Genomic DNA, 286,809 nt, shown 5'->3' with positions numbered 1-286,809 from the left:
CTGTTTCTGCAGCTGTCCATAGCAATACCAGGCTATCCATGGCCTGCGAACTGGCTAATAAACTTAACTTTGCTAAGACTTCTCTCTCTTACCAAAAAACTTGAAAGGTCAGCTGTTAGCACCTAAGACAAGAACAAATTTTGCATAAGAATTTTTTTTGGGGCGATATCTGAAAACTCATTTACAACCAGTCTTGGGGACCAGGTGTCTCTCTGGATATCAGCAACACTCCAGCATCTCTTTTCAAGCAATTAACCTTCATTAAAAACAGTCATACTCTCAAACAAAATATCAAACCCATTTTTCTTTATCCTTTCTCTCTCTGTAATAGTCTTTGTCTTTAATTTAAACATTAGCTCAGGCTTATGCCTGTACTCTGTAAGCCAGAATGCTTACCTATAAAGACATAAGGCTCTATGAGACAGGTGAAGTAGCATCTGCCTGTTCTTATATTTAGTCTTTCTCATCTTTGCACCATATCCAAGCTTACAGGTACTGGGCGTGTAGCTTGTTTCTGATTCCTACAAAAAGTGTCCTACTTTGAGGAAGAAAGCCTGGGCTCAAAATATTTCCCTGGTGGATTAGTGTGAAGGCTGTTTCTTAAAGAAAATGGGTTTAAAACAAAAAGTGATTGCAAGGTACAGTGCAAATGGATCGTGCCAGCAGCTCTGGTGCCCAAATGCATTTGTGTCAATGTCTTTGAGAACAGGATACATATTAGCAAGGGCAGTGTGGAGATATATATGCATCAGTGATTGTGTGTATAACTAGTTATGCTTGAGTGCCACTCAGATATGAATCAGTGAGTCTGTAGAAGAAGTATTAAGTCTATACCACTGCATTCGCTCAGAGCAGGGGATAGGTTTTAAATGAGAGCTTCCAAAGTGCCTGAGTTTTATTAGAAAGTCTGACACGAATCATGCTTTTCAGAAGGCTTGCAACAGGGACTTGGCAGCAGAGGAGAAACAGATCTACTGAGATGTTGCAGCTAAGCTGTGCACAGTTGGCAGACTAAAAACCCAAGTATAAACAGCATCTTTTACAGTGTACACATTAGGCTGGATTCTCAGCTAGTGATTAGACAAAAGTGCTTGTAAGAAAACCCCAGGCTGGAGAAACCCACCATTATGCGGCCCTGTGAGGCTGAAAACCAAATTCACTTCAATGGCAGCCAGAGACCAGCCAAAGGGTCATTCAGCCAAGCAATCTGTTTTTGCCTTGGGCCATCTTCATTGCAAATACAGCAACCATTCCCGTCAAACAAATACTTTCTTTTCAGGAGGAATTAATCTCTTTACCCAATCAAGTCATGGCCTATTCTGTGGATAAACAAGGGAAGTCTGCACGCAGTCCAAGTCCCTGAGATGCAGCCTGGTACAGGTCTCAGTAAATTTGTACACAAGGTCTGTTTCCTCAGTCACAGGAGAATACTAATGCCCTGCACAGAGCTGACTGTGCTGTGCCTTTATGGTTGTTTGCAGCCTTGCTCTGGGTAGTGAGAAGCTGCACAGTCCCCACTGCTTTGCAATGAAAAACACATGGATGCCTGATAATTATGGATGGCTGATAATGATGGAGGGAGCTATGGTCCTCTCATTCTCTGTTGGTAAACCCATGTCTGATGGGTAGGGGTCATCCTGAAACAATGGGATACAAGCAAGAAAGTTCCCATCATTTATGTACGGGCAGCACTTCATCTCTCTCTGTGAAGCTGGGATAGAAGTCTCAGGGTTGTTTGGCAGCAAGCTGCAGAGTGAAAGGGACAAACCTGCTTTTTTCTAGTCTTAGGGGATCTCTGAGAATAGAAGGTCTGAGGTTCAGCTGGCAAAGGTTGCTGCCCAGTGTTGCATGTACCAGAAGGAGGAAATCAGTCCTTGGCATTAGGAAGAACAGAGAAACAGGAAGACACACGGACTTACAATGTTTGCATATTTATTTCCTTATTGCCCTTAAAAAAACCCTTTGAATTGGCCACACATTACTGTGACTCTAAAACAGGAAGGATTTCTCTGTTGGTCAGGCCAAAACATTGAGGGTGATGCAGTGAAGAGTGCTGTAATTATCAATACAAACTACCTAACTTTGAAAAAAAATTAAGCAAATAATTACTGTATTTTTTTTTCTTTTTAAACTCCAAGTTAAAAAAAAAATGACCAAAGAACTTAGAGTTCATGGTTATTGTCGGTTTGACAGTACAGTATAAAATAGAAAGAATGCAAAGCACAATTAAAAATCACAGGTTTTGTCAAGTCTAATTTGACAGAAGTACATTCATGGCACCATAAGCAGAATCTTCTTTTATTTGCCCCAAGCTGTGTTTTATTAGTAAATTAATTATATAGAAAAAATAATGGTTAGAGTGAACAGCAATAAAAGTGCAGTGGTTGCTGAAGCTTGTGGAGCAAGAGGAGAGTATTTTAACTTATATTAGGGGAAGATATGTTTATTAAAAGGTATATTTTCAGGACTAAAGTATTTTTACTAATTCTGTGGTTTAGGACTTCAAAGTGCACAGGTGAGCTTTAGTAAACTGAATTAACTTTCCTGATGACCAGTTGCCCTCCCCTGGCTGAAATGAGAAATGCAGGCAATTGAAATTTTGCAGGAGGTTAGACTTGTACCAACTAAAAGGAAACTCTTCTGCCAGAAACACTACGTAACTGGGAAGCAGATTGGTTATTTTGGATCCTGGTAAGGGTCCCTCACAGCTGACTATTACAGAGGTGACTGCACTCCCAAAGTTGGTATTTTGCAAGAAAAGATTGATCCCCCCTCGATAGGTGCTGGAAAATGCAGCACACAGAGATGTGTCTTCCTAGGCAGGAATTCTGGGACTATTGAACTCTCAATTTTTGTGGTCTGTTAAGCAATAGCAAGTATGGGAGCATGTGCTCCAGTACATGTTGGATGTCCATCTGACCTTTCGCATGGAAAATTTGCTGGAACAAATCGTCAAGATTTACCATCCTGTACTTTCATAATTTCTCCTTTTTTAAAAAAATTCCTCATAGAAACAAATCTCAAAAGATCTATGAGCAGGTCACAGACATCTCTGGATTGAGAAGAGTCCGTGACTGTTGCTATGGGCTAGCTCATTTGAGGCAGATAAGACAGAAAATTACAGATGAGTTTCAAAAATGCATCCCACTCACTAAAGGAGCTCTTGCTTGTTCTACTGAGCTCAGTTCAGTTTGTGGGCATGCCTGGGCTAACAACATCCACAGTGGGACTTTGTGAAACTTGATGGATCTAGCACTTAACTCAATCATACAATCCTCTTTGTGCCTTTTGCAAGCATCTTTGACAACCAGAAACTAATTTCAAAGAGGTAGCATTCAGGCTCAGTCCTTTTAAACACCTGTAGATATGGAGGAACACCTCAAGAACTTAACTCCTGAGGCTTATATAGTAGACACCAAAATTTTTCTTCTTCCTCTTACACAGAAGTATTCTGCTTCTTCAGATGCGCTCTCTCTCTCTCTTTGGAGATACAAGGTGTTTTGTTTGTGGCTTTTGCAGGTGTGCTGGTTTTGGCTGGGGTAAAGTTAATTTTCTTCACAGCGGCTAGTGTGGGGGGGTGTTTTGCATTTGTGCAGAATACAGTGTTGATAATATGGAGATATTTTTGTTATTGCTGAGCAGGGCTTACACAGAGCCAGGGACTTTTCTGCTTTTTGGTGAGGAAGTTGGGGGTGCGTGAGGGGTTGGGAAGAGACACAACAGAGACAGCTGACTCCAACTGACCAAAGGGGTATTCCATACCAGATGACATCATGCTTAGTATATAAAGTCAGGGAAAGAAGGAGGAAGCGGGAAAGTTTGGAGTGATGATGTTTGTCTATCCAAGTAACCATTGGCCTTGATGGGGTCCTGCTCTCCTGGAGATGGCTGAACACTCATGGGAAGCAGTAATTAATTCCTTATTTTGCTTTGCTTTTGTGTCACTTTTGCTTTCCCTATTAAACTGTCTTTATCTCAACCTCTGAGTTTTCTAGCTTTTACCCTTCCAATTATCTCCCAGATCCTGCTGGTTGGGAGTGAGCAAGTGGCCATGTGGGGCTTGATTGCAGGCTGGGGTTAAACCACGACAGCAGAAAAGACCTTACTTGAAACACAACCTCCTGTTCAGAGGGCAACAAGAATATCCACCATTCTCTTCAGGAACCAAGTAGGGTCTTGTTTCTAAAGGCAGCCTGTGGAAGCACAATAGATTCCACTTATAACCTTTTGATGTAGTACTTACAGATTGAAGTGATATTCTGGATTTTATGTGCAGCTTTGCACTCGGAGGTTACAAAGTGCCAAAGCACCATGAGGTTCCTCCCCTCCCACAAGATTTGAGCTATTTTGCTTCATATCTTTCCATAACAGTGTTTCTGAGGTTAGGCTGCCTGGATAAGTGTAAGCATTTTTCTGCATGGTAGCAAGAAGGAGCTAGAGTGCTGATTAGATTACTTTCCTCCTAAGTTCATAACTTGAATGCAGAGTTGAATGGATCTGCCCTTGTCTTTCAAAATAGGAAGAACAGAATTGGCACTAGAGAAACATGGGCACATCTGAGCAGATCTCATGTATGATTCACTTCTGGAACCCAAGCTGACCTGGACCAGCTCTGTCTGTGATAGAAGGCCAAGTAATTGTGTTTGAACACTCAACTGTTTCTTGACAGTTCTTTTAACTGTCTGTCTCCTTGGATTGAGAGGAATGATCATTGCTGATCTCTGTTGATCTGCATTGGGGGTGTGCCGGGCCAGATGCTGTTGCTTAGGCAGTATTATTTCCACACTCCACGGTTATAGAGACTGGTGAGAAGTCATCCCTTTCAGTCCAGTTAACGTAAACACTCCAGAAAACCCAGGGAAGGAGAAGAACCTAGTTCAAGGTCTGCCAAAGTAAATGAAAGCACTCAGAAGCTGGTACTGGCAGACTGGGTATTTTCTCAGGGAACTGTGTGCCACACTGGCACGATTTATCTGAAGAAGCAAGGAGAGTGGAACAAGCAATCCTATGACACTAATACCTCTTGCATAAGCTCAGTTCCACAAAAGTATTTAGAGATTTAATTGCCTTCAACTTCATTTATTGAGGCATCCAAGTTTCTCCTTGCTGTGTTAAGCCATTTTAAATCTCGCATTGGAAAGAATCTCTTTTCCACCTTTGCCTCCCTCTCTTTCTCGCACAGATGCATGTTTCAATGACTACACGGGCAGTGAGGTGCGAAAATGTGCCCCTGCATCACCTACTTAGGCAGTAAAGCTGCAGTGAACCACATGGAATTACATCCTTGAGGTCTGCTGACAATTAGTCATGTGTCTTTCTTCCACTTGGTGTCTCCCTTTAGTCTCAAATCTGGGGCTAGATCTCCAATAGCACTCTTCTGGGAATGAGTATTTGTTATTTACGTCATATAAGTACCCTCAAGTTTCAGTGGTGCACCCTGACTCCAAAGTGATTTGCAACACAGAGAACTCACAAGATGTAAGACTCCCTTTCCTTCTCCTCCCAGCTGTTTATCTTTGCTATATGCTCCCCAGCAATTTTAAATGTGCTTAGGAAATTCAAATATTTCTTTTTGGTTACTGTTTTTCTTTGTGAAAGTAATATATTCATTGTACAATTTGATATAATTCTTATTACAGAGAGCTAGGCCTGGTTTGACTCCTCCTCTAATAAGTGCTAGAGAAGTTCATAGGCATGCAAGAGAAACACAAAGTGTTATTTCACTGACTTAATAAAGTAGCATTTTCAAAGGGATAATTTCAAAATAACATCAAATAAAAGCACAGTCTTTCCCCTTGTACACAAACAGAAAAGGCAAGGGATACTTTTACTACCTCTTTATATTGTAGTGGAAAAAAAATTTGGAGGGGGGAAGATAATTTCAGCTTTTTTTGCACTAGAACACAATTTTTTATCCTATATAAGACTTGATTGATAGGGAAATCTATAAACTTGGATTCCTTTTCAATTTGTGTGTAATGGAAGCCAGTTTTTCAATGACAAAAGCTACTGAAACTCCCTGCTTTGAAAGACTTTAGATATTTTCTGCTACGTGGAAAACATTTACAGCATAAATGCCTTAATGTGCTTGATTCACTCCTGTTTCTGGGCTTTTCTGTTCTGCCAGTTCCTCTGAGATTAAATCTCTGAGAGAAAGTGGTCCAAATCTAATGTGTTTGGCAGTCCCCTCAAATAAATGCTCCTTTCTCCGAAGACCTCTTGGTGTCTTGCTTAATTCTGATCTGGAGACCTAGAGACTAGACTCTCAGCTAGTATAAATGAGGGAAGTATACCACATAACAGCAGCCGAGGATCTGGAAAATAGTATCTACCAATAATGTCTTACTTCATGTGGGTTCTACCCAAATAATTCACTAGCCCTCCTGTGGGAGAACAAAGCACTGTATATTTCCTTTTACGAGCTGTTTTGTACATAAATGCCCTTTGCAGCCCTAGTACATCTTCACTGAAACCAGCGAGAGCAAGTTTGCAAAACTTGTGTGTGTCTTATTTTTAAATCCTTTCAAAATAACAGAGGAATGTTCATCAGATTGCAGATTCCCGACACGAAGTAACTGTAAAGTGTGCCAGCATTTTCTTAGAGCAGATGCTGAGATAACATCGTCCTTTTGCTGTGCCTATGTGGGTTGAGTACGGTAACCTGGACTTTCAGGGCTGTGGGATACAGTTTGGATAAGGATGGACGTGCCATCTAGTGGCTGTATGTCCCTATTGCTTGGGCAGTCTTATCTCAAATTATCGATATGATCCTCACTTCTCTCAGTAAAGTAGAAAAATAGGCATTATGGAGTCTTATCTGAAAATCTTAAGCAGCCCATCTCTTCTGTATAGCACCAAGCTGGAAGATCTCTGTATCAGGCCTCATCTTGTTAGCTGTATTTTCAACAACCAGTGTTTCCAACAGCCAATCAATCAGGTGTTTGTCCACAGTCACTTCCTCTGACCGAAGAAAAGGAGCTTCTGTCACTTGCTGTGGGTGAAAGTTTCCCTCTCCAGAAGCTTTTCACCCTCTTCCACTTGCAAGACTTTCTGCCCATGCCCCATTTCACTCCTACTCTTTTGAGCTGTCTCAGCAGCTCCTCTTAGTCCCCAGTGCAGGGGTACCACAGGGGTGGCAGCACTGCAGAGAAGGCTCTGTAGCAAGTTATAAACAACTCTTTAATTCTAGCCATCATGCCAAAAACTGACTAAGGCTGCTATGAAAGGGATGTTAGATGTGGGAAAGCAATTTTCAACCCTCAAGATCCTGCTTGCCACCAGCAGAGTTTCCCCAGCAAGAAGGAGGCAGAGAGGCGTGTTCCACACTGTCTCTAGACACCCTCCACCGAGCCAGCACTGAGCAATCCCATACATCAGGCCAATATCAAATGAAACCACAGAGAAGGCTTTCCCTTATCTTTCAGGACAATTACCAAGCTGTACATCACTTGAACAGTCTGGAAACTATGGGAGATTGTGGTTTCTGTTGAAACGGGAAAACCTTTTCATGGTTAGCACTGGCAATGAAATTTGTAGCCCACCTCCATCTGGGCTGAGCCACGGGTGATCATTCTCTGGGATGAGCTTCCCTCAGTGTCAGAGGGCAAATAAATAACTAACTATGTGTGAATGTGCATTTCAAGGAAAAATCATGCTTTTTTCCTTCTTGCCTCCTACCCCTCATTTTGCCTTGGAGAAGTTACGGGTTTCCTCAGGTCCTCAGAGAGGCTGAAAACTGTCCAAAATGTGCTTCAGGAAAGTGATCGTTCAAAGTGAATCAGTTTCCAGTGTCTGCTCACCATCTGTGTGCCTTTAGGAGATTGTCACACTTTCGGCTGGCTTCATCCCTCTCTCTAATTCCTTGGTTACAGTCAAAACAGTTCTAAAAGGATTCGGTTCCCACAGTGGGAAAATAACTGGGACGCTGCCTGGTAGCATCACTTCACCCACGAGCAACTGACGCCTCATGGAAAACTTTGAAAAGCAAATTTCTCCTCTGAGTCAGTTCTGCTGATGTAGCTTCTACTCTGAGAATTACGTTACCCTCTTCTGTTTCTGTATTGTAAAGCCATTTGTATGAGAAGAGGATCCTGCTTTCCTGGAACAATGCGCTGCCTTTGGTGAACTCAAAAGCATCTGTGGCATTGGTTCACCCACTCTAAACGACCTGAACTAGTTGATTTTCAGGCAGAAGGAGTCTGATATGATGAGCCATGGCTTTCTGGTCTGACATGTTTTGAATTATTATTCTGCCTCTGTTACATTTTTCATAGAAATGCCCCAAGCCACTGACAAACTTGGTTTAGCAATAAAGAAATAATCATCTCCACAGCAGCTAAGGGGATGCCAACAAAGATGCTATGTGGCTGAGTCATCTTCTTATTGCAATAGTGCTGCCCAACTAGCCACCCTACGAGATTTAGCAGGCCCAGACTTTTCAGCTGGGATAATTCATCTTTTGCAGTCTCTCTCAATAAGCTTCAGTAACTAAAAGTGTGAAAAAAAGTGCCCCTTTCATTGCAGAAGACAACTGATGGTCTCACCACCTAAAGTGCTGACTGCCCCAATATGTATCGTCATTAAATGTGGCAGCCAGTGAGAAGGTTTGGAAAAAAACAGTCCTTTCATTGTCTGAGAGCTAAACGAACGATCCCATAGCACCCACTGATCTGTCACTAACAGCTCAGACTGTTGGCCAATGGCCGGATTTCTAGTGCAGATCACTACAGCTAAAAAGGAGTTAGATATCTGAATAATCATGGGAGACCAGGGCCAGGATTAGAAAGAGAGAGGAAGCAGGAGCCCAAAGTTCACTTTACTATGAGTGAATGATTACACCATATTATTTGCCTACTCTCTAGAGGAATAGTTGCATCCACTCTGCTGATGAGCAGCACCAGCTCTCTACTCCTTCCATGTTGTGAGCAGGAACGGGTGTCTCCACAGCTTTTCTTGCCTGTTCTCCTCTCTCATCTTGCCACCTCTCACTGCAACATGAAAACTGTTTGACTTTGCCCTATTAGACCATCTATCTGTGCTAGATCCATCCCTGAAGGGCAGAGCTTCTGTTGTCTCACTTTAGGTTCAGTAAGGCTCTCTGCATCCTGCTCAAGAGTGAATTAACTGGGGTTCTCCTCACTCACGTCTTCTATAGCATCATTTGTAGACTGGCTTTTTAGAGGTGACATCAAAAAGCAGCCACCAAGCTGTGTCCGGATCTCAAACTCTTATGTCACTACCCAGAATTCTGGACACAACTGAAAGGACAGGCAGCATGCTGTGTCCTGTGGTTGCACACACCACCCTGCTCCAGACAGATTGGGTCCTTCCTAAGCAGCAGCAGTAGGTACCTGGCCCTTTCCACTCTAAGGATGACTGCGTGACCAGGATCAGGGAAGGGGCCACTTTCTGGTGGCCTCAGGGACTAGCCTGCTTTATCCTGACAGTGTAGAGGTCCAAGTGGACATTTATAGCATGACTCCCCACAGGGATTTATGGCTTGGTTCTGCACCGTGGCAAGCTGCTGAATACTCAGAGCATGGTATAAATTGGTTGGAGGAGAGGCACAAAGCCAGAGCTCCAACGAGCAACACGCAGGAGGTCTTGCCGACTATGATGTGTGTGGCAAAATGATGGCTGAGGAGGCTGCTACCATAAATGTGGTTATCACATGTGTTGCTCTAGTAGATGCAGCATCATGTAAACACTTTAAGACTTAGAACTCTTAAAATGGTATTCTACAAGCACAGGGTTGTTTCTTCTGCAAAAGAGGACATCTCTGTTTTGCAGTACCAGAAGAAACGAGTACAGCTCTTCATTCCTATTTCACTTTGCCCTTGTGTGTACTAAGATAAAACAAAAAGAGGGTGAAGATGGAGGCAGTAAAGAAGAAAAATATATGTTTGCACTTCCAGCATGCAAACAGTTTGGACATTGCAGTCTCACTTTGACCTTGAAGCACACTCTGGACCCTAGCTGAAGGCCAGCCACTTTTTGTATGTTTGTTGGTGTTGGGCTGAGAAGGGAACATCAGTGCGTGGCATTAGCCAACTATGTTGCTTCCTAAATTCCCTCTGCTGGCCTGAGGATTAGTGTGCCACAGCAACAAGAACCCAAAGCCTCACAGGGCTCGGGTATGTGCTTCTTGGCTTTCCATCACCCCATTTCAATGTGTACTGAGCGGCTCCGGTTGATGGAGGGGAAGGCTCTGGTTATGATCACATTGAGAGCTGAGTGTTACCAGAGGTCATCACTGCTGATAGTTCTCGCCTGTGTGAGAGAAGCAACTTGGTTTTCATCCAAACCTTAGACTCAACAGCACTGAACCCATCACCACATCTGCTTGCACAGCCGCACAGCCCCTCACTGGCAGGCTCAATGGAGAGGATAGTGCTGAAATATGGTGCAAAGACTGATGACACAGTGTCTTTTGTGGAGATAAAGGGAGGCTGATCCCTTTCATCACCGCTTAAGCAATTGTTTCAGATGTCTTTTCCTAGCTTTTGTTCTGGTCAAGGCAGAAACTGGAGGCCTAGTGGCTGCAGGACAACCTTTGCCAGAAGGTACAGCTCCCTGGGCAGGGGTGGGCAGTTCTCACTCCTGGTTCACTGGAGGGCAGCCCCACACTGGGACATGTCCATCTGCCTTGTCCACATTAGAAAAGCCTGTGTGCAGGGACGTCCCTGTTCCTGTCCGTTGGCATGTCTTGTGAAAATAAGGACTCTTCAGAAAGGTTTTTGCTTCTGGCTCAGGAAGAAAAATGCAACACAAACCATTGACACTTACTCCCATCTGACCCCCACTGCGGTCCTTTTTCTAAGCTGAGACCCAGCTCTGCTGTTCCCCGGCATGCAGTATGGCAGCCAGGAGCGTGGCTGCAGAACATCAAAGTTAATTAGAATCCAAAAGCAAATAAATCAATCAATACGTTCCCAGCCTCCTTAGAAAATCTCATTATTGGGAACCGACCCAGGCAGGGACTCCCAGGAAGAACTACAGAGGAAGAGATTCTCCAAAGCTGTAATTTTTAAGGTTGTACCACTTGGAGAATAATTACAACCAGCAAAACAATGTTCACATCTCACATTAATATAAAGTAATGACTGCATGCCTGTAGCCAGCTAACCACAGAACTGAGAAGAGACTGTCAACTCTTCTGCCCTACCATAATAGAAAGCACGTTGGAAATGCTAACAGCCGCTGCACGCCAGCCTCTTGTCATCCCTCCTTCTTAAAGACACAGACCAAGGGCTGCTTCGGCCTCCAAATGCTGCTTGTACAGGAGATGTCGTCACTGATGAGTTTCTCTTCTGTCTAAACTAAAATGAAAATTAATATGTTTATAATTTTCAGTGAAGCAGAATTTTAAGATAATTTCAGACATTTTAAAAGGCTTTTGTTTCAGAAAAGTACTGCTTCCACTTTTGGAAATGTGTCAAATTTGAAAATGCCATTTTGTCTTCCTTCCTTTCTACATTATATTTGCTTTAACACCACTTCCAAGTGTGTCTCCAGCATGTGTTTATAGTGAAGTGCAATAAAATAGTGGAAACAAGAAGAACATACAAATAAATGAAATGGTAAAATAAATCAAATTAAATAGTATTTTTGAAACTCTAGCACTATTATTATTATTATTATTATTATTATTATTATTATTATTATTATTATTATTATTATTATTATAGCTGAGCAAAAAATCTAATATAAGGTATTTTTCTTTGGGAATTTTCACCAAAATCAGTGCAATTTTATCACTTTCCTTCAGAGTTATTGGAAAGTCTTTCAGATATCCAACCTGAAATCTTCTGAGATGAGCCTCAACAGAAGAGTCTTCATGGAAATTCAGGTCAGGGTGGGAAATTAAATTAAGAGATGTTTGGGTTTAGTGCAACCAGACTGTAAGATCCCCAAGATATGAACTATATTTTAATTCTGTATCAGGGATTATCCTTGAGCCATTAGAGAGACCATGAGGTAAATAATAAATATTAGTATATTCACTGTGTATAGTGAATATAGTGAGGTTTTCTCTGGAAGAATCTCAGAGAGGAGGCATATTGGAGCTGGTCAGCCCTGGGGAGGGCTGTTCTGCCCTGGCCCTTGGTCCTGTGCTGACTGCCCACGCTGACCCTTGGGGGTGAAACCAGTGACCAAAGCTTGGCCCACAGCCAGCAGATCTTGATGCTGAGTTTTAAAAGGAATTTAAAAAGCACTTTAAGCATTACATTTTCTTCTTGGCAGTCCTGATCTCTGAAAGCAGAATGGGACACATATAATTCCAATCTGGTCCTCAACATTATATCAATATTTATGAAAAAAAAGAAAGTCATGCAGGGTTAAATATTAAAACAATGGGAGTGAAAATCAGAAATCAGGGAGTATGAAGTTGTCTCTCTTTAGACTGAAACAAAAAGTGAATAAAATACAGCAAGAATATTCTGGAGATCATGATCCAGAGAGGACACCTTTGTTGCTGGTAACATATATTGAAGGAATTGTTACCAGATTATCTGTCATCAGAAGGAGACTTCTGCAAGTCAGTTTGAACACCAACATGATCAGGGTTTAGAGGCAGTCTCTGCTTTTGGTAGTGGAGGAGGTTCAGGTTACAATCTTTATATGTCAGATTAATTAGCTGTTTTAACCAAAGTGTTCAGGAGGTCACACTATTTTCTCAGCAAATTCTTCTACTGTGACTTGTTCTGACTTTCTCAGGAGATCTTTCAGGAGTAGTGTGGTCCGTTTATGCTTCAGCACCCAGGTTCTCATGCAGGATTTGTAAGATTTCCCTTTGTTCTCCCTCATCTGTTGTGGTTTTGCAGCTATCTGGAGGACTAGTAAGACAGTTCCTTAGTGCCTCATGATGCTTAAACTAGATAATAACTAAAGAAAAGTCAAAAGGACACTGAGGGAAGAGATCATACCAAAATCCATGAAGTCAGCAGAGCTGGCAAAGGTTCATGAAAGAGTAGATTACCTCCATTGTGGTTTCAATGAATTGGAGTAAGTGTAGTGGCAATATTATTTCAACAGCATAAGTACAAAGTTTTGCAAATGATGTTCTGCAAACCAGCCAGATCCACAAAGATGAGTACAGTAGAAAATGAATTCATCCCCAGTCAAGAGTGTGGCATGGAGGCCAGATACACAGAAGGGAAGAGGAGCCTCTTCTAATATTACCTGGAAACTGGAAAATATCTCTTTTTCTTCCCCAGGAGATCAAACACTGACTGAACATCTGGTTAACCTCTGGGTAAGGAGGAGCTGGAAGCTCCTTGTATGCCTCTTGCCGTCCACAGACCCAAGCCTGAGGGGAGGTCAACCAGCATCTTGAACTGCATGGACAGGAGTGTCCCACTTGGCAGCCACTGAATACATTCTTTGGCTCATCAGCAGAGCCAAATTCCTCACTAGAGGAATTCATGCCAGACAAGGCAACTTCTTTGCATCACTTCAGTCCCTTTGCACCCTCCAAACAGACCAAACTTGTCTCCTGTCCTAGTGCAAAACTGTCACCACTGGGCACAGGAATGGAACAGCTCACTCCTGTGTAGCTCTGCTGGCACCCTGTGAGAGACCAATGGGAGGAACCTGAGGGGGAAAAAGTGGCCCAAGAATTGTACTCTCATTCTGTGTCACTGGGAGGCCACCCCTGGAGGTCTGTCAGCAGCTGACTTATTTAGGATAATCTTTATGCTTCTGCAATCTGGTTCAGGGTCAAAAAGCAAAATACAGAAGGTGTCATCATCTGCTGGCTGGAGCCTCACCTTCTTCACTGGGGACAATTGCAGCGAAGCAGGGACCCTGGCCCCAATTTGCAAAAAACAGCAGAGTTTCTGGGTGTCCTGTGCCTTCATGTCACTAGGCAATAGGCAGTCAATCTCATTTATCTTCCAGGAATCTCAGAAAGCCTGGCAACTGCACCGACAGCATCTCGCTCCAACTGAGAACTAAGGAATTTTGCCGCAAGACCCATCTGAAACCCGCTTGAGCTTTCCAAGCCCACTGCTCCCTTGGGGTGGGGGAGGTGGGGAGGGAGGCTTGTGTTGATTAATATTAGAAGAAACTCCCCTGAAAGAATGATAGATCATGGCTTGGTGATTTCAGAATCTTTTCTTGTTTCTTTCTTTGATGAGAGGAGGGGGAACTGGAAACAAAAGGCCTAGGAAGGGGGGAATGGAGGGAGGGGTGTGTTTTGAAATCTGCTTCCTTTTGGCCACGCTTGAACTTCCAAGAGCCTGGTTTTGACTGACATCCCTAGGAAATGGGGGAAAAAACTCCATGCTGAGCCAGCTCTCTGCCCAGCAGAGAAAGGAGGAGGCATCTGGCTCCAAGGAGCTGAAATAGATGCCTTTAATGTGTCTGTCAGCCAGCATCACAGAGGTGCACTTGGGTTTTCCAGCTGGAGCGTTCTGTTCCTGCAGGCTTCCAGGGCCTCTCCACCCCTCTTCAGGATCCATTTAGCTGGGTACTACATCCACATTCACCTGGATGGCTGCAGGTGGAACAGCAGAAGAAGACCAAACACAGAACCACTATGTGTATTCACAGCTAGAAAGACGGGAATGGAGCCATCTTTGCAAATTCTGGCTTCATCCTTCCTTGCAATCCTCTCTTGAGGTGCAGGAGGAATGGCAGAGGACTGGGAGTGCCACTCAAAGCATTTCAGAGACATCCAGTTTAAAAACCTGGAGAAGAAGTGTGTTAATAAGAGTATCATCCATGCCATGCAGCTACCTCCCTGTCTGCAACTCCAGGACTCTGGCCCATATGTGGGGCACATGTCAGAACAGACCATCACTGGAAAAATGTGAAAACAGCCCTGAGAAGGGAGATCTGTTGCTCGTGTTGCATGGAGTTATGATGGGAAGGTGGGAAGAGAGTGAGAGATTGGGTGAAAAGGCTGTCAGCGTTTTCTAGAGCTTGAAAACTGCTAGAGAGACTACAGAGGCACTTGCAGGATGGTTGTGCCAAGGATGGATGCTCAGAACAACACATGGGAGCATTGTAATTCTGTCTGTTTCTAGAGAAGCTAAGGTGATGTCTTTTGGGTGGGCAATCACACAGAAACCACCTTATATTTTTGAGTGAGTCCACAGCACCAAAACCACCTTTTTGCCTTCTAATGCCTCTTACATCCATCACCTTGGACACATTATCAACTTTGAGTTTGCCCCTGTGGCCAGGTCACGTGTTTATTGCTGTTCTCTGTGTTAGATCTCTTAAGCTGGTTACAAGCTAAGGATATGAGCTCCCTCCCAACAACTAGGAACTTCTAAAAGGCTCTTGTCTGTGGTCTCCAGTTTTCCCTACAAATTTCTCAGCAGAGAACTTCCGAGTTTCCCCTAAGCAGAACTCAAAGCCTGCTGTCTTGTACTGCATCTTGAAACATTTAGTTGTTTACACTGGCTCGTGTTAACTAGCTGTTTTTTCTGAAAGGAGGAAGACTGGAGTTCCCATGTTTCTCTTACTACTGAGTTCTCATTCTATTAGTTGATATTCATCACTAGGATATAGGCGATTAGGCAATGGATCTGCCTAGCCACTTTTGGTGATGCGCCCATTTCTGATGATAGGTACTTTCCTAATGTTCACCCTAAGCAGTAGGGTCTAGCAAGCCATTAACACAGAATGTGGTCAAACCCTCTTAATGAAAAGTGAGGGGAAATGAAGCAGACCAGATCTCAGATCTGCTAGGAAACAAGGATAGTATAAACACTACTGTAATGCAGTTTGGGAACATATTCACCTTTCTCAAGTCACAGAGATGTTTCTTTGGCATTCTCCTGCCAATGTTTGCCAATTGGCAAACTCCTACTGAGTTTGTATTTTATCATGGAAGTTACATGACACATTGTCATGGTCATGAGTCACATCAGAGTGTCTTAAGTAAGCCTGTGTGCTCTGTCACTTGCAACACAGGCTTTCTTTGGGTTAAGGAACAATTGGTGCCAAATCAAAGGAATGAAGGTGGCTAATGACATGAGATGCTGATACTGGCAGTCTCTCCTTGTGCAGAAGGCCTTCTAAAGTCCATAATGTGTTGGACCAAATCCTCTGTTATACGTTACATTTACGAGCAATCAACTGGCATTTATGCTGTTTTGGACTGGAGCACGTGTCCCTGGACTGACAGTATCTCTGTAAGATATTCTTTTCTCCTTGGCCTTGTCTTCTGACATTACGTCTTCAACACTGCTCAGGCCAGGCAGTGCCAGTGAGGAAGATTTGCCCTTGCCGGGGAGAGTGTATGCTCGCCTGACCTCCAGCCACAAGCCACAGAGAGCAGAACTGACCTGCATGCTGCCTCACCTTGAGGATCGGTGCATGGGCTGGCTGCAGAACTTGCCCCTCCACAGGCAAGAGTCTTCATCCCACATCCCGCCTCCAGTTTCTCATGCTACCTGTGATGAATAGCGAGCCTGGGGAAACCCACAAGGGTTTAGCTCCCCATGTTTTAGCTCTCCTAGCACACTGAAATCCTGCCCTCAGTGTTGAGAGACAGTAAGCTTGCACACGTCCAGACAAGGACTATACAATGATAGATAATACCAATAAAGCCCTGAGCTGTTCTAGAGAGGGGAGGGTGATTTATCCCCAGCCAGACGGCTGGGCTGAGCAGAGTGGAGAGCGGAAATCCTACAGGAGCTGTGGGGCACACATCAAAACTGCATGTCACTGTGTCCGCGACACCCGGGGCGCCAGTTCAAAGCCATCATGTGCTGCGGCTGGAGACTTAAGGTGATGCCAAGCTAATGAGCAAACGAAACAATAAATAACCCCAGTGATCATTACGCATTCCCCCTCCTTGGAGCTTGCCTGCTCCAGCCCTGGTGAGCCAGTGCTTCTCACACCCAATTACTCATGCCGAAGCCCCTCAAACAGAGCCCAGAGCAGGCTCAGCAAACCATTCATCTTTGCAGAGTGGAGCTCTTTCAAGTTTCTCTGCGGCAGCCGCTCTGTTTATTGTTAAGATGAGCACACAGTTTACACGAACTGTTCTTATTTATCTTTGACTTTTACCTTTTAGGTCATTCCTTTGCACGTCCGGTACTTTCCAAGTCTTGACCAAACTTTTATTTATGTCTTAGGATTTTCTGTCTGAAACTTTCCAGCTCCCAGTGATGGAAAGGTGAGCTGAGCTCCTGACTGGGTCCTTTTCTCCAGCAGAACTGAAGTCCCTGAGACAAATCACTCCTTAGGACAGAGATTTAGGAAGCTGCTGAAGGGAGGGGATGGGTGGGTTATGTGTCAGGAGGGGGTGCTCGGATAAGTGCTAGCAGCTGAGTTTTGCGTGACTTTGGGCTCAGGCCGAACATGCAGCCACATTGAGAAAGAGGATGAATGGATACATGGTTTAGGCATGATGAAGGCAAATAGGAAATTGCATGGCTATGGTGTTTGCTTTGCAGGCTGCTAAAATGCCTGAGGGGAGAACAGACCCAGGTATCATCCCCAGCAGGCTTCACATGTTGACCACTGCTGCATGTAGTTATAATCTTTCCCAAATTTCAGGTCTTCCTAAACAGTCACCACAGCCAGTGATCCTCTGCCTTCAGTGCTCGATTGTGCCTTGCTTCGTCCATCTGCTCTCTGCCACCAGTCTCACTCCAAACCTTGTGCAGGGCACAAATTCTGTTGCTTTTCAGATGAGCCCTGTACCAGTGACGAGGTGATGGGAGTCTTTCCATGCCTTGGTGGTGATGTATCCAAACTGTGAAGAGCTAGATTTGGATTCTCCTCACAGCCAGGAAATGGGAATATCTTGTTTATTGTCAAAGGGCATAACTAGGGCAGGGTGTCACCAGATATGTCCCAATTTACAGGAGCTGGAAATCTACCTGGCATGTGTTCACATAGGAGGAGAAGATGCTAACACACAGGCTAAGGAAGGAGCACTGAGAGAAGATAACCTCTCCAGCAAATTAATGACATAGAAAGACAGGACAGAGTGTGAATTGCTTTGCAGTTATCTCACAGACTCGGAGACGTTGAGGCAAACAGTCAGAGTCAGTCTGGCAGAGCTGTCAGCACCACCACCTCTCCAGAGGGCTTGGAGGTAGTGGGGGCTGGAGGAATGGCACTGGGTTGGCTGTGGACTCTGTATGGACTGCCAGGCCTCTGTGTGGCTCCTCTGTCTCTCTTGTCTGTAGCTGTGGGAGGCTGAGGGCAAACTGGCCTCATCCCTGCCTCCTGCAGCTTCCAGAGTGGAAGCTGCAGCCCTGCTGCTTGCTGCCACGTTGCACAGTGGAGGAGGCAGTCTGAGAGAAGTCACTGCCTTTACCAGTTCAGTTCTTATGTTTCAAATGAACATTACCAAAACAAAAATTCACATATTTAAATTTCTTTCCAGGGGTTAATAACTTCCACAATGATTAAAATGGAAAGAATTTTTTTAATTGCATATTCCTTTTCTCTGTTTGTTGCCTTCTTTGGCTTGGCCAGGAGTATATCTCCAAAATTGTTTCTGCCTCTTCCTACTCGTGATGTCTGAATTTTCTTTCTAGCTCTGTCACCAGTGTTATCACTTATGTTAGCCTGTGCCTGTTTTTACCTTGGCTCCTTGACCTATGAAATAGTTGAAGAGCTTTTCCATCTCACATGTCAAATCATTACATGCCGGTGGAGCACTGTGAGCACTTCTGTGAGTGGTACTAAAGAAATGGGATGTCTTCAAAGCACCAAGAATATTTTCTCACCTGCAAGGGTCAGCTTGCAGGTGTTTCAGTCCAGAGCTTGCCCATTACAAAATGGCTCAGAAATGTGTAGGGCCAAATTCTGGACTGCATTACACCCACCCGGCCCGAGGGAAGCCATTCAGATTCTTCACAAGAGAGATAGACAGGGAGCAGGAGCAGGGCCCACTGACAGTACATGAAAAAGTCCTAATTTCTGGTGGTGTAAGAGTGGGCTCTGAGAAGTTGCAGCAAACACTTGAAGGAAAGGAGAGCAATAACAGGTGAGCTTGTATCCTTTGAGACGTTTTGTTGACCTGGAGAGTTGTCAGACACAGGCAGGATGTGTTCATGTCTTTCTTCCTTTCCCCTGGGGACCAGAAAGTGTTAAAAACCCCTGTGATATAGATCTGTGTTCACATTGAATCTACACCCATCATATATATATCGGCTTTTGAGGGTGGGGGTGGTTTACACATGTCACTGGCCATAACTCAGACTTTTATTATAATCATGACCATATGGTTAATGGGACCTAATAAACCACTGTTGACCTGGACACTCTGTGCACAAATCTCATGCTCGCTTTCCTTTCTTCATTGCTTGTCTGGGTGCACTATGCCAAGCAGCTGCAATTCAGTGACTCTAAAATGCCAGTTTTAGTGATCCCGCACCTGGTTAGTTCAGAAAGAATAAAACCCCAAGGAAGCCACATTGCACCATAGCCCAATGGAAGCAGGGACCAACTTTCCAAGGGTCACAGGGCAGCTGCTCTGTGCATAGGACAGACACGAACAGTGTCTGTGTGAAGGCCGCAGCAGGGGACATGGCAGAGACATCAGGCAGGCTCCTCCCCAAACAACAGAGTCCCTGGGTGAGCTCCAGTGATTGCTGTGGAATTAATTCCATACTTCTCCTGGTGCAAAGACAGGAACGTTTAGCCAAGCATTTCAAAGAACTCTTGCATTCTGGTTTTGGCAGGCGCAGAGGCTTCCACTTAATGGAAATTAGAACTGGGGGAAAAAAGCTATTAAATTTAATCTCAACTTTTTCCTGGGAACCCAGTGCACAACTGATCCAGGCCTTGTCTTCTTCAACTGCTTATCTAATCTAGGTAATTAAAATTACCTAAATGATGGGCAGGTGACCTCAGCCTTGGAAGGACATTTATTTTTGATCTGTGCCATGCTACCATCTCTCCGACTTTTAATAATGCTGCATTGTCACCTGTCTGTGCCTGACCTGCCTGCTCAACCATCTCCATTCTCAAAGGGGTAATGCAAACCTTCAACAGGCACGGCTGGACATCTGCACACCAGTATCGGTTACCCGAACTGTGCTGCTCCTTGGGCTTTGCATATAGCCCTTTACAAGACCTCACCATCCAAAAATTTCCCCAAGCTTGGTTTCATTCACTCCCAGGAATGCTGCTGCCAACTGATTTTACAGGTGGGGGCCCAGGACAAGAAGCTGCTTAGCTTTCCTAGAGAGCTGAACATATGTGCCTTGGAGGAATGTGTAATCTTGAAGCTATAGGTATTGAGGCTTGTGGTTGACACATCAGGCTGAGCCAGGGTAAAGGTTTTGTTTCTTTCTTTTGATCTTGAGCTGAAACTTAATGTTTTTATTATTTGATTGGTGTTTTTGTGATTACATGCACCTGCCAATAATGATATCCAGGCACACTTGTAGGTGGGGTGTTGTTGAAATTAAACTCTCTTTCTTCCCTAAAATGACTGTGTAAACACCAATATCAGCTCCTTGTGTTATGCTTAGAAATGAGGGCTCCTGGTGCTGTATGACCCTTTTTGAGCCATACAGAATAAGCACAGAGGAAAGCTCCTCTCCTCTCCTCCCCTCCCCTCCCCTTCCTTCCCCTCCCTTTCTCTCCTCTCCTCTCCTTTTTTTTTAAATGCTAAGTAAGTTTACCTGCTGTTTGGAAAATGTCATATCTTTGCCACATTGTGCACTTAGGATTCTGTTTCGTCTGTCCACATATAGTTCACATGGCTTCATTTAGGACCTGGTGCTCACAGCTGGAGTCATTATGCTGTCTTTGATGGCTTTTGGAGCAGTCTGAGTAGGTTTTGGTACATCTTCAATCATGTTGAGTAGGTATAAACTATTACTCTTACCAGAGCTCTGTGTCTTCTGTAAGTGGAGGGGTTTTTCCCCAACCAGTGGCAGCCTTGGCACTTGGATAGCCACAGGAAACATCAAAGATAGATGGACAAATAGACTGCACAGCAATCCAGAAACATAAAACGATATGTTTAAAAATGTAAAAGCCAGAGATCTGCGTGATGGTTTGGGCTTCAACAGGTGAGATATGAAGGTGAAACCTTCCATGTCAAGAATAACCTGACTTCAAAATGTCCCAGCCCTGGGACATCTCACCTTCTGCTCCATCCCACTCTTCAAACACAAAATAGCCTTCCCACCCTTCCCATTGCAGCCTCCTCTCACACCACCCTGCCTATTGCTGCAATCACACAAGTACTGCCTGGCTAACAACTTCCAGGCCAAGGGCTAGTTGCCAGAGCTGGACAGAGCCTTGTTAGTTGCTGGGTGGTTGTCAGTGGCAGTACAACCACTCATGGTTCTGGCTGGAGACCATGGTGGGGGCAGTGATTCCCCCACAGTGTCCTCTCCCGCAAGTCCCCACAGGTCAGGCACAGTGGCTGATATAAAAGCAACCTCTGAGAGTGCAGCATCATCTTTGCCCACGTTGGAGATCTTGTTCTCTATTCCTCAGCACAAGCAGCCAAGCACAGTTCTGCCCAGGGGTGCAGGCAGAAGCATGTACAGCTCAGAAAGTCTCACCACCATCAGGAGCCTTGTCAGGAAGCGTCAGCAGAGGAGACAAGGGCCAGACAATGACTGGGCAGCTTTGGGGAAGTGCTGGGGGACCAGGGGGCAGTACGGGCACTTCTACTGCCATTATCATATGTTATGTACATTTGGGAGACATCCAGCTCCACATGCATCCATCCAGCAGCTCTCCTTTGCTTGAAAATCAGTATGAGCAGAGCAAAGAGTAGAGCAGCATGCACGGAGGCACAGTAGGATTTTACCAACAAAGTGTGGTCTGTCTAGTATCACTTTGTCCCAAGGTAGTGTGTCACGCTATGCCCTGAAAACAGTGTTACTCCTCTGACATAATTTCAGCCATGCCAGAGGCTGCCAGTCACATAGGAAACAGTTCTTTTGAACAACACATAACAGACAGACAACATACCAACTCTGCCTGCAGGAGGGGAAGCGAGAGGGCTCCCTGTGCCCCACGGGAGGACTGTGCCCACAGGACTGAGAGGCATGTGGTCTTCGCTCCGAAAATGCTGGCAATGTTTACAAAGTCAGACACGTCAGCACAGTTACAGTCAGCGAAGTGAGTGTAAAACTGGCCTTGTTACTTCCCAGATCTGAGGAATACGAGGCAAACGCACACAGATGGTCGGCCACTTTCCATAATGAAACACGTCTTTATTGTCCCGAGGAAGCTGTGTTTCACAACCTAAGCATTGAGGCTTGCTTCTTTTTTTATATATTTTATTTTCTCTGCAAACTGTGGGCAGTTTTGCCCCTTTCCTTAAATCAAAAATTGTGGACGATAAATACGTGTTTCATTACTGAGAGCTGACCAAGCATCTGTGTGCAATGGACTTCATTTTCTTCTCTAGGTTGCTGGCACAAACATTCCCAGACAAAGCCAGAGAGGAAACTGAAGTGAAGGCAGAGATCTGAGGAAACTTGGGGAGAGCTCAGATTTTGTGGCTGCTTCTTTCTGGTACATGCCCAGCTGCCATATTCCTGACTTTAAATGATGTGGTGAAGTTTAGGCACAGACTGTCTTTGCCAGACTTGAAATACCTGGGTGTCTATGCTGTTGCAGTTCCCAGAAGCAGCACAAGCTCACAGTAAATAGATACTGTCCTTTGAGGGATGACTAAATTGATGCAAGGCTGCCTTGAGCAATTTATCTAGAAAACACATTATGCTAGTAATCCCTGGGCTTTTTTTGTTGTTTTGTTTCTGTCCTCACTAGAGGGATTGAGACCTTAACTCTGTTTGTATGCCTGGACTCAAGGCCCTGGAAGTGCTCGTGAGCACTAGTTTGGAAACATCTTCCCATAAGCTGGTCCTGAGCTCCTCCTCATGAGCAAGGAAAGGATGTGGTGTGACATTCAGTTTCCATGACTGCCATTCATGAGGCTGTAGGATCCTGCTAGGATCCTGCCTGTGCAGCAGAAAAGATGCTGCCCTGTCTTGATTTACACTCCTGACAGAATACTTAACAAATACAATACTTTAAAGCATTACCGTATTCACCTTGGGACAAATCCATTCAGAGAAACAGTACAAAGCATATGGTTGTGATGACAGCTCTGGGACCAGGGTGTTTTTGTCCCCAGTGCAGTGGGGTTATGCCTGTAAGCATATATTTTGTGAGAAGTAGTTGGCTTTAATGATCTTTAAACAGCCAGTTCTCTTTCTCAGGAAAGACAGAAAGACTAAGAAATAAAAATAGAGGAAGAAGAAAAAGAGAGGACCCCAAGAAAAAGACAAGTCATTTGTACCACAAGTGAAAGTATAAGGCTTTTGACCAGGCACCTGCATAATTAGAAGCATGTTTTTAAAAGCTTCCCTATCTGTGTAATTTGTTGCCTGCCTGAGGTGGATTCCCAAAGACAATGAAGTCTGGGAGGGGAGCAGCCAAGTGGGACTTGAGAACCGTGATTTTTGCTGTAGGCTCTCTGTGGGAGCCAGGACTGAGCCAGGATGTGTGCTTTCGCTTTATACTGTGGCATGGATATGTGCTCGGGCTGCTTGCTTGGTGAGGCTGAATTGATTCATGTGTGTGGATACAGTTTTACACTGTAGACCCCAGGGCTAAAGCCTTAGCCTGCCTTAATTTCTCCTTATTCATAACCCAAGTCTTCATCCAGGTTTACTTGGTCCTGGTTTCAAAATCTGCTTTGTCCTAGGATTAGAAGCCAGGCGGCACAGCAGTGCTAATTCAGGTCCAACTCGTACTGCATGAGGCAGGGGTGATAAGACACATTCCCACACTGTATGACAGCAGCATGACTCCCATGCAGAACCTCTGCAGGAGATCCATGTCTCTCAGGGAGCTCAAAATACAACTTTTAATGGAAAAGTCAGGCATACTAGTGTTTAACCTACACAATTAAAACCAAAGATCAAGTCACTAGAAGAAAGTAGATAATTTGCATTTTTACTGAGCTATTGGAAACCTACCCTAAATATAGCAAATAGTCCAAAATGGCAGTCCAAAATACAGCACATGCATGTTCCAAATCTATATAACTCATCTTCTCCACTATTTAAATCTCACCTTTAGCTTCTTAAATTGCAAGCACAATCAAGTAACTTAGTTTGCAAATCCTTTGACTATCCTTGCCTAAAGCACACAACTTCCAGTGGACCTGACCATCACAGAGTTTTTGGGTTCTTCTCCTTAGGACATGTTTGAGAAATTAAAAAACCTCTGTCCTATTGAGAGTTTTGTTAAAAATCGAAATGATTTCTGGTGACAGATTTGAAGAGCAGCTGGTGTCTTGGATGGTCACAATGCAGAGTTGAAACCACTGAAATGCCGTGGTTGTCTTTTGGAGGAGTCTGTCTCTATCCCTTGAACACAGAAGGAATGAAGAGCCTGCAGTCCTGGCTTGGCTTGGCTGGGCTAGGTGCTTGTTGGTGGATGGTTGTTGGAATCCAAAACTCGGCAATCAGCAGAAAAGGACTTGATAGGATTATGTAGCAGGCCATGGACAGTAGGATCTGGGAGAAACTCCTTACTCTGAGGAGCCTCATTACAAGACTTGTTAACATTCAGCTATGTTTGATTGTCCTGCCTCCTTCAACAAGATATGGAAAGACTTTGTGATTATGTTGTCAGAAGATGTAGAAGCCCCTTTGTTCTCTCCCCCCATATGGTCCTCGCTACAGGAAAATATTAACCACTTTGTGTAATTGTAGCAGAGAATTGTGTAATCATCTAGTTAGCATAATCCATCCCCCGATTAGCATAACTCGTTCTCTTCATTAACATGTCCAGCCTCCAAGACTTTATATTGCAAAGTGAGTGTTTAATAAAGATTCCAGCTCCTACCCCCGACCTGGGATCTTTTAGTTTTTGACCTTCACAGATGGCAACATTGAGGAATGAAATAGCAAGAAGCTCTAATGCAGCTGAGCATTGATCTATGTGAGATGGCCAGCCTATGATCTAAGTGAAGCGGTTGTGTCACTTGGGAAGTAAAACAAGGAAGAAAAACATGCTCCCAGTTTAATTCTGTGCTGTCCTCCTCTGTCCTACCTCTTGAAACATAAGATATCCATATGGCAGCGCATGGAGTGTGTTTGCAGCACGTCTGCTACAGCTCTGGTGTAGCTTTCTACACCTGCAGTTCCCTCCCAGGTATTAGGGTTCAGGGTGGGCAATCACCTGGCCAGGTGGGTAACCAGAGTCCTCCATGGTCTTGTACAGCAGGTGCATAAGGCTCCGCTGTTGATTCTTCTCTATTGCTGAGTAAAGCAGAAGACCACAGCTGGATGTGTACATGACACACAAATTGCTGTGTAGGCACTATGGGGCACAAAATTACGCATCTTGTGAAGTGCCACTTGTTAAATTGCAACTTGGAGGCAGCACTAACCTGCAGCTAGAGCCAGGAAAATCACTTGGCTCTCACAGCAGACAAAACTTCATGCTCTTTCTCTTGTTAAAAACAAGTGCAACAGTAGATAAAGAACTCAGACAGTTCCCAAAGGCATTCAGTGTTTTCACAACACCACCACCAATGAACAAAAAGCCAGTTCTGGTACGAGCAGCATGCCTTTTTTTAGATTGCAAACCTTAGCTAGATGTAATTGCATGAAGTCTTCTTTCTTTGGATTCCTTGTGTTTGCAAGATTAAAGCCCCTCAGGATATAACAAGAAGATCTACAATAGCCCATGGATTCTTATTTTAATAGAGAATTGTTTTTAAAATAACCCACAAAGGAAAAAAAAAGGAAAAAAGCAACCAAAATCCAGGTCCTGGTGGGATAACATATTTATTCTCTCTCAATTACTTTTAGTTCTGCAAAACTAGTCTTAGAATGCCTTTCCCACGTCAAGTTTGTCTCATTAGGACTGTATTTCCCAGACATTCAAGTAGAGGTGGCATGGAGCAAACAAGGGGTTTGGATGAACTTTGAAGTAGACCAGATGGAGGCAGAGGTCAACATGCTGGAGAGAAGGAACACCATCCAGAGGGACTTTGACAGGCTTGAGAAGTGGGCCTGTGCAAACCTCATGAAGTTCAACAAGGCCAAGTGCAATGTCCTGCTCCTGGGCCAGGGCAATCCCAAGCACAAGTACAGGCTGGGGGTAGAATGCATTGAGACTAGCCCTGGAGAGAAAGATTTGGGGTGTTTGTGAACAAAAAGCTCAATATGACACAGCAATGCACACTTGCAGCCCAGAAAGCCAACCACATCCTGGGCTGCATCAAAAGAAGTGTGGCCAGCAGTTCTAGGAAGGTGATTCTGCCCCTCTACTTTGCTCTTGTGAGACCCCACCTGAAGTATTGCATCCAGGACTGGGGCCCTAAAACAAGAATGATGTGGTCCAAGGCCGGGTTGGATGGGGTTTTGAGCAACCTGGTCTAGTGAAAGGTGTCCCTGCCCGTGGGAGGGGGGGTAGAACTAAAAGATTTTTAGGGTTTCTTCCAACTCAAACCATTCTGTGATAAGTGATATGTGACTTGGAGATGGAGACTTAGCAAGGACAGTGCTGGCAACCTCAGTGACATCTAAATGCTCCCTCCAAACCCCCAAGAGAAGGCTTGCTGTCAGCTGGTCATTTGGTGGTCCAGCACTGCTTTCTCAGATAGTTCAAAACCATACACTCCTTTATGGTCTCTGCTCTTGCTCCTGTCACTCAGCCCTTCCTGAGATGCTGATGGAGATGTCCCTTGTGTGGCATTAACAACCCTCTCTGCTGCCCAAACATAGCACTGTAGCACAGCCAGTGTGAGAAGAGCAGGTCTGCTCACTTTGACCAACAGCTTCTCATTTATCAGAGCTTGCTGGGGGAACTAGAGGAGTTTCGGAAACATCTCTTGTTTGGCAACATGGCATCATCCATATCCACAGCTTGACATTCACCTTCTTGTCACAGTGAGGAGCTCAGGGTGTCATAGAGAGAGGTTGCGGTAGAAAAAGTTGTTGATAAATGGTTTCTGTCTGAAGTCCTAAGCAAACAGAGTGTTCCTGAGTGAAAACCATAAAGCAAGCACTTCTTCTACTGCTGAACTGACAGTGAAGCATGCTGAGAGTCAGGCCTTTTGTGGGTGATTCATGACTCTGGGGTCACATGGTTAAAGATTCTTGTCTGAAGGGGATTAGGTGTTTCCAAGGAAGCACAGTCCTTCAGTGCCTCCAGCATTTCCTTGAAGCTTTTGGAGTCTCAGACCTGCTTAAGACCTCCCTCATTACTCTGTCTCATCACATGAAAAGTCCATCACTGCTTTGGCAGAAGGTATGGAGTGTGTGTGGTGTGAGGGACATGAAATGAAATCCTTTGAAAGGTGCTAGTTCCTTCCACCCAATCCAAATACATCTGGGTTCAGCAGAAGTCAGACCAGCCCCTGGGAGGCTCCTTAGTGCCCACATAATATGTTTATCTATTTGATAGCCCCCCAACAGATCATACTCCCCACCCGGTGCTCTCTGTGTGCCCCACACTTTGCTGTACAACTGCACCTTCCACTCTGCTCACTATAAACCGGCACGAACATCTGTTTGCGTGGGGACAGCTGACTGCGAGGCACATCCTCTGTGCAGACAACTCTGGGGAAGACAAACATCTCCTGTGGATAACTTACGCTGGGCTGGCTGCTTCACTAATGAGAACAGGCTCTCATGAGACTGCCTGGGTACAGGGCTGGAACGGGCTCTGTTTACCTCCTTCTGAACTCTCTCCCTCTGCTCCTCTCTCCTTTTCAACATCAAACACTTCTCTCCTAGTAAGGTGTTTTCTGATGCCTTGCCTTAAGTTCACAGTGTAAAATTAGAATGTATTGGACCACTATGAGATGCTGAGGTTGTTAAAGCTGTGTGTGCGCATGCACACCTGTGTGTACATGTGTGTTTAGTGCAGGGCTTTACAAAACTACCAAGCACTCTTTAAAGTACCATAAAATTTAATGCTCAATAGGGAAGCCTAAACAAATGAAGCTGCACTATAAAATGTTTAGTGTTTCTATTGCTTTCACTTTGAACATGAAGACTTATTGCAAGTCACAAGAGGGATCTCTCTGTCTTTTTCTCTTCCATATCCTTTCTCACTTTGCCTTTTTTTCTTTTGAATTCTCTATTCCCAGAGAATTTACCATGGATTTTGTACAGGAGTATCTCCAACTCCTTGTATGCTTGATTCCAAAAGGTGTGGCTATATGCCATTGAAGGGAGCTGCCTGTTCTCTGTTCCTTGGCAAATATATAGTTGAGACTAAAAAACAGAGCACTACTCTTTCATTTACCCCAAAAGCCACTATATTTAATTATCTTACTGTATAAAGTGGCTGCCAGAAGTGCCTTCTGCAACTCTTATCCTTGGCCTACTGTGGTTTCATCTGCTTTTGTTGTGACTTCAAACACAGACCTCAAAGCATAATCAACAGCGAGCTGAAGTGTGCCCTAAGGTCTCCTAAGGCACAGGTGATGGGGATGCTTTGTAACTGCCCAGTGAAGAGATTCAAGTGGTATATTCTTGTTATTGACAATGAACTAAACCATCATATGACTCTCAGCTTACTTGCACATCTCTCAAAATCCTCTCTCTAAAGTAAGGCAGGACATGAGCAGGTGGGGTGCCCTTCTTGCTGCTGTGAGAGGACATCTCAGCTAACCCTCATGGAGCAACATATTCAGCTACTGGTGAATAAAATTAGGCAGTTAAATAAATTGCTACTTTCAGAGGCAACAGGGATTAGATATAACCTCCTGTACCCCAACTGAACAGTACCAGACTATCCTCAGCCTCATGGTCCTCACTCGTACTCCAGTGGTGTCAATATTTACCTTCTTCTGGCATAAAACTTTCATCTCACTGATTACTGTTTATGACTTTTGGCTTCTCAGGACTGAGATGCAGGCTGAGATTGGCAGGGAAGAGCAGGACGTGCTTCTAGCTGGTATAGCTGTGTTTCCACCAACAGGCAATGGGAGGCTGAATAAGAAGCAATAAAGACTGTAAGGTGTTGTCTCCACCTCTTCTGGACTATGCCGCAATATTATGTACATTTATAGTTTCAATTCTGTCTATACTATGATCCCTTTGGAGAGAAGATATAGCCAGTTGCCTATGTTCAAATAATTTTTCCAAGTGAAAGGCTTCAGATTATCCAGGAAATTGAATGGCTCCTTCCTTTCTAGACCTGAGAAAACCCACGGCTCGTGGCCTTTTCTATTAATTCTGCTGGGTACTTCATTCTCATCAAAGGAACACTGCAAGGTCGCAGCCTTTCCTCCTGACTGGAACCCAGGGAAGTAGGGATTGAATCTTAGGCATACTCTAACACTCCTGGATTTGGACACAAGTGGAAGAAACTTGTCTGTTTTCTGGTTTACCATCCATCTGCCCTGGGGCCTGAACTTAACTGCAGTTTTCAGCATGAGAAGAGGCATGAAGTTCCAATGTGCACATCTGGAATTAAGAGCTGAAAATTGGGCTCGGTGCTGATAACGCTTTATTGACAGGAGATGAAAGTCTTGATTCCAATAACTTTCTGAGCTCCAGTTCCCACTGCTTTACGAGGTGTTACACACTTTGGTACCTTTGAGAGAGAGTTTGCTTCCCCTCCTTCTCTCCCACATCTTTATTGCTTCTGTTCCACAGACTCGAGTCATTAAAGTCTGAAATGCTTCAACCCAGGAGGGTACGGAAACCTCCTTTTCCTGAGCCACAGTGAGGAAATGTCAGCAACCAGGTTATCTGAGAGCAATGGGCATGATGGACCCTGAGGCCAGAGTGCTCCCAGTCTTCCACTGTCAGTCAGGGGCAGAGCTTGGTACTAATGGCTCAGGTCAAACACCACTTGCAAAGAAGGCAGGCACCTATGATCAGCTTCATCTTCCTTCCTCTGCTTGTTGCATGGCACCAGCACAGGAACTCCCACGTTACCCAAGGAGGGCTCACAGTATGGGGGGGGGGGGGGGGCAGGGGAGTGTGTCAAAACAAAAGTAGAGGAAGGAAAGATAGATCAAATAGTGCAGGAGGCATGGTGCAACTGCCATTCCCCACTGCCATGTGTTCCTGCGCTAGCAGCGCAGTGCCTGAGGCAGGACTCTTGTGACTGGGACCTTACCCAGCGTCAAGAAGCCAATCGATCTCAGAAGGCTTCAAGTCAGGAGGATGCCAGTCACTTCCATCAAAACTGTTTTATAAAGCCCTAGTCATCTACCTCCGCTGGACTTTGGAAAACTGGGACAATATTTGTGCTCATTTCCCTTTGAGCTGACGCAAGTTACCATTCTCCTCCATGCTCTAGCCATGCATTGAGTGGCTTCCTCATGCCTGGAAGTCTTGGGCTACCTGGCCATTTACCATTCACTTCTACTGCCGGAAACAAGATCTAATAAAAATCAGCTGCTTTTAGGGACCCCAGACCCTAAATCAGTTCTGCATTAGCAGCAAAGGCTCCATGAAGGGAAAGTCAAAGGGTGCAGGCCATTATAATTACAACTGTCAAAATATGACATTGCTCAAATTGGGAAATATTTTATAAAGTGATTTATTTTTTTTTCAGAAAATGTGTTCTTACCTACAGAAAAGCTTCTATGTTTGTAAGTATTCCTTTCTTCCTAATAATAACTTATTTCTAAAAAATGGTAGCTGTCCTTAAAATTCCCTATGCATTTCTGGACAATTTCAAATTTTCTTTAGAAAGGGAAATATCTGAAAAAATGAAGTTCGGGGTTTTCAGCCAAAAAGAAGGTATTTTGTCTAAAAAAATCCAATAGGAACTTTATCAAGCTATCAAATGTCACTCTTCACTTTTTAGAGCCAATGTCTTCAGTTATTCATCATCACATATGTGATGACGGATATCATGGGATCTGTAGCCTTATCCCAACATCTCATCTGTAGGGTTGAGTGTGGGCATGAAGAGCTCTCACTGCAGCTCCCATTAGGTAAGGCAATGACACATAAATAAGCCAGAAAAAGATAAATATTTTCAATGCTAACAATAATCCAGATGAAATTTTTATATTTTTAATGTTAGAAACACCCCATGCTTTCAGATCAGCTGTAAATGCAGCTCTGTGACAGCATGATTAAGGCTCCAGTTGTAACTTCAGACAGTCTGTTCCCCCTGCAGGAAGCTGCTTCAGTATTTATTACAACACTAGGGTTATCGCTAATGTTAACTAACAGCTCTCCCTAAGGGTGGGTAAACTGTGATCCAGAAACCTTATTCATTTGCTGTCTCTTGTTCCTCTCCTTTTTCTGACCTCGACTCTGAATTGAGCCAAACGATCTAGGAAGAAATTGTGATTGAAGCCACAAGGATCCTCTGGGCTTCCCCTTTACTGCTGAACATCTTGTCCTTTGTCCATCTGTAGCCCTTCACAGACCAGCACTTTTGAAGCCCATAGGGAAGGAGGCAATTTAAAGTGGCAAAACACGACCAGTTTCCTTGCTGGAATCAGCAATAAACACCATTCAACAGGTGTGTGGGATACTGCTTATCTTCAGGTCTCCCTTGTCTGTTGTGTCTTTGGTGATTTCTTCTTCCTGCAGAAGAAAGGAAGCACTAAGCCTTCAGGAAGGTAACCATTTTCTCCAACTCTTGCTGATACCCCAAGGCCCCTCAATAGCTGCTGGGTGCTCCTACACATCCCCATAAGTTCAAGCCCAACGATGCAAGGCTGCTGCAGAACCAGATTCTTAGAGGCTTCCCCTTATTAGAAGGCACAATATTTCTTTCTTGTTAACATAGTCCTGACGCATTTGGGAAATAGATGCCAGTTCTTTGCTTCTCCTAAGGCTTTCCAAAAGAATTGGGTGGCTTTAGTTTTACACCAAGTATCAAAGAACAGCTCAGAATCTGGAAAGGTCTTGAGTTCTCCCTTGAATAGATCCCCAGAGAGCCTTAGAATGGAATACTTTCTCTACCTTCACAGATTTTATTTTATGCTTTATAGGAGGACTTTTGCTCTTTGCTGGACCTGAATTGTCTCTGGTCTGTCAGCCATATGGTGCAGATGTCTGCATCCTCTTCCCTGCCAGCATTCTCCCGGTCATTATTCCAAAAAACCTGATCTCCTTGTCTGAGCCTCCATGTGTTAAGGAACCCTTTGGGACAACATGATTATTTCCTTCTGCCTTTTGTGTATCCCCTGACAGCTTGTCTGGTGAAAGCCAAGCTTTGACCACAGCCTTAGAACTGGCTCGTCTTGAGGAGAGAAATGGCACTACATGGAGCTGCAGTCCTTTCACCAAACAGATTTTGTCACAAGGCTCTAAAAAAAACCCCAAACCAACCCCCCAAAACCCCCCAACAAACAAAGAAAAGTGGTAACTTTTACATTTCTTCACATCACAGAAAGTTCAATTATTTACTTTCTGTTAAAAATTACTTTCAATTTTGAATGAGAAAACCAACAATGAGGGAAAAACCCAAAACTAGAGTGTGAGTAGGCCAGTAATGTATGTGTATGCACTAAGTTGAGTCCCCTAGCTTCCCACCAGGTAAGTCATCTACAGACCCAGCAATGAAATATTGTGTCCTCCACTGCCTGAAAAGAGAAGCCTGAGGGAACATAGGGCAAGGGCCTACACAATAATGGTTGGCCTGGATTAGTCGCCAAATTTATTCCTAGAATAGAAGAGACTCAGAAAAAACCAGCTAGTGATAGGCTCAAAACACCATTTCTTCATCCGGCCGACGGTTAAGCCACGTAATTCCTGTTACAAGGTGTTTGGATATAAATAATGTACTTACTACAGTGTAAATTGAGGGGAAAAGATCATCCAGAGCTGTTAAACACAAGGATAGTAAATTGCCGGAAGTCTGGGAATATGTGCTGAAAATCTACCTTGTTTGCCCTTTCCTAGTCATCTGTTATGCAGGTAGCAGAGGGGGCCAGAATAGCCGAACCTTCGGTCAGCTACTCTGTCGAAGGACAACACAGTCCTTTGTATGTTTAAATGATGTTGCATTTCAGCCAATATTGCTCCCTTAGAGGACCTTACTTCTATTCAAAGCTTATTAATTTTTCCTTCCCTTGCCAGTCCTGGATTTCCACTGACTAATGAGGGAGCAACAGATACCTGTGTGTCTGCCCTGGCAGCCAACAGAAGACTTTAACCCTTTGCCACTGGGATCCTCTGAGGTAAAAGTGAGGTGCACAAAGTCGAGCGTGCTGCACCTCTCTCATGGCTGTGTTCTCCTGCTCCCCTCTGACTGATGGGAAATACCCTGAAGCAAAATTGAGAGGAGCCCTGTTTATTTTGGGACTGCAGATTACTGTCAAACATGAAGAGAGACAATTATTTCCATTGTGGAAAATGTGGTATTAGTGAACAAGCAGTTCCCTCCGCCTCGTCTTTGTGTTTTGCTTTTCTCTAAGGAAGGTTTCCTTTCTTTTTGCAGCACAGACTTGAATTAAGTGGGCAGAGAAGAATTTAAATACAAATATTTGTAAACTAAGTGGTTTTCCCAAACAAAGTAGATCCAGATGACAGACAGTCTGTCAGCTGCAGGATCTCGGTGCCTGTCGTACGACTGTCCCTTTGTTTGGCAGCTGAGTACCAGCAGAGGCATCCCAAAGGGCACAACAGGGCCAGCAGGGAGCATCCACTGCTGGGGGCTGGCAGGAGGAGAACCCAAACGGGTTGTGTCCCAGAAGCAGGGTGGAGGAGGCCACAAGTACCAAACTGCCTGAAGGCAATGAAGACTGTGGTAAAGCTGACAATAGTTAGAGAGTCCAAAGGTGCAGAAGATGCTACAAAGGTGAGGAGAAGACCTCACTGGTGTCTGATGAGTTTGTCAGGAGTCAAATAGACCCTGGCAGCCCAGCAGCAGTGCAGGAATGTGAGGAGCAGTGTGGATGAGCAGCTTCAGAGGCAGCATCTGCTCCAGACAGCTCAAGTAGTTTGTTAGGTTATGCATAATCTTTTTCTGCTGGAAAAAAAAAGTGTTTGCCATATCCTAAATCATCTGAAGGATTTGGTAAAAGCTTCATTGGAAGTTTCTTATGTCTCAGAAGGTCAAAATTGAGGTGGGTGTGCTCTCTCAAGGATGGCCAGCAGCTAAGGCCCTCTCTGGGGCCATAAGTGATCCAAACCCAAACCCCTTGCTTAGAACAGGTCTAAAGCAGTCCCCACCTGTCTCCAAATCTTTGTAAATGAATTTGCATTTGCATTGGTTTTCCTTGAAAAACCTTCAAACTAATTCATCCTGAAGAGAACACAGAAGAAAAATTTTGGAAGAACAGGATGGGAAATGCACTTTTTGCCCATCAGTAAGAATTATTATCCCAGGATTTTACTTGTTGCCTCATGTCACTCACCTCCTACAGCTCACCTCTGCACCAGTGGGCTCTGACTGGCGGAGGTTTGCAGGGCAGTGCTGCACCTCTGGCTGCTGCTGAGCTGCACATACCAAATGCCAGGAGAATGCCAGGTTCAGCTCTGTCAGATGTTATTTTTAATTCTTAATAATGTCCTGAGGCTTTTGTTACTTTCCGTTGTTCATTTTGGGGGGGAACTGTACTGCCAAGGTCTGTTCACTTGTTCTGGCTTTTTCTGCAAAGACCTGAAATGTCTTTTTTCTATTTGTTCTCAGAAATAAAGCATCTCTGTAAATGGCACGTACCAGCTTTTCACCCTCCCATGTGTGTCTTAACCACAAATGTCTGACTCCTGACAGCTTTTCTCCTGCTAACTTGGTCTTTCTGCAGCGGCTGCTCACACTCTCCCATCTGTCTGTACAGCCATGGCAGGACTGATGGGAAGGAAGGAAGGAAGAAAAACTGCTGGTATAGGATACCTGCATGGAGCAGCCCCCCAGGTCATCAGGATGGCCATACCCATGCACAGAAAGGCTTATTCTGGACCCTCTCTCCCAATCCCCGTGAAATATATCCCACATTAAATCGCCTGTCACATTACTGAAGGGGGCACTGATGTATTTGATTAGTAAGGAAGCTCTGAAGGAACCCATCTGTCTTAGCATTTGGATGGATATTTATCTCTTTCATGGGTTTCTTTTGTCCAAAGGAATCATTTACTCTGATGTGAAATAATGCAAGATCTGGTCTCCTTGGGGATTTCAGCAGGAAGCTATCCTCCCTAAGCCTCATTTTAATCTTCTATTGTCGTAAATCAGGAATAACCGCAAGAAAGTCAGTAAAATTAAGCTTGTGAAAACTGATGTACAAGACTCAGGGCCTCTGATCTCCACCAGCAATGGAAATTAACTCACTCCCTGAATTTCTTCTCCCTCTGTATGCAAATGCTGCTGGTATTTCAAAACTCTCAGATCCAGCTCTAAACCTTGTATGCTCGAATACTGTGTCCAGGTTTTGGAGAGTGGTTCCTCACATGATTTTACTGACTAGGTAGAAGAAGATATTAGGATCTGTGGGAAAAAATTTTCCTTATGGGGCAGGATCAGGCTAGATCAATAGAAATAAGAAATTCTGGTTGTGTAGAAGAGTTTTTGAACCTACTCTTGTCCCAACCAAGCTACTGCCACACACTTCCTGATTGCATCAATTAAAATGATGAGTATAAATGAGAATCACAGGGAAATTTAAAGGATATTCCTGTGATATCAGACCAGCCTGTTTCTAAAACTTATGTGACCATAGGAGTTCCAGGAAGCAATGCTTTTTCTTTTATTCTGCCTAGACAAAGTCAGGAAAAACGTTTTTATGATTTCTTCTCTTTCAAATGGCTAAAATCTGAGATTAGTTCCTTTCATAATTCAGATAAAGGGAATGGATTCTGATTTAAAGCTCCATTTAATCAGAACTGCCAAGATAAGAAAATATTTTAAGATTCTGCTATGCTGAAAGTATGACTTTAAGAATAGATAGATTTTCAACAATCTGACTTGCAAGATGCCATTTTTTGTTTCCCATCAACATTTTATTTGATGGGAACATTTTATTTGTCTCAGACAGTATGAATGGTCTGCTCACTTTCATAGTTTGGGGAGATGCTGAGATTTCAGGCCACGCAGGAAATACCAATTAATGCCATTCCTTCTTGACATTTTCATGCTTTCACATTAAGGTCTGGCATGAGACCAGGTTTAAGAGTGAAAAACTGCCTGTCTGTCAAAGTTTTATGGTTCTTCTAGTGATGTCTGGGCACCTTATTGTTTTTATTAAAGCTTGAGAGATACACAGAGAAGTGACCTTTCTGGTTTCATAACTTGTATAGATAAAGGGGCAGACCTGGAGGATGGAAAGCTAGAATTTCACTTTGTGAGAAATTTGCACTTTTAAAACTGAGATGTTATTCTGAGTGAAGGTAAAAACACAGTCTTCATGAATTTCCTCGGGTATAAAATGCTGAAACATTTCAATTCATAGTTGTCAATGCATTGTCTGCTCTTGGTGTGGAACTGCTGTTTTTACAACATCAAAGCATGAAGCAACATGCTAAATGTGACACCTGGTATATCCAGGAATATTTCATATACTTTGCAAATGGCAATGAAAGTAGACAAAGCATTGAACATAATTTTCAAAGTAAAGCAAACGATGGGGAGCCATGGGAGCACAAATCACTGTGGTAGGTCTCAACACAGCCGCTCTGCCCTGGGCTGGTGACATGTAAGACAAGGGTCCCTCAGCTGAGTCCTGATTCCTGCTTCAAATGCCAACTAGTCATGGTGAAGTCTTGCTCTCCACAGGAGATCTTGCTGCTTACTGAACAGTAGTGTAATAAAAATAGCCCAGACTCGCTCCAACCACTGGACACTGGCTCTCTGCAGCCTTTCTAAAAACCAACTCCTTTTGTAGAGTTTGCTCCTCTGGACAAGAGGGGCGGTCCAACTGCATTTCCTGATGTAGTCTCGAGATGCTACAATGTATAATTAATCCCAAAATGCTATCTGAATAAGGGGAAATCCTATCAACTAGCATAATTATATCTGCTTTGAAAAACTTCTAGATTAAGGTGGCTGCTGACATGAGCATCTGACAAGAGCATCTACTGATACCCATCTTAGGGTTTTATAAACTACCTGGTTTGAAACCTTAACTTTACATTCACTTAAAATGTCCCAGCAAACGCACAAGTAGAGCAGCCATGTTTCCCAGCATGTGCCACACGCTTGCCCCCTCCATCTCACTCAGGGATGTGAGGTGGAATTTACCCACTTCCCCAGCAAACCCTCACTTTGTGGCTCTTCTCTGAGGGACAGGCTCTGCAGCTCTCCATTGGGCACTGGTGGGGACTCCATCTCTTTTGTGATGGCTGTCATCAATTTGTTCCTCTCTAATTTCTTTTCTCTCCCCCCTCCCCAATCATTGCACAGACATCAAGAGGCTGCAATAGGCATGTTTGAATAAGACAAATGAACAAAGACATTCCCCCTGCATTTCCCACTGGATAAATTACAGATGGGACTGAATAAACCCCCCTCAATCCAGTGTGTTGTTATGTAGCTGCCACTATTGCTTTCCAAGAGGAAGGATGAATATAGCTTTAAATGATTATGTACTACCATGTCTCAAAGCAACGGGGGGGTAACACAGGCAAATAACTACACAGCAAGGAAGTACATGAGGGCTGAGCATTCAGGACTCTTTAACAACTGTGGTTTCTTTAAAAAGAGCATTAAAGATGGTTTTAATGTAGTGTATATGATGCAACAGATGCAGGATGCCTCTGGCAAAACTCCTCTGGTCCCAAGCTGACTGAAGACAGTTTGATGATTTGCAGGGAGCTACAGATCCCAGAAGGGGAATTGTACATACCTGTCAGCTGGTAATCAAAGCTCAAACTAGCCTTGGAAAATCTTAATTAGTACTGACATCGACATAATTCTGTGAGCTTGGGAACAGTCAGATTTTGGTGTCTTTGCCCCATTCTCCGCCACCCCAGTCTCAGTCCTGCTGAATTTGGGGGCCAGCTCATTCTCACATGTGCACATACCTCTGACACCACACGCATCAGTTGTATCTCTGGGCTTAGCAGGAGCGAACAGCCGTGCTGGTTCCTGTCTATTCCTACTGCCAAAGATGACCATGGCAACTTCAATGTTGCAATGACATTGATAAATGCAGGGCAAGAGTATGCTCAAGGGATAACACAACACATTCTAGGAAGCCCTAAGAAGCACATGGAAAGTAAAGCAAGAGGCTACAGCCTGTCATCTCCCAGAAATACAGTGATGCTTCAACCTCAGAGGGTTTATAGCAATTAGGAATAGATTTAGACTGAGCCTTAAAATCCAAACTATGACATGGAGCTCCTGCCCCTTTCCTTCCTGCAGTGAGAGCTGCAAACATTGCTTTTCTTTATAAGGACTTTGGAATTCAAGCCTCCCTTACACATCATGATGACTGTGATGCTTGCCTTCATAAATATATTCACTCACTTGATTTAATGTCCCACTAGAATTCTATATGTTTTCTTGTCTTATTTTCCTCTCTGCTGCCTGTGCCAATTCCTCCATATGATCTGGCTACATAATCCTTCCCAAGCTCCTGTAACAGATTCACTGGAGACAAATTTTGCATAGAAGTCCAGAGACAGAGCAGGCACGGCAGGGGGAAAGCGAGAGTTTAAATGCATGTTGCCCACAGGGAACTGCAAACAGTTGAAGTATCTATCTGGGACTGAGACGAGCCTATGTCTTGCATACTCTGTTTCAGAAATGGATCAAAGGTGGATTTCCCCACAGATCTGTAGCTATGTCAGTGTGATGCTCAGCACTTTAGATTAAACTGCAATGTCCATCTGTGGGCCCAGCTTTGAAGTTTCCCTAAGTCCTGGGAGAAGATGAAACTACTTCTACCTCCTGTTTTCTGTACACAGCATGTCCTCCATACCCCCAGGCTCTTTCAAGAAAGACTGAAGGTAGCAGAAACTTAGTTTTTAAACCTCTAGTAGTGCCAGAAAGAAGGGAAGGAAATATTTTCTGCTGGCTTTGTTAGAACTAGAGAATAACAAGCGCTACACCTGCAGATAGTTTGGCAGCAGAGAGAGGGCCTGGCAATACAGAATTACAGAATCACAGAATATGCTAAGTTGGAAGGGAACCACAAGGATCATTGAGTCCAACTCTTGGCCCTGCACAGGACCATCCTCAAGAGTCACACCATGTGCCTGAGAGTATTGTCCAAACACTTCTTGAACTCTGTCAGGATTGGTGCTGTGACCACTTCCCTGGGGAACCTGTTCCAGTGCCCAACCACCCTCTGGGTGAAGAACCTTTGTCTAATATCCGACCTAAACCTGCCCTGACACAACTTAAGGTCATTCCCTCGGGTCCTGTCACTGGTCACCACAGAGAAGAGATCAGTGCCTGCCCCTCCTCTTCCCTTCATGAGGAAGTTGTAGACTGCGGTGATGATGCCTTAGAATTCTTAAGATTTGTAGCAAATATGGATTTTTAGTATGGCTCTAAAGTTTCTTACACTTTAGAATAGCAGTTCACAGTTACCAAACCCTGTTCTCACGCTTCATATCGAATTTCCTAACTTCTTCAGATTTGTTTAATGTTCTTTTCAAGGGAAAAGACTCTAGCAAGCACATCTTGTTTGAGACATATGCACCTGGACTGAAATAATAAGATATCGTTATAGCCAAAGCAACCTTGAACGCCTAGGAATCTTGGAGTAGCTCCAAAGGCAAGATGTGTTGTGAGGAGGAGGAAGATAAGGAAGAAAGGGGTCTTGAGACCTCTGGCTCAGTTCCGGGGAGGCATGCCAGGGAGGCAGATTTGGGGAGGTCCTGGGGTGAGACAGTTCTCGGATTGGATGGATTAGTACTATAAAATTGTAGAACCCCTGGACACTCATGTGTGCCTATGTACTCCATGCACCTGGAAGCTTGCATTAAGAAACTGCTCTCTACCTTGTCTATACTAATATTGTTTGGAGAATTTTTTTTCTTCCATTTTAGGCATCCATGAGGTCTCCCCTCGGTCTTCTCCAGGCTGAACTGACCAAGTGACCTCACTGCTCCTCATACGGCTTCCCCAGATGCAGATCACCACACGTTTCAAGACAATGCAGTGTGGCACAGTGTCGATTCTGAGGATGGCTGGATGTGTCTGAGCTGTGCAGCACTGCTGAGTTTTTCAAGTGCACTTGGTAGCAGCCTGGTGTGGCTCCAGAACTGAACTGTGTTTGACTGGTTAAGCTGGACATAGATTTCTTGACACAGATGGGATACTCATGGGATGGAGACTGAAGAAAGGAATTGTGCTCTGTGAAACAGGAGCTTTTCCAAACTCCCTCTTATGTGAAGACTGAATTCTAACATATTTTTAGAAATTTCCCCAAAAAATCCCAACAACTGCTCAAAAAAACAAAATAAATTTGGAAAGCTGTGCATATCTTGAAAAAAGATGCAACCAGAATTTATTTTTGTTTCAGAGAGGTAAATAAGTGAGGTAAACTCAGTGGTCATCTGGCCATGAGCGAGCAAAATTCCACAAGCTCCATATGAAAATGTCTATTTGTCTGGAAACCACAAGAGCCCTGGTAGTGCCAAGGGGGGCAGATGTCCGGGAGCAGCTTCCAGACGGAGATGACATTGTCCCCAGGACTCCTATTGTTCCACGAATATGGCAGCTCATCTGGTCTGGGAGCAACATAGGATCCAGGACAATGCAGTGGGGCTGGTCCCATCTCGTGCTGGTTTGCATCCTCCTGCTTCTGCAGTTTGGGCTCCCCAGCAGCCCTCTTGTCAATGCAGCAGCCCTGTCTGTCACAGGATATAACCACACATGTCAATGGCTCCAAGCCCATCGTGGGTTACACCCACAGCAGTCTGGGAACCTCTATCACAGAGGTCTTTCTGTTTGTAAGAAAGCATATCCAACCAGTCTGGAAATTACAGCCATCAGATGTCGTCTCTGAAACTGCCAAGGGTATGTACAGTCTTAGAGCAAGTTAATTCTCTCCTCTCTGTTTGAATCTAAAACTAATGGCAAAGCATCTTTTACCTAATACTCCTAAATTCATTAATGGCCAGGACTGGGTTCTGGATTGATGATGCCAGTGGTTCATGGCACATTTACTGGTGCTCCATGGAGGGTACTCTGGCCCTTGGCAGATCTCTTCATTCTTTCTACATACCAGCTTGCATGAAAAAGCAGCTATAAAGACAGTAAATATTTTCCTCATGTTGGCTTGCCAGGTGAATGACTTCAGGATGGCTGGAGGAGAGTAAGGTAAAAGGAAGATTGTGCATGCACTGAAGGAGCACAGTTGGGAATGGAAAGAAGCATGAGGTGGTATATTGAGATCTGACGCAAACAAGGGAACTGCTTGTAAAGTCCTGAATTAGATCAATCATACTAATTTATGGGAATGCAAAAAAATAGTCACATCCGTTGCTGTCCCTTGCCAACTGTAAGCTTGCCAGTGCAATTTTTAGACTGGAGGGAGGAAGTTACATATATACTCACTTTTTTCTCTTCCCTTTCGCTCAGTGTCAACTTTTAAGCAAAAATACCTTATGGTAGTGGAGGTTCATTTTCTACATTTATGGAGTGCATGCAAATCAGCTCAATAAACACCCTCAGGCTTGATCAAAAAGGACTTGATCACAAGCAGTTCTTCATCTAAAACTCATTAGACATGTATGGCCCTGTTGCCTATGCTTGTCCAGCCTTTGGGGGACTGTGAAGGGAGCAGTGGTGAGCAGGGGTAACCTGGGTGTCTCCTGGCATGATGAAGGCTGTATTGCACCTCATAATGCCATGCTTTGGTCTGCCCAGGCACATCAGACTGTGTGTGCTCTGCCTACACTCAAGGCCACATGCTTTCTGCTTCCCTTCCTTACCATAGAGGCATCCATCTGAGGACAGCCAGGAATTTCAGAAAGAATATTTATGACTTTACAGTTCAGGATGCAAGAGTGCTGCCAGGTCATGCCTGAAATGATGGAAGAACAGAGAAAACAGCACTGAAATAGTTAACCAGCACACATGAGTTATGTCCATGCTCATTCCTGAAATGAGAATTCTTCATTTTCTCAAAGATCGTCAAACTCTTGTTCTTCCCTCACCAGAGAAACCCTGCTTGGCTGCCAGTATAATGTGGCACTGCTAGCATCCAGACTCCCACCTGCAGGAACACCCACAGTGTGGTGCCAAGGCTGCACCATGCCCACACTCTGCTCGGAATGGGGGCACTGCAGCTGCCCTATGCAGGAGGTCAAGCATCTGGGTTGACATCTGGGAGCTTTCACTCACTCTGCAGGCATTTCTAAAGAGGTAAGCATCTAGCTAAGAACAGAAATTTCAACCAGTTCAAGTATTCAAATTTTTTCCAATAATCCATAAATTCATTACAATTTGACAAAGGCAATAAAAGTTTTTGTCTCGTATCTCTTTTCTAGCATACAGATACTGTCATGACAGCACTGGTATCCACAGGTGAACAAGTAAGATTCACAGGATATCTAGAAACAAGGAACTTAAGCAGCCAAAATGAACAGCAACTGAATTCAACATATCCATTCCTGCTCTAAAACCTCTTCTGTGACAGAAAATTGCCCTACTTGCCACAGAAATGTCCAGTAATGTTACATACTTCACACAGGAGTGGAATTGAGAAAAGGCAAACCTTTAGAGAGAGATGAGGTGCTGGAGGGAGCTCTCATTCTCTGCTCTGGTGAAAACTGGCACAGCCTTGCAGCCAGCAGAGCTGGTCACCGAACACCCACATACAATGACATTCCCATGCTCTGGCTGAGTATAGAAACAGATGAAAATGACTTCACTGCTGAGACTCAAAACTTTTGCTGCCTGCACCCGCCTGAGGAGAAATGTCCTTTCTAGACAGCTATTAAAACCCACAAGGTTATGTAGCCTTCGCTTTAGCAAATCAGAGCATTCTCTCATGCTCCTTTGGAAGCAATAAAGGGAACATTTAAACTAGCACTATTCTTCACGGCTACTCCAGTATTGTCCTATTCCCTTCCCTTTAAACCCAGCTTCTTACCTGTGGCTTTACGTCTATTCAGGAAGCTCCAGTCTTCAAGATTACAGGGTGAAAGACCTCTGACTAGAGCCCTATTCACAAGGTAGCTGCCACCATGCCAGGGAACAGTTCATGAAAGATACCAGGGCATGGCCCAGTCAAGCGCTGGACATGAAACACCAACAACAGACTTCCTTGCCTGTCTTTAGACTCTTGCCACGTTGATACTTAGGCTGGCACTGGCTGGCCTAAGGTGTCCCTAATCGGAGAGAAACAGATGCTTCCAGAATGTAATGCGTCTCATACAGAGACAGACCTCCTAAATCAGTGAAAGATATTTTGCTTCTTTTCCCCCACTGATTGAAAGAAGATTCTGAAATGTCTCCAGTGTAGGTGTCTAAAGACAGAGCAGAAAAGTTCAGGTTCTACTTGCAAAGGCATTCAGAATAAAATATACAGACTCAGATTATAAACTGCTTCTCAGAGTGGATGCTAGGTTGGAGAAAATGTCTCAGAGCAACAGTTTTCACCCTCCTGGCCAGACCTCTCTTATACTAGTGACGCATTGAGTCACCAGACTCAGTCCAGGGTTTTCTGCAGTGCAGGAGGGTAGGACTTACTCTTGCCTCAGACAAAACTACCTTCAAACAAAATCTTTGTGATGCAAGAAGAGGTGCTGTGCCTTCAGTAGCTGACCCTGAGACTGGATGAACACCTCTGAGCTACTTGAAATGCCACTCCACAGGTGCCATTCCAACTCTGCACTGTCATTAAAGGTTGCCACAAGATTCTAGATGATCCAGCTCAAACAACTCCAGTAGGTTTTCTTAGAATCCCAGCAAGTTTCAACTCAGTGCAAGAAATTGTGCTCCTGCCCTTACAAAGAGGGGATTACACTGCACAGGAACACGGCAGGTTACCCATGGCAAAAGTTTATACTGTGACTTTCTGTCTTGCAAGACCCCCCTGGGGTGAGAAACAGCCAATATGATTTCTCCAGTCCCAAAACAGTATAAACCCCCAAAGTATTGCCATGATTTGACTTCTTGCTTTCTTCTAGTCTACAGCCTCTACCATCCATTTTTGTCCCTTGAGTATTGAGCAAAGGGGCATTAAAGGTTGATTATGTCCAATCAGGACATATGTCCCAATAGGAACAGCAGAGTGTGTGTGTGTGTAAAAGTGTGTGTGAAAGTCTCATTTTGAAACAAGGGAACTATTGTGAGTTTTGTTTCCTGCTTTATTCTCATTTCCATTCTCCAAGTCCTGATTAGAGCCAGAATAAAGCCATAGTTACAGAGAGGATCTCACATGTGTTCAAGAGCCTCATTCAGCTTAAAGTGTGAGTGCAGTACAGAGCACAGGGAGGCTTTCTCCACATGACCTTTAAGCTCTACTATGCTGATCCCAGTAATGCTAAAACCAAAATTGTCCATTTTTCTAGGGCTTTCATTGGAAAATAATTACTTGTGCGACATAGTCTCCTTTTCACATACCTTTAGCGTGGGATGCATGTAAGATGACCCTTTTTTGACTTTGGATACGGCATTGGCTCTCTGTAAGCCACACTGCCAAGCTGGACCCAACTGCTCTCCTGTTCCACACTGGCGTTCAAGGAGCTGCTGTTTCCCCACTTGGTGAGCACAGCTTTCCAGCACTGGTGCTTCTGCTTTGTGATTTCTGGTGCTCACATAACCAGAATTCACTTTTTGTCAGTGTGTGAGTGGATTTATGCAGAGTCCACCCTACCCTCTGCTCCACAGGCACCACCCAAATGTGTTGAGGCACAGGACTCATGGCTATACAGCCTCTTTTCCCCGCACCTCCCCATCTCACAATGCAGCTGGGACCAGCCCGGGATATTCTCTAAATGCTGCTGATCTGCAAACATTCCTGCTAGCAAATATGCTTGCTGAAATACTTGTGAGAGGACATGGACAAAGCCGAATAGAAATTGCTTGTGTTTGCAGGCAGTGCTTGACCTTCCTTAGTCCTCATTCCATCCTTGCCCTTGCAGCTCTCGCTTACCAGAAAGCGCAAGAATCACCTCTAGCAGGTGTGGGCTGCAGCAGAGCCCCACACAGGAGGACGCCTGGGTGGCATGTGGGATGCCTGCTCAGAGTGGGCCCTGCACAGTGCCCACACCGTGACCCACACCAGAGGGACATGTGACATTGGAGGGACTCATGGCACCGGATGAATACGTGGCACTGGAGCGACCCGTGGCACTGGGGCAATGGGCAAGCCAGGCCAGGTGCCAGCACAGGGAGCCGGGATCCCCCACAGTGGCAGAGTGGAGCAGAGCCTCCCTGACCTCTCTCAGGATGGGGTTTGCACCAAAAATTCTCCTCCTTTCACCATAGTTGTTCAGCACCACAGAGGAAGGTGATGCACCCACCTGAAATGGCTACTCCCAGCTTTAGGGAGTTTTTCACCAAATCGTCAGCATTTCCCTTCAGTTTTATTGAGATCATTCCTTCAACTGCCACTAAAATAAATAGTAATAATGATAAAAACCTGCTCCTTGGTCTTCAGTTTCCCTCTCTGAGGCACTCTGATAACTGCCAACCGCTGTAGAGATAATGTGCTGATAGAAATGACAACATCCACAGAGTATTGTAATTGTAAATGTATGCTTTGAAAGGACACAAGCCCACCTGTCTACATAGTCCTGTGGAGTGGGAATAGGTTTCTCTGCAAATCCTTTGTAATATGGCAGCCAGCCCTCAGTCAAACCTCACAGAATCTCAGAACATGCTAAGCTGGAAGGGACACATGAGGAACATTGAGTCCAACTCTTAGCCCTGCACAGAACCATCCCCAGGAGTCACAACATGTGCCTGAGAGTGTCATGGAGGCAGTGACCTCTCCACCCCCACACTGTGCTTTTCCAGGGAGACAATTTCCCCTGGGAACGCAGTAGTATAGACAAGCCTTCGGGAACCAGTGCAGCTATTTCTTAATCTCATCTGTTCAGCTTCTGTTCCTGCCCTGTGGGGTCTTTTGGGTGTTTATCCCAAAAGGGAAGAGATGCTGTTCAACCCCTTCTTAAAATGGGGAGCTGCAACAAGGGGTAACAGATACCTTGAACAAGATCACAGAGGAAATGTGTAGCAGGGCAGGAGCAGAGCAGCAATGGGACCTGCGAGAGCCATCCTGCCTCTGAAATGTGGGGCACACTACAGAGAATTACTGCCCCATTTTGGTTCAAAAAAGACAGCACCTTAACCCAGGGTTCAAGTGAAAACAAAACAGTGATCTCTGAGGTTCAATGAGCATGACTAATTCTTTCATTTCTCTGCCCTCTTTTGTTATTTTCTCATTTGTTTTCTTTTCTGTGTTTTGGTACCTCAGGAATAGTGGGATCCAGCCCGGTTAGGAAACAGCATTACCAGAATATGAGTAATTTTTTCTGAGAAGAGAAGGTCATGAGTTATTTCCAGTCCAAGCAGGAGCTGGAAGTATCTGACATCTTCAAGTGCCTGGAAAGCTTGTTCATGAAAACAGAGCTTCACACTGCGTGCTCAGGAGAGCCACTGTTCAGGGATTTGGAGAAACCCCTAATGGCCTAACTCAATGGGAACTACCATGTGGTAGTACTCAGGTTGCCCTATCTGGAGTTAGCCTGGAGAAGGTCTCCACTAACCACAACTTCTGAGCTAGCACAGCTCTTGGACATTGCCATGGCTTTGCAGTGGCTCTCAGGTGCAAGCTCCTTCTGGGAGCCTCCCCCACTTCTCCTACTCCTCCATTCAGGCACTGCTCTTGGGATTATTTTTTCCCCCCTCTGAAAAAGCACATACAGATGGTGAGTTGTCTGCCACAATCAAGGGGCTCAGGTGAGTAATGGAGAATGGCAGAACTTGGCATGTACTTGTTTGCCTTAGTGCAATTTTCCCATAATTGCACTTCCTAGCTTTTCAGCATCTGTGAAAGATCAGCTTGTGACACAGCAAAATTGGCCTTGCATTTTTCTGGAGTTTGCATCAGGCATCCTTCATTTTGCTTAAATAACTTTGAAAGAGTGGGGAGAGAACCATCCAATTTTTGTGCATAGTAAGTGCTGGCTAGACTTTAAAGCCCAAGAGGAAAAGCATGACCTGTCAAACATATTTAGCTCAAACCTCTTTGCTTTTTGCTTTTGTTTTTAAAAGGTGTTGATGAAACTGGCACAAGTTCTTTTAGTTTTCCCAGGTCTTGAGGTAAATTCACTGAGCAAGACTGAACAAAGGTGATCCTGGAATAGTACAAAGCCAAAACTTGGGATTTAAAATAGTTCAGAGATGCAAAGAACAGGGAGATCTTGTGCAGATGGACAGCTTTGCTGTGACAGATGACTCTTTCTTAGCTCTCTGTATAACCTCCATTTCTTTCCTTTAGACATCTATAGAAGCCAATAATACAACAGAGAAACAATGAGGAACAGAAGTAACTTTAGGACTGAAGTAACTGACTTCCCTCATCACCTAGGAGAGGGCAGAATTAGACTGAGACACATCGAGGCACTAAGGATGACAAAGAGCAGTCCCTGCCTCAAGGAGCCTGCACTCACAATGATTAAAAGCAGAAAACAAACCTTGGAAATTTGTAGGGAAATACTTTCTACTCAGACAATCTAGGAGACAGCTTGGGATCATGCTCTGTTATTTATCAAGGGTTGCAGGTTTTTGCACTTGGACAAACATTTATCCTGGTATCTTCCCCAGTATATTTCAGATTTCTTCAAGCTACAACATTAAATTGAGTTGCTAGAACACATACTACTCTGAAACTAAACTTTTTTCTAAACAAATGGGAGAACAAGGTTTACTTTTCTGGAATATCCTAACTTTAGTGATCCTCTTACACATATTTACAGGTATGGTTTGCAGCTAATAGTTCATGCTATTCATCCAGGCAGCACTGTATTTCTTCAATGTTTCTGAAGCATTTTGTTCCTTATCAACATCTCTTTCTGGCCCTAGAGTACTCCTGGTGGATCAGTTTAAGTTCCCTTTTTTTGAGATAACTAAATGCCCTCTTTTGTTAGGGGGGCCTTCCAAGTCAGATAAGTCACCCATTTCTCTTCTCTACTTTAATTAATAGGTTATTGTCCATTTATAATCAAATTTTAATAAATATCATCAGCTTAGTATAGGCTCAGATTACATCTTTGTCATAAAAGGGACAACAGACACGATAAAGAAAGATTTCCTTTTTTCACTTTTTATTTTGTTGGTGTTGCTTTTATTCTCAACATAGATGAAACCAGGGCTGGATACAAACAACTTTAGTAGTGTTGGAGACCCAAGCAAAACAATACCTACCCATGGCATGAGAACTGCATTGAACTGTGAGAAGAGTTCAGTTTCATGACCCAGTCAGAGTAAAAGGAATAAAATAAGCTTTCAGAAAAATGCTGAAAAGAATGGAGATTTGTTGCTGATTTTTGTTGGAATTTTTAAACTGGTTTCGTTTATTTGCAGTTTGGTCTCGTCTTGATTTTCTTCTTTTGTTAGAGACTGTATCTAAATGCACACCTATGACTCATATCTCAGTACCTGCTATGATGCTCAGGATGCTCATACTGAGGTTTTGGCCTTAAGTATGTATACACACATATGTACACTCAAAAAAAGTGCACAAAATTGCAACTTGCTGTGGCTTTTGCCACTGAAGTAAGAGCTAATAAAAAACTAACTACTGACTTTGCAACAGGTGGCTCTTCTGTGCTCTGAATTACTTGAGTTATACTTCAGACCTGCAAATTGATACCCAAACCACTACTTCATCCAAATATTCTTCCCGTCCAATGAAAATGACTGTAGCAGGAAAAAATCCTCACAGAGCTGCCTATGTTAATATTGAGCATCTGGGTATGCCTAAGGAACAATGCTGCAATCCCTTCTAAATTCTCCTCTTATTGGAAAGTTGGGGAGGCAGTTAACTCTTTGCATGCAGGTGATGAGATGAAGTCCCTGGACACGCTATGGTGCAAAACCTGACACAGCACTTTTGCCTCAGCTTTGCAGGCAGGCACAGTGCAGAGGCAAACAACAAAACGTAAAAGGAGACAGTGCTGAATTCTTGTCTCATGCCAGTCCATTGGTAATAGTGATCAATATCCAGGCACAATCAGTGGGTTTGGCCCTGTATATCGTGTTAAATAAATACAGCAATTTACTGACCCCAGGTGGCTGGGACCCTGCCTGAATCAACTTATACACAGGTTGTACAGGACAGTGAAATGCATCAGCAGGCAAAAAGAAGGAAAGCTAAGAGAAACAACTGAGGATTTGAACTAAGAGGGCCACTTGACACTTGTTACTGACACAAACTGGAAAATGATGTAATACCAGAAAACAACCAGCTCAGCAAGAGAAGAGGGATTTTCACCAAACAAGATTGCTGTGGGAGCTGGACATGCCTACAGGGACAGTATAGTCCTCTCCATGAAGCAGGAGACGCTCTCAAATTGAGGGCTATGTGCTGAATCCCAGCCCAAAGAAAGTTAGTGGCATTATTCCCATGGATTTCCAAGAGGATGGGATTTTGCATACTAAATTTAGGAACACAGTGGAAAGAGCTTTTTTCAGGATGGGTTGATTTTGTCAAAAGATGCCAAATAATAAACATGGAAGGGAAACTGTGATGATGTGGCAGCACTGTAGCCCAAAGAGTGATCCAGAAGCAGCTGTTGAGGCAGCCTTGGCATATTCTGCTGGGACAAAAATGATATTTCATCCTCATTTCTTGCCCTTGGGTCCTTATTCCACAGAAAACAGAAGGTTTTCATGCCCATAGGTTTTGATGAAGCAGGTAAAAGATACACCATCTTTCCACTGCCGGTTATTATCAGGTTCCTTATCATCCAAGTAGTTGTGAGAACCAGAACTAGGAACCCTGGCTGTTGCATCCTGCCCTCTATGCTCTCTCATGCCCCATGTATCAGTATGTTCCACTGTCTTTAAAGCTGCCAAGCTAAAACCAGGTCCAGGTTTCAGATAAAAGCAGGAGTCAGTCATTATTCATAGAAGTAGATGAAAAATTTTAAAGATTTCTTCCATTAAAAAGAGGTCTCTTGTTCATCTTGGAGGGGTTTTTGCTTTGTTGCGCAGTTTGGGTTTTGGTTGGTTGGTTGGTTGGTTGGTTGGTTTTGGGGTTTTTTACTTTTGATGAAAATGTTGTCATTTATGGACTTCTTTCATTGAAAACCTAATGATTATTTCTAGTAATAACAGGCTATTACTTTCAGTTTTTATTTGAACAAAACTGAGAAATCACAAGGTATGGGCCTGAAGGGATATTGCACTTTTTCCTTTTTGGCTGTCAATGCTGCCCTTTTTTGGTTCTGAAAGCTACCTTCTCATTTCCCTGAATAGAAGGAAGATATTTGAAGTAGGTGAAAAAAAAAGAAGATAAAACCAAAAAAGAATGGAAAATAAGAAAATTAAAAAGTGTATACAAGCAGTGAAAAAGCCCACGAAACTTTTCAAACTTGCAGAACAAACATGACCTCAAAAACTACCTCTCTTTCTCAAAATCCTTTTTTAATGATGTTCCTTGCCTCTGCACCTTCTTTAGAGCTCAGTTGCCTCAGAGAGAGGGAGAGAGGAACCCTGTGGGCCCGTGCTCCTCAGCAGCATCCAGCCCTGCATGCATTGAACCATGTGTCATGATAAGAGACTGGCATCTGAGTGGCTTCCCTTTCAGCCCCCATGTGTTGCTGACGTCAGCCCTGAGTATGTTCAGTGGATCTCAACCATTTCAGCCCAACCACTGATATCATGCTGGAGTGGGTCTTCCAGTAGGTCACGTTTCACAGTGTGGTTACCAGAGAAGCCCTGTTAGCGCTGGCGGCTTGGCAAGATATCTCAGAGATGGTAATTGCATTTTGTAGTCTTACAGTGATGGAGGGGGACTGCAGTGCAGTGTGCTGCACCTGTTTGTTTTTGATTTTGTGTGTATGTATGTGTGCATGTCTGCTGAACTTGGATAGAAGAAGAAGTGAGAAAGAGAAAGTATTGGCATCTCATCCTGGGTCTAAATATCAGGAAAGGTTTTCAATGGCCTAGCTGAAAATCCTAGATCAAAACAGCCTTTAATTTTGGAGAGAATCTACTCAAGATCATACCCTTCTCTAGCTAAAACTGAATTCTTGCCCAAAAGCCTTGCAGTCACATCACAATTAGAACCACTCTGTTGACTTGAAGATGCAGCTTGTAGCAATTTTGCCTTGTTGCAGTCAGCTGTGAGTTTGGAGGAGGTGAAGAGTATTATGTGGCTGCCACATCCTGAGTGCTTTCCTACCTAGACACTGTAAATTATGTGTGCAATGAACCCTGTTACTGTGCGGTAACAAGGAGGAAATCCCTGCAATATAATTCATAATGCATCATCTTCTGCAGCCCAGTTCCACAAGCAGATATGGTTCTGCTTTACTCTCTGATTTGTTGTCAACAGCTCTTCTCCGTATACGTGCATAATATATTTCTTATAAGCAGAAGGTAATTGTTTTAAATCATCCAGGAGATTCTCACCAAGCTGCTCCTGCTGAGTGCCAGTACTTGCTTAGAATGAGGGGAAAGTGGAATGCTGCTTCCATCTGATTGCCTCAAGCCCTCTCCACAGTCTGATTTGCTATATATCAGGCAAGCCCTTGCACCAGCCAAGACTCACCTGGAAACAACTTCTCATAAAACCAGCTCTGTAAAAGCCACAGCTACACAGTTTGATAGTTCCCAAAATGGTTTTCTCTCTGTCTTTTATTTTTCACAGGGCCTGTAAATGGAAAATTGGTCCCTAGTAATCTACTGGAAGGGGCCAAGAGGTGCTCAGGAATAGTCGTATTACAGAAGCTCAGCTATATGCTACTGAGGATGAATGGGGGTCTACAGAGTTACCACCTTCCTGTAACTCATAAGATGAGCAAGAATGACTTTTCTTATACTCCTTGAGAGATAGTAGAGCTTCCAGTCTGCTCTGATCTCTTCTGGGTACCCATGACTTCAGCCTTGGAAGAGCAAATCACCAAGGGACTCCTTCTCCTGGGGACAGGCCTCTTCCAAAGCAACATAACGTTGATGGCACTAGGCAGGTGATGTCTCTTACATCTCTTTTTGAGAGCAGGAGAATGAGATCACATCTGCTCACATGTAGTTTCTGTATTTCTTTCTTGCCCAGGATTATCATCAAATAAGCCTGAGGTTCTGCATGAGACAAATAAGCCCCCAGAGACAGGGCTGTGATCCTGAAGGTAGGTGGGAACCCTGAGGAACCCAAGCTGGCCAGGAAATCCAAAGCTCAGGTTTAAAATGCTTTCTGCAAAACTCAAAAAAACAAAGCAGAAGTCCTACAGGCTGTGAAGGACAGATTCCATCCTCCAGGGATGCATAGGTAGGCTGTAAGCAAATACATTAAAGGAGGTAATATCTACTGGAAGATGAGACCTGTCAATCCTTGCAAAAAAAAAGGACACAGAAGATGTGTCTGAAATAAGAACAGAATGTAGGACCATGAAGCAAGCGAAGGACAACAACAGAAGCAGGATCTGGGTTTGTGCATAGACAGACCTGAAGCAGGCAAGCATATTGCCCAGCTCCTCTCTCTTGTCAAGGAATACCCAGAAAACTGGCTATCCTGGCCATTTTCCATCCTTTTCCAGCTGGGTTTTTGTGATCTGTTTCCTTGGCCACTGGAAATTTACTATAAATACCAGGTACTGAGCAGTCGTTGTATACTAATATCTCCTAACCACCCTTTCTAGCTGCTCAAGGCTGCAAATGACGTGAAAATTGTGTACCCCAGTCCCAAGCCTTAGTAGCTGTTCAGAGTTCTGGCCACATGTCATTTGTTATTCCTCACTTATGCATACATTCTTCTTATTTATTTTTTGTAAACATTTGTGTATAATTATTCACTCCAGAGTTTCCAGTGATTTTCCCTGGCTTGCAGATGTAGCAAAGCTTACTTCCTGCATCCAGGAAAGAAGGTTTTTTTCGACTACTGCATAATGGAATCCTGACAGATTTGAGTCTGCTGCTTCCATGTCCATTCTTGTGATACTTAGCTATCCACGGCAAGAGACAATTAGCTTTTTAAATATAAATTAGAAATGGTCCCAAGCCACAGATTTCACATCCAGATCCAAATTTGGGACAGTTCAGATTTGGCCTGACATTTTGGGTTTGAGCCCAGGCCTGATTCTCCTTGTGAAGCAGTTTGACATTTCCAGTTCTGGGAAATTCCCCTCCCTGGGGTGTAGCCTCTCCCCGGTGCAGAGCCACCCCCAGGGTCTGGCCCTCTGCTGCCGAAAGCTCTCCTGCTGGTCCGGGTTTTTCAGAAGCCCCTGCCTGTCGTTACTGCAGCTAATTCAATTGCTGCAGTGACAAAGCCTTCCATGATGCTGCTGTGGCATTTTGGTCCCTGTGAGTACTAAAACCTGGCCAAACTGGGCTCTCTGCAGCTATGTGTTGCTCATGCAGGAAAAAAAAAAAGTGATCAAATGGCAAGAAATCCTGGGAATTCAGGTTAAATCACTGCACATCTGCCCACAACTCAGACACCCAGAGTTACTCTTGCATGAAGTGATAACATTACATTCAGAGTATAGGACACAGAAGCAGGATTAACAACTCAAGACCTCTTCTTTGGTCATTTTATAATGAGCTCTTCAATAGAAGTGGATCCTTGCATAAGAGGGCTTAATTTGGATTTTTAATTTGTATTTGGTCCAAATAAAATACACAGGCACACTATTCCTAAAGCTTAATCAGTTGTTTACAGACACTTTTAGATGGATAGGCCGTAACACTCGGTTTATATCTTGTCTCCTTTCATCTAGAGTGAGGTGATATAAGGAGCTCACATAAACAGAATTCACTAAGCTCAAAATCAAGCTATCAAATTAAGAAATCTCTTCAACATTGACATTAAGTACAATTACAATCTATTTATCTCCATAATGTCACCAGAAGTGATTATTGTAACCTCTGAATGCAGAAAACTGAAGAACAGAGAGATGAGGTGATGTGCTCAATGTGACACAGGACTCTTTATATCAGAGCTCAGAAAATAGTTGAGGTCCTCAATCCTCTTGGTCTGTGTCTGTAAGATCATAGTTCCTTTGATACTCACACCATTCATGGGCACTGAAGTTGTATTAGGAGATCACAGAAGGATCCCTACAAGTATTTAACCTAATTTTAGCCCTGATATCAACTGTCAAAATATTCTTTTAAGAGAAAATGCCTGGCAGCAATGACACTGGTGGCCAGCTTGATGGAATGGTGCTGGCTTTGCAACAGGCTCCAAATGGACTCATAATGTCTGAAAGCATTCATTAAAAAAGGCTCACAGATAAAACACACATATATCACAGCTTTTTATAAAGACAGGCTTTTATAGGCCAAATGCTGAGAAGCCTCATGAGATTACTAATTAATCCAAAGGGAAGTGTTTGGAAGCCTGTTTCTTAGGACACAGAGAACCAGCCTGGAAAAACGTTATGGAGATAAGACTCTGGGGATAGATTAAGCCCTTCCCAAGGTTCTGGTTATGGATCAAGCTGTTTTTTCCATCTGTATTTTCTTCCATCAAATATAGCCCCTCTGGATCCAGTGCAAGAAGTGCCAAGGAGCAGGAGGAGAGGTGAGATGCCACCTGTACTCAATTCCAGCTGTTTCACCAGTTCCTCACAGCCTACTTGCAAGCCAAAGTGACACAAATGAGTTAATTTCCATGGCGTACTGAGGCTAATTAGAAACAGCTCTCAGACCCTGTAAAGCATAAAGCCGGGCTGCAAGTGATAATTGCTCACCTGCTGCATGAGCCTATAAGAGGCAGTGCATTAACTAGCACATGTGGTTTTATCACTTCCCTGGGACAGCAGGGGCTGGACCCTTCCCAGCACCCATTGCACTGAAAGCAAGATACTGGATTATGCTTGTGGTTTATGGGTACTCAGGAAGGGAGAGCTGGTAATAAGGGGTCAGATTCCAACTTTCATTACATGCTGACCTTTTTTGCTCTAGAGTGGCTGTGGTATCAAGCTGGCATAAATAGCTTGCTTTCTTCTTGAAGGCCTGGAGGAGAGGTTTAGTACTGTATTGCAGATTAGAAGTACAGATATTTGGAAATATGAAGAGCCTAAGTACTTCTTAAAGGTCTAGACCTCTCTATTGCAGGGATTTGAGCTGCAGAAGTGCTAGAAAGAGTCTGAGACTTTATTATAAATTCAAGTAACTCTTATTTTACAGCTACTTGTAGTTTTCTTTTATCTCCTTTTCTTTTTCTCTGCTTTCTCTTCTCTACTAAAACAGGCAGACATCCAGTGACTGGCATCCCTGCCGAGGGCAAGGGGGATTGGAAGTAGATGACCTTTAAGGTCCCTTCTAACCCAAACCACTGTGATTTTATGATTTCTCAGCAGATGTAGGCATTAGTTTGCCTGAGAATGGAAGATGAGGTTGTTTGTTGTTGTTTTAGGTGTTTTTGTTAGATTCAAATGAATTTTCATTAAGGAAAGCCTCCATTTTGGAAGTGTTTTCTTCTGCAGCCTGAATGGGAAGAGAACTGCTTGTTTCTAGAATCCAAAACTGTATCTTTTCTCAGTAGAGAAATATTATAAATGTCTGAGAATTGAAGCAGGGCTTCACTAGGGACTGAAAATGACAGAACAGAATAAAATTATTAGAGTTATCCATCAGGGGGATCCTGGTACCAGGATCATCAATTTAGTGTTCAACAGCTGCTGAAAATCCCATAAGAACCAATGGGATTGGTATGTTGTAAGATGCATGTACCCCAAATTTTACACGAGGCTTAACTTTATAGAGCAACTTTCAAGAGTCCCTCAGTACTTTGTACTGCTTGAGACCCGAGAGTTCCTCTCATGGACTGGGACTCAAGACTGAGTTTCCCAGATGTGTTCTTGGGTGACAATAATATGTTAGCAATGATTTTAGCTCTTGCTGAACAGACAAATGGGTGGCTACACAGGTATTGTGTAGATTATCGTGGCTTAATGGCATCAGCTGAACTCTGGTATCTGAGTATTTGCTGAAGAAGAATATATCTAAATGCCCTCACAAATAGCATCAACTGGTGTGGCTTTTCAGAATGATCAAGTATCTACACCTTCAAATTAATGAAAATGATACCAGGAAAAGAATTTAAATGTCTACAGGTAATTAACTTTGTCAAAAATGCCAGGAGACTAGGCTTTTTTCCATGAGGTTCTTATCGCTTCTATTTCTGATCCTGGTCTTGAAGCATAAAGACAAAAATAGGCTCACTTCCACCCTTTTCCACTGGTGTCTTGACACTCTGGGGCTGAGCCAAGATCCAGGAGCTCAGAGGCCAGCAGTAATGTAGCTATGAGTATATGCCAGAGGCTTGAAACTCCTCATGCTTGAGCATGAGGAATGGGAAAATGAGTTCTGAGCTGTTTTGTTAAATTGAAATGCAGCATCCTTTTCCCTGGGATCTGTCATGTCCTGGCAGTTCCTCATTAGTGTATTCCCATCAGGGAGTCCTTGCAGGAATGAGGCTCTTGGAAACACCTAGATACCAGCTCCTAGCTGGTGGGAGCTGAGAAGGTGCTCTTACGTGGGCAAATGAGTACAAAGTAGAAACTGTTTCCTTCTAAGGAAGATGTTCAAGCATTTCCTAATGAAAGCATTGCTGTTAAGAGAAAAAGGACTGTCCTGTGATTATTCACAAGTAGAAACCATTTTATGGCCCATGAACTTCTTAGGAATGACATATTTTTCAGGTGGCCTGACTGTCAGATGCCTGATTTTGATGGATGATGCTAAGCATGGACATAATCACCATCTTAGTCTCAGAACCAGCCAGTAAGATATGTTAAGATTTTCCAAATGTTTCTCCAACAATAAAAGGAAATGTAAAGTTAATCAAATTGTCATGAAAGATCAGAGCCCAGCAAGGAAGGACTAAGACTGACATTTGAAGTAGAAGCACTAATAAAACAGACGGCTGCTTGCTGATCCTGTCCATGCTTGTGTTTAATTTAAACAAGTTAACGATGAATGGAGTTTGCAGAGGTGGGGCAGGGGTGCTGTCGAAATCGATGTATGTACCAGCCATTTAAAGAAAGCAGAGAAGTGGTAAATCTCTAGCTGCATGTGAATATCATGCCTCAGCAGAGAGGTTCGGCAAACATCTCTGTTGGCATGTGCAGGGCAAGAGGCCATTCTGCTCCTGGCTCTACCTCACCTACGGCTGCTTGCTGCCCAGACAGAAGTTGGATAAAGTTAATCCCTGATGCCTTTAGATTGATTTACTACATTATAAATTAATTCCAACACCTAAACACCAGCAAGATAATTTCAAAAAAAGAAGGGGAGCTCACCTCATTTCCTAGCTTTCCAGTTCTCAGTCTCTGATATTCCACACATATGTGTGTGTGATTTGAGTGGCTATTTCTCGCTGAAGAGCTCCTCCACTGTAAATCTGCTGGACAAAAGTGTTGCTTTCTTTGGAGAAGGTAATGAACAATGAAGTTGAATGTCAAATGTCATGGCCTTGCCTGCTCCAAGTGGTAGAGACATGACACCTTGTCAGGTGTCTTTCCCTCTGAACTGGATTGTTATGTGCCAATGTACTTTTTCTAACTCATAGTGTTGCCAGAAGTGTTGGAGGGACGCAGCTTTGTGCATGCCAAAGCTGTTAACATCAGTTTTGCTCTCTCTGGGATATTCATCACCACAAGCTGCTCCCCCTATATGCTCCCTTACCCCAGGAACCACTTTGTCCACAGAGAGAACATTTTACCTTGAAATCTCAGAGTTTCCTACAGAAACCCTTCAGCAATCATCAGGTGGCAATGAATTTCATTCAGTGCTGCCCTCAAGGCATGGGCCAGACTAGGGGCCTGGATATGAGAAGCTGCTCTGTTATCCATTATTCATCCCCCAAGCCAGCCCACACTTTGTTTTGTCCTGGATAAATACGATCAGGAGGCAGAAGCTCTCCTTCAGTTCCCTGATGCCTTTCATTAGATCCCACCTTGCAAGTGTTGGTTCTGCTGCAGGGCAGTGAGGAGGTCAGGACGGGCAGCCAGGGTGGCCGGCAGTTCAGCCCCAGCCCATGGGCCAAACAGATGAAGCAGCTCAACCCATCGCTTCCCTCCGTGCCCTGCAGCAGCATGGCTCCCTAGCCACAAAGCCCTCTCTCTGTGGCATGCCGGGTGACCCTTGCTCGCCTGCCTTTCTGCTCTTATTCTTCTCTGCAGTTCCTTCCTTTATCAGATTAACTTTAATTAGTGAAATCAGAATCACATGGAGTGGGGAGGAAACACTCCAAACATGGCAGATTTATTTTCAGCCGAGGAAAAATCAAGGTGCATAGAGGCTCTTGGAAGGGCTCGGATGAGGTTTTGTCTAGAAAATTGTCTGTGTTTTTGAAAGCACTGGGAGGCTGTGAGTGAGTGACAGGGCAAGAAAAAGCCAGTTTGTCTTTTGTGAGATGTGTGTGCAAAGGAACTGCACGTACACATTAAGTGTGTACAGCTACAAGCATGTGCTAGCTAACACTTACATGAGGGAGGCTGGAAATGTTCACACGAGTCCCTTGTAGACAGCATGAACCAAAGATTAGAGTGCTGCTTGGCAGCCTGTGCCCCACAAAACCCCAGGAGTTAGTCTATGAAATTACTGCAAAACACCCATATGCATGTACACATGAAGTACAGGGAAAAATGAAAGCAATAAACCATTTTTATTTGACAGTGTGGCAAGATGGTACAGTGTGATCTGTACAAGAAGATTTTTCAGAAAATCAAAACAAGTTTGACAAATAGCAGGCCAGTGCAAAGGGCTGAGGCAAAGATGATCTGAGCTCTGCTCCTGGTTCTGCCCCAACCCTGTCTCCCTGGAGGGTTTATCTGGGGTTCTGGGGACATGAGCATTGCAGTTAACACCTCTTGATGCTGTGCTTGTGTTCTGCTAATGCAACACAGGGACGACCATCCAGCATCACATTACTGCTCATTCACATTACTGCTGTGCCTGCTCTAGCACCAAATCTCTGAGATGTTTTTGCCCACCTCATCTTTGGGCCAAAACTCTTGCTCACTGTGTGTATTTTCAGTCTGGCATAGCATGAACAGACAGACGTGTAGCCTCTAGCTGCTCCAGTGATGCAGTTTTTGAACATATAATCTTGGGAATCAATCTGACTAAAGAAATTCTCCATTGCATATGACACCTTTATAACACATCCAGACCAGTTCTGGTTTCTGAATTCATCTTTACCTGCCTATTTCCTGGGCATTCTGGCTGGCCCAGAATGAACAGTAAAGGCCTCTGGTTACAAGATGTAGGACCATGTCTTTGCTGTCACTTAAGGGGGGCGCATCTTCCCAGGAATCCACATTCCTAAGTGCTGGCCCTCTTCTCCTGGGCACTGGAGCAACCACTCAGCTGCAGCCACAGTGGCTTCCAGCAAGTACCGTGACATGCTCAGTGAGTGAGACATCATCTGAAAAAACTTACTGGGCAGTTGTCAGGACTAGGCCTGCTGGCTGCACTTCTGCCTTCCTCACCTAGGAGTCCTGAATGGGACCCATTCAATGAGAGCATATTAGAGTAAGAGGAAGCACAAGGAGATTTCACAGAATATTCTGAGTTGGAAGGGACCCACAAGGGTTATCAAGTCCAGCATTTAAGTGAATGGCTGATATGGGGATCAACCCCACAACCTGGGTGTTATCAGCACCATGCTCTAACCTGTTGGGCTAATCTCAGGGTTGATAAGTAGCATTTCACAGTAAAGATCAGACAGAATGTGGAAGTGAAGTCTCGCTAAATCTGTTCAAGCTATGTAGCATCTCCTGAGAAGAACTGAACTGGATGGAAATAACTTCCAGTGAGAATGTACAGTGGCAATCAAAGCCAGTGAGAAAATGAGTCTCCCGGAATCTTTTTCAGTTCATTCTCATGACTGCATAGATTTCTAATATTTCGTCTACATATTATTCAGCTGATGGCAACATTGTCCAGCTAATGCACTGAAAAAAAATAATAAAAAAGCTTAATCTTACCCTCCTTCTCATTCTGTTCTCAATGTGTTTTGCTAATTGCTTGTTCTTCTTTGAAATTCTACAGTGCATACTTCAGGGCACATGCTGTTCCCCACTCCCCCTCTCTAAGCTGCTGACCAGAGCCACTTCTCCACAGCTAGTCAGCATCCTCCCTACCTCAGGCATTCATCTTCTAGGCTGCAGCCGTGGCACAGGGCACAAATGGAAATACTGAATAAAAATGTCAGTGGCTTGGAAGGAAGATGACTTTGATGGCATGGGTAAGACAGTAAGGGTGAAGAAAATCAGAGCCTGATTTAAAGTTCAGTAAATGAAAAACGCTGTGAGAATAGATGTTGGCAGAAGCTGTTCTTCACAAAGTTTAAAATACTTTGTGAAACCTCTGGTGGCTCTGGCTGCCATCCCCTACTCATCACCCTCCTGGACTGATGGAGGATGAGAAGGAGGCATACAAACTCCCTCTTCCTGTAAGGTCCCTCTCTTTCCCCATCCTGTGTAGGTGCAGAAGAAGACAGTGGACCATAGTATGAAACAAACTTTGCTGCTGACAAATAGCTATGGCTTCACTTGGCCACACAACACCACCAAAATCCTCTCAGGCAGAGTTACAGTGCTCACAACACCAGCCAAACTGTCTGGCTGCCCCAAACCCACAGCACACTTGGGGAAGTCCTCAGGGCTTGAGCTTTAGTCAGGGAGAGTGAGTGAGCATGTACTGCCTCAGCTGAGAGGTGGCTGAGGACACATGCTGGACCAGGAGGGCTTACATAAAGTACAGTAACACCAGCATGCATGAGCCCTCCATATGGGTTCCCCACTGCATAAGCCCACGACCCTTTTTATGCTCACTTTTATTAAGGTGATTCGTGGGCCTCTCACAGGTGCATCTGATATAGGAGTGCAGCAAACCGCCTCTGGCTTCTCCTAGAAATCAGTTCCAGATGTGCTGGAGTAGAGCTTCCCTTCAGAGGAAATACATGTTTCAGGTAGGGCCCAGTCTATGAAAACTCAGAATATTTCCTACACTGATGAACAAAAGCCTTTATTGCATCTACTCTTCTTTTTGACCTTTCTGTTTCCCTTCAATCTTTGTGCAATATGCTGATACAAATAGTCTTAGTTTCTGCTTACCCTCCCTGTTCATGTAAGGTTCAAAATTTCATTTGTTGCTGAAAGCAGCTCCCCTCAGTGTCTCTCTGTCCATATACTTTGAAGCCTGTGTTCTTTCCACCTCTGCCAAGGCAAGCCCTCCATACCTTTCTTCTGCCACATGATCCTTTGCTTCTTGTGCAAACAAAAGGATTCTCTTGCTCCATTCAGAGCTCTCTTTGACATGTTACTGATGATAATATAAAATAGCATAGATTTAGATTATTTTTATAATCTATATGAATTTGATATTGAAACTTGATCATGTATCACAAGCAATTCCCAAGGTACCCACCACTCTGAGTTTTGAGCATGTTTTGCCAACTCTGTTACTGCCATGCCAAAGCTATATGGAAAGGCTTTAAAATTCACTCCTGACTTTTAAACTGGGACCTAAAATCTGTGCTTTTCACTTCATAGTGGAAGGCTTTACTCCCTTTTGATCTTGACTTGGTTGCCTTGTGGAGTGCTGCAAAGCAGAACACTGATATATAAGGACATCTTAGTGAGAGACTGAAGCAGAGAGATACGGCTTGCCCTGTTCATCCCGGTGACAAAGCAGGATTAACACTTTGGTCTGTAGGCTTCCTGTTATCACTGTTAATTAACACAAGGCCATCATTTTACCAGAAAAAGCCAAGCAATTTATTTACTCGTGCGCCACACTGCCTTTCATATGCAACCAAATAACAAACACTCTTCTTCCTTGTAGCCTCATGCCTTAACTTTTCAATTTTTCACCCTAACTGCTTCCACAGGACCAGTGCAATGTTAATGCAAGAATCTCTAAATGTAAGGGCAAAGTGAAAGGAATGTAGCTTAATATCCTAGCAATTAGCACAAGGGTTATTGTGCTGAAGGCATTATTCATTTTTAATTATCTGAAGCTGCTGAAAAATTCCTAGGACTGCCTCCAATAGGGTGCATGAATCAAAGCCCACACACAGAATGGTAGCGTGTTACAAAGGCAAGAGGAGAAGCAGTTGGCCCATTCTTACACACAGTTTCTCAGCCTTGGCCTGGGACTTCTTGCAGCAGTAGAGAGCCAGCTGCTTGCAGCTGAGACCTCTTTATTTCTGGTGGGCATATTTCTGAGCTCACTCAAGTAAGATAATGAGGAGGAAGGAAACAGGAAACATATCTGCATGTTCAGCCACATTGGTTAATTTGGGCCATGTTTCCTCAGACAAAAAAAAAAAGATAATAGCAATAATTTCTGGGACATATTTGGGGAGAGAGGTGGAGTAGAGATGGGTTTATATTTTTCAAGTTGAAGTGCCACCCACAATTAAATATACTTAATAGGCATATTTTCAGGGTGTTTAATTGAATGTGTATATTGATTCACCACACTTGAAAGAAAAATATATATTAGGCATGCCAGCTTCCTGCAGAGAGCACAATCAATTCAATATAATTCAATAAATTGTAATCAAAAGATGAATTACAAATCTACTTTTTTTCTGTCAATGACAAGTCATAGATGGCAATGTATAGAAACAAGGAAATAATGTTCAGAGTTTACTTTTCTAAATTTATTGAAATTTAGTTTTCTACTCCCTCAGGATTTTTCTCTTTCAGCTGAAGAGTGAGAAGACTCCATCTCCTTTGCAGCTGCTTCTTTTGAGGCCTGCCTTTGTGCAACAGATGGGCAGGACTGTGGGCTTGATACTCAAGGCCAGACCAAGCATGATATCCCAGTATTTGTATATACCCCCTCGAACAGGAACTAATGAAAGGTCAGCTTGACATGGTCCTGAGGACCTGCTTGAAAAAATCATGCTCTCTAGCCTTAAAGATCACTTCTCAGAACAAGGCTCTCTGGAATTTGATTTGTGTCTGATTCCCAGACATCTCTTGCACGACACAATTTTCTGTGAGGGAGGAGAACTGTCTTTGCTAGCTGAGATATTCATGTGTTTTCTGCTTGGAAGATGGGCTCTTTCACATTACAGGGCTTGCTTGTCCTAGGAAGGTCTCTGAAACCAGGTGTCATTAACAGCCTCTTCCCTGTCCCGAGACAGAACAGAGCCAGACTGTTCCGATGCAGTCCTGATGCGGACCGTGATTTGGGAACTTTTGTCCACTGTGGTTTTCAGAGAGCAATACCTGTTTATTTTAGGAATAAAAGACTTTTCCTCAAGTTTGACTACAACAAGTTCTCATCCTCCCTTGTTCCTTTTAATGAAAATGGACACATAATTAACCAGCTCTCTCTGCTGCTCCAAGTTAATGGCCTTGCTGTTTTCCCTAACCAGTTCTTTCTTTATAATTCACATACCTCTTTCTGTTCCCACTGCCTTCAAAATCATGTCCAGACATCAGAAACTCTGCATAAAAACCATATAATTTTCATTTTGATAACCTGTCCAAGTCCTGTTGCTAGACGGTGTAGTAAAGATGAGACAAAATTTTTTAGCATAACAGAAAGTGGACTTCAGAGAGGGATGCTAATCTTGTACCTAACTGGGAGCATGAGGGGCTTAGACATTTGTTATGGGTATCTTGGGCATGAGAACATTTTAAGTTGTGATTTAATCAGATCACAAAATATTAAATTCTCATCCTGCTTTAAATCAGTGTTATTTTGATTTAACCCAAGTCAGTTAGGAATCTGAAGAAGCTAATCAAAAATCTACATCCACTGAGTAATTTTCTCTGAGTTAGCAGTAGTATCATAATGGGTATAAGTAAAAAGGATGAACAGGACTGCACTAAACAACTCATGAGTATTGTGCATACAGCACAGCAGAGCATCAGGACCATTCTCTGACTCAGTTGATGCCAGCGCCCTGCTTGCACCCCACAAGCACAGCACTGGGGTTTTCAGCAAGTGGGAACTGGAGACTGCTCCATCAACCCCACTACCACAATAAATCCTCTCAGGAATTATTGTGAAACATTACTGGGTTTGGGAAGCAGGTGGCAGCTCTTACTCCATTAACAGTGGATAATGTCTGATTAGAATTTACATTTTTTCTAAACAGAAGTTTGAAGAGTGTTGTTGTTTTGGATGTTCTGCTTACAAGAAGTCTCTTAGCCTCTGTTTGCAAGAAAAAAAATGTATCCTAGAAATGAATTTTAGAAAATGTCCTATTTTTAATGGAACAATTTTGGGGTTTAATTTTCAGAAAAAGAAGTTATTTGGGGAAAAAATATTGGTATTAGGATGAAGAGAGAGGAAGGTAACTTTTCCTCAAGTGACAAATTTTAACCAGCTTTTTAAAAAATTTGCTTTTCTGGACTGTTCAATGGGGTACATCTCTCTAGCATAGCAACCCAAAATGTAGGTAGAGAAGAGGTGCTTTTACTAAGAAAAAAAAAACAACTCTTTTCACCATTCCAGAGGAAATTGTTACTGACAATGAGCCACAGTCTGTGAACTTAAAATTCCTTGCATTTGAAATGGTTTGATTTTTTTTTAATGTTTTACTTCCAGCTCTGACCACCCACAGGGGACAGAAAAAATGGAGAAGAGCGTACAGCTTACACAAAAAGATTCCTGCTACAAAAGGATCCTTTATTAGCTGTACTGACTATGAAGTATCTCTTATGGCAGTTTCCAGGATATGTTCAGCACTGTAGCTTGAAGGTCAGAAGATCAGATCAACATTACAAGTTCTGGGAGTAAATCTTCAACATCACTTGCTGGAACTGAAGAGTCGAAACCAAAAAACACCAAATCTAAAAGGCTAAGTTTTGGGGTTGTTTTTTTCCTTCTAACACAGGAAGCACAAACTTTTGAAGTTTCCTTGAAACAGGAAACATGGACTATTGAAGTTTTTAATGTGGAAAAACACTGCATTCCGATGCCACCATAATGAAAAACCTGAGTTCCTAAATCAAACCCCACTGCAATTCCTGAGTGCCCTGGACAGAAGAAATGTCATTTTTGCTTGAGAAACCAGTAGATTTGCAAGTTTAGTAGGATTGTCCTCCAGCCTCTATGAAAAATAGCATTATCTCTGCGTTCCTAAATAAAAAAATGAGTCTTTGATTTGCTAAATTTCTCTGCCAATAAATTTAAATGAAAACCAATGAAAATACCTGCATCAGTGTTTAAGGAGGCACCTGTCTAAAGTAATAGCTGTTATTTTGAAGGAGTGATTTCTATCCAAGGCTTTGTAAATCACTAGCCACTTTGGATGCCCTCATTCTGAAGTTTCTGACTTGTGTCCCTCCATCAGGGGGTTGACATCTTACAGCTAAGGTGGCCTAGACTTTTTAAATAACAGACCATGTAATAAAGCACGGATGGAAAGAATCTTGTACCCTTCTACTAGTTCCCCAGCCTTCATCAAAGACATCTTTTCTGTAAAACTTCAGCTATAATTCTTTCTTCTGTTTCTCCCATACTAGTTGAGGTTTTATTACTAGTATTGAACTATTACCAAGTTTGTGGATATTCCTACCCTGCATGGGGACAACCTGTAGAGCTGTCTGAGCTGCTGTTGTCCAGAGCTGGCCTGTCCGTACATCCATGGAGCACTGTTTACAGCACAGACATTGAAAATAGTCCAGCCTTGTTTAGAAGGGTATGTGCTTGCCTTTATAACCCCTCTTTATAACCCCTTTATAACCCCTCTTGTCTCGAGGAGAGCACACCATCAGCACCCCGAGACCACTTCCTGAGGAACCTCAGTGTGGGACCTCTAGTGCGCTCCACTGAGTTGCAAGGACAAGCCAGTTCAATACGCTTGAGCAACACACAAGCAACATTTAATTTAAGCCTGCACCACTGCGGCCAGCAGACCCTGCCTGCAGGCACAGCTTTAGCAATAGCACAGCCCACCTGCTCCACTGATGACTTGGCAAGCAGATGTGTTTCCATGTGAGCAGTTGAGGTTTGCTTGAATTCGTACTTCACAGGCTGCAAAACAACCCATCAATCACCCTTGCGGTGATCACGTGCAAATTGTTGGCACCAAGGCTTTATCACATAGCTTATGTTTTCTTCTCCTTCTCTAAACAATGGCAGTCCAACTGGGACTGTGTCACACTCAGTAGTGTGTTACTACTGAGTAGTAGTAGAGATAGGTTTGAAGGAGTAAAATTGCCATGGCTTTTCAAGCAAGGTGGCTTGATGAGAGGTCTCAGATCTGCATTGTCTGTGCCTTGTTCTGCCAAAAGAGCAAGGTTACAGCCTGCACAGGTAAACTTCCATCTGTGGTGGCAAGGTGTCCTTGTAGTAACCTCAGGGAAGCAGAGCAATTCTTCACACCAGTGAGTACTGTTGATGCTTCTACACATACAAATGGAAGCATCTGGGAGTGAGTGTGTCTGGTAAATGTTAGTGTTTTCTCTCTTTTCCTCGCTTTCAAACTGATCAATCTAAACAAGGATCTCAAGGAACAAGAGATCCCACCACAAATGAGAAAATGTAAGACTGGAAGTCCAAGCCTCTTCCTTTTTCCAGCAGCACCTTTCATGCCTCTTCATGTGTAACTGAGAAATAGCTATACGGTGAAAGTAAACCCCTGTGGAAAATGACTGGTAGGAACTTTTGTCCCCTGCAATGGAAAAATTAGGTAATGAGGGAATTCTTGCATCTGGTTTGTATCACATAAAAAAACAAAAAAGAGAAGAGGCCAGTGACAGCTCCACTCTTCTGGCATGGGAATAGAGTTTGGTGTGTGGTATTGAGGGATATTTCCTTGTAGCCTGCAAACCAGAGAAGTTCTTGTTGAGTTCTTGGAGATGATCCACTGCAGAGCAGTGGGAAATCCTGCCTCAGAACCTGGAAAATATGAGGTTGAAAGTTTCATCTTTTGCCGTGTTTAATAAGATGAGAAATACTGGTTGCTAGGCTTTGTAATATGCCAAGCACATTCTCTTTTCTCTGTTTTATATCGCAGAGAAGGCCAAAGGATTAGCATAAAATTAAGAATATTCCTCTCAGGTAACAAAGAGACTGTTTGGATGCATGAGTGATACCTTTGGTATAAGAACAAGAGGAGCTAAAAAGAAACCTAATTTTTTTTCCAGATTGAACAAACAATTCACATTATTCTAATTGAATTGTTACAGTAAAGGAAAACTTGGAGCCTAAGTACCAACGATTCTTGTTTTTCTCTCCGTGCAAAGAAAGCACTGCTGTTTTTAAACATTATGTCCCATTTTCACTGTTACATTTACGAGGACTCTGCTATTTAATATTGTTATTATCCTCAATTTCTGCCAGAAGTTTTGGGGTTTGGATATAGTGGAGTCCATCTGAAAATCTGTAGTTCCTTGTTGCTGCTCCCCTGGACTGACTTCATTGCCTCTGGTCCTGCTTGAGACTCACAGCCTTAGAACCAGCAAGCTGAGAAATCAGGGCAAGGAGAACTTGAAGCTGCAGTAGGGCAAATAGTTGCATGGTTCACTGTGAATTTAGGGTGGAAAAGAGAAGGGAAAAAATACTAGGTCCTAGAAACATCTGAGTTATGAAGCCAGTGTCATCCAAAAAGCAAATCAGAGGTCAGTGGCACATTGTCCCATAGTCCCATGACCCATAGGACATGAGTCAAGACCAAAGATCTACTGCCCCTCTTAATCAAAATGGTTATGTCCAAGCATATTCTACTGAAAATTAAATCAGGAAAGTCCTATGTCTGCTGTTAGACAAGCAAGTCGTGCAAGGCAAGAATAGCTCCTTCTGGACCAGGTTAGGACCCTCACTACCCCAGACTTAGTAAGTAACAAGTGAGATAGTAATACCTATCCACCTTCAGAGTTTCAATGGCATTTTTTTAACCCAAGTTCTCAGTGTTGATAAGGATTGAGACTTGTACTAAAAATTTAAAAATTACTCCTATCACTCAAAAATAAATGTTAGTTATTATTCAGTGGAAACCTGCTCGATGGCATGGTTCCTTCAGCTCTGTTATGAGCAGACGGTCCATATTAGAAATTTAATTCCCCCAGTTTTAATTACCTTTAAAACAGTCCTTCAGGGTCTAGCCAATATCTGATACCTGACAGTGCCTCAAACTGCCTGCAGAGCAAGGACAAATCCACAGCAGTGCTGCAGGAGGGCACTCTCCAGCAGGGACTGCCCAAAGCAGAGGAGCTGCCTTTTTAATATGCTCAGGGACAATTTTCTTTTTTTTTTTTTGAGTTGCTGCAGGCTGGGCTGCCTTAGTACTGTGAGGCATCTGGACATTTCAATAATAAAGGGATGATCACAAAAGAGTGTCTGTGAGCACCAGGTTCCTGAGGCTGGCTGCATCTCCTCTCTTGTCCACCTGCCATTCCCATCCCAAGTGCACAGAAGAATGTCACCTTCCTAAATCTCTGTTGAACGTTTCATGTCAGGAACACAAATTTTTCTTTCCCAAATATTTGGTCTGCTGTATTAAACAAGGCCTTAATCTTTGTCGCATGTGGCAAAATGTGCTTGGGATTCATATTATCTGGTAGTCACCTAAACTTGTTTCACCTTCCTTTTGAACTTCATCTTGTTCCAACCTTTGCTGTAACAAGGGTATTGGGCACCTTTTCATGCAGGTTTCCAGAGCCTGTGGACTGCAATGCCATGGCTCCTCTCAGTGATACAAATGCAGTGGGGTGCTGCTCCCCAAGTCTGTTTTTCAAAATCTCTTACACCTCATTTTGCTCCATGCCAGTGGTTCCCTCCACATGAAAGAAGCCTTTTGGTCCACATGACATCTGGTTTAAATAGGCTGACAGCAGGCAAGTTTGTGAATGTGTGCTTAGGTAGGTGCACAGCACAGAAACATGTCCAAATAGCCACTGCAAGTAATGTGCAGTTTAACACATGATGGGCATTTTGCCCACTCATGAGTTCACCACCCCTTGTTGGCCACACTTAGCACAGTGCTATTCCTCCCTTTCCCATCTGCTACAACCTCTGCCGCATGTTTCCCGTCTGCCCCATACACCCTGTGCTGCAGAGGGCATGCAAGAGCCAGACCCAATATGACTCTGCAACTTTCAACCCGTCTAACCCCAATCTTGTTCATGCAACCAAGAGTTACTCATTCTCCTGCAGGTCCACGTGGCTTGGCATTGGCAGTACCTTCTGACCCTGGAGCCCCAGCACCCCTCACATCCAACCTGCCATGGAGCATGAATGCTGATGCACAGCAGCATTCCTCCAGCCCCATCCAGAGCATGAGCTGAGAAAAGATCTCCCCACTGCTGGCTATCCAGTCCCAGTGCTGGGGAACTCCAGGACTCCACAAGTGTTTGGCACCTGCTGCCTTACCCCAGCTCCCAGCTGCTGCCTGGCCAGCCCTGTTCTCCCTTTTGGCTGTGGGAAGCAGCTGCTGAAAAGTGATCTGCCTGACCTGATGTGAAAGGGATTTCACTGGTGTTAGGACACTTGATGACAGAGGGGAGGGAGGATTGAAATGAACTCCTTCCATCTTTCTGATGCAAAATGAGTGCAGACACATTGCTTTAATATCTTCTTTGTAATTCATTTCCTCCAGTAAAGACTGAAGACTTGATGCTTTATGTATCTCTGGGTTTATGCCAGCAAACTACTTGCAAACTCACCCATCTGGAATAGACAGGGGTCATTAGTAGTTCTGATCCAGCTCTTTGTGTCCTGTCCAAGATGGGCATTACCCCTGTATTAGTATTGAGAACTAATCCACTCCTTTAAGAGGCGATTTAATTGCTTAACACAACAGCCTTTACCTTTCCTCATCATTAAGACCTTGTCTTTCTCAGACTGTGTCTTGATGTCTTGTCCACCACCACTAAGAAGCCACAGTTGAATCCATGAATAAGAATAGTTTCAGCATAGCCCAACAGTAACAAATCTCAGCTGCTGTTCACAGTGGGCAGTATCAACACCCGTAGTTACAGGCTCATGCTCACCACGGATCTTTGCATGGAGGGAGGAAACTGCTTGGGCTGGAAGGAGGGTCAATTCTGCTTGAAATGTGCCAATGACCTCTCACCTACAGAAGGAAACCCAAAGACCAAGGCTCAGAGGTTGCCAGGTCTTCTTTGCAGAGCCTCCTTCCCAGATATTTTGTGAGACTGGGATCACACCCAAGCCTGAAGAATCCTTGAGGCCAGCATATATCTCAGAGGCAATGAGTAACAACCCAAGACCCTTTCTAAGGGATTGCCCACAGAGCAAAGAGCCTGCTTGCACCACACTTTTTGTTGCCAGAGTTCCCTGCTGGGAGAATTCCTTCCTATCTCAAGCAGAAGGAGCAAGAGACAAGCCTGCTGCATCTTCCTTGTTCTTCATGTTGTTGCTGAGCATTGCAGATGAGTGATCCCAGTATGCCAAGTTTTCTCCCAAACTTTGTTCCTGTTATGTGATTCAGTTGGGCATATTACCTGTTTAATGTAAATTATGTTTGGAGTTTATTTGTGTTCAGGAGCTTGGAGACCTTTAGACAGGAGACTCCTGTAGATGAAAGTCTGTTATTAGTGTTTGTAATATTGAATAACACCTGTAAGCATTATGTAGTGTCAGCACATTTGTCCCTGCAGGGAAAGGAGACTTGGTTGTTGCATCCCAGAGCCAGTTTCATCAGGTTTGGTACTTACTCAGCTCAGAAAGTACAAAGACTGCAAGTTTTCTATTAGAGGGCTTACTGACACTAGGCTCCATTTATGAGTCAGTCTTAGTAAATTGAATTTATTTGGAAATATACACTGCCTCTGAATCAGCTCAAACTGTCTTTTAACTGTATCTGTCTGTGCTATGTATGTTGATGGAAATATTTAACCCATTTAGCTTGGAGTGGTTTCTCCAAGGCCTGCTGAAATTGTAGATCCAAATGTCTGTTCATCAGTGAGGATACACCATGCCCAGGGCTGACAGCTAACCTTTCCCTAAAGAAGCTACTTCTGAAATAAAACTTGGACTAAGAAAGAAATGTTTTGGATCAGATAAGGTCTCCAATTGTCAAAGAACACTGAAACCTTTGCGAGGTAGTATTGCCAAATTTCACAAGTTCTTTACATGTGTGATATTTACATTTTTTACAACCTTCCTTTTTTTTTTTTTGGTGAGGGTAGGTAGGAATGGTTGTGTTGACTTTAAGACACTACTTTTAAGCCAGTCTTATGAAGACTGCACGCGGTTCCTTAATATCACTGTTCCAAATTTCAGTATTCAGCTGTCCCTTACCAGGTAGATGAGCATCATTACCTCTGTTTTACCAACACCTTGTCAAATCATCCCAAGGTCTCATCACAAGGTTAGTTCTGAAGCCCAGAACAAAACAGTGAAGTTCTCATTTTCAGACCTGCTTGTGACTCACATGACTTAGAAATGGTCTTACAGTTAGTGTACCCACTACACCCTTTGTACAACCTAGAAATTGCTCCAAACGCATGTGGTTGGGTGAGTTTTTCTATTTTGTTCTTGGCAATATGAATAGTTATTTAAGATTGTGCTGCAGTAAGAAATGGTTCTGTTTTCACCCACCTGTCAAGCTCTAACTCGAGCTTTATAGTTTTTAAGTTTTCTCCTGGATCCATTGGTGGAATCATAAGATGCTGCAGTAGATTTGACTGCTGCCTTCTAATGCCATCCCTAAGCAAGTTTGTTGCAGACAAAATGGAAGCTGCCAGTATTGGCACATCTGAAAACAAAGCAGGCTCTGATTCACATGAAAAATGTTCTTGTTAATAGCCTTTCTTCATAACTACTACAACTCTTACTTTTAAGACATAAGTCAAGTTCAGCCAGAGTATAAGACTGATGAAATCAATTAATGTCAATGAATTCACACCACTGCAAAAAAAAAAAGCAAATTTTCTAATGGTGCATCAGTCCTAAGAGGCTGGGCAACATGATCCACTTGTAGCTTTTTGCTGAGATACAGCAAGGACTTTCCTTCCCTCACCATACCATCTCCTTCAATGGGTTGTTGAAACACCATAATGATCAAGTTACTGGAAGCTGACATGTCTTCTTGTGGGCATATAATTGGCTAGAAAGTGCAGACTTAACAGTCCTAAATGAACTAATAAACCTGGTTATCTATAATCTAATACATCACAGTATGTCCAACTAAATCTGTCCCAAAACATCAGGTTTCTCAATCAAATGGTTATTCTGGTACCTGTTATTAAAGCGTCTCACTGTTTGAATGTCAGCATTGCTACACAGTTATCTCTGCTGCCAATTTGAAATTCATTCTATTGAAGATTTTTCTTGTACTAGATGTAAAAGTTAAGAACACAAAAGGCTTTTTGTGTCATGGTACAGATGGGATACTGATCTCTAGGCTGCCAGCTTCAACCCTGCAGAAGTAACCTATTGATCTGTACAAGGAGGTGCTTGGTAGCACTGGTAGCCTCATTTCCAGCCATGTCATGGAGATCAGAGTTTTTTGATCAAAAAACTTAAATATCTTCTTGTATTCTGCTTTATCTATCATATTGGCTTGCTGGATTAAATAGTTAACCTTTTTAAAATTAATCTTTTTTAAGAAGAACAGTTGTGAAGTGTACTTGGCTGCTCTAGATGACCATTCCCATGGACTAACCCATGACCTTCATTTTCACTTATGGTGAAACACATGGCACAGTGAATGGGTTCAAGGCAGGAGGAATTCTGTTTCTTATACACGTCCCTTTTGTGTTTTCTGCTTTACAGAATGAAACTCCCAAGGAAAAACGGCAGTTCTTTCACTGGCCTTTCTTAGCAGAGAGTTGCAGGAGAGAAGGAGTGAATGAAATGCCAGATTAGCCTGCTGGTATTCATTAACAGATTCAGTGACAACCACTACCTTTTTAAAGGAAACTTAAACATCACACAAAGCACCTGTCTAATTGTGCAGTAATGTACAGAAATCACCTGTGATGCAAATTCCTTCCTGATCATCACATGATTGGCCCTATGCCATGGAGCATCAGATTTGCTTATCCTAAATATAAACAAATGCTAGTTATATATTTACTGAACTTTCTTTTTTTTTTTTTTTATTTACCACATTGGACTTGGAACTTTCTGTCATTGGGATTTCCACAGTCTGACTGTAAATGAAGGTTTCTGTAAACCTCAGTTTGGATATAGAATTTATCAGCTGAAGGTGATTTTGGATGGCGAATCATGTTTGATGGTAGAAAGTAAAGAAAAATATTGAGTGTGAGAGAAACTCAAGATAATTCATATGAATACTTATCTGAACATTTCTTTAAGTGAGTTGGCTTAAAGAACCAAGTTACATTTTGGCTAAAAATTACCATTTTTCTCTAAAAAACAAAAAACACAAAAAGAATTGTAATGTCATTAATCTGGGCCATATTTGCTGAAGAATTCTACCCAACTGCACATGATGGACCAAAGAAGCTTGTGACCTGGCCAGCTGCAAGGGTCATACAGTATTGTGTGGCATCAGGAGCCATGTGCCTGTAGCCACTCATCAGGCTGACTGGCCATGTGTAACACATGGCTTTTTGGCCCACAAAGAAACCATGATGCTGCTGTGCTGGGAACACTTGACAGAACTCTGGAAAGGGGAAGTGGATCAGAGTGGGTGTGGGCTGAAACTTCCCTGCTTGCCTTCCCTTTCTCACCTCCTCCCTCTCTCCCTCCCCCTGAGTAAATTTGCCCCTACCCAAGCAAAAAAGCAGTTGAAAAACACCAATAGGATGACTTTGTCTTGAATAACTTCATAAGCATCAAGGTTGGAAGAGACTTTAAGATCATATAGCCCAACCATCAACCTAGCATCAATTTAATCACTGTTAAATCATATCCCCAAATGCCACATACAGATGCCTCTTGAACACTTCCAGAGACAGTAAATCCACCACCTCATTGCACAACTTATTGCAGTGTCTAACCACTCTTTCAGCAAAAAATGTTTTTCTAATATCTAATCTGAACCTCCCCTGGCACAACTTAAGGCCATGTCTTCTCATCCTTTCATTTGAGACATGGCAGGAGAGACTGACCCCCAGCTCACTACAACCTCCTTTCAGGTAGTTTTGGGGGGCAATGAGGTCACTCCCTGAACCTCCGCTTTTCTAGGATAAAAAACCCCAGCTCCCTCAGCCACTCCTCATATGACAGGCTCCAGGCCCTTCACCAGCTTTGTTGTCCTTCTCTGGACATGCTTCAGCACCTCGATGTCCTTTCCGAAGTGAGGGGCCAAAAACTGAGCACAGTACTCGAGGTGCGGCCTCACCAGTGCTGAGTACAGGGGAACAGTCACTTCCCTGGTCCTGCTGGCCACACTGTTTGTGGTACAGGCCAAGATGCCATTGGCCTTCTTGGCCATCTGGGCACACTGAACTTGTTCAGCTTCATCTGAGATGGAGCTCACCCTCATTCACTTCACAGCACCATGGATGGTCAGATTTTTTAGGAGAGGAATCAGAACAGGCCAGTAACTGGGATAGGGCAAGTGCCAGACAGGTGAGGTGGTCATCAAGGTCGTCTCACCATGTTCGTGGAAGGCAAGCTTTTCTTCTGACTTCAGTTCATCAGAGAGGAGAGAGCTGACAAGAAAAACAGACAAGATGTGTAATGCATTCACACAAAGTATGATAGGCATGGCAAGGTTTCAGATGCTGGTCTATAATTTCAAGCTGACTTCAAAAAACCTTGACATTTATGTGTGCCTAAGCTGTCAAAAGGAGTTAATATTAGACATTTAGAAGCCCAATAGGTTGTAGACTCTGCATATGTATGTATGTGGATTTACTTGTTTTAAAATGAGACAGAGGGAAATTCTGCAAATTTCAGATCTGTAGAAAGTATGAGGCCAACCTTGGGCTCTCCTTTGAGCCAGCAGTGCTCCATACAGTGGTGCACATTCCGTGAGACACACATGTGAAATCACTGGACTCATGGGTTCCTCTCCATTGGCTGCAGGAGCAACAGGTCGAGTACAGGGACCTGCTGGGAACAATACAGTCTCATTCTAATTTGTAACAAACTAAATTCTGCAAAATTAAGGTATATTTGGTTGGTGGGAAAAGCTACCTCCTAGGAGAGGAAGTAGCTAGCTACCTCCTAGAAGCTAGGGACCACCCAAAATTATAGGCAGATCTGCATCGGTGGAAGAGCCCATGGCCTCAGGCTTAATTGCTGGGTGATACTAACACCACTCAAATGTTCTTCAGAAATCGGTTTTCTTCTCTTCTTATCTCCATTATGGCAGGGCTAGAGACCCCAATCAACTCTGTATTTGTGAAGCAGGCGCTCTGCCTGCACTAAGCAAATTCTTTAAATAAGCTTGAAAAAAACTTTGTGGGAAAAGGGAAAGGGAACACTATGTATCCTATTCCATTCAATTACAGCCAGGAGAAAGCAGAGGGAAAGAAGACCTTAAGAAGTCTTCTAGTCTGTCTCCTCCTGCCTGAAGGCAGTGGATACCATCTCTTAATTTGATACATAATGAACAGAAGTGAAATGGACTAAAGGATTTTTCTTTTTCCCACCAGGACTTAACAAAAAATGTTAGTTTTCACTTCATGTGGTTTGAAACTGATCTAGGCTTCTTCACTGTAAATGGTTAATGTATTTTGTTGATCAAAATCACCAGTCATTTTCATTTTAAAATAACAGCATACTAAAAAACAATTTTTCATCCTCAAAAGGCAAATTAAAAAGATCAATCTTCATTTACATTCATAAAAAGTTTTAAACCAATAAAGTGAAAAATAGCTGCTCTGCCATTTTCTGTATATTAGATCTAAGCTCAGCCCTTTCCTGTTTATGTTTACAATTGCCCCTAGCTGGGTTTTTGGACAGATTTCTCTTTTTCTTTTATAAAATCATCTCTTGCTGTCTTACCCTTGTTCAGTGGTATTTTTCTATATAGTTAATTTTTCCTCTTATGTATCTCAATTTCATTGCATTTTCATGTCTTTCTTTTCTATTTGTATTTAAACTATTCTAAAGTTTCTGCCCTCTTTAATTCCTTAACTTGTGCCATTTTATTGCCATGATTAAGTAGCTGTCCCTAGGCAGCAGCAATGAAAATGCAAGTTTTCCCATCACATTCCCTTATCTGCTACTTGCTGGAATTAAGATTAATTATAGTTGTCAGCACATAACTAAAATCACAAATGTCAATTTCCTCTTTTCACATTTTTCGCTGTCAGAATAAATTGCATAATCATCACTTAATACCAAGCTCTTGTTTCCCTAATAATATGCTAAAGCCGAAGGTTTACCAAAGGGAGCCCAAGGAAAACACACGAAACCTGAGAGGGTAAATACATCATGGGAAAGCACAACTGCAAGAAGGCTGGTGCCACAGCTGGAGTGAGCCCTTCACAGGGACCCCAAAACTTAGCCTGTGCTGGCAGTACTTCCATGGGCCACAGCAGTGGGCTTTGCTCCGCTGGGAGTGCTTCCTTAGAGGATGAACGTCCTGGGATATGGCCCATTTCTCTTCCTAGAAAAATGGCTAGCAATTAGAGCCAGAACTTCTCGTAGAAGCTCAAAGCCTTTGACAAGGAGGGGTCCTGCAGCTCCAGGAAAAGGAGAGGCTGGAAATGGCTGATGGCCGCCCATGGCTGTGATGTGAGCAGTTTGTGAGAGACCTCTTTTGAATGCTTGCTGTCACCACCTTCCCAACATCTTGGTGTGCCTGCCACCAGATTTGGTCTCCTGCAGGGTTGTGTCACTTCGTATTTGACCAAGTTGGAATATCTGTTACAGACTGCTCTGCCAACCTGTTCTGTTCACGTGGCTCATGTTCTTGCTATACAAATTCACCTCCCTAAGCATGTAGCTAGGTAATTCCCCAAGGATGAAAATGGAGAAGCTTATTTCCAAGTTAGGATCTCAGAAATGACATCAACATACAATCCACTTCTTTGCCCTAAATCTCTTCCCAATCCCAATCCCATTTTACATACTGATGTCAACCCTGCAAATCATGTACTAGCAGTCCCCACAATCTGTCTTTGTGCTGGTTTTTAGAAGACCCTACTTCTCTGTTTATTGTCTTAGTAACATTAGACAAAATCTAAAAAAAAATCTGTGCACCCATGGCCCTTAGTAGAGGGCAGCTGGTAAAGGAACTGCCCCTTTTACCTTTGCTGCACATCCTGCTCAGTTACCAACTCCATCTCAGAAGAATTTCTCTCTTTCCTCTGACCTTCCAGGAAAGACTCTTAGAAAAGTCATCTCCAGGTGTGGGTACCTGCAGTTGAATGACGTCTGTCTCTGCTTTGGACAAACTGAAATGCAGTCGTCTCTTTTTGTCTTCCTTCTTTTTTAAAAAAAACTTCGAACATTTACTTTTAAAAGAAAAGACATATTTTTCAAAGAGAAAATTCAGACTTTCTTTTATGAAAACTCAGTATTTTAGCTTCCAGCTCTTAAGTTGGAGTATATACTCAGCTTGACTCATAATTTTCAGTCATATATTTGTCAATGATATTTGTCAATGTAATCTTGACTCATATTTGTCAGTCCTTTCATTCTCCTAATGCTGTCTAAGCAAATTTACTATTAAAAAAGAAAAAAAAAAAAAGAAAAAAAGCTTAGTTGTAATATCAAATTCATTCAGACAGTTCAGCACTACAAAGTGAGAGAAATATATGACTTCTGACCTGGTATATCAATACTAGGCTTGTATGCAAACCAGCGTGAAAATACCACTGTAGTCAAGAACCTTTGGAGAAGTTACTATTTCCTTTCCATTTCAAAGGTTTAAAGGGATTGTTTTTAAATCAATTTCCACTACTCTTCTTTCTTTTTTTAAATTAGATTATTTCCTTTTTTATTGTGGTCCACTACCTTGAGAAGCTGTTTGCTCAAGGTACCTAATTTCAGAAACTATATGCAGGAATTTATGTGTGCTTACAGATGCCAGTTGTTTGAAAAACTGGCTCTATAAAGGGACTTTGCTCACCTTCTGACATTTTGGAAGGTCTTTGACATACAGAGTATAGGAAATCTCCAAAACTCACTGTCCTCAGGAGAACATGTTTTCAAGAGCAGATATACAGATTGAAGAATCAGAGCAGAGCAGCCGGTGGGAGATTTGCAGGAGGGAACAAGAGGTTCTGGAGGCAGTGCAGCAAAAGGAATGCCTGAGTCTGGCCTGTGCCTCTTGCCTGGCAGTATCAAGGCATCCTGCAGCCCTTTGTCTTGTGAGGTAACCACCCTGAAAACGCTGCACATTATAGTGCATGTAGAATAAAAATGACAGCTTGTAATATCAGATACTTTAGACTTTTGAATGCAGTTCAGTGTCATCCTTGGTTCCTCCAGGTGTGACAGCACTTTTTCAGAGACACTGGGCAAGAGACCCCTTAGCACAGGTAGTGGGTGCCAGATGCCCTGTTTTCCTTCTGGTTTGGCTCATTTGGCTTTGTCCCAAACCCTGGTGAAGTGCTCTGGGAAGCTGGTATGTAGAAGGAGAGAGGGAGAAGAGCTAGGATGACATTTTGCAGTTCATGTGCCAGCTTCAACTGCCAGCTTGGACTGCTTTCCCACAGACAGCATTCTCCCCAGTCTCCCAATTCTCCAGCACACTCTGAGGGCTGTAGTGCAGCTGTGGCACCAGTAGTGATGAGACTGGCCAGCTGAGTATTTGCATCCCACTTTCCAACAAGTTGATTTGCTTCCCTCCTGTCCCCCTATCTGCTGCACAGCCCACCAAACATACCTTTGTGATTAATGGAAACAGTCAGAGATGAAGAACTGACTGACTCTAGCATTGGAGAAGCAGATCACGGAATTATTTGAATAGAGGCAGCAAGTCAAATAGTGTAACTTTACTTGGCTTGATGTATTTTGTATGGCTTCTCTTCACAGAAAGCTGTAAGCATGCTTTTGGGCATGTGCCTACTGACTGCAGTGCCAAAATGGAGAGGGAACCCAGAAAGGATGCCCTTTCTCTTCTGCATTGTGTCAGAAGCACCAAGCTGCCAAGATGACAGGGGCCACATGAGAACTACATCCTGCTGCTCTTTTCTAGGGCTTGACTAGGGCTCAGAGACAGCTAAAGCTCAGTGTTACTTCTCCCCTTTAGAAAAGCGAAGTGGGTTTGGGACAAGAGAGGTACAGTGAAGGGAGCAATCAGCAGAAGGTGGGTTATTTTTACTTTCCTAATGAACTACTTCTCCAGGCAGTCTTGTCTAAGGGAATCATGCTTTACTGAAGACAAACCTCCTGTCCATTATTCTCTTCCTCGGTTCACATTCTTGAATAATTCTTGGTTTGATTTATTTCCTTTTTTGAAAAAGCTTTTCTTTTTTAATGCTGTCAATTTATGGCCCTGCCAAAGCTTTCCATAACAATGAACCTGTAGGGGAGCCTCCAGATCTCCTCACCCTTCCCACTAGAAGTTCTTTAAACACTTGCAATATCTGAAATTGCAATAATTAGCATTTTGCCCCTTCTTGGATGATGTCATGTTCATTGATTGATACAGTAAGAATTGCTCAGAGTTGCTGAGCTCTCCAAATAGTGAGGAATACTTTTCTATCTATAAAAATGATAATGTGTACCATCATCCTCTGGACTGAGAGATGGATCAAGGTTGGGGCAGAGCTGCTGTTCCCTGGATGAAGAGCTTTGTTTTGCAGCAAGAAGGTAATCACTATCCCAAAAATGATGTGACTTCTGGTACTAATTTTCCAGTGTTTTCATGTATGCTGTTAAAATCTATGAAATGCTGGAGACTTGCATGTTTCTTTGTGTATCTCATCCTAATCTGAACTTTCCCAGCGACGAAGCAATACAACATGACATCAGTGCCTTAATCTGCAAAATCACTTGCAACCCAGTTCTAGTATTTTTGACCAGCTGTCAGTTAAAGTATGAATACTAATCCTATTTTTATTCAATACAAATGTAATTTGGTTTTTTTTTATGCAGGATATCAATGGCACTATGGAGGAGCTCTGATTCCTGGATCTCAGCTTTAACCACAGGATAGACCGTCTCTCTAAGGCTGAGGGTAGTGCACAAACAGCGAACAGCAAGGGTTACAGACACGCAGTCTGGTAGCTGTGAGAGCCAAGCTAGCAGGATATAAGGCCTCCAGCACTGCCAGCTTGTGTGGACAGTTTTATGTGCCATTTCTCTGCCTCCTGTTTCATAGATGGGATAAACAGTGTGTGAGAGGAGCCAAGAACACATTTTATATGAACATCATGTACTGTAGGAAACATGTCTCTGCCATCTTTCAGCCTTGGTTTCTTTTATAAGAAGTCAGCCACTAGAGAAAATTCCATCTTCTCCCTGGTCTGTATTTCCTAATCATGTCAAGACCCCTATGAAGAGGTCTTGACTAACAGAATGGACTAAAGGAGTACAACGTCTGCAGCACATATTCGGGGGTGGAGGCAGATAGCTTCGGAGAGACCTGAGCTGATGTCACTCCAGTGAGCTGTGGGGGCCTTTCCCGAATGGGGGCACTGGGCTGGCATGCCCTGGGCCCAGCCGGTGTCTCCCCAAGGCCCTTCGCTCTGTTTATAGGCAGGTAGCTCTCGCTTCCTCTGCAGCTGAGTCTTGTCTGGCTCTGTCCTTCCTAGGGCATGGGAAACACCCCTCCCCCTGGCAACTTTTTGGGCTGCGCATTTCAGTGGCTGCAGATGCACTTACAAGATGGAAGTTTATGTACTTCCTAAGAAGTGAACTTCTGTGCCACTCCTCACTCCTGGGCCTTCCGCTTAAATGAATAAACTCCTTATCCATGGAAAAGGGCTTCCCATACTGAGCATTTTTTTTTCTGAAAGTGAGGACTTTTTTTGTACAGATGGGCTAAACACAAGGGAAAATATATATTTTTTTGTCGGTTCAGAGTCAAACTTTTCTATTTAGGAACAATGGCTTTTACCAGTGTATATTGATGTATACATCTTCATTCAATATGGGCACCAAAAAAACCTGTCCTGTTTTGTCTGAGGAGATACCAGAGAGATACAAAAGCTTGAATTAGCTTTTTTTGCCTGGAGTTAAATCAATTCCAGACTCTATTAATTTGAGTAAATGCCCTTGGTCCCCATTGCCTGGCCATCCAGAGCTATTGTATAACAACTAATTGGTCTATATGTCCCCTTCAATAAGGGAAGGCTGCCACAAACACGGGGCTCGTGGAGTCCATTAAAAAAAGACGCCTGGCTCAGGGGGGAGCTGGAACACAAAGGGAATTAAGCACAGCCCCTCTGTGTTGTGTTAACCTCTGCGGGCGGGGGCCTGTAGGAGCCCCCCCAGAGGTGCTCACGGCTCCTCAGGAATGGGAGTGGGGTGAGGAGAGGCAGGAGGGTGAACAGTTCAGAGAGATTATGAACTGAAAGACAAATAAACACCACCCCCAACCCCAAGCTCTGAGGACAGTGAAGGCTGAGCTGTGCACGTTGGGATGGTAGAAGAAGGAAAGCGAGACTGCGGGTTCCAAGCAGGGGCAGGCAGGGCTGGAAGCAGCCTGGTAGCCGCAGTCTGGTAGCAGGGAGGTGAGGAGCCAGGAGGACTGCCAAGCTGCAGGAACGGAGGAGAGGGGCGTGTGGCCAGCCAAACCCAACACAAGGGCTTTGCTGTCGCTCCCACAGAGGGAACTGCCGTGGCTCTGAGTGTGAGCAATAGCGTCCTCTGCTCACATGGGCATAGTGCTGAAAATGTCTTTGCCACCTCAGTGGGGGATAATGTCCCCTCAAGAGGTGGTGATGGGGCAACAGCAAGGAGGCTGCAGCTGGCCCTGGTGGCACAGGATGTATCCCCCAAAGTCTGCCTCTGGGCTGATCCCAGTGCCTGGGCTGAGGTACATGTGTAAGAGCATTAGACCTGGAGGGCAGCACAGGGGGACCCCATGAATGAACCAGCCTGTTCAGCTCTTAACCTGAACAGGATTCCATGCTAGAAAAGAAATTCTTTTGGAAGACCCTGTGGCCATCCCAGCTCCAGAGAGGACAACCCTTTTCCCCCAGCAGGACTGTGTCCTGTTAGGGCTTCAACCTTCTCTTAGGGTATGCTGATGAGAAATCTAGGATGTGCACTTTGGCTGCAGGAGAGTTTCCTGGTGGGCCCCTGAGCCCAGGTTTTGTCTCCTGGGGAGAGAGGGGAGAAAGCAAGTGTGTGAGAGCACATGAGAAGGGAGAGCAGGAAAGAAGGGAGAGAGGGGACAGGCAGTATGAATAGGAGAAAGAAGAGGTGGGAAGGGGCAGTGGGAGAGGGTGAGACACAGCCATGAAAGAACGGATACCAGGGAAGACAAAGAGTGGTGTGGGGCAGATGGAGGGAACAGCATGAATGTGTTTGTCTGGAGAAGAATACAGGCTAATTCTTGGAATATGCCAGTCCTTTAAATCACTGTAGCAGGAGGGAAGCCATACAAGGCTGGGGAGCCCTGCACACTCTGGGTGACAGGCCCGTGGTCTTTCCTCAACAAGAGACTGAGCAGAGACAGGAAAGCTTGCATCGCTGCGCCTCCTCTGAGGGCTAACATTTCTCTCCCTCTTTCTTTTCTTTCTTGTCTTAAACTTGAGAAAATCAAAAAAGAAAGCAAGTAAAACAAAAGCCCCTTTGCCTTAATTAAATTACTCAGCCGCCCTCTGGGGTTGACACTGGGGATACATGAGGCTTTTGTGTAATATCTGGAGGAATTCTCCCGCCGCCCCCTGCCTCCCCCTGCCCCGTCCCGGGGACAGGCGAGAGGATTTCAAAGGGGAAGGGAAAGGAAGGGGGAGGGGGGTAAACTAATAGGGATGGGAATTATTCTGTGATGGCTGGAGGGATAAGAGAAAAAAGGGAAGGAAAGTCGCTGCTGAAATTGAAAGCCGATTCCCTGCGCTGGCTCGAGGCAGTGCTCTGACCTGAGGTAACTGCCCTTTTGCCAGAGGCACAGGCAAAGTTCAGGGCACAGGGAAAGCTGCATAAATAAGAAGTCTTTATAAGGGGGATGATCCCGCTGCCGCAGGATGCGCCTGCCCGCTCTGGACACAGCGTGACGAGGCAAGGCCAGCTCTCCATAGCCACCAGTAGCAGGCACGGCTCGGGTCAAAGCACATGGGCTCACTGGACCCACTGCTATGCAGCTACATGGGCAACTGTAGGGCTGTACCTGAGCAGGAACGGTGCCAGGCTAGGCCATCCTACAAGATCCTGAGAGCCTGCCTGCTCACCCAGGCAGCAACACCATTGTTCAACATCTGCTGCAGCAAGCTCCCCAGGTCCCTCCAAGAATGTTAGCAGTGGGAAAACCAGCTTACCCAAGCAGGAGGCTTCATTCAGAGAGGGCACTGATGTTTTTTATCAGTGTGTTCCCCTCTGTGCAGAGCATGTCTGGGAGATGCTGTGGTAAATGCATGGGCGGTTATTGCTGTTCTGCCATAAGGATTGCTTTTACACTGCTGCCATTGGTGGACTTGTTTGAGCTGTGGTTTTCTTAACCAGAATCTCCCATTGGCAAGATCCTACATCTTTGCCCTCTAAATACTGGATGAAGTGAGCTTTGTTTTGCACCTTCAATTTGGCCTTGTATCAAAAGAAACCCAATCTGTACCTGAAAGGGAAAGGCACCCTTCGTATTAGGAGTAGTCTGCAACAGTAGTTGCGTCTGTGAGGGACTTGTTGGATCCTTTCCACCATCTCCCACACACACTCCAGCATTGCACCGCCCAGGGCTCGGAGTCCCAGCATCAGGTTTGATTAGTGGCTTTTGGAGAGGTAACTGTGCTGAGACTGGAGTGTGTAATCTATAAACAAGTGATGCAAACAGAAGGAGCAGAGACTGCATACCAGCACCAGTTTCCTTTTACTTACTGTTGGGAGGGAATATTTCTGGGAACAAAGAACATCTGGGCTGTAGGCTGAACTGGGCTTTATATGATGAAGCTTGTAATACTGTCCCATCTGGAGAGCAGCTCCAGTGAGCTCTGTAGGGAGATAAGAGACAGAGTCAACCATAAATCCACTCCTTTAAGCATGACAAGTGTGTGCCTCATATTCCAAAGAGAGGAGGGGGGAAAGTAAGTGGAAACATTTTTCTCTGTGCTGAACACACGCAGAGCTCAAAAAAGGCTTGTCCCGCCGTAGTGTGATGGGAGGCTGGTAAGCATGGAGCACCCCCAGGGTGCCAACAAGAACAGTCAAAGGCTTTTCCTGCAGTGACAGCTTTATTCCCGAGTGACAGTCAGGCCTGGAAGGGAAACTCAGGAGCTGGGGAATGCTGACACACACACAAAGCCCCTGTGCAGCTAAAGCTGGAGGCAACTACCACCAGGGCAGGAGAAGGACCAAAAACTTCAGGGCTTCCACCTTGGTGGAGAAATTGGCCTCCCACTTCTCAGAGCTTCTCTGCTGTTTGTTACTAATCATGATTTATGGCATTAGTAACAAAAGCCTTGCGGATGTGGAAGGGCCAGGTGAGGAATCAAGCTATGGGCATGGAGAAATAGTACCACTGTTAGGAAAAAGAAAAAAAAAAAGGTGAATTATTTCCCCCCGCGAGCTATCAAGGTTCAAATGAGCTCTTGCAGTTTGTACCCAATGGACTGGTAGCGTGTTTCAAATATGCACCTTGCAGGTGGCATGTGAGACGTATGGCCGTAGTGATACTCCCTGCAGTGATCTGCCTCCCTCTCAGCAGTGTGGGCCCACGCTCAGGCCACCCAGGTAACCCGTGCCTGGTGAGCACCTGTGTCAGCCAGCTTGGAGGAAGGTATAAATACACCCTCGTGTTTATCTAGGATTTCTCACTTATGGACTCCAGCTTTCAAATAGCTACCTCCTGGAGCAAGATAAGCAGGCAGCATCCTTGCTTCTGTCCTCCAAATTTCTCCTCCAATTCCTTTTTCCCTCTTGCTTCCTGTATTTTTCAGACTGATGTCTTGACTGATTATGATATTTAGAGGGGCAAACCTCTCTGCAAACTCTCTTTGCTGTGTTTAAAGAAGTAGATGATTCTAATCCACATCCAGATCTTTTGCGGACAAACTGCCACTGTTCATAAAAAATAATCATTTGCAGGGCTGCAAAACAGCACATTGCATGGCATAGTGCCTAGCACAGAGCTAAACTGTTCTGCTTCCTACTCCAAGAAGCTTCTCATCAGAAAACACTGGATATAGGACTGATTGGGATAGTGGAGGCCAAAACAAGGAGAGAAGTGAAGGAGGAGAAGGAATGACTGGAACTGGGGTAGACACTGGTGCACTGCTCCTTCTACAGCCTTTGTCAGGAAGGATCAGTCCCCTCTTAACCAGGGACTGGTTGTGGCACACAGGGAGAAAGACGAATTGCCAGCATTTGAAAAAGAAAATATCACAAGGAAGGAGCTTCCAGGGAAGACTATCCTTGAGAAGTTAGTCAGAGGTGGAATCTGGAGCAGAGATATGAATGATGTCACAGAGACTGTATCATGATGACGCCTTTTGTGCCTTTGTGGACTTTGCTTCTGTGCCATTTATTAAAGTCATCTAGGTATGCCTGGACCCAAAGGAATGGAAAACTCTCAGCTTGCATGTCTGCCTAAGTGAAACCTCTCATTTATTTATGTCCCAGAATTTGCTGTCTGGATTGACAATTCAAGTTGGCAATAACTCAAGCACCACTTATCTTGGCTTTTAGTTGCTAAAACATAAGCAAGATTTAGCATAAAATGAGATTTGTGCTGGCCCATGACAGAGGTATCCCTAAAATGTATTTTCCTATAGAAAAAAAAATACATATAATGGGAAAATGAGGAAACATACTTCTTCCCTGTAGAATGCTGTTCTCATCTGATCCGTATCCCACCTCAGTCCTTCCTTGTGCCATCTCTCCCTAGTCCATGGCAGAAACATCAAAGATGTTTCTTGGAGCTGGCTTGTGTGTGTGTGTGTTTGTGTCAAAGGCAGACAGGGAGACCATTTCAGACACAGGTTATTTATTAGAGGTTTAATATTGCTCCACATAGAAATTAAATGGAACAGCATTCAGACGTGCCATTAAAATTTACTGCTTCTTGCTATTTTAAAACCAACATAATCATTTCAAGTAACACTGATTAAGGTCTTGCAAGAAATGAAAAAAAACCCCAACATCAACTCAGGCATCACCACAGTGTCTCCACCTAATAGCTGCTTTATTAATACAAGTCTGGAAGCAGGAATGCCTTATGTTAAATTTATTTATTTTCCATTTACACATCACTCTTCTGCTGGGTTTCTTTTCTAAAACATTTGCTTGATGACCACTTCCTTCTCGATAGATGGCCTGACTGCATAGCATTTGGTGTTTCACTCATATAAACATGTTAATTTCCCCAAAGGTGCCATTTTTTTTTCTCTATAAATTTGACTTTTGTATTTTCTTCTTAACTTGGTCTCTCTGAAATGAATATGCCTGAATGTACATATGTTCAAATGCATGTACATGAAACACACACTCCATCTCTCTCTTCCCTTCCTTTTTCTTTTATTTTCCCATGCATATATATCTCCTCCCAGTACTCCTTCATTTTATATGCACTCCTCTACATATGCTCATATATACAAGTGCACTTGAAGAACTTCTGGTTTTCAAACCAAGCTGGACTCTCCATTGTCCATGCCTTGAAACCCAGGAAAATTTTTACAAACTACTTAAGGTTAGAACTTTTGGACTGTTTTATTTGTGGTTTTGCAAATGAATGAATAAGAAGGCAGGAAATCCATATTGGGCTACATAGTAAGTGTATATTTGCCTTACTTATCCTGGTGTTTAAAATACAACAGATCACTCGGGAGCAACATTCAGTCTCCTGAGAATATATTTAGAACGTGTTGAGCTGCAATGAGGAAAATGTTATAAGGTACTCCTGCTGGATAAACAGTAGGATTTTTTTTCACATGCATTCTCTCAGTATTAAGGCAAAACGTTACTGGATTCGCCACAATCACATAAGACTGGAAGAGAAAAAGAAGTGTAAGCCATAAGAAAAATGTAGCCTGGAGGAGGCTGTGAAGGATTATCCAACTACCTATTCCATGGGAAGGCAGGCTATTTCCTGGACATCCCTACAAACAGTTGGCCAACTTTTTCCATAAAAGCTGCAAAAGTAAAAGTTCTGCTGCTTCCCCAGGCAGTCCATGGCTACACTTTGCTACCCTCACTACTGAAAGGTTTAATCGATTCAATCTCAAAATCATCACCACAGTCCTGCTCTGTAGTATTTAAGTTCCTGTTGGATAGGAACAGAAGAATTGGGAAGAACATTTGGAAATAGAAGGAAATTGAGAAATTAGAGAGTTTCATCTTGGCTGAAGGGCATAGGAGGAGGTATCCCTGAGGAGGTCTGCCCAGGGCAAGTGTTTTCTGCAGTGAGGATACATCAAGTGTTGACAAGGTGAATAGCTCCCCCAAAATTAGCTTTAGAAGTCATCACTAAAAGAAAGATAGTGTTTAGGATGGAATATTGACATGGTAATCTAGCTGTGTAGGTAAGTAGAGCTTCAAGGAGTTTAGATTCAGAAAGGTAATAAATGTTTTCCAAATGACTCCTGCTCTTCTACAGCTGGTATACCCTACTTGAGAGCTAGAAAAAGAGATGGGTAGAAGGCAGGTTACTATTCAGCATTTCATTGATTTCACTCCATTTTTTTTTTGCCTTTTTTTTTTTTTGGTAACTTTTTTTCCAAGTTTGTAACCAACAAATTAAACCCTCGCTTTGCCAGAAGTTGGATTTTTTTATAAGTAAACTTGTTTGGTATTAACTGAACTGAAGGGTGCACCATAAAAACAGCTTCTACTTCCTTGGACAGGGTCAGACAAGCAGTAAATGCTGTCAGAAGCAGCCCTGGCTGCCTGGAGACTCAGGAGTTTAGCAGTCATAATACATTGGGAAGCATTTCCTTGCAGGATGCACAAAGGAGTCTGATACTGGTTTATCCTGCCAGGTGTAACCTGAGGCCCTTTCTACAGGAGTAAGTATCCCCTGGGCTGATGCACCCTACACCTTGCACAAGGTAGGTAACCTATGACTGCCCTTTGAATGAGTGATGCAAATTGTGAAGAAGCTCAGTCAAGCTCACTTATCATCTTGTCCTCCCCTGAGTTCCTCTCTAGCCTGGTCTTTGCATTTCCTCAAACATGGATTGTATTGACTCGCTGCTGACCTAAGTAGAAACATGTGCTTTATCCAGCATATTGATCTGGTTTACAAAAAAAAATCTTTTAGAAAACCATGGAAGCCTCAAATGCTGGTGTCCTCTGCACTTCCCCTCTGGAGCAAGTGACCTCCTGCCTTGGTCTCCCTAGTGACTAACAAAACAGGAGGTACAGGCTGGGGACAAGGCAGCTGTTCAGGGCTGACTGATACTAGTCCAAGGGTGTGTTATTCATCTCAGTCTCCCTTCATTTTTCTGCACTCAGTACAGCAAAATAACGACACTGCAGCTTGCATCATCCTAGGTATTTACAGCATGATGTCTCAGAACCACAGCTGGAATGCCAGGTAATTTGATGATTAGTTTGTCCTTCTAGATGGCACCATCATGCAATGATGCTGTGTTATGACTCTGCTCATTTTTAGCCTCCTCTGCAGCCCCAGCTTCTGGGATGTAAGTCAGATGAAGCCCCAGTGGATGATGGAATGGGTGGCAGCACTGATGTAGGATTATTTGTTGGGCCAACAGTGTGCCAACACATTCTTGAGGCTTTCCTTATTGAGAATTCTGATCACCACATCGCTGTAGCCGAAAATCCCAAAATACTTTGGTAGCATCTTCACCTATGTGTAAAAAAACTGCCTTTCCTCTCAGAAACTCTTTCTAGAGATCATTTTGTTTAACAAAGTAGCATTTTCAGACATACATATTTTAAAATGCATATTCAATAAATTTCTTTCACATCTCTTTTTTTTTTTCTCTGAAGCTTGACACATGGGAATGGTGCATTGATCCATGGATTAAACTGAGTTACCTTGGCAAGCAATTGAACCTTGAGTGCCAAGATAATCAGGTCCAAGATGGAAAACGATGCATGCTAAAAAAAACAATGTTTGACTGACAAAGGTAATTTTGAAGAGATGTGCAGGGCAATGGGAAGTGGGGAGGAGAGCACTGGTTTACACTGAAAGACTTGTTATACAACTTAAACATTGTAAGTGTTGGTTTTGCTTCACCACCCACTGGTGGTGGCCAAGATGAAATAGCCTGAGGACGGTATTTAATACTTACAGTCATTGGAGAGCTCTGGGCCTAATGATGATGGGAGCAGACCTCTGTCTGCTGCTGAGAGTCCCCCATTGCCACCCAGCACACAAGCCACAGGAGCAGGTGCCATTAGAGGACTGTTTTGCCCCATGAGCCAAAGGAAGGGCAGTAACAGCTCTTCCTTCTGTATCTCCCTCAGCCTTCTTTATCTAACAGCTGCCTTCCTAAGGAAGAGTTCAGGTGGCATTTTCTGAAGAAATTCTCACACACACATACATATACACACACACCCCTCTTAGAAAGTTCCAGTTTTGTCAGAAAAATTGCAGTTGAAGGGAAGGGCTGATTTCAAAAGCTCTTCTGGTTTGAAGACCAGAACTTTGAGGAGAAACAATGGTCATACTATCCTATTTTGGCACATCCAGCAGGAAAAGGCAGGGGTTCTCCCACAGTTAATTGACATAAAATTAAAGTGAAAATCCAGGAGAAATATTTTGATTGACTGAATATGCGCTTGGTTTTCCTATGGATTGTAGGCATGCAGAGTTATCAGAAAGCTTCCTCACCTCAGGACAGAAGGGCAGAGCCTATCCATGACTGGTGCCCAGCCATCCCTCCCCAGAGGCCCAGGAAACCTTGGCAGAAGAAATCCTTACCTCTGGAGCATTCCCGGTGCTGACTTTTCAAGACCATTTACAGAACCATTGTTTCCCTTACACCACATTTCCCTTACAGCATGTGAAGCCAAAGATATTGCCAGACTGGAGAGCCTTGTATTATTTTACCTTTAAGAATACTTCAGCCTTTGCTGAGAGCTCATCATCATTTCACTTTGACTTTCTGCATGCATATACAAGGATCTGCTGCAGAATCACATGTCAAGGAAAGAAGGGTGATACTACCTTCAAGCAGTAGGAGGCCAGCCCATTGGTTTGTTCAGAGGGTTGAAATAGGACTTAAATGATGCTTTTGTTTTTCCTAAGTTTTACTGTACAGGCAAGGTGTTCATGACTGGAATAGGGCATGGGTACTTGGCTATATATGTGTATTTATTGTATGTATGTACACATATATAGATATATATATATATACACACATACTCTTCCTGGGAGATTCTCAGTCAGGGGCAGGGAGTGAATGGGAGCTGGATTAGCTGTTTTCAGTTTCTAAATTGCCACAGTCCCACAGGAGGCTATTAAGATATCTTGCAGTACTGGATAACCAGCACTTCTCATGTAGCAATTTCCAAGCACTTACAGTAAAAATAACAGAGTAGCCAGGCATGGCCAGCCCAAGGGCCTGCCAGCCCACCATCCTGTCTTTGTATAGACAGCAGTGCAAAAGCACAGAAATCTACAGTAATGGTTATAAATATTAATGGTATGGTGAAGGACAGACATTTTGTAAGCACATGAAGAAATCTGTATCTCAATCCCACTAACCTGGTCAACAAAGTCAGCATTAATTTGGAGTTCCTAATTCTCTCCTACAAGGGAGGAAAGAATTATCCTTCTAACTACATTTTTGGTGTAGTACAAAGGTGCAACAATATTGAGGTAAAATAGTTGAGGGAAGGCTAGAGACCAGGATATATGTTTCTGTGAGCACAAGTAATTATGGCAGTACATTTTAAGAAGCTAAGAAGGTTTGCTTAATAGAGGTGTTGCTAGACATGGTGCAGTGAGTTCAAGAAAAGTACTGATTTGACTGAATGGTTTTCCATATCCTACACATTTCTCACCATACCTTTTCCTTTACTAAAATCATAGGCTTTTCTTTTTCTCTCTCAATAAGATAGTGAGACTTCCTAAGTAATGTTGGAATAATATCAAGACATTTGCAGCTTCACCAATATCAGATCTTGACATCCGCTTTTCTCAAGTGCCTCGGACAGCAAGACGAGAGTTTGAAAAGCTGTCATACCACAACACAAACAAGTTTGCAAAGCAGTGACTCTGTGAGCTCTGATAAGTCCTTGATGGTGCAGAAAGACCTCCAGACATTTCAGGACTGCAAACTTTTGAACACTAAATTGATGATTACCATTGAGCTTGACAATAAACTTGGCTGAATAACCCAGACCTCATTTCAACCCGCAGATCTTGGATCTCCAAATGACCTCTTGCCAGATTTACATCTGTTTCCTCTATGGGGAATGTAGAGTCTTTTTTAAACTCTTTGAGCTTAGTTTTTCTTCTCCTCTTGGCTTTACTGCCAGATGATAAAGATTTAATTCATTTATTACCACTACAATCCATCTGGTTTTGAGCACAGAAGCGAGCTGAGTTTTCAGAGTAGCTTCTGTTCCTAAGGGAAAATTAGTGTCCTCACCTATCCTACCCTGCTTCTCTCTTGGGCACAAAATTTCACTAAATACTGGGGTTTATCCTTGCTCTCCCCATGCCTTCCATCTCACCTGTACTGTAGCATGGACTTGGCAATACATAAGGATGACCCTTATTCCCTTAATTCTTCAGTCCAGGGGACTCTAACATGGAAAGTTCCCATTTTATCTTCAGTCTTGACCAAGTTTATGCTTGGTTTGTTTTAGAGTGGTATGGGGACAGAGAGCAGTCCCGAGCACCAAAATTCAATTGCTGCAAAGGAAGCACTGTGCTGACACTCCCTTTGGTAGCCCCAAGTTCTTGCTAACCTCCTTTACAGGCAGTCTAGTGACAATATATTGACTCACAGGCAAAACCTGTGCTTGTGACAATTATGGTGGGCTTTTTTTTCATAAGAACTAGGGTATTAGCTGGGCTGATGCGTACTGCTGCTGTAGAAATTTCTTGTACAGTGCAGGTGATGCATAGGCTATTATTTACTCCCGTTATGCATTGTTAGAAAAAAATATTACATCCCAAAACTAGCTTCTTTCCACTGATGTCTAAAGTAGCCAAAGCATTTCCTTTGCCCTCCAAGAGCTCTGTGATCTCTGGATGAAAGCTCCTAGATATATGCAAATTAATTATTCTTATCAGACCAAATTCTTCAGTCATACAAAAGTTCTCACTCAACAATTGTGGCACCTCTCTGTGGAACATCGAACTTTTCCCACTTTTTAGTACAGCTCCAGGGACAGTATTTCTCTAGAATAGGATCACACAACATTTTGAGGATTTACTGTGAGTTTTCTCTGATATTTGCAATGCCTAATATCAGAGGCCTCTCTAACCAACGACAGGACTACCAGAGACTTCAGCGAGGTTATTCCATAGTAATCAGGCATACCAGAGATCCAGAAATTCTGATATTAATATTGAGTAAAGTATACGGAAAAAAACATAGTCAGATATTTCTGACGAGATAGCAATGCCTCACAAATACAGGTAGTCAGGGCATGTTTTTACCTTTCAGTTTATGTGCTCATTTCAACCATAGCTGTAGAACTTTCTGCAAGTAAAGTTGATACTGGGGGTTAAAGGTCAAAACTAACAATCCAGACACTTCTCTGACCCGGCTGCAAAAGCAATAGAGTCAAAACATGAGAAAAACCTTTTCAGTTCACAGCTTACCTGCTCCAGGGGTTTGCTAGGAGTTGGATTGAGGGGATAAAAGAGAGTGGGAGAAACCCAGGACTGGAGCTTGGAGCTAGAAAAAGAAACAACAGTGAAAAGGTCAATGTTCAGATGATGGTATCACATCCTCCTTTCATCCCTGCAGTTCACACGAAGGCCGGGATCCTTGCTTTGCTTTACTTTGGGGAAAACTCTTGCTTTATTTGTTCATGTTGAAGTGCTATCAGAGCTCAGTGTCTCAGTGTTGTGTTTTAATAACTTCAGTTTCCCTGGACCAGATACATATGAAGTCGGTTAGACGATTCTATAAACAATGGATCCAAGTCACGCAACGCAACATTTCTGATTGCAAGATAACCTTTCCAAGGGCGAAGTTAGCGAGGTGAGGGGTTGGATTCCTCAGCCAGGCACGTAGGGAGACCTTCAGCATTCAGAGCTGCTCTAGTGGGAAAGGTTCATCTCCTCTTGTTTTGGGGGAACAGCTCCCTGGTTTGTTTTTCTAGTCCCCAGTCAGCACACTGGGTGACTTTTCTGAATTCTGGCTGCCCGGAGCATACTTTGTTGACAGTTCATTTAAGGAGATCTGCACAGAATATTTTCCTTTGAAATCAGTTGAGAAGAGGAGTTACACTGAAGTTTTAGTGAGCGCAATAGCCTTCATTTTTATTTTGGAGTTTAAAAAAAGCGACAGTTGTGGGAAGATGTTTCCAAACCAAGAAATGGGAAGGTTCATTTAACATAGTATGGGAAAGGTCAGAAAGGAAAGGAGAAGGATAGAATCAGCCAGATGAAGATTTTGGAAAAACCTCCTCTCAATGTCTTGCATTTGTAGTTATTTGTTGATGAAGATATTAGTTTCTAATATCTTTTAAGGTAAACAAATATTCCAGGATCCAATATTAAATGTTTGTGAAGTTTGAAAATTTTTTTCTCCCCTCTCTCAAATCACCAACCTGTAGCTTTACCTTCACCAGCTGACAAGTGTGGTTAGTGCCACATGTGAAGGGGTCTAGCCTTTGCATTTATAAACAACACCACTTTGGCACCTACAAATACTCTAATTGTGTGTCTTGGCATGAAACCCATTCCTACTCTTTTCTTAGGAAAATTCATCTCTGGAGTTTTTTTGTGTGCTTGTTGCTCTATGGCCACACATGCACTGAGTACAAAGCCATGCAGGCTTTTTTCTTTTTTCTCCCTCTAGCAAAGTTTATGTGCAAACCTATACAGACCATGAGGTGGTGATGTGATTTTGTTTGTGTTTCAAGCCCTCATATGATGGTGTTAACTTCGGATACATTTGTTGAGTGTACATCACAGTGAAAACGACCCTTCACTGCAGTAAAGTGAGCAGTTCTGAAACATGGACTTTATTCTTTAGGTACCAGGAGCAATCTTGTAGTCATGGCATAGGGCTTCATGCTTCCCATGGGCTGCTTCGTTCTCTACTAATGAGTTCAAAGAATGAATAGGGGAATTTGACCCAGTTCATAAAATCTGAAATTTAGGTCTTCAGTTCAATACAAAGGTGTAGATGCTCAGACCAGACATCACAGTTGTCATCCGTTTTTTTATTAGTTACACCCATAAATAATATGGGTATATTATATATACCCATAAATAATATAGTAGATATTTAGCTCAACCTGCATCTCCATAACTCTCATCCTTTGTAACAAGTGGTATCAAAGTTTCATTTAGGGAGAGCAGCTAAAGGAGTGAACCATCAAGCGGAGGCTAGACAGCAAACTCAAATTCTTAGTCTCTCCCAAAACCCTTTAAAACACCCATTCACTTCCACAGCAAGAAAATCCTGGAATAGACACATAGAATGGCTTCCCAATTCAAGGGATGGTCTGGAGTAGGATTACAACCATGGAGTATTCCAGATCCTTTCTAGTCCCCAGACTTATGTTTGTCTGACAGATCAGCAACCAGCTGATTCTGTCAGGTGTGGTGACAATTGCAAAATTCCTTTGCAGACAGCACATGAAGGCTACATTGGCTGCAAGTGGCACATGGTTGCAAGTGATTGCCTGCTGTGTTTTATCAGCTTCTCCCTTATGTTGTAGAGAAACAAGTTCATATTGCTCAATAGTTAGGAGTTAGGATCTCATGCAGCTATCGTGGATGCACTGGATTATCAGGTGGTTCCCTGCACAGACAGTCAAAATGGAACACAGTTTTAGCTGCACAGACTGCCCTTGTGAACTGGGCTGCTGTATTTTAGATCAGTGATTATGCTACTAAAGTCAATCACCAGCCCATCCCTCTGTGCATATTGCTGTCTGCCTGCTTTTCTACACGGAAAAGGAGCTAACATCTCACATATGTTTTTGAAAGATTTGTTTAATTAAGCAAAAATTAATTGACATAATGAGAGTTCACTTAGAGTTTCCAGTGGCTTACATATACACATATAAAGCTGGGTTTTGGAAAAGGCTCTGGCTGAGTATCCTGGGGATCTGGATTCAATTCTCAGCTTTGCTGTAGGCTTCCTGTTTAACCCTAGGCCAGTCATGCAAGGACAGATCTGTGAGGTATCGAGGTATTTGGTTCCTAAATGTTTATTGATTTCTTCTGTAATCAGGGCTATGGTGCCTTTCTGCTTCATTTTATCCACCTGTAAAATGGAAATAATTGAGGGTCTTTTCATACACTGTGGCTAGAGGATTTGTTTCAAGCAAGGGATACTTTTGACTGTGCATCTGTACAGCAGCAAGAAAAACTGGGTCTTGATCTCAGTTATGATCTTTTGAGTATTACTGTGCTGTGAATAAAAATAGTGCAGAGACAGTGACATGCACACTGACACTTAAACTAACACACACTCTATTTATTTGTTTATTATATTTTTTTCTTGGAATACTTGCTGTATATTCCCCCTAGCTATGATACTGTGCTCCAACTGCAATGATTAACAATGGGAAGATTTCTGACCTTTTGTCCTGACCTAATATTAACTGAATGAATTATTTTAACAAGAGGAAAACTGAGTTTTTCCACTTCTTCTCAGTTTAAGCCTTGTGTAACAGTCACTGTCTCTGTTGAACTTTTCCGCTTTCTGTCTCCCCCTTTTTCTCCTCCCAGCTTTTTGCTGAGCCAAATAGTCTTTTCCACATGACATTATGCTCCATTGGTTTATAGGTTTTTTGTTTAAAACCAGTATCCAGAATTCCCAGTAAGCATTAATTATTGCCTCAATTATGACACACAATGTTTTTTTGGGTGAAATGAAAGCCACCATCATCAAGAATTCATGACCAGCCCTCTCAGCAAGGACTAGTAATCCACTGGGTAGACATTTTGGAAAGATACTTTACTCCATAAGTCATTGTATTGATTAAAAGCAAAATAGGGTTAGCTGTGTTAAAAACAAAACATTCTGTAGCTTTTCCAAGTTAATTATTCAGCCACAGAGCCATTTTACCACCCAGGAACTGCATTCACTTTCTTCTTGAATTCTAAAGGAAATGGTTTTTCAGGCCCTTTGCATTTGCCATCTCCTGGGCCAGGCTGGCCAAGATGAACTACAAAAGCTCAAAATAAAATGCCTTGCCCTGGAGGACCCTCATTGCCAACAGTTTTTCCCATTTCTTTGCAAAGACATTTGGAGTGATCTACTGTTCTCCGGTACTCAGCACATCCATTTTGATGTGGGATTTCCCAGGTTGCTTCCCCATATTAGAAAAAGCCTCTGTATCCTATTTTTTATGAACGTGCTGCAGCCCCTGAACAGGCTGACATGCTCAACACTGTTTTGCCCCTGATCACCTTAAGCTTCTAGGAAGAATAAAAAAACAGGTGCCACAGCAGGTTCAAATTTTTCTTCCTTCATCTTCTGTCCCCAAAGGGTTTTAAAGATGTGGCCGAGCTGCTCCTCAGCAGGGACCTGGCCTGCTGTTCAGTCCTGCTGGATTTCAAACTCTTCTTGCCAGACTGCCCTGGTGCTGGTTCAAACACATGTCATCACATGCAATATGGACACAATACCCTCATTCCTACAGGCTCCAGGACCCAGCAGAAGAAAGCGCAGGCAGGAGATCAAACATGGAAGGAACAGAAGACAGAGGAGCTGCTGTTGTCGTCTGTGTCTGGAATAGAAAAATGAACACAAGGGAAGAGACAGGGTAGTGGGATAATTACTTTCATCCCAACTTTATTCCCACAATTCCCAACCACTTTTGAAGCCAATTTTCCTTTAATAAAATATACTATTAATGACTCAAGTAAAAGCCTTTTGTGCAAGACAATACCCAACTCTCCAGATGGAAATATTTTGTATTCTGCACAATATACATATATGTATATTTACATACATAAATTGAGCTGTGAGCACAGCCTGTATTACCCTATTTTTCAAATCAAGTAAGTTATTTCAAAATATGTTTAACATACTTCATTTCTTTGAAACTAATTCTTTCATAGCTCTCCCGCCCCTTCTAGTTCTCCCTACCCCTCAAAGACAAACACAAGCCAAACAGCAACAACCATCATTTCTGGAAGCCATTCATTTGCTATTTCTGTTCATCAGAGTTTCAGAGTGAAGGAATTTAAAGAGCTACTGATGCCTTTTGTTACTTGGCATATATATCCAATATTGTCTTTCAAGCAGCTTAGACACATCCTTCTTCCCTTTCTTCTTTAACAGCCTGTCAAAGAAATAGGCCTAATTAGTTTATTGTGGGTTTGTGTGTGAAGAAGTTATTGAGGGAATGCCAAGTCAAAAAGTCAAACACAAACTGATTAATTTTCACAATGCACCCCTCTGAGGTGGGGAAGTTCTGACAAATCCACTGGGTGTTCACAGTTATCCTGTGCTCTGCTCACAGAGGCTGGGAACCATATGGAAAGCAGAGTGCTGGCACCGCACTTCCCAGTTCCCAAAACTCACACTCCAGGTGCTGGGGCTGATGCTGAACCTCAGTGCCCGCTAAGAGCTCAGTCCACCAGAACTGTCACTTCCTCTTCTTCCCCTGCCAGAGATACCTCATATCAGCCCTTCCTTGAGGTCAGCTTTTTGGACACAGCAGAATATACACGGCTTAGGAGTGTGACACAGTGATTTATTGGATTACAGACTAGATAGCCGGGGTTTGATAAGCTATTAGGCTAAGCATTGGTGTGCCCATCACCCTGATAGGGCACCCAAGTCCTGGCTGACCAGGCAGACACCAGTCAGGAGCGGCTAGTTTGGCCTCTGCAGCTCTTGGAAGCTACCTCCTCTGATTGTTCAGTTGTCATCTTCCCCCGGCTCCTCTGGCACCAACAATGCTGACTTCTCCATACAGGGCCATTGCAGTTCCTCACAAGCCTTCATGGGGTTTTGGATTTTTTGCTGTTTTTTTTTTTTTTTTTTTGCTTTAGGGTTTTTCATATTTCATGATAGTGCTTTCCCTATGAAATCCTTGAGCTACGCATGAACCCACCTCACCAGTGCTTTCTCTGTCAGTAATTTTACTTTTCCTATCTCTGTCTAGACTTTCTCACAGCTCTTCCTCAGCAGCCTGAATCAAGGCTATGCAGCTGTGTCATATCAGAGCAGGGCTTTGCTCCTTGGTTCACAGGCAGCTCAAGCTGGAGGGGGTTTACAGAGGGCAGCTACAGCAGTTACTTGGGAAGGTCAAAAGGAAATGACTGGCTGGGCAGGGGTTACAGTCTGTCAGGAAACTGGGCTAGATTGGTGGCTTTTAGCTCAATGAAACTTCCAGAAAAAAAGTTCATGAGCCACAGTGGTTCCCATTTCCAACCGAATACAAATTAGACTGACCTTTAAGAGTTTGCTTAGCAATTTGTAATGCTACCCAACACGTTTGGTTGCTTTCTCAGATGCCAGAGAATATCAGGAAGGAGAAGGGTTTATTTCCCCAAATGGTTTTGTGAAACGTTTTGTAATGCCTTTCAGATCAGCAGTTGTTCCCCTGACACTAAGCTAAGAAACACTGTCCTAAATGATCTCCTAAGGCCCCTTCCAGAGCTATTTTATTTAATTCTGGAAACTCAGAACCTCTTGCATTTCTATCACTAATTCTACTGCCACCAGCTATGTGTCTTCAGGCTCTCAGAACTATCTTTTGTCCTCTATTATGCTAGCCGAATAGTTGTAATAAAACAGAATATTTGTCCAGAAGGGAGTTATTGTTCCTGCCGCAAAAGGTTATTTGAAGTTGCAGCTGTCACAGTGAAGAGTTTGATGGCACTGCAGCCTTCAAGGACACTTGGAATTTTCTCACTTAAAGCAGTTTCCAGGTTACAAATTGCACGAACTTGTGCAGGTTGCAAGGCCAGATCTCTCCCCACTCAAAAAAAAACCACTTCAAACCTTATTTCTATGAACTTTAGATTGTATTTCAATAAAGCTATTCACCCCTCAGTCTTTATCTCTACTTTAACAATTTTCTCCAATGTGGCTTTTTTTACAGTTGTATGCTTCAAACAGCATCAAAACAGACACTGAAGCAATATTAAGAAGCCATCAACAACACATCTACTTCTACTAACAGCTTCTCTGATTTCAAGTCTTACCTTTTTTTGACAGAGAATATATAAATATATATTTGAACAAATGACTAGGAGGTGAGAGGAGAAGTTATTTCTATGTTCAAGGAACTGACAATCGCAGCCTTGAGGTCACCTACCTGAAGCCCATGAACCCGTTTTCATAGGGGGCCCATCAACACACTGATCTGGCAGTGAATACAGGATCATTCAAGCCTCTTGCACTAGTTTAGGTTTAAACCTCTATGCACTGGGTCAGATTTGCAAGAGTTGGTTTTTGTGGTAAGGCACTGAGCCGCAGCCATCAGCCTCATTTGGATTCAAACAATATTATGAGACTCGAGGGGTTTATCTGAAATATGAAAACACCATAAATATTCATTTTGAGAAAATCCTGCTCAGACAGGGAGCATAGAGTAGACTGATTTGTGTCCTGCTAATACCATCCGGCTGTGAGTGGGCAGGGGGACCCCAATACTGCATGTTCATCAGACCCATATCAGATCCATGTGCCTGGCTTGAAGTCCTCCTGCTATCGGCAATCTCACAGTCCCCCAGGGAGCTGTGGGCTTCCACTGAGCAGCTCAACAGTGACTTGCCATTCAGCTTACAGCAAGAAAACACAGTTCCCATGCATTTCACATGTGCTGACTAAAATGTGTTGCACATGGGTGTGAGGCAGGCACGATAGAGATATATAATGCTGGTCTGATTTAGTGGAAATGAAAATAACATATGTTAAGCACTTTAAAAGTACTGATGCATATTATGCCCTGCTAACTGTTATTGGGTCATATCCTTTTTTTTTTTTAAGGAAGATGTCTGTGCCATTAGAAGAACACTCTTGCAAACCCTCCCTCCGTGCCCACACATAGCTTCATAGGGGAGAAGGGAAGATTTTTAGAAAAATAGTACAAATCTACTCCATGGTCAAGATAATAACTGTAATGATTAGAAGTCCATCCTGAGTCAGACGGGAACATTTGGTGGAGTTTTCACTGAGTGCAGCGCTGGATCTTATCCCCCCTGTCTGTGCCCCAGCATCAGTGACCCACAGTCCCTTGCCAGTCCCAGACATATTCAGAGGAAAAGGACAGGCAGCAGCCACCTTAATCCAATTTCATCTAAGTATGTAATTAGGGCTGTACATCTGGGATCACTTTTTCTCCCCTTCAAAAGTTAAAAAGCTTTATGAACTAGAGGCAGGAAGGAGGGTTTGATCCAGCTTTGGGTGTTGAAAAATTCCTCTCATCTCAGCTCAGCTGTACAAGGCTCCAGAGACTCACGCTCACAATTTGATGGCCCTGGGGAAAGCCAAAAACTTGTGCAGTCATCCCACGGCTGTCTCATTATAACCACTTCTCTGCTGTCTGTGGACAGGACTTCTGTTTCTTCCCAGTATAATCTCCTGGCCTTCTTTTGCCAGAGTGAGACACTGCAGTGGTGGTCAGCTGCTCACCTGAGCATCCCACCAGCTCTGCAGTTTTGCCTTTCCCAGTCATTAGTGTTTGGAAACACATGCTTTACGGGGGACGTTCACATGCAGTGCTTTGTGCAAAAAGGGGCATCTCTGCCATTAACATGTGCCCCTGTTGGGCCTCCACATTTGGTAAGATTCAATAGAGGCTGGATATTTTCAGAGACAGCAGAATTACTCAAAATATACTGTCTAATGTAAATGCATTCCAGCAAGGTTGTCCAGGTCCCTGCTTTGGGAGAGGATTTGCTTGGCCTGGCATTCACAGCCAGCTTTTGATCTGAGGAAAATTATTTAACATTTCTACCTCTTTGTTAAAAATCTTCCAGATAAAGTTATCTGGCACTAGCGAAGGGATGAAAATGTTGGAATGAGGGAAGAGGCAAAGAGGAAGAACTGGGAAACGTCATGCTGTGGATGTACCGTTGAAGAAATTCTCCAGCCAGCATATGTGATCCAAAAGGTTTCCTCCTAGCCTTTAACAAAATTATCTTTTGCCCTTTCCAGTGGGACAACACTGAATCAACTATTTGTGTGGCCAGATCTCAGCTGATTGCTTGGAAACTCCACAGGCAAAGCACATGTGGGTGAGGACGGTTGGATATGTGGAAGCAGTAGACACTTATCAACAGACTTCGGGGCTTAAACACACCATTTACTACCAACAAGTAGGAAAGCACAGAGAGAAGGAAGAGGATACTCCAAGCCTGCTCACAGATCTCTCCTCCTCAACCACACAAAGGGATGGTCAGGGCACACCAAGGCTGTGTGGGAGAGCTGAGATGGCTGCACCTGTGGTGACCTTCTGCTGAGGTCTGGTGCATGTGCCAGACTCTCACATGCAGGATGCTGTGATGCTTGCCCACCACATCCACCACCGTTGCCTCATCATTGATTCACCACGGGCTCCAAATAATCTTGAAAGATTAGAACACACTTGATTTTAAAAGATTCCCAAGAAGAAAAACAACTGTTTCTGACCCCTCCCTAGGCCTTGCTTCATCAGATTGACGGGGCCAGTCTCAGCTTTTATGGAGGCAAAAAACAACTGCTCTAACTGCAGCTATTGAGCCAAACCCTCAGCTGGTGTGACACTGTTTTCAATGGAGCTGTGCTAATTTACAGCAGTCTTGTGTCTGACCTTCTTCTGGGGAACAATTCAATGTGAAGAGAATGAGGATTATAGGAGAGTAACCTCAGCCGTTCTTTTAATATAAATCACAGAGGAGCAAAGTTGGCAACTGACACTGGTCAGAGAAAGCTGATGGAATTGCACTCTGTGAGAATATGCCATTCCACCAAGATAAAACCGATACTGCCATTGTTATGTGAAGAAGAAACATGGGGGAAGGGAAGGAATTTCAACAATGCCAGTAAAAAACACAAGATATTTTAACATTTCGGAACACAGAAATACCACTTTCCTTTTCGAAACAAAGTTTTGCCAATACTTTTTCTAATTCATACTACATTTAACATTAGAAAACAGTTAAAAAAATAGAAATCCAAAATCAATAGCAGGTATTTCAATGAATCCCAAATATATTTTTCTGTAGAATTTTCTATCGTAGAGAGCTCACCCCGGGGGGGCTGCTCAGATTTGGAGCAGAACCGAATTCCCAAATCTTGCACTATTTCATGAAGCAAGCATTTCATCCCCTCCACTGAACTATTAGTCAGAAAGCCTGGCTTTATTGTAGGAAAAGGGTGAATGCTTCCTGCTACTTCCTAACTGTTTTCTAGCCTTCCCAAACACTAAAGATGTCTGCTTTAGTTTTTATTTGAGACTCAATGACCTCAGTCCCAGAGAAGTAACAAAGAAGCTTGTTTGAGCAACTTACACTTACCCACTTAAAAAATTAATAAATTCAAATGCATTAAGCAAAGGATTACAAAGTCAGATTTAGAGATAGACCCTGAAGAAACTTATTTGTAGATGGGCTTAAACTGTGGATAATAATACTGACTCACCATTATGAACTGCTTTGAGGTCTAGGGATAAAAGGATTTATGCTAGTACTAGGTATTATTACATTTTATTGTTAATTTTTAAAGCTAGAAAATTAATAACAAGATGAAAAAAAAATCTTTCAGTGACATTAAAGACTTAACCAGATAAGAGATCCCAAATGTCAACACTGGCATTATGACTGCCTCTCCAGCCCTTCTTACCTTGCTGGCCCTTTTCAAACTCTTCAGTGTGGAATGGGTCCAAGAACTGCAGGCATTTGGACTTGAAAATTCATAGGGTTTTTCATAACCTATTTCCTTTGCTGTAGGTGTTGTCACATATGACTCTGTTGCTTGTCACGCTGTAAGAGAGAGCCCCTATATGCACTCTCACACATTTTTCCTCCCATACACACTATATCCTTGACAGGTAGCACATACAGGACAAAAGGGGGAGAAAACAAGAAAGCACTGGGAAATCAACATCTGGTTCGAATAATTCCCCTATTTAAATTTTTACTTAGAGAACTCCCATTGGTATTGAATAATTGAACTCAGTTATTTACAGCTAAAAATCTTGGTAGCACCATTCCTCTCTGGTTTCATGTGGTGGTTTGTCACACCTAGGATCCTAAAGTCTCACAGGGGATTTGTGTTGCAGGTACCACACAGCAAAAGGCAGCTCCACATTCCTCTCTGCCTCCTCCTGCCATGAGCAGACACTAAAAGATGCTGCTTTGCTGTCTCCCCCTCCTCTCCTTTATTAGGAAATGTTGAACTTATAACAAATACACTTCACTTTGCAAAAAAGCAGTGTAATTAGCCTTGCTTTTTTTGGCCTGCATGTGTGTGGTAAAATGTCTAGTAACAGTTGGCAAGACTTCTGCAGGGAATGAGATTCCCGTGGTTAGATCTAAAGCCCAAATACTTGGAACAAATTAACACCAGCCAAGAAAGTGAGGTTAATTACTGGAACACTTGAAAGAGGAGGTCTCCCTAGTCTGGAAAACTGCAGTACACTATCTGCAAGTATGGTATGTGGCCAAGCAGGATCTCTCCCTCTCCTTCTCTCTCTCACTCACTCTCTCTCCTTCTTTCCTTTTGTGTCCCAACTGCAGACAAACATCAGAGCCACTGAGAGCAAAGACCTAATCTTCCCCTGACCTGTTCTTCCATCAGGCCAGTACCATCGATGGCTTTGGAAGCTACTCAAAGCTGAGAAACACTGCCATCAGGGGCCAGCTCTCCTTCTGTCTATGTTTTCTCATTAGTGGTTTTGCGTTGTTGAAAGGCATCTTCATTGGAGGCCCAGTCTTCCAGCAACATGCTGCTTTAATCTGGGGTGGGCACTGAGGCTTTCAAAAACATAGCCTGCAACCCAACAGGAGAACAGTCATCTTCCCTAATATGCTCTTTGGAGAGCAAATCTGTAAATCCTGTAGGCCCCTAAACATCTGCCTTTGGTAACATTTTAATGGGGAAAATTTGCCTAGTAACCACATTGCTGTTGACCTTTGATGCGTGAGGAATGTATACATGCACATATCTGGGGTAGCTGCATGTGTGCGAAAACCTGTGAAATCAAGGTTGCAAAATCCTGTAGGTGGAAGCTACATCCTCCAGTTCAGTTACCTGTGCACCTTTAGGAGGGCTCCCTCATGTGTTTGCATTATTCATGACACAGACCTCTGTGGCATGAGGACAAGGCTTTCTGCCATGGGATGGCTGCCTTACTCTGTGCTCAGGAGGGATACTGTTCATTATAGGAACAACTATTGAAGATTTTGTTTTTTCTTCATTGTTCAGCTTGTGACCTCAAGCCTTACTGACTGCGCGCTATTCAAATCATGCTCTGAAAACAACATCATTTTGTTTTCTCATGGGCTTTTCTATAGTAGTCATGACAATAGTATCAAAGTGTCTCATAAAGATTAATTCATCTATTTTTGCTACAGCCCCAGGAGGCAAGTTGGTATTTTCTTCATTCTCCAAATGTTGAACTGAAAGCATAAACTCTGTCTATACAATCATGGGTGCAGTTTATGAAGCAGCTAAAGCCATGATGTCCTCTGAGACCCCACAATTTCTTCAAACAGTGCCTGGATGGTTCATCAGGCAACATCTGGCTTCAGCGTGTGCACTGCCTGACCCCCTGGCCATGCTTGCAAACTTACAAAATTGAATCTAGTCTTAAAAGCTGCCTCAGGGCCTTTGACAGTATAGACATAGCCATATGGTCAACAGTGTGTCTACAAGATCCGTGGTAAGCATTAATTTTGAATCCTGTCATTGAGATGCCTGGGTCTTGATTTTTCCTCTTGCTTCTCATTAGCCAGCACTGCAGATGTTCATAGCAGAGCTCCCGACAACCTCAGTTCCAGCTGAGACCCCAGGATCCCAGGTTGGGTCCCCAGAAAATGAAAACCTACAGTTAGGAACCCTCTGTGAAAAGTTCACTGTAGGTAGCATGGCTTAGCATCTGCAAAGGGCAAAGTCCCTGCTCCTCACAGCTCCATTGGGTACAGCCCCAGCCGTCCCATTGCTCACCCTGTTTTACTCGTTTCCCACTTGCTGCCACCTGTGATGATTGCAGCAGGAGTCCAGGGTCTGGAAGCCTCCCCTGTTTGGTGGACCATAGCAGGATACCTGTGGGAAACAGGCTTCGAGGCTGTAATGCTTGATGTGCCCAAAAGGGTGGAATTAATATTGCGCATGAAGTCCACACATCTCCTGACTTCTGAGTGATCAAATAGAAAACCTTGGTAATGTTCCTTAGGACGGGGATACCTGATTTCCTATGTTTTAAAGTAAGCTAGGTGATAGCATAGGCATGCCAATGTGGCTGTGCCATGGACATCTACAGGGGTTGCTATCAAGAGGGGAACTTTCTAGTGCATGGCGTTGTGCCAAGATTTAAGCCAACAGAAGTAACAGATCCTCTCCACGTGGTTTTTCTAAGTCTTACAACTTGGCCAAATGCGGGTAGTTTTTCACAAGGACAGACAAAGCCCATCCTCAACACAAAAGCCACCTCTTCTGCCAAGTGTCCAATTGCACTTCCAAAGCACAGGGGTTCTAGGACTTTCCAAATAAAAGGTTGTAAAAAAAAAAATAAAAAAAATAAAAGAGCAACAAGGCAAACAATGTATTTTTCCAGACTTCTTCTCAGAAACACTATGTCATTTTGGCTGAAATTTCCATAAATAATTCCGTTTGAGACAAACACCCTGTACATAAAATTTAAGACCAAATAGTTGAAGCTGTCGAAGTTATAAACAAGTGAAAGAAGGACCCTATAATCAAAAACGCTAGTCAAACTTACTAATAAGCAGTTTTCCAGCTCTATATGTTGCTGTACGTGTGCATTTGCACATACTCAGTATAGGCTGATACATCAGGCTGACTTTTAAAGCTGTTCTGGGAGTACTGTCCTGGGAAAAGGACCCACACTGGTTGCTTACTGTGCCATTTAGAAAAGAATATTGGAAAACGGACAGAGAGAGGATGCAAAACACGCTGTAGCGGCAAGAAATCAAACAGTGCAACCTATATAGCCCAGAGAGGCTCTCTTCTTCTGCCAACCCAGCCTCTGGGGCTCTCCAGATCCTTAGACTAAGGGGTCAAACAGAACACAGAAATACAGGGTTGAAAGCAAGGAACTAATATAGCCAGGCCCTCATATCTAACCTAGGATTAAACCAATCTATTCTTGACCAATTGCCACCTAATTTTTCCGACAGCACTTCAAGAAGGGGATCTCCAGTACCCCCAGCTTCTCCCAGTGCTGAACTGAAAGTGCTTAGATAGCTTCACTCAATTTCAAACAGCTTATTCACTGCAGGCTGAACACATTATTTCTACTTCTGCCCACTGTAACAGGGAGTATGAAAGATCACTGTCCTTTTCACAAGAAGCTTTACATATCAGAGGACTTTCACATTGCCCCCACCATTCTCTCTTTTCTGGACACACATGGCATTTCTTTGCTCTTTCCCAGTAGCTGTGTATTCTAACTCTTATTATTCTGGTCTCTCTTCACTGCATCTTTCCTGAAGTGCAATACCTAATACTAGAGAGTCTTCCAAATGGGTGTAAAGCAAAAGCCTTATCTAAGCAGCCCATCTGCTTACAGCACGAGTGTGTCTCAGCCAATGCTGCAAAAGAAACTTCATGACTTCTACTGAGGAGCCAGGATCCCGATTTTATATCTAAGTTAATATAGCCCGGCATCTAGGAAGACCCAGAATAAGGTGTAAGGTTTAAGGCTTGTGTCTATAAGCCTTACAAAGACTTGCCTAGTACTCTGGCCACAGAGTACAACAGGGTAATTGCCTTGCATAAAACATTCATTTTGCCACATTGCAAAATCTGTTTGGTGGGAGTTTTTTTGTTGTGCAACTGCATCATGTTGTTGACTCATGATCTTGGGGATTTTTTAACTAGTTTTATACTGTCTCCAAGCTAGTCATACTTTTCTGTTTGCATGGGAGGATATCTAAGAGCTTTCTTGATGCTAAGGTATACCATAGGCACACATTTTGTCCATACCTGCCAGACTAGTTACTATATTCAAGAGAGAATTCTATTTTACGTTTCTTTATCTGAAACCTTGAAAATCTTGTACAAAAAACCTGAAATCAAGTACAAAATTAGGACTTAATATGTTTCTCAAACCCATATATCATGGAGTAAGGGCCCCTAATTATCGGAAATATGTCCATAAGGGGATCTGGGTACCTGACATTGCTTCCAGAGCTCACAAAGTACACCTGTTGTGCCAGAAACAGCCAACTAGTAATGAGATGTACTACTTTATCTTCCAGTTTATCCAGTCTCCTAGGTGAATGGAGCAGGTACCTCTGCTCAGCAGAACAAATATACCTCATTAAATCCAAACCTGCTTGCTGTGCTAGAACCTTAAATCTTTTCCCTGCCAAGATCTATTGATATGTCCTCTTTGCACTTCTGATTGTACTTTAAAACCACATTTATCTTGCTAACACTTGCAAAGCACATAAGCACCATTGTATACCCAGGGGATTCTCCATGCTCTCTGTGATATCCAGAATCTCCTGTCTGTACAGACATGTGCACAAACAAATGACCCTGCAGCTTCCTCTTAAACAAAAAAAATGTTTCTGAGCCCTGCTGGGTTTTGTGAATCCATCACACAGTACAAGAGTTTTTCAAGTTCCCAGATTAGCAAAGCTCACTGTGTTTATGCATGAAACAAATGGAAAGGGAGGCAGGTACAGCAGTAATGTAAATGTGTGCATTGTCATCTCCCTCGTGTTAAGTTTATGCACCTTCAGAAAAAGGAAAATGATACAAACATGCCCAGACTTGCAATTGCTACCCATGGAGGCAGCCATCCCCGGGTCTGGGCACACTCAGAGGATGGAGGTTTGGGCACATTCCTGTAAGAGGGGAAAAAATGTTTCCTTCCTAGCCTTCGAATGCTAAATCAGCAGACATCACAGATGATCTGTATGTCTTGTGTGTGCTCATGGACTGGCTTGCATTGGAGAAGGGTGAGAAACCCTCTGGTTGAGCCACAAGTGTGATCTCCCATCAGCAAAGTGAGGGCAGGAGTAGGGGCTGTGGGGCTATGGAGGTAAGCTCAGCAAGTCATTCAGGGTTCCTCCAGCGGAAGACACTGTAAGAATGCAAAGATCTCTGATACTAGTGTTACTCCACACTGCTTAGTAGAAGGTAGTGTGTACAATAAATACATATCACAAAGTAGGCTTTATTTCCTTAAAAAATCATTTCATTCTTATCTTCAAGGTGTTGCTGAAAGGTGACAGTTTAGAGGAGCTGAGGTTGTTATTGTAGGGCTGGTGGGAGACAGTTGTATCTTGGTCATTTCATCACTTGCATATGGAGAAAATTTTGTTATTAGACACTCTAAAAGTCAAAATCTGTTTTCCTGAACCCCAAATTCCAGCTTTGAGAAACAGAGACTTCCAACATTGATGGCATATGAGGCCTAGGACATGCATCCTTAGCTCAAGCACATGAGGGTCTTGAGAGCTATTCTTGGATTGAATTTATGTTTTCCTGAATAAAAGCACAAAACCTGGTTTTTGTGTGTGCTCATGGATTGACTTGCATGACCCTTTGACATGATTGACCCTTTGACCAAGCCACAGATGCGAGCTTTGGTTGAGCTCCCTTTCTGTAAGATAGGAAATGCCATGACTCTGTTTGGGATCCATTGTCCATATGTTCTTTCCTCCATAAGATCTGGCAAACTCAAAAAAAGCGTAACTCAGCCTTTGATATGCCTGTGAGTAACCCTTCTTTAGATAGTTTTCCTTAGGATTTCCACAAGCCTTCTGAGAGCCTGCAAACATCTTTTCCTAATAACTGCATTGCATCATGAGGAACAACATGCATTAGTACCAATTTGCTCTTCCTCCAAGATGTCAGACATAGCTTTTCAAAGATGCCTTAGTTAAGCCCCGTAATCTCTCTGGCAGAGCAGTTGGCACTGTTATCCTCTGAAGATGACAGATCCAAGGTGCAGAAAGATGAAGTAACTTGCCCACATCTGCACAATGTATCAGTCACAAAGCTGCACACAGAGTCTGAGAAGCCCAGCTCTCAATCTTTGCTGTTAACCACTAGACTATGATCTGTACAATACCAGAAGGATCAGGAAGGACCAAGAGGCTGCTACATAACAGGAGGAATGAATTCCTCTGGATGGGTATGGGAGAGGCAGAGGAGCAAAGTCTTAGCACAGGCTTTGCAATGATTGCTGCCTTACTCTTCATGGGCAGCAGAGTCTGTCTCCCATTCCTGTATCTGCCCTGAATCTCACTGATCTTCTTTCTCTTTTCCAGTTTTCCTGTCTCCCATTGTCTTCTCACAACCTCACAGATGCTGGTCTTTCAACATCTTTAGAAACAGAATGCTGTCTTTTACCCAGATACTTTTTCTTGACATTCATTGGGAAGAGCTCTAAAACGCCTGTGGTTCTCCAGGGGCTTAGGGTAATACAGCTCATCTGGAAATGCCACTGTCTCCAGAAAGCCAAGCTCTTAACCACCATGGATTTAAATGCCAGTACAAGCCCCCATAGAATGTATCATCTAGTACAGTATAATAAAACTGCACAGTATCTTGTACCTATCAGCTGTTTTGTACTGGGAATTTTCAACAAAAATTAATTTCTCTTAAGATTCCTAGTCCAAAGAAATTTAGCCTGTCTCATCAGTTTTTCTGCTCTGCAGAAGGAGGATTTTCAGAAGCTACACATCATTGTGTATCTACAAGCTTCTGGAAATTCATGGGGACCCATATGGCAAAGGGGAGAAACCTGTATGATTTGGCACCGAGAGAAGGATATATTTTACAGGCTTTTCAAGAGAAGCCTCCTAGATAAATTTCCAGGATGGAAAGCCAGGCTGCCACTAAGCAAGTGAAATTTGAATGCTAGAGAGATGACCAGTAAAAGCGAAAAATTGTTGCAAATCGTAAATCTGAATGACCAGACCTCTGCAGCCCTGAATGAACTCTGAACTTCAGAATCAAAATTCTTTTTGAGATAGACATTACTGCTAGTGCAAGTAAGCAGAAGGCTTAGAATGGCTCTCTAGTTTATATTTTGAGTGAAAAATTATTCGTGGAGTCTACCGATGTTTTTTCCAAATAAAATTCTGATATAAAGCATTAGGAATACTTACACAAATAAGCCTTTTCAAAGTCATAGGAAGAAAAGAACATTTACAAAGAACAACCATATTTTGCCAGAAAAAAAGCCCAACTTAATCCCATTAAAAGTAATACTAATTATAGTAAACTCTGCCATAACAGAGAACATTGCATAGAAATCATAAACAACATTTCTCCTGTAAAACAGGACTGTCAACAGCATACAGAATGCTAAAAGAGTTTGGCAAAAAAGCCATATTTATTTCTCTTATTGGTCCTCCAGTGGTGAGTTTTGCAGGCCACCCTTTGAAGCACTGGTGATTGCATGGAGTCAGCATTCCTGGCTTGTTGCTTCCAGGAGCAAAGCAGTGTGATGAGTCAGCAATTACAGAGTTAACTGACAGTGGTATCTCTGGTGACTCCAGGATGCTTAGGTGGCCCAGTTCCAGGACTGAATAGTGTTGATGGTGCTGTTTCTAATGGAGAAACTGGAGTGCCATTTATCAATGTTTTTTATTTTTAGGAGAGGAGATATAAAATGTGGGCTATGAACTGCCCACACACTACAGTACATATTCAGGTGGTCAGAGATCCTGCTGCCTGCTGAGTTAAATGGAGTCTTCATCAATAGGAAAGTGAAGTTTGGCCATATGGTATTCATCAATTCTCTTATAATTTCACAAGTGTCCATTAGAAACCTATAGGATGATCCCTGAATTTCAATTGTTAGAAAAATTAGCTGTTAACCACCAGGAAATGACCTGTTTCCCAGTACAGTCACTCAGACCCATTATAGGCCCTGTTCTAAGTCCTCTTCTTATTGAACACAATTTAACAGAAGTTCACCATAATCCCTTTAAAATTAGATTTTTGTTCTTTCTTTCAAGCTGTTCAGATTGGTCCTTAAATAAACTCTTTTTATCTGGCTGAAGAGAGAATGAGAAGCCAACACCAAGGTTGGTGATGTGTTATGCATGACTATGGGAGGGTTGGCTAATAGTTTGGGGTGCAAAATAGGTTTTCATCAGAAGTGGTTGATTTTAAAGAACATCTCTCACTTATGGTGTGGCATTTCTGGTGACAGTTGGGAAGAGACAGGAAGAAGTTCAAGGGAAGACAGCCCATAACCCCAACCATGGCAAATCTTCAGATCCTCTTTGCCCTCCTTTGGAGAGGGTGAGATGGCGTCCCTTTCCATACATGTCAGGCATGTGGCTACTGCCCCTGCTGCCAACCTGCCTGCAGTCTCTCCTGCCAAAGCTGCTAGATATCAAAGAAATTGAAACAACATCTCAGCCTTGGCCTTATTGATCACCATAATTGGTCCACTCTGGCCTCAAATCGGGAGGCCTGGAGACACAGCATCTATAACGCTGCGGAAGCCTTTGAGAACACACGCAGGATCACTCTCGAGGAGAAAAGGCAACGCAGGAAGAACCGTGTCTTGTGGAATACACCATCTAAGGAGTCTTTCTGTTGTGCCTTTTGCAACCGGATATGTCTGTCACGTATTGGCCTCATAAGTCACCAACGTGCCTGTAACAAATGTGGATAAAGCCTTCCCAAATCTTCGTTCGCGAAGCTCAGCCATGATGATGACTCATTGGAAAAGTGAGAGAAGGAGCCTTATAGTTAAGCAAGGATTTAAATCCACAGTATGTGAGCACTTTGCCACCAGGCTTATTAAAAATGTTTCTCTGGTTTTCTCTGTTTTTAAGGGGAAGAGAAAAAGGGAAGAGGTGGACAAGGCTTTTGGAAAAAATATTTGTGTGGTCTGCTTTCCATTTGGCTGTGCAACAGCAAAGGACATTTTTAAAGCTCTGAAATATTTTGTTTTAAGGAAATGCTCTCAATTTAAAATTTTCAATTCCTGCCTAGTTCTCACCAACAGCCCTTTAGGGAGATTGTCCATGGCAGGTATTCTGTCTTCAGCTATCCCTGTGCAAACTGCATGCACCAGTTTCCCTAGGGAAATTGGAGACTATGGTTGTGAGGTCCCATTATGGGATATACATCCCACACATGGGTGCTTGCCTTTAGTCTTTAAGAAACACCCATTGACTGGTCTTGGCCCCTTTCTCAAACACTGTGGGGAAAGTGGATTTAGTCATATCAGGATGTTGAGACTGAGCTCTGTGTAGAGACTGGTATTATATCTGGACAGTGTTTGCAGAATAGGGTAACCAGAAAACTTGGGCACTTCAGAGGTGTCAAAAAGATATGGTTGAGGTCCAAGACAAGTGTAGACACACAGCTCCCATCCTCATAATTGCTCATGACCCAGAAGAGTACAATGTCCATGAGACTTTGTAGCAGAGGCACTCTTTGCACTTTGAAGAGAACACAGAAAAATCCCAAACTAACTGTAAAGTGTCTGTTTAGAGCAAAAGCTGTGTCTACCACCCTTCTCCATCTAGTCATTGCCCTTCTGAAACTCATTTGCTGTGAATTACTCTAGAAAACATCATCCCAGTGGCAGACCAGAAGAAGCCACGGTGGAAAAAAAACCCCCATAATTTCAAACTATAATTAGAGGATGCTGAAGGCAACACTTCAACAGTCAGATGTATCCAGCACTGGAAAGTCTCTCAGGAGAAGCAATGGAAATAATATTGCTTCAATCATAGTGACAAAGCACTGAGAAATCCACACTAGGCAGAAATTTCGCCTTAGCTGGTGTTGGTTATCAAAAGGCAGGAAGCCACTTCTCACGCCAGTGGAAGCACACAGCCTATGGCAGTGGGAAACCCACTTCCCACAGAAATCCAGGCCTCTATTTAGGCTCACATACTGCAGGTGGAGGTAAGAACTCACCCTGATACTCAGGGAGAGCTATGGGTGCTGCTGGCGTGAATGCTCAGCCGCCCCGACGCTTGCCATCCACTGGCTGCTGAGCCCACACCCTCCCCAGACTGCCTTACAAAAGTCTGGCCTCCCATCTTCAGCAGTACTTTCTTTTTTTTTTCCAAGTAAATTTAATCAAGAGTTTACTCTCATCCCTAACTCACTTCATGTGAACCTAATTTCCAGCTTGGATAGTTATTTTTAAAAAGGAATTCTTTTAAATGCAGTGGGGTTTGAGGATGAAGGAAGGAGGAGGGAAAATGCAATTAACATCGCTTACAGTGTTTCCTTATTTCTCGAGTGTATGAACAAAGCCATTTCAAGCATTAGAGAAGTTGTTTAGATTTGGACTGTACCTTGCCTGACAGATCATGTAACCCGGCTTTTGGATTGTTGGATCTTATCCAGTAGGAAGGATGGTTTCTGCACTCCACCAATCCAGAGCAATGCCCATGGGAGCCCCTGACTACAGGGACAGTTTTGTAGCATTGCCAGGGTTAACACGCATGAGAAGGTGTTACAGCCTCAGATTGTTAGTAGGTATTTAAGAAAACACAGAATCAAGGAGGTGTGGGCTAAGCCTATTTAAAAATAGAAAAGAACTGCAGAAAAGGAATGGATCTTATGGAAAATGAGCTTTTCTCCCTTAATCTCCAGAGCAAGACTGCCCTTCAAGGATTTTAGAGTGGGGTATATTTTTTTGTTGTTTTTTAATATCAGAAAGCATAGCTACTTTTAACCTCCACGTTCAATGGGAAGGCATAGGAAGAGTCAGTAAGGACAAAAGAATACCTTAAAATAAAAATATATAGTTTTAGATTAATTTGTAATGTCTTTTAGTTTTAAAAAACTATAGTCAAATCAAATAAAGTAATTTTGAAATAAAGCTATTACATTCTGATTTGAATCGAAGTTCTAGTTACAATTTGCAACAAAGTAAAAATTATTCCTTTTTGTAGTCTTTCTCCTTTTTTTTTTTAAGGAACAAAAAAGTGAACTATTTTTTTTTAACTGTTCGTGAAGGAGAGCACTAATTTACATCCAATTACTTAACCAACCAAAGCCATGAGTTCCTAATGAGTATGTTATATGATCACCAATTTAACCATCTTTTCCTTGGCAGAGACAAAGTTCTCTGGGTATGGTCCAGGAGACAGGAGTCAGAGAATGACCTATTCCATTGAATTTGCTTAATCAATCCTGAGCAGTTTCTGATGTGTTTTCCATTCATCAACATGTCCAAATGTTTTCCCTAACAAAAAAAATCAAAAATAAAAATGTGATGGAAGCCAAACATATGAACCACACTAATGCAACACACATCAATATTTTGGTGGCCATCCCTAGAAGACCTATGTAACTCCCCATTACTATATACTTTGTACAATGAAGTCTAATGTGTGGGGGTTTGTACCTTTTTCTAACTTTCTACTTTTCAGAAAGATGTTCAGTCCTTCCTGATGATCCAAACTTCAATCCTGAAGAAAAGGAGTAGTTGTTTGACTGATGACAATTTCAAAACCATGGATCTTACTCTCCTCACCACTTGCCAGTGGCAAGGAGACCAGGTGCACCTTCCCAGGACCTCTCTGTCAGCAGGTGGCAAAATGAGATTTTTCTCAAACAACATCTTCTTTCTCTATTGTTTCTTTCCCCTAGATTTTCTGTATGAGGTACCAATTCAGTAAAACTGATAAAAATTCACAAAAAAGAAAAAAATTCATTTTAGTCATGCAAGAGAGAATCGTTTTGTGTATTTCTACTTCTGGACTTGAAATTTGTGAATGATTTTTTTCCCATTATTTCTTTTTCTTTTCAGGATGTAAATGCTCATGAGAAAAAAGAGATTGCCTTTCTCTCCATGTCTGGGGATTTCTTAGCTAGAGACTCGGATGGAGCCCTCTGAGCTAAAATAGATTTAGATGTAATTTGCAAGTTAGTCCCAAATATTTCTACCTTCCAGTAGCAGACAGCTATCAAGCATGGATTTTTGGGAGGAAGGCTATAGACAGTGCATTCCCCTGTAGCACTACTTGTCACAGCACAGACCAACCTGATGGTGTGATGCGGCAGCAACTGGCACAGCAGTGCACTCTTCCCAACCCCCTTTACTTTAGCAGAGGTTTTCCCAGCCCTCTCTGTACCTTCCTTTCCTTTTCATCTTCTTTCCCTAAGAATACCTCTGCTGAATCATTCCCTGGTACCTTGCTGACTCATTCCTTAAGACATGTCACACAATAATGATCCTACTCATAGCTATTGAAACTTTTCTCATAAAGTCATCATCATCACCATCAATCACCACTTTTCTGCCCTTCTCTCACTAACTTGCCTCTCTGCTCAGTTACTCCAGCAATACAATCCCTAGTTTCCACTCTCTCTCACAGACCACTAGCACCTTCCTACTGTGATCTGTATTTGGGACAGCAACCTCACTCACGGAAGAATTCCCCTGTACTTTGACATGAGACTTTTCCCTGCAAATCCTGAGCAGAGACTTTTGCTCCTGCTGGTCAACAACTTATCCAAATGAAGTACTTTCTATGCAAGAACTGCTGTGACACTCTGTAATTTTCACTGTCTTTTCTTCTGCTTAGAAATTTGTTTACTGGGGAGTAGTGACAGTCCAGTTCCCCCAACTAGATCTGCCTGAACAGTGTTTTCCCTTTGCTTGTCTTCCTATGGTAGGAAGCTTTGGAGGCTTTACCACCACTCTAAAATACTTTGGCAATGTGTGAAAATGAAGGGAAGAGCAGTAAAAATGCAGAGGCTGGCCTTGCAGTGTGAGAGGTAGCTTAGCAGTGTAACTGCAATACCGTTATCAGTGTCCGTTCTCCCCTTGGACACTTTGGCCCTTGGTGACACAAAGCACTTTACAAATAATGGTAAATTAAGTAAATTAACTTTCATAGCCTTGGCCCAAGCTGGACAAGATTTGTCCCCACAGTACATTTGGAAAAACTGAGACATCCAGCAACAAAATAACTTTGCTGAGCAATCCTGTGGTAAATCAAAGGAAAAAAAATTAAAAACTTCACTCTCCATCTCATGATCCAGTCATGAGCTATTATCTTCCATTACTAAAAGAAAATAAATACATTATCCTGGATGATACCTCTATTAGTCTCCAGATTTTGTTTTACTGTCCACTTTGCCTCCTAAGCCTCACCAAAACCAAAGATTCTCAATGGACATTTTGAGAAAACAGCGCGGGAAGGGAATGGAGCAGTGTGGCATTAAGTTTTATCACCCCCTAAACTGTAATACTTTCCTTTGCGTGCTCTGTTTCTTATTCACATGGCTATAAAATTTGCCACATCCGGGCAAGAACATCCCTCCAGTCAATCAGGCAGTGTTTACGAACTGGAAAAGGCGTTCTCCCGCTCCACACCATAGGGGTGAGACAGAAACATTAACAACTTGCTTGTGGTTTTCTCTTTCCAGGTTGGGCGTTCAGGCCTCTCTTAACACTGCAAGAGGGGACATAACAATTTAGGGACATTTTATACCTCTGAAGATTTGCAATCAACAAATTGTCTGGAATGTGTTTGATTTTGCCACCCACCTCCCCTCCGCAGTGTCCCACCACAGAGCCTCTTGCTAGGGCCATCTTGATGTTTGTGGTCTCACAGATTCCTTGCTCAAGCCAAACATGTTTCTTGTAAATGCTGGTTCTCAGTCCAGCTTGCTTTTTATCATAGATGTAAAAATGTTTCTTTCATAAAAAAAAAAATTAAAAATTTTAAAAAAAGACAAAACATATAACCAACCTATAAACAGAACATAAAAGCTGTTTAATGGAGTGCATAATGAGGCAGGGAGGAAACAGACTCACACTGATTTTCCCTGACATTTCACGTATTAAATTAAAAGCTTCTTAAGGGAAAGTCTGAATTTTTTTTTTCCAGTTAATTTAAGTTCTGTAATGAATAACAAAAACACTATTGTCCGCAGCAAGCTGAAGCTGTATGACAGCAAGTATCAAGAAGAAATAAGGCCTGAGTACAAAGACCCCCATGAAAATGTCCCTCCCTGGGACATTTTTTCAAACACCCTTCAGTCTGGAGTCACTTCAGAAGAGATTCTGGAGGAAAACCAGGTCACAGAAAACCATATCTTTGAGAGCAAATGAGAAAGTGAGACCTCAGGCCTGGTAACCAAGCTTTGAGACTTCTGCCACAGCTTTGGGCAAGCTGCTCAAATTCCCAACTACTTGATCTTGTCTTCTGCACAACAGGAGTAGCAGTGTTGACCACTACTAACCCACCTACTGAGGTTACTGGAAAGATTAATTAATCTCTCAGGCTCTATTGAAGGCAGTGTTCACTCTAAGAGTTTATCTGGAAGTCCTCATGGAAGTAGTTGGGAAAAACTATAAAGCACACTGTGTAGCTGGAAACTCGGGAGTAAAGTCTGCTTGAAAAGATTCTTTTCGCACAGGTACAAGTTCTCCTCCAAACCACTCACAGAGGAAACTAAAGCATATAACAGTGATGGGAACATCAGCTGAAGTAACTCTTAACTGTATTGTGATGGCTCACACAATTGCAAGAAAAAATCTACACGCTCCAAAAACTATCCAGTGCAGTAATACTACTCTTCTGGTTTGCCATGTACAAGTGACTCAAATGAGTCCTTCTGACTAAATGTCAGCACACTGTGAAGCAGTGAATTTTGTGGAAAAATAAAGCAAAGAATTGTCCTGGAAAACTTCTCCTGTCACCATACAGCACCAGACTTTCTCAAAGACATGTTCCTGCACTTCTGGAGACCTCGATGGCTCAGCAGTGGAGGGCACACAGGCCGTGGCACTGCTCCTTCACATCATGTGTGCCATCATGCAGGTGGGCAGTGATGCTGCCCCCAACCTGGACCCCACGAGCTGCACTGAGTGGGGAAAATGTAGGGACTGATGTTCTGGGGGTCTCTCACAGTAAGCCCACCAGGCAATGTGCCCACTCATGGGAGCATGGGCTTCACTGTCAAACCCCATGTGCACTGCTGTTGCCATCATGTCCCACAGGTTGTCAAGGGTCTGTCAGCTCTGGCAGAGAGGCATGGCATGCCACAGCATGGCACAGCGCAGGAGCTGCAGTGCTCAGCTATGTGACCAGGTCACCACTTTGTTTGGATTCACATAACTTCATGAACTTATTAGGAGGCGGGGGAAAGGAGACATTGTTTTGCTTTGGCTGTGAGATCTTGGATGATTCGTTTCCAGGCCTCCATCCCAGTGATCCCAGTAATGAGGACAGATTGAGGGAAGATTAAGTCAATGCCTGAGGAAATTTACAGTTGGAGCCTGGAAGAGAAGGTTGTCTCTGCCTGGGAGAAAAACGAAAAGTGATAGTAATGCAAATCAGAATATGTATACATGCATGTATATATATACACCCACACACAAACACTTTTTTTTTCATTTATGTGTAGTTATGTCTGTGTCCATTTATTTCTGTATTTCTCTATTTTAAGTTCCAGGTAGACAGAGGTAATTGAAGAGTCTTCCTCCCACGCACACCCCGCTAGCAATAATGGGGGAATAGCACCACTGTAATTAAAGATCAAGATTTACAGTTATGTCTAAGTTCTTCAAAAATCCATGTGCTTATTCAGACTTTCGTAAAAGTTGCTTGCCTTGAGGGCTCCTGGGGAAGAGCTCCAGCACAGCCTCCTCTGTCTGAATAAGCAGGCACACCCCAGACAATGCAGCAGCAGTGTTGCACACTTCTCAGAGAGTGCACTCTTCTTCACCACTGTGGCTCATACCTCCTCTTTGGTCCTTTCCACCATCTCACTCATTTAGGATTCAGGTCATGTTTGACCCTCTCTACTACCCCTTTTTTAAAAAAAGAAATCTCTGCTTTAAGAGTTTTTGAGTTATAAACTGAACCATCAGACAAGGGCTGCCTTGTAAGTCCTGTAAGGCAAAGGGGAAAGCTGCCTTTCACAGCTGGATCAGGCTAGTGTAGATGCTGGGTGAAGGCTGGCTTATGTGCAGTGGATACTGCTTCTCAGGAATCTGTATGAATCACCATTGCAGGCTCTCCACAGTACTCTGTCTCCCCTCTTCTCTGTCCTGTAGTGGGGTAGACTCAGCCCATCACCCTTGGGCAGCAAAACTCAGGTTTGCCCATGCTGAGGTGAGTCTGCGGATTCGGTGTCAAAGCAGTGAGCCCACTCTGGGACTTTCCTTCTCTGCAGCAGAGGCCCCACGTGGCAGACTAAGTCTGTTCTGAGTATTACACCATGGGAAACAAATTCAGATGTCTCTCCACCCAGTGATTTTGAGACTTTCTTTTTACGTTCTTTAAAATCAGATATCTGCCTGTGTGATCCAGGGACTCCTGTAGAGGCTTTGCTTTAAAAGTAACAATTCTGATTCCATAGATAACATTTCAAAATCTGCTAAAATATACATGCTGACTCAGATTTTAAATTATTAGTATCCAGAAGAAAATCATTAATCAGAGAGCTATTATTTCAGAGCAATACAACAGTGACTTGTGCCTTTATCCATTCCTGGACAAGAGGAAGGACTATCACATTTTTAAAAAAAGTAATTGTTTATCCTCAAGAAATTAGCCAAGCATCAAAAAGCAAAGGTTCACAGGAGGCAGGACAACCACAAAATGCCACAGTTTGGGGGAACAGGAAAAATCAGACACCAGGCCAACCTACCATGTCACCTTTCTTCGAGTGATTGTAATAAACTTCAAATGATATTTTAGGGAATAAAAAAAAAATGAGTGGAATGCAGACAAGAATAAACAAATGAAAAACGTTTAACCTGAAGCACAGAGATCTGGCAAGCCCTTCTCATTTTCACTAAAAAGAAAATCCCCAGATAAACATGGTGGTGGTGCCACCACAAGTCTCCCTTTTTACTCCTGTGCCCCAGAAGGCTCTCTTTGTAATCACAGTTGTTTTATCTTTCCTCTTGTCTTGTTGCTTTCTGGGGGTGATTTTCAATGAATTTAGTATAACAGCAGGCATACAGTACACATCTCATTGTAATCACTACTGTAACCAAGGCCACGGATTAAAAAGGGGGGCCTTATTCTCTGTTCTTTTTGGGGGGAACTAAACCAGATATTTAATTGAATTAGTATTAAATTAGAGTGAAGCAGTGAATTAAAATTACATTGATAGGGTTGGACTTAATCAACTGGATGATAAAAACGGAAATTTTAAAAATGCTGTGGAAGGAAGGGAAAATCTTTCTTTTTCTATTACATGTTCGTTTGACAAGAAGTGCAACTCTTGTTCTTTCATTAATATTGGAATCCTCTCTTCCTTTGTACCAGAAACTTGTGTGTCTCAAGAGGCATTTTCCAAGCTGTATTTCCCATCCATTTCAGAGGCATGTGAGATGCTCACTCTGCTGCTAGGGATGTGTTAAGTGCATCCGGAAGTTTATAGTTAAACAGGTACCATTTCTAAAGCACAGTACTAGACTTTGTGCCAAGAGACAGGCTTATTACCTTTATTATTTGCTATTATCAGCTTCCTTGCAATGGCATATACATATAAATATGCTGTAGCATTTCCAAATGCCTTTTGGGGAGCTGGATTGTATTCATGGCTGCTTAGGAGATGAAGGCTGCTTGGATGGTTAAGGTGAAAGACAGTTCAGGGCTGCTGCCATTCTCCTTAAAGCAGCTGGACTGAATGCTGAGGCACTGGAAGCACACAGGGAAGGTGGTATCTTGAAATAAATCACATGAAAAAATCCATTTTGGAACAATAGGTGTCTTCTCAGGAATGCCTTTGACCTGACACAGAACTGAACCTCTAACCACTAAATTGAGAGATTTAGTCAGGGCTAAAGGTGAAGCTGAGGCACTTGAGACCTGCATGGTTTGGGAAATTATCTAATTAGGACTTTTCAGCAGTGACGTCACAAGGAGTTCCTGATTCCACAGCTGGTTTGTAACTGGCAAGGTTTTTGTGAAGGCTCAAGAGGTCTGAAAGGTCAGCTGGTCCCTGAAAGCTAGTCTGTTCTCTTCCCTATTGTGTCCAGTGCCCCCTGCTTTGGGTCCCCTAAGATGCCAGCAGCTACTAAAACAAACCACAAAAATAGTTTATTTATCCTTTTTTTTGCACTGCTAGGAAGAAACATTTCCAGACTATGGCAATTGTCAATTGTAGGAGAGGAAGTTCAAACATAATCAAAACCACTGATGCATCCCAAACTCCCTAGGCCACAGCTGTTGGCTGAATGGGGTTGCTCCTGGCCTCACAGGCAAGAAGCTGGCTGGTGTCACGGCACTGACCAGGGTCCCCTCTGTGGTGGCCTGGAGGTGCCTGCAGCTAGTGGAGAGGTTATTAGCCCTGCTGTACTTTACAGGAATGAGTAAGGACAAATAAATGATAAATGCCATGTGACTCTCCTGTTTAAGCCCTATCATACCAGATAGCAACCTCCTTAGCATTGTAATGCCCATCCATCCTTCTCTGATGACTAGATGGAAGGCCTTAGTGGCAACTGACCTTTCAAAGCCCCCTCTCCTGCATCTCTCTCACCCATACAACCATTGTAGGCCTGTAGGTCTCTGTATCATAGTATCTCATTTTCAACATGGACTTTTCCAGTCTCTTCTAAACGAAACACTCTTTTGCAGTTAACTGTTTCTTGCTATCTGTCTCAGACTCCTAAATCCTCTTTCTTGAAGTGCTCATTGTCGCTCAGCCTGAAGATTTACAAAGCATGGGGCCATTAGGAGACTGCAAAGAAAAGGTATATGACAACTCATCATGGATTGAGTTATAATTACAACAATCTGTAGTTGGAAAAGCCATCTGAATTGTTATTTGGAGGCCTGAAGAGCTGAGGGACCATGAACAACCAAGAAGACAACGCTCTGTCAGCGACTCCTTAAGCCTAAAATCTTTGGACAGTAGATGTAGGCTGATTTTAAAAACCTCATTTACCCTCTCTTGTCTTCTCATTTGGTCTGGTCCCTGTATTTTATATCCTTCCTTCACCTCTCTTTTTAAGTGCCTTTGCTGCATTAGAGGCAAATGTTTAGTAAATGTTTCTTTGTATGTTCTGCAGAGAAGGACTACTTTGTTCTTTCTCTACCTTAACAGGCCCTGGGATCTCTGGGTAGCATACTGCCTGCTCCCCATGACTAACACACTTTGGAAGGAACAACACACCATCTCAAATGACTTTTTCCACTGTGGAAATGACTGGATCTGTAACCCTGTAACTTGAAAACAGGCAGCTTGAATATCCTTCTGAGGCCAGATCCAGTGTTCAGTAAAGCAAGTTTTTATTAAGGGTGCAAATTTCTCTCTGAAATTCAGCCAAATGAGAGAAGCATCATCCAAGGCTGTGGCTTTCATGTGCAATGAAGCATGGTACAGAGACCTCCAACATGCCCCAGTCCCTGGCATTGGGCACAGATACACAATGCATCATGGAACCAAGACAGGGAAGCAAAGCAGCGCCAGTGCAGCGTTGCTCCAGGTCAGCACGGCCACGCTACTTCCACATTCAGCACTCATTTGTGCAGATCCAGCTTCTGCCTCTCCATGTGCAAAAACACGCTCTTGGTCCTGTTACTCAGACACCATGCATAAGAATGATGTGATAAAATGCTAGTGACTATCAGTTTTGGGAATAAAAACAAACCAAGATCAAAATTTCAGATTTTAAATGGCAAAGGCAAAACAAAACCATGAAGGTAAACAAAGAAAAATAAAACAAAGAAGCAGAAGGGCACATTTTCCAAAAACATCTTTGTATTGCAGTAGCACTAAGCTTCTTTCTTGGTAGAGCTTTCTGGGCTTGTTTACTCCTGTGTTAGCTCTGGCTGCTCTGCTGCTGGGGAGACCCATAACACTGAGATATATAAGACCGCCATGGGCAGAACTGCTAATATTTACCCAGATGAGGATTTTTCTTACATGTTGACTTCCAAGATATTTCACAAGTGTAGTGAATAGGGGGAAGCAGGAAGCATCTTCTATAATTTTAAGCATCAACCATCAATCTCCACACTTGAGCAAAGAGATTTCCCAGCTGCCACCAGGCCAACTTTACATGTTTATGTGTATGGGGGTAGGCTGAAGGCAAAGGAATATCTTTCACCACAGGTGGATTGAATTCAGTTCATGCCCAGTTTTGAAGGAGCTGAGTATCCTTCATTTCCAACTGGAAGCATTGCCCAGACAGCAATACAGGGCCCATACTGTATGAGATAATATTACTCTATGTCTAGTACCACTGTTGGATCTGATGATTGAGCACTGCCTAGTGGTGTGCAATACAGATCAGGGATGTAGAAAAAGCTACAAATGAAGCCCTAAGAGTGAATATGAGAGTTAACAAACTGATGTTGTCTTCAGGCTCAGAAATCTTTCTATAAGTGCTATTAGGGAGGCTGTTGAACTTCCTGATGGATTTTTTTTTTTTTTTGAAGGACGCTCTTTGGAAACAAATTCTCAGTAGCTTTTGCAGACAAGACAAGGGTGGGTTTCTGAGTGGTCTCTGGGTTACACACTCAAGCAAGAAAAAAAGTGTTGTTGAAGAGAATTAATAGAATGGCACCTCACTCCCTAGTTTTTTAGAAGGATCACTGCATTTCCTAGAGTGAAAAGAAGAAAGAAAGAAGATTGAAACCCATCACCCTCATTCACATGCCTAGTGCACTGTATGCTTTATGTTTCAGGTGAAATTTACAGCCCCTTGGGTAGGGATCCCATTTTCCCTGGCCAGAGCAGGAATGTGCCTGCCGTTGTGTGACTGGGGAAAGCAGGGAAAATTGCATGCCCAAGGACGAGCCCCTTCTTTTCCAAAAGAAACGTCTCTGTGGCAGCTCAGATAACAGTTGCAGAGGAGATGTGTACACACATGCATGTGCCTGTGTATACAAGTATATGCTCAGATAAACACCCTCACCAGAGCAGTCACACTCATCACACTACGTACTTAATTCCTGAAGCAAATTCTAGTTAGCTTAGATGACTTAGTGAAATGCTTTGAGCAGGGATGTCTCATTCCAGCAAGATTCATACTGCCAGATTATGTCCTTGCTTCATGCCCTAAGATGCATAACCGCATTTCTATTCCTGCATGCTGTACCCCTATTACCTGGAGGGTTCTCATCCAGCATATCCTTCCTCAAAGATCAACAAAGTGGTGATATGCTCTTCACAGCACTAAGTACTAATCATGCTAGGTCAGAAAGAGAAAAAGACTGGAGAAAACGGGTTAGTATCTCCCTTTCATTTCCCTTCCTTTCTCTCCTTTCTGCTGTTCTTCCCCCCAAAATTGTCAGTCCTTCGTTTTCCAACCCAAAAGCAATCGAGCTGAAGCAAGATAGCAGGATGTAGAGAGTGATCTGAGACAACCCCTTTTATATCAATTTCAGTTTCTGCTGGGTGTTCCTATGACATTTCAAAAGACTGCAATCCTAATGAAAACCACACAAGCTCCTGAAATTAAATTAACTGCTTTTGCAAAAATGCAGAAGCAGGGGAATGAGAGCAGGAAGGGGGTGGAGGGAGAGGGAGGGTTGTTGAGAAGAAAGAAAAAAGAAAAGGGAAAGAAAAGAAAAAGGGAAAATTAAAGAAAATTCCCTTTCAGATTGTATTGATGCATGTAAGGACCGTATCACTAATCAAGACTTATTCTGTCATATAAACTAACAGACTTGTAGTTATTGCAGAGCAGAAAAGATGAAAAGATTTTCAACGTGACTATTTTTGCCTTAAGAAACCAAAGTAAAATAATTCAGACAGCTTTTTTTTTTTTTTTTTTTTTTGTGTGTGTGTGTATAACATCAGCCTTGGAGTTTTTTCATATCTCTTTTTATATTATTTTTTCATTCATGGATCAGCATGTTAAAAAGCCTTCTCTCTTCCTAATGATAAGGTTTCCTAATCACTACTTTTTCTGAATGTTACCGACTTAGACCATGATTTTTTCCTGTGTATCTATACAGAGCTGAACACAAAAGAACTCCAAATCTTGCTGTGCTACTGATTATCCTAATGTAAATTGTAGTAAAATAAACCACTTACAGTTCTAAAGGGAAGTAGTTCAGGGGTCCCAAAATCTAGGGGTGAAAAATAATTATACAGAGAGTGTGGAAAAAGACTGTAGAACCCCTAGCCAACCCCTGGTAGAAAGAGCATATGCTGCTTAGATCCCAGAAGAAAGGTTGTTTGCAAGGCATTATTGCTGAATCCCAAATTGTGAGAAGCATATCCATCAAAAAAATAGATACATAGCTAAACCTTTGCCTGTCAGAGTTCAAGCAGCATCTGGACCATGCTCTTAGTCATATAGTTTAGTGTTAGGAAGTCCTGAGAAGAGCAGGTAGCTGGACTTGATGATCCTTATGGGTCTCTTCCAGCTTGAGATATTCTATAATTCTTTGATTGTAACATTTCTTGGCTTATTTTTAAAATAAATGTTCTTCAGTAATGTTCTTGAGTCACAGGGCATGTGTCAAATGAACAAAGCAGCAAGGTCCACTTGTCACCAGATTCTTTTTATCAGAGCCGGTGGGATATCCCTATGAGCCCAGAAATAGGGTAATAGTTTGGTGCTACCCATTTCAGTAGCCCAGTTGGCCAGTTGTCAACCCATCAATTGAAGTTTGGCTTGGCAACCACTGAACTACATGGGCAAGCACCTTCCTTAATGCAAGCAAGTGTATCCACCCTTCCATGTCCCCAGAAGTTCAAAAATTTCATTCCTGAGTCTTGTTACCTGGTCTCCTGCTAAAGTAGTGGGAACATATTCTGGGAACTGGAAGTTTGGTGCTCAAGCCTTTTCAGCATGTCAAGAAATAGCTATAATCAAGCTTGTCTGGTTTTGATCCTGTCCAGGGGAGAGAAACCAGAACCAAAACTGTAATCAACACTTGGCTTTCCTTACTCTCTACTAGGTATACTTTTGTATGACCACTCCCAAAGTAACCTTTTGATTTTTCCATAATTTGTCAAGGATCACATTTTGAGCCCTCACCAGATTTTCCATTCTCCTTCAAGTGCTCACCCCCTAGGTCCCTGTTGGAGAAAGCTCAAACATTGGTGGAGTACAGGTCACCATGGAAGCCCCCACCCTAAAGGAGGTTTGGATACAGATAATTATTTCAGACACAGAATGTGCTCAGTAAATCCACCATTGTCAGTGTATTTGCTTAGAGTACAGGACCATGGCCTGGCCCTCTCTGAGTCACCTTGTGGTTCCGATAACCATTGACAAATAAATTGGAAAAAACTCCATTATGTTGTTGTTTTCGAATCAACTTGGAGAAAACAAAAGATGTTAACTACAGGATGACTGGAGAACCCTAGCAGGATTTTGCTTGCATTTCTCATAGTTCCTAGTGTATACAACAGGCAATAACCTCACATTCTTGGTTGTCATGGGCTCCATAGATTGTGAAATCCTCCAGAGTTTCAACATGAGAATGTGGCAACAACTACCAGTACACAGCTCAGACTCCTGGGCCTGAACCATAAAGTCAAGAAAGCTGAAAGTTGGAATTGCCCCTAATTGTATGAGAATCATTATATCCATTTTCTTACAGTCAGAGTTATCCTCTAAAATGCCAAGACAAACAGGGGAAGCAAAGTCATAAAACAGATTCAAAAGTACACAAAGTTCACCAAAAAAAACTTCAGACTATGGACCTCACCCAGAACCCAAGATGCAGAAGCCATTTCTAGATGTGTTTTCAAGAGGTTTTTTAGAACAAATAAGTTGAAAGAGAACATGTCACCTTGAGGATGGAAACTTCAAAACAGTCATTTTCTCTCTTGCCATCTCTCCCTCCTTCTGTCTTCACCAATATCCTCAGGCAGCTGGAAGAACCACCAGGGTGATCTCAGTGGTAAACAACGTCCAACATGTTTTTCCCTGCTTTTGATAATGAGTTGGTTTCATCAAAGCTTGGCCCATTTGAGGAGGCTCATGGGGAGTTCAGACCCACAAGGCTTCCTCCTTTGCAATGTGCTTTCAAAAGTTTCCAGGACAATGACATCATGAGAAAAATGCCTGTCTCCTGTTGCCTAGACAAGTTTTGGGAGAGGTGTGCCTCTTTCTACTGCTCTGCTTCGCTTCAAGTAGGGAAGTAAGACACAGTAGGCTTAATTTTTCAGAAAACAACAGCAGCAGCTCAGCTGTCCAGAGGTGCAATTGCACCTTCAAGGCCCTTCAAGAAGTGGCCTGATTTGCAGCTATCTCAGCTCACAGCATTCCACTACAATGCATGCATATTTACAAACCTGGTGATGTAAGTGGGAAGTCTGGGATGCTGAGAACTTCTGCTGATCTGACCTGTGGCTCTGTGAGCTACACCTTAGCTAGGCAGTGACTCAGTACACAGGAGCTATTGCCACTGCCTAGGGTGGCTCGTGAGCTCCTGGCCATACAGTTCCTCCATGGATCCCTCCACTGGAACTAGGTATTACTTCCCTGTTACTCATCTAGGCTGCACTGCTACTGAGACTGCAGCTCATGTACAGCTCTCCAATGTGGAGTTAAACTACATGGCTCAAATACCAATGGCTGCCCAGCTGGTGCAGTCTGGGGTTTGTCTGGGATGAGAAGGAGGCATAAGAAGAAGGATGAGTGTCATCGGGTAATTCACACTTGGCTACACAACCCTGCAGCTCATTCAATTCCACACTGGTCCCCCCAGCTGTAATAGAGGAGCTCAAGTCTTCATAGACCTAAGTTCCCACCCCATAGATGTGGGGTGAAGCTAAACCTGGCATTTCTGTTGATGAAGAGTGGAGCTGGGGTGGATATGCTTTGGAGTGCACGGCTGGCTGATTCTGCTGCCATGGGATGGGAGAAGTGAGGGGTTAGGCACAAACGGCTGGTGCTGGGATCAACATCACTCCTACAATAAACACACAGTGGAGCTCCTTCTGTAAGCCAAAGCAACAGTATTTTTGGCTCTCCAAATCTGTAGCATAGGCAAAAATTTGTGGCAGCCACAGTAAGTTGCAGGCAGCTGCCAGCTTTGTTTAAGCCCAGAGTTCATCCTGTGTGCAACCTCCCACACATTCCTAGCACTAGACATGGATAGGACTCTAGCTCAGGTGAAAGAAAGTCCCAGAAATGACACTTCTGACCTGATGAAAGCAGATGTCACAGCAATGGATATCAGTGGGGTTTATTTATATATGTTAAGTGCTAATTTCTCCTCTCTCATGTCTGCAGCCACACAGTCAAGGCACAGCTCACAGGACTTGTGCACACAGAGCAGAAAACACGCTTATAGCTCCAGATCCCCAGACCTACACAGACATTTGCAGAACCGGAGACCGCTAATGCAGGACTGGAAATCAAGGTTCCTTCCCAGCTGGTATCTTGCAGCTGAGTTAATTCTCCTGCCAATCAATTCCCACAGTCTCCGGCCATGAAAAAGAAGGAAGAGCGATGGATGTAAAGAAAGCCAGTGCTCTGGGCCCAAAACTTGGAGACATGGACTGTAGCATTCCCACTCCACTGTATCTCCTCCAAAATCTTGGTCAAATCACTTCATTTTCTGTGGTTCTCCTGGTACAAGGCAAGTAATGCTCACTTCAAAAGGGGAAATAGGTGGTCAGTAGTGACTATTTCTATAGCCCTTTAGCATGAGCTCAGACAGATCAAATCCAGCAGTAGTTGGGGGACCAAACTCCCATAAATAAGATTGTTGCCTTCTGAAAAGACAACATATTTTTGTCTTGTACAACATCTCCTCCCACTTCATTCCCTTTCTCTGGACAAGCTGTTTACCTAATCCCCTCAAAGCAGCAGGCTGCAGATCCCCTCTAGGGCAATCCATACAGTAGTCACTTCTTTTTCCTGACTGCCGCTGTTGTTTTCAGGTAGCTCTCACATCTGACTGTCTGGTGTGGTCATAAGCCAGTTAAAGCTTGCCATTGGGTCTGTATGGTCAGGACTGGCTTTTTCCATATATGTTACTTTTACAATATTTAATTTCCTATTTTATAGCTAGTCATTTGTAGTTATGTTGCAACTCTTTTGGTTTGACTACCCAGATCAGTCCTGTATCATCTGTATTTTATCACCTTACTGTTAATGCCTTTTTCTGAAGGATCATTTCTGAATACCCTGAACATGATCCCAGAAGGACTCTCAAAGGACACTGTGGGTAACCTCCCTCTATCGTGAAAGATGACTATTTGAGCCTATTCTATTTCCCTGTTTCCTTTAACTTGCTATTATTCTAAGAGAGGAGCTTCCCTATTGCCCTAAGAGAATTTACTTTCATTAGACAACATTTGGAAATGCTCTTTGGAAATCTGAGGAAATTGATCTGCTAGAATACCTTTCTCCATGTACTCCCTTTAAAGAGATCTGTTAGATTTAAGACTTACTTTCCCTCTACAAAAACATGTGGCTCATTATATTTGTTTTATTCTTATGTATATTTGTCTTCATTGAATTTTATGGAACTTTATGAAATTTGCCTGTAACCCGGCCTAAAGGATGAAGTGACGTTTGCCACATTCAGGGATTTAGCTAAGTGTTGCAGTATCCCTTAGATCAGCACCTCCATTTCAGTTCATCTCAGACTGCACGGTGAATGCCAGCTCCTCTGCATCATCCTTCTCACTTCCGACTTCTCTTCTTCTGATAGTCCCACTTGAGCAAGTGCCTCCACTTTATACAGCATAAGAGCTGGGTCTGGCATGAGAGCTGCCCACAACTAAACACATCGGTCCTGCTGCACCAAGAAGCAGTCATTGATAGGACCTCACAATGTAATGTCCCCATGACACTATCTTAAAGCATTTGTCCCATCAACATGGGGATGCACAAAATTCCCTCTTGTGCTTTCTTCCTTTGCAGCTATTTAAATTCCCTTAACATTTCTACAGATACCACTGAAATTTTACAGGCTGATCAATACTACGTAATAGCCCCACTAGTACTAATTTTCCCTAATGAGCCCCATCTCTCCAGAGTTATGGTAAATAGAGACTCTGTGGTAGGTGTTGATGTGATTAGCTTGTTTCCCTTATTTGACATTATGCTTTCTGTAACAGAGAGGGCCACCCCCCACAAGCACTATCAGATCTGTCTTCCCAACCCCTGGGTGGTAAATTAATGTTGTCATTCATATTTATCCATGAGTAAGTACTCTGAAATGCAGACAACTGAGGGGCCTCAAATATCAGCCTAGACCATAAGATCCCTGGGGCAGAGATGGCATCTCTGCTGCGTATGTAACCAAGCTGTGCAACTTTTCAGACTTCACCATTTCTCCTGGTGAAGAGATTTGGCTGAACCGCAATGTTCAAAGATGAAGTTGTGTAAATTTTTCCAGTTGTCCCGATTTCACTCAGTCATCTTCAACAAAAAGGCTCATGAACCTCTGGGAGCCTTTGGATGAACCTTTGCCAAATTTGCAGATGGTCAGTCAAACATAAGCCCAGATAATTTTAACAGAGCTTCTGGGTTTGCAGCTTAAATGTGAGTTCTTTTGTCAGAAGCACTCTTAAACTGGGGTCTCTTAAAGTACAGTATCTTAGTGATGATTCTTATCCACATGTGAATTTTGCCATTGAGGTCAACACTCTGTCAAGAGCAGATATTAACATATGTGGTTCTGCATCCATCTCCCGCAACGCAGTGCTACACTTTGCTAACTTTCTCCAGACCCGGAAAGACTCTCCTTTGCTTGGAGACAGCCACAGCACAGCCTGGCTAGATCACTTTCAAGTGACTCCTTTATCTTTCACAATTGTTTTTTCCTAACATTGCTTTTCCTCTGGATGAATCTGCTTATACAAAGTCAAAGCTTTGAACATATTGTATTAGTTAACAGAAAAATTCAGCATAGCTAAACTACGCCGTAAGCTTCTTTTCTACCCCTCTTCTTCACTGCAGAGGGAGAACAAAGGTTCTGCCCCAGTAAGGCAGGAGGTGGAAGAGGAAGAACTGGTGGGGCTGACTGTGAGCCTGCTTTTCCTGTGGATGCCCAAGGAGTGAAGGAGGGAAGGAAGGAGGTAAAAAGGGAAGGAAGGCAGGCAGGCCAGAGACGTAATGGTGGATTACTGGGAAGGAATCTCTCTGTGAAACTTCTTCATGAAACCTCAAATTCACTGGAATAAAAGACAAAATGCAAAAACTACTTAGATGCAAAAGTGAGCACTGTCATTAAACCATTCTCTCTGGCATAAACTGCTATCATTCACAGATTTTTAGAACATCCAGGGCCCTTCATAGAAGGTGAAGAAGGGCAGTCACACAGAGACTTTGTGTCTTCCTAGGATATTTGGGAGAAAACATTACCACTTTCAGACTCTGCAGAGAATAGTGGGGAGCAGGAAGAAGGAGATGAGTATCTTGTAAGAAGAGAATATACCCCCTGTGTTTATTTCTGCTGAACACAGGATCATTGACCATCATCTTGTTTTCTAAACCTTTGGGTTAGGAGAGGCTGAAAGCATTTTCGGGAAGCTGATGCTTAAGTGCAGAACAAACATATCGATTCACAGTTCATACTACGGTGTGTTAAGCAGCTCAAAGTAGCTTGAGAACTGCCTAAAACACAGCTCACAGCTGGCTGTCTTGTAACAATTCATCTTTTATAGCCAATTGCCCACTATGAAACAGAACATTTATGTCACAGCCCAAATAAAGAGGCAAGCAATTCATCCGCATCCAAGATTTTAAAAGATGGGGTTGAAGGTCTTGTTAAGTTTTAAATTTTAAAGAAAAAAAATTAAGCATTGAAGAATGAAGTTATAGGTTTTGATCAATACTGGAGTCGAAATTCCACAGCAGACAATGTAGAAACTATACTCCAGTACCTGTTTTGTCTTCCACTTCTTTCCTTCCTACTATGCCTTTTCCCCTACCATCTCAAGAATCACAAATAATCTTCAAGTGGGTTGCAAAACTGTCTTGTTCATATACATTTGAGTATCTTAAATGGCCAACGTCACATGAATGGGGCAAAAGACAGTATGAGACCAGTGCAAGTATTTCAGTCTCGTCTCATCCCCTGGGAAAATGTGGGTGCAATCCAAAATGTGCAAAACCTTTCACTATCTAGGACAGAAACTGATCAGTGAAGGCTATTGGGATTGAAAATTGTGTTACTGCCCCCACCCCCAGACAGAGAGCAATAACCTTTCTTCTAAAAACAAAGTGGAAACAAAGCACCTCTAAACAGGTAAAAGCTCTTATAAGACCAACAAAGTTATTTCTGTATGCAGTCTACAAACCAAAGTTGCACCACTTCCAGATGTACCCCTTCATCTAGCTGCTGCCTCCCTGTTGTGCACCTGCCTTTCCCCTTGCCCTGCAAACAAATTATCTTCCACAAGCCAGGGCATATTTTCCTCCTATTTTAACCCATGACCTAAAAGCTTGTGATGGAGCTGTATAAGCTTTTTTAATGAAATGATCAGAGGCAAAATAACACAGTAATAATATACCCATCCTACACTATGTGTCTTATCTGAAAAACAATCACCCACATCTTAAGGAAGCTCAAACAGCTGAAAATCCTGCAGACGATAAACGGTCTGCTCCAAGATGCAGGGCTAAAGTTTGCAGAGACATCAGCGTGGGAGTGAAGCACAAAAGTGTGGAAAATGAGAATTACTGTCTCAAATACCCTCAGCTTCTGCCTTTTTCCCTGGCTTTTTCTCCAAAGATCTACAGAGGGTCAGGTCATCCTGACTCAATCCAAAGACCTTCCATTCACCAAATCGGGCAGTTTAGGCACTGCTTTACTCATCCTCAACTGGCTTGTGCTCTGCTGTTCAAGGCTACCTATCTGTACCCATCTTGATGTATACACTGCATATCTTGGTATAGTAGCACATCTGTTTATTTCGTAGGTACATTCAGGAAAGTAGCTCCAACCGATGAGGAGCTGCGGAGCCAGGCTGGTGAAGGCAGACGGTACTGAGGGTACAGAACTCACAACTGAACCACATTTTGCTGCAAGTCAGAGATGTCCATGGTCAGAGTGGAGAGGAATAGTCAAGGTTACTAATTTTCAAGTGCTGGCTTCTGTCCATGTGCAGGAGTGTGTCACAGCCACCACTGCAGAGCAGAAAACATGACCATGGAAATCGATGCGGTGTTTTGAGAACAAAATGTTCCAATGCGTTTGGCTTGTGATCCTTTGTGCCACAGTCTGACTCTGTGGCTTTCTTTAGTCAATCAAGGCTGTTATAAATACATCTGTGTTCTCCCACCACTGAGTAAAGATGTGGCCTCTCCAGCTCAAAGGGAGGGAATTTATGAAATGCCAACATTAAGCAATGCCCTCCACTTGGAACAGTACAAGGCTTGAACTTCAAGTACTCTGTAGATTTATTAATCAGCTCTTTTTAAAAATTATTATGGTTCCTATTTTCACTTCTTCATAGGTCTTCTCTGCAGACAAGTATGATTTGGTGGACACTTCAGTGAGATCCCTCTCACCCATTCCAGTGCCTGGTATTATCTACCCTTCTAAAGTAGAGATTTCATATCATAATAAGAATATCCAGATGGCACTAAGGTAGTTAACAATAAGGAACAGTGTGCTTCAAGAGAGGCCAAATTCCAGCTGCCTGAGGTCTGGAGAAAAAAGAAATCTCTTTAGAAAATTAGTCCAAAAATTGTCCATAAATAATTTTTTCCCAGTTTCTTATGAAGCAGTAGGCACCAACCACCACCCAGTTTGCTCATCAAGCTAGTTCATCAGATCTAGTACAAGGATTTCTACAGTCAGAAACCAGGCAAACAAGTAGAAGCAGCTCACAACCCTGGGAAAAGCCAAAGGCTTGCACCCCACTTCACTCTGATGTTTATCGTCGCCCCTGGGAGGCACTGAGTGTCAGCTTGAGGACTTTCATTGCAGGAGAAATTCAAGATCAGATCTTTGGAATTTTGCAAGACAGAACATTAATGTCCCCTGAATTTATTAAGAAATGTTCATAAGGACAAAAGGTACATAAATCAAAACTACACCTGAATTGCAATTAAATTTTTCCCCTTCTTCTCTGTACCTCATTCCCCAGCCTTCCTTCCTGTTCCCATTCACCTTCCTTATTGCACTTACGAGCTTTGCTTTCCACTAACATATCCCCTCTAGGAATGGTCTGCTGGCTGCTCTTCCCACCCCCCTCAGTCCCAGGCTCTTCTTGGTTGCCGTCCCTGTGCCTGTGTTCTTATGCCCCATGCTGAGCACAGAGAGCTTAGAGCCTTCATCTCTGCAGGTGACAGTATTGCCCTGGATCTGCACCACACACAGAAGATGCTAACATGGCTTCTGAAGCCTGGCAGCACATCAGTGCCCTCTCTGCTGAGAGCCATGGAGAAGCAGAGGTGGCCCTGCACGGTGTTCCCTCTGCCACCTGCTTTCCATGACACATTTAATTCCTGCTTCAGCAGAGGGGATTTGAACAGCAGGATGATAGATTCCAAATTCATTGAGCTTCGCAGTAGTACACTGCATCCTTGTCCACTAATTTGCTTCAACAATTATCTGCCTGATCTTATTATTTCAATAATAGGTAATTAATAATTATTTTCCCAAATGTACTAGAAGCACAAAGCACAAGCTGGTCAGAATGCATTTTTTTAATTTGGTTTTAATGAGGGAAGTTGTCTGTTGCAAGACAACATTCCTATTTTCACTATAATATGTCTCAATTTTATATTTTAATGTTTACATAGGAATGTAGGAATTGCTATCTCAGAGCAGCCTGAATTCTCGGACCTTCTTGTCCTCCTCTTGTCCAAAAATTACTTCAGGAGGTGTGATAAGTGACATGTCAGACATAAGACCCAGATTTTCAGATAAAGAAATTGCCTCAGGCTCCAAAGCATAAAGTCTAATGTCTCAGACACAAAAGAATCATTATTAATTATCATGATAATGCATTTCTTTAGTGTCCCTTTAATGTATGACAGCAAAAAGAACCACCTGAAACATCTGCGAGTCTGTTGGAGCATCAGAAGTTAAAGCAAGACCTTGACAACGGTTATTTTTCCCTTAGCCTTGTGTTTTAATTTCAGCTGGCTACTTTAGGTACTTGATCACGTTATTTTCAAAATACTTATTTTGAAATTAAAAAAAAAAATTCAAATAAAATCTAATAAGAACTTTTCCAAACAAGATTATTAAGTGGATTTCATATGCTTAGCTATCTTGATCTAACGCTGCTGCAGAAGAGGTGCTCTGCCAATGACAGTCTTCATTTTTCCCCAGGGAGCATAGTGTGGAGAGCAGGTGCTGTGCACAGAGAAGAGGCAGTGCCTGTTTCCATAAGGCAGCGCTGCTCCTCTCTAACAGCACTGTGCACAGCTTGGGATGGCCTATTTCAGGATGGCCTCCCCCTCAGATCCTGCCTGCCAGCTCTGCTAAGGCAGACTGCAAAGCATGCGAGGACATGCAGCAGGCTCTCTCGGATCACTCAGAGGGGAAAGGCTGAAGTGCTACAGCAAACTCAAGGATTTCATGGCCTTTTTGGGTGATGGCTATCAGTTTCAGGGGCCTTCTTAAGGGGAAAATGCACCAATTTCATGTGGATTCTGGCCAAAAGATAAATTTCACAGGTCTGTCCCTGGAGGCGTGAAATGCATCAGTCATGAAAAACAGAGCCCCATCACTGCAACACTGGAGATGTCCTCTAAAGAGGCAGTTTGTTCAGGTTGGAAACAACACATGAACTTACAGAACACAAACTGCAGCCTCTACAGTTCACAGTACCTGCTGGGCAGATAAATATATTCTTTGCTGATCAGTCCCTTCAGATTCAAGACTTCACACTCCTCTTATTTGCTCAGTTGTCTTTACATCCCTTCCTTTCAGTCACATCATCAGGCAGTCACCCCACCTGAAGTATCTGGTCAAAAGCTTCTGAGCCTCCAGCACGCTCCCTGTTCCCATGGAGCACGTGGCTCAGGAGGGAGTGGCTTGCTGCTGGGGATGCTGGTCTCTGCACTGTCATCAGGATCCTGGCTCAGCAGCGACTCTTGTTATAAGGCAGGTGAGGTGGGGAGCAGGATGCGGTTAAGCAAGGACTTTATAATTCTCAGACTTGAGGGCTTGTACTGGTAGTAGTCCCCACCATTTTTTACTCTGCTCTTCATCCCCAAAGAACAAATCTTATTTTAACCTATACTGTTACTAATTTTGCCAAATGGACTACAGCTGGAGCAGTCAGCAAGGCAGTAAAAGATACTCACAATGCACTGAAGACTCTAGACTATCTACTTCTCCCAAGTCTCTATGAAGGCCATGTGCAAGACCAGGGAAATAATGTGACTTTTAGTGCTTTCCATCATGCCAGGGCACTCCAGTTACACTTCCATACCCCACTTCCACATGTGGAACAAGGACATTCAGCCGTCCTCCGCTGCGGCCAGTGTGCAGAAGAAGAGGTCAAAGCAGCTCTGACAGATGCCAATACCTGACATGAGGAGGATTATTATTCACTAGCATGAGGAATAAGTCTGATATGCTAAAACTTCAGGATGAACTTTCTTTAGAGAGGTGAATCGTAGGTGTGAGTAGGTCTGGGCAGACCATTTAGCTCAGTACTAGCACTGCACTAGCGAGGAGTGTTTTTTTTTTTTAGTTCAGATGCCAAAGTGAAATTTGGCCTAAGTTATAATTGATGACTTCAAGCTAAAATTTTAAGTTTTGAGAGAACAACAGAAAAATTGTTTTGTTTTGTTTTGTTCCAGCTCCAAATGTTTTCTCCAGCTCAAAGCGATTGGAAGCTATTTAATTTATTTTTCTCTCACTTTCATTTTTTAATTTGTGGTTTTTTGTTAAGCTGCATTAGTTTTACACTTCTAAAATGTTTCCTACCATCACAAACAAAAAACAAGAAGTCCTATTAAAAAGTCCTATTTTGATATTTTGGTATGTTTTTTTCCATCCAACTTTTTCAGCTTTGTGAAATTTGGTCCCTACAGAAATCCCTTTGCTGTGTGATTTATCATTTGTAGAGACAGTCCAGTTTCACTCCACTGAAAACAGCCCTTTTTGTGTAAGGCACATCTGACTTGGTACCTCTGTGAGATCATTGTGCCAGCAGAGCACCAAAGCAACTGGCATCACCCCCAGGAGCAAATAGGCAACACAAAGAAGCCAAACTGTTGAATCAGTTTAATTCATTGATGCCTGCAAGGATGGTACAAGGCAGCTGGGAAGAGAGGGGGCAAGACAAATATCATGTTTAAACAACTACCTAGACCTGTTGGAAATAGTCAGCTCTTTATTCTCCAATGCATTATACCCACTATGTGTCTCTGTCTGCCGCAGCCTTTTCCTGAGCTGAAGCTGAGGGATTTTTCCACATCCCTGAGGAGTGTGTTAGAAAAGCAGTGTTTATGTTAAGGGACTTCATTAAGATTACGAGTCAGGCTGTAGTACCCAGAGACTGTCACAGTGAAAATGAGACCTTGTTGCTTTGCGTCATTGGACCAAGCAACCACCAGGCTGAAACCTAACCCTGGCTGCTTGCCTTCGGGGGAAAAAATAAGAAGGGTAAAGTAAACAAGGCCCCTGTTCAGCTTTCCTGAGCCTAGATGAGAATTGCTTGCAATTATGTATCAAAACTCAGAGCTGACTCTGAGAAGGCTCGGCTCTGCTCCTCTGCAGCCACAACCAAGTGAAGAAAATCCATGCCCACAACTTGCAGCCGCTCTGACCAGCTGCCTCCGTCCTGAGCCACAAATCCAGGAAACTCTTAAGTATATGCTTAAATCTACCATTCCTCAGGATAGCACTGATTTTACACCAGTGGGGCTTAAAAGCAAGCGTGAGGTTACAGGCTTTCCTGAACATGCTTGCTTTACCGACTCTGGGTCTCAAACATTCATTATTTTATCCTGATGACAGCTGAGGTTTGGGGTTTTTTGCCTGCAGAGCTCAATCCCCCCACTCTCCTCTACATCACGGCAAGCTCAGCCATGCTGTCCCCCTTTCATGCCTGCCCCTGCCAATTTATCCCACTCAGCAAGCTCCAGCATGTCTCCCACTCCTGCAGCTAACTCCACTCCTCCTGCAGCACTGGTAGCTCAGCTGCCTCTACTCTGGTGGGGATGTCTGAGGGAGCAAACGGCCACTCAGCTGCAGCTAAAACCCCCTGAGCACCCAGCTGGAGTTGCATCCCCTCCTCTGCATCTCCAGGCCACAGGCAGCATCGAGACAAGGAGCAAGGGCTCTCCGCACATTTGGCCGTGACTGCGGCCCAATGAACACATACAGAGTTATATGCAGAATTGTTTAGTTAAGAAGAAATGGCCCAGGGCTCTCCTGTTTAGTCCCCGGGTGCATATTGGGGTGCTAAGGCTTCCACAGCCTCTTGCTGTAGCCCCAGCCTGCCACAGCACCCTTGCCTCTCCTCTAGAAGAATGCTTCGTCTGCACCACCTACATGGCGATCGGCTGCAGTGTGTCCCCATTGCACCATCACCACACCAACGCCGTGAGTCCCCCACAAAGGAGAAAGCACAGGTAGTTGGAGGAGAGAGGCAGCAAAAGGCACTGAAGGGTACAGGTGCACCAGGATCCCCTGCATCACCCTGTCCCCTCCAGTCCCCTCTGTGCCACAGGCAGAGAAACAGGGCTCCTGCTGCCTCCCCAGCCCTTCCCACTCAATATGCATAGGGCAACCATCTAGAACACTAAAATCCTTCCTACCCTAAAGCAGCCCATCTTCTAGCCTGTTCCTCGTTCTCTGACAAAGACAACTGGATTCCACTTGCCCTTTTAGCTTCAGAATTTCCCAACCTCTCAACAAATCCACTACATGGAACCAGAGGAAAGGTGTCAAGTAAAACCAGTCATGTCCTTGTCTTGTAGTCTCTGACATTATTTTAGATGAGTATAAAGAAATTCTCCAAGTGTAGAGTTGCAGAATCTAGAGACTCTTGTGCTGGGTAGATTTTATATAGATGACAGGAAAATTTAAGCTTTGGATTTGAAGTGACAGCTGAAGCAATACAGCCTTATTTCACCATTAATTTCCCCTCCTTCCCCATACTGTGTAAGCCCTCTAGACTTCTGACCAGACAGCATTCCATATGTCCTTCTCTTCTCTTCTCTTCTCTTCTCTTCTCTTCTCTTCTCTTCTCTTCTCTTCTCTTCTCTTCTCTTCTCTTCTCTTCTCTTCTCTTCTCTTCTCTTCTCTTCTCTTCTCTTCTCTTCTCTTCTCTTCTCTTCTCTTCTCTTCTCTTCTCTTCTCTTCTCTTCTCTCTTCTCTTCTCTTTTCTCTTCTCTTCTCTTCTCTCCAAACCTCTTCTGTCCTTTCTCTTCTCTTCCTTCCTTTCTCTTCCCTTCCTTTCCCTTCCTTTCTCCCTTCCTTTCTCTTCTCTTCCTTCCCCTTCCTTTCTCCCTTCTCTTTTCACAATTCATAATGATGCATTTGATTAAATGTGCATAGAAGTTTTCTGGGCAGCCATATGACAGCCACATTAACACCAGATGAGCCCAAAATTGTTTATTGTTGTTACAGTAAATACCAAGGTGAATTAAGAATGATTGATTGGACACTTATTGTGACTTGACCAAATATATACATATTTAATAATAGGATGTTTCAAAAGAAGATAAATCCTGGCAGAAGAGAAATTCAAATATATGTGCCTCTTTCTTGTTTGTTTGTTTAGAAAAAGAAATAACTAGCTGAATTATGTGGCCTTACTTCGAAAGACACAGAAGTATTCACTGTGTTTAATACCACTCTGCTAACCCAAGGTGACACCTACAGAAATATCTTGGAAGTGTCACTTGACAATCAATCAATTCCTTATGGTCACAAACCCGTTTAAAAAACCGTAGCACCAAAGGTATTAATAAAATTAATAGAGCATTTAAAATCCCGATGAAAGACAGAACCGCATCGGGCTGGGAGGAAGGCAGGAGCAGGAGTGCCCTGACCGGTATCCCCGCCCTGCCTGCGGCAGAGCCTGAGGAGATCGGGGCATCCCCCGCGGGGAGTGCCCCCGCGCTGGGCTCACCCGGGGAAACAAAAAAAACAGAAACCCTTATTGAAAAGATTATCTTTCCCATCAATAATCCCCCTCTAAGAGTTCTTTATTAGTAAACCCCATGGCAAAACCTGACATATTTACAGCTTGCAGTAAACTTTATGTATCTGAAACAATATTAATAATAAGGAGCCAGTGACCACAGCAAATCATTCTGGCCTTCAAAATGATCAAGTGAAAGCTTGATTGTACTGAAAAGAGAGAGTCCTGACAAGTTGGAAATCCTTCCCACACACCCTTTCCAAAAAAGTGAACTTTACCGAGATGAAAAAAGTGTGTCGGAGGATTGGAAACATAAGAATACATATTTAAAAAAAAAAAAAAAAAAGCCCAAGTCTGATATCACAGGCTGAGCTGAGACAGAAACCTGATCTTTTACATGGAATGGGCAACATTTGGGTCTGTTTTATGTGAATTGCTCCAAGCTGTTTTGGTTAGAAATGTATAGATTTTAAGGTAAGGCGTACCGTATAAGCAGTGCAGGTCATTCCTAGTACTGGAAGACGTTCCCCATTACTTTTCAGCTGACAAAGGTAGGGTCCAAACTTTTCTTTCTTTGCTGAGTAACTTATTTGCTTTAACGCTGAGCTGGATTTGGCAAGAGAGACACTTGCATTTTGCTGCCTGATTGTGCTTTTCAACACTCTCATTCCCTATCTCCTTCCCTCCCAAGAATTATCTTGTTTTAGTCACCAATCTGTAGAAATTTTTATTTTCCTTGTTTCTTCTGATATTACCAAAAAAAATTTTTTTATTTCTCAACAATTCTACAAACTTGTCTCTACTGGGGAAAATGGGAAAAATTATGCTGTTTAGAATAATGTTTTGGAGAAGATAAATCTGAAGATCTCCAACTTGGTTTTGAGTGAGCTTTGACTCTTATTAGGCAGCATTTATGTGTTCTTATTATGATTTCTTCACTAAAAAAATGGGAAAAATGCCTTCTCACTTTGCCAGTCAAAAATTATTTCCTTATCTTGACATAATAGTTCAAGAGTATCTTTATATTGACTAAAGAAGAGAAATATTCACAGTTTGGAAAAGGCAACTAAAAATGCCAAACACAACATAAAAAATTTTGTAAGAATTTTAACACCTTACAGGATGTTTTCTAAAGTCTGTTTCTGCTGAAAAAAAAACAATCAAACTTACTTCCACTTTTATTGTTTAAATTATTTAAAACTAAATTTTGACACCAGCATATTTCTTACACGTGCATGTTAAAAAAAGGACAAATATTGCAATTTATTTTTGAATGGCTGATATGTCCTATTTGTAGATTTAAAATTTACCACTTAAAAACATAGCAAGAAAGCGATAAAACTCTATTTAATATGTTACATATTTAAGCAGTGCTTACTTGTCACATTTTGGCTAATAATTATGTAGCCTTTTAAAATTAAAATAAAATATCTTGACCATGATGTTGTAATTATGCACAGCACATTTGCTCTCTTTCCAAAATAACTCCCTGCTTTATTCTGCTCTGATAATCACACAGCAATGGCTTTCCTACGTGGCAATTTATTTTTTGTCTTCAACATATTTCTGCTCTAAGAAGAGTTTGCATTTATATGGCAACATATATCCAAACAATGAGCTACAATACATGTCACTCTGTCCCCATGTATGCATATACATAGATTGATAGGCAGCAGGTATAATTAAGTTTTACAATGAGAAGAAGAAAATCCTTCAGGAACCCGCTCCATTATTTCCCTCCCTTCGAGTCATGCTGTTTTAGCATTGGGGCTTGTGTGTTCGGCACACAAGTTTCCTCTGAGTTTGTTCCTTTAGAATTTTATCTGCTTAAAACGTGGGGTTTTTTTCCTCAGGGCATGGGATCAGATCTTATGTGTTTGTTTGCTGTGTGTCAGCAATTGTCACAAACCATATTTTCACTAAAACCATTTTGTTTCTGTACAATAGTTATAAATGCAAGGGGGGGTAGGAGGATGGCTGACTGCTGGATGACTTGGATTTGCCCTCAACTGTCTTCATAAAAAAAGACAAAGATTTCATAAAAAGGATGAGGGAATAATTTTGTTTGAAACAAAAATAATGCAAGAGGCAGAGATCTGCTGCCTACTGCCCCCAAGAAATTACTAGAAGAGACTTGAGAAAAAGCATCAGCTATTTTTGCCTTGTGATTCTCTTTAATTTATTTTTATTGTCTATTATTATGAAGAGATACATCTGTCCATAAATAGATTGTATTACTTGCTTTCCTAATATAGCTCTGCTAATTAAATCAACCTCAAAAAAGAAATATTTTCTCATCACAGCTTCAGCTTAATTGCCTCAAACTTGGAATTAAAAATTGTTTTAATTTCACTACACTGGGAAAACTCATATTTTAAAAAAAATTAAGTAGCATTTTCTAAACTTATAGTGATTTTCCTTTATCCTGTTAAGCTTTCTAATAATCTTGAACAGCCTATTTGGAAATTTTTAAAGACGACACCACTATAAACACAGCTCTTTCTATATTACCATGTACATGCATATATATATATATTCCAAAGGCAGGTTATAAACTGCACCAAGTTGGCAGCTGTCGGGAACATTATTTGTGGAGCGAGTGCTTTAGCCTAGGGACGTAGTGGGCTTTTAATAATAAGCACGGGGGGGGAAATTTAATGTTTTCTTAAATTAAGACTCAAGCACAATTGCTTTAATGAATATTGGAGGAACTCACAGGCTTCAGTTTGCTCCTACTCTAACAAAATTTCCTTTGTGGTTTTCACTGTAAGATCAAAAAGAGCCAATTAACTTTTCTAGAAGGTAAACAAACAGGGAACTAGAAATATCCCCACGAATGATCCAACTGGTGGGGTCTGGCCGTTTTTTGTTTTCCCTTTTTTTTCTGGTGCCGTTTCCCCCATTGCCAGCCAGAGAGAGCAGGGGTGCTACCACACTTGGCTCTGTGGGGATCCTAGCAGGGGCTGGGGAGGCAGCCTGTGGGGAGGAGACCCTGTGGGGCTCAAGAGGGTGGCCGGGAAAGGCTGACGGCACCCACAGGGAGGAGCCCAGGGCTGGACAACACATAGATGGCCCTGGACTCACACCAGCTTTTGAGATGCAAGATGCTCCTCAGCAGTCGAGGAGGATAACATAAACTGAGACCACCATATAATGGGAGAATGGGAGCATTTTTTCACCCTCACAAGCTGCAGCCCTACTGTTGGCTTCGACAAGGCCCACCACAGCCTGAAAACTCCACACAGGCATAGGAGTTGGTCGGGCTGAGGGGCTAGGGCACAGCTTGGCTGTGCTGCATGTCCCAGTGAGAGGTGAAAGGGTACATGCTGGGGGTGCTCTGGGGAAATGTGGGGTAGGTGAGAAGCAGCAAGTTCACAGGCAGATGCAAAAACAGGAGCAGGGGCTAGGGAAGGAGAAATAGAAAGCATGAGAAAAGCTTTCTGCTAAATCCTCTTCAGTTTTCTTCTCTCATTGTGAAAAAAAACCCAACATAAAAATATGCAGGTCCTTGCCCCCACCTTGCATGTAAGCAGGAAACCTGTTCTTTTTAACTTTTTCCTTGATGGATGTTTGCTTTGCTCCCTTGCCTAGTAAGCCATGGAACAGCTGTACTGCTCTCCCAACGAGGAAATAGAGCCCTCAGGATTGCGCCTCTCCATAGGGAGTACCACACCGATCCCCCAAACCACCCCAAGCTCCAGGGAGCAGCCGCTCCTCCCTGCCATCCCCTGGACAGGAAAGCCCAGACGGCTCCCTGCACCTAAAAAAAAGTCACTGTGGTTTTAGGGAGCATCGGATATAAATAATGGAATAAAATTGCCTACCCTGGGAAAAAGAGGAAGATTTCTGGAGCTCCAGTTATGTTTAATTGAAGTACCCATTTTATCTTTGAAGGAGCCACTGAAAGGGAGTGTACCACAGGTAGGACAGAAGGATGCTCATTTTTTATTAATTTTCTGATTTTCCACAGAAAAGTGGATAATTCAGGAAGGTGGTGGGACATGCTGATGCCTGTGCTTTGCTTCCAAGGTAGCTCTGTCAGAGTTAGCTGAAGTACCTCTGATCCCCACCACCTCATGGTGTGGGGCCAAGAGATGCTGGCTTGGAAACAGCAAGGCTATGCCTGTAGCCCTCACAACCCCAACAGCATTCTTGCATAAGAGAGCAGCTCTCACATCAGGCATCAAAATATTGGGGTGCAGAAGCCCCCAAAAGTGTGAGCAGGCACAATGTTTACCTTTAGCCATGGGGTCAGAGAGCCTAGGTTCTCGAGGCCAAGCAGGTCTTGGTCATCCCTGCAATGTGAAGTTCATTGACATTGACTGCCTTACAGCGTCAGAGCTACAGGTAAGAGCAACCTTAGTGGTAGTGACACCAAACTCCTTAGGTCTTGGGTCAGATGCTGCAGTCACCAGCACCATGGAAATACTGCAGGTAGACAGGCTGAAAGATACCAGGATACAGATGAGAGTCACATACTTTAACTGCAAAAACATCTCAGAATACTTGCAAACCTCTGAATAACAGAGAAATGCAGCCTGCTCTGAGATGGAGAGCAGCAGATAGCAAACTAGAGCATTACAGAGTAATGGCAGGAAGGAAGGATTTGGCAGGCTCCCACTCACACCAAAAGGCATCCATGATGTTTGATGTCTATGCAAAACTATCTCCTCCCTCCCGACAGCACCAGAAAACTGCAGAACCATCTCATCTGCATGCCCACCCCAGCCCCAGGTCCTCTCCCCAAGTGCCTGGTAGCAGAAAGGCACACCTACACTCCTGTAGGTCATGGATTTTTGCTGGCTCTCATTTCAGTGCCACAGCCTCACTGGACAGATGCAGAGAGGAAAAGGGTGTTCCAAGGGTTCTCCCCATGCTGCCACAGGCTATTCAGGAAGGCAGAGAGGGCTGAGCCTAGCAAAGTGGTTTTGCCCCTGGAGAGTGTGCAGGGGTGACCTGAGCAGAGCGCTCTGGGTCCATGGGGCAAAGCATCCCATCATCCTTGCGCACTGAGTGAGTTGAAGAGAGGGGGAAGCAGGGTGATGACTGTGTCTGAGTGAATAGATTGTTATTTTAACCCCCAAATGGGTTTCATTACTACGGTTTGGGTTTTCTTCCTATTCCAAGGGGCAGGTAACAGTTTCTTAGTTTTTTGAGTATAGGCTTTCCTGATCATGTCACCAATAAATGAAATTAAGAGTTTCTCTCTCCCCACTCCCAACCCCCACATCTTCCTGCCAGATCCCTTTGGTGGGGAAGGGGAGTTAGCAATATTCATAGATCCCAGTCATTAGGCCTTTCCTGCGTAATTTCTAAAATGCACTAAGGGAAAAGCGGGGGGGGGGGGGGGGGACAAAGAAAAACTCCTTTATTGTGCTGAGGCTCGTAAATTCTCTGCAGGATGATTTATAGCAGCAGAGCGTAGCACCTAGCTCAAGTCAATGCAAGAGGTTAATATGAAAGGTTAAGGAACTCGGTTCTGGCTGATTTATGGTTGGGCTGTCGGCTTTTATCCTGACCACAGCTCTGCAACTGTAGCTTGGGACTCTACAAAGCACAAGAGGGGGTGATGGTGTTAAAAAAATCATGTGTATTTAGACATTATCCCTGCCTATAAAATAAAGACCCCACCAAATACCTAAATGACCAAGGAACTTTGTATCACCACATGCCACTGCAAAAGCAAAGCACCTCCACCTTCTATTCCCAGACCAGAGGGAATGCTGTGATCATCTTGTTTGCTTCCTGTATTACACAGGCAATAGGTGTTTCCCAGAAGCTGGGTTAAAGCATGTCTTTCTGAAAACTGCCCAAGCTTAAAACTCCAAAGCGCCAAGAAACTACTCTGTCCCAGGACAGGCAGAAATGCCTTTGGTGACAATGAAATTATACTTTGCTCCAAGACTGAACTTGTTTGACTCCAGCATCCAGCCATTGCATCTTATAAAGCATTTTTTTTTGGAGAATGGAAAGGTCCCATGTATGTGGATATTTCTATTTGCAAATGTGCAGTCAGTGATGTCCCAACCTTTTTTCCCCAATAACATGACTGAATCATGCTCTACACAGCCTCCTGCTATATAATTTATTGATTATCTTGCCAAAAATCTTTTCAACTTCCTCCACCACTTGTCCATCCAGAGGAGAGCAGAACTGGGTGTAACATTTGAGTAGCAGTCTTACAAAGTGTCTTACAATGTTTGCTCCCAGAAATATGCAGTGTTACTGCTGGTGTCACATGGGTACTACTTTCGTTAAAAAACCATAAACAAGTTTGCTTTCACTTTATAAAGTTCCATCTTAATTCCACATCCTAGAATATTTTAATCTGCTAGTATTAAGACAGGCATCCTCCAGAAATATGAGTAGGCAGATTTAATGTAAGTTGACTTTACCGAGCAGGCTGTATTCCTATTTGAAAAGGACAAACATTTTCTCTCACAAGACTCATTCCTGTGAAGCAGTGTATTGGCACAATACTTCTGTCCTTGCTGTTTACCTTAACCATTGCACTTTTAGTCCATGACTGATATCAGACTACTCTGTCTGTACCTCCCTGAATCATCTTTCGGTCCCAGACTTCGCATTGTTAATTCTCAAAGTCTTGTGGATTTGCCCTAGGTTTATTTACCTGTGTGTAAATGAGAGCCCAGTCTGGGCAACTGGGAGCAGTTCTGTTCAACCATCCATGCTGGCAAAGGGACATAGTGAAGATACTTTCACAGTAATATTTTGCAGCAATGATCCAAACCCACAAGAAATTCCTGTGCCTATAAGTTTGTTACTTTGTTAGAGAAAATTACATTTGTCCTTTGACTTTTTTATATAAGAGCATCTGTCTTTCAAATATTCGGGGAGCTGGGCTCTGTTAAGGCTCCAGCCTAGAACTGGCCATGAAGTTTTCCTGCTCGGGAGGAAGGAGGGACCGGGAGCCAGAGGCAACCCTCAGGCACTCGGTCTTCCTTTTTTTTGCTGCACAGGGCAGGATGTTACTCAGCTGCCCCAGCCAGGACAGTGTCCTTCAGTGTCTGCTAGAACTCTTGGCCATCCTGGTCTTTGACCATAATGTGCAAAAATCCCAGCCCCACAATCACCCCTCCCAAGATGCTTTTCCAGCAGCTACCTCCCAGCATGGCACAGAAAAAATGTTCATGTACCAGCTGGGCAGCAGCATAGAGAGTACAGTGTCACTGTCTGTTTGCAAATGCTCCCTGCACCAAGGATACACTCCTGGTCAAAATAGCCTTTGAGTTTACATGTATTGGCTAAACAATCATAAAGCTTTTAACTCCACTTGAAACCGAATCTCCTGAGGATTTCTAATCAGTGAGACAGAAATGTACCCCTTATGTGTTCAGGAAAGATATTATTTGTTTCTTATCCGTGTAACTAAGCTTTTGTTCTCACTTCATTTTCTTTTCAGTCAATTATGGTTGAATGAGCTCAAATTTTAATATTTGCATGTTCATACTACTAGTCACTGTCACTGCTGCTTCTAGAAAATAGAGGGATATTGGTTTATGGCCCATATGAGGCAAAGAGAGAGGACAGAGAGAGAGGATAAGAAGTTAACTTAACTTTAGACTCTTCTTTACCAGTTTTTGAAAAACCACTCATGGGTCTTGCTGCTCTTGGCTCTAAGTGATTTGTATATACTCAAGTGCTACGATGTACAAGTACCTTTAAGAATTATTTTGCGAAGGTGAAGTACAGAATAACTTTGCCGAGTTATTGTAATCTGGGAAGGTAGACATTTGCATAAAGAACCATACACAAACTGGTAAGATGCTTATATGGTATTTCAAGTAAAAAAAATCATCTCTCCCACTCCTCTTGCTTTTCTTATCATCAGTTGACATCAATAGTAAAAGCCTTGGCAGAAAATCTAAATCACAGATAAAGAAGTAATACAAACAGAAAGCCTAATTCTGCTGCCAACAAGTTGAACAGCAAAATTTTATGACGTTAGCACAAGCCAGATTGGGCCCAGGCACAGAGAAATTGGGACAAGTTGCTATTAGATGTATGAGCCAACATAATGCAGTCTCAGGAGGTTAGGGAGATTTCCCTTTGAAAACTCCTCCACCCAAATGCTTGAAATGCTGGAGTTTCATATGACGAAGAGAAGGAGACAGTTCCTGAAACTCAACTTCCCTCACAGACCCAGATATATGCTCCTGGACAGCTCCAAAAAATATGTATATTTCTCTTTTTAGCAGATAGGAACAAAGTTTAAGTGCCTCTACTAGTTGAACATATTTCTTTGGGTACTTTTTCTGGAATGATGGGCTGCAGAAATTAGGATTTTTAACACTTTTTAGAACTGTTTGCTATCCCTTCCCCTTCAAGCTCTTTACGGGTCACTGTGAGTAGTCACACCTGTAGGGAGGCCACTCAACTCTATGTGGTCCCTTCATATTCTTACAGAGAAATCTCTCAAGAGATTGAAATATCAGTACAATGACCCTGAATTGGCCTCGCTTCTGTAAGGAGACTATGCAAGAGGTGTATCATCAGCAGACCTGAATAGCAACATCACTGCACTGAGCTTTACTGGAGGTTTTTTCCTCCAGTGGATTAATTTAATTTCCAAATAAATTCAGTTCCCCATGACCATATTTGCAGCTCAAAGGACAAGGACATAATCTCTCAGACCTAGTCTTAACCACACCACTTTTCTTTCCTGCTATAGTTATTTAGGGATTTCAAAGGAGGGCAGTCCAGGAGGATCAGCTTGGCAAACTCAAACTAGTTTCTAATAGCAAACCAAGACAGTGCTTGGCAGTTTGACACATGCAGGTATGAAACAGAGGTCAGGGTCAAGCATCCAAGAGGACACCACCAGATCCTCCCCACTGTCTCTTGCAACAGGTTTCCTAGGCAGTTGCCAAAGCAGGGCACTGACTCAGCCTGCAGGCTTGCACCCAGGTTAACACAGAAATTATGCCCCTGGGGAGGAGGAACTGGACACAAGGCAATGGATGGAGTTCCATTTCATCCTCAGCCATGCAAGTAACCAGACTCTTCTTTCTGTGGTATCTGTGAGGTCTCTCTTCATCTGCACAGTTCGGTGATCTCATCCTTGCTGCCTGTCCCAAGGCAAAATAATTTCTGGATTTAGGTGACTGAAGGTTTTTAAAACAAATCTCTTCTTGTCCCCCAAGGAACCTAAAAAAAAATCATATTTCAGCTTTCCGTTTTGTTTAAATGGCATCACACAACTCCATTGCCCTCCCAGAAATATCACCAAAGAACTGCCTCAAATTTGACCCGCAAGAGTGCTGATGCAGTTGAAGCAAATTATGCCGGTCATCCAGAGTGAACTGTTATTCCCATTTTCCTTATAAAAAGAATATTAACCTAAAAAAAATGCTGAGTTTCTTGGAACTAGCTATTAGTCCACTGGGTCAATTTAAGGTTTTTTTAGTGCATATATTGCATATATTTCCTTCATGCTGCTTGAGGCCTTGAAGAGGAACTACTATACTTCTTCCAATATTTTCCAGTGTCATGTGTTGTATAAAAAAAAAAGATGTCAGATAGACACATCCCTGGACTCTCTCCTCCTGTCCAGGTTGGCTGAAAGTTTTGCTGATTCTGACTGTTGGAACACAATCAACTCAAACCCAAGCAGCCCTCCTTTTGAACAGCATTATTCTTTTAAGCATCGTTAGATTTTCTACCTTTTTTTTTTAATTGACAAAAGTATTGAGGAGTCAAACGCCTTGTGTGAATCACCGTGGTATCATCAGAGCCATGCCAATTTCTGTGAGGTGAAAAACCAGCCTGGGTATTCAAGACACTAAGGCTGCTGCACACAATTCTGCCAGGAAGGAAGATGGGAAAATATAACAGGTAAAAAGATGTGTCTTAACCCCTTTAGTAACAGCAGGTTCATATTTCAGACCTGTGGGGTCGCAGTCTGATGTGTTTCTTAAAAAGAGTCAAAGAGTCACAAATACTGTTCACTAAGCAGATGTTCTCCAGGTAATAGCAAGGACAGGTTTGGTTGATACTGTTTGCCAGCATATTTAACAGCCTTGCCCTACAGAGCTGTAAGTTGCTCAATTAAATTTCTGTTCAAAAGAAGAGTGAAAAGGAAGCAAAGGATCAGCTTCTAGGTGTAAAACCAATGCTATCCTCATTGAAACCACTCATCAGCACTGAAGCCAATAGAACAAATAACTTTAAGAAGGAAAAATCTGGCATTTTCTAGCTATGTTCTGGCTGCAAATATGGTTTTGACAATCATGGCAAGGAGCTGAGAGCTGTTCCCATTCCTGTCAGCAGGGAGTTTTGGTGGTGGGCAACTCATCATTGCCATAAGCCTATTGTTTCCAGTAGACTTGAGTTCACACATGCCTTGCACACATGCAACATGTGTAACTAGGAATAATTCAAATAGAAATAATCATATTAGCTTGAAAATGGAGATCAGAAAGCCTTATGACTTACAGGCAGTGACACCTTCACTCTGATCAGTGTGCTCAGGACCAAGTCTTGATGCTCGTTTCATACCACTGAAAAAAACAGAGGCCCATTGCAAGACACCACAGGCCTGAGTAATAAATTTTGGCCCTCTGTGATCTGGGGTTTTTTTTGCCTTTGATGGCTTGATATGACAGAATTCAATGCAGAGGTTCACTCAGATGGTATGGAAATTTCAGAATCACAGATAGCACGGAGTTCCTTTTAAGAGAAGCTGGGTATTGTGAACACTTACAAATCTATCATTTATGTCAAAGTATATCAATTAGTGTGAGATGATAGGTCCCTCCTCATATGTAAGTCATGACCGTAATATTTAATTTATTAAATACCATTTGCCCAATAAACCTAAAGTCTTAAGCCAAACAATAGAGAGTTATTTTGTCCATAGGAACATCAATGTTGGATGAGAACTCAAGAGTGAGGTTGGCCTGATTGCAAGAAGGGATTGAAATCATTCCTGTGCCACCATAGCAGAATTGTTTGGTGCATTCAGTGCCCTTGACCTGGGGTAGTGAATATTTCTGATTTCACTACTGAAAAGTGGGGAGAAGTGAATACCATATAAAAGTATTCAGAGACTAGAGAAACCCCATGGAAAAGGGAGCTGCTTGTGCTTTCATGAACCAAAGGAATTTGTCCTAAAAGAATGTGTGATTCAGTGAAACATCGTGGTAGCAATACGGTCAGCCTTTGAATCTACTTGGGGTCTAGAGTGATCTGAGGAGAGAAGGAGATCTGGAAAATTCAGGTCTGGACACAACTGGATTAATGCACACCAAGACAGAGACACAGCCACACCAGCATGTGCCTGGGCTACTGGACAGGGAATGCAAGGTGAACTGTGCCTTGGAGAATGGGCAACCCAAAAGATTTTGCAACGTTTAAATCTAGTAATTTCTTAAATCCACTGGCTTTTCCTAATCTGATGCAGAAAGATGGGTTTCACGTGCTCTGTATGTGCAGTTCTCCACATGCATACTTCACACACACATGTTCACTGTGGCCTTGAGCAACATCCCTCATTAGTTAGCAACCCAGTTATGTAGTTCTGCTGCTCTCAGCACGTTTTTGTCAACCACATCTGAATCAGGTTGAATTGAAGGGTTACTACTTCTGGGTAAGTAATCAGAAGTTTAAACTGCATCTGGGTAAATATTCACCACTGAATGAGAGTTTAAGCTCAACAGTCAGGGATCATCAAGGAAATGCCCATGGCTTGTCTGGGTGTACTGCCATCTGTCTGCAAGGTTTTGTCCTTTTTCAGTGGCAAATGTGGGCTTAGTGCCGGTGCACGTGAAGGACTGGTGGCTTCACAGAGAAGCAGGTGTTTTGAAAGCTTTAAATAGCTCTGTCACATACTTCAAACATGACTGGCAGTGCTCCTAGTATTCTACCCTGCATTACTTGGCCAAGAAGCCTCAGTCTTTAACTTCCAGACTTGGCCGTTTCAACCTCGAGCCTCCATATGTCTCAGTCCTTCAGAGCATCCCACCATTGAGTCTTGCTTAACATAAGGTACAGCTTCCTGGGGTGCTGTTCAAGCATGCCAGTGGAGGAGGACATAATGAGAACCCATAGCAGGGCATCTGTAATTTAAGCCAGGATTTGAACCCAGGCCTTGGCAGATGTCTAGGAGAATTTTGCCCAAGTGTGCTTGTTTTCCTCCTTTCTTTTTCCAAGTGTTTGTATCCCACTTTGCACTAAGTTTTATTGAAAACATCAGGCTAATAGCAATGGGGAGAGTGGTTGAGTAGTTTTTGCCTCTTTTTTCCCTTTTCTTTCTGGAATGCAGCCATCAAAATAAACATTAAATGCAAAATGCTGGGGCTTGAGTTATTACTTGTGAGGGTGCTGGGAGGGAAATTTATAGCAACATTACTGTGTTTTGCTAGAAATCTCTTAATGCACCAAAGTGGAGAGGTGTGTGTGTTTTTTTATTAAAATGTTACACTCTATAAATCTGAGCAGCAGGGAGGACACAGGTGGCCCTGGTGCTCAGCTGACTGGACTGTCATTTTAAACTTGGGGAAGGTTTGTCTGACTGTCCTCCCACCCCATCCCAGCATCAGCACAGCCACAGGCTGTGTGCCTCACAGACTGCAATAGCTGTGGAGGCTGTGCATTTGTTTCATTATAGGAGCTCCAGTACCTAAAGGGGACCTACAGGAAAGATGGAGAGGGATTTTTTACAGGAACGCGTAGTGATAGGACAAGGGACAGTTGCTTTAAACTGAAAGAAGGCAGGTTTAGATTAGACATTAGGAAGAAATTCTTCACTGTGAGCATGGTGAGGCACTGGAACAGGTTGTCCAGAGAAGCTGTGAGTGCCCAGTTCCCGGAAGTGTTCAAGACAGACTGGATGGGGCTTTGAGCAACCTCTCTAGTGGAAAGTGTCTCTGCCTATGGCAGAGGGGTTGGAGCATGGTGATCTTTAAGATCTTTTCCAATTCAAACCAATCTGTGATTCTATGATTCATTGTTGTTATCGTTGTTGCTGTTCAGTTTACTCCCTCTTTTGTCCTGACCTTTAAGCCACCAAAGATGACAAGTCACACTGCTCCTACTTTGATGGTGAACTTCCTAATGACTTCTCCTTTTCGGGCTTTCTCGGTGACTTTCTCTTGTGCCCTGGCTGTAGAGCGTCCTTACGAGAAGGTTTCAAGAGTGGATGACCCCTAAAAGCTGAGGGTGGCTACTGGGCGGAGGTCTGTTGCTGTGTCTGAGCAAGATTGTTGGCCATGAAATTTGGAGACTTGGGTGCACTTCACCAAGATTGATCAGTAGTCTAAATCACAGTGGCCTCATTTCTGTGCAAGCTGCTGCAGCTCTCTCAGGCTCCAGGGAGAGCTGAGGAAGCTCAGGACGTAGAGAAATCCCAGTCACTGGTGTCCCTGTGTCTGTCAGTATATAAAGTACCTTCTTCTGAAACTTGGGGGGCTGGCTGAGCTGCTCACTGGAGGGAAGTGTGGAGACCTGAAGGACTCTTAGACTCTTTCCCAGCTCCCAGTAGAGAGCAGATATTGTGGCTTAGTGTGAGTTAGGGCAATCACTTTGTTTGAGACTCATTTTCTCTGCCTTAAAACAAGGCTGCTTCCCTCAGTGTGAGACTTTACAATAAGTATGTGACATCCTCATGGAATGTACATCCAGGCATCCCCTCAGCCCATTTCACTGCTTGCAAAATTTCTTGGATCCTTTTTATAAAATCAACCCTGAGCCATCCTGTGGAGGGAATCTGTGAACCCTGTAAACTGATTCTCCCTTAATTAGACATGACTCTGACACAATAAGCCTTGATAGGATTTTTTTGCGAGAGTTTAAAAAAAAAGTAAGGAATAGCAGCGTTCCTGGAAGGCTTAAAAAAATAAACAAGCAAACGAATAACAGCAAAGAAAAGGTCACAGCTATGGTCCAGGAGACTCGAAGAGCAGCATTAAGCCCCTGCTAGGAATCACATCTGCTCGGGGATCCCGTCGCTGCGGCTGTGAGACCCGGCCGCAGTGGAAAGTACAGCTCACGGGGAGCCGCGGTGGAGCCGGGTAGCCCTCGGGCCGGGTGGTGTGTGCCCGCGGCCGCTGAGGGCGGCAGGTCAGCAGGCGGGCAGCGGACTGTGCCGAGAGAACATGCTGTACGAAGAAGCCGATCACGTTATTTGCAAATCTCCCTTGTCCTGCTGCCCTCTCTTTTCGGGACAGGACTTTTCCACGGCTTGCCTGAGCTCCCCACAAAGAGTACGTTCCCCTTCCTAAACCTCTCCCCGAATGAATCTGCTGAAGAAAGGGGGACTTTCCTCTGGATCCAGTGCCTTAAACACCGGCTCTCCGAGCAGCGGGATGGGGGAAAGCCGCTGCCTTGGCCTCGGAGCACGAGATGGGATTGCAGCGCGGACGCTCCCCGCCCGGGCCAGGAACTCCGTGGCGCACTGCAGCCATAGCCCTGAGTGCCTAAATCTTGCTGGTGCAGCAGATTTTGGCGCAAATCACACGGAAAAAATTTGTGCGGGGTGCACTTACCGCCTAACATTACTCTGTGATATCTGTAATTGGGGTGCGATTATAAACAGAAAGAAAAAAAAAAAAAATCACGGTTATAATTCTAGCAGTGAGTCTGGAGTTGCTTTGTTTGGGGAGATCTGTTCTTGTTTGGTTTAAAGATGGGTTGAGAAAGTTGCCTGGAAATTGCAATGAGAAAGGTGGATTTTTTACAAACCACCCGGGGTGGAATATCTGTCAGAGTGTAAGATAAGTAGAGGAATAAGCGAAATTCAAGGGTCGGGCGATACCGAGGATGGGGCTAAGCCGGCCTCCCCATCGAGGCAGCCTGAGAGCTCGGGGGTGCTGAGCAGAGCACGGCGGAGCGCAGGAACAGACGCAGGTCTGCCGCCCCTCTACAGACCTGGGGTCACCTGGCCCTGAGTGCTTCATATCCACGCTTCCCTAGGAGAGCTTTTCATCTTCATTCGGCAGCAGGCACCAGCTGCTCTTCGCCGAGGGATGGTGGAAGTGGGTCGCCGGGCTGGGCCAGAGGCGTCCCCAGGGCCCGAGCGGCTGGGCCGGGTCTCAGCACCAGGTGTGACAGTCCGGGGGAGAGCTCAGTTTCGCTCGGACTCCCCGTCTGCCTCAGAGCGTCTCCGTCCCGTCTCCCTCGTCTCCGCCGCTGCGGGCTGGCTCAGCTCTGCCCTGCTCATAAAGGTCAGGGAGAGCCGCTCTCGCCGCGCTGACAGGTGCACCAACTGCCTGCGGCTCGGAGCCCCCTTCTCCCCAACTATTTCGTTTCTAGCTCAGGGCAAGCAGGACATTCTCAGGTCGGCACACCCCACGGGGAAAAGCCTATCCCGCGGCGCATAGCGGCCCTGGCCCCGAAAGGTCACCAGAGCCGGGCACTGGGCACTTGGGGCGGTGGCTCCTCCCGGTCCCGTAGCACAGTTCCAGGACAACCGGGTGGTACCCAGAGCGCGGCGCCGCATCCCCAGGGTTCCACTGCTGCGCCAAGTGGCCCGGCCGGACCCCTCCCTCTGCTCCCACGGGCTCTGCCGTGCACCGTCCCGGGGAGCCCTCGGCAGAAGGGCTGCCAGCCCGCCGTACCGCCCGGAGGGCCCCCGCCTTCCCTGAAGCTGCTCTACACCCGGGCTTCTGACTCAATCAAAAAATAGCGCCTGACTTTAGAGCCAGTGCAGGCAAGGTCACACGCAAAAGGAAAGTATCGAGCAAACTAATAGCAAGTGTATTTTTCCCCTCATGAAGGAAATTACAGACAGTCATGAAGGAAATTTCAGGCCTGGGATGGCATATTAGATACACTCCCGCATCCCAGATTGCGTTCGGGAGTGCTTGGAAGCGAGGCGAAGTGCGCAAAACGGCTTTACCTCAGCCCGGCATTACTGCCTAAGTCCGGGCTGGGGTCCGAGGGAGGCCGCCGGCCAGAGCCTCCCCCACCTGGCTCAGCCCGGCCCGGGACACTGTGCCGGCGGGGTGCGCTCCGAGACGGAGCGGGGCGCGGAGCGAGGCGCGGGGGTCGTGGGGGCCGCCCCTGCTCCTTCTTCCCATTGGTTCTCACACAGTGGCGTCACCCGGGGCCCGCGAGCGCGATGCCAAAAGTAGTGATTTTCCATATTTTTCTGGGACGGTGGGGGAGGACGAGACCGAGGGGTTTGTGCTGCTCCGGAGCCCCCGGGCTCCACTGCCCACCCGGACTCCAGCGCAGGGCACAGCCCTCGGCCACTGGAGAGGGCCCAGCCGCCCTTCTCCGGCCGCGGCAGCCTCGGGGTCTGCTTGCAGGACCGGGTGCATAAATGCCCTTCCCTGCCGCATCTTGACGCGAGCACGGCATTGCCTGAAAAAGAAAACAAACAAACAAAAAATTAAAACCAAACAACAACAAAAAAAGAACCACCAGAAATAAGAGAACAAAAAAGCTCGGCTGGAAAGCCCTTCCGGCCCGGAGCAGTACCCTGCGGCACCTTACGAAGCCCAAAACCGTGCGAGAGGAGTAGGCCTTGGTCACTCTGGCCTCCTCCTGCCTCCGTCCCTTGTGCCCCGCACGGAATGGGTGGGGGACCTCCGTCTGGTTCCCTCACCCAGCGGGCACTGGGGCCCCACCATGAGCCGCTCAGTCCGCTGACCGGCAACGGAGGGCATCCTGGGTCCCTCGGGTCCCGCACCCACCATCCCTCGGTGACCGCATTGGTGACACCATCCAGGTACACGGACAGGTGGCCATGCACACCTGTGGATCCGCACGGAACACACCGTCCCCGGAGCAGTAAGGCGGGCCAGGCTCCGGAGCGAGGCCTCAGGAGCCACGGGCAGAGCGGCTGCGGGTCCACAGCCGAAAGCCACAAGGGCTGAGGGATGAGAGCCTGCGGGAAGCGGAGCAGGCACTGCCGCCTTACTGAGGTGGCAGTAAGAGGCAGCAGGGGGCAGTTCGAAGGAGGTGGATAGAAAAGCTTTGCCCGCACAAGGGGCCAGCCTGTCCCGTCTCGGAGCCTGCTCCTTCGCTTTCCCTGGGAAGAGAAGAACTGGTCAACTCCAGTTCTCTGCAAGCACCTTCTTGACACGAGGAACGTATTTTGGTAACAACAAACATTTATCGACATTTATCCCTGAAGAAAGGCGCAAAAGGCAGGACAGCAAAGCCCCCGCCAAGCGCTGCTCAGGCCCCAGACGGTGCCCGGCGGGAGGCAGGAGCCAAGAGCGCAAGGCGGCAGGTACTGACGGGATGGTCGCTAGGCAAGCTCCAGGTCCGAAATAAAGATGCAGTCTTCGTCCCGCTGAAAAAAAAAAAAAAAAGAAGTTAGGGGAGATTAGCGCGAATACTTTTTGAATACTTTTTCCCTCTCTCCCCCCTTGCAGCGGTGTTATAAATAGGTCGCCTTCAGATCTCGGTTCAGTACAAAAGGAGCTCGCAGCTCTGAAGTGACCACACAAACCAACCCTTTGGGGAAAAAAACTCGAGGCAGTTTCCAAGAGCAGGGCTCTACCAAAGTGCCGAGAGGAAACGGTGTGAAAGATCCCCCCTCTCTCCATTCCCCTCTCCGGTGAAATGACCTCACTCCCTTAACCGAGGCATTTACTCTCCCACCTCTCTGAGGGAGAGAGCAGGACCGGGGGTTCTGGAGCCGGCACCCCAGAGTCCTGCCGGGACTCTCCTCAGCCATCCTGTCTCTGCTCGGGCTGCAGCCACCGGGAGTGTCGGGAGGACGGTGGAGGCTTGAGGGGACACGGCGGGCTTCCCTCGGCCGTGGCTGGGAAAGCGGGGAAGAGCATTCCTGCCTCCCCCTCGGCCTCCTGCGAGAGCGGGGCTCGTCCAGAAGCCCTCCTGGCTCCCGCTTCCCGCAGTCCTGTGCTGTCGCACCCGGTGTGCAGAAACCTCTGCCTTTCCCCTGGACTTGACACAAGCCTGACTGTTTAAATCGCACGGGAATAAAGATATGTTTTTCTTTCAGAGATCGAGATGTAGGATCCGCCTGCTATCGTCTGCGCCTCGCACCGGGTTCTCACCCGGGAGCGACGCCCACCCTTGCCTCTGCAGAAAGGAAACGGCTCCTCGAAAACAAGCCAGGCAGGGCTGTCCTGAGCTGTCCCTGTTCCCTGGGGTGTCGCCGGCAGGCGACACCTGGATAGCCCGGCGCTGGAGGTTTCCGACAATTCCCCCAGCTATTACTCGCTCGGTGTGAGCTGCCATCCGTACATTCGGGACCGGTTGGCTCTCATATGGGCTTCCACAGCTCTGTGTGAGAAGGGACCCTCGGGAGTGACCCCTTCCAAAATTAACAGCAACCATACCTGAAAACGGTCTCAATATAAAGCATACATACACACGGAATTGGCAACGGGTTTCTGCGGAGCGCAGATCTTTCGGCTGCCCTTTCGCCCTTCCCTTTTGGACGCATTTGATGCAGGGGCAGGGCAGGTTTGAGATCACTCTGAAAAAAATGGTGATATCGTGCCTCAAGTGTTGCTCGTCCCTTTGTGTCCCTGCTCTGCGGATCCTCGGTCCCGCAGGCGGGAGTGCGGCGAGACGGGGCTGGCAGAGCCCCGCGGCCGGAGGGACACGGCCGTTCCGGCAGCGCCGCGACAAGGAGCCCCATCGCCTCGTTTAACGGGAGGGGGCTACAGGCTCCCTGTTTGCTTCTGTATTCTCAAGGCTCCGCTCCCGGCTAACGGGGGCTGCGGGAATCCCCCATCACACTTGCTGAGAGAACTGCACGCAAAACCCAATCCATCTAAACGAAAACCGTCAAGAAAAGTGATTACCCCGTTTTTCCCTCCCATCCCCGCTAGATCGCCAGGTATTTGCGCGCACCCTTTCTCCCGGTAACGATTCCCAAATTAACCTCCTGCTTCTAGGGACGGAAAATTGGCCATTAGAGAGAGGGTTTTATTGCAGTCCTTTCCAAAGGCTGCGGATTAGCTGTGATATGAAATTAATGGACTTTTCGTTATAGTCTAATGCAAGGAGGGGCTGGTAGACTGCTCTGACCGAAGGGAACGTGGGCAGCCCTCCTTCGGTTCGGCCACGCCGCACTGCCTCTGCGAGCCACTGCATCGCAACACTTCCGAATAAAATTTTTTATATATATATATATGTATGTATTAAATTTGTGTATATATTTATATTTGTATATATATATATATTATATATATATATATATATATATATATATATAATCTCCTTCCCGATCCCCAAATCTCCGCCTTTAGATTTTGCTCTTGCTGTTATTTAACTTTGCCAAAGAGACATCCCGAGGCCGAATATAAAGCCGCAGCATCGAGAATTGCCCTCACAGAATTTATTCGTTCCCCGAAATAATCGTGGGGGAAAGAACTGGAAAACAAGTATTTAACGTGCCCCTCCTCCGTGAGAGAGGCTGCGAGTCCGATGTACCGGAGCCGAGGATGCGGGAGCTGGAGTGCTGCCGGTACCCAGAGCAGCTGCCCTTCAGCGGAGCCGCTCGAAGGCTGCCGGTACCGACAATGCCCCGGCCCCCTTGGCCGCCCCGAAGTGGTTTTTAGAAAGACTCTTATGCATTGAGTTGGTTTGGTTTTCATTATGTGGCGGACAAGGGAAGGAGAGGGGGTTGCTGTGGATTGGGGGAGTTTGGGAAGGGAGAGAGAAAAGACGAGAAAAGAATTAAGTAAGCTAATAAAGAGAATAAGGAAGGCAAATCCGCTGAAAGCTTTCTTGGACAAGAAAACTGAGCGAGCCCAGCGCTGCTCTGAGGGAGACTTGCAAAATGGTTTGAAATCTCGTAAACGAAACCATCTCTGGCTGTTTTTAACGACGACGTCGCTAGAAATCCCTTCTGCATACTGGTGCGAGGGGTGGGCGCCTAGTGTCACATCTGAGATAATGAAAATGGCGGTGCTGGCCTTGCTCTTGGAGCAAAGGCCTGGAGGCTGGCGGTGTCCACGGGCCCCTCCCGAGCAGTCGTCTTGGGGGTCGCATTCCCATTCTGCCGCCCCGCTTTCCCCCGAGCGGCAGCCTGCTCCCCCCCCCCACACACAGATACACACACACAGATGAAAGCCACGAGTCCCCCCGACTCTGCACGGGGTGGAGGAAGCTGCGCGGGAGAAGGGAGGACACATGGGCCGGACCCCGCGGGGAGCCCGCTGGGAGCCCAGAGCAGCCGACGGTGCCCCCGCTCCCCGCCCGCAACCGGCTTCGACACGGCCCGCGCTCCCGAAGGGGTTAAGGGTCTTCTTTTCTTCCCTTTCCGTTTCTATTTTCTGTTTTATTTACTTAATTTTCTCTTCTTTTATTTCACTTTTTCTTTTCTTTTTTTTTTTTTCTTCTTGACCAAAGAACTGCGCATTTAGTTTGCGTAATATCTTTATTACTGAAAACTTCAAGGTAAGTGAGCAATAGAAACCAGATGTGGGGATGGGAGGAAGGCAGGGTACGAGTAAGTGGAAGGGGTAGTAGGAGTTAATTGAGGGAGGAGGGGAATCAGGTTGAATGGCGGGGGGGCGGGGGGAGATGGACGACGAAAGGTGAGTATTGATTTATTTTAAGCCCTTTTTGGTTTGCAATTGACCCCTCAAACCAAAAAGGATTCCTGTCAGCCTCTGTCCTTTTACAAGTCACCTCTGGCAATCCCAGAAGCCTGGTGCAATTCCGTATGCTTGGTGACACTGTTAAAATCCCTCCCTGCTGCCCTCCTGTTTGGATGCAGTTGTTTCACACCTGAAGAGAGTACGTTTTTAGAGGTAAATAAATCACGACCATCATAAACGTGCGCCGAGACGCGATGGAGAGCTCGTCCGGCGATGTGCGGGGCGACTATGGCACCGCCTCACTGCAGCGCTGGGAGAGCTGTCGTCCCTGAAGGGGTTAATGCGATGAGGGGTGGGGGGGAGGCTTAAAGACATATAACTGCGAGGGAAATCCGTATTACCTTTAATACAGAGGAGGGGGTCGCGGCGGTGAGGGTTCCCGCAGCTGGGGCAGTGAGCAGGGGAGAGGGCCGGAGCAAACTGAGCGTGTCACGACCATTAAATCGTCCCTGGCGCTTCCGCCGGCGCGGATCCCGCACCCATTCCTTCGTGGCGTTCATGTCATCCGCTTGATTTTCTGTTTTTTAATCATAAAAACTTTTGGGGCTGGTTTTGTTTTGTTTAAGTTGGCTTATTTTTTAAACTTTTTTTAACGCAAAAGATATGACCTCCACCCCCCCTCTGCTTCCACACACCCCCATAAACACACACACTCACACACACCCCTTCCTGGGCCCCCTCCCCTCCACTGTCATCATCTACATACTAATTGGGGGAGAGGTCTCTCTCTTTTTTTTTTTTTCTTTCCTATTGTGGGGGGAAAGTGCGGAGAAGAGCCTCTTTAAAGTGTAGTTTAGAGAGAGACGTAGGGCAAGCGTGTGTGTGAGAGAGAGAGGGAGGGAGGGAGGGAGGGAAAGAAAAAGACCCCTTTAACTGTGCGAGATCTTAAGGGGGTTTGGAGTTCTGGTCAGCTTTCACCAACATCTGAATTCTCTTAGAGCTCCCCAGCCCAGCTGTGAGTGTGTGTCTATGTGAGAGGGAGAGAGAAAGAGTGGTTCCTGGTGCCCCTCCAAGCGCATTAAGGACACTCGGGCCTTTTAATTTTAGGAATGAATGCTGATACTTGTGTTTCTTATTGTGATCCGGCTGCCATGGATTCCTACTACAACGCAGCCTCCCAGGACACAGAAGGCTCCTCGCCTTTTAGGGCATTTCAAGCAAGTGACAAGTTCAGCCCTACTTTCCTGGCCAGCAAAGGACAAGGCTTTGGTGACAGCAGCACTAAGTGCCGGAGCCGCTACAGCCAGCAGGAATGTCAGTCCCTGGATGGCAGTGTGCAGGCTGCCGGCTCTGCCGGGGCTCCGGCCTCCTTTAACAAATACCCTCCGCAGCAACAGCCGCCGCACCTCTACATGCAGCGAGGCCCTTGCAAAACCCCCCCGGACAGCAACATCAAGCTGCAAGAGAGCAGCGGCCACAACGGAACTCTGCAGGTCTCCTGTTACGGTGAGTCCCTGGCGGCGGGGGGGAAACATTGGAGGTGAAAACGGAGAGATACTCCCGGGGCCTGGAAAGGGCCTCCCGGGGATGTGGGGGGTGGTTGCCCGGCAGAACAAACCCTACCAGGGTCAAGGAGACCTTGCCCGGCTCCGGCGCGCAGCCCCCTCCCGCCGCAGCGGGTGCCGCCGTGCCCCACGAGTATCTTCATTCTCAGACGGGTCTGGAGCCTCCGACGCCCGCGGGAAGCCGCCTTTCCCGCAGTGTCCCGCTTTGCGGTGATCTTAATCGTAATTTCGGAACGGGGCCGCTGCGCTCCCGCAAAGCGTTAGTTCTTGAGCAGTGCGGGGAAGTCCGCAGAAACTGGGAGAAAAAGAAAGAGCAGAGCGCCGGGCTGCGCAGTGTACTCTCCGCGGGGACACTTTTCCACAGGAAGAATTTCTGGAAAACTTCACCGAAATCTTCACTTTTCACTGTAACGATCTCTCCTGTCTCTCACTTTCTCTCCTAATTGCCACTTCTCTAATTGACTTCTGCTGGACTGCAGATAACTCCCTAGCATCCTCTCTGCGGGTCATTAGCGGCAATTAAGACACTCCCTCGCGCTGGCGCTCACAGGACAGCCGGGAACGGGGGCGCTCCTCGTGTCGTTTCCGAGCGTGGCTTTAAAAGGCTTCTTCGGGAGGTCTCCACTGTATCTGGAGGGTTAGGAAAAAAGGAAAACAAGCAAACAACATCCCCTAAATAAACCCAAAAATTCAACAACGAAAGAAATAAATCCCCCTAATCAGTTTTCCCATGAAGAGAAAGTGGAAATGAAATCCCTCTTCCTCACCGTGATTTCTGTGTGGGTGAAGAGGGACTGCCCCGGCCTAGATTGAGCGCGTCGCCTCTGAGGTGGTCCCCATCCTGGGATGAGTCAGTCCACGGGCAGGGAAAGCGATAGGACCGTGTCTCCAGGGAGACCCTAAAACGGACGGTGTCTACGGAATGAGGGCGCAGGGTAGCCAGGAGAGGTCCGGATCAGGCCGGCAATCCCACTTCTATACTCTCACCGTCATTTGAGCACTCTTTTCCCTCTTTACTTACCTTTTTCCCCCCATCTCTAGACTTAAAAGGGGGCAGAGGCGCCATGCCTCTATCCATCTCCGCTGCGTGCCGGCTCGCGTTCAGGCTCCGTCCATCGCCCCCTACTTGCATCTGAGGTGTCCCCGGATCCAGGTCCACAGCCCCAGTTCCTCCCCGCACAGGTGACTTCCCTTCACTGGGAAAGGGCAATAAGTCCTCGCCATACAGCCGTGCTCGGGAGCGCAGGCACAGCCTGGCTACGGTGCGCCCGGACGGGCAGGGGTCGATCCCGTCCCCCTCCTCCGGCTGCACTCTGCTCCTTGCCCTGGCCCTCATGGGTCCTTGCCCGCAACCCTCCTCCCGCGGGTATCTCCCCACTGAACCGCGCAGTGGCATGAGGGCTCTGTTTAAGGGCTGCTTTCACGTTTGTTCTGGCCATGATTGGAGCTTTTTCCTTCTTCCACGTTCCCTCTCTTCCCCTGCGCTTTCCCCGTTGGCGGACAACTCTCACCGGCGCCAAGGCCTCATCCGCGAAGGCCTTCTTGGGCCAGGTGGGGCTTCACGGGGAAGGACACGATGGGACCGGGGAGCCCCGCGGGGTTGCGGCCCCGGGGGGACATTCCCGGTCTTCGCTTCCTCCGGGAGTGGGAGTGCAGGAGAGCCCTCGTGCCTTCCCTACCGTCCTGCCATCCTCTCTCTGCTAACCGGCTCTCTTGTTTTTGTAGGTTGCAAAGCCCAGGGCGCCGGCATAGCCTGTGATGCCACATTACAATTCCCGGTAGAATCACACGAGTTTATTACCCTCCTTAACACCGCCGGGGTTCCCCTGATTTATTTTCAGGCGGGCCTCCGCGTTCTCCTTCAGTGGGAGCCCCGCAGCGGCGGCGAGCGGCCCGGACTGGCCCAGACCGCGCTCTTTGCGAGCCTCTTGTGATGTGGCTAGGGACGGTGGGCTGTAATGAGAGACACATGGTTCGGCGAGGATAATTAATAGCAATAGTGATAATAATAGTGCTTAATGGTTGAAGAGAGAGACTTGCTAATAACAGCTAGAGCGGGGTTTCGGAGGGCGGCTGCAAGACCCGTAGGCGTCCCTATGCCTTTTCCCAGAAGGCGAAACACACCGCGCCGGGCACAGGGGCTGTGCCCCGGGAATCACGCGGAGGGCTAAAGGGACCGGGAAACCTCCGAGTGCGGGTAAATAACCTCGGCGTGAGTGAGCGCGCGGGAAGAGAAAGCCGCCCTCCTTGTCTGCAGCGGGCACAAGCGTGGGCAGCCGGAACGCAGGCGGGACACGGCGGGTGAGGGAGAGCTAGCGGAGGGGTTTGCTTGGGAAGCCGGGGAACAGACGGCTGCCCCGCTGCCTTCCGTCGAGACCCCGCGGCAGCTTCGGTGCTGGTACTGCCCTGCGCGTTGTGCAGAGGGAAAGGAGCGCGGCGGCTGCGGCGGGGACTACTGGCTCCCAGCGTTCCCCGTTGTCCGAGCCTGAGCAGGATGCTGGAGTGGTGGCATGCCGTGACCGTAAATCCCTCAATTTGAAAAACAACAAAATCCCAAAAGAAGAGAAAAAAGCCCCTAAACAAGCAAAATGCAAACCGAGGCCGACCAACAGGCAGGCTCTCCCGCCGGGCGATGCTCAGACGGTCGGCTTTCCCCACTCCCGGCGCTGCAGCAGGCCCGTGGCCCGGGCCGGTCTCCGCATTCCCGGGGGGCGCTGCACTCCGCAATGCGGCCCCGCAACTCTCGCCTATGCCTTTCCCTTCGGCGCTGGTAGAGGCCTCGGGCGAGCCCGGAGCGGAGCGGCGGGGCACTGAGGCGGGGGCTGGGCCGGCGGGGTACGGCGGGCATGGCACGCACCTTCCCAGCCGGCCAGGCAGGGCGTCCACTCCTTTTTGTTGTTGTTGTTTAATTTAATTTTATTTCTTTAATAAACAAGTCTTTTTGAGTTATAAAAAGCCCGAGCCTGCCATCTATTGCTCTCGGCTTCTATTTCTAGATCTAAGCTCTTCCACTGCATTGTACGGATAAATATAGGCAAAGGGCGAGCTGCGTCCGTAAATACACGAAGGACACGGACGGCAATCGTCGGAGCGCTTCCAGCCCGGCTGCTGGCAGCGACGGTGGCACCGGGCGGCCCTGGCTCTCGGCCGGGCTCCCCACGGCCCTCTCGCAGCGGCTGCTGCCGACCTGGTCCTATAGGGCACCAGGCAGGCTTCTCACGCCCCTGCCAGAAGCCCCCCTGCCTGTGCTCTGCGGCGGGCCGGCGGCCTCGCACGGCTTCCCTCGCGTTCCCTGCCGCGAATAGGGGTACGGGTTATTCCGCAAACCGGCACGGGTAATTAAAGCCGAATTCTTAAATAAAAGCCACAGAATCATAGAATTACCAAGGTTGGAAGAGACCTTCAAGATAATCTAGTCCTCAGAACAGGTTATATATCTTGGCTTATGAGAGAAAAAAGCTTTCGAATGATTTATGTGCTGTAGTAATCTGACTTGCTATTTCTATTGCGTGGAGCTGAAGTAAGTTATATGTCTTGAAACATATGTGCTCACATACCCTTATACACACAGAAAGGTATACGTATATTGCTGTCTAGAAATACGGGTTGGAATAAAATCCTTTGTGGAGTGAAGGCGAATGTGATGGGGATATTTGCTCAAAGGAAACAGGAGAAAGGAAACGGGCTTTCTCTAACAGAGGAAATTCTTTAAGCGATGCGTTATGCAAATAAGAACCGTTTCTTTTATTTAGCGAGCAAATAAAGAGTTCAGCCATAAGTGCACTTTTATTGTTAGAAGTGCAGAAAGCCACTGTTGTAGGAGTCGGAGGCTCGCTGCATGCTCTTTTAAATTGACGCTTTTAATGCATTTCTCCTCCTCCTCCCCTGATGTAATGTAAGCTGCAGGCACGGCAGGAACGAGCTCGCTGGCGGTCCCTCTGTGCCTCCCGTGAGGGACCGCTCGCTGCCAGGCGCTCGGGGCTCCCCGCGGCGCCGCGCCGAGCCCCCGCCGACGTTCAAGGGCTCTGCGGCACCTGCCCCCTGCCCCGGCTCCCGCAGCAGCCCCGCGCCCTGGGCGGAACGGGGTTACGGGGTCCGTGTGCTCTTGGGACTCTTGCGGGGCTCTCCGCATGGGCCGATACCGTGCCCCCGCACCAGGATGAGGGCCGCCCGGCTGAGCATCTCCGCAGGAACCGCTCTGCCGGGACGGGACTGCGTCGCTGCCCACCGCGAGCCAGGGGAGCTGAGAACTTTGAGAAGGGCATCCCGAGCTGAGGTGGCCATTCGATCCTGCCTCCCCTTCCCTATCCTCCCAGCTTTGGTCTCGGCTCCTTCCCCGCGAATAAGGTCGCGGGCTCCCCTTGTACCTCCTATCCCCCTCCCGGGGTGGGGAGGATGCTGCTGCCCTGATCCCCGCGGGGGGCAACAAGGGAGTATAAGGGGAGACGTGATCGAGAGGGAGGCGCGAGTGGGGAAGCGGGGGGAAGAGGGGAAGGAGGGACGGGACCTAAGCTGGCATCAGGTAGCAGAAGCCGGCAAGCGGAGCCAGGAGGGCGGGGGAGGCAAGGCGAGCTTCGGGGAGCGGGGCGGCAGGGCCGACCCTTCCCTCCCGGTGCTGCGGGGCCGGCTGCCCGGCGGGACTCGGCCGCCGGCTCCGGGCGTGATGATGACGCCGCCCTGGCAATAGCCCTCTCTTTCCACAATAGGGCCACCAGATCTGCCATTCAAGGGTTCCGGCACCCCTCCCAGGGAGGGGAGGGAGCTCTCGCCAGGAGTTTGGCTAAGCCTCTGTTTGAACAGACACTCGGAGGTGCGGGATCTCCTCCGCGGAAACCTGCGGGATTTCCTCAGGGAGCCAGACGCGAAGGTAGGGCTGACGCTCCTTACCCCTGGGGCCGCGCAGGAAGGTTTATTCGCGGCTCTTTCCAAAAGTGTTTTGTGCTTCTCTTGACTTGGATGTAGATCTGGCTGGAGGTTTTTATAGGATTCCTGACCTGAGCTGTTTATAACACTCATGTGTCAAAGGACTGGGAGCCTCCCTCTGCCTATATCCCTGCCGCTCCCTCCTTGCAGGAAGATTTCTTTTCGTACTAGAGTTTTTTATTTTCGACTTGTCCTCTGCTAATTGGAATTAACTCCGCTTTGGCCCTACGCTTCTGCAGCGCACGTCTCTGACCTCAGCAGGACGTTACCAGCAATAAGAAGGGTCCGGAGAGAGAGAACGGGTCTTAAAACTTTTACCGGTCTTAATTGTTTTGAAAGCAACACAGAGTGGAGCAGATGAGAAAAATACTGATAGGGAGAGAGATTTGGAGATGCTTATTGAGGTGTCTTTCCTAAGGGTTTGGTGTAGGAGTCCTATTAACAATATATGCTGATGCCAGATAACGCAAATGAGCTGTGTATGTGTTATCTGGAGCTGCAGGCTGTTTATTTTGTGCAGCCTTTTGAGTGTACATTCAGTGTGGCTGCATGACTAACTGGCTGAAGTGATTCACTGGCTGCTTTATGGGTGACTGCTCAAAACACGGTCTGAATCAAAAGAGATTTCTTTGGCTGTGGTTTCTAACCTCACAAGTTAAATGCACCCAAGGTTTAAGGGGAGCTAATGTGCAGACTTCAATCCCTCAGATCTTGAAGATTTATTAATTTTCCAAGCCCTGCGTTCAAAGCCATGATGAGTTTCCCTTGTAAGCGGGAGGTGGTGTCTGGGAGGCTCAGAGCCAAGGTCCGCTGCTAAAGGACATCTCCAGACTTGTCCACTCGGTCGCCCTAATTCTCGACTCTTTAGCCAGTTTCACTCCCTGGAGTCCTTAAGCTGCTTTATTATTTGTTCAGGGCATTTCTGCAGCTGCAGAAATTCTCAGGTAAAAAGCATGATGCTTCCTGGGGCAGTAGGAGAATTTTCTTTTCTGAAATTCGTAACATCTGAGTAGCTAATGCAAGGTGAAGCTGTGGCCACTCAGTGGCATCAGTGTAACCTTCCCAGGGCAGTGGCTCCAGCAGAAAAAGGCACTCAGCCGGCTGTTGAAGCAGCCACTGTTGGAGTCAGAAACTCAAGGAGTAGAGGTCCTGTGCTTGATTTTTGAAGGGATTTAACTTAAGTTTCTTGACAGCTCTGTCCTTATTCTGTGCAAGAAGCTGTAGCAACTGATGTGTTCTCATATGCTCAGGTCTCTCAGTATGTAAAGTAGGCTCAACCTGCCAATCCACTTTAATGGTCTAATCTTTTAAAAGAAACTCATTAGTGGGAGCAACCTATATTGGCCAACACAAGATAAGAGTTTTGCATTTCAGAAAATGCTGAGAAATCCCTGCCCCAAAAGTCATATGTTTCTGAGATATTCCTCCTACACATTTGAAAAAAAAAACCAAAACCCCATCTCAGTTGTTAATTAGCTTGGAAAACATAGGTCTAATATCTTCATGTAGATACATTTTCAAAAGGAAAAGAGGTATAGTTCTGGATTTGCAGAAGTCTGAGTGGTAATGCAGCTAATATAGGACCCCTGTGACTTGAGAAACATTTACTAAGAGATAGATGGGAACATTTCACGTGAATAAAGTGTTAGAGTAATTTATCATAGTTACATGTCTCTCAGTTGCCTTAGCTTGTAAATGAAAGTTCATAAGCAAAAGAGGAAAGCTACTTAGATATATTAAATAAATGCCCTCCACTTTATTTTCTGTGAAAGTTCAGCTGAGTCAATGTTATTGTACTTACTGGTGAATCTGCTTGGCCATATATACTTGCAAATCATCTTCATATTTTGACTGTCACAAAGGTAGACATAATGTGAAAGAGAAATTGATATCAGCACAATACTTCTAGGGTCGTTTTTTGGTCAAAGAGAGGGATCAGTGAGGAATAGGGGAGAAGGACGGAGAGGGAGGAACAGAGATCAATGAGAAGAGGCAGGGAAGAAGAAGAGAAGATACCTTGGATGGGTAATAAGCAGTGACAGACTCAGTGCTATTATGGAAGATGGACTGCAACTGATTTTATGTTTTTTATATAATATATTATATATATATATATATTAGTATATATATATATAAACTAGTATAAAATTCTTTATATTGCCATTGAGAATAGCTGTGATTCAACATTTAGTAGCTGCTGTCTTCAAGTCCCAGCAGGATTTAGTCATGACAAGCTGGTATGTCATGAGCCCCACACACTCATCTGCACTGACTGAAGACTATTGCATTGCCTAACTCAGCACTAAAAAAAAGTCTGTTTGCATCTGATAATTTTTTCTTTTTCGTGAAGATGTAGTTTAAGTGTTTATCTTGTTACTGTTAATCTGCTTGCTGGAAACAGGTGGTTGAATCAGTTTTATTTCTAAATACGTTCCTTATTAGCAAGAACCATGTTCATTAGCTGTAAGGCAAGTGAGTAAGCTGGTGATGGAGCCTGAAAGGTAAGCTGGTTTACTGCAGACATGCTGTATGCTGAGGCTGTGTGAAACTGTGTGGGGCTTATGAAGACAACAACCACCTTTCTTCAGTGGAAGCCTGAAAACCCTACAAAACCAAAGGGCAGGGATTCAACAGCATCTAGGCCCATCAGAGAAGTGCTATCAATGGGTACTGAGGAAATGGAGGAAGAGACAGAATAAATGTTTTGGTCAGATTTCTGTCTGGGGAAAATAAAATAAACTTGTAAGGTCTCAGTATAACTCCTATCTGACTGCTGTTGTTCCCTATCTGGGCTCTGTGTGCAAGCACTGCTGCTTAAAAGGAATATCTTGTGTCTCATCAGTTCCTCCCTGTAGTGGAAGCAGTCTCCCTGGGACTTTGGATATTGACTGACTGCTTCACTTAGGAGCTGTAACACTGTTTTTGGGGTAGGATGCAATTTCCAAAGAGGGAAACAGGGAACTGTATTCATTCTTTTGATGTAAGAGGGATCAGATAACAAAGGTTCTTGCAGATATCTAATCTATTCAGGATCAGTGGAAAGTGAAAGGAATTCACACTAGAATCAAATCAAAACAAAACAAAGCTGTACAGTGTGCGCAGGGAGAGGAGGCAATATCAGGAATTTTCCCAGAAAGGGTCAAAAACAATCAGAGAATAACTGTATGCTGGGACAGTGCCCAGAGAGATCTGAAGGCCCAGCTGCAAGACGACAACTCCGTGAGGTGCTGAGGAACATGTGTGACACAGGCCAGAAGTTGTTTTACAAAACAGGGGAAATAGGAAAACATTGCTCAGCCCAAAACTTGGTAGGAAACCTGTGCCGCAGCAAGGTTTCTGAAAGAAAAGCAAAACATCTCAAAAATGACACCAAAGGCTCACCAGGGTACCAGCTGGGCATGGGCTGGTCTCATGCTGGGCATGGAGTTGGGTCTGTCAGGTGGGGATGGGTCACCTGTGAGACTGCCCATTTCCAGTGTGTGTGCTCTGTAACACAAGCATAAGGAGACCCACAGCATCAAGTTTTTCCAGCCCCAGTGATGTCACTCAAGAAAGACTACATGGGAGGCTGATGCATGTCCATTCTCACTGTTTAACTGACTGGGAAGAGGAACTGGATGGAGGAGAGCCTGAGGCCAAATGCTGGGGCAGAGGTATGCTCTATAGCTCGGACTGTGGTGCTGGTCTCCAGTTCAGGAGGCTGTGAGATCTTCTGGAGCACCATGTGGTTCTTTTCCAACCTTCCCTGGGATGATGCATGCCCAAACCTCGTCCTGGAGTGGAGTCAGGAGCACAGCTGTGGCGAGGGCCCATAGCTGAGAGCTGAGAAACACTGCATTATAGACATAATCTGGCTTATCAAGATTTGGTCTGAAACTTCATAAGCAGATTGGAGCCAGATATCAGTCTGAGCTAGACAGGACACAGCCAAATGCTAGAAGGCAAGAGGAAGAATAGACCTACCTAAATTGGCAGAAGACCTGCAGATATTTTGTGTTCCTCATGTCTCCAGTGAGGACTTCCAAGATAAATAGCTGATGGACCAATTGCTAGACGGTTAGGCAGATGGTGCAGAAGGCCAGAAACACTCCATGAAGCGGTGGGATTTATGACAGAGCTTAAATATTTCATTTCAGCTCTTGAACAGAAGTCAGAAAACTGCTACTGGAAGAGAGGGAAGCCAGTTGCTTTATATAGGTATGAGGTCCTGTGCTGGAGAAAAGAGTATTTCCATTCAGTTCATACCACTTCAAGCTATTAGAAGAATATTCTATTGCAGGATAGAAAGCAATGGGGTATTGGCTACAACATCAAACATGAGTGCAGTGGCTCATTTAACTCTGGCTCTGTTGGGGAGGGGAAATATCCACAGAGAATGTTGTTATAAATATATGGCTGGTCAGGACAGAGCCCTATGAAAATCTACTGAAAGGCCCAAACTCAGCTCAGGAAACAGGAGGACCTGAAGGTGCACGTGCGAAGCTGGGTGATGCCAGTTTTAAATTAAAGTTGAAGCTATAGTAAGGCTTATTTGTGGCCAGGGTTGACCAGGTTAAGCTGGTGCCCAGAGAACCCCGCTCTTCCCTTGTAGCCTTTAACTAGTTTGGTTTTGTGGCTGGTTGTGGCCAAGGCCCTTTTCCTTGGCCTTGGTGGTAAAAATTGGAGTTCTTTGTTGAACCACCTATTTTTGTCCATTTGTCAGCGGTCCACTTCAGAGGGAGGGCTACGGGAACAGTCAAGTAGCAAGAGAGGGGTTTATCACTTGTGTAATCTACAGACATTGCAGGTGCTCATTCAGGTACTGGTCACTGAAACTAGACAGAAGAGGGAGATGATGGGACAGTCCAAAATGTAGCCCCCACAGGGATCTGAGGGAAGGCAGGGATTGAGGAAAGTGTCCATGCTGTGGAAAAATGCATATAGTAGACTAGAGTGCTGGGATCCAGGAAGTTGCTCAGCATAGCCAAAGTGGGAGATGAACTAACACTCAGCACGTACATCACTGTGACTGGGACCTGGTTGGTCAGCACCAGGGTTTTCAGCCTGTGGTGTTTTCCTTCAAAGACATGGCTTATATGAAAGAAAGAGTTTTGGGCAATCTGTTTGTGGTGTCTGCCTCTGTGGGCAAGCCCTGAGTTGTTTCTTTGAGCTTGTAGTCAGTTTTTGGACCTCATCTGTTGTCCTCGCTAGAAAAGAAAGCCAGCAAGAACTTTGCTGTATAATACATTAATCAGAGGGGGCTTGTGCTTTACCATTACTAGGTGATATGTGGGATGTGCCTTACTAGGTTCATTTTGGTTTCCATAGTGAATATCTGGAGGTGAAAATGGCTTTCATGTAAACACAAGTCCATAAAATACTGTACTGTGGATCTCCCACCACCTGTGTACAGCAGCCCTCACTCAAGAGACCAACAGAGCAGGTCAGCCACCCATTCCCTGTGGTACAGCTGAGGATATCCTGGCTTATGGTCGACCCTTTAATAGGAACAGATGATGTTTTATGAACAGGCTATCATGACTCCAGGCTGCCAATCTAAATTGAACCCAGAGCAAGGTCAACTTCTGAAGAGAGGTACAAGATGCACCTTGGGCAAACACTCAGCCAGGAGTGAAAGGGGCAGTGGTTCCCCAATGCCAGGGAAGAACGCACTGTAGCCTATCTGGCTTTGCAGGCACTGATCCTGCTTCTGGAGGCTCAGCTGCAGACTTGCCAGGATGATAAAAGCTCCACATGCTCCTTGTGAGAAAAGAAAGCTACCATGGTGGCAAAAAGAGAGCAGCTGGGCAACTTCAGAGCTGAAGCAGTTTCCGTTGAACACAGGTGTCTGTGGGGTTGGAACGGCACTGACACCAGACCATAGTCATGAAAGATTAGTTCTAACAATGCCTTATTCAAAGGCCTTTTTTTGGGCAGACGCTTTCCTCAGCAGAAGAGCAAGAAAAAATGGAGGATGCATCCTTTTTCATCTCCTTTCTTCCACAATGTGCAGAAATGAAAACATTCCTGTTTCATGCAGTAGATGTAAGTTTGCAAGAGCAGAGTTCAAGGAACTAAAAGTGTCCCTCAAAAAGGCTCGTGGTGTCAAACAAGGTGTGATTGAAAAAAAATCCCTCTCATTTGGCAACCTTGTCTGCTTTTGACTGTAAACTCTCTTCAGACTAGCAAGGCAAAAGCTCCCTGATTATGGTGGGAAATCTTGTAATTTAAAGATGAAATGTTGTATAGGAGATGAGGAATGTGTGACAAGCACTTGTGAGCGCTTGTTATAACTGAAACACTGAAAGGAGGTTCTGATGTTCTGTTATGATGTCAAAACCATTGGACATCTTGAGGTTGTAAACCCCTTAGTCAAGCCATGAGACAACTGGTTTTGAGGAAAATGCAGACAGATGATGGAAAATTACTACAGGAAGTGTGATGCTTTTCTTGCATGTCTTTTATTCCAAAAGTGGGTCCCCAAAGATGGGGAGAAACCCTACTGAGCAGTGTCTCCTGGGGACCTTACTGCAATTCATTGCTGGTGATGTTGTTGGGCCTTTGCCTGAGGTGGAATCTGCCAGACAATATTTGTTGGTAGCTATGGATTTCTTTAGAAAATGACCTAAAGTTTACCCAAAAAGGAACTAAGAGGCTGTGATAGCAACCAAGCTTCTAAGGAATGAATTTTTCACCATATTTGGGGACCTAGACATGAAGAGCATGCAACAAGGCAGAGGCTTTGAGGCCAAAGTGTTTAGACAGGTTTGTTAGATACTAGTAAATGCAACAGGAGGTATCCAGCATCCTAAAGATGGTGGAGAGAGGAAGCTTGGCTGGTGCTAGGAGGAGGCATTGAGCCAAATGCATACCACCTGGCCTAAGATGCCCCCATTTACACTGCCTGGTCTCCCTGTACTGCTCCTCAAGGCCTTGGTATCTGCCCACCCCATGTTGGCCTCTGAGAGACCTTAGTATGTCTCCCCCAGCACCAGAAACCTATGACTGGGCAACTGAATCACACCCCAGACACTTTACAAGAGTGACAAAAGAACCAGGACTGATCCAGCCCTTTGCTTATTTTGTTGATTTTAATGACTTTCAGTGTAAAGGGAAAGTGCTGTCTGACCCCAGTTTTCCTTTTCAGTTATTAACCAGGAAACATAGCACAGTCCCTGCAAGAAGTTCATAAATCTGGCCTATAATGGTCCGACCCACCTGGACTCTGCAAAAATCAGGTGGAATGACCCAGGTTTTTCTAAAGAAAATCCAATACCATTATTGCCTCAGGCAACATGAACATTCTCTGATGTTAGCTTACGTGTGGAAATCTGTGTGATTTCACATCCCATGGAGATATTAGGAGCCCAAAGCAGACAAAGCATGGTGTGTAGCAGTGATCACGTAAGTGCATTAACTTGTAAGAGTTATGGCCAAGGAGGAATTATGAAGGTAACTGAGTGGGTCCTGAAAGCCAAGAATACAGCTAAGGATGTTGAATCTGGTAGAAATTAGTTCCCTACTGGGGAAAAATAAGAAATGGCCTCATTTAGTCCACAAATTTCATTAAAACCAAAAACTTTGCTGAGAACTCCTTCTCAGAAGGAACTCCTTCTCCTTTCTTCAGAAGAAAAGGGAGCAGCAGCTGAAAGCCTGCAATAGCATCCCAGTGGGAGTAAAGTTGGTCCAAGCTGGCTCTTGAAAATGTCCCAACAGGAAAATGTGATACTAGTATGTAAAAGCCTAAATTGGTTGCTCTGACACTTCCTCCCTGTGTGGCTGAGATAAAGCAGGTCCGTGGGTCTGGGTTCTTCCGGAAGGAGGCTGAGCGAGGTGTCATTTTGCAGGGATTCCTGATGGTGATGAGCAAAACAGTTTGATTTTGCTCAGCCCTGTGCCAGAAGTATTAACACAGTGAGTAGTGTGAGTGTGGGCACTGAGGACTGCTCAAGGCACATCCCAGAGCATGCTCAGACCAGGTGGCAGGGGTAAGCAGGGGCCGCGGCAGTATGGCAGTGATAGCAGTGTAGCACCATGGTTGAGGTGATCTGCTCCTCACCCTGTTGTGTCCCGCACAAAGTGATGTTATGCCAGACCATCCTTTCCTCTGCTCCGCAGCCTCCAGCTCTCCTGGCAAAGTTTCTCCTGGAGCAAGAACCATTAAATAAAGAAATGGCACACTGGCTTCCAGACTGTCCCTGGCTGGTAATAATCTACAGAGCTTCTTACTGTAGCATCCAAACATCACAGTACATCAACCGACAGGAGATGAAGCACCAATGTTTTATTTTCTGTTTATATCAGATCATATTCTTGACAAAGTTACACACACACAGATTATTTAGTCCACTGTGTACTACAGTTTGAAGTAAATTGGACTGTGTAGCAGCTGTGCTATCCCTGTTTATAAGCCTCAGCTTCATCAGCTGTAGGAAGTGTCAGTGGGAAAGAACAATGTGGTTTAAGCCAATTCAGGAAGCTGCATCTTTGCTTTGGAAAACATAGGATATGAGCAGTAAATACTCAGAGGTCCCTAATTTCAGGCAAACCTGTATTTACTAGCAGGCACAGCCTGCTCTTGGAAGGCCTCTTGGACCCCATCTTTGGGATGGAGAGCTTCCACAGTTTCCTTTAGCACTAAAACCTTGGCTCTAAAACCCTGGCTTCTTGGAAGCTCAGCCTCATAAGTGTGTTCACTGAAGGAGTTTTGGACTTTGAAGTCGCATTATTTACATCTGACTGTATATCTTCCTCCTGGGAGCACTATGAACAAGATGAATTGCAGAAGAAATCACACATTCCCACGCAAGAATGTTTGCCTCTCATGAAGTATGAAAAACTATGACCCAAACGTACTGTTAGATAGTAAATCTCAGGAGACAGCATGTCTGAGATGAGAAGGAAGGAGAAAGCAAGACGCTGAAGCTCCCAGCAGCATTCCTTGAAAGCACTCTGAGTCCAGGAGCTGGAAATGCTTTGGGAAACAGAGGCCAGCTGGTGGCTAGTGGCCCCATTAATGCCAGGAGCCCTCAGATATTTGAAACTGAAGTGTTTATCTGTTCTTCCCAAATTTCATTCTTTCCAGACCCTATCTTGTAGATAGGCTCATTTTTAAAGAACACAGGGAGACAGCTGTTGAAAACAGGGCTTGCTTACTCTTGTCTAGGAAACTCTGAAACAGTACATACCTTTCAGACTGGTGCTTTTGATGTGTATTGATTCCAGCCCATGTTTTCTGATTGTGTATTTTTTTCTCCCCTCTAGGCCATCCTTCCTGCAGCCACTCTTACCACCTGCTTTTAAAGCCTCCTGTTGCTTCCCACCCAGCTAGAATAGGCAACTTTCAAGCACCAAAGCTCTTCTTGTGGCATTGGCGTCACGATGTCTTTAGGCAGGGACCTTCTGAGGTGGGGCCCATGTCAGCACACAGACATCCACATGCAGATCAACTATCTCCCAAAACAAGGGCTCCCCTAAGGGAGCATTTTGGGAGACAAGAGAGCAGGAAGAATGGATATGTGTTATATATGCAAATTGTTAGCAAGGTATGATTTTTTGAGGTCTGTCTGGGAGCCAGGATTGTTGTTGGGATGATGTTTGTGAGTAATGTTTGGTCAGCAGATTCTGTGTGTGTGTCAACTGGTGCAAGGAGTAGGTAGCTGAAAGTGGAACTGTGGTGGTGAGTAGAAGGTAGGTAAAAGGTGGACATAAGAGATGAGTATTTGTTCCTCAATTGTATGAGCACCTCTGGCAGAAGTAGGTTTCTGGGAAAAATCCTCTTTTTCACAAGTTCCTAAAGATGATCTCTGCAAATGTTTGCTAATATTTACTTGACATTTGTTGTCATTCATGTCAATATGATCCTGGCCTGGAATGTTAACTGGAAGCAAACACAAAAGTGGGCATGAACTCAGCTGATGTGGATACAGTTTTTAATTTAGGCTGATTTTCATGGTCATCATCTTTCACGTAGTCATCCAGTTCATCTGAGAGTGAGTGGTGCTCCAGGAGTTCTCTTTCCAAGAGTTATGATTTTTTTGTTCTCTCTTAGGAAAGCATGTTACCAGAGTCGCTGTTGTTTGTGTCTATTGCCTGACACTTCCTACCACAATTCTGCATCCAGTTGCTTCTAACTTAATCAAAACTTAACAATCTTGCCTAAAAGCAGTTGTTTGCCTCCAGCTGTTTTCATAATACTATTTTTTTAAAGTTCATCTAAATCAATTAAGCTGTTTCCAAGAATGTAACTAAAACTAAGCACATTTTTGTTTTCTTCATGTCAGGAAAAAATCTGATGATGACTCTTTTCATAAGTTCTGTGCTGTGGAAAAAATCATCAGACTTGCAGTAGAGCTGGGCTTTGGGTAGGAAATGTGCCCTGTGCCTTTCCTTTGAAAGATTATCTAACAACAAGCTATAAGGAGCTGTGGTTCGAACTTTCCCAGTAGTGGCAGTTTTAATTTTCACACCTAAACATACTGCAGATTTCTCATGTTCTGGGAGTATTTCCAAGCAGGTCTGAACTTACTCTTCTTTCAGTGGCCCCCAGTAGTTGGTCCAGCCTTTCTTGGATCCATGCAACCAGGGAGCATTCACAGCCAGCAGAGGCAATCCCTCAGTGCCAATGGAGTCACACTGCTCTGGACACCATCTGCAGAAACGACACCACCATCTTCTCCCTAGAAAAATTTGATCCCAGAGTGGCTTTATAAAGGAATTTAGTGATGCAGGTGATCATCGTGGCCTGGCCTTGTCACTACCAAGTACAGAGAGTGGCCAGACCCCGGTAACTATGGCAGTCAGGGTCAAGTGGCTGGAGAGCGTGTGCAGGATGGGCAGACACTGCAGGAGTGTGGCTCAGCAGGCACAGACAGTCTGGGCAAAGAAGTGAACCACGGAGGGGGAGAAGAAAGTAAAGGTCAAATACTCTCGGCTCATGCAAACCTACTTCTGTTTTTTTGTTTGAGTTTTTTATTCAGTTGTTAGTTAGTTTGGTTGGTTTTTTTTCCCTGGTGACAATTACATGTGTTGCAAGGTGAAGTAGTTCTCAAGCGAAATAAATCCCTTTCTCTAAGCTTGGAGTGCATAGCACTCTGAATTACTTGACAAGTACAGTTTACCCTTTCAGCAATTCACGACTCCATTTTCACAAGTAAGAGTACGCTTTTGTGGATGTTTTCCCTGATCAGTACTACCTAATGGATTTTTTTTTTCTTAATAGCTGTCATTTCACCTGCATCTTGCTATTCCCAGCTCAAATTAAAAATGTAAGTTGTTGACTGTGAATACTATTTGTTATTCATTTACTAGAGGAATCTTAGGCACATTCATTCCATTTCCTCTTAGTGCCTCATAATCAACAAACCTTTGCCTCACTTTACTGCTTCTGTAAATCATTTTCATCCCTTTCATTTGAGAACCATGTGTTTCGGCTCTTGCACAAATGTCTCATGAGAGTAATAGGCCAAGTCATGTAGTATCATTTTTACTCCTTGATAAGCTGTCAAAACTTCATTAAGAAGGGATTATTGAACAACACAAGTATTTTTTTGGATGAAGAAAGCATTGCACTTAAACCATGAAGCAAGTAGAGTTTTGCAGTATTTTACCAAGCTGGCTTCTGTCAGCTATTGGTATAATTCAAAAGACTTAGATTAGCCTGTCTCCCACAGGTAACATATGCCTTCTCTCTTCTGTGATATGAAGGATGTGGAGCTAACAATGCTCCAGTGGTGCCCTAAGAACTGAGGAGAAACAAGGGAGAATTTCAAACATTCTTTCCCTACTCCTCATAGCCCCAGCAGAAACAAATGCAAGGCACGAGAGTGTAGCACTCCTGACTCATGGTGGGCTCCCATTGGAGGCTGCAGTGGCATTGGCTGCTCATGGCAAATACCAGTGGTGGACATAGACCCAGAGCCAGACTGAGGTGGGGGGGACTGTGTGCCACAGAGGCTGGAGGGATCCTACAGAGGCCAATAGTTTATTAAACCTCAGTTTAACTGGAGCTGAAATATGTGCCTCTAGTGCAGGGCAGCAGAGGTTAAAAGAGTCCTTTCTGCAGACATTTTTATGACACTCTTTGGGGATACATATAAGAAAGCTGGAGCGTTGTGAACAATTTAAAAAAATATTTGTTTAGATTGTGTCAGGGTCAATTGGAGTTTCCAAGTAAGCCAGTCTTAGACGGATTTTCCTTTCTTTGCTCTTTCTTCACAGCTACAGTGTAGACATGCTGTAGTTCATGGCCAGGCCAAGCAGTGCAGCTATGTCCCCTCAATACCTCAAAACAGCTCTTGAGATCAGTGAGACCTTGAGGTCACTGTGCACCCCTGCACTGCATGTGGGCTCATGAAGACCAGGGATGACAGTCCCTGGCTAGCAGGGGTTGCTGCTGCCCTCAGACCTTGTCAGGAGTCCAGGCTTCCCCATCTCCACTGACACTAGCATCTCCTCTGCAGGAAACCCCATGGGGCTGCAGCACTGGCCCCACCTCGTGACGAGGGTGTAGAGCTCAGGAGAACAACCTATTACTCTCAGGTTTGTTATCGTGTCTTCCTTCTTGGTTGGAAAATTCCTAATTTGGTTGTGCTGCTTCTTGCTTCAGTTTGCGATTTTGCTGCCCTCTTACTCTCTGCCAGTAAAAGATGATGCCAGTCTGTCTCCTAGGTTCAGTGACTGTGAATTAGTGGGTTTGGTAGCCAGAAACCTGAATTCTTTTTGGAATACTTCTAAAAGCCTACTGCTTGTAGGAGTTTTCACAGACCTGGCTGGCCTTGAGTTTTGTGATGTGCAGTTGGAATGGAAATAAGTTATAGCTGTGCTTCCAAGAACAGTCAGTTTTGGGGAAGGCTGACAGTTTTTCTTCCCTCATCTGGGCCTTTCTTTACTAATCAGCTGTATAAAACTGAAGAACAGCAGAACTACTTTGTTAAAAAATCTGACCCAAACTTTGGCCCAGTGTTTAAACTCAACTCTTTCTGTGGTTCAGTGATGTTCAGCCAACTTTGGGTGTTTTCTGCTTTTACTCCAGTTTTCCCATCACTTCTCCTTTCCAATTTTCAAGAGAAACTGATAGCACCCAAATCCCCCTGAGGTGCCCTGTACTTGAGTATCATTGGGGCTGCCACATCATCTTATCCAGACTCAGAGTCCCCAGGTCTTCTCCACAGGGGCATCTGTGGATCCAAACTGGGAAGCACGAGGAGCAGCACAGGAGCTGCGCTGGGAGGATTTGTTGGGGCTCGCCTGACTGCCCATCTGAGGTACATAACACTGCACTTTAAGTGTAAGGGCAGTCCAGGGACACTCATATGCTGCTGTATAAGTGTAAGGGCAGTCCAGGGACACTCATATGCTGCTGTATAAGTGTAAGGGCAGTCCAGGGACACTCATATGCTGCTGTACCTTGCCGGATTAGGGCTGCAGGCTGGCTGCTTCAGCTGGGCAGGGTCTGCTTGGACACCTCTCTGGCCAGGGCCTCTCAAGCCTTCTGAAGTTTATCTATAACTAATTTAAATCAGGACTCCATTATGCAGAGGCAGTTGAGCTCTTGCACAGCTCATTACAAAATGGCCCTAATCTCCCTCCTCCTGCCCCTCTTCTTTGCTGGTGATTTCAGGTTGCAGCTCCAGCCCTGCTGCCAGCAGCACAAAACAGGCACCTGGAAGTCACCTCTGGGAGGCAGCTGAACTTCAGCAATGCATTGCTTCCTCTGCTGAGAAAAGTTTGCTTTTACAAAGCAGACAGACAGAAGAATGCAGAGAGACAGACTGACTGACCAACCAACCAACCAACAGCGTGAACTGTGTCCACGCAGGCACAGACCCACAGGATGGGGTGAATCACTGCAAGCTGGCAGTAAGGAATTAAACTGTGCCATAGACAGACATCAGAGCAAGGCTCAACCCCCTTCAGGTAGTTTTGTCTCACCAGCCTTCCTCACGAGCTGGAAGTAGTGTCCCTCCACTCCCCTCTTAACTAGATGGGTGATTTATATCTTCTGTCACACATGAGGACTGATGGTGCCTTGCTTGGCGTGTGGTTAGCGTGGAACACACATTGAGATGTGGAATTTTAGGGGAATGTCCAGGGCATTTTGTGGGGAAGAGGGAGGTGTTGACTGCAGGGGAAAGCTCTGGAGGAGATGACAGCTTGCAGTGAAGAGTCCCCTTTTTTCTTGCACTGCTCAGGTAAGGGGTCTTTTCAGATCCTTGCAGTGGCAAAAGGGCACAGGTGAGGTTAAGATGAATACATAAGTCTGAATCTGATGAGAACACTTATGCTCTTTCTTTCCGAGAGAGCTTAGCTCTAAGCCCTGCCTTACCCTTATCTGTCACTCACAACTGAACAACCCTCAGTGCTACCACAGGCACTGAATGGCACTGTCTACTGTCAGCCTCAGAGCTCCCTAGGGCTTACCTTTCCCTGCTTTAAGTACAGGGCCTGGTTTCATAAGGCCTCAGTGAAGGGAGGGGGGTTGAATCGTGGCTACCTTAAACACTATCATCACGTAACTTGGCTGGAGATAGCAGGGTAGGAGCAACCTTGCTATATCTACATTTTTCTAAAAGAAGCACAACACTGAGAGAACTGAATGATCCCAAATTAAGACAGATAGGTGGATGGGGCAGTTTGCTCCAGATGCTGACAGTAGGGATATCCCAGTAGGGAAACTCAGCTCAGACAGGAGAGGAGCAGAGCCCCCACATTGGGACCGAGCATCAATATGTGCAAAACCCTACAGTGCCTGTTTGTGGAAAACAAAAGTCTCCAGCAAACAGCATTGGGGACCTCTCTGTTCTGCCTTTCACTTGGTCAAGGATCTGTGGACACTTTTGGACTGAAATCTCAACAAACAGCTACTGGCCTGTGTCTAAGTGAGATGATACCATTCAATACTTTGTCCAATATTAGTGATGCTGATTTTTTTTCTTAATGAAATCACATATTTCGTCTGTTCAGCATTGAGCCAAGTCTTCAGAGCAGTTAGGTGCTTACATCTGCTTCTGAGGAACTTGAGAAAAGCTGAGACCCTCAGGTAATCACTACCATGGCAAGGAAATGAAGGACTGCTTTGGAAGGAGGAGATTACTTATCCAAAAGGTATCAAAATCTGAGCCAAGAGGAAACTGAAAGCCCTTTCAAGACCCCTTCCCATCCTTGCCTGCCTTGTTCATCTTTCTTGGCTGGCATACACTGGAGATGTATCAGTTCAGAGGTACTACATGGCTTTTGGTTCACGTGCACCGTTTTAGGCAGAAACACAAGTAGGACACAGCAGAAACCCACAATTATTTCCCAGCTGTTTGTAACATGCCTACAGTGGGAAATAAAAGAGACATTTTAAAATGCAGTAGCTGACCCATCTTGTCTGTCATACTTTCAAGCAGGGCCTTGAACATAGCCTGGTGTGCTGCAAACCTGTAGCTGAACACGCCCAGCCCTGCACCTGGGGCTGCCTGTGTGAGATATAAGGAGGCTTTGATGCCACTGAAGGGGCTGTCATCTCCCTCTGCTGTCACTTAAAAAGTCATCTTGTTGTTGGTCCTGGCATATCCCCAAGGCAGGGGGTGTGTCACCCCCTGCAGACCCTGAAAACCTTCAAGTGTCAGAGGAGAGAACCAGATCACTAGGAAATTAATGGGCTCTTCAGAGAGAACTGAGATGCCCAGCTCCAGAATATTTGGCATAAACAATAATCTCGTTTTGCATTCAGTAGTGAGGAAGCCATGATGCACAACTGAGCAGTTTCATTTTCACAGAATCACAGAATATGCTGAGTTGGAAGGGACCCACAAGGATTATCAAGTCCAACTCTTAGCCCTGCACAGGACCATCCCCAAGAGTCATACCATGTGTTTCTCCCAGTGGAGGCAAGGGCAGCACATTTTCTTCCTCTTTCTCTTTCTTTATATCATGTTCAGGGAGCCAGAAAGTCAGCTGCAATTACAGTAGGTTGCTAGAAGCATTTTTGTACCTTCAAAATTTCCTGGTCAGCACTTTCCCGCTGTTCAAATGAATGTGCTACATGAAGAAGGACTTGGAATGTAAATTGTACCTTTTACTCTAGTCACAGCTTCTGTGCAGAGTTTTTAGAAAATATTTGTTTATGTAAAAGCCAGTTTGTTAGCATCCTTTAAATAACATGAAAAAGGAGTAAGCAGCACATTTTGCATTCATATAGACAATGCTGAGCTCTCCCCAGGTAGCCAGAGCGTGTGTGAATCCAGCTAATCAGGCAATAAAGCAAAATGTGCCCTTAAAGCCAGATGTTTGTACTGGGGGGAAAAAAAGCTAGTTCAGAAAAAAAGCAAGAGCAACAGCAACTTTCACAAAAAATAATATACATTTTCCCCAGGCTTTCTGTGATATAAACTTCTCAGCAGCACTAGAGTTAATGTTTATCAAGCTGTCTGTCCCAAACCCACAAAGTGATTTAATCCAGGAGAACTAGCCAGGAACAAGAGGGCTTAAGTGCAGGCAGGGCTGAGGTGGATTTGACTCCCATGGAAGCATCTCCCAGGCACACAGTGGAGATAGAGCCAGTGACTTAAGTTATACACTGGTTTCAGGACCACCAAAAGAAAGCTTATGGACTCACTGGTGTGATGTGGCACCTTTGGCACTGTCCCCAGACTGCTTTTCCTAACAGAAGGAGTTTTTGAGATCTTTCTGCTCCAGGCCTCAGCATTATTCCTGTATTATACTCTGATGAGAAAAATAAGTCTCTTCTTGAAGAGAGAAGCCCTAGGTGTGGTCAGGAGGAGCACAGTAGAAAGAAATGCCTCTCTCCCCCTTTCATCCTACAAGTAGGGTTTTCTGTAAGAATTTGCTCTCTCTGTAATTAGCTCTCCAAGGTGGTCAGGTATTTCACATCTACTTTTAGCCTGTGAGTTCCACTATGTTCCCCTCTTTGCTGTAGAGCCTCAGGAGGCTGCAGGCAGCAGAGCAGCCAGTGCAGCAGCTTTGACAGGCTCAGCAGAGATGGATGGTGTCCATGTAGGTGAGAACATTCATGCAGTGGTTTCCTGAGCACAATGGGTAGTCAATGAATCACAGAATATGCTTAGTTGGATGAAACCCACAAGGATCATCACATCTGACCCTTAGCCCTGCACAGGACCATCCCCAAGAGTCACACCATGTGCCTGAGAGTATTGTCCAAACACTTCTTGAACTCTGTCAGGCTTGGTGCTGTGACCACTTCCCTGGGGAGCCTGTTCCAGTGACCAACCACCCTCTGGGTGAAGAACCTTTTTCTAAAATCCAACCTAAACTTCCGCTGACATGACTCCAGGCCATTCCCTCAGGTTCTGTCACTGGTCACGATAGAGAAGAGATCGGTGGCTCCCCCACCTGTTCCCCTCAGGAGGAACTTGTGGACTGCAATGGAATGCTGTACCATAAGCACAGGAACAGCCTAGACTGTGTTCCAGCCTTCCTTTGGGTTCTGCAGGATCAACCAAATGAGGTCCCTGTCTGGGATAGATGGACAGGCAATGTGTTCATCCTTATCCAGAGCTGAAATGGAGATTCTCCAACCAGTTTCTGCTTAGCAGCAAAGGGTAACTGCAGCCTCCAAAATGAAGCCAATGGTTTGTGTCCTATGTAGACTTCTACAACTCACATTTAAGTGATGAATGCTGCCCAGTTTTACATTTCAGTTGGGCTCGAGAGTGAAGGTATGATTAGGCATCTGATCTTCTCTAAAAAAATTGGTGATGCCAAATACAGCTAAAAAAGTGTGGGTCTTCTCTCCATCCTTAAACCCTTATCTACATGTGCAGACTGCAAGATTACTGACTCCCTGAACAAAAATAAACCTAAATATTTGGGTCTTTATATGTTTAAAATCCAGTCACTCCATTTTATCCCATATAACCCTAAATGTGGATATTTTATAAATGATAGTCTTGTGCTGACTTCTAGACTTCAGTGACAGACAGGAGGCAGAAGGCTGCAGCAGACAGCTTAAGAACAAGCATAATGGCTTCAGCATGTGTTAAGGCAAGATCACAAGAACTGGATAAGGTTACCATGGCTGGCCAAGTCCTTCAGGTGTGCTGGCTGGGCTGTGGTGCAAATCTGCCTTGGTAAAAAGTGTAGAGTACCCTGCCCAAACTGGATTTAAAAAGTATTCTTAAACATCTGCACTTGAGGTTGTGATGTTCTGGGGTTTTTCTAATGCATCATTGCTATGAAGAGTCAGATCATGGCTATGCAGACAGGGAGAGGCACCATGAAATGGCCACAGAATCTGGGGATGGGTGGGAGGAACACCCCTGTGCCCACACCTGGGCAGGAAGGCAGAAGGCCCCTATGTCATTTAGCATGGGAGCAGAGAGGCAACCTGGTGCAGCCCCACGCCACTTGTGCCATGTGCTTTGGACATGGGGTGTCCACCAACAGGCAGCCTCTCTGAGCTGCCACATGATAGTAGGTCTTCTAAGCAATGCTTGAAGCTTCCCAAGACTGGGATAGCATAAACTCCTCACTGACAGTGTAATAGCTTGGACAAGATGCTGTCAGAGCAGTATATTGGCAATGCCAAGATCCAGGCTTTTTTACCTGGAGCCCATGGGAAACTGCCCTGCGCTGGTTGTGTCCCTGGGTTTTGTTGGCCGTATAGCTGTCTTGCATCCTTATGGGCTGTGGGGCTACAGTCACAGAATCTATGTGAAGGAACCTATCATGAAGGAGCTGTGGCTTGTCATGCATGTGCTGTGCAAAGCAGACCTATCTTTTCAAGCTGGGCCCAAAGTTGTGTATTGGAAATGTCCCATCCTACATCGCCGTGTGGATGCACCAAGCTGACTTTGCTCTAAATTAAATTTCATAGATAAGATTGTGCATACTGAAGATTTTACTTCATCATCCTCACAAAACAGAACACTTGAGGAACAAAACAGATACAAGCTGTGAATTCAAACATTCTGACAGCATGAGCAAAATGACCATTCCCTCAAGACAGTGTCAGTAGAGCAGCGTGATGCTTGGCTCCCTCATGGGCTTGCTTACCTCATGGCCATATATGCCACATGGTCTTGTGTTTCCTGCACCTCCTTTCTCTTCTGTAGGGTTCCCAGGACAGACACGGTGAGATTGAAAAGGCATAACCCCTCCAGGTGAACTGGGATGCAGGATCCTGCCCAAAAGGAGCTGCAAGGTGTTTGGGGCTCACATGCCAGACATCCTGGGCTGTCCCTGCCCATTGGCAACAGACACAGGGTGACTCAGGGAAGGTCTGTGGCAGTGTTGATGGTCTAAAAGGCACCAAGGCACTGAGAAAGCAGTATATAATTGTGGGAAGCCAGAAAATATCCTTCTACTGCTACAAGGCAAGGATGGAGTCATAAGCAGGTGCAAGAGGCATCAAGCGGTCCTGTCGGGCTTGTAAGGGTGCACTGGTGCTCACATTAACTCCTTGTCATGGAGATCTTCACAACTATATAACTCAAGTCTCTCTAGGTTGATAGAAACAGACACCCCAAACTTGCACTGAAACTTTGAGGCCATCTCCAGTTACAGGAAGTCGGGGCATATCCATATGCAGATGTATGCAATTGTTTCATTCAGCAGTTAGCGTGACTGTTTTGAGGTCAGAGATCCTGTTTCTAGGGAATGAGAGTTACTTCTTGGGATGCTCAGCCGAGGATGGATGCACGCCATCCCCTCCCTACACTGCTGTCCTGCCCTCCATCCCACAGTTGCTGCTCCTCTCATGGAGTCAGCTCATCCCTGCCAGGGCCCTCAGGGACTAGAGGTGAAGAAGCCCATGTCTGCTGCAGTGCAGGATCATGACAGCAGCATGGCTGATCTGGCAAGGAGGGCTCTGGACTGGCAGCAGGCAGGCAGGGGAATACCCACTGTGTGCATAGCAGGGACAGTCGCTTGCTCCTTGGGGCTGATGGTTTGTGATGGAAGTAACTATCGCTGCTGAAAGTCCGATGCCCAGCTCCCAAATGCAATTTGGGCTATGCAGTCAATGAAATTCAAACAGACTGAGAGCTTTTCTGTGTGTATATGTTTCTGCAGACCCTTTCCCAGCTAGCTGAGCTGCTCAAGCAGATAAGAAACAGCAGAGGAGTTCCCAAGGAAAGGCCTCAGGTGTTATGTTCACTGCTGCTGCAGTTGCAGGGCACCTGGGAGTTAGGGAGGCAGCCAGCACAAAGCCGTGGGGAACTGGGCTTCCTGGTATCATAATAATAAAGAAAGAAAGACAAGAGAAAAAAAAATTCCTGGAATACTTTCATATATTTATTGTTCTGTCTCTACTGACTCTCATAGGTGGTAGTCTATTGCTGCAGACTTTCTGGAACTGTTTTATTTTCAACTGTGAAATTTATAAATATCATGTCCGTATCATATGATTTACCTAGGCTGTGGGGTAGGGCCTCTTTTGGACAGGCCTGCCCACCTGAATCCCCCAGGAGCAGTGGAAGAGGTCAGCTGGTCAGAGAGGAGAGGTGCAAAGAGAAGGCAGTGTGTCAGTCCCTGGCCTAGACATTGGTCCTGGCACCCAGGGAGTATAAATATTGGCAAAATGTTCCTAAGGATCAAAAGCAAAGACTGCTGAGACAGATAACATCAGACTTTGGAAAGCTTTACAGGGATGTCCTCAAAAGCCTGAGCGAACAGTATCAGAGAAAGCAGCAAATCCAAAATCACAGCAGGGAGGTAGTTGCAGATACCTTTACCTGAGGTCTGCTTTCAACCCGTCTGTACCAACTGGGCAATTTTTTTTTCAAAACCCTTTCATAGCTCATCCTACCAGACTTAAATCTGGGCCTTCCTTGCCCTTGTGCCTGAGGGTGACAGCTACATTTCATCCTGGTTTTATCCCTATCACTTCAATGCAGTCTTTCAGCTCCAAGAGTGAGAAATGCGTGAGGACACGCACACCTTCTCACAAGCTCATTCATGGGCTTTTGGCTGCAGAGACATGACAGCTGTTCACAGAAGGGCTAAACTCTAAATATACAGTGAATTAGTGGAAAGATGTAACAAGAGATAAGTGCTGGAAAAAATGGAAATTGCCAAAGACACAGGCTAAGATGCCTGAGCTGGCATTAAGACCCTGGATGTGACACTGCTGGGGAAAAGTTCCCAGTGGGGACACCACTAGATGGTGGAGCTGTTTCCTAGAAAGACTGATCCTGGACTGGTAGCATTTAAAAATAGGCTAATGCGAAACTTAAAAAAAAAGATCATCCAGTTGATGTATTCTTTGCTTGGTAAGGAGAGCATGAATAGGAAGTACCACTGTACCACTTCCCAGACATTTAGGAACCGAGAATAGTGGCTCAAGGTTAAAATATGCAGTAGAGTTACCATGTTTTTTGTCCAAAGATCACAGTCAGAAATGTGGCCAGGTGTGACATGGAGCTGTGCAGCATATGCAGGTGGGCTATTGTTCACACAGATCCCTCTTTTTCTGGTCTGGAGATGGCCCACAATGCAGAGCAGTGGCATCAGACAAGGGAGAGCTGTGGTCACTTGTCAGGACGTACCAGGGTCCTTCTGGCATAGCAGCACTCTCGCTAATGAAGGAGTCACCACTTCCGTTGGAGGCAGAAGGTGGGCAGGAGAGGATGCTCCATCACAGCACATGGGCCTGAGGATACATATGCCCCATTGTAGAAGCTCAAAGGTGGTTTACTTGTAGCTGCTACACCTTAGACAGGAACCAGCTTACTGGTTGAGTGGTTGAAATGTCCTCCTCCTGTATCACCATGCTGCTGTCATACCTCATGTCCCATTAATTATTAATTGTTGAGGGTAGTCAGGCAGGAACACCTTCCCAGGCTGCTGTCAGACTCCTCACTTCCTTTTGCCCCGCACACAGGCTGGCTGTTTCTGTAGGTGTCTCGTGACGTCCTTTCTGTGGCACTAAGCCCCATTTATAGCCTTCTTGCTAAAAGCAGTGCAAGTCCTCTCAGGAAGGCTGTGGGGTGACTGTGGGGTATCAGTCCAGGAGCACCTCTGCTGACACACCACCACTGCCAGGGGATGCAGGACAAGAAAGCAGACATAACCATAGCACCACGCGTGGCTGCTGGTACTGGTTTTCTACTGTGGGCTATTCAGTAGGGGAGCACCAATGGGCTGGTGACAGGGGACCTACTTGATGTGGGGAGCAGATGGGTTCCTCTATCCTCAGAGACCTTTCCTGTGGCCAGGACCAAGGAATGTAATGTTCCACGGGGTTCAGTCCCAATGTGGGTGTTGCAGAAGGGTCTGACTAGGTTGTGTGCACATGAGTGCAGGGCGCTCATCCTTCCACCTAGCTCTTGGAGGAGTAGCTGGCAGAGCTTGCCCCAACTTCCCCTTCCCCATCTGTGCTGGCCTCTGTGGCCTGTGATCAACCTTCCTGCCATAGCAGCCACCTCCTCCCTTGGTTACAGCCTGTGCCACCCCAAAGCTGATCTCCAATACCTTCTGAGGCCAAGGCTGGAAGCTTTTCTGCACCCATGGCAGCCCTCTGCCTTGTCTCACCTCCTTCCTCTCTCTCTGTCTCTGTCCAGGGTTGGTGCCAACCTCTCTGCCCACCTTTGGGAGCTGCTGCCCCCCTGCCAGGGTGCTAGCTTTAACTGGTTGAACCAGCTAATTGATCAAAATATTTACATGTTTCCTTTTGTCTCTCCCCACCCCCTGCCTCTGCTGAAACCCGCCTTCCTCTCCCCTTCCTGCTCTCCCACCCAAATAGGTAAAGACAGTGCTTTGGGAGAGGCCGACTTGCAGCCGAGCTCTGACCCTTCGGGAATGGAGAGCAGCTACCTCAGCGTGAAGGAGGCTGGGGTGAAAGTGCCCCAGGACAGGGCCAGCACAGACCTCCCCAGCCCCATGGACAAGGCCGACTCGGAGAGCAACAAGGGCAAAAAGCGGAGGAACCGCACCACCTTCACCAGTTACCAGCTGGAGGAGCTGGAGAAGGTCTTCCAGAAAACCCACTATCCTGATGTCTATGCCAGGGAGCAGCTAGCCATGAGGACAGACCTCACCGAGGCTCGTGTACAGGTATGGGGGAATGGCCTGGGGCTGGGTGAGGGGTGGGTGAGCTGCAAACAAGCCCCTGAGGTCCCCTGCAGCCCCACCATAAACTGCAGGCAGCTGAGCCCTACCCAGAGCCTGTGCCACAGGCTAGCATGCCTCTCCAGCAGGGACAGGCCAGGAAGGTACATCCACATCTGACACTAGTGTCAGCTCCCTTATTTGGTCTGGTGTCCTGTTCTTCAGTGTTCACAGAGACACCTCTTGCCCTTGAGCAGGGACAGCAGGTAGGTAAACCTCATGGCCACCCACAACAAAGCTTTTACAAAAACCACTTTTTTCAGGAGACTCACAGGGGACACAGGTTCATTAGTCTGAGTGTGAGCAAGCTTTTCCACAAGATGGGCTTTTTCTGGCAAGATGGGGATGCAGAGGTGACCAGGAGCTCAGTAGCAGAGAGCATGAGGTGATACAGGACAGGGAGCTTTTATTGCCTGCTTGGTTAAGTAGGTGCTGAGGATGCATGAGAGCTGGAGACCTGGAGACAAAAGGTGCACCCACCACCTTGGGAGGAGCAGGAGAGTGAAACAGCTACACTGTTGATAGACTTCCAACCACCTCCACCCACACAGGTGCCAGCTCCTATGAACTAGTTCCCCCAAACTAAACTGGGGGTCCAGCAGAGCCAAAATCCACATCAAAGGAGTTTAACAGAAGGCCTGGAAGGGCTCAGAAGCATATGCAAAGAGGAACATCATTGCCTGGAGCAGACATCCACAACTCATGCCTTGGTGGTCAGCTCTTTCTCCAGCCTAGCTAATCATGTAACTTCCATCTGCAGGCATTTGTCAGCTCACCATCCCTAGAACCTGCATTAACATCAAGAATGTTGGTTAAGGCATGGTGCTAAAAATCACAAGGTCACGGGTTCCATCGCCACATGGGCCATTCACTTAAGCATTGGACTCACTGATCCTTGTGGGTCCCTTCCAACTTGGAATACTGTGTGATTCTGTGATTTACCTGAATAGTTGGCCTGTGGAGACACCTGATTGTATGTCTTACACCAGGCAGACTCCTAGTTCCTAGGCAGCCCAGCTTCTCTCTGCTTTAACCTTTACAAGTAGTTGTTGCAGACAGTTGAAGCAGTCAAGCCAGCATCCATGCTTAAGTCCATTTTAGTCTGTACTTTGACTTCCAGATTCAATTGGAAGCAGGATTTTTCTTGTCTGCTTCCTAAATTGGTTTGCAGGGCTGGTGTGCTCTTCTTCCCCACAGCTGTTTCTCTTCAGGCTGGACACGGCTGCATTTCAGTAGGAAGCAGCATGATTCCCATTGGTCCCGAGTGTAGCATGCTGAGCACTGCAGGATGGGCAGAGGAAGGCAGTGCTACAAACATCAGCTCTTTACTTCTGTCACTGGATGAAGCCCTTGATTTCCCAGGAACACATCACAAGTGCCGATGGGGTCTCCTGGGAGGCCAGGCACAGCATCTGGTTACACGCTGCACAGTGCATGAAATTCCTTTTGCTCAGGAATGAGAATGAGGTGCTGGAGGGTGGCAAGCTCCTCCTGCTTGCTTCTGAGCCAGTGTGTGCAGCTAGCGTGTCATCTGAGCCAGCATGCCCGGCTGCTGACAGAGCCAGGGCAGGTGAGGCAGATGCAATCTACAAGTTCCTTGCATCTGACCTGTGATCTTGGGGGGTTTCCCCCACTGGATAACACTAAAGCTGAGGGCAGAAGCACCTCACCAGGCAGATATCTGGCAGAAGGGGATATCACCTTGTCCTGAGATAAGTGCCCCAGCAGCCTGTTGCCATGGCTGCCAGTGTACACCCCTCACTTGGGGTGGCAATGACAGGGCTCGTGTAATGGAGCGGCTGAAGGACTTGTCCAAGTAGGCTGGCACTCGAGCACTTACCCAGAGTTGAAAGGTGTCAGTGCTTGCATTTCAGTCATTCCCCTGCTCTGACAGGAAGGGCCCAGTCCCCTGGGCTATAGGCTGGCACTCAGCCACCACCTCATGATGAAGGGCTGCCATGCTGTCGGTAGAAATGCAGACAGCCTGTCACTGGAGAACAAGAACCAGCAGCCTGTGGGTGCTGGCTGGGCAGACTCAGGGCACCCTATGTGTTGGGTATCTCACATGTGTTCCCAGGGGACTGGGGCTGCTGTCTAGTGAACTGCTTAGCTTCATCGTGGCAGTGGTAGCCCCTCAGGAGGCATGGAGGTGCAACTGGAGATGGCACAGGGTTCTTCTGCTGATGGCACAGGGCTGCACCTCCCATGAAGGAAGCTTTTGGAGTTAGAGCCTTAGTGAATCATGCCAGTGCCTGTCTCCAGCTCTGGGTTGTGTTATAGCTTGTTTAAGTTTGACTTTGGTCTCTCACTCTTCTGGGCAGCTCTGGGGGGGCCTTCCAGTGCCAACACTAACATTGAGGGCCATCAGCTCACAGCCAAGGAGTGGGTACAGGCATGGGCCAACAGCTCAGGAGACTGATGGCAAAGTAAATGCCTATGGCAAGGATGAAGAACCAAGGGCTAGAGGGTTGGAAATCATAAATTAGCCGTGAGCCCCTTACTACTTTACCCCTGCAAGCCAAATAGCCATTGTGTACTCAGACACCCTCTGCCAAGCTGGCAAAGGCTCCAGCTGCTGTGGGGTATTGGGGTACACACCTATGGCAGCCCCATGGGCTTTGAGGGAAGCTCAACAGTCCCTCTCCCAAGGAAGGTATGGTCATCTAAGGGATGCCAAATGTCCTGGAATAATTTCATGGAGGCCAGCTTCAACTGCCTGCAAGGCTCAGCTGAGCAAAGGAGAGTGGCAGGAAGGTGAGGCACCCAGCAGGTCTGATGCTCCCTCCCAGAGCTGAGCCAGCTTTTGGCTGGAGGTCATCCCCTCTGGCCGAGCTCCCTGGGAAGCATAACCAGCCACATTGCAGGCAGGAGCAGATGTGAAGCCTAAAAAGACAAGTGGCAGCTCTGATTTTTCCAACCCTTTCCCAAGCTCACGCTTCATTAGTGAAATAGCTGCCAGAGTTCTCAGTGCCTGGAGAAGAGCCCATGCCAGCAGCATGCATGGGGTGGGCTGCACTGTCTGTGAAGTGGTGGCATTCCACAGCCTGGCCCCTCTCCTGCTCCATTTCCCTGCCCGCCTCTGTTTCCAGCCATCTGTAGTCGTGTCTGTCAATGTCAAAGCTAATTCCCCTTGTGATGCAGTGCAACATTTTCCCTTTCCGAACCTCACAACCTGGCCCCTTGTTTCCATGTACTATTAAGATGCTGCACATCCCTGTTTTCCAAAGTGCGAGCCATGTGTAAGCCCTGTGCAGAGGCAGAGCTACACAGCCAGGGACAGACTGCTGGGGCTCAGTCACAAGCCTGCACGGGCACACAGTGGGTGCTGAGTTCATGTAGGTCCTACACAAGGTGTATATTCCATTCCCTTATTCTCTTCTGTGTCTGGGGCTGCAGAGCTCCAGAGAGAGCTTCTGCTTGGTATTAGCAACTGCCTGAGACAGCAACTGTCTGAGCTTCTTCCAGATCATCCAGGTCTGCAGCATATGTCTGAGGCAGTGGCACGAGAAAAACATGGTAGACACGTGTATTCACACATGGCTCCTTCCCCTTGCATACACATCCCAGGCCCTGCCAGCCTGGCCCTGGCTGCTCATCTCTCTTGGGCTATGAGCATCTCTGCCTCCTGGACTGCTCTGTGGCAGAGGAGAAAGGGATGGGGCTGGATGAAGTCTTTGCAGCCGGGGAATATAACTATAACCCGTCAGCTAGCCCCACTCAGAGCCAGCCCTAAGATTGCTGGGACCATTAATGAAATGTTTTTGGCGGTAACCCCGTGATGCGGCGGGGGCTTGAAAGTGAGAGGGAAATGTCAAACTCTGCTGTAGCAAAATCACCGCCTCAGAAAAAAAAGAAAAGAAAAAAAGCAAAGCAAAGCAAGAAGTAATATATCTTGATCCCTTTTCCCCCATAAAACCCTGGGAGGCTCGTGGAAGGAGCGGAAAGACTGAGCTAAGCCTGCAGGAAATTAAACATGAAATGAAAACAAGCTCAAGTTATTCAATTCTCTCATCCCAGGCTCCAATTTCCCATTCCAGGCCACTGATAAAATGGTGTCCAGTTTCAGCTCTCAAGGATGAATTCTGGCTCTGTTTTTACAGTCTGGAAAGCAAAGGGCTAGTGGCCATCTCTGGGAAGAGGGGAGATGCCTGGCCTTTCACAGAGGGATGGGGTCCTGGACACAGACAGATGGAGGCTGAGCAGAGGGAGGAGGGCAGTAGGGCTGGAGGACAGGAATGGGAAAAATGGATACTGTGAGGCTGCCAGAGGAGAGCAGGAACACAAGAGACTTGAACATGGTGGGCAGCTGTTGTCTGCACCAGGGCAGTGATGCAATGAGGGTTGTCAACAGGGTGTGAGTGCAACCTCATGGCTACCAGCCATGGCTACCACCACCACATGTGTGCAGAAATCAGCCTCACCTTCCACTGCTGCACTGGTGGGCATAGGAGACAGGGTAAAGTACCTTTTTCTTTTGCTTGGAGGAAGGACAAATGTAGTGATGCAGCCCCCAACTATCCAGATGTGGCCAGAGTGGCCTGAGTGAGATCCCAACTCAGCCCATCCACCTGTGCCCTTTGCAGGGCACGTGGGGCTTGGTGGCAGGGGCAGACTGGCAGTGCCAGGGTAGAGGCAGCAAGACAGCAAGCAGGAGTCTCCTGCTTGCTTTCTTTGTCTCAGGCCATTCTTGGCCTCTCCTTCCCCAACAGCACGTCAGCTGTGTATGCATATGGATTAAGGTACCAGCATATGGCTGAATGTTTATGGAGACATGAAACATTTTTTGTTCTGTAGATTTTTATAGGGCTTATTTGGTACATCATGGCTTATCAAAGCATTGTCTGCAGGAGTCAAATACATGACATTACCCTACACTCCCACTCTAAGTTAACACTGAGATTCAGCCCACAGTAACTGCTGGTCTCTGCACGAAGTACCCCATCCCAACCCTAGAGGACATGCTGCACCAGCCACTGCAACCTCCGCTGTCACATCCCCATCCCACAACAGTTTCTCTTGACAAAAAGTGACAGACAACGAAAGGAATATGGACTTCTGTCCGGGTTTAGATTTGCTTTTTAAAAGCAGACATCTTCTAAGACTGTGGAAATACTGAGGATCAGTTAGGGTTTTTGCTGACACCTTCACATTGTCTTGCCTGTTTTGTTTTCCCTGGAGCACTGTGGAGGCCTGGAGAAACCCAACTGCAAAACAACCTGTAAGTGTTTGGACCAGAGGAGAAAGGAGAACTTTGAAAAACAGTCCAAACCTTGCTACAGGTGTTTTGGACTCATGGCTTACTACCAGCCTTCTGAGTGTCTCCATTGCCCATGGAACCAACACTTGGACTGAAGTCACTCTTCTTTTTCAGCCTAATGCAATGATTTGCAACAGCCTCCCAGCCCACCAGACACATGGGGATTGCAATTCGGGAACTGCCAGTTTAAACCATTTTGCTCTGCCAGAGCCAGTTCAATCCAATGCATAAATGTGGCAGAGCAAAGGCTGAGACCCCATTCTGCTTCAGCTGGCCCGAGGAAACCTCCCTGCGGTTCCATCAAGGCAGCTGCTGCGCTGTCCTGGGAAGCTGAGCACACAAACCCTGCATTGATGGCTTCAAAGGTCACACCGCAGAGCCATTCAGCACTGGGGGGGCCTGTGCTTGGTTATCCTGCTCCCGGGAGGAATGCCCGGGCGGGCTCCCCTGCATGGCAGCGCAGGTGTGCGGGCAAGGCCGCCGGTGCCTACGCCAGGAACAGAACGACGGCATGTGCCTGGCATATGTTCATTCCGGCCTCACGCACAGTCAGCACTCTGCTCCCTACCTGTTCCCCACCCCTCTGTGCACAGCGGGGCCTCCTCCGCCTGAGGAGGAACCGGGTCACCACCGCTAACTTTGAATCTGCAGATCAAAGCAGCATGATCCTGGCCAGCCCTGAGACTGGCCTGCAGCTGGGCTGGAGTGGCTGTGCCAAGAAGAGGGAGAAGAAAAGCAGACAGATGCCTGGGGCATCAAACCTGCTCCAGTAGGATGCTCTTCGTGTACTGCGTGTGCTCAGCTGGGATGATGTTAGGACCATTCTGCTAGTGCTTTTTGAATCTGCTGAAAATACTTAGGGTTTTTGATTTGAGGTGGGGGGATTAAGAACAGCTGTTTTGGGTAAGGCTAGTCTGGCTAGCTTGTGGATGGCCCATGCCAGTGACATTGCCATGGCCATGGAGCAGGGCAGTAAACCCTACACCATCTGCAGCCTGCATGGGAAGGACACGCCTGGGTGCTGCATCATCTGCGCACTGCACCAAGCAGACCATAGCACGTGGTCAGACCCTCAGCTGCCCACTTGTACCATGGGGCCAACAGCTGGGCCACAATGGGGAGCCGTGAGAGACCAGCGCAGGGCTGCCTATGGTGGGAAGGGGGAAACTGATGCAGCGGAGCCTGAAACAACTCTTCCAGCACAAACAAGAAGGTCAGCTCAGATGAGAAACTCCAGCCCCTTGTGTTTCTCTCTCCCTGTAGCAGCTTCTAGTTGCCGATGCAGGCTACAGGTGCCACTGCTGTCCTGCCCCCCTGAGAATTGGCCTGCCACCCCACCCTGTGCCAAGTGTCTGGCTTGTCCTCCTCTTCTCCTAAGACATGAGTTTCCTACCTGGTGTCTGCTTTCCCCAGCTGCTTGCCAAGCAGCAAAGCTGCCCCATGTCCAGGTATGGGAAGGGCCAAGCTGTTTGTTACCGATGCCCCTGCTACCCCCCCAGCGAGTCACCGTGTAAAACTCGAAGCAGAGCCAAGAGGCTCTAGGACTGCTCCTTTCATGCACTGGCGTGACCTGCACAACCCAGCCCCTGGTGATCGCCCTCATCTCTCAGTGCCTTCAAAGAGGCTCTTGATTGATGTGTTTCCCTGACTCACGAGCTTCAAGAGACTTTGAAGACACTGGGCCAAGCTCTGATCTCTCTTAGGCTGATGCAAATCAGGAGCAATGGTGCTGACAACAGTGCAATAATCCACACTGATGTCAAGCCAGTAAAAATAAGAGCAGAAAGAGAGTTTTGGTCTTTGCCTTTAAGGGATCTGAGCAGCACTGTGAAGTAGAGAGTTGCAAACTTTGTGAAGAAAACTCAGTGTAAAGCAAAGGACACTGTAGAAGGACACTTACCCTTTTCTGCAGCTAAGGAGGGAAGGGGTGTTAGGCTTTTTCTCTCTCATCACAGTTAAGAAAAATAACAGTTAAAGCTTGGTGAGAAATGCAAGCTTCAGCCAGTGGCATTGTCATAGCCAGAATTAGGCCTGGGGAAAGCCCCATCACTGCTGGTTTCAGCCAGGCAGCAGCACACATGGGTGTGTGCACTTCTTGTCTGAGACTGGCTGACAGCAGGAGAGCTGTAGGCAGAGCCTGGGTAACAAAGATTTCAGGGTGAGAGGAAGATGGGCTATCCCAGGACAAATTAGGCTGTGGGAGGCAAGAGCTGTGAATGTTACCAGAGAGGCAGTACACCAAAAGATGGGCATCCCCTTTTGCCTTAGGTGTGCCCAGTCTAGCAGCAAAGGCTGGTCCCAGACCTCCAAGAGATGCAGGGCAGGACTGTCACTCTCCTGCAGAGCTTGTGTGTGGAGGAGCACCCATCTCCATGCCATGCAAAACCACCCACCTGGGGGGAGCCTGCCCACTGGCAGGCTCCTCAGGGCTGCCAGGCTCCCAGCTACTGCCAGCAGCAACCCTTGGTCACAGCCCCCCTCTTGCTCTCTCCCAGGTGTGGTTTCAGAACCGGAGAGCAAAATGGCGCAAGAGGGAGCGGTTCGGTCAGATGCAGCAGGTCCGGACCCACTTCTCCACTGCCTATGAGCTGCCTCTGCTGACCCGTGCTGAGAACTACGCCCAGGTGAGTGCATTCCCCTGCCCAGGCCCATCTGTCCCAGTGCCTGCCGGACACACTGCCTCTGGTCCCAGTCCTCTCCAAGTCATGTTTCCCTTCTCAGGTTCATCCACCTGCTCCCAGGCAAGGTTGCAAGAATGTTGGTGCCAGGGCTATATGTGTTGTCAAGCACTGAAGGACTGGGAGTTTTTTAGTCAAGTATCCTGCCTAGCTCCCTTATGCCCTCACCAAGAGCAACCATCTTTAAAGCAGGTACCAAGCCCAGCCCTGTGTGCCATAGTGCAGCTCCCTTTGGGCACAGGTCACCCTGCCCTTCTCCCATCATGTGTGCTGCTGCCCACTAACTTCGTTTCAGTTTGAAAAAGATCCAAAAGGCTAATTCATGCCTAAAGAACAGCAGTTTCCAGGAAGGTTTCCTGTTGCCATGTCTGGGTTTCCATGCCCCTGGGACATGGTGGTTGGACAAAAGTATTTTTTTCTGGCAAATTCTTACAGCCATCTCCCAGTGATGGGCTGTGGTACCTACAGTGCACTTGATGATATCTGAGGATGCTTCCCAATGGACTTGTAGGTTTATGCTCCAAAGGAAGTGAGGGGAGCAGCCTTGTTGGGGTACCTGAGGCTGCTTCTGGGTCCTGTTGAAACTCTTCCTGCCCTGACCCTGGCAGCAGATCACACAGCTGCCTCACCTCTTTAGCTTCCTGTCCTGGAAAACCTTTGACCAAAGTAACCTCTTAAGCATTGGGCCAGCCCCCATTTCACACTACTACCTTCAGAGAATGCCAGACAGGCATTTGTTAGATCAAGGGCTAGGCTGTGCCCCTGCAAAGCACTCCCTCCATCCTGCACTCCTCTTCCCACCACCCAGAATTTGCTTGAGGGCAGAGTTCTGCAGGTGTGATGTTCTGAACCTGACTGTCCTGACAGATGTGCTGGGAGTCCTCCCTTCCTGACTCCCTGGCTGTCAGGTACCTCCCCAGCCAGTGCTGTATCAGTGCTACCCCACAGCCAAGCCAGGAGCATTTGACTTCTCTCCTGTTTGGCGTCTCCCCCAAACTGAACAAGAAACCTTTATGAAATAGCTGAGAGATACCAAAGCAGCTTTTCAAGCAGGGGACACTCTCAGCAGCGTTTTCAGCACGCCCTTCTCTTTTCATAACTTACACTCCCTCCACACAGCTCTCTTCTCCCAGCACTAGAGGTCAAAAATTTGAAAAGCAATTTGCTGGAGGTAAGAGATCAGAGAGGGCCCAAGGGCCCATGGTGGAGAGGTGCAGTGGGATGAAGGGCCCTTTGCCCTCTTGCTCCAGCCAGCTACTCATCTCCTCCCCACTTTCATCCTGCATCCCAATGTCCCTCCCTACCACAGCACACCTATTCCCATTGCCAAATACTGAGCCCCCCTTTCTTCTGCAATATCACTTCATGAGTGATACTGCAGGAGCCCAGATGGTCACTCGAGGTGGCCCTCCAGGGCTCTGCTCTGCAGAAGGGTGGACAATGTTGCCTTGATGGGCTGGGGAGAGGGGCCAGGAAACTGCCTGTGCTGGGGGCTGCAGGCAGCTCAGCTCCCACAGGCATGTCTGTGTGATACAAAATAGCTCTTGCCTGGGCAAAGCTGCCCTGGGTTGGGGCAGGAGGGCTAGATCAGCAGCCTTGCAGCACCCCTTTCTGCCTGTTCCCTGTGTGATGGGTGTGAGCACAGAAACACCATGGATGACATAAGGTTTTCTGTGCTGAGAAAAGTGCTCACGGTGCAAATAAAATAAGAGAAATGCCTGGGAGGGGAACAGGTAAACAGAGAGATGCTATGGCAGAGGCTATGGCACAATCCTGCTCCCTTCAAGTTAGCCTCCTGCAGTCCCTGCCCCTGTCTGGGCTGGCATACAGGTTTTGGAGTGGATCTGCTGGCTCGCACTGGATGCCCCTCATGCACAGGGCTGCCCCTGCAGGGCTGGCGCCGGACACAATCCATCCCCCCAGGTCAGCTGCTGGACGCATCCTGCTCAGGGCAGCCCTGATGCTTTTTTTTCCCATCCCCAGATCCAGAACCCCTCCTGGATTGGCAACAATGGAGCTGCCTCTCCTGTGCCTGCCTGTGTTGTCCCCTGCGAGACGGTGCCCTCCTGCATGTCCCCCCATGCCCACCCCCACGCGGCCGGCAGTGTCTCCGAGTTCCTCGGTGTCTCCGGCCCTGGCAGCCACGTGGGACAGACTCACATGGGTGGCCTCTTTGGCACGGCCGGGATGAGTCCCAGCCTCAATGGCTACGAGCTGAACAGCGAGCCGGACCGCAAGACCTCCAGCATCGCTGCCCTGAGGATGAAAGCAAAGGAGCACAGCGCCGCTATCTCCTGGGCGACATGACAGGGCTGCAGCCCAGTGCCCGTGACACGGAGAGAGCACATAGGGACAGCTGAACAAATCCATCCGCTTGGACGCCAGACAGCAGTTGCCTCCTCGGGGATCTGAATGCAGCACTTTTAGCTACCCTAGGCATATAAAGTACATATGTTAATGTAAGTGGAGTGTTTCCAGCATGAACATGGCAGCTCCTGGCTTCCTGGGATCAGGCAGGGAGAGGGAGGCTGTGGAGCAGCACTTCTTCCATCAAGATCTGGGATGAGATGCATCCCTCCTCACCACCACCTCCCCAGTAACCTGGGCATTTTTTCTCCCTGCTATTTTTTCTGACACCAGATCTGCCTTTCCAAAGAGCAAGAGCCCACTGGCTTTTCAGCAGCTTCTCCCATCCACCCACCCACCCACCCACACACGCACATACTCTCTCTCACACACACATTTTCTGCCCTGGGCAGGGGACTGGATGGGAACTCTGGCACCAGCAAAGAGACACCTCTCGTGCTGCTTATGTCATTTTAGCGAGAGCTAAGACTTCCCACAGCTGAGCAGTAACAGGGCTGGGAAGATAACTAAAGCTAGAAAGAAGGCAACATTAGCCCACCTCCTTCTACCCAGCTTTCTCTCCATCTTGTAGTCTGAGATGAAGTCCACAAAGGGGATACCCTTCTACCCAACATGGCACAGTGCTATCATGCTGAGAGTCTTTGTCAGCTCTCTGGTGACCCAGACAAAGATGCATCCCAGCAGACAGTATCTTCCCAAGCATGGCTCACTGCCTCAGGGAGCACCTGGGCTTTGCTTTGCCTGGCTGTGGTTGATGATGGGGTTTATGTGCATGGTGGGGCAGCTAAAGGTTTCCTCCAGCTTTCACTGGGTTGGCAATAACTAACCTCAATTTAGAGACAGTAGCTAAAGTAGGGAAGCACAGTTGCTGTGTAAATCTACAGGTCTCTGAAGAGACTGCTCTGAGAAACAGCTCAAGTGCTAGCACACAGCCACAGTGGCATGAGACCATCAAATTCCTCACATACCTTATCCTGGGGTCAGATACATGCAATGACAAGCCCTCCCTCAGCCCTCCACTCCAGTGCCTTGCTGCACACAACAACTGCAGGCATCTCTGCACAAGGGATGGCACAGGGAACAGGCTGGGAAGGGATCCAAAGGTGGATGAGGTGACGCTGTCCAATCTCCAGCTACCTTGGACCCTCTTCACCTTGTTGAGGAAGGAGGAGACACCAGAACTGGCCTGGTTTGTCTGAGCCAATGTGCCTCCCCATTTTTCCCTCCCAGTGTTCTTACCTGCACAGCATTTTAAGTAAGATCTCCTTTGCAAGGCTGAACATTTTACAAGTTTTTCAATGATCTCATAGTGCTAGGAATAATTTTGGAACATCCTTTTACCCCACTGAAATACTACCAAAGAGAAGCTGAAAGTCAGCTGAGCACTATCACTGCCACAGTATGGCTTCACAGGCTGGGCTTGAACTGGGGCAGCTGTCTTCAAGATTTGCAAGGGAACTATAGGATATTACTCACACAAAAATTGTTTTGTCACCCTGCCCTGTCTCCTCATGCATAGTGTTAGGGGATCTTGTAGTTTGAGGTCCAGGAATATCCAGTGGTCTTGGAAAAGGCTTCAAATAAGCTACAACCAGATGTCAGGTTTCAGGTTAACAAGCTATACAAGTATATCCATAGTGTCTAGACTGTCATATACTACCTAAATGATACACCATTTCTAGGTCAAAAGTAATATATATTTGTTGGAATATGAAAAGGTCAGTAATACTGTCTCTTTTCTCTTCTCAGAAATGCTAAGAGATGCCTTCCCTGGTACACACAGGGAGCCAGGATGCATTTAACCACACCATCTGTATGACCAAGGTCTCTCCCATCCCAAGCAGCCAGGATTTACATCCTAACCTAAACATTCAGCTGAGACATTGGGCCATGGTGGCTTAAACGCTAGAAGTGATGCCAATCACTGAACAGTCATGCTGACTAGTTGGAAGTGTACACCACCCCCAGCGGGTGCCTCAGAAGCCATTGAGGTTCCCAACCACCCAGGAACCAGTGGCAGGAGGCAATTTTTCCACTAGATTTTGTGCAGGCAGCTGAGCATGGTGTTGAGAGCACTTTCCCAGGTACACCAATGAGCATGATGCTTCCCACAGTCAGCAGGCAATCTGTGAAGGGCCGCTGCCCAAACAGCCCAGTACCACTACTGACAAGATAAATTAGCAATAGGGAGAGCTAAGGAGAGGGTGATGGGGCAGGCAGGCACACGGGAATGCATCCCGCATGGCCTACAGGTACCAAAGGCAGCTCCAGTGGAGGACTGTAGTTACTCAAGAACTTAGCTGCATTCCCTACTGAAGTTAAAGGGTAGCTTTTCCTCACAGACTTCCACAAGGCCAGGGTTTCATCCAAGCTGTTTAATAGCCCAGAGGATTAAGTGCTGTATCCCTGTCTTGTTAGAGACTCCTGGCAGCCGACTTGGCATTTAGAGAGGCTTGGCCCCCACTTTCACCTTAAAATTCATGTGGAAAGCACATGTTGGACTAAGTCTAATTTAAATGCCACTGCACATGCCCAGCCCTCAGCCTGCCTGAAAGCATCATGAGGGGAGGAAAGATGTTGTTCCTTGGACTCCCCTACCACAGGGCTCTCTTCCTGGCCCCTGCCATGGGGAGCCCTGCTGCTCACCAGGCTCTGCTCCACCTCTCCAGGTGCTGCCGCTATTCTAGCGAGCTCCCTTGTGTTGGAAGGCGTGCCCCTCACAAATCTCCAAAAGCAGTTTATTCTGGCAGTTTTTAACCTATATACGTCTGTATTTACACACATTTTAAAAATTTATTTCAAAGTTTTTTTAAAACTAGCTGTTAAATTAACATGAAAAACTGTATATATATATATATATATATACATACATACATGTATATGTGTGTGTATCTTAACCTAGCAGGTCTGCAGCTACTGCATTTCTTAAGGGTCACAGGGTCAGTGCTGTTCTTGCAATTTCAACTTACCGTGATGATACCATTTTAATTATTATTATTGTTATTTTAATACCTTTCAATTCTATTTATGACTTTCTTCTCTATTTATTTCTTATTTAGTATTTTACTCCTGTCCATACATTAAGTCGCGATACCCTGGTTTGGACTTGCCTTCAAAGCTGCAAGCTTTGTCCCCAGACACCACCAAAATGTCTCACAAGCCCCAGCCGCTCTGACACCTGCCATCCCCATAATGGCATCCTCTGTGGATGCAGCCCGGCTAGCTGGACTCGCCCATCTGCTCTCTCCAGCCTCATGACAGTAGCAAAACATTTCTCCCAAGCAGTCCTGGCCCTGCCTATGCAGCAGGTACCATACATGGGGGCTGGCTTATGTTGCCCATGGTTAGAAACTACCAGAGATATCCCAGAGCTTTGAGACCAGGAGGATGGATGTAAATAGTGAGAACAGCAAGGGTTCCTGGCACTTGTTTAAAAGTGGTTGGGTACCACTCGCTGCCAAATGCTCAGAGGCACTTCTTGCCTACAAGCAGTAGTTAATGCTTTGGTAGCAATTGCAAACCAGTGGTGAACCAGGCTTGGGCTTGCTGGGCCCTGCAGGGTCTAGACTCTAAGGGCTGCTGTGCCTGAACAAGCTCACGGAGAGGAGTGAGACAGGGGCCAGGTCAGCCCTCAGGCATGTTGCCTGTTGCCAGCACTGCCACCCACCTGTGCTCCAAGTGGGCTCTCCAGCCAGTAGCCAGGCTCCAGCTGCCGCATCTCGAATGTGCTACTCAGTTCAGGTCTCACGGCCCCAGCACCTGCCTGAGTAGAGCTTATGGGGAAGAGTACCAAGACAGCAAGACGAAAAGAGAACCAGCTTCGTTCTCCTCTAGAGCCCATGGCAGAGTGTGAGTGAGTTTGCATCCCTGCCAGAACATGCATCCCTGATGGAACACGTCTGGCCTGAGCCATGAGCGTGGGCAGGGTGTTAGGGAAAGGCCATGTGTAGTGACAATGTGTCACACATGAGGTCGCAGAGCTGCAGCACACATGGCTGCACCCACCCCATCAGCCACGGGCACACAGCACGACCCAGGGCAGGTGTTCCCGGTGTGCTGCAGAGCAGTGCTGCCTGCTGGTTTTCTCCAGTAATGGAGGCGTTTTGGGGTGGGGAGGCGCGTTTCCCTGATTCCCAGAGCACACTCAGACCGGGCAGCACGTTGTAAAACACTTTCCAAACAAACAAAGGCAAAAAGGTAGTTTCCTGGAAAAGGATTGAAAAAATAATCAAGCAGAGGCAGAGCCCCGTGTTTATTTTGCTACTCTGACTGACACAGCAAAAAGCAAACAGACGGAGGGAGAAATTAAACCCAAATGGGAAGGGAGTGAAATCAGATGGAAAGTCATTCAGTCCTTTGCAGCTTCCCAAAGGGAGCTGGGAAGAGACGAGGGAGCGGCCTTGTACCCCCTTAACTCTTTGCTGGTAACACAGTTCCCCACTCCCCCCACATAGCTAGGTAGGTAGGTAGAGCTAGGACTTTTATACTACTGATTTTGAAGGACGGTTTTCAATGTATAATAATATATCGGTTTAGGTGTGCAGTGTTCGAAAGAGAGACTGGGAGAAAGAAAGAAAACAAACCTCAATCAATATTGTTGGTTTTTTGTTGTAAAATATTGTAACCTTGTATAAACGCAACCTTTTTTTTTTTTCCTCTTTAGCTTACCGGCCTGGGGTAGAACATACTAAAAAAATAAAAAAGTTTTTAAAAAGTTCAGGAAAAAAAAGAATTAAAAAAATCATTAAAAATGTTGCCATGTGAGGTTTGTGCCATACAATGTTACTGCCTATGCAACCATGTATTACCTGTTCATTACAGTGGAATATTAAAAAAGAACAAACAGTCTTGCAGCTTGATTATTTTTAACTTTTTTGAAATAAGTTATTGCACTTGCAGGGTTTTTCTTCTTTTGGGGGGAAGGGGGGGTGGAGGCCTGGAATTTCCAGTCACCAATTTTTATTTTTCTAGGTTTTGAAAGCAGTGACATCACCGGGAAGGACCCTGCTTCCCAGCCACCCTGGCCAAGGGGGAACAAACACTGTTGTTGTTGTTTTGGTTTGCAATAAACTCCTTCTCTTCTCTCCTCTCAACTGCAATCTGGCTGGTTTGTTCCTGACTCATGACAGATGAAATGTGATCAGAGGGGCCTCCAAAATCTCACGTTAATTGAAGTTGGCAAAAAATACTAACAGTGCCCTTTTGAACTGCTGACGCAGAGCAGAATGGATTAGCCGGGGGTAGATTAACAACAGGTGGCAGCTCACGGGCTGCTGCCTCTCCCCGTACAAAGAGATGGTTAACAGCCAGCAACCAGGCGCAGGAGTGTCCTGCCAGCCAGCTCCCAGCTAACGAGGGCCTCTCTGCCTCTGGGAGTGCATTTGGCATCACTCGGCATCCTCGCTAGACAGCAGAGAGGGCACCCTGGCCACAGGGGAGAGAAGGATGGTCTCCTGTGCTTACTGCTCAGGAGCTGCTGCTTCTAGAAGAGCTTAAGCCTCACAGGGCTCCTGCAGGTCTCTCAGCCCTTCTCATGCAGTCCTTAGTGAGGCAGCAGGTAATTACAGCTGACACAGGGAGAAGCTGACTTGGCAACAAGATGCCACAGAACTGGGGACCCTCAGCCACTCAGTTCCTTGTGCTATGGCACCACCCCTTTTACACAGCACAGTCATGCTTGGGGCACCATAGCACAGGGCAGCCTGAAGTCCAAAGAGATGACACCCGGTGCTGGCAGTGGGGGACTTTCCCTCCAAAAGTGCTCCTTTTCCCCATATTCCTGCAGGTTGTCACACTCCCTCCCCTCCTAGATCCACTTTAGTAGAGGCATCCAGGGGCATCCAAGCTTTACCCACCCTCTCCTCCACTGTGGCTATGATGAGTTCCCCAGAGGTGCCTGCCTGCAGACAGATGCTGCTCATTGGGCTGCAGGGCAGACTGAGCCCTCTAGGTTTCACTTCTCCCCATACCAAGGAGAGGGCTTGTCTCAGCCCCACCAGTTCCCAGGGCACATCTCTTGCCCTGCTGTGGAGAAAACTGGGTTCTGTGTGGGCCATTTACACTGCTTTCACTCCATGAATAAATTCAGCTGCAAACCTGTTTCCTTCGGACTGTGCAGACCCACCAGCCCTGGGACCACCAAGAGCTCAAGTTCCTGGACCCAGATGCTGGGTGGACTGGAAAGTGCCCTTCTTGTTCAGACAGAGCTGAGAAGGTGCCCAGCAGCTGCCAGCAACCCACCAAGAACCAAAGAGCCCCTCTGGCCTTTCCATCAATTGGCTGGAAGCATCAGCTTGCCTTAGATGGTGCATGGCTGTTTTCTATCTTGCTAAGAAATGGATAATGCAGGTGCTGTTGCAAGCTTATCCATTGCTCTCACTTGTAGGAGAAAAATTCCTTCCCTCCCCAAGCACTCCAGACTCTCCAGATGTTGGCAGAGTTCAGACTGTTGAGAGCCTAAAGCCAGTTTCAGTAACATCCTGCTTGTATGGGTTTACATCAGAAATTGCTCCTGACCTGAACATTGCCAAAGAGCTAAAAAGTCTCTCTATAAATTCTAGCTAGTGGTAGGACCCAGATTAGAAATGTGCATTCTTTTTTTGAAGCTGCACTTTCTTACCGGCATCACAGAAGTTGTTTAAAACACATGGAAAAATTTCTCTCTCTGGGAGATGTGGCTACAGCACCTAGGTTAATGTGTTCCTTCTCTGCTGGAGAATATGACTTTGAGGCAGGGCAAAGTTCAGGCACTTTAAATGAAAAACAATTTTTTTATTCCTGTAAACTAAACAGATTTGCCTTTTTCTCTTCCTCTTTGTAAAAGCAGGTTATTAACCTTTAAACAGATGCATGTACAAAAATCTTCTCATTGGCAAGGAAGGTAACAGCCGTGCAAGGTGCATCTACTTATGGCCAGCTGGAGCCCACATGTAAAGGTGTTGCATTTAATCTGAGACAAACAAGTGTTTATTATTTGTGAAGGGATCTTCCACTTTCTCTTGCTTTTCAGTTCGTAACTTAGTCACAGGATAAAGACAGATGCTCTGAGTTAGCTGTAGTCTTGCTGAATTCCTGGATCTCATTTTACAGTCCTTTCTGCTTCGAACCTTTCCCCCTGCCTATTTGTATGAAGTGTGGCAAAGTGGTTATTGTTCCCATTAATCCTCAGCTGAAGGCACCCAGGACTAACTGTGCCTAGCACCTAGCAGAGACCTGGCCCTTCCTATCAAAGAGAAGTTTCACAAAAGAAGGACCTGTAAGTTTGCAAACAGCCAGCAAAGCAGTGATTTGCTTGACTGTATGGCACATGGAAAAACTCATGTAGGTCTGCATATCTCACGTTCTTCACACCTTCGTTGGTCAAATGGTCCAGCTTTCACCTTTGTCCAGTCCCCTGCCAACTAAAACTCAGGTTAAAAATCTAGTAGATGTGACTTAATAATTCGGCTGGTATTTTCTTAGTCACAAAATCCACCTTGCATAGAGTCTGGTACTGACCACTAATGCAAGTTCACAGACCTAATGAAATCATGGCCAAATTGCACTGATCTCTGTCCACAGTCACTGCAGAGTTGTCATCCTTGTCTGGAGCAGGAACACTTCCTGTTTATGTAAGTAAACAATCATTTAGCATGACTAAAGGAAATTTGAAAGAGAATTACTGGATCCTTTTCCAGACAAATGAAGACAGCAAACAGGCAACCTTTCAGGAAGAACCTTTGAGCAGCACTGTTTTCAGTCGGAAAACTCCCTGCATGCTGCTAGCTCCAAGCCAGTCCACTTAATTGCCTCAATTGTCCCTGTTATCCTTTAATGGGAAACATAACTCACTTTCAAAGCAACCACAAGAAGCTGCAGACAGGGGAATCCTGAAGATCAGCAGAGGTGGGACTGCATTACAGACATTTCCATCAGGCTTAAATTACACAGAGTGCACCAGGAATGTCACTAAATGGCTTCAAGCCAGGGCCTGCTGAAACATGCTGATACTTAAAGTCAAGGCTAACGGTTCTCTACCTTGGTAGTGAGCTACCCAAAAGTCCAAATAAACAACAGTTCAGATAAAAGTGTCGCTGTTCTGCTAAATCTCAGCTTTGGGATACTGATGTTCAGGCCTTGGGTATACGACAGCTTCTCTCCGTTTCCTTATCTGCAGTTACAGATCTTACTCACACAGGAGGACGGTGAAGCTCAGTTTCTAGCACTTGGATACAGCAGTGGAAGGCATCATAAAAAGAACTTGCACCATCCTACATGCACTCCCAATAGCATGAGGTAAAACTTAAGGACCTATGACTCAACGGTAACCAACATAAACTCTAGCTGATTTTTCTGCTAAGCAAATGCTATATCTGTCACATACCAATGTTAGAAAGAGGTTTGAAATGACCACCTACACATGGGATAACTTCCAGATCCTACAGAGTATTGTGTTCAGAGTTTTCTGGCAGTTTTTGACAAAATTTTTTTCCAGCCTAGCAATTAAAATGAAAAGACAATATAGGTGGAGTACTTGCCTAGGATTTGTTCTGCTCTTCCCAGCTCTTCAGGATCAGACCGAAGTTAGCACTTGGACCAATTGGACGCTCATTTTCTAGCATAAATTTAATCTAATACAAGTTTGCAGAATGCTTTTTTCTTAGTTCAAGTACATGGACAAGACTATCCATGACTACAAGAACTACCCATAGTTTACATTTCAGTTTACAAAAGAACTTGTTTTGCAGCAGTCCTTGTAAAATTTAAGTATGCAAGTCTTCAAAAAGAAAAAAAGAAAAATTCATACTCGCTGTCTAGCCTCTGGCCAGGGCATTTAAAATCCATTTTCTCATCAGCACTATCAATTTTATTTTTTCTCCCCTGTATCGTGCTTTGACCCTGTTAAGACAGTAGCTTCCATGTAAAAGGGCTGGACACAAGATTTATGCAGTACCTGCTAACCATTCTGAGATCCTTCCCTACTCTCTACCTGTGAGAAGTACCCAAGGTATAAGACATTCATTATGGAGGAAATTCATGCCAAATCTTGGAGGTATCTTTAACATTACAATTTCCCACCTAAATCCATTTTCATGTGTCTCAGTATAGCATTTTTCTAGTGCTCAACACTCAACAACACAGCCTAAAAGTCAAATGAGTCAGAAGTACTAGGTATCTCTTAAATCCCTCTTCACAATTATTTTGATATCTATGTCTCCAGGGCCTCGAGTTTAAAAGGCCCTTGAATTGATAATTAACAGGGGTGAAGTTGTTGCCAAAGTAAAGCATATTTGAACCACACTGGTGGAAGCATGATGGATGGCAGGAGGTTCAAGATCTGGATCTGGAGATGGCAGGAGAGAGTAATTCAGAACACTGAGGCCTGAATTGACACATCCTCTAAGGATAGTGATGCTGTGAGGAAGGAAAGATTCAATGCATTGTAGGGAGAGTTGGTAAGGCTAAAAATGTATCCTTAAGACTTAATATGAGTGGCAGAGAAGTACTGCAGCACATCTCCCCCTTGCTATGCTCAAGTAGCAAGGTGTGCCATGCACACACATTGTCCTTTTCCAGCATGCTCCACAGGGACAGTGCTGCAGGCTTCTGGAAACAAAGAGCTGCCACCGCACTGGATTCCCCAATCTCAAAGAGTCAGACAAAGCTCTCTTTTCAAAAGCACAATTCTTTAACATCTGCTGCATCTCTTTGCAAAAAAAGAAAGGATCTGTTCCCTGTTCCTCCAAGACAAATGATATTGTCAGATCTCAGCAGAAAATTAGGGTAACATCTACTCTCCCAAAAAAGGTGACTGGGATGAATTCACGCAGAGCAAACTTCTGCTTCAAAGACAACCATCATACTCCAGTTATGTGAAAGATAAAATATTGACAGATCTTGACAAAGTGCATTGTGGATATTCAAGTTTAACACAAATTTAGGTAGTAAAACAGCCTGTCGCTGCAATTCTCCCTTCTAAATTCATTCATGTTTCCTTGTGCCACTCCAGAAGAGAAATACAACAAACACTCCTTGGATTTACTTTTTAATAGACAATTATTAAGCTTTTTTGATATCATATATACAATGAAAAGTTAAAAATTATCTTAATTTAAAGATTGACAACAAACCCATTCCAAATCAGACATACAGGTACATCTTACCTTTACAGATTTTCCGTCAAGAACATCACAGTCATAAATGCAGAGGTGAAGTAGGTAATTTTACTTTTTTTTTTACAGTCAATTACCCAATTTTCTCCCTGGCACAAAATAGAGATGAATTGCCATTTAAATGATCTAGCCCTATAAAAGGCCAAAGGACAAAACATGATTATTAGGGGTCACTGGACATTTTGTGCAAGGGGAAACCACTCAGATGCTTTTGGATGCAGACACAAGGACCTGGTGCCTTTTTACTGACCTAAGACTATAGATCAGTTTAGCAGGGCTGGTTTGGCTGTCCATATCTAAAAATATTGAACCATCTATTTCAAATCCTCTGTGTCTTTTAAGACTGTGCAAAACATAAACTTTTTACTCGCTTACTGAGAAAGACTCAAGAAATCACAGCAGCTTCACAACTCTGTAAGGAAGATGTTATAACTCAGTTAAACTGCTAAGGCCTGCCAAGCTGAGATCAGCCCCAACAGGACAGCCAAAACTGACTACTGCACTGTCACAGCTACTCTTTTAAAATAAACTTCTCAAGGGAAATATGCTGATATCTCATGATACTCAAACACCAGGACATAAATCACTAGGTAGATTCAGTAAGAAAGTTCATGTGAATGAACCTGAGAGGCTGCAAAGGAGAAATAATGAGCAACAAACCTTCCTCTATCTTGTAATACCCACTGTGCAGACAGCAGTTGTCACTGCAACAGCTATCTCTCTGAGCTCCCCAATACCCTCTCCCATAGCAACTCAGGAATGAAACAAAGACTGCAGTGAAAAACATTTACTAGTAATTAAACGTTCCCAGAGAGTCAGACAATATAGTTTACAGGCACATCCCAGGGAGGTTATGAAGTGAAGCATCCCCTCAGAGCTATTGTTCCAATATGATTTTCATTCACAGCACATCCACTGCATTGGGCAATAAGATAAGTCTTAGTGGGGGTGAGACAAATAGGAGCAGATGTTTCCTGTTTCTAGCCTGACTTTCATTTGGTTTCTGTCATTGCTGCGTATCCAGCTTAAGAGAGGGGGTGAACCGTGATGTCTAACACTTGTCCTATTGTTTGGGGTTTGGCAAATCTAAGGAATAAGGTTGCTTGCAGTGTAACAGAAAAACAGCCCATCCAGTAGGATGTGTCTATAACCAGCAGCAATGGAGGTTTCAAAAGACAGTGAAATCACCCTTATCTAGTAACAAACATTATATCAGTGGAGGTAGAAAAGAGATTTCTTTCTCAGCCAAACTTGGGATCCTCTTTAATATCCAAGGGCAAGGGTAGCAGTCCAGGCAATTTTCTAATTTTGTTGCATTTAATTTTCACATTCAGGTTAACTTCGGTATTGAGAAACAATTCAAATGCTCCTAAGAAATGTAAATCTTCTCCAAAAGCCTTCCTAAGCTACGTTTCAGTGGCAGCCTGTGGCAATAGGTTCTTTAAATTACAAGTAAAAACACAACAGTTTTTCCAACAAAACTAATTTACAGGAGTTTGTAAGTGTGCATTAATAGTGTCTCATACATACCTATATACCTGCACATTGAAGATGTAACTGGGAATTTCTGTAAATTTAGGTGTTTTACAAATCAGTACAACACACTGCTTGCTGAAGAGGATTCAGATGTGAAAAACTTACTTCATACTTCATCCCTGTGGGTGGCTAAAATGTAAAACTGTAACCTGATAATGAAAATATAAAAATTAAGAAGACTAAAGATACACCTCTTTTTTTTATAATGCAACTAGTTTTGACAAAGAGTCAGTGTCTTGCATGGATGCAGCAGAAAACCTGAGATTCACGCAGGAGGCGCAGCAATTGCAGTTATGTCCTGCAGGTCTCTGCTTTGAAGGAGACTGTCCTCCCACCTACTGTGTGTCTCAATGTCCATAAAAATAATTTAATTAACACAGAATGTTTTGTCCTTTAAGCCATATGACCACAGACAAATTTTTGCTGGTGATGTTGTAAAAAAATAAACATTGGTCTCACAATGCAAAAGAAAATGTTTGTTACACAGTTACTCAAGCCAACAGTTAAAGCTAAAAAGGCAGAGGCCCACCAGCCCACAGGCAATAAGCTCCTCCCAAAAGAGAGCAGCTCTACGTTGTAGACAGTTGCTTTGAATGGATGGATGCTTACTAACCAGAGAGCTGCAACACATTTGATAGAAGAGGTGAATCATGCCAGTGAGACCATAGAGAGCAAGATTCTGTTTTATTCTTCCAGGTGCGTATCCTCCTTTGGACAAAAGTATGTGTCTGACATTTTTGAGAGAACCCATGAATAGACTCAATCCTCTGTGAGCAACAGAGAGCAGTTGTTCAGCTTTCCATTATACCTTTGTGCAAAGTAAGGGAAAGACAACATACCAGAATACAACATTAATTCCCATTTCCCTTCCCACTTTCTAGCGATTCGTCTCTTCGGGGCCTTATATTCCTTATAGCACCTTTTCAGCCGTCATATTCATCACTCAGGTTTGTCTCACAGCTGCCTCTACAAGCTGCCGATATTGGGAAAGCTCTTCAGCTTCTCAGGAAAGTCATCTTTGTACAGGACGGGGTCAGCACGGTGCTCCACCACTTTTAGAGGCATGGTCCCAAAGACAGAGGCAAACTTATTGATGCATTCAGATCTGGCGAAAGGGAAAGCAATATAATTAAGAACCCCAACATCTGGGCTGGCTACAGGATCCCACACCAAAATAACTGGTAGAAACCTTGCCTCTTGTGCTTGGAAGTATTTAATCCATGCTGGCTACTAATAAATAAAAAGAGAGCCTCACTGCAGAGAGAACTGAGAAGAAGCTGGTGTTTTTTGATTTATCCATTTAATCACAGAGACGAGCAAGGGGATGCTGGCAGCAGCACATGTGCACTTGGAGGTCAAAGCTTCCCTTCTCCCTCCCCCTAGAATTCCAGTCATTCTTAAAGCAATGTACATGCTGTAAACCAGAACAGATTAACTGCCAACATGACTCTTAAAGGGCCACTGTTGGGTCTATTTGGTTTCTAACGAAGGTTTTGCAAAAACCGAGGCTTTGTGAAAACTGAGGTCTTAAAAAAAAAATATTTAAGCCTGGGTTTTTTCAGGCTTCTTCAGAAGCTCTATCTTTTCCCACAAAATAAACATGCCTCAGAGAATAGGCAGAGTTGATTGTACTGTAACTTAAAGGTGAAGCTCAGTCTTAATAATCTCAGGGTCAGTAATGTGGAAGGGAACAGCCATGTACTTCAAAAAACAATCAAACAGATGTTTAACCTTACATTGCTCCTTTAACTCTTTCACTGAAAGGCACAGTACCTGTGGAAGCATGGCAGAGAAAACTTGGTTCATCTCACCCCAGCTAGTGCTCCTCTAACATTAGCTGCCTACTACATAAACCAGCTTTTAAGAACTTCAGATACTAAGAATCTGAAGTTCCCTACACATAACCGAGATAGCTACAAGAAAACAGGTCACATTTCTTTTGCCATTCAAAAGTGAAAACAAAAAAGAAATGAGTACTTTGACTCAGCTACAGAGACTGACATGCTGCAGGCGCTCCCAGAGCAGGTCTCTTGCTCTCCAACCACTGCACCCTCTCTCGACCCCTTCGGAGGGTTAGGGGGTCACTGTGGCTCCAGGATAATTTTCCTCATCAGACCTGGTCAATCACAGCAACTGAGTGTGACAGTTTTGTGATGGGGACTGCTCAACACTGCCCCAAACACTCTTTTGAAGTAGATGGGACAGCAAAACTGGTTTTCAAAATTAATTTCTCAGTCTACATAGCTGTTTCAAGCTAAAATGGTTATACTTGAGGCCATTTTCTGGCCTGAGAAAAATGTCCAAAAACTACTTCATGTGGGATGATGCTTGAATGTACAGGTAAAGGCAGATGCTTCACTTTCTGCTACCTTCCCATCCTCATACCTCTTGCTATCTCATACCTTCCTACCTTCAGATTCAAATCATTGGGACCAGAAACAAAAGAAACAAAAGAAAAGGAATTCAGAGTGTAAGAGGAAACTCTGTAGAGTAGGAAGTAACCTCTACACCTGTCATAAGCACTGTTTGCTCCAGGTTAGCACAGACCTGAATGAACAAAGGAGCCATCAGTGAGGACTGAAGTGAAGACCCAGGTTCAACGTCCGCAATAACAAGAACAGTTGAGAGAGATTTGGGCTCTGGGTTACAGTAGCATGGAGAGCAGGAACTGAGTGTTTTCTCCAGAAACATTAAGCAGTTTCTGTTGCCTCCAGGAGATGCCCAACACCAGATACCTTAGACAAATCTGATTTTTAGGTAAGGTTAGACTTTCAAATCATCTGTTACTTCTGAGACATGTGGCTAACTAATCCATGATGTGTGTACTGGAGAAGTCTCATGGCAGAAAAACCACAAACTTCACAGGCAAGGAGGTAGATGCACTGGGAGATGTGCATGTGAGAAGTTTGCACAGCTGCTGGCCCTCACTGGTTTCTGGAATACAAGAATACTTCTAGTCTACTGGTTCAAATCCTGCCTTTGCCAGTAATGACTGAAAGACATTGTAATGTAACAGCTGCTTGGTGGCCGGTGTGAAATGAATTAGTTATCTCAGCCTGTTGCCTGGTAGGCAGGTGTCCACATCAGACCAGCCATTGTCACAACCGGAACTAAGCAACACCCTCAGAGCAAAAGACAAAACTAAATGGATAGGAGAGACAAAACTGACCTCTTCCCTCCAGAGGTTATACTCCCAAATCAAAGATGAGGTTTTAGAAAATATCAAGATGGAATCCTTCTACAGCCAAACTTGTTCTCATGGCAAATCCATTCAAGCATAGCAGTACAGTATCTTTAACGACCAAGAAACCATTTCATTGATAAAGAAATGGAAAAAAATGAAAAATGGAAAAATTAGTATGTTCTAAACACTCTGGCTGAAACAGAAAAGTTAGTCCTCAGGAAATCAACGTCAAATTCAAAGATCAGAAACAGGATATTTTCAAGGAAAGAAATGTCATACACAAGTCACAAAATGTGTTTGAAAGAAAGTCACCTCTTTCCAAAAATTTCATCTCCAGCACTGAACTAAATCACTTGAATTCTGAAACCTTTGCCACTTTTGGAAAATATAAACCAGAAAGGATATCAAGAACATTAAATGTTGAAAGCTAGGCAGCAAAGTGAATGTAATGTGTCATCTTAATATGGAGGGAAGGTGTTTTTCTTGGCTCTGTCAAGAGTTTTGCAAATTCATACTAACAGAGGCATGTTCACTTCCAAGAATTATTCTTTTTGTTTTTCCCTGCTCTGCTGACACCATGCAGTTGTGCTCAGCTCAACAAGAAAATAAGATTATGTGAACTCAGAAATTGAGAGCCCTACTGCTCCTGGTTGACTGGATGAACTTGGTGTTTGTTCAGGTCTCTCATAATCAGTTTCCTCACTGTTATAATCCCAATAACTTTTTGGCAGGGTAACTCTGTACCTGCAGCCTTTGGCCAACTGCTACCTGGTTAGTTTGCCTCTTAAAGGAATGGCTTCCTATTTTGACTATAACAAACATTTACACGTCCTAAATAAAACATTGCTGTTAATGTTGCTGCAGAAGTAGCTCAGCCCTTTGCTGTATTTACTGCACAGGCAGTTGCCCTCCAGACTGCATTTTACAGAGTTATCCATTTTTGAGAGCCAGATACAAAGATGCTGAAGGCAGAAAGCTCGTTGCTACTTAAATAATACCTGTAAATACAGGGATTATGAGATCTTCCTAAAGTTTATTTTGTGACCTGATGTAAAAGCTAACCTAGGCCAAGAAGGGGATTCTTGGTTCAAAGCTTTCTTCAATTAATGTATTTTAATGATGGAGTTTGATAACCTTGGGGACTAAAGTCTTTTATTTATCTGAGATAAATTACACAGCAGGAAGAATAGCAGTGTTGGCTTTCCAATGTTTCACTGTATTGCTGAAAAATAAAATATCTCTTAATAAGAGAAAAGAGTTCAACTGTACCATCTTTCCTTTGTCTCTACTGAATGTGTCAAAAGGCCCAACAGAACTGGTTAGTTACATGTCTTTCCTGGCCAGATCTCCACAAACTTTGTGTTTGACTTCTCAAACCTTTTCCACTTACAAAACCATCAGGCAGTTACTGGGCATCTCTCTGCTATTTCTGAATCAGAAACCTCATGCTAAATGTTGTGCATGTACATGACAACCCCGATAAACTGTTTGTTTCGCAAACAGTTTGTTTCACAAACAGTAGGTTGACCCCTGGATATCTGGGCAAGTAATTAGCTCAGACTACCTGCTTGCTATTTCTGAATGCTAAAACACAAGAAGTCAGGCACTTTGGGAAGCTGGAAGTGAGGCTGATAATGGCTGTTTGCTTGATACCTCAGATATTGTTCTTGATACCCAACACCGTAAAGTTATCAGTATGAAGTTATTCTTTTAAAATACGACAAGGATTCCCTTCTCTCCTGACTCTGAATATAGCTAGTGTGTGTGTATATATATATATATATATATATATATATATATATACAAGAGTCTTACTCACTGCTAATTAAGGAAAATTTGCTCTAGGAGTTATCATCATTTATTATCCACTTTTAGCTTAGAAGATTAGAAAAAAAAAAACTCTTTCAGATTTTCAAATAACTCCCTTATATTGAGGGTAGACAATAAGCAGTTTCAGTATGATATCAAGGATTTTCAAAATGAAGAGTGAATATACCCAAACTGCGTTTCTCTCCAGATATCCTCCTGCACTCAAACTCTTTCTCAGCATGTATTTCTTTGACTGGGCAAATAAAAGCATGTAGATTTGCAGTCAACCTAACATTTCTCATGACACAGTATTCTCCACTTTTGGAAACTACAGAGAAGCAAAGGAACAGTTTAAACATGTTCTCAATAAACTGTCAATGACACTTTACTCTGAGGGTACAACAACTGCTATAGACATGGAAACGTGACCTTTACTCTGCATCATAATGCACTTCGGAGCAAAAAGCACTTTTTCATCTTCTGTTTTTATAGTGTTTACCTTAATGAGAACCTAGTTCATGACCAAAATTCCTACGTGTTGTTGTAATGCTACTTGTAGGATCATGGGAAAGCTTAACTGGCTTCAGGTAGTCCATCCTGTAAGCCAGTGCAGAATTGCCAGACACAGGGCATGCTCTTGTGCTTCCCCTTCAGCTAATATTTAAGATCTACAAAACTTCTAGCCCCTTCCTTAAGTATTTTTCTACAGAGTAATTTTTATGATCTTAATGGGGTATGTTTTACTTCTGACTTGCATACTCCTTTTTTTAATCCAGCCTTATTAAAACCCATATAACACTTTACACTTGCTGAGTTCTGCAGAGAAGGACAGAAAAAAGCTCACTGTTAATATGATAACTAGTAAGATAACCATTTTATGCCTCTTGCTGCAAATCTGAAATGGTCTATTTTAAATGCAGGTCGGATTTTGTTTTTTGTCGCCTCTTAGAATCATAGAATCATCAAGGTTGGAAGAGACCTTTAAGATCATCAACTCCAACCATCTCTTTCTTCAGGTGGCCTCTTCTAGTATTATGCCCCTGCTTATTTACCCCATGAATTCTATGGCTGCAAATATTTCCCCCCAAGTTTGCAGGAGAGATGCAAAAGCCCAAGAAGCCTAAAGTGAAATGCTTTAGTCAGTTCTAGATCTCACATTAATGGCACTTAATAACTAGTACACACATTTACTGTCAGATAGCCCATTTCAAACTTAGGTGTTGAACAGCTTTGCAAAAGTGAAGAAACTATCTCTTATTTTACACATTCAGAAGGCAATGCAGAGAGAAGTTCTGTGTCTTGGTTAAGCTTGGGAAGCCCTTTTGTTGTAAAGCAGGGATTGCAAACCTCATACTTACAAACTTTCAATATTTCAGTCTAAACAGTAACTGCCCTTCCCAATGTGTACCTCATTTAAAAATTAAATTCTAACAAAAATATAATAGCGTTGCCATTGTTAAAAACTGTGACATGTAACTGTGCAGGCAAACGCCCTTCATTAGTGGAAGCAATGTGCTTCACAATCTTCGGAGGAAAGACAATGTACAAATATCACTTCAAATTATATCGCTGCTCTTTGGTAAGCTAGCAACTGTCTGGTCAAAAAAAAAAATCATACTTAGTAGAGTTGATATTCCACAGTAAACAGCAATGTGGTATTACTGAAAGTACTGCCAAATCCCTGAATTTCATCTATGTACCCTAGAAGCTTTACAGAAAAGCTGGTAAAAAGTGTGCCCTTTTAAAGTCCCTTTTTGCAGTAATCCACTTTTCAGTGACACATCACTGATTGTAGGAATGATTTATGCTAATACAATCCATGCAACGTTATTTCAAAATTAGTAATTTACAGAAAAACAGTCAGTGAGCATTTTTGATCCTAATTTAATGAGACACAGGATAAGATTTTAGGGATCAGAACAAGGCAATCAGAGAAAGAGAGTGGTCACTCACCTTTCCACCATGTGTGTCTGGTCCAGCGATAACCCATCAATTGCCGTGCATTCTGGACATTTGAACTTCTTTCGTGGGGTCACCTGGAGGAAGGCATGCCAGATATTATCAAATATCAACAGAAGGGACATTAATCTCCTTGCACACAGAGCAGTGCAATACCTCTGAACATGCCTGCAGTGTAAGCTGAGCTGTCTCAAAAAGGAGGGGGGGGACACACATATAAAAAAAAAAGCCACTCCATTCCTCCATTCAGCTCCATCTGGCCCAGCTGACTGCAAAATTCACAGGGGCCCAATAAAAACGGCTTGGAGGGTTTTTTCCTTCTGTAACTGAAAAGAAGTGGCGATGACAAGCTCCTTAATTCCTGTTTAATGACTGTTTTCTCACTGCCAAGGTCCCTATATAAACACCATTTGTTCTTGCAGCCATAACAGCGATGAAATATAGCTTCCCATACTTCACCGTAACGTTAATCCAACAGACACTCTTTTGCTCACTCCAGTTAATAGCTGCCTGGCAAACTCTGCAAGACTCTCCGAATCACACAGAGGTGCCAAATTACTCTGCTGTGCCCTCATACAGCTCAAAAACTTTTCTAGCAGAAACATACACTTTATCTTCTAAAGACTTTTCTAAGAAATGCAGCCACCAGTCCCAGTAAATGATGATGGACAGATGGGAAAATGGACCCTGCTAATTGAAGTAACGCCTGGTGGCCTCTAAATCTCATTCCAGGTTGACACACTTCGAAACGAATGTACAGAGTGAATGTCTAGACCTGAAAACGTGTCGAAACATGTCAGGAAATTAATTCAGGGATAAAAAGTTCATTTAAAGCTGATCTTGCAATTAACGTTCTTGCAATTAACATTCCCATAAATCAGCTGTTGTCAGGCCACAATAGAGAGAGCTGTGGACAGTTGGCAATTTCTTTGCTCTAGCACTCTCAAATAGTTAAAATATATGTATGTGGGCATGTACAGACATACACACGTATGTCCAGCTGTCATTTAAATTATCTTTTTCATCCCTCATCTAGATGGCTAAAATAACCACCAGAAACAACTGGTAAAAACCAATTCAATTCTCTGTTCCCTGTTAGCATAAAAGTTTTACTAAAAGGGCTTTTCTACCATGGAAGCAGAACAAGACATCATACTGGGGGAAAATGAGAGAAAAAGGAAGATTAGGTAATATATTGAGGCCCACAAAATAAATTTATGTAAGTACTGTACATGACATTTTTAAATTCTGCTAAACAGCAGAAAAGTCCCACCTTAATGACTGATTTTCCAGTGACATTCGCTACTAGAAAATTCATGGCAATATCTTCGCAATTCATATGAGCATCCACCCAGTTCTTGATGTCTCCAGGCATTTTATAGGTGTAAAGATAGTTGAAATACTGCATGATAGAGGGAGAGAGAAAGAAGACCATTTTAAATAAAGATACAGTAACTGCAAGACTAAATATTTCAGTCACAGAACAGCAGGTAGCTAAGTGATACTGCTGTGGTACTGCCTTCAGCCAAGGACTACTTCGGCAGATAGAAAATGAATTTTGGGTGCTGAATGCATAATTATTCCTTTCCTGACCAGCACACAAATTGCTTTATTATTAGTTTTCTTTTCTTAAACTGCTAGCTATAAAGCTACATTCACTGCAAAATTTGCTATTTACTTTCAGATCATGCAAACTGGCAAGAGTTCTGTAAGTTTATGAAGGTAAATAATGCTTATTTATACAGGGACAAAATAAGTTGTTTTCACAGCAACTGAACAAGGTTTAGGAAAAGTCTGCAATCAGTTCTCTGACTGTTGTAAAAAAACATAATCATAGCACCATATAAAACTCATGGAACAATGGCAGACACACATACAGCTCTTTTTTAAAGGTTCACATTGTACCTTAGTATAGTACAAGTTGTATATTACCTTGTGATAAAAGGCTGCCCCAGTGAGCACCATTGAGACTTCATTGGTCCATTCTGATTCATATTTCCATTTGTTCATCTCATGGTCCCAAAGATGCAGACGACCTGGATATCCAACCAACCTGTCAGGGAACTCACGCCAAACCTGAAGAGAAAAAGATATGACACACTACTAACCAGGCCTGCACAGAAAGCAAATGCAAATGTGTGAATGCAACACATCTGCTTTGGAAGGGCAGAGTTACAATGGTGCAAAGATCAGTTAAATTCTTCTAAGTCCAAATTCTTGGAATAAAAAGTTGCCTGGAAGAAGTACAAAAAAGCACAAGCTTGCTGTGGAAGGACCCTACAACTCAAAGAAGCCATGTCCCAGAGCAAAAGGCCACTAATGCAATACTAAAATAATTGTTACAGAGAAATACAAATGACTATTCAGAAAGATTTTAGCCCTAACTAAAACCAAGCATGATTAAAATGAAACTTTTGATGTTAACTTCAGCAGATATGGCTACAACTAACTACTTTCACAGCTGGCTTTGGATCTAACCAACCTGCTTCCTTTGACAGGAACCGGCTTAAAAAAGGCTTATATTTTAATATTTCTGGTATTCTTTAGTGGGTGCTTGGCTGGAACTACTGCTACATGGAAGGCCTCTTTGCCCTCAACTTGTTCCAGACAGCTGGATACAATCAAGATACCATCCTTGTCACTCCATACATTATTTTATAGCTGACTACAGGATCAAATACAGTAGACAAGAACAAGGAGAAGGGCATCATTAATGCAACCTCAGTTCTCCACACTGCTGGCCACATTAAATAGTGGACGATTTTTGCATTAGGAGAAAAGGGAGAAAGGATTATAATTATTTGGAGGGATCCGAATGCTATTTGCTTGCTAAATACAGTTTTTATTTTTGCTGATCAATAATGAAGTTAGTATTTATCTGTATTATTTGCAGACTTATTATTCAAAATCTGCTTAATCCAAATAACTGCCAGGTTTATCGAAAGAGTATGAGTCTTGACTCTCCAACATACAGCTAGTTTACAAAAGTTTCTGGTTTAGTTTGGTAGTGTGTGAACAAACAGATACACAAATTTTATTGTGTATGCAAGATCAACAAGAAGAACAAAGTATCTCAATAATCCCACTAGCCAACCTCTTTTCTCTGTACAAAAGGCAAGGGAACCCTACACTTAAATGCACAGTAAAGAAAGTGTTTTCTGGAATTCCACCGTCCTGCAAACCTCACCTCATCAGCAGTTCACTTTGGGCACTTTTTATGTGTCAGTGCATTCCATTTGGGAGGCCTGGACTATAAGGACTCTATGCAAGTATTTTGTCAAAGTAAATATGATAAAACAATCAGCTTTAAGTTACTGCTTCTGCATCTACACTTCCACGATTTTGCATTACCATATACCTTTTCATCTATACATCTCAACACATTTCATTGCTGTCAGTTAATACAGCTTCAGAATCCCATGATGAGAGCAGTTATTATTTCAAATGTCCAGATGAGGAAACCTGCCAAAAATCATACAGGAAACAAGAATGGGAACCAGATCTTCTGACTCCTTGACTTGAATTTTATCCAGAAATCAATCTTTCTAGACAGTTCTAGGGCACAAGTACTGGGATAGTATTTAGATATGACAATGCTCCAACACAGAGGGTTCTTGGAAGCAGAGATAATTTGGAACTGAAGAAAGAGAATTCATAGGACACTTACAAGTTGGTGCCATCAGCTAATTAAAACAATACAGACTTTTGGCAGGCAAGCCAGAGAGGGCTTGAGATATCTATTTTAACATGATGTAAAAACTATTAATAAATAGCACAAAACTAAATGTATGACACTCAAAATTTTATTCCTCACTCTCTAGAACTCAAAAAATTAATGATTTAATTTTAATCCTGAATATTAAGATGTTGGAAGGCACCACCACATAAGCTACTGAGGCTCAACAGAGGATTTGACGGAACACCACAGATCTGCGCTGTACTGGGCTAAAAATTCTTATAGAGGACATGGCATGCATATTAACAGCAGCTGAAAGAGAGACTGAAGTTAGCTACTGCTTCCCAAGGGGCTTCAGTGCCTTCTCAACACAGAACCCTAGATTCATATCCCTTCTAGTTTTTGTCCTTAGTGTCATCTTCAGGAGTCCAAATGACATAAAATAAAAGCCAATTATAATGCACATTACTCATACAGATTTCTTGTATCACTCTGAATCTCAACCCTACTCTGATTCTGGCCTCTAAAAATTGTCAGCTCGATGCATCTAAAAAATAACTTAGGTGTTTTAAAACAAAGAATCCTTTTAAAAGTAATGCTCTCAAAGTCAGTGGAAAAGTTTGGCTTCACTAGCTCATTCAATGGTAATTTCTGGAGAGGCTCCCAGTACCTCCATCCAGCTCATTGCCCAAATCCATACATATGCTTTGTGCCAAAATTAATATAAACAGCTACTGCTTATAAGGAAGCTTTCAGAATAAAAATAGTGGTAATTATTCTTATACTACTCTCTATTTTGTACTTCAGTCCATTTTCTTGTTTGATGGCTGCCTATAATTTATTAGTCTGTTAGGAATACATTCCATTTTAGCCAGCAAACTTATTAGCTTTCTCAGACTAAGACGGATGGCCTGATTTAATACTGGTAAGGGACACATCCAAGGGAAAACATATTGCCAAGTGAAGAGGAGGTATGCTTCTTTGCAGACAAGTCATTCCAAAGACTCCGCTAGTCAACCCTGAAGATAAATATTTTTGGACAAAGCATCTCCCAGATGAAATGTCAAACAGAAGTTCCGACTTAGTAGTTTCACTAAAGTCTTGTAAGAAAAACCAGGAGAAAATGATAGTAATTTTGTTTCCAAGTCAAGTTCCCCAAGTGACATTAACAGCACAGCTAAAACACCCTCCAGTCTCAACTCTCCAGAGCTATTTCTGCCTCACAGCCTCAACTATTCTGTTCTATTTTGCTGTGTCATCAGAACAGCTCATTCTCCACATAGCCAGAAGGACAGAGAAGTATTTCCTTTTACAAAATATTCTCAAACATTTATGCATTAAATTTAATAGACTTTATTAAGTCACATGCAACTTCAGCAATTTAATGAACAGAAAAATAATCAGCATTTCTAAAGCTATCATGGCAACATTTTAAGAATGAAATACTGACTATCTTCTATAAATGAAAGAAACTCCAACCTATCAGTACTCCTTCTGTCTCCCAGAGCCCCATTCACTCTTAATTCTCCCCCAGTCCTCAAAGAAATGGCTTGTGCTATTACTGAAAAAAATAAAGCAAAATGTAAAGACAGAGTCCATTAAAAGATAAGCGATGCTTCATGTGCACACAATTTGTAAAACATCATCAGTTTGAAGAAGAGCTTTGAATGAGACCAGCAGTGGATAATTCTTTTGCTAAGAAGAGTTACAGTATTCCTCATAAAGGAATGCTGAAAACTAAACTTTCAACTTTCAAAATGGGTATGAAAGAACTTTTCTCAAGAAGGCATTCAAACTTTATGACAATTTCAGCCTAGTGAAAATGCAATTCAACAGAGAGTAGATTTTTTTAAAGGAATGCCAGAGACATGAAGCACTGAAAAACAGTTCTGAGACAGAATAAGATCATCTACTAACAGAAAGCCAGTCTTCAAGACAAAAAATGCAAACTTAGCAATGCACCAAACAGAACATTTTACGAACAAAAAACATGGACTCAGAACAGTAATCCCCATTTAGATTATTTCTATTATTACTGTAATAAAAACATTTTATCTTTGAAAGGACAAAGTGCTGCATAAGTATGTGATAAGAAATCTTCATGAACTTCATATTTGGAACCTGTTATCCCCACTTTTCAGGATGATAGAAATGCTAAGTCATCTGCCTCAAGGTCAGCTGAGACGCAGAGGTGGGAACACTGCAGTGCTTACTTTCAGTCTCTCACTCAAACATCAAACACTTCAGAGGTGGCCAATGGTTCTGCTTTAATTTTTTTAAGATTACGATAGTCTAAATATTTGCTCCATTTCCTGGATCTCTCTGATACTCCCTCTGAACAACACAGATTGGTAAGTGGGAAAAACATTGACTAGCTCTAACAGGTTTTTTTCCAGTGTCCCAAGTCATGCCTGTGATTTTATCATGTAACTTAACAGAAATACTTTTTTCAAAGTCAAAATGTCATGAGTATTCTTCTGCTACCTTAATACAGCAGCACACAAGGACTATTTTTCTGCTTGCTCCAATAGATTTATGCAAGGTCATAAATCACTGTACCATAATAGTTCACTTTTAACAAGTAAAAAATGTCTGACACTTTGAGTGTTACTATAATTTTTTATGGCTGAAAGTGTACAGAGATCAAAGTTTTCTGAATTTTTTTTTAGGCTTGCTCTATACATTCAGACAAGTCTGTGACAGAGGGGGTTTTGCCACATGTTTAAATGTAAAGTCTCAAGGATGTCAGGAGGAGAAAAGAAAATTACTGAATGTCACGTTTCCAGCCTTTCATATGACCAAAGCAGAAGCAGACCTACTTTTAAAAGAAAACTTTCTAGTAACATTATATGCTGCTACTGTTCCCTCTGGATTCCCCTGCAAATGAGTCAAGAGCTTGAGAGATACTTTTCTGGTTACACACATAAACAGATAAATAAATTATCACAGGCTGAGGACAATTTAAACATCTGGGAGCCAGCTCAGGCCTGTCAAGCAAGTCACAGACACTCAGGGCCAGAAAAGATCAATCTTCAGCCCCTGATTTCTGTGCCAGAGAGTAGGAATTACATCACCTACCCCCTATAAGAGGAAAACTGTGTATTTATAAAATAATCCCCTATGCTTCTGTATTCAAAGACATTTCCATTCATTTATTTTACAGGGGGGAAAGCCAAATTCAAAATATAAGGATTCAGACCACTCATAGGTTTGTCTCAACTATCTGCTCAATAAGGCAATTTAATTTTCCATACTACATTACTATGTAGTAAGCTGAATTCCCAGAGTCAAAAAGGAATAGGACTTATATTAAAATGCAAAAAACTGCAAAAGCAATAGTTTTCAGTCTGCCAGACTAAACAATCTCATGTCCAAACAGTTACATTCACACACTGAATATAAGGATTGTTACTCAGACAGTCCCTGCAACCAAGGCACATCGTCCACAAAAGGCCAATAAATTAGCCAGCACACTCCAACAGCTAGGCCTGTTGGACTTCATCCTAGGGAATGAAGAGTTGCAAGTCCCAGCTGCCACCTAATCACACTGACTACAGGGGAATTCATGTCAAGTTTTCTTTGCCTCATTTTGGTTTTCACTTTACTGTGTGAGTGACCAGACTCAATATATGTGATGTTACAGATACTCTTCATTGAGGGTGTTAAAATTAACAGTTCAGACACACAAACACCAAGGTTCTGCTTCTCACAACTTCTGGCTGACACAGCTGGAAATCAGCTGCAGTTTGAATCTCTGCTTCAAAGCCCTTCAAGCCTGCTTTGCCAGTAGCAGTGATTCATTTGGAACTACTTACCCAAGTCACCTACGTGACTAAGTCACTACTTACACTTAATCACTTTATTTACTTTGAGACAGCCCGATGAAAATGAAAACCAAACTGCAAAGAGAGCCAGGATTTACAAAACATGCACATTATTGATCTGCCATCTTAGACTCCATCAGATCACTCTCAAAACTAGTAGTTATAAGCATCAACACAGACAAAAGTAAGTCAGCTTGCAGAACTGCCAACACTTGATTGCTCTGTTGTTGCAGTACAGTCAGTGTAGACAACGAAATAGAGAGAAGGCATATGTGGCCAAAAAAACCCTTCATTTAGTTGTCTTCTCTTCATTCCATCTTTCACACTTCATGTATTAACCTGCAACTCTTAACCTGGCAAGGGAAGTATTTCCTTCTTGGAGACACATATGATAGATTAAACCTCTGTCTCCACTACTTAACATCTTTGTTATTACATCAGCATACCTACATCACCACCAGACATTTCTGGAGTATAAAAGCTTGTTACAGAGCTGCTAACAGTCTCTTTCACTGGAGAGAGAGAAAGAGCCATGTTTTACCACATATATATACATGTTAAAGAAATACTTCCAACATATTTTAAAAAATATCATCTTGTATTAACAACTCCACTAAAGACTGCTAAAAATGAGACAACTACCACATTTACAGAATCACAGAATATTCTGAATTGGAAGTGACCCACAAGGATCATCAAGTCTAGCTCACTGAATGGCCCCTACAGGGATTGAAGCCACAACCCCGGTGTTATTAGCACCAGGCTCTAACTGACTGAGCTAACATCAGGGTCAATTTAGTTAGCTTCTCCCCCTTAGAGAAACAGTCTTCATAATTTCACTCCACTTAAGTAAGTTTCATGTTCTAGCTCTCACATACAAAGCCTAGTGCTGTTTTGCTCTTAATACTGCATATACAGATGTGACTAAATAATTCAAACCTTTCTTAAAATATGGTATTACATTTTCTAATGTTTATGATTTATTTACATATATAGTATGTTTGTCTTAAACATACACATAACAGCAATGTCAGATTATTGACTGTGTCATACACTCAATTAAAAAGGGAAGATAAAACTAATTCGAAACATAGCTTTGAAAGGAAGACAACACTGTTGCTTCCAGTGTACTTTCAACAAACAACTCAAATGACTATGAAGATGTCACCTCTTTGTGCTGCCACGGGTAACTGATTTGGACAAACTTTCTTTTTGTCCATACCCTCATTACCACAGCAGCTGTTGAAGCTTCGCCATTTAAAGCATATGATCCATCTGTCCCCTCCTTGACATTTTTCAGTTCCTCTTTTCATTGCACTCCACCTTACTTCGGCATGTCCTCAAGAGGCCTTCTCTGTTCCCAACACTTAATCTCTGAAACTTGTCTTGTCTGTCAAGATACTAACTTGGCTAGCACCTCTGATTTGTCTGAAAACTGTTTGGAGCTGTTAAGAATGTAGTTCAGTCTCCAGATTGCTTCCACTACAGTAATTATACAACATTTTCCGGAGTCTCTTGGCGTTCCTATGCCAGTGACCAAAAACCTTCTCTTAACTGGAAGGTTTTTGCATAAAGACTATCTGTAAAAGTATTTCAGTCAGCATTGAACTGTTATGGTGAAGAGAGATGCAACAATCTGAATCAGCAGGCTGTGCAGTGGTTCCTCCACTTTATATACACATGCAATGTTGAAGTGGACAGCCTAAGAGACAGGAAATTCTCTTACCTCATAGCCAAACTGGAGTTCATCCGAGGTTAGCATAATGATATCATCATCAATAGCCAACACTGCTTCTGTTTCAATCTCATCATAGGGGAAGAAGCGGTTGCTAAGTTTATTTTCTGCAGTCCTAACAACTTTCAAGGGAACACGAATCTTTGGCCAGAGAGAATCTAGAGAGAAAAATGAGAAGAAATAGAATTCAGTATAATACTTTACTTCTGCGCACCTGTCTTTGTGCCTCTTTACTCTTTTTTCTTCAAATCTAACAAGACCTTCTTAATGGTGAATTTACACCTGTTTCAGTTTGGCAAATGTGAGTATATGAAGGTGAGAGACAGAAGTTCAGCTACATTTCCCTCCATAGCTCTCTACAGAGAGCTTCAAGGACAGCTACACGGGGGATAGCTTGCCCAAAACAGCAATCTGCAACAATCACAAAAGAGTCAGAGACAATACGTATTGGTTTAGGACACACAGCAAGAAAAGATACTTCACGCAACTGCAAGTAAAATAATTTGAAGTAGCAGTATACAATCACTGACTGCGAGTCTAGGGTCATAAAGAATTTGAAAAAGAATGTTAGTCCTATCACATGATGAAAAAATAAATTTTATTTTATCAATAAAACATTAATCACTATTGACAGATAAGGAGTAGATTCTGTGTCTCAGTAATTTCTTTCATCTTCAAAGTCCTAAGTCATAGTGATAATTTTAAGCTAAATAAATACAAATGGATTCTAACTTGTGCCCTACAGCATCCTTACAAGTAGAATAGAGCACTGGATTACATAACATAAATACTAAAATTCACAAGTCAAATGATGATTTAAATAGCAAGAAAATCCTCTGTAGATACAAAACTGGACCCAACTCACTCTATGATGGGATTAATTTCCATTTCTTGCTATGTGTTTAACATGTAGCACCTTAGGTGTCACATTAACAGCTTTGGCATATATTCCATAATTTTCAAAATCCTATTTTATTCCTACAAAGTATAACTGCAGGTGTAAGTATAAAGCACCAAGCTAAAAGAAATAGAACTAAAGACTGAATACTAAATCTTAATTCTGAATGCACATAACCATATACATTTTCTAGCACAAAGCTTAATAGTAGTCATTATTACAGTTTGATGTATCCCAAAAGCAACTATTCATCAAAAAGTATTTTAATTAAAAGCTAAACAAATAGCTAAACAAGTACAAATGTGATATGTTGGTTTCTTCCAGCTTTCACATAAACATGTATTTTAACAAAAATTTGAGGGAAAAGAGAGCATTGTAAGATGAGTCTAAGTACCTTCCAAACAGCAGACAGATGACCACTTGAGTTTCTTACACTAGTGAAATGGAGGGGATGACAATGGTAAGAAAAATAAGGGAAAATACATTAAGTCAAATACAAAAGGACTCCTCAGAGAATTTGTAAGTTGTACTCTGTGTCAAATGAAAATGTGTATAAGGACACACCTTGATGGAGCTGATTCCTCTTCTCTACTCAGGAATATTGAGGCATACCTGGAGTACTGTGTCCAGTTCTGGACTTCAAAGTGCAAGAGAGACATGAGCAGACCGTAGAGAGTTCAGCAAAGAACCATGAAGGTGATGGAGGTACTGGAGCTTCTCCCCTATGTGAGGAAAGACTGAGAGGTCTGTGGCTGTTTAGCCTGGAGAAGAGAAGGCTCAAGGAAGGTCTTGTCAATATGTACAAATACCTGAAGGGAAGGCGTAAATAAGATGGATCCAGACTCCTTTCACTGGTGCCCAGTGACAGGACCACAAGCAATGGGCACAAAAAACCACTAGAGGTTCCCTCTGAACATCAGGAAACACTTTTTTCCTGTGACGGTGACCGAGCACTGGCACAGGTTGCCTGGTGAAGTAGTAAAGTCTTGACTCTTAAAGATATTCAAAAGCCTTCTGGAGACAGTCCTGTGCAACCTGCTTCAGATGGCCCTGCTTGTGAGGGGGGTTTGACAGGATTATCTCCAGAGGTACCTTGCAAGCTCAGCCCATTCTATGCCTCTGTGGCAAGTGGAGTCTCTAAGAACTGATACTGGGCCCTAAACTACTGAAATTTTCATCAATGGCCTGAAATACATATGAATTGCCAGTGCAATCTGCAAGTGACACAAAGCCTGGAGACATGAAAAATAGTGAGGACAATAAGGTCATACAGAGCTTAGTGAAGTCTGTATGACTGAACTGCTTAGTAAACTAGATGCATTCGAAAAAAAACCAGACTGCCACCCAAACTGACACACGGTTAAACACTAGAACCAAGGTAATTTTTTCCCTAATAGCAGCTGCTGAAAAGGATTAAAGGCTCAGAGTGGACATTAGTTCTCAGCACACTGCTGGGGCAAAATGGATTGATGCAATTTTTGCATATGTAGATGTGTATGTAGAAAGAAATGGGGGCAGAAAGAAGAAACGTTACCTGTACACAGACTGAGACAGATGCTAAAATACTGTTTTATTCTGCTGTTTGTATTTTTCAAACCATATTAAAACACCGAAAATTGTGCAGGAAAGAACCATATAAGTTATTTGAGGTCATGACAAAATGCCTTGTGGTAGAACATGAAGATCAATTTGTTTAGCTTACTAAAAGAAGGAACAAAAAGTGGATTTGATTAACATGTACATGTACCAACACAGGAAGAAAAATGCCATGTATCTTCAACAAACTGGAGAAAGACATAACAAAAAACAATGACCGGAAACTGAAGCCAGGCAAATTCAAAGAATAAGACATTTTTAATAGTAACAGTGGTTAACCTCTGGCAGAAGTTAACAAGGACAGCAGCTGGTTCTGTACGTCTTATCTTTCAACAAGACTGGGTATTATTATAGAAGATGCACTCAAGTTAGAAGGCACTGGATTGAAAAGAAAAATAATGCAGTGACTCATGACTTAAAGGTCAACCCAAGTGGTCTTACAGCACCTTCTGCCTCAAACTCTATGAACGGTGAGATTGTTGACTGTCATGAGGAGGAGAATAGAAAGCTCAAATATAAACTACTAGAACATGAAAAGTAAACACAGAAATTCAGAAAACAGCACAAAGAAGTAAGATAGTTGTTTCTGTGTTTTCAGAATGAAAAGTGGAAACGAAAATAGGTGTCAATGAAAAAAAGCCACTGTAAGGACCAAAATAAGAGAAATCCTAACCTGAGAAAATGGTTTTGGTTTTTAAACAACAACATATAATCAAACTCTGGAAGTGTTCTCAGCAGAAGAATCTGAAGAATGCTGGCTGACAGACAACATCAAAAATAATGGGTTTCAACATGATACAATTATGCACGGGCACTTCCAATTCCATTATAACCCAAGAATCAGGTCTGCTTCCAAGACAGTTTTGCACTCTTTCCACTGTCAGTCTGTTCCACTAGGAAGATAGATAGTACCAGAGAAGAAGAGGAGCTGCTTCGATCCCATATGCAAAAGTAAAACTTGCTCTTGGGAAGGAATGTCCATATCCTCATTGCCACTGGGCCTCTCAGATTTAACAGCTCACAGAACACTCAAAAATCCACAAAGCTGCACACTTTTTAAAGACACCAGAGTCCAAACAGTGCTTCACTGGGGAAAACAAAGCAGTATTTCCAAACCACAGTAAGTCTTCAAAAGTCAGTTTTTCTTGGAGCTATACTTTAAAAAGGAGGATTGGCATGCATGGGTGGCCAAAAGAAAGGAGAAGAAATATAGTGTGATATTAATTGGCAAAATTTTTATTCAGTTTCCTACCCTGAGGTTTCTATTGTGGGGTTAAAAAAGGGACTGTAAAATCTACCTTTATCTGTGTGGTCTTGTATACCGTGGTCTGTATTTCACATGTATGCACGTTCTTGTCCTGTTTTACTTACCTCTTGTCCTTCTACCAGAAGGCATGAGGCATCAGCTCAAACAACACCACACTACTTGAGTGGTTTATAATATTGATTAGTATCCAGCTGGAAGGATTCAACCCCATTACTGATGGACTCCAATGGAAGTAACAGTCACCCAACAGCTGGGGAGATACAGCAAGTTCCTTGGGGCCACAATAAAAATGTTTCAGAGCACTGATTCCAATTATAGTGTTATGGGCTCAGTAGGACACCACTGAAATTCCAAAATTTTCAGCTTACTAGTTATCCTAACCTCAGGAGTCAGTAATACTGAATGACCAGAACCGTTTACTGCAAATTAGTACTCTTGAGTCCACTCACTGCTTTCTTACTGGTTTACCATATAATGTGCAAGTACCCATTTATAAGACAGTTACAGGTACCTAACAAAGACACATATCAATGCCTCATAAAGACTGCAGACTGTGTAATGTTTGCAAGTTACTTAAAGACCTTTAGATAATTGCCTACAATTATCCAAATGTAATCCCAGCATTGGTATCAAACAAGTTTAAGCAGCCTCCTAGATCCCAAAAATACCAAAAATTTGTATTTATAAGTATCAACAAAGTTTACATTTTATACATGTTAAGTACCCTTTTATTCAGGCTTTATTTCCTTTCCTGTCTACTGCATGTTAAAAAAAAATGACAACCCAACTGCAACAAAGGAACATACTGTAACAAAAAATTGAAACTGAAGAGTCACTAGGACTGAAAAATAATAATTCAGAAAAACAAGCACATATACACTTTTAACTTCCAGCTCTTCAGAAAACTCAATGATTTGAGAGCTTACTAACAGACATGCCACTTGCATAAAATATGGTAACAGAAGAAAAAGTAATGAAAACTGTATGAAAAATGAAGACATAATCTAATTATAATCAGCACTCATCTCGGATGTCAGTAAATCCTGTTAAATCCACATGATTTACTAAGGTCTTGGAAAGTCTCTCAAAATGACCAGTTCTCAACAACGGGTATGTTACTGTCAAATATTTGTGCTTTGAGAAACATAATATAATATTTCTTAATTTAGCCTTAAACTAATGAAAAGAAAATGCAAGCATTCTGGAGAAACTTTGAATAAGACATAAGGGTACTAGTTACTCTGCAGCATGTAAAAAGCACAAGGCTACTTGCTGCCTAGAGGCTGATTTGATACTGAAGGTTGCTGTCCCTGCGGAGATGGAAGTGCACGGGAGATGTCATGACTCAATGACACCTGGGTAGCCACTTCAGCAGTCTGGGCAAAAATGACTATCACAAAGGACAGCAGGCTCCACTCAGAGATCTAATTATTACAAATTAGCTTTGCCATAGGAACTCCAAAAAGAAATATAAAGTCAATAAAAAAGACAAACTCACTTCAGAAATCAAAGTTTTAGAATCCATCAGGAGGGTTAAAACTGCCTATATTTATTTTAAAGGACCACAAAAGAAGAGTATTTGTACTTTTCTTTTCACACAGGAAGGATGCACTTTAAAGAGAAGTCAGAAACAGGGTCTGCCACTTCTGTGATGTCATATTTTGAATTTTCAGATACTGCTTTGAAAGTTCTGAGAAATCTCAGCACTAGCAAAACATATATGGAGGAAATTCTCAGTTTACTACTTTGTTATAACCAAGGTGAAAGCATAGGCTTTATTCTTACAGTAAGATGGCACTGCATCCTTTAATAGAGTATAATAACACTTATACTTGTCCTCTGGCAACAAGACTCAGGGCAAGCTTGGCACTATGTGTTGTTTAGGACTGATAACCTGGCTCCAGAGTATTAATTCACAGTATGCTCTTACTTCCCAAAACTTCTAAGGAGCCCACTTGGAAATATAAAAAGGAAAAACCTTTACAGAAGTTGTGCAAGGTAGACTAAGATCAATAATAAACTGGCACAAGATATCTCTAAACATGCTGTATGTACCTGCAGTTGCACAGAATGCCATACACCACACTCAGTTTTCATACCTAATCTTTTGTACAACCTCTTATCTGATGCTCATTCTAAGTGGTCTATAGTAGTCTGCATGGATGCAATTAATTGAACATTCTTGATGAAACCTACTAAGTACTTTTTCATAATAATTCTAATACTGAATGGTAGAACTTAGCTGGAATCTGAAGTTTCAAAAAACTGTCAGAAACAACAACATCAAGCACGTTACCTCTATTCATTACCAGAATTCTTTCCATAACGGCTGAGTGAAAAAGTCTGTCCAGAGTTCAAAACAGTTGCTTTCTACCTACATTACAGTGATTATATTGTTCTACAGAAATGCACAGAATTTCTCTTGTATATAATAAAATAGAATATTTGTTTCTAGGACACTATTTGGGGCCTGGTTTTGTTAAGATGGGTTTATTAGGCTAACTTTCTAGACTTTCTTAGGAAGCAATATTGCAAAATGTTTGTAAGATGACTTATGGGAGACTAAAACCATCATGAATTAGTTCTCTAGCTAACCAAGGAAAATGGCATTAAATCCATCATCAAGAAGCCAAATTAATTAAAAACTTAAAGAGAAGTTAAAAAAATTCCTATCAGCGCTGACTACTAAAGGCTCACTATGCAGGAAAAAAATCAAACCTGCCACTGAAGAATTTTATTTTAAAGTTAACACTTCCTTAAGATACAGTAATCCAAAGGATACTCAGTTTCCTTATCCCCAACTGTTTATATAATGTTGCCTATTAGTAGCATAAAATAGAAATACAAATATTATTATTTCAGTAATATCATAAGCCTTATAGTCTGTATCTTACTCCAAGTTTGTCAGCAACTTAGCATCAGGAACCATTACCAACACAACGAGATAGGAAGGACACATTCCTTAAAATATACTTTTAATTTTTATAAAACTGAACCTACAAAGGAATCAAGCTACCACACGTGATTTGTAGCTTGTTGTGTGTTTACTAACAGTAATGCATTTATACATTTTAATACAATTTATGTGGTAGACAAAATGTTTCATTCATTTGTCTGAAACAAATGTGATGACATATTGGTGGAAATTTCTATCACAGATTATTTTCTTGAATTTCAGAACTAGCAATTTAGAAAAATACAAATGAAAGGACAAAAGTATTTGGCTGATGGAGAAAACCATCATTTCTACACAAATATTCCCAGCACCAGGCACTTGGACCACAATGTTTATTTTAATTGATGCAGAGCAAGTGAGGGAAAAAAAAATTGGTTTTTTTTCCTCTGTAGTATTTCAAAGCGTTTAATATTTTTATTAGTATTATCCACACAGTCATGGGCCTGCTGACATTACTGCTGGATTGATGGGCTTCTTGCACACAATGCATGGCAGAGAAAATATGCAAAACTCAGCCGAAGACACAGAGCAGAGATCACATCCTCTAAATCCAGAGAATACTTAAGATGAACAGGCTGAAGCTATAAAGCTTTAAGGTTCCAGATTAGAATCATCATTGTGTGTGATATTTTCTCTCTGCTATTTCACCTATATAAGATTCAATATTTTTACCACCAAAAACACTCTGTAAACTTCAAAAGGTTTGCACAAGACATTTGTGTTGCTCATAGATTTGCGTTGTTTCTTTTCACTGATCCTAAAGAAAAACACAGAACAATAAGTTCAGACTTGCACAAGACAGCTCTCAAACATGCTAAGTTACAAGAGTGATCCCTTGTAAACTCACAAGACAAAGGGAAAAACAGTACTTAAATTGCTACTGATGTCCAGCCCACATACATGTAGATCTCCAACTTTGCTTTTTTATATGCTATTTGGTTGAAAACTTTTCAGTCAAGTGTTCAACTAATCCATTCCCCTCTTAGCTGCTTACTTTTTTATCAGCCAATATGACCAAAAATTTGTCAGTTGTATCAGAGCTGCATCTGTCCTGACGGGCCTAGGTTTGCAAGGAGTTTGTTTCCATACACCTTGCACACCCCCTACACCTGTTACCACTACACAGCACAGCAGGCAAGCTCAGCTACAGCCCCTTACCCATCCTGAGGGCTGCTCAGCAGTACTGACGGCAGAGTGACCACAGTTCCGTCTTGTCATTCATCTGACAAATTATCACCATTACTTCATTTGCAGGTCATGCTGACAAATACATCTTTTCACTTACACTTTACTAAATGCTGAGGACAAGTAAAACAGGGGGTTTATCTTATGGAATATTGCATTTGTTGAGGGGTACAGCATCTTTTTTTTCTGGATGCAATTCTGTGGCATGTGCTTTAGGATGACTCTGCCTGAGCAGGGAGGTTGAACCAGATGACCCACTGTGGTCTCTTCCAACCTTATCCATTCTGTGATTCTGTGATCTTAAATTTTGTACAGTAATTAGAGTCTTTAATTTTTATTCTGTTTTCCTCCTAAGTCATGAGTTTTATTATGTAAAGGCATTTTTGCAAGTACATAGCATTTACTTAAAAAAAAACCAAACAACCAAACAAAAACAAAAAAAACCCACCAAAACACAAACAAAAAAACCCACAAACAAATCCCCCAAAATGAAAGACCAGTATTATTTTTAGAGTTTGCATGTACTTCAAAACTTTTCATTCCTAGGGGCAGATTCCTTCTATTTCCAATACATATTGCTAACATTGATAGCATTGATAACAATGATATTTTCAGTTCTAATATTTTTCTGGTGTTGATAGAGGAAAGAAAGGAGCAGCCACATGTCACTTGTGTGGCACTATGCCAGCAATATCCCAGGAAACTTAAATCCAGTTCTCAATTTAGAGTACATACTCTCTAAGGAAATCACCCAGCCTTCCCACTTACACATGAAAAACAAAGCAAACACACAAAGGGTTGCAATGACAAAAGCCAAGATCTGCCTATGTACTGAAATATGTCCCTTACATGGAAAGGACCAAGAAATACAGCATCTGATGCTCTAGAAGGTTAAGCATCTCTGCTTTACTACAACCAATTAAAAGTGAATAGCCATAAAAGTGCAGATACTACTGTAGGGTAATAAACCAGATTTTACCAGTGACAGTGGTGCACATTACAAACTTCAAACTCATTCCTTGTTCTAATCCATCAGAAACTTCCTGGCTTTAACAGGCTATAAACAGCAGAAGCTTTGAAGTCCTAGGATTAGGATCACTAATAGACAGACTGAACGAGAGACTGGCTGAAGAGCCAAGTGGAATGCTCTGCATGGACCTGGAATAAAACAAGGTAATTTAATCAAACTGACCTCTCTCTAGCCATAGGCCAAGAGATTACAATGGTCATAACAGCAATAAAGGGATAAGGGACACTAGAAACAAATAGTTATTCACTTTAATGCAATGCTTAGGCTAATGCAAGGACAAAACTGCCTATGCTTTCAACTGTGCTCTTGAATCCACAATTTTAAGCTCTACAGGCAAAGGTTTTTTTATTTTTTTTTTAACCAGTTTATGACTTAGCAGTAATAGAGGCAGAATTAAACACACTTTAATTTTCAAGATTAATACAATGATTTAAAAGAAAATGTCATTCTAATGATCTATTTGCTTCAACTCTTCTTTATCTCAGACTCAAGGGAAATGTGGAAACAATTCATTTGGGTCAAATCCACCTGCATTCAGTGATCTCATAACTAAATATAGCACTAAGCCTTTTTGCTTCTAGAAAAGAACTTCTTACTGCAAAAATTCCAGTTGTTATCAATTTATATGCAACAATTTTTACTCTAAAGGGCTGTAAAACATTTAAAAACCCACTAAACTAAAGGTATTTAGCATAGCAGTATTACAAAACACTTTTTAAAGCAAACAATAAAACTACTGTGCTTTAAACCAGAGCAAGTTGCCAAAATGGCAAATGAGCCAAGTGAATGGTAGCAATGGCTTGGCTCTGAGAAGTAGTTAGGAGATGGTAAATTGAGACAAGTGGTCAGGGATTTATCTTTACATTGTATCTTGCTGCTATGCAGAATAGCTAAGTGAACAGTAGAATGCTGCAGCAGCTGAAGCCTCTGTAAAGAGAATTACAAAGCGAGGAGTCCTAACACTACAGAAGACAGAAGAATCCACAACACAGCATTTTTTTTGAACACGTATTCCTAGAAGGCAACATTTCTTGTCCCACAAAATCACCACATTTTCAGATGAGAATGACAGATTCATATGTACAGCACATGAGAACCAGGCTCATATACAGCTACTCTATCTACAGTATTTAATCCAGAATGACAAGAGGAGGCTCTAATTGTCTAGCACAATGCTCAGGATTTTAGTACTAGCGTTCAGAACCTGGAAGAAGGTCATCCTAGGAAACAATAAGGGTGGAAATAAAATGAGCAGCGTTGGAGTGTCTGTCTAGCACTGGAGAGGACTACCAAAGGCCAAGCCTAGCTACCTTCCTTTACACGGGGCAATGCCTCCTATTTACTTCATGGTGATTTCCTAATGGAATTCAGCAATGTCAGGACTTATGTTTCCAGCTGAGGACCTGGGAGAAGATCAGGAGCAGCACGTCCTCATGAGGCAGGTGGCCCAGGGCTGGGAAGGAAGGAAGTTGGTCAAACACAGAGCAGCCATGGAGCATGCAGTGGGGTTGCATGGAAGGAGTCAGAAAAACGTGGGTTTAGGTTCTTGGGTTTGAAAATGTAGGCAGCAAGCTGTGAGGACTGGGCAGCCTGAGACTGAGGTCCTGGCATGAGGGAATACAATAGAGCAGTATGCCAGGCTGACAAAGCACGCCTCAGCTACTGAAATTTAAACAAATTCATTGAGAAATTTACAGCACTGAGTTCACATTGGAGTTATTAATATATCTTTGAAACCAAATTTTCTTCCAAAAATCTACACATTTAGATAATTTGGGAAAATGTCCATGAATGTGCCCTCATTTTAAAATAAGCATGAATTCAAAAAAATTAATATATCATGCAGAGGTCACCAGACTAACTCAAACACTATAAGAGCAACATAGTATATCATACATGTTAGAAACAGAAACATTTTAAGACAGCACCTGTTGTCTTACTGGGCAAGGAGTAGCATTTTCACAAGATATTCTGGTGGTGTGGGAATTCCTTTTTAGACACCCAACGTGTCCCAAGTTTTCATTTCACCAGTCAAAATATTCACTTATTTCATAGTTCCAAGCATTCAAACTACTTCGCTGCTTTGAACCACATTTGTTGTAGAAAATGGTCCAGCAGCAGTAGTATGTACACTGTGACAAGAGACTGTCTACAGAGAAATAAAACCAAGTATTGACAAATCAAAGATAGGCCTCTCCTTACCACTCCCCTCAAAAAAGTTAAGGACAGAAATGTTTCTGTAACTATTGTATTTGCTACTTTTGATTCAGAATTTAGCAGCACAACCACTGGTATGCTTTTCTCTTGTCATCTACTTGGTTTTTTCTCATTTCACTTTCAAAAACATTGCCACAAAAAAATTCAAATGTATTATTTTGAAAGAACCATGAAATACTCCTCAAATACTAATGAAGTACAAAAGAAGTCACTCTGCAACAGGTGCAAACAGATGTGCTATGCCCCGTTTCACCTTCCTCCACTGCACCTACCACAAGGTCTTACCTTCTGGTGGATTCTTATTCTGGTTGTTCCAGACAACTAACAATTTCGACAGACTAGGCACTTTAGACACCTCTGTGATGACTCGGAAAAGGCTCTCCACTCGGTCATAGGTCAGAACTACGGCTGTGAAACCTTGGGACTGAGGTGGGATCAGTGGAAGGAAGAGTGGGTTGCTCACACTGCTCCATTTCTGTGAAGGAAAACAAGAAAACAGAAAAACAATTTGCTTAAAGTGACTTTTCACAGTAGGGAGTAATTTATATAGCCAGGACCAAACCATCAGATAAGAATTTGCTCAGACCAGGCAGGTTGACTCTCCAACTCTGACAACAGTGGACTTCAGAAATTTCTCAAAACCTTTATTCCAATCTCTTTCTTAATTCAATTTTCATTTTTGCCTAGCTGTAACATTGAAAAGAAGTAAGGGGTTTGGTAATAAATAAAGTGGAAGAGGTAGATAGATTTGTGGAAACGGAAAACCAAGGTAAATTCTAAACCCAGCTGGCATTACTCTATTCTCATTTACTAATCATTATTTCAATACACCTATATTTATAGTCAGGACTCAATAGAGAGAAACTTAACCAGAACTACAATTTCAGAAGTGAAAAAGCATTAACAACAAAACCAAAGCAACAAAACCATAAACCTGGTACAAAATGTGCACCCAAGCAAAAAGGGTAAAAGCAGGCATGAGGTGGAATAATGTACTAGCTTCTACAAAGCTGAGTTTGTTCAATGGTGGAAAAACCCATTCTATTACACTAAATAAATAAATAAATAAAACAAAGCATGAGATGCAAAGATGAATTTCAGAGAGTTATCTGCTTCTTGTGAATTTTAACTAGGGCTTCCCTTTTAAGACTTTAAAGGTCTTACTTCAATACACTCTCAGCATAAGGAAGCCAGCCCAGCTGGCAAAAGACAAGACAGACAGCTAAATTCGCACTGAATGTGCCAACCCTCCTTTGGAGCTGACAACGTGGGGGAGGAAGTATGAAGGGACCGTTTGACAAGAATGAGGGCACCAGCATTTTAGTTTTGACTTTTGCACACCAACTGACATTCCAAGCAGGGGTCGGACTGAGAAGCAAAGGGAAAAACCAGACCCTTTGGGAAAGCAGAAACTGAGTGATGCTGTTTTGCAGGGAAGTTTTGAATCCTAGCCTGTAAAAACTATGAACACTCAGAAGAGGTTAGTAACTGCCAGCAATTTACAGAAATACTGTGAAAATCTCCAGCTAAACTCATATCATAAGCTTGCTTGTATCAGGAAGAAAGAAAGTTTTACAGATTCAAATCTATCAGCTCATATTTGCAGGAAGTAAACTTTGCAATTTTCTGTTTCGCTATTTAGTCTGTGGTTACTTTATACACCCAAAAATCACCTTCCCATGTTTAATGGTTAGACACCTCTAACTAGAATAACTTCAAGGATGAGGAGAATAGAGAGCCTATTTACTCAAAGACATAATAACATTTTGACTATTTTGGCAAAGGAGAAAAAAATATGATGTGAATATGATTTCCTTCTATGAACAAATCAAAACTGAAGTAGGGATAAATATGGGAGGTGGGAAAGTTAAGCACAGAATTGGCACACTGTTTTGTCCAGGATGGTCTAAGGGTATGTTCCAGGCAAGGATCTGCCACTAGGAGTAGTATGTTCAGACTTCCTGAAATAGTTGGAAAGACAGACTGACTTTCAGCTACACATCGTTTATCAGGTCTGGTATAAGCTGCATTCAACTTAAACCGTTTGTGAGGTTCCTAATGGAAAACATGAAGCTCTAGTTTTTCCCCAAAAGGAATAATAGGATAATGTAGAAATAGTAACAGTACAATATGGAACTTGGGTTCATGAAAGGGACATGGCTACCTGTGACAGCAGAGGACTACAGTTAGTAATTCAGAAAAGATACATCCATTACTTCAGCAACTCATAAGTACAGAGACAAATCTGCTTTCAGATTATTACATTTTCTAAAATGAAAGCTTTTGCACATACTTTGTTAATTGTGCAAGATTACTCGTGGCAGACAGAGACCACCCTCTCATTTTGCTGCAGCTTCAATTCCTGCAGCAAATCACAATCTAAATGTTACCAGAGTGTAATTCACCTCATTAAAGCTTTACTACAGACTTGTATCCACAACCCCCACCCCAAGACTGCTATTATCCAAATGACCCTGGTAATGTCAAGCAGCTTCTTGAAACAACTTTTAGAAACCTCTTTTGATTAATACTTGAAACAGAGGTTTAACATCATAATCAGAATGCCAAGAAAATATTATGTTTCTGCCCTACAAGAAGAAATAACTGGTAGAGCAATCTATGGACAATGTTTTATTTATTACTTATGGGTGAGAATTGCTACCTTGATTAATGGCTCCCATTTGAAGTTTTTCTAGAAACTTTTTCTATGTCCACAGCACTTCCTAACAAATTGCTTGCTATAATATCTTTAGAAAAGGATTATTCCTTTTCCATCATCTAAGACTATTTTAGGTACTTACAGAAAAAAATACATATACAAGCACATGCATATGTGTGCAAGCACATGCATATGTACCTAAAATGGTCATTATTTCTCTTAAAAACTTAAGTTTTAGGTACGTTACTTAATCCCAACTTTTACTACTTTCAGAAAGGCTTGAAAATTCTCCCCTGCTGGTCATAATTTAGGAAAAATAAGTCAATTTTTGAGGTGATTTTGCTCATGCACCTACTAAAGGATGATGGAGGGAGGGAAAAACCTGTAGACACACACTAATGGACGGGAGAACCATGCCTCTTGTTTGAGAAAAGCATTTCAAAAAGGCAATTAACCATCTCTCAAGTGCCATTAAGAGCCAACCCCCTGCTGCCTGCCTGAAGAGTGTGTCTACAGTCTGAGACCTATTGACCCCACTTTCTGCAGGAAATCGGGCAAATTCAAGCCTCCATAATTTGCTAAAGTCTTCCAGATTTCTGCTTGGGAAAAGCAAACCATACAGGCAATTAATCCAACAGCAACCTAATTAAATGTCCATTATGGTAGCAAAGCATGAAATGGTTAATGACATAGGGATGGGTTCTCTCAGTAACTGTTCAAGCAACCAAGTGGTGCCCGTTCTCATTTTTATTAACATTCTTGATGGAAATTCACAGGAACTTTCACTCTCAGAGAGGAGAGCAAACAGCAACAGTAGATTGATCATCCATCACCTTTCTTTGACAAAGTGCTGACACTCAGCTATGGATAAGACAGCCCTTCAGTATCGCTCTCCCAGCTAATATCATTAGAAGAGCCAGGATAATTAATCCAAGATTAATAGGTCACTTGCTGTGAATCATTTTTATGGGCAAAAAGGATCAAGTTCAAATGCCAGTTTCCTATGAGTAATTTCATGTCATTTAAGTCTCACAGTCTCAGTTGCCTGACAGCTCTTTGCAGTTCATATGAAAATCCGAAGCAGTGGGACCTGAGTGACAGTGAGAATTTAGGAATAGCCTGAAGCTAGGGAGAGAAGTCAGGAATGGTTATGTCTACATGTAAGGATTCAGACTGCTGCATCTGTCCTGTGCATGCTTTCTACAAGTGTGCATGTAGAATAATGCCTTAGCAACAAGGCACCTTCCTTTATTATAGATAGATCAAATACTGTCCTCCCCTTTGGTCATTAAAAACAACCTGATTCTACTTCAGGAGAAGTTAATACATTAAGGAGAAGGCATCAAGGGTGCTAAATTCTCATTATGTGGGAAGCTCAGACTAGACTCGATGTGGAGTCTTCAGGTTCAACTTGGCAGAGAAGTTTTTAACAGACCACTCTTAGCAAGATACAGAAGGGAGATAGGTGGGGGCTTCAGGACATCAGTGAGCACAACCAGACTGAGAAATGGACAATCCTAATATAAAAATGCTACAGAGCCTCAAAGATACTGGCAAAATATCAGACACAACTAAGATTCAGTCCCATCCCAAAACTTCTGATTTGGGTGTTCATCAATGAAAGACCTGCAGAAAGACATAGCAGACTCATTCCACAAACTGCACCACAGAATGGTCTATAGGAAAACAAGGCTGTGTAAGATGTTCCGTTTTAAAGAAGAATCAAGAACTTCCCAGATATCACTTAGTGGAAAAACTCAGCAACAGCACTTAAGAAGAATAAAATGTCACTGCTCCCATGAAGGAGACAGTGGGCTTTCCTTCCTGTGTATTTTATTTTCAACACCCGGATGGTTTGTTATAAACCAAATATTAGCAAAACCACACAGTCTGAACAACAGCTCACTGTCTTTTAAAAGCACAGAGGTAAGGATAGCAGTGTGTTGAACTTAGTAGTTAAGCAGTTCTCCTATACATATAAGCAAAACAGAGATATATTCCCTGACACTGCAGTTAAGGCTTTTTCAGGGTTGTTCTTAATATCAGTCTAACCTCAATGTGGTTTCAATTATGAATTACCAGACCAAAAAAAGCCTTGATTTATTCTATTTTTCCCCAATTATTTATGGTAAGTTCCTATTGAATACTTTGAGAAAGTATTTCATCATGCTTCCCGTCCTCAAGTGGTCATAGGGCAAAACCAAATGAATTAACCCTCTCTACTTGTCCAGAGCCAACCTCAGCGCTTACACTCAGCAGAATCACAAACCAAGTTGCAGTGGCCAACATTTCAATCTTCATTTTGATGAAGATCATAAACCCTTCTCCAAAAAAAATTAGCCACAAGACACACAGGAGTTTCTACATACTGTAAAATAATCCACTGTGTGGATTATTATTAGGAAGAATCCTAATCTCTGGGCAGGTAAATTAAAGAACTAACTGTTAGATCATGTTCCCCACTCACATAAAAATATCAGTATTTACAGCCAAATACATGTGGTATACTCAACTTATCCATAATCTCAACATCTAAAAACCATCAATAAAGTGAAATTTATTTAATATAAAAAGAATACCTATCTTCTAACATGATAAATACAGCAAAATTTCATCCAGTTGATTCAAACCATCACACAAAGCAGCTGGAAATGCAGCAGAAACAGAAATCTAATATTGTTCAATGGAAAAAATACCAGATGTGCACTGCCCAGAAAGGTGCTAGCTTGTTCTCATTTACAGATAAATAAAAAAGTGTATGTTAGTATTTGCTTAATGCTTTGAAAACGACAAATGGTACTAGGATGGAAGTACAGTTCTAACAGTGGCATTATCTGGAAACTGAGGGCTAGAAAATACTAGTCAAAGAGGTTGGGAATAGTCTAATTTTTTTACAAGTGTCAAGTGCCTGGTAATTGGCAGAACCCACAAACTACTCTGTAAATGAACATCCTATTTAGGCTTTGCTAAATGAATGGCACTTTTGGCACTAAGTTAATTTTGCCATTTTAGTTTAAACCAATGACGGTGCTGTTTTCTGCCTCACTGGAAGAAATGAAATCTGGTATGTTTATTGTTCAGCATACCGATATTCTCAAGTGATTATTAAACTCTGTTCTGTATCATCCAAGGTTATAGCTCAAAAGCAGCCCCTGACAAAAAAAAACAACCCTCTAATATTTCATAGATATATATTATAAACTGGAGTGAAAGAATTTCAATAAAAGCAACTGAAGAAATCTGGAAAAACCCTGTTATACGCATTTTTCAGAAACCCATATACGTTAGCAAGGTGCGAGGCAGAGAGGAGAATTTAAATTATCTACAAAGAAGCACAAGTGAGGAAGTAATTTATCTCTATTAGAACATAACAAGGTACTTAATTGAAGATAACAGATCACATCTCAAATGTAAGTCATTATTGCTAATCCAGCCCAAACTGGTAACCACCAAAATGCACATCATAGAATTGGTCATTTTCTGGCCTACTTGAACATAACTGACTGCCTCTGCCTAGTGGATAATGGCTAGCCAAAAAAATACAAAAGACATTGAACTCCCATGCTTGTAGCAAAGGACTGTCTGACATAGAAAGGACTCAAATGGTCCAGGAATGAATTTCAGGCCCCAAAAGTATCATTTGCTCCTCTTCATTAAAAGGAGGAAATATAGTGCATTTTTATTCAAAGTACTATTCCATAACATATTAGCATGTTATATGCTACTAGTTTTCCATTTCCTCAACAAGATAGTGAATGAGTAGAAAAATAATCCGCTTTATAACTTTTTTTTTCTTTAGAAAGGCCAACAGTTTTCAGTCAACCCATACAAACACATAAATGTGCTTGGATCACTTCCACAGTGCAATGTACTAAGTATGGATTTAAACCTATATGCATTCACCTTCTGTGTACCTTATACTCCCTCCTGGAAAAACACCCTCCTGTACTGCTGCTGTATCCACACTTCGGTGAAGATACTCAGGCAACAGACTCACTAATATTTTGAGCCAATATAAGTCTAACTAATGCCAAGAAAAGCAGCCTTCCAGCTACCCACTCCCTCCCCTACACCACACCCCACTCCTTTTTTTTTTTTTTTAATTTTGCCTGATAAATTTTATATGAGGAAAATTATTTTGGCTAATTCACCACAAGTGAATTAGAAAAATCAAAAAGAAGGTAGCACATTAAGAGAGAAATGATCCAACTGTAGAAGAGTGCAGGATTGCTTCTTTGAGTAGCAGTACCTATTGATAGTGGTTTAAAGTGTTTGGGGAAACTACAGACTCAACACAAATAGGCTGGTGCTTATTTGTGTTGAGACTTGAGAAATATATGAGGAACAGGAATGAGGTTTATTTATGTGCAGATCTATCCATGAGCATGCCTCACTGATTTTAAGTATCACTTTCATGCTGACTGTCCAAGATAACAAATACCTCCTCAGATACAAAAATCAATGCAATTTTGTGGTAAAGGGAATGTAATCGTTAGTAAATTTGCAGATATGTCTTAATTCCTAATCTGAAGTATCAAAATTCAAAAAAAAGCAAAGAGAAGCCTATCAGTCCTACTTTGCAAGTGACAACAAACTTGTGGAAGCCTTTTGTGAAAGATGCAGCTTTTCTTCATAGGTACTGCTGTTACAACTTACTTAATTGAATACTTAAGGCCTCTAAAAATCTTCTATCCAGCATATTTACAGGCTGCAATCTGCTAAGTATTTGCTAACTCAAAATAAAATCTATTCTACAATACTATAATCAAAATGCTAAATGGCAGAACTATACAAAATCATAGAAAATAGACTGAAGTCAGACGATGAATCTAACTTTGGAAGCAAACTCATGAGGCTACAATAGCTCAATAAAATGCAGAGTACAATGTGCACTTTGGAGAGTTACGAGCTATCTTAATTGTAGAAATAATGGTTATACTGCTTTATCTAACACCTGAAGTAGCTGTAACAATTGAGCAACAAAACAACTAGTAATCAGGACATTTTACCAAACTCTTTTTCTGTTACTTCTCAGGATCCTAGTGTCATATTAAACAAAATTAACCCCTATCAGCACACAAAGAAAAAGAAATCTTAAACCAAGGAGACAGGCAGGTAAGCAACCATGGCCAAGGATTCTTTCTAAGTATTCTCTGCATAACGATCTTGCACAGCAAGATCTTCTTTCTGTTAGAAAGGTGAATTTGTCCTAACAAGTAAGTTTACAAACTCTAGCAAGTCCTAGTAAGTAAGTTTATAAAGTTGGCATTTTCCGTATAAATATTCCATAAGCAAATCCATGCTCTCATTTTCAAAACCTCACTATTCAGAGCACAGGGATCTGAGCCCTATTAACAATCTTGTACTGATTAAAGAAATCTCTGGCTAATTTCAGTAAGCCCCTTGCCTTAAAACAGTGATTCCACCTCCGCACCTTCTGCTACTGTGCCTGCAGCTTCTACATATTCTTTCTGCACCTTTGTGTCCCTATCTAAACCACGTAACAGGAACAAGAGCATACAGAAGAGCATTGCACTTAGTCCCTACTGACCACAACAGCACAAGGAACAATAAGCAGAGCTAAAGGAACTCGATGCTTAATCAGCTGAGTTCAAAGGCAGAATACACACAGCAAGTTTTGGAGATTAGTTCTGACCAGTAATATAAGAATTTACAATGCTCACTTACTCACACTTTTCACTGTGATATTAATGTCAACTCACAGGTGCTTCATTTTAACAGTGAACTATATCCTGGCCCCGAGGCTGACCTGAAATGATTTGCTTTAAAAGTTTCGGTCATGGAGTTTATTTAGAGAAGAATACAGCAATATTCTCGTAAATCAAAAGCACATTCAAGCCATCTTTAGTTACTCTGTCATCTTATCAGAGTTAGAGGATACAGTTGCCATCTTCTGCTACCTCAAAAGTACATACCTACCTTCTTTCCAAGTATAATGTTTCATCCAGGCTTACTAGAAATTGTAACAGTGCTATGAGTGGATATTAGGCAGGAGCTTAGATGAGAAACACACTCAGGCTCAAGTGGATCATTGTTCCCCTAACAAGCAGACACCAACGGTGGAATTCTGACTAGTACAGTTATTTTAAAAAATAAGCATAAGAGAGCACCCAGGAGAAGACATTTTTGCATTCCCTTTAAAAAGTGATTCTTTAGCCATTTTCTTCATTTTACTAGCCATTTAAAGGTGCTTGGTTTTGCTAGAGTAATCTAAAGGTGTTAAGATACTCTGATCCCCTTCTTGTGGAGTACATCTTGTGCAGATTAATTTCGTCCTTAAATACTGTCAAGGGCCACATTCCCTCTCCAAGCAATGACAACAGGAGATTATTCATGCCTTTGGCTAGGCAATGGAAAATCAACTCCTGAAACTCAGCAATGAGCTTCTAACTCTTTGTCAGCAACTGTTCACACCCACCGGCCTGAAGAGTTTAAAGTAACACACACTCTACTCCTGGAAGCACTCCTACCCAGCTTTCAGAGAAACTCCCTCTAAACCATCATAAAGCAAGACAGTTACCAAGTTTTGATTTTCTTAGTAAAACAAAACTATTTTTTATATTTTGACACAGAGAAAATTAACTGATTATGAGTCAAAAACATCTACAGGCTTTTATACAGTAAAAAATCAGAACCAGCTGCTTGGTGCAAAAGGTTAATTAATACTCCGGTGTATTTTCTTAACAGAGGTGGGTTCAGTCAGTGAAACTTTAAAAAAACAAAACAAAACAAACAAAAAACTCAAACAAAAACCAAAACAGAACACCAAACCAAACAAACATACTAAAAAAAAAAAAAAGGGGGGAAAAAAAAACCCAGTAAAACTTTGATCATCAGTTTCTGTATAAGAGAAATTATTAAGAAACAAAATGGAGAAAATTGTAGGCATAGGAATAATTAGCTATTTCAACATAATGATATAAAAGATCCTTGCAGATTGTTTAAGATCTGCAGCATTTCCACTGACTATTTTCTCTGCGGTCATACGTTTTTAAGTTGAAACTCCCTAAATTCAACAGAAATAAAGAAGTGTGTGTATGTATGCATACAGGAAAAATAAATATATAAACAAGGAAGCAATTTAGTGTGCGCAACAGCAAAAGCTAAAAGTTTGCATTTCAGTGCCAGGACATAAAACGAACTGCTAGTTATTTTGCCAGCTGTCATAAAATATATTAGCTTCATCTGTGCAAGTTAACAGCACAAGACATATACATACAAATTCACATACACAAAATTATTACCAAGTTTCACAGCACATACCTTTTATACAAAAAAAACCCCACCACATCCACAATTTGTTTTATGAGTAAATCAAACGAATTTACTTACCACAGCTGGGGGATCATTCCATTCTTCATAAGAAATGGCAGCATATGGGTAAATTCTGTCATTGATAATCTGAAGAGTAGCGAGAGCAATTGCTTTCATTGATCTAAAATATGCTTCCCAGAACCACCTTGCCTGTAAAGAGAATAAAGTTCACTTTCACATTGCACAGATCCAGTGCTTAACAATCAATTTTGGCTTGCCATGCACAGTCTGTTCCATGAAGTCTACATGTCAGGTGGAAATTAAATTAGGAGGCAGGTTTATTGTAGATAGAGTATTTCCATAGAGCCTGAAGGCTTCAACTCAACTCCACCTCCCAGAAGAAAAGGACTCACAGCCAATAAAAAGAAGCAGCAGCATTATTTTCAAGTGATTAAATAGAATGAGAATACTTGAAGGAATCAGGTATTTTCACACTTTCATCATATGTTTTCCTCTTGAAAAATGTCAAAAGCAGTTTGACTGTAGAACAGAAGAAATTGCTGTTACACTCATTTTTTTTTCCAAGGCAGAAGAATCCACAGTGCAGCTAAATAGCCAAGTAAAATCATTCTTTCTAAAAAGTGGAACTTAGAAGTCACTTTTTAACACCAATATTAGAGACAGTTGATCAGACAGAGAATTTCAGTACTCATGAACCCTACCAGACTAGTACCTTCCCATTTCAAAAACCCAAATTTTATTTATACAAGTAAATATTAAGATATTTACACAAAAATACATGCACATGCCAATTTGTTACAATTATTAATCTTGGCTAATTTATAGTACAGGCAGTGTAAAACTGTGAAATGAAGCATGAGATTGTTATGCACAGGTGCTCTGAATTTCACAGATTAATCATTCTCAAGCTAAGGTCCTGTGCAGCAAGTTTTCATCTTGTCCCAGTTTCTGTGTAGGACAGAAATGCTAAAAGAAAAGCAAGAGTTTTGAAATTAAAATGCTGACTTATCTCTGTTAGAGAAATAAACATACTTTTTAAATGCCTAGAACCATCAAATGATCCTGGATGTCTCCATCCAACCCAGAAGGAAACATGCTTTATCAATAAATGTAGTTCAAGAGTTCTGGCCTAAGAAATATGATTTTTTTGCAACCTAGTTTTTCTTTGGGAAATGGTAGAACCTGAATTGTCCAGAAAGTAATTTAATTTTCAATCTTCTTATGGTTCATTATCAACTATAAGAGTATGTGTTTGCATGTACGAGGTAGAACAATAAAAAATGCATTTTTTAATTAATTGGAAACTTTAGAAGCTTTCAGAGTCAGAATACAACTGAAGACAATGTACAAATTCAGGCAAGTGCTATTTTACTCATGTTACAGATTTCTTAAATGGTAAAAAAGCTCTACAAACAAGCCATTTTTAATCACATGCTATGAAAATATTAAATAATATTATTTACCTTACTTAGTTACTGTATTATTTACTTTTTTTCAATTACTGAAGGAATACCAAGCTTCTGGAAGCACAGATCTTAGGATGAACCAAAAATAACTCTTGTTTAGCTGCTGTTAACAAGCGCCAACACGTGTCACTCTGCAGGTCAGTACTTTTTAACAGAAGACAAACAGTGCTTCCTACATGTACACTTTCTTTTGGAATACTCCTAGGCTAGCTAACAGTGTACAGGAAAGATTACGAGTAGTATGGAAAATGAAAATTCACAAGCAAAAACTTGCAGATATTCATGTTTATGCTACCTTTTCCTTTACTTTGAGTGTAAGCTGTGGGATTCAGAACTACAGACTTCTTGTTGAAACACCGGCCCTAAAACTCTACTCTGTGGGTAGTTTGTAAAACAGATTCTGCAGAAAAGTTCTGTAAATATTCAAGATGAAAACAATCCACATTACAATTAAAAAAACAAACTAGGAAAGAGATTAATGTTTTCTGAAGCACTGCTTCTCACTTTGATTGAGAAAACAGCCATAACTTCAACTACTTCAGACAATTTCAAAATTTTATTTAAGAGACTGATGAGTATGCCCAAAAATGGCATTACTCTGGAGCTTGTCATCCAGGGAGAGTGCAAAGTAACTTCACTCTAGAATGGAGTCCCTTCCCTCTCCTTATTTCTCTCCCTTGTAGGACTTAACAGCTGGATAACAGGCTGATTACCAAGAACACAGAACAAAATGAACACTATATCCAACTGTAAAAGCAGAAGAATTATATAAACAGCTAAGAGTAAATAAAAAGACGCTAAATAAAGCAAACACCACATGCTAAGCAAAGGCATAAGTATTCCTTTCCCCATGCTCCATTTCTTTGGAAAAATGTATTATCCAGAACTCAGCAGCAACTGATTTAAAAACAAAACCAGAAGGAGAATAAGAATTAAAATGGACTAGAACAGCCAACTGTTCCAAGTATTCTAAATAAACAGGAGTAAGAACACAGATCTCAAATTTTATTTTCATGTTTAGAACGTGATTAGAGCAACTGCTATAAGCAGCACTAAGCAGAAGGAGAAACTAGTTTATACAACCTACTGACATACAACTTTATAAGCAAGTAGCTATTAATAGTGTGAAATGCACACAGGACTATGTATTCCACTGTTACTAAATGACAGCATTCCTATACTGTTCTAAGATTGTCTATTAATACTGTAATATCTATTATTATCTAGCTTCATAACAATCAAAGCTAGTCTTCCTCCTTCAGCAAAACTAGGATGGATCTGATCTAGCTTCTCCTTGCTCAAAGAATGCTTCCAATGTCAGGCAAGATTACACCTTTACACTAGAAGCAAATCTGGAGAAGAAGGCAGAGGGAATTAATATTTATGAAATTAATTTTTTGTAAAGAGCCATAAAATGTTCCCACAGTTAGTTGTAATATTTTTGGAGTTGTGTTTCTTTAAGGCAGAACTCAAAACCTTCTAAGGGGATTTGAAGTCCCCAAACAGATGTTTCAGGGTCTCATTACTTCCTCCCCACCTTGTTTGCTTTTATAAGGCAGAACTGATTAACATGGCTTGCTAGTGTCTGCTGCTCCACATGCTGAGTTACTAAATATTTTGGGCAAGTTTTCTACTGGGAAGATGTATGTTGATTTCATTTAAAATGTATTTTCTGCTCTACTTGGTGAGGTTGAAAAGCTTGTGCTGGAATGTAACAAACAGAGAGGATAAAAATCCCATGAACATATTTGTGATACAGGAGAGTAACAACAACAACAACAAAGATATCTGTTCCGGACTTCCATGCCAACTTACTTATTATTCTTACATATTTTTACTGAGCTATCTGTTTCTCTTTCCCATATCTATGAATAAGAAGACTCAAGAGTAACGTTATTACACTGGGTAATGTTTTTAAGGTATGGCAATTGTAATATACTAATTAGAGCTACCTGAGTGTGTTCCAGGATCTTGAAATAAAAAATCCATAAGCCTAGATCTTGTCTTTCACATACACATATACACAGACTACAACTATGATCAAGTAAGGCTAGCATTCCTTTCAACTTGAACTGAAATTAGCTTCTAGTACTCTAGAAGCCTGCTTGATGAGGTTTCCGGATTTTCTAAGGAAACACAGTATGTGGACCACAGACTTGTAGAGAATGCTAACTTCGTATACACCTAAATATTGCCTAGGTCACAGGCAATCTAAGTGGTAAATAGAGATCAAACATGTACTTTGTACAACTGTCAAAACAACACAAATCAATATACATTGATTACCAGGAATTGAAAACAGCTATTTAAGAAATGTATCTTCTCTTCCCCTTCGAAATTTCTGGATAAATAGAAAATCTAGGATAGATTCAAAATGCAAGACAGAAAAGCATTATATTCTGTAACAGTTTTACCAATGTTTCAAAGAGTCAAATGTAGCATACTGTATGACTTGACTGAGCATGAGAAGTACATTGTATTATTGGGTTACCCAACAGGTTTGAAGTGACTGGAAACTCTCATTACACAATAGATTCCCCATGAAATTAATTCACCTGAATTCAATTTCTGCAGTAAATTTAGCAAAGCCATGAGAACTCCATCATGGAAGCCACAGACTTAAGGAATGGGAGGCCAAACTCTCTCCTCTCACCAGTGAGTTCTGCAGAACAAGGTCACAAACACTGGCATATTAGTAAGTAGTTCTAAGTTGTTGCCTTTCCTTTCTTCCTCCCTGCCCCACTTTCAACTGCTGCATCCTCATTAGATCAGCCATGAAAACTTTATGTAGAGGCCAAAATTGCTTAATATAATATAGTGTTATAATTTATACTCTAAAAATACACATGCACACCTTGAGAAAGACTAGCAATATCTGAAAGACAGATGTTCCTTCAACCAAATAAGCAACCATCCAAACCAAAAGTTCAGTTCCTCTACTTTTCAGTTCTGGGACTTTGTTCAAGCAGACTATGAAGAAACCAAACTGACAATATTCAGCACATATCGGTACATGCAAGAGCTTGGGAAGGGGGCATTTGCAGTTATTTTCATAGCAGACAACAGGCAGCAGCAGGCAGCAACAGGGTAGCCTACTCACTGAAAGTAACATTTATTTAGGGAAGGTGTTATTTTCCTTAGGAATAAACACACTTGGGGGCCTAGCATCTCTTTATAAGCTCTTTACAAGCCAGCATAGCATCAGGTTACAGAGCCCATTCATATAATGTTTATAAGTTCTAGTGTTAATGCCCCTAATGGTGCTCCGGTGTAGAAGGCAAGACAGATCAACGTAAATCTTTTGATTAGTTTGTGAAAAGACAAACACTGGGCATGAGGCAAGGAAAGAACTACTTTCTGTAACATTTAGATCAAGAGGAAACAGTCCATGAAAGGAACTTTCTAGCTTCCTGTCTTTTCACAGCCCATGATTTGGTGGGAGTTGGTAAAGTTAGCAAAAGGGGAAAAAACCAAAATTCACAGAAGAGTAGTAAAACTTAACTGCCCATAAACCACCACTTTTCTCAACTTTTAGGTCAGGCGCCATGATGCTGTAAGGTTCTGCCCCACTGCAGCAGTTCAGTGTTTCTAAAATGCCTTGAAAAGGTTTATGAGGGCCTGAAATATGACTTTCACACTGGCTGGGATGACCCTGCTTAAATGCTTTCCCTTCTCAATGGCTCTTGATGTTCCTGGTTTTTACTTCCAGCTGGATTACAGAAGTTTAGCCAAAGAAAAGAGTGTGGCCTAGATGCTGCAACAGCACTGGCCTGGAAGCTTGGTGATCTTACTCTTATTCCTTTCAAATTTTAGGATGGATAGCAGAAAAAAAAAAAAAGTTTATCTTCTTTTTTAATTTCTAAATAGAAACTTTAAACTAATAAAATTAATACTTGGCTAAGTAACCGAAGATACTGACTGCAGCAACCCCTTGCTAAACCACGTACCTTCAGCAGAGATATAAAAGATATTACAATAAATACCTACAGCTCAGCTGTGCATCTGACAGCTCTGTGCATGTAAGTGCATCCACTAAGACCTTCTGAAGTTATATGTCATACTGTAACATAATCAAATGTTTTCTAAGTTAGTGAGACCTAACAAGTTTTGTCCATCAAGTAAACCACTAGGATTGGTCACAGGCAACCTTCCCTCACCCTAGCCTATTTCCAATGTCCAGTAGAATTAGATGGGCTACTGGGGTTCAAGATAAATTGCATTTTTATGTTTGCCCTGTACCAGAGATGCATATGAGGGTAGCTGATGTTATATAATAGTCAGATAGCAAGCTTGAGCTCTCAAGCACCCTACTGACCTCCTCGGCAAAATGGGACTGAAGAAAGCATAAATTCCTCTTCTGGAGCAACAGGCATTTTATAAAGTTTCCCAAGATGAATTTTGGGTTCAGACTGAGGACCCTAAAACCCCAAGTTCCCACATTTTCCTGCTTATTGTAATCTGCACCCTTTTTCTGTACTGCTTTACTGTTTCTACATCTGGTTCTCTGTTTCAACAACTTCCTTGCTGATCATACATACTATTTTCAATACATAGTTCTTCAGCAAAGATGATACCAGCTGGGGCAGCTAAAACTAGTGCAATCTTTGGGTTTTTTTACACAGGCTTACAAAAACCCTCAGAAGACTTTATACTATCATGAATTAGACAGTATTTAGTTATTTCTAGAAAATGGTAACAATTTGGGGTAAAAAAAATTGCTTAATTGGTTTAGGACCCTTGGCAATATCACACAATCAAGTTCAACACACCTAAAACTGGCTGGCTCAATCTTTTCTCTGTAGCCAGTGCAGGAAAAAAATAGGGTCATTCAGAGAGACATTTAGAGCTCTGGTACCTTAAAATACTTCCTAGACAATTCGTTCTCCTCTTATTAAGGGAGCATGAGAGGATAGAGTAAGTGACTAGCTGTAGGCCATGATCCTTTTTCCCCTTAAAGCTATGTCTTCAATAAAAACCTGAGATCCTCTCATTTTTCCCAGGGAGGCATGCAGGTTTGAAATGAGAACAAACAAAAATGTAGGCTACTTTTTTTCAAAATAATTAATGTGTTTCAGACTATGAAAAAAGTAAGAGAGCTGTACTCTGGAAAGTTGGGTCACTTTTGGGGTGGAAAGTGCAATTCCCTGAAACTGGAGGTAAACTCTTTAGAAATCGCAATCTGAAAGTAAAAATTAGTTTCTTGTCTCCATACATAGACTATGGAAGAATATTAAGAGTTAATCCTTTAAGTCAATGGAATACTGGTAAAATAATGCTAACTTGCCAAAACCTGAAAAGTTTTCGGATTTATTTTCATGTTTTATAGAATATCAGGTTAAAAGCACCTTCCAAATTCAATCTAAGCTGCTTGTATTGCATCTGTTTGTCAACACAGGCCTATCCAAGAAAAGCAGCAGTACAGGTAGCATATAAAGAGAGCTCAGAACATCAGTGTGTCACTTCCAAAGCTAAAAAAATGGGGATTTGCAAGGAATTGCACCTTTAGGGGTGCCTGATCACTTCAGAAAAAGACTAATCCATAATTCAACATTGGAGTTACCTGAATCTCAAACCAGAAGATCCTCTACAAGGGAAAAAAAGGAATGAGCAGTGGAACAATGCAGGGCACATGCTGTTGTTTCAAGTTAGCTGAAGCTTGCTTCTAATGTAACAAGACAACATTCTTTTAGTATTATTTATGAATATTCATTCCATCTTTCAGCTCTTGTTTCTGAGTTATGCATGATTCTCAACTAAAGCCCTGAAAATACTAAATTCATCTATTTAACTTATACAAATTATATGAGTGGCCTACAGAGGAATATTTCTTAATTACAACACACTTCTGCAGGATTAGAAAACAAAACAATAATTTGTATCATTACAGTCAAATATTTTAAGACAGAAATTCTAGATAGATATTTCATGGTGCTGGTTTTTATTGTAATTCAGTCTCAAAAATTATCTTTTCAAAAGTGAAGCAACAAGTGGATTTAATCATTTGGCTCAATATTCTCTACTATAGTAATTTCAGTCATGAAACAATAAAATTTGCCTGCTTCAGACACAATGGAGAGTGAAAATTAAATTTTTCCATTATCCAGATTTCTTTTTTTCCCCTTTTTCTTTTTGAAGCTGCTGATTCATAAGGGGGCAGGGGTCAGAGTTCAAAATGCTAGTGTTACCCTTTGGATACCAGCCACTTGGGAGTAACTCACTTCTACTGGCTCTCAGTTTTACTACTGTACACTACGTGATGACTCTTGAGAGTTAAGGGTAAAGGAAAATGTTAATGCAATCTCAGATATTAAGCTTTTTGCACTGCAGCCTTCCTCAGATTCCCCTCTTTGGTGCTTTCAAAAGAATCACTGACATAATTATAGTAACCCATATGCACAACAACACATACTGTGCATATACGAGAATGGTTCTTTAACAGATATGCCTCAAAGTTAATATTTTCACTCTTGGTTCCATACTTTCAAACAATTGTGGGAGTTTGGGGGGTTTTCTTGGTTTTAGATGTTGTGTTGGTTTTTTGGTTTTGCTTTGGTGGTTTTAAGGTTTTTATGTTCTGTTATGAAGAACCTTATTATGCTTAAATATATGACATAAAAGATGGTATTTTCAATAGAAGAGTTCTCATTCTCTCTCATGAAATGGTAACATTATATATAGTTTTGAAATCTTGCATTATCTTTACCCTTAAAATATGGATTTCTGCTATTCCTTGTCCCAGTGATAGTAACTTGATTCTAAAAATAGCAAGAACACAAAACTTGAATAGATAAAAATATCACTGAGCACTGGTGTTCTCCCCTCCCTGCATATATTTCTGCACTTCAAACTTGCTTCTTTGATTAATGAGTATGTCAACTTAACAACTCTGTCACAGAAGGCAACATTGCACCAGCCAGGAAACCTGACTTACTGCCCTGGCACCCTACAAATCCGTGGCCAAAATACATTTCAGTTATGGAGCCAACAGATACCACCACTATGAGCAGCAAGGAAACACCCCATTTTCAGCTGTGGCTGGGAATACTGTTGCAAAGCATGGACACAGAGCCAGCAAAGAGAGGAGCAGGATGAGAAGGAAAAAAAAAAAAAAAAAGGCATTTACAGCTTTAGAAACATGTGATGTAAAAATGGCTGCCATTTTCTGAATTCCCTTTGCTCCCAAAGAGCTTTCAATCGTGTCTTCCTATTTACAGGCAAATGACATCTGTTGACACCACAGAAATAACACAGCTGAAAAAACGTAATACACCTGAAAAAGAGTAATACAGATCCTACTGTGGCTCTCAGATAGTCATTATCTACATAATCATCAATAATGATGTAATGACACAAAAATAGGCCACTCTCTTCCCTCCAGTTTCCAGGAGTTTACATGGCTCCCTAATTACTCCACTTTCACCAGGCTGTTACTGTGAAGGAAGGGGCAGACACACCTAACCTGAGGAGTAGTCAAAATTACTTGGATCTGTATCATCCTTATTATGATGTTTGTTCTTTGCACTCTCTTTAACATGTCCTTTGCTTCACTTTAACATGAAACCAGACCTACAGTAAGCTAGACTTATGCTATCACTGATTCAATGGCAGCCTAAAATTTAATAGAAAACAAATTCATGTATGTAATTGCAGGGAACATTCAACTAGTGTATGACCAAAAGCTGGGGGTGGGAGGACATTTTAGCCACGTTTCTTGACAAGTGATGGACAGCTCCTGAAACTGAAAGCAATAGGTTTCTAGTCCTAGGGGTATTGCCTTCAAATATGTCTATGTTCTCAGGGTAGATCAGTTTTCCCTGCTGCAGGCATCCTGCTGAGAGGTGAGGTCCCAAGCAAAACACAGGAATCTGACTGCAAGCCTTTGAGGTGGCAGGAGCCAAGGGAGGTTCAAAGACAAGGCTGGCTGGTGGGCAGCACCTCTGAGTATTGCAGAGGTTAGAGGTTAGTAAAGCAGGAGCCACTGGCCAATAAAACAGTGTTTGGAGAGCCCAATCTACAGATAAATTGCGGATCTGTTTACACCTTTCCCAGCTTTCTGAGTTACACACACTGATGCTTCCCACTGTGATCTTGTCCTCTGTCCACCAGCATCTCCCTTCCTTGGCAGCTGCCCTGCTCTCTGCTGGTTGGCTTTATAACATGCCTCAAGGATGCTTGGAAACTTTTAATCAGCATCCAGCATCAAAAATAAATAAATAAAAGCACAACCGCTTTTATTTGTGTCAACTGCTGCAACAAGATCTCGCTTGTTTGAGATTTCCCATGACTGCTGTACTAATGCTGGGAGAATAGAAGCTTAAATTCCCTTGATTAGAGAAACTAAACACAAAGCGAGCCCAGTGCCAATCACACACATGAAAGGACAGCTTTCTGAAGGAAAAAAAAAATCTAGGTAGGGTTACCACCATATTATAGCAGTCAAAAATCAGCAAATACCTCAATTTCAGAGCTTAAGCTCTATACCAGGAAGAACTTGCCCTTTTGATGAAGACATGTCTTGCTCAGTTTCCTGTAAGCTATATAGCTCTGCTTTATACAAGCACAAACATAATACACATACCCCCATACACACAGTTCTCAACACTGGAAAACTTTAACGACAGACATTACTGCCAGTATTGCCTGAATACAAATATATCTTACTGACTTCTGGAAGGATAAAAGTGAAGGACAGCAGTCATGAAGCTTTTTCCATATCTACTTGAAAAATTCCATTTAGAACATGGTGCTGCTTTTTTCCTCTGCACTTTAAAAATAACTGATCTTAGCTCAAGCTATTTAAAAATACTTCATCCTTCATGGCTCAAAGTGCACATGACTGCATGGCTATCTGATGAAATAGGTAAGGTGATTATTAATCATTGGTTGTGATAATACTATGTGGTAGTCACACTGCAATGGAACAGGGTTGAAAATAATTTTACATGAACAAAACAGTTGATAAACATCAACAAGAGTTATTTATTTCTTCTCAGTAAATATGTGAAACACCATGATATCCTTTACTGCATGAAATTGAATTTTGTAAAAAAAGAGAATTAATCTCAAAGATAAATATTAAGGCTTATTACATAAATCCTTGCTACCCAAAAAAAATGGAAAGTACTAAGCAGCATTTGCATATTTATTATGTATTAATCTTTTGCTTCACCTGAACAATTAAAAATGTGAGGAAGGAGCTGTTTTCCCTCTCCCCTTGATACATTCTGGCTACTACACACAGGCAGTAACAGACCAGAAACAAAACCAGTGGTGAGAGGAAGAGTGCAGAGCCTGGACTGGTGCTGCTAACTTACTGAAACATTTCAGACAGTTGGTTCATGGTCACGTTTAACCTAATCACTAGATTCAGGATCAGGAAAGTTTCTCCCAATGCCTCAACAGGCACCACTGATATTTTTTGCTTTTGTTTGCTACAGTGTTGGGAAGTGTATTTATGATAGACTGCACTGTGTGAGGGAAAAGAGATGAAATATTCTGTGGACCCCCTGGGACTGGAATTCCACTACCACCTGAATCTGCAGGAAACTGGATTTCTTAATCTTAACCATAATCTAACAACTTCTATCCATGATTCCCTACTTCATCCTTAGTATCCTGGAATATGCACGCCCTCTGTAGTCCTCCTCTCCAGAGCATCTGTACAGATTTAAGTCACCAGGATAGAGTATGTATTGAAAGACAACTAATGCCAGGTGCCATTTTAATTTCTAAAGAGCATTCAGAACTGTCGCTAATGAAAAAAAGAAAGGAAAAACTTAAGAAGGAGCAAAAGGGAAAGGAAGAAGCCAACCCCTAGATACAAATTACACCATTTGCAAGCCAAAGGGAATTACAATATATTCTTAAACAGCCCTCTATTCAATTCATAACAAAGAAACATAATTTTCCCACATACAGGCATCTAAGAAACTATTGGATATATCTGCATAATTTACAAAGATTAAAGGAAAATCTGTCTAAAGATTACCTGGCAGCAGATTGTTTCTACAGAACATGTAAAACCTTTCTAATTTAAAAGACAAACCTTCCTACTGTGTTGTAAGATATATTTGATTTAGTCATTAAAACATGATCCAGGACTTCCAAATTCCATTATTAATCTTATGATTTGGTCTTGCACAAGTTAATTTATGTATCTATCTACTCATCAGTAAAATGGATACAAGACCAAGGCGTATTTACTACCACTACTGAATATACTCACATGTAAATTACTACAGCACTGCAGTGTACTTATGCTATACAGATAAATGCTGAAGTTGTAACACTTTCAGTAATGAAAGGGGCTAAGTGGAGCAAGGGGATTTGATAAATGTGATGTGGTACACACTAAGCAGCAGCAGAGGGAAAGCAGAGAGTAACAAAGAGAGTGGAACACCAGGAGATATGCTTAATCATCAATTTGTCTGCAGCTAAATGCTTCATGTGGGCAACAGAATATTTTCAAATATTTTTTCTAAAACTACATGCCTTTCCAATTTTTGGATCATCTGGGTTTATTTGTAGTCTATCCAAGCTGTGTATAGCAACCTGAAAAGTGTAAGTAGCAGAAATTCACTGTGCAACAAGATGCAAACTCTTAAAATACGGACTCTTAAAATCTAATCTTAAAAACAAACAAGAAAATTGTCTTAAAATAGCATAATTTCCCTCTTACAGTTAAGTTTCACCTTTTGTTGTTTAGAAGCTGTCAATGTAGATACAAAAGCAGCCCAACTGTGTCCTATAAAAATTATTCATTGAGGTGCTGATTGGTCTCAAATTTTGTAGTTCTTTCTCAGAGATGCCATGAAGACAGTTTTCTTCATTCTGAAAAGCAACAGGGCAGGACACACAACAAGAAAAAAATCTAGGATAAGGATACTCTCTGCAACAAATGAAGGGAGTGGGGAGCAATGAAAGTCTCATATATAAATGCCAAGGATTCTACAACTCCCATGGTGATCCTGGCAGTAAGCCAGGAAAAAGTTTTCTCTTTCCTTTGCTGTTTGCAGCAACAAATCTTTCCTCTGGGGGAGGGGTGAGAGGGCTGGAACTAACTTCACTGCATCTGATAAGATGGCAAATTGTCCAGGCCTGACATTTATGGGGGACCCAGAGCTCCACTGAAGCACTCTGGGAGGATTAAGGCAGGGTTAGCCTCTACAGTCACGCTCCTTAAAATGCTACAAATGGCAGACAGATGAAAGTTTGCCTAAATTTGATAATGATGAGTCTAAGGAACCCTGAGACAGAAGCTGCCCCCTGTCAGGGAAAGAACTGCAGCTGTAAGTTTAATATTCTCATTAAAAGGACTTGTAAAAATCTAACTATGCTCAAAGAGCTTCCAGTGTCCAGATATTGAAATGAATTTCTGTTTAATTGGTTAACAAGGACTAAATCCCATCTCTTTTATGTAAGTTGCACCACCCACAGAAAAACTCCACCACCCATTTGCTTTAACTCTATCCAAGACCATTTCACTGCAAGAATGGGATGTTTCACACGCTGGCAGTGATTGCCTGGAGCCAGCAGAAAGGCTCATATAGCTGTCAGCAAGCTGATAAGAGCTGAAATTACTCTACAGAACTCTCTTTAAAGAGGAGCCAAAGAAGCACATTAAATGAAAAGGAGGAGGGGTCAGAAAAGCCAGCCACTCATGTTATTTTAACATGGCACTAAAACAAGTCATTGATTTATGCATATGTCTTCAGTTCTGTTTGACCTGGAGTCTGAACTTTTCTTAAGGTCAGGGCTGAGGCACATGGGACATGCACTACAAAAACCACAACAGCTTGTCCAGGTATTCTGACTGTGGGAACAAACATTGCAAACTACATGCTTTCTATTCACATTTTTTACACTGAGTTTACATTCCTTTTTAGTTTTTAATTGTCCACGTGGGCTGAAAACACAAGAGGTTGTGAGTATCTAAAACTTTTATTCATGAAAAGCAAGAATGCTGCATGGCCACTATTTGAGAAAGTACCTTGTGGGGCTTCAGGAAAGTGAATTACCCATTCATCCAAAGGAGGAAACTATACATCACAGTCAATATTCTCCCACTGAAGCGTTTGGCAGCCACCGAAGTCAAGACGCACTTTGAAAACCATTGATGATCTGACAAGGTTATTCCACAAGGCATTATAACACCAAGGTCTTCTGTAAACAAGTCCTGAAGTTGCATTACTGTGCCTGCACCAGGTCTGACCAAATGGCCTTCTGCTCCCATATTCTCTCTGACAATGCTCTGACAAGCAGGTACCTTAGAACTCCCCTCCCACAGACACAGCAGGAGTAAGCCACCACTTCCATAAAGTACTCTACAGCTTTCAGAACTCCGCAATGCAAGAACTCCTAAGGCAGAGGATTCCAGATTTTCCTTCTCTGGATTTCTTCATTCTGCCTTTATGTCAATAAAACCCCTTCACTCTCACAAAATGATGATGCAGTGATCTCACAGACTATCTACTAGTTCTATGAGAAGATCATCTCCCTTTTAATTTTTTTAGACCACATTCCCAGTAATACAAGTCTTATGAAACATGAAAAGAAATTGTATCAAACATTGTAGAGTCATATCCATTCATTTTTTTTCATGACATTCTTATAGTTCTGTACTATATTCTTGCTTCACCTCATCGCCAATTGGTCATTTCCAAGATGAAGAGTGTTAGGCTATTTAATTACTCTTCTCTTGAAACTTTTGATCATCCTTGTTCTATAATATCCTTTTTAAGATGGGAGAGCCATAACTACAAACCGTATTCATGGTGCAGACATAAAATAGATTTACATGGTGTCGTAGTATTTTCCATCTTGTTCCCTACCTTTTTTCTAAAAATTCTTGATTCTTTTGGTTTTGGTTTGTTGGGATTTTTTTATTAAAACTGACCATGGAATTTATACTTTCACATAACTACTTATTACAGCTCCAAGAATTATTTTCCAAGTGATTGTAGTTACTTGAGAGGCCATAACTGCCTATGAGAAGGCTGTTTTAAATTGCTTGTATACCTCTTTCTTTGTATACTGAATTTAATTTGTCACTTTATCATTTGGTCATGCTGCATCTGAACTTCTGTGGCCTAAGGTGTGCCAGTTGCAAATAAAACCTTTCCCAAAGCAGATCATTCATAATGGGTAAATGCAAGTGGTTTTCTGTGACTATTAACTCAAGCTGCAAATTTTCCCTTAAAAAGCCATGTTGTTCTGGGATGCTTACCTTCTACACAGCTACATAGCTTTATGGAATTTCTTACCTCCAACATCTCCATCTCTCTGTAAGTTTGGTTGAAATTGAGCAGTAACAGATATTAGAAGAGAAATCAGCATGCACATTGTATGCGATCATACCCCTGTTTCCTTAGGAAACCAGGATGGAAAGAATTCCCATGCTCGAGAACACTTGCTCTTCATTCTTGTACCATCAGAGCACACAAAGTCACCCAGTCCTCTAGAACAGATATTAATTCAGAAGTTTTATTTTTGGGAGATGGGGAGTATTATAAATTCAAAAAGGAATAGGCACACAAAGCCTTCTTTTGAAAGTAAACTCTTTACCTCAAATCTGTTCAGTGAGAAAGAAAGCCTAACCAAACAGAGGAATAACTCTTCTATTCCCACTACACAGTACTTCCATATTCTGATCCTATGCCTTAATGAGTCTAGTCCCATTGAAAGACTTCTAAGTATGTTGCTATTAAATGAGGAAAACTATTTACAAGATGCTTGTATATTCAGGTAGACTGAGTCATCTCACAAAAACAGGAGGAAAAAGGCACAGAGGCTGAGATGCAAGCTGAGGAAAACGTTCATATCAGTTAGAGACATTTATATATAAACTACACCGCTGAAACATGTTTCCAGAGACTTAACAGGCTTTCAAACCAAAACTTATGTCACACTTCAGGAGCAAGATAAAATTTCAGATTTTACTCTCTATCTACAGGTCTACTACACTTACTTCTATTTCTTGCCTCTCCACTTCTAGAACTTTGCTGTTACCTGGGTGCTGGTTAGAGGTGCAGAGAAAATGAAAGCATAAAGTCTGCTACATCAGCAGCTGTTTAGCTAAGCTGCTTATCAGCTTGCCTCTGGGCACTTCTGCCAGTGTTTCAGACTCCATATGGAACTATTTGTGAAAGGGGGATAGTTCAAGGAAGCTTCAAAGAAAATGAGAATGACAACATTACTGTAGAAAACAGACAAGACAGCAATCCCAGAGATACCTAAGTTTCATCCAGGCTGTTATTAATTTTAGCAGGTCAACTTGCAGAGACTGGTTTTGATGGTCAAAATGTTGCAGTTTTTAAGAGCCATCACATGCTAGTCTCCAATTTTCAGAAACATAGGCTGTACATGTAGTATTGAAAACATGTAACAATTTTTTATAACAGTGTAGACTAGGCTACAAGCAGAGAAACTATTCCCTTCTGTGAAGAAAGACAGGAAATTGAACCAGGAATTGTTGAGAGCAAAATTTTCTGCAAGTTTGAACAATAAAAGTATAAGTTAATACAGCTAATTCCCAGAGATCTCAGTGCAATCAGGTATAATGCAGGACAGTAGAATTAATTCTGATTTCCCACACTCTTTCCCAGTGTATACCATGTACTATCTGATAAAACAACTGAGCAAAGTGAAATTGTGTTATAGGAAATCACAGCTCAGATCATATCAGTCACAGATCCTATTAGATGATGTCTCCATAACTAAAACACCTGCATTTAATCCTCTTCGTGACAGTACTGTGTGATGCCCACGATAGGTGTACAAACTATAAGAAAATACTTTCAAATACAGGTTCTTATATAATTTAAATGTAATGACTTCTCTTCAAGAGCTTTCCTCTCTTCTCCAGCAGATGTATGGCTAGAAGTATCTCCAAAAACAAAGCAAAAATATAAGCGTAGAGAAAATTTTATACATTAAAAGCAGACAATCTATTTCAACTTGAAAAAAATTACATATATGTTTGTGTATGTATATATGTTTCTGTCTACATTTTAACCTTGATGGATGATCTCCAGAAAATCAATTGCAATAAAATACTGCAAAAAGATTACCTAGTCCACAAAGAAAATTGGCAAACTAACATTTACAATAATATTTGTTTTAAGTATAGTGTTTTCCAACTAAGGATAAGAATTATGTCATGAGACAACACTGAAACCAATGTAATCAGACAGCAAGGCTTCAATTCCACAAAGGTTATCAGATGTAGAAACTCTCTTAGGTATGATGAATGCATGCATCAGCCCACTAAAAACCAGGAGAAATTTAGAGCAAAGATTTGTTCTAAAGATAGGATGATCTCAATCATACACATCAACTGATCTCAACCCTATATGTCAACTGGATTCTTAATTTAGTGAAAAAGTACATTAATCGGTAGGTGCTTGCACAACATATTTCACAAGTCTTTATCAAAAATTTATAGTCTCCCCCAGTGGAATTCTTTTGTGCAATAAAACCAGTTTTTGAAATAAAACCTAAATACAACCTAACCACAAAGGAAACCATGAGAAGTCGTAAGACAATTTTCATACCAATTTTAATAAAAGCTCTTTGCAAAGATCACATTTGCCCCATTTTAACATCAGTTGCAAACCCATCTTTTTATAACTGTTATATCAAACTCCAAGTGTTGCGCAATGTGAAAACAAGAAAGAACATAACCATTGTGATCTAACTATCTATGTTTCCATCTCAATAAGAGCAATGCTCACTGAAAACTAGAGTGGGACTGGAAAAAACAAACATACCAAAAGACCAGTGTCAGTCATTCCTTTTCACTTGACAAAAAACAAGCATCAAAATACTGTATATCAAGTGTTATTAGCCCTTGAAGTTGAAGGATCAAAAAAGGGGCTTAAATATTATTGAGAAATAGGGGTTACTTGCAAAACCAGAATATTTCAAAGCTTTTGTTACCCTTCCATGGCTAAGTAGCATGAGAAACTGCTATAGATCACATCTGAAAATATGTATAAATCACTCCAGTTCTTTTGCAGATTCATTCTATAAATGGCTATTAGTTGAGTTTCATTTCAGTAATTCCTTGCCCAAGAAACAAAATACAGTACTTGTGATAAATTCATGTTGCTTCTGAACTACCCTTTAGCACCAGTCTCCTCAAGAAATTCATTCCAACTTCAAATTCTCTCTTCTATCACTTCAGCCTCATTATGCGAATCTTTATTCATTCATCCCTGTACATTGCTGCTGAAGTGAAGACACTGAAAAAATCTGAGATGATGTTTTATCTAGCCAGAAAGTCCTAGGATACTTTCCCAAACCATTTAAACTGAAAACCAGAAAGTAAAGTGTGCAACTGCTCCCTACTGTGAGACTGAGGAGGAGGAAGGAAACAAAAATTTGTAGCACAGGTGTAGTATTAGTGCACATTTATCAATGAGGAAAAGCAATTAGGTTACTGGTAATCCACACAGTATCAGTCACTAAGATCTTTTCACCACGTTAGATAGCTAGAACACAGAACCATGTATCAGCAATGGAATTTCACTGGGATTTTGCCTTGTAAATAAGGCTGACAGGACGTGAAATGTATGTATTGCATGTTTAAATATTCTTAATATGCAGATAGAAATAAATTCATAAAGACAAGAGAAAGGCAGGCCTTATGATTTTATCCTATTACTTTTACTATCAAAACACACAACTATATCCTTAACAAAAGCAAGAAGATGTGAGAGGAAACTTTAGAAAAATATACTTCAGTCAACAGAATCACATTTTCTGATGATGTTCAGGGATGCTTTGAACATCCCTGAGTACTGCAATGACTACTGCAAACCATCTATAATCCAAAAAAACTCCCTCCAGACAGAGACTATTATTAGTATTATTATTAGAGCATTATTAGTATTAAAATATCTTCTATTTCAACTTAATTTTATGGAGTTACAGATAACATAAGTAATTTATACATCATCTGAATTCAGGGAGTTATTGTTGGTTTGTTTCATTGTGAATGTTTAAGGGGTTTGCTTGTTTGTTTTCATTTCATTTGCTTGTTTTTTACAGACTGTATTGTTTCCTGATTTTATACTTTGAAATTAGTGTTTAAGCTGCCCATAACATCAAGTGCATTCTCCATAGATGGAGAACACTATCCTGAAATGATGATTTTATGTTTTTAGTAAAATGGACAACAAGAAAAGTAATGCACACTTTAACAGATGACTAATGTCAGTTTTTAAACTTTATTATGCAAAACTCCCTAATGTTAACATCTCTAAAGCAAAATTGCATCTTTAGGAGCTGTAATGCCAAGGTTACTTAATCACCTGTGTTTCTGGTGGCACGTCTTGCTGCCAGCAGGCTCCACCAAAATGGTTCGTGTGAAGACACTAAAGAGAAAGGAGACCCCTGACGGCTGCTGTGGTATTTGCACGCTCTCTGTACACAGAATGAAGTTGGCAACAGAATTCAAATGTGAAAGACATTTACTTCTTAATTTGAGAGTCTATTTTCTCTACATGTATCAGTATTAATATACACCATGCAACTTTTAGCACTGCCTAAGTAGAAGTAACTAGAGTGTTTTAGGTTACACCCTGAAAAATCATATCTTGGTTCACTTTTTACAAGGACCACACAAAAGATGACTTTGTCACTAAGGTTGGGTAAGGGAATTTCAGAAACGTGACTTCACAATTCTTGCTGAAATTTGACTGCAGAAATTCCATGTGTCTTTAAAAGTCACCCGAGATCAGACAGTTAACTTTTTCCTTTCATACCTCTCTCTTACTTCCTCTATGTTTTTCCTGATGAGGAACTGAGGCGATAATAAGAGTATCTTCCTACCTTATAACAATATGTGCTCAGGTGCAATAAGGTGTCAAGGATGAAATATCCTAGATACAAGTGTACCATATATGTTAATATCTTCTTTGCTGGCCTGAAAATATAATCTATATATTCCAACCACCAAAGGAACAATGTGCTTGAATCCTAGCCCCTAATCTGACAGCAGAACTTCACAGTTTGTGAAAATTCTCATATGGCTAAAAGTCCTCATTGCTGAGCTTGCTCTTTCTGTGTCAGGTCTAGAATTAGAGCAACTTATGATGATAGTGTCCATAATAACAAGGCCAATAATAAACAGGAATTAGCATCAACTGGAGTTGTAGTAAACTAGGAGACATTTCTTATATACCAGTCGACACAGGCTTCATTCACAAGTTTGGACAGTTCATGGTCTCCACTCTTCTCTTATTTTACCAAATAAGTAAAACATCCCTCTCAGAGGAATGATACTTAAAACCTTTTGGACTTAATGCTTCTCTCACATTCTAAGCAATTAAAACTTACCTACAAACCAAAGCTTCTTTTGAGATAAAGAAAAGACTCTTGAACTTCTTTAATGCAATTTAAATACCATGTAGAAAAAAAGAAACAAATATACACTGTGATTTCAACAGAAATACGTAAATAGATGTGAATAGACAGTACATTCAAATTCAAGAAGAGCTTCTGTCCCGTTGGAAAATTATGGTGAATGCAGATGTTTAGCATAAGGAAAGAATAGGGTCAAATAATCAAAATATTAACATGAGAGTACAGTGGATGTTTCTGCATTCCAACAGCTTTCAGAGTAAGGCCGGTATATGAACCTACACTCCAACTGTAAATAAAGGAAAATAATTTTAACACAGTACATTATTTTACCTGTCTTTGCATTTCTTCAATCTGTCGCTGGGGGATACTTTGCAGAATACTATACATTTCAGGCATCTTTTCTTCAGGGATGACAACAGAGGCCCTAAAAGCAAAAAACAGAAAACAAATGGCAAGAGGAGAAGAAAGAAATTCTACACTAAAAGATGTCAACTGCTTCTCTAACCCCGAATTTTTTACCAATTAATGAATTACTCTGTAGCAGTTCCTCCACACCACCAGCCAGTTTGCCCACAGATAATGTCGCCAAAGTCTGTAGACTGATCTGTCCAGACAATTTAATAACTATGGAAGGGACAGAGACCCAGAAATCCTGAATCCCTGAATTCTCATCTTTGGGTTGCTACTGAGTTGCTGTCAGCAGAGATTTTTGGATTGACAAAACAGTAATAGCATATACAGTGTAAAACTAGTAATTTTTACACATACTATCTCAAGATCACATAACTGGGCATAGGGTACACATAGAAAAATAATCCAAGCTCCTTACACAGTGTACTCAGCTACAAAATAATTATAACTTTCCATCTCAGATTAATTTGGGAATCATGATGCAATATAGAGAATTTACATTGCTGTGATGGAATCTTTAGTATATACTTTTAAGAGCCTGAATGGAGACCAGTCCTCATTGAATTCAAGCAAAAGATAATAAAGCAAAACTGTTTCAGAAAAAAATATGACTGGTTACAGGATAATCAAATGCTCTGTTATATCTGTCTCATTTATTTTCCTCTCCTATTTTTGATACACAATATATCAAGGGTAAATACTGTGTGTATCTTGCTCTGTTTTCTACTCCATGTAGCCCCCAGTACACTTCACTTATCACACAGATTTTACTCAAATCACTGAAGGTAATGAAGTATCTAATGCAGCAGTATGATATACAACAGTGAGGGTACAGACCTCTTCCAGTCCAGAACCTCAGAGAAAGGTAAAATGTAGGAGTCAGCAATGATGACTGGGACACAGCCAGCTTGAAGAACATCACTCAGCACAGCCTGCCCCAGGCGGGCTCCACGTAGAACAACACAGAACGTAGACTCCTGTCAACAAAAGCATCCAACACACAAATGAGGAAAAAAAAGGAAATGTCAGATTTGCATTGTGTGTGTATGTATATATGCATTATGTTTTCCTGTTCTTCCCCTCATAAAAAAAAACAAGTCAAAAGGAAAACTGTCTTGCTCTGTGCAACCAGAGCAATTCTGTATTATTAGCTAATTAAAAATAATTATACAACTAATAATAAAAAAATCATAAGTAGAGGGATGAGAAATCAGCTAGTGGGTCGATTCTATTTATTTTAATGGCCAAACTGCAAGAATTCTAATTGAGAGAACTCAAAGAGAAAAATAAGTTTAAAACATTTTGAAACTTTGGCATAATGAGATGAGCAACAATTAGTATGAACTTACTTGAGTACAAACTGTACAAAGCCAACTTAATTTTCTTCTGTTATAAGGTAATGTAGCTCTATGGATAGCAGGGAAGTGACAGACTTCATATCTCAATTTTAAAATTCATTTGACATTTTTGATAGCATTTTCAGAGACAAATTAAGAAATCTGGGGCTAGATAAGGTCCTCATAGGTTTTACAGTTACATAAATTACAGTCAGAGAACTCCAATAAAGAAGTTAGCAGTGGCTAACAAGTAAAAACAGTGACGGAGCAAGTAATTTATCCTAAGTACAAGAGCATTCAATGTGTCCTTTAGTTAACTGAGTAGCAGAATTAAGACCACACTTATTAGATCTGACGACACCTATGATTTTGTAGGATTAGCTGGTATAAAGGATAGCAGGATTAGACTTTGACATTATAGGGATAAATCAGCTAAAAATACTGATACGTGTAGGATTCAACACTTAGATAGAAATAACAAACTGCACAAACATAAAGCATGAAGTAACTGGCTAGGACTTGAACTTTGCAGAAGAGGACATTACCTACAAAAGAAAAGGCAAAGAAAGGATATTCATGTGACAGCAATGTTGTACTGTTGAAAAAACAAACCAATCCACCCCCAGTAGTATTACAACACAAAAAGAAGAACAATTCACGAAACCTGAATGATTCAATCACTCTTCTCAGTAACTAAAGACCTCAGACAGAGCAGTGCTCAGTCTTGGGCAATGCACTTACAGTGGTAGGCAAAGGACGGCTACTTACCTTGTAAGTATAATCTACAAGGAAGAATTGACTACATCAATACTACTTATTCTGAAGGGGTGAGGACAGGAAGAAGGGAGCTTCAAAGACAAAAAAAAAGTTGTTGCAAAAAGGAAGAACATAATCCACTTACATCCATGACACACAAGACAAAATGCCATGAGTTTAAACTGCAGCAGAGAAGATTTCTTGACTATGCCACACTCACCTGTATATAGAGACTTTAGTTCTCACTGCCACTGAAGAATCTTGCTACAGATTCAAGATTGCAAAATAAATGCTAGTAGAGTTCTGCTACACAACAAGGAAAAATCCTAAGTCAGTACTATCCCTAAGTTTAAGAAAGAAAAATTTTGAAGTTGATACAGGGGCTCCCACAGATAAGAAAACATCTTTCCAGCTTGTGTTCCACGGCCTGAAGAAAAGGAGCCAGAAGCCTCAGCAGGGCAGCAAAACATCAAAATGGAACTAGGAAATACAAGGGGGTTTGCTGGCTCTTCACTTGTGTCCTACTGCAATCGTAAGACCTATGTTCATACCCATAGACTACTAAAAGCCTCAAAAATCTCATCTAAGACTGCAAACAGGAAGCATTAACAACACGGAAGCCCAAGAGCCTGTCTAGTAGGAAGTCTGTAAAGGTAGTGCTGGAAAGGATGAACTGTGATCAAAGCCCCCCTTCCCCCACTCTAAGACAGGTAGAGAAGGAAAAGAAGGGTGTAGGGAATGGAAGGAGCTGAGAGAATGAACACGCATTTTAACCATTGACTCACTAGATCACACAGCAGCAGGTGGAAGAGAATCTAGTAAGGTCTGGGAGAGAAAAAAAAAGCACAGATGTGGACACACATGCTCATCTGCCCAGATAACCATTTTTCCTGTCTAGACAAAGGTTACTATAAATATATCTCCTCACATCACCACTGTTATCAGCCAGACATTCCAAAGGGAAATGCAGGGCTCTACAAAGGAAAGTATTTTAACAATCTCGGCATGTGCCAGCTCTCTTCTGAATTACAAAATCATACATAGCAAGATACAGATTCCCTGACTTGCTGTCCTTTAGCAGTCCAGTTTGTATTTAAAGAAATAAAGCAAACAAGTTTGTTTTTTTTCTTTACTCCAAGTTTAGGACTCCGGGTGAGCCTTTCCTCCACCTCCTCCTCCACCGCAAGGAATTTTAAACATATTTCTTACAAAACATAACAGGGGGGGTGGAAACTTTGCCTTTCCTCAGCTTGTTTGTTATTTTTCCATCATTTGCTGAAGTTCAAAGACGGATTATATGCTGGTGGCCACAGACAGAGCACAGTGGCCTATGGCATAACTCGCTTTACCACACTGCATGCCGAAACATCTCTCTGTTAGTGAATTGCCAAGAGACACAGGGGTCTGAGAACACTATCTAGTTTTATCTTCAGTGACACATCAAAAGGCCTCTAGAAGGTGAGTCAAGGCCATGAAACACATTTCACCTAGATGCTTTCATAGCTGCATCCTGACAAGTCTTGTAGCTCAGTCTGTCATATCTATACAGATAGTTCTGTACGATTTAACTACTAAACTACATACACAAAGTGTAATCTGAGTAACTCTTCTTAAATGTAACACTCTTCTTTTGGCCAAGTATATCCACACATATACTCTTTAAAGTTCATTTAACCTATCCAATTGACAAAGCCATCTTTTGCTCCAAGCTTCATCTCACAAGGCCTGGACTGTCACATGTGACAAATCAATTCCAAATTTATGCCTGCTGAAGGGCCTTTTACCAGCTATTTTGGAAGCTGTAGATTCCAATGTTCCTCCCCAGTTTTGAAGTCAGCAGTTTTATCTGGCCTCCAAAAGTTTCTCCTCACATTACTGCTGGATTTGGCAGTATCTTTGTGTAATTTTTTATGTTTACATAACATTGTCTTGTGTTACTAGACCACCATGACCAATCTCATGAAGTTGTTATACACAAGCAGTGTTTTCAAATTGCAGCATAGTCTACATATCAGTTTGATTATATAGTTTTTGGCCCTCTTAAAAATAAGGATAAAGTTAGGATATAATATTCAAGCTTACATAACAAATTATGCGGTTTCAAAACATAGCCAGCAAGTTAATTAAATACAAGGAAGTACCCTACCAGTGCTAAACAGGAAGAGCACCACAGCTAAGACAGACACCAAGGTAAAGAGATGTTTGCAGAGAGACAGCCTTACCTGAAGCACCTGAGGATAATCAAAGACTTGATTCTTGTAACAGCGTTTGCGAACAGCAGGGACCCCATCTGACAGATTTGTACATTTGTCTAGGATCAACACTGATTCCCCATTCTCAGCCTGAAGAGCTTCCAGCTCAGACTGGTATTCTGGGTGCAGAGCCATTTGAGATGACAGAATGAAATACCTGCGAGGACTGAAAAACCACAGCAAGGTTAGCTAGCAGCACTGGGGGGTTACTTCCAAGATGCCCTAGAACACATTTCCTTCCATCCTGGAAAAGCAGAGCAGGATTAACTAAACGTGGACACACTGCCAAGACCATATTTTCAGACAAGGCTGGAAAGGGTAATGGTGCAATATAATTGAATCTGGAATAGTAAGTGGCTCAACATTATTTACAACTCTGAATAAGTTTGTACTTGGAAAAAATGCTTCTTACATTACAATAGGCACTCACATTATAACCTCTATTATAAACTGAAATAAACATTATTTAGCTACATATTAAAATAGCCTGCTACTGATGCCAGGATTGTTTGTACTTTTGTTTGGTGCTTGTGTACTAAAACAAAGTAGATAGGACACTGAATGCTGCTGCTAGTTTCTCCTCCCATATATTTTCTCATGAATTTTGATTGAAAAAAGATGCTGAACTGACAACTCAATATTTAGTATTTAGCTTATTTAGTGTCAATATGGTGACAGGAGCAACAGGACAAGCTCATCTTTTTTAATTGTGATTCAGTTCTGTCCCTTCTGGGCAATATAAAGGTAAAATTTCCAGGTAAGAGTTGAGGGCCTGTTATCCCATACACTCTCAAGTCCCACCATGTTCCAAAACTATGATTATTTAAAATGTGCCTTGACACTGAAGTGCTTAAAAACACTAATTAACACTGGAGGTAAACCACACAGGAATACAGGCTCAAATTAGGTGCTTGCTGCTCTAAAAAGTTATATTAATATTGGAAAATAGCATGTCATTTAGTTGTTATATTGGTCTACTTGGGTTTCCTTTTTAAACAGGTCAGCTAAGTCAGACTGCTCTACCACTCCCCACTGAAAGGAACACACAGAGAGTGACTGCCCTCATGCTGCCAAAAGAACACAGGAAGCACGAGGCTTGCACTTAGGATTCCAGTTTTACTCCATGTGATGCTATCTTTAATTTACAGCTCTGAAAGCACATACAAACACACACACTTTATAAAGTCAGACCTCTCCTGCTGCTCTTCTCACCTCTTCTACTCATTTTCATGCTGGTCACTTTAGTTGCTCCAATTAACAGATGAGACTTGCATAACATTTTTTTTAAACATTCTTTTTCCCAAGCCTCCAGCTGCTACCAATTTGCTACCAGCAGCTCTACAGAATATATATTTCTAGCAGAAGTGGATTTTAAGCAATCCAATTAAAAAGACAAGCACCCTTCAGTTCAGCTCAATGAACGGTCTTAAAAAAAAGGAAATAATGATGCAGATGAGTGAGAATAAATGCCTAATATCACTAATATCAGCTAAAAAATATGTAGGTTTGTTTGTGTGTATGTTCAAAACCAAATTTTGCCTTGAAACTGTCCTTGTTCTATGACACTCATAATCTAGCTATCAAATCTTGCAACAAAAGAAAATACATCCTATCTCCCAAGAAATAACACAGTAGCATAGTAGAATGTAATAGTTCATCCCAAACAAGCCTAAATTCTGAGCGGTGTGTCCTTACCACACGACTCCTGCACAAAGCAATTAAGGTGTGAATGCGTCTCACTAGTAACGCTAACTGGCCACTAGATGGCACTCCGGAGAGCAGTTTTTCACCATCAAAAAAAAAAAAAGTTGAGAAAACGAAAGCTCCTACACCTTCACTGAACCCAAGACTTGTTTTCTCTTATCAGACCCAAAACATAGACATAGACCCAGACATAGCGTTTAGCTGACTACCTGGACACGAACAATATGACTATATCTGTCTTTACAGTTAGTTCTGTACATGTTGAAGCCTATAATCATGTTCATGCTTTCCAGACAGAAATATAAAGTGTGCTTTCACTCTGTGTCAGAACGTAGTAATACTTGAGACCTGTGAAGAATCAATTGGGATGCAACCAGATGCCCCTACACTGGTCTGGCCCAGGAGCATCACAAGCAGGAATACAAAGGGTGCGAACAAAGTAAGCCACCACTGCATAAGGTTGTTCTAATTGACTGCAGTATTGTACTTGGGAGCAGCCCAGAGGAACAGCAAGAGCATTGCCCTTACCAGAAAAGACAACTTAAACCAAAGACCAACAACCTTGGTGTCTGAGAGAGGTTGTGCCCTTTCAATCACAGTTTTCAACTTTGAAAATTCATATTCTCTACAGAATGCTGTCAGAAGAAAAGAGCCTAAAGTTTCTGCATTTCTAAACCTGATCTTCACGAGTGGAAATATCATTGATCCCCATTGCCTCAATCTGTCCATCTTTTAAAACGTAGCAGAGTAAAACCCTGTTACAGTGAAACATTTTCAGCTCTGTAATTAAAAGATTTATGAAATACTAAAAGAGCAGCCTTCCATAACCAATTAAAACATGTCTTTCAGACTTCTACTTCCTCTTGTTCTGAAGACATGAATGGATTAGAGAAACCACCATTTTCTAGGGTAGCTCATTTCAATGACTAATTACATTCTCTGACAAAATTAGTGCTTTATTTCCCAATTGTCTTGCTTTACTTCCAACTACAAGGTTTGGGGATGAGGGGGTTGTGTTGTTTGTGTTTATCTTACTCCACTACTTTAAAAAAGAAACAAATAAAAACAATATTCCAAGCTCTGGATGTATGTATTCCCATAATCAAATCAGTTCTCATTTTTCTTTTTCATGAGATAAGCACAGGTTAGGTACAAAGAGTTATAGTGAATGGGGTAACATCAGACTGGCATCCAGTCACTAGTGGCGTTCTGCAGGGCTCCATTCTCAGCCCAGTTCTCTTCAACATCTTTGTTAACGACCTTGATGCAGGACTCTAAAGAATACTAAGTAAGTTTGCCAATGACACTAAACTGGGAGGAGCTGTTGACTCCCTTGAAGGCAGAGGCCCTGCAGAGAGACCTCGACAAATTAAGAGGGCTGAGCAATCACCAACCACATGAAGTTTAACAAAGTGCCAGATTCTGCACAAGGAAGGGAGCAACTCTGGATGTATGTAGAGACTGGGGAACGGAAGGCTGGAGAGCAGTGATGTGGAAAGGGACCTGGGGGTCCTGGTTGATGCAAGTTCAATATGGTCAGCAGTGCCCTGGCAGCCAGGAGGGCCAACCGTGTCGTGGGGGCATCAGGCACTGCCTTGTTGAAGCAAGTTATTGTCCCGCTCTACTCTGTGCTGGTGTGGCCTCACCTCAAGTCCTCTGTGCAGTTTAGGGCACCACAATAAAAGAAAGATATAAAGCTATTATAGAGAGTGCAAAGGAGAGATATGAAGGTCAAGGGCCTAGTTGGGAAGCCATATGAGGAGCGGCTGAGGTCACTTTGCTTGTTCAGCCTGAGAACAGGAGACTGAGGGGAGACCTCATCGCTGTCTGCAGCTTCCTCATAAGGGGAAGCAGAGGGACAGGCACTGATCTCTTTTCTGTGGTGATCAGTGACAGGACTCAAGGGAGTTGTATCAGTGGAAGTTTAGGTTGGATAACAGGAAAAGGTTTTTCACCCAGAGGGTGACTGGGGACTGGAACAGGCTCCTCAGAGATGTGGTCATGGTACCAAGCCTGACAGAGTTCAAGAAGTGTTTGGACAACACTCTCAGGCACATGGTGGGATTCTTGAGGTTGTCCTGTGCAGGGGCAGGAGTTGGATTTGTGGGTGGGTCCCTTCCACCTTAGGACATTCTATCTCTTTAAAGTCACAACACAGGTATAGCACACTTTTATCATTGCAATAGTGTCTTTTGTCATTACTTTGCCTTTAAGTATCCTTAAATAAACTGTCTGAAGTGATAATTTATTAGGGAATCTATACTGCTTTGAATTAATGCCCTGATTTACTTACACTTCGAAGAAATCAAACATTATTAGCAACTACTTCTATTTATATCCAAAATATCTTGTCAGCTCACTGGAAATATTGAATCTAATTCTACCACAAATAGTCATACTGTCATATTTTACAGTCTAGTTTCTGGTGTGAGAAAAACAGAATCACTCAAAAAAAAATCCTCAATTCATAGCTATATTGGCAGCTGAGCCAAGGCTATTAGCATTGGAACCATCAGTTATAAAGTTAGTAGCTATATTTATATTTTATCATCTTCTATACCAAACATGATATTGACTATACTTTGCCAAATTCATGGTGATTACTTTACCCTGGTCCTCTTTCTGGCAGATCTACTTCTGCCGACAACGGGCTGTAAACGGGAATACTGACGTCGTAGCCTTGCCGGTAAGTCCACGTGGAGAAGCCTCCACCAGCCAACAGAGCTCTGGAAAATAAAAGAAAGCAACTTTGAACAGAGAATGTGTAACATTCAAACTCCAGTAATTCACTGCCTGTCACTACCAGAAAAAGAAGATGCATGCTCTGAAGTGTTTCCCTCAACTTTAGTCAGTGGCATTTTTCCATGTTGTTTTTAGGTTCACTTTAGTTTTCATGATCTGAGCATACTGCTAGATTGGAACTAGTCACCAACAGAATGCTTACATTTGTGTACGATCACTGAGGAATGGACTATTTTTGTTTTAATATAGGGAAATTTAATATATTGCTCTCATTATGATAATTTTGCAATTAGTGAGCTTACCTGTCTTAAATCAATTTTAATTTAAAGAAATACATTCTGAATTATTTATACTAATTAAGACATTCCTTGATGCCTGCACTAAAATAGGGTATGGCACAACTTCCAAAATGTTAGAGACATGCTACACTTCGGATACAAATGATGTACAGTAAGATAGTAACTTGGTATTTTTTAGCAACTCTGGACTTCTCAGGCTGCAAAATACAACAGAGTTATTTGCCACTGTATTTTCAAAGTTATCATATAAGCTAGTGAAATTTATTTCATTTTTATATTACACAAAAAAATTCTATAAACAGGAAACAAAAGAACAAGAAATCTGCATGTTATGAAATTAAGTTCCAACAGCTTGGGACATTATGTGCTAGAGAGCATGGAAGTCACCAAGGACTGATAAATTAAAATGCAATTCAACCTTCCAACAAGATGATCCTCATTGTGCCTTTTCCTAGATGGAACAATCTTTTGCCACCCGGAAGTGCAGAAGACAACAAAGTGTACAGAAGAAAGCAATATATCCTTTACAATTCCAGAAACAGGTTTGTTACTATATACTATCACAAATCAAGCTTCTTTGAAATATGCTATTAGAGGACAGCAGCTTTTCTGTTGCCATTTCATCTCCAGTGACCAGGTGGCACCATTAATGCATTATCCTAGTTCCAAAAGAAACTCAGACTCAGCTTCTTTAGTGAGACTTCTCAAACAGCTGATCAAACTTTCAGTCCTGTGTCACTCAACAAGAGGGTGCGCTATACTTTCAGTTGCCCCAGGATACTGAGTCTGCTTAAGGTACCATACAAAGCACTTTGGACAAAAATATTTCTCAACTCCAGTTTCTCTCCTTCTCTGTGGAAAGAAGCAGAACACAAACACACCACTAGACAAGGCACTACAGAAAGGATCTTGAGGAGCTGTACGCATAGTTGTAGCTATGACTACAGCCAAAAGCCTTACTATCACCAGCCTGCATCCTGTCACAGTTCAGATCAGAACTCATCTCATCAGTAATCAGAACAGACACATAGGAACAAAAAGTTAAGATGAGACTGGAAGAGGCACTGACAATCCATTAGCTGATATTCTTGTTTTCAGATATCACTGAATGAAATCCTTAGTATGGTGTCTGGAAAAACAGTTTTTCCACAACTGTTAGACAACAGATTATCATTATACCTAATTATCACCAAGACCCATCATTTTTTCCCATCACAACAAGACACCCTGGATGAACACCAATATGTTCTGCCTGGTCTAATCCCCATCAGATGTCCCACAGGATACTTCACTTCCTATTCTGACTGGCAACACAGTTGTTCAGTGTTCAAATATCATGATCACGCTTTGCCATAAATGTGACTGATTTCACTCAAGTAGTCAAGGCAAACACTCTTTGAAGATCCCAAGCTCTGGATTAGAGGTTCTGGACTGAAGATGCATTTCAGCTTCGTAACTACAAAATCAAAACAACTTGCCCTTTATTACTCTTCATTCAGAACACAAACAATCATAGGAGCAAAAAGCAACTTGAAAATAGGATGATAAACCAAGTACATGCTGAGTTAGAATTTATATTCCAAATCAAGTGGTTATTTTTAATTCTCTTCCAATGCTCCCCCACCTCCCTGCCTTTGGTGACATGTACAATGCTGTTAGAACTAGGTCTCACCCTTGAAGCTGCATGTTCCATGTCTTATCCATACTAATTCAGTCACAAGCAGGGAGAAAAAAAATTGGCTTGGGTGTTGCTGTTCTTGCACTTTATATCCCCCTCCTCTTTTTTACCCCCCAGCCCCCAACTGGGAAACCAGAATCAGATTGTTTTAATTGGATCCGGTGAAAACATGACAGCACCTCATCAGCCTTGAGAAAGCAGGTGTGTGTCATGCAGACTTCTACCTAAATAAACCCACAGGGAACCAACACCAGTTAAGTAACTCCACACAGATTTTCATTTTACAGTGCAGTAAGGGAGTAGGAATATTAACTCCTAATGTACTCAAGACAAATAATCTTTAAATTGCACCAATCAGAGAGGAATGAGCCTGTTCCTGAGCAACTTTTCACCACTTTTCAAATACTGATCCTTCTCTCTCTGTATGAAGTGTGCCAGCTGGCCTCTACTCTAAAAGTTTCTGCCCAGCTGCCAACAGCAGCAGCTTTCTGCCAGCTGAAATCCAATTCACAAACTGCAGCAGAAATAAATAAAAAGTATCTTAGTTTGTATGTTCAATTCTACAGCTACAGATTAGCTTTGCAAAAGAAATCCTTCCAACATCATTATTGTACCAAATTCAACAGCACTAATTAACAAATAATATAGAGCTTATGTTTTAAGTTTCACAGCAGGAGATTACATGCATTATGACAGCTAATACCAGCAACATGGTCTCCGTGCCCACAAGGCAGACTTTCACCTTTGAAATTATGGGATAAAGCCCTTTTGTACTGTCTTTGGAAATTCAATGTAACGATTTAATAAACAAACAACCCCTTAGTGAAGTACTTTAGATAAAGACTATTCCAGACGTAAAATTATCATAGAACTCTATTCCCCTTTGTGTATAGGGTCTTACTTTACCTGGATTAATATTCTGCAGAAAATCAACAGAACACAAATCTACTAAACCTCATGATCCACTGCCATTCAGCTATTTATCATCTCTGATACATGCTGACTGTAGAAAGCAGGCCACACTCCCTGTGCAAACTTCACAAATACTACCTATGTATTTCACAAAATTCCACAAATGCAGTCTTTCTGGAGTTGTCTCAGTACAGTTCAGACAAGTCACTGAAAAACAACTGAACTCTACCAACATATGTTTAATTTGGCCGGCAGCCTCTCATCCTGTGATGCTACAAATAACTGTCTTTCACACTTGGTTAAGTACCCATCCTGTAGCACCTGCAGACATTCTCAAATACAGAAAACACACTCAGGTCACTTGTTCAGTTAGACTTGAATAAGAACTCCAAAGGTCTCCAATATCATACTGAAAGTTCATACTGCATCACTCAGGCCTTTCCAGGACTAGGTCCACACTAGTCTGTGACTTCTTTCACAGCTCTCTTGCCTTCACACCTGTGACCTGTGGTACAGGTTCTGTAGATGGCATACTCTAACTGTTGGCTGCCTACAAAAAGGAGTTTCCACTTCTTTGCTGTCCCAAGCGCTGTTATTGCCTCTCTCACATATTACAGCTCGTGATCATACAGCTGCAGGATGAGTCAAATTGGCAAGTTACAACAACAGCTGTATGCCAAAAAAAGATTTTAGCTTTTTACTTAAATTACTGAGCTTTCCATGATAGTATGAAAAACACTTAGGACAAACACGTACCAAAATAATACATTTCCTGCATACTAAACCATATAAATGGAGATTTGAGATGAAAAGAGTAAAAAAACCAAAAAAGTTTTGCAGTAGATCTACTGCATTCTCTTAATAAATCCACTTCTTCAATAGACACATGTATCCATAAACATCCAGTCCATCCCATTAAACAGAGCATTCTCAAATGAAAATTATCCTTAAGAAGCATACATCTAAGATAACAAATGCAAATATCTACCATGAGATTAAGAGGTTTCGTTATGTGAGACTGATGCTTGGCTGCCCTCTCCAGGCTAACCCACATACATACAACATATTTCACACAGAGAAGTAAAAAACTAAATCCTTACTTCACAGTGATATAATTACAATGAGCAAGTTTACTCTTTAAACATGTCCAGAAAAAAATCTGTTCTGGCACTGGGGGATGTTTTAAATTTTCTTTGCTGTAAAGAAATCAAGATAGACTCCACACACAATCATCTCAGCAAAGATCCCATATCTCAGGCAAGATTTTATTGACATTTAGCAGGAGAAAGTTAACCTTGACCTTCAAGAAAGGGACTGGTTACATGGGAGCTAACTTAGCAGAACTAAGCACACACAAGCTAATACAGTAGAAGCATATTCAGTAACAGTATCTAAGCTAAATAAGTTTGTCTTCCTCTTCTTCACCTTACAACCTCCGTTCCTCTTCCAAAAGTAAACTATTCTGCAAGTGAAAATGGAGCTCAGAATTTATGCCTTTTAAGTTCCTGGCAAATATTTTCAAAACATGCTTACCAGAGAATAACTAAGAGAATTTGTCCAATTACTAATACAGATTAATTATTAAGATAACAAACACAACTGAAATTCATCATAGTTTTGTCAAGCCGAGAAGCTGCTTTAAAATGCCCTGAAGTATCTGACTTCTATCAGAAAACTGCAGCTACAATCATCTTTGAACTTCTAATTTGCATCAAATGGGACATTCTGGAAAGCATTCAGGTTCAGTAACACACCAGATCTAGGTCTAATCTCAAGATTTTCCAACCTTACAAGTCCAACACTTAAAAGCAAACAATTTCAGCCACATTCTAAATAAAATCAAGGATGGGGATAAACTTTCAGATTTCAGAAGTAAACACCTGTTTTACTGAAGGCAGGGACCTCTTTACTTCCCTTTTTAAGAAGTAAGAAAGTCATATTACAGCTTCGTAGAGGTTAAGGAGCATATTCTTTGATATCAACTGCCCTTCTGAGCTTGTTTCTTCTTCAGTGGCATTTAAACCCAGATCAGTGCACTCAAACACAGCACAACGCGTACCTATCTCTAGGAACATCTAGGGCAGTGTTATAATCTGGTGGCCCTCCAGGCAGCATGTTGAAGAGCAGGTGATTTGTGCCCCGATCCCACCTACAGCAAAAGAAGAAACAGACAGCAATTAGAAAGGTGTTCTCTGCATATAGACAAATCCTGGCATGAACACACTGCATCCTCCCCTCCTGCATCAACATTAATTTTTTCCACTTTGTGTTCTTTAAATTGACAGATTGAAGTTTCAGCGTGTACCTGGATAATTGTGCCAAAGCCTGAGCTGTCTCCTTGATACGGAGCACGTTCTGATTGAGGACATCTATGGATGGCACAAAAAGGCAGGCCCGGTTGACATCGTCAGTGTAGAATTCACTGTCAGAGATGGCCGTTAGCAGCTCATTGTATTCCCTGGAAATGGTGTTGCTCACTGCCGCCCCAAATTCATCCACATACTTTTTCAGTGAGTAGATGTACACCTTGATTTTGTTTTTGGGATTGAAGCCACATCTATAGACGTCAAAGCAGGTGTGCATCCTACAGCTGAGGTCTCCTCGCTCAGGAATGGGGCTATCAGCAGGAAGCTTGACCACAGGCACATCATGGACGCTGCGTTTTTCAACAGTCCAGTCACTGGATGACTCAATGGAGTGAGGCCAGAACTGAAACATTCCTGTGGCAATTAGGCCAAGCAGAACTATAGAAAAGAGAGTGATATAATAGATGCGATGCTTGGTTTTCATCCTTGGGATGAGGGCTGGACCCCGGGTGTTATATTTGGCCGACGCACACATAATGGAATCAATTATCTCTTGTCTCTACAAAATAGAGAGAGAGGTTTTAGGATGAACTCTAGAAGAGATACATAGTTACCAAAATGCAGAGAAACATCCAGTTAGTCCTTTCATGGAAGGTTCCTCATCTCAGCAGATTGCAGTAAACTTTCCTCAAATGCTCACGTCCCACTAGAATGTAAGATGCCAACTAGGACTGCCACCAGATCATCCAGGACAAATTGAGGATGATCTTCTGGGCCTGGTTGTAACAAAATGATGTTGGCCAGTTAACAATCACAAGTCAGAAAAAGGCATGGCTTGGGCAGTGAGGGGAGGAGGAAATCTCAGACACAGCAGAGCGCTGAGACCCAATAGGTCCCGCTCCACCTACAACCAAGTGTATTCATAGTGAATACTAATAAAAAACCAAAACACTTATATACAGAAGAGAAACAACTTGAATATCCTGCAAAAGGCTTACAAAAGGGCATCACACAGAATGTAGGATCATGATACCATCTCTAAGGTAAAGGTGCTTTCAAATTGAATTTCACAGCAGCCCCACAATATCTGACTAGAATGATGGTAACTACTTCTGGCAAGAAAAAGGAATTAATTTGTCATCTTTGTCAATATGCCTTTTGGGGCAAAAAAGTGTTCTATGAGCTGCCAGTGCAGGCACATTAAGAAAAACATTTAAATAACAGTTCGCCATAGTCTGTACTACAGTTGTAATGAAAAACATCATGCAATCTCAAGTATCACAAACAACTGTCATGCAAATATTGTCATCTTCGATAATTCTTACAAGTTTTTACACACAGAATTGTGGTTCCTGCATAAGACAATTTACATTAACTACAGACTGGAGAATTGGTAAAAAAAAACTTGTTTAGGTTTGTGACTAAAACTTCCATAACAAATAAATTCAAACTGAATTCTCCACAGTGAGAGCCTTTTAAAAGTAGTAAGTATGTTTTCCAGAAAAAGAATGTGAATGGTATAATTATGTGTTTTCCTTTAGGACAAATAAGATGTTTTCTTGCTTTGTAAGCTACCAAGAAATTCTGACAAGTCAACTGTCCAGCAGACAACAAGTATGAATAAAATAAGTATCAATGAACAAAAGAAGTATCAGTTTCATTATCAAACAAATGGGTTTTATAACAAATTGGGTTATCTGGAAATTCTTAACAAAAGACTGTTAGGATAGGGTGGCTAACACATGACTGTACTTACACTCAGTAGCACTAAAATAATGAGATGATAATAAACATTCCATTTTTAACAGCCGCTCTCATCAATTTACATCCACGTTCTGACTCTGGAAGAAGCTTCTAAAGCCTCCTGTATAGGGCAATACTGTGTGATGCTGTTATCAGGACAGATGCCAGAACGCTACATTACTATCAGTTTTATAATTAGAAACTTTCCTTACGCTTCTGACTCTTAACGTCATTCCTCCTTCCTGACACAGCGCCAGAACCACCTGCGTGATGACAAAGACCGCACATTTGTAGCGAGTATTTGTCACCAGGCAAATCTGTCCAGACCTGAGCCCGAGGGGAGGAACCCTCGGTGGAAAGTACCTCTCCATCCATGGACAAGTTCATTCACTCTCACACAGCACACGGTCCATTGGGGAAACAAGGCGTACTCGCACTTGGAATATTGGAATTAACGGGAACAAGAAACAGCAGAGAGGTGGCAACAACACTACGGGACATCGAGGATGCAGGACGGGCCGGGCCGCCCCCCGAGGGACACGGCGGGCGGGCCCAGGCCGGCCCGGGACACCGTCGGCAGGAGTCGGACCCCCGCCCCGCCGCGGCTCCTTCACCTCCCGCTCTCCTGCCCACCCGCAGGGACAGAAGGCCACCCCCGCCGCCCGCACTCACCTCCGCCCGCAGTCGCCGGGGCCGCCCGGCCGCGCCCGCTCCGAGCGGGGCCCGCCCGCCCCACCGCTCTACACCGCCCGGCGCCCTCCCGCGGTCGGAGGCCCGCACTGCCCCCGGCACGGCACTGCCGAGGGTCGGTACTGCCCCTGCACCGGCACTGCCCCTGGCCCGGCACTGCCCCTGCACCGATACTGCCCCTGGCCCGGCACTGCCGAGGACCGGCACTGCCCCTGGGTCGGCACTGCCGAGGGCCGGTACTGCCCCTGCACCGGCACTGCCCCTGCACCGGTACTGCCCCTGAGCCGGCACTGCCCCTGGGTCGGCACTGTCGAGGACCGGCACTGCCCCTGGGTCGGCACTGCTCCGGGGCCGGGCAGCGCTGCCCAGAGCAGCGCAGAGAAGGGGTCTGTGCCTGTCGTGCGCCAGGGCACGGATGGAAACCCGCGTTTCACACTGCCAACGGCCCCAGGTTAAGGCCGTGCCCTGTTCTCCTGCCCTCGATCGCGCTGCCCACTGTACGCCCCCTCACAGCTCCCTCGCCCTTGCTCCCCCCGGAGCCTGTTTCATTTTGGGGAGTTTTCTTCCCTGTTGGTGATTTTTCTTCCAACACTGCTCCGGATTAAGCCCTACCCCGGTGACTGAAGTCTGGCTGCAGGATTTGGAAAGGCCTCCCCGCTGACAGGACGCTTCTCCCGTCAGAACAGGCACTGGGACAATGTTGGTGTTTATCTGGGTGTGCAAAGTTTGTACCAATGGGCCACCACCACCCTGGCTTTCAATACATTTGCATTGTTGACTCACTTTCCTCTGGTTCTGTGCACCTTTCCAAAACCATATTGAAATTTCTTATTGACCA

At 43.2% G+C, this 286,809-nt stretch overlaps 2 protein-coding genes across 2 annotated transcripts; one reads left to right on the top strand and one right to left on the bottom strand.

Moving 5' to 3' along the window:
* The first annotated feature begins 161,598 nt into the window (after window positions 1–161,598).
* Window positions 161,599–200,665, top strand: ALX4 (ALX homeobox 4). Its single transcript, XM_032692326.1, has 4 exons — window positions 161,599–161,995; window positions 189,665–189,975; window positions 197,782–197,910; window positions 199,948–200,665. The coding sequence occupies exons 1-4, from the start codon at window positions 161,599–161,601 to the stop codon at window positions 200,269–200,271; spliced, it is 1,161 nt and encodes a 386-aa protein (XP_032548217.1). The 3' UTR covers window positions 200,272–200,665.
* Window positions 200,666–210,472: 9,807 nt separating this feature from the next.
* EXT2 (exostosin glycosyltransferase 2) lies at window positions 210,473–286,017 on the bottom strand. Its single transcript, XM_032691099.1, has 14 exons — window positions 285,954–286,017; window positions 283,538–284,097; window positions 283,292–283,381; window positions 278,211–278,327; window positions 273,868–274,063; window positions 270,390–270,529; window positions 269,472–269,565; window positions 249,367–249,498; window positions 239,640–239,829; window positions 228,197–228,363; window positions 220,903–221,046; window positions 220,244–220,372; window positions 218,965–219,047; window positions 210,473–213,123 (listed from the first exon to the last, which is right to left on the bottom strand). The coding sequence occupies exons 2-14, from the start codon at window positions 284,071–284,073 to the stop codon at window positions 212,985–212,987; spliced, it is 2,157 nt and encodes a 718-aa protein (XP_032546990.1). The 5' UTR covers window positions 284,074–284,097; window positions 285,954–286,017; the 3' UTR covers window positions 210,473–212,984.
* Window positions 286,018–286,809: the final 792 nt, after the last annotated feature.

The sequence above is a fragment of the Chiroxiphia lanceolata genome, chromosome 6, assembly GCF_009829145.1.
Source record: "Chiroxiphia lanceolata isolate bChiLan1 chromosome 6, bChiLan1.pri, whole genome shotgun sequence".
Lineage (NCBI taxonomy): Eukaryota > Metazoa > Chordata > Aves > Passeriformes > Pipridae > Chiroxiphia > Chiroxiphia lanceolata.
The sequence above is the reverse complement of the archived record's forward strand: the minus strand, read 5'-3'. Positions and strand labels throughout refer to the sequence as shown.

Bases quoted from the DNA above. Each gene is read 5' to 3' on its own strand.
- ALX4 (XM_032692326.1), top strand. From the start codon at position 161,599: ATGAATGCTGATACTTGTGTTTCTTATTGTGATCCGGCTGCCATGGAT. The intron at 161,996-189,664 runs GTGAGTCCCTGG...CCACCCAAATAG, and splicing joins TCTGCAGGTCTCCTGTTACG to GTAAAGACAGTGCTTTGGGA. The intron at 189,976-197,781 runs GTATGGGGGAAT...GCTCTCTCCCAG, and splicing joins TCACCGAGGCTCGTGTACAG to GTGTGGTTTCAGAACCGGAG.
- EXT2 (XM_032691099.1), bottom strand. From the start codon at position 284,073: ATGTGTGCGTCGGCCAAATATAACACCCGGGGTCCAGCCCTCATCCCA. The intron at 270,530-273,867 runs GTAAGGCTGTCT...TTTTGTTGACAG, and splicing joins ATTATCCTCAGGTGCTTCAG to GAGTCTACGTTCTGTGTTGT. The intron at 228,364-239,639 runs GTAAGACCTTGT...TTTTCTCTCTAG, and splicing joins GAATAAGAATCCACCAGAAG to ATTCTCTCTGGCCAAAGATT.